This window comes from Vulpes vulpes, chromosome 16 (genome assembly GCF_048418805.1).
Source record: "Vulpes vulpes isolate BD-2025 chromosome 16, VulVul3, whole genome shotgun sequence".
NCBI classification, from domain to species: domain Eukaryota; kingdom Metazoa; phylum Chordata; class Mammalia; order Carnivora; family Canidae; genus Vulpes; species Vulpes vulpes.
Genome location: NC_132795.1, coordinates 29390927 through 29679284, shown reverse-complemented (window position 1 = coordinate 29679284; position 288358 = coordinate 29390927). Strand labels below are relative to the sequence as shown.

General features: G+C 41.3%; 3 protein-coding genes, 1 non-coding gene and 1 pseudogene across 7 annotated transcripts; 1 reads left to right on the top strand and 4 right to left on the bottom strand.

The window, feature by feature from the left end:
* Window positions 1-32368: 32368 nt before the first annotated feature.
* On the bottom strand, window positions 32369-35220 carry LOC112922819 (serine protease 58-like). The gene is made up of 5 exons (XM_026002468.1): window positions 35163-35220; window positions 34440-34620; window positions 33757-34010; window positions 33009-33157; window positions 32369-32518 (listed from the first exon to the last, which is right to left on the bottom strand). The coding sequence occupies exons 1-5, from the start codon at window positions 35218-35220 to the stop codon at window positions 32369-32371; spliced, it is 792 nt and encodes a 263-aa protein (XP_025858253.1).
* Window positions 35221-43992: 8772 nt separating this feature from the next.
* Window positions 43993-44097, bottom strand: LOC112922952 (U6 spliceosomal RNA). The gene has a single exon (XR_003235564.1). It is a non-coding gene; the product is annotated as a U6 spliceosomal RNA (small nuclear RNA).
* A 10911-nt stretch (window positions 44098-55008) lies between these two features.
* On the bottom strand, window positions 55009-167997 carry LOC112922818 (ribonucleoside-diphosphate reductase subunit M2 pseudogene; annotated as a pseudogene).
* Window positions 167808-242779, top strand: GLS (glutaminase). 3 transcript variants are annotated; one of them, XM_026002648.2, is made up of 18 exons: window positions 167811-168381; window positions 180752-180848; window positions 181209-181330; window positions 185647-185776; window positions 186489-186568; window positions 189055-189218; window positions 192623-192681; window positions 200772-200804; window positions 200894-200952; window positions 204180-204246; window positions 204777-204827; window positions 207699-207875; window positions 209729-209860; window positions 213331-213423; window positions 238820-238881; window positions 239679-239755; window positions 239867-239930; window positions 242410-242779. In XM_026002648.2, the coding sequence occupies exons 1-18, from the start codon at window positions 167996-167998 to the stop codon at window positions 242564-242566; spliced, it is 2010 nt and encodes a 669-aa protein (XP_025858433.2). In that variant the 5' UTR covers window positions 167811-167995; the 3' UTR covers window positions 242567-242779. The 3 variants fall into 3 exon arrangements, with proteins under 3 accessions (XP_072598987.1, XP_072598988.1, XP_025858433.2); XM_072742886.1 differs by lacking the exons at window positions 238820-238881; window positions 239679-239755; window positions 239867-239930; window positions 242410-242779 and adding an exon at window positions 214460-217086 and having other exon boundaries at window positions 167808-168381; XM_072742887.1 differs by lacking the exons at window positions 238820-238881; window positions 239679-239755; window positions 239867-239930; window positions 242410-242779 and adding an exon at window positions 214401-217086 and having other exon boundaries at window positions 167809-168381.
* A 5087-nt stretch (window positions 242780-247866) lies between these two features.
* On the bottom strand, window positions 247867-288118 carry STAT1 (signal transducer and activator of transcription 1). 2 transcript variants are annotated; one of them, XM_072742885.1, is made up of 25 exons: window positions 287962-288118; window positions 287562-287698; window positions 283866-283994; window positions 282590-282734; window positions 280673-280771; window positions 274393-274482; window positions 273306-273384; window positions 272138-272229; window positions 271585-271736; window positions 269710-269868; window positions 268311-268403; window positions 266840-266899; window positions 264635-264664; window positions 264448-264541; window positions 263429-263470; window positions 262170-262253; window positions 261625-261723; window positions 260476-260611; window positions 258898-258947; window positions 258139-258233; window positions 257230-257375; window positions 255575-255760; window positions 253532-253607; window positions 252537-252639; window positions 247867-249005 (listed from the first exon to the last, which is right to left on the bottom strand). In XM_072742885.1, the coding sequence occupies exons 3-25, from the start codon at window positions 283991-283993 to the stop codon at window positions 248991-248993; spliced, it is 2253 nt and encodes a 750-aa protein (XP_072598986.1). In that variant the 5' UTR covers window position 283994; window positions 287562-287698; window positions 287962-288118; the 3' UTR covers window positions 247867-248990. The 2 variants fall into 2 exon arrangements, with proteins under 2 accessions (XP_072598986.1, XP_072598985.1); XM_072742884.1 differs by lacking the exon at window positions 247867-249005 and adding an exon at window positions 251638-252148 and having other exon boundaries at window positions 287962-288114.
* Window positions 288119-288358: the final 240 nt, after the last annotated feature.

The following is a 288358-nucleotide window of genomic DNA, read 5'->3' as shown; positions in this document are numbered from 1 at the left end:
AAGGTTAATTTTTTAATTAAAAAAAAAAAAATCTCCAGTCTCCCTGAAGCACATCCAGGCTCTGGTTCTGTTTTCTAGGAGAGGGATTTTATGATGCAGAGGAGACGTGTGTGGGGTAGTGGAAAGAACACCGGAGATCAGACTCATCAGATCTCGGGCCTGCATCTGTTACTTACTGGCAGTGGAGCTCTGGGCTCATCCTGTAACCCCTAAGCCTCAATTTCCTCAATTAGAAGAATTGTCACGCTGCCCGCTGGGGCTCGCGTGAGATCAGAAGGCTTAGTGTTTGTAAAAAGAGATGCGAAGGACGAGATATCAAGCAAAATGATGTCTGAATATTGTGGCTTTTATTGTCTGAATGTTATTCTGAATATTATAATGACTTGGAGGCTGGACCCCTCCTCACTGAAGGGATCCGCTCTGTGTCTGCCCATGGGGCACATCCCCAGAGCCCAGGGGAAGGCAATGTCGCGCATGGTCCCTCCAAGTAGCTGGCAGCGCTGGCAGTAGGATTTAGGCCTATGTCAGCGCCTGGTCAGTAGAGCTCCCCGTCTGGTTTTCTGGAGAAAAGTCAGGGCTGCATTGAGGGCCCCGAGGTGCCAAGATGCTTTAGAAATATTCCATCCTGGGGATCCTGGGGAGCTCAACGGTTTGGCACCTGCCTTTGGCCTAGGGCATGATCCTGGAGTCCCGGGATCGAGTCCCACATCGGGCTCCCTGCACGGAGCCTGCTTCTCCCTTTGCCTATGTCTCTGCCTCTCTCTCTCTCTGTGTCTATCATGAATAAATAAATAATAAATCTTTAAAAAAAAAAAGGAAATATTCCATCCTCTGTGCCCTATGAATTCTTACAGCTCGCCATATATACCTATGCATCCTTATTGCTTGAATTTAGACACCCTGGAACGTGAATTCCTGCCACTAGAATTCCAGCATCTTCAATGTGACTGGATCAAATTAGCCAGGAAGCAGGGGGGCCACTTATACCACAACTGCATGCATCACGCCCTCCTCTGAGGTAGGTGCTGAAGCACTCGCTGACCCAGCCCTTCTTCCTCACCACGAACTGCTCTCCCCCAAAGGAGCTGGATGCCTCGTCCATGAGGGCAGAGGGAGGTGTGGCCCCCTGGGCTCCATTTAGGGAATCTCTGAAGGACCACGGGCTCCAGAGCTCTCTGGGGAATTGCCCGAGGCCTTCGCTGCAACTGCTTCACAGGGCAGTGTGACTTCTCTCCCTGCCCAGTCCTGCTTCCCTTCCCTCCTACAGGTCTTGTCCCTCCCATGCAGAGGGAGCGAGCCGGGCAGCCCAAGGCTGTTCGCTTTTGAAACACCTGCTGGTAAGTGTGGCCCTTGGCTGGCCTGGGAACTTGGGTTTCGGTGGGCTTTACACCTTTCCCAGACTGAGAAGAGCAGCTCACGGTCCCCAAATTGTTATAAAAAGAATGTGATCTATGGTAGACGCCTCCTTTCCTTCTGGGAGTCCGGGGTCTGGTCTGTGGGAGGCCCGGGATACCTGTGACCAGTCTCCAGGAAAAGCCTGGCACCGAATCTCTAACATGCTTCCCTAGTGGATCCACCCTGCATGTGTGGCTCCAGGGGCAGCGGAGGCCCCGACGCTCGTGCGTGGTTTCTTCAGGCCTTCACCCCCCTGCTTTTCCCCCTCACTGGCTTTTCTTTAAATCCCTTCGTTGTAATAACATCTGTGAGTACAGCTATGTGCCAAGCCTGTCGGTCCTCCAGCGAAGCACCCAATGCCCTGAAAGACTTTCTGCATGCAGATCTCCGTTATCCCAGAAAACCTGGCCTAAGCAAGCCCCTTCCTCGCGACTCCCCAGGACCGACCTTTCCCAGCAGTTTTATGGATTTCAGTTGACTGTACCACCGTTCTTCCAGGCTGCTGACCTCATGATCTCAGAATCAAAACTCTCCCATCCAACTGCCTGATTGTCCTTCCAGATACATCTCTGTTATCAAACATAATCTGCATATTCACATCCCCCGAGTGTGTCCTCTGCATTGTCACCACCATCACTGCCATCGTTTAGGCCATGGTATTTTCCATCTAGATAATCACATCAGTTCCCTAATTGTTCTCTTCCCAATCGCACTGGTACACATGGCTGCCCAGTTCATCTTTCTAATGTTAATCTTGGAATAAGTGAGCTTTTCACTCCTTTTTCTTTTTTTAAGATTTTATTTATCTATTTGAGAGAGAGAGAGAGAGAGAGAGAGAGAGCATGAGCTGGGGAGGGGCAGAGGGAGAGGGAGAAGCAGACCCCCGACTGAGCAGGGAGCTGGATGCAGGGCTCCATCCCAGGACCCCAGGATCATGACCTGAGCCGAAGGCAAATGCTTAACTGACTGAGCCACCCAGGCGTCCCCTCCATGTGAGTTTTTCACTCTGAAGCCAAACTAAAACAGAACAACTTCGGTTTTTTCTCACTTCGGAATACCGTTCCACTTCTTAGCAAGGCATTCAAGGCCCCAGGAAGCTGGCCTCAGCCACCCAGCAGGCCTCCTCCTTCCCCTCTCATCAGGCTACACCTTTTGGCCTTGCAGAACCTCACGCTGCCTTACTGAGCAAGCGTTGCCTTTTTGCCTCTTTCCCTTTGTTTATGCTCCTAACTCTGTCTCACAAGGTCCCTCACCTGTCTTCTCTCATCAAGGTCCTTGCACCATTTTAAATGCTGAACTTCTTTTGAGACCTCTGCTGTGCAGCCTTCCAGGCTGCCTCCTTAAGGCGAGTTCAAGTCTCCTCCTGGGCTCTTCTACAACAAAATAGCTTCCTGTGCCTCCGACCCCTCCGATGCGTGTCTCTGGCAGTAACACCAAGGCTTCTCCTCCCTCCTCCCTGAGCTGCATTGGGAGATCTGGCTCAACGAGGCCGAGAGCAGCGCTGAGCAAGAGCTGCTGTTCCTCACGGGGGACGGTATGCGGCCTAGAGACTCTGTGCCCTGGGCCAGTGGCCAGCCAAGGTTCTGGTTTATATGCCCCACACATTCGGGCAAGTATTTTCGACCTCAGATGCACCTGTGTGTGTCGTGTACGTGTACATTGTGCCAGCATCTTCTGGACCTCACAGAACGGGCATAAATAGTGATGCGCAAAGGATGAGATAAAAAGTAGGTGTAGAAGGTTCTGATGTTTCCACGCCACACCCGGGGACTCCTGATGCATGAGGTGTGTACACTCCTTGGAGGACCCTGCTTCCTGCTCCTGGGACTCTGTGCTTAGTTTCGCCTTTGAGACCTCTGCCTTGAATTAAAAGATCTTTTTTTTTTTTTTTCAGTTGCGTTACAAGCAAAGCTAGGAAATATGATTTTTCTGTGGCTGCGGTGCAAAAGGTTTATCTTTTGCAAGCTAAAGATGGATTTCACCCGCAGTGAAGGTCTTGGTGGTTGAGCTGCCCTTCGTAGCCAGAGATTATTCAAAGGATATCTGAGTCTTATTTTTATTAAAGGAGGTAGCTATTCACACAGTCCCTGAAGGCTTTTGGCTTTGTCGTTGTTGGGTGATTGTGTGTTCAAACCACACCTCTGATATGTTGTATGATTACAAAGTCTCGTTGGGCTTGCAGGCAGGTTGAGGCAATGTTTTTCCCTTTAGTAATGACAGATCCAGCTTGATAATGCACATCTTTAAGTGGCAGTGACCTTAAAAATGTGAAGCTCTCAGCTCACTTTGCTGTCACAACAGACTTTTGAGCAATCCAAGCAGGAAAAAAAAAAAAACCAAAAACGCAAGTGCAAGAAATATGTAAAGGGAGTGTGTGGCATAAAAATAACCATAGAAAGTTTTTGGAAAATAGAGTCAAATGCATATTAGCATCAAGCATAAACTTGAGAATATGACACAGAGTGAGGTTCAAAAAACAAGCATAGTATAGAAGAACATTTCCGTAACTTTGAACTAGATAAGATCTTTGAACTTGAATTATTATGGAAAGAAAGCCCCAGAAGACAGAAAATTGCTGTTGTATGATAAATCTTTGGGCTGTTATTCTGGAAACTTTCTCCACATAACTCTAAAGTGATTGCATTAATATTGACATCACTTGAGACTTTTATAGTTACAAATGGACTCTCTCTCTGCTGCTAGAGAGAAGAGGCTTATTGGAAACAAGGCTTATTGGAAACCCCATCAGCGAAAGTCACTGAGACATAGTCCCCTACCATCATGACTCCAAATGGCAAGCTGAGCATCATTCATTGCCGCTTCACACACATCCCACGCACCCCGTGCAACAGGGGTCAGGATGGGACCTGCTGTCCACACTCCAGCTCTGAGTCTGATGTTTCAAATCCAATCACCAGTCCACCACGAGGAACGGACAGTTTGGGGTTTAAAGCAAAATGCACATTTCCCTGGGGAAGACTCATTTCATCGAAGGTCAAAATAAATGAGGCAGAAAGAGAATATAATTAATTACTTTCTTCTCCTCAGTTGGGCTGGTATATTCTCCATCCACCCGGTTCCCCGGGCATTAGACTTTGCTTCATACACCGCTCGGCCCTCACACTCTCCAGGGGAGGCAGGAGCACAATCACCCCAGTGCACCGTGATGTAGATGCTGACTCCGGGCCCCAGATGGAGGCTTCTAGGCTGTGGCCTTCTCCTACAGCAAAGCTGGGGTACACACCAACAAATGTACAGCAATTTGTGCAGGTAGTTAATAGTGATGTACCTGCCTTTTCTGCAAGGACTTGAGGAATTTAAGAGTGAAATACAACTCATGCAACAGTTTATACAATAGTTGACGATTCTGGAAAAGCCACAGATATCTCGGAATGCAACTAGTCAATTAATACAGAAAAAGTCTAAAAAAGAAATGATTTTTATGTGTCTCTAGAGTGGAGGTTAGTGTGTATTTTAAGATCTTCTGTTCTGTTGATCTTAGATCAAATCCGGAATGAAGAAAGCACCTCACTTACTTAGTAGTGTGTGAACCAGGAGAAGGGACACACTGAAATTGATAAGTTTTTCCCTAATTCTAGGAAAATAGTAATATTTGATATTTGTAATTCAGGCTGTCTGGATAAATGGTTCGACATTCAATTTCCTAATAGGATGCAAAGCCGCTAATAATACCAAATAAGGAAACACCCAACAGAAGTATAAATTGTAACTGAGAGGTGAGATTGCAACTAAGAGAGACCAGCAATATGGAAATATTTTTTTCTGACACTAACATAAATTTTGGCACAGAAGTCCCCACCCAGCCGGTCAGAATTTGCTGGTGGCCCTTAAGGTCCAGTCGGTGGACCTTGCAAGCCATGTGTTGTCACTGCGCTGCCTTCGCTGCCTTCGTTATTCGCTACCCTGTCTCTGTGCCTTAGGGAAGAGGAGATGACTTAGAGGGCCATCTCTTCAAATACTCTTCAGGGATATACACTGGCCCAACTCAAGCTCCACCTCATCTTCCCCAGGGGCTGTTAGAGCCTTTGAGGAAAGAAAAGTAATTCCTCTTCACCAAAACTCCATTTACTATTCTGGTTTCAGTTGGAAAACAGAAACCGGGGTCAGTATGTCAAACACGAAGGATTTAATACAGGGAATTGCTTGTAAAGTGTCGGAAGGACGGGAGAAGAGGAGATTCGCAGAGTTCAGAAACTGAACAATCCAAGCAGAATTCTAAGGCTTCTAAGCTAACACCCTCCAGGACTGGACCCGTCCAAAGCCTCCCTCCCTGACTAGGGCTGTACACAAAAGGGCTTCTGGTGAGGCCTGCAGCTGCGGCCCCTCCTGCTGGTGAGGGGTTTGGGCCTAGAACACTTCTCCCTTCCTCCAACCGCTGCTTGTCCCAGTGTCTGCCATTGGCAGATGCTGACAGGAAGGCCCAGCAGGGAGTCTGAGAAATGTAATTTGCTGACTCCAGGCCCCAAGGAACTCAGAGCAGATTACAAAAGGTTAAGTATAAAGCTGAAAAACAAGAGAGAAATAATCCCCACAGTCACACAACTTACTCTAAACCAAAGCTTCCTAAACTTCCTTTCAGTTCATAGCATATGCAGAAATTGGGATAAACTGGAGGAGATTTGAGGGCCTCTGCATGGGGCTTGGTAAAACCATCCATTACATTTTATTTATTTTGTAATTATGATGAATAAGTACAATGCAAAGTATAAGGGAAGATATTAGATATTGAATTTGCCTGAAATTTAAATAAAATATGTTTAATTTGATAAAACAGGAGTTTGCCCCCTTAAAAATTTGTGATTTATGCTTGAAATGGCTACAGGTAATTCTTATCAATGCTCTTCATTTTTTTTTTTTTTTTTAGATTTTTAAAAATTTTATTTATTCATTCATGATAGACAGAGAGAGAGAGGCAGAGACACAGGCAGAGGGAGAAGCAGGCTCGATGCCGGGAGCCTGATGCGGGACTGGATTCCAGGTCTCCAGGGTCACGCCCTGGGCCAAAGGCAGGCCCCAAACCACTGAGCCACCCAGGGATCCCCCTATCAATGCTCTTCAATAAAGAGCTCTTCACTCTTTAATAGTGATAGTCACTATTAATAAATTGTTCGCAAATGGACACAAAATTTTTTTTAAATTTAGAGTAACAATTCAGAAATTCACTACTGTTGAAAACTTAAAAACGAACAGCTCTTCCTTTTCTTCACTGACAAACACAATGTTAACATTTCTTCTGATGACATGGTTTTTGAATTCTATAAAAAAATTTCAAATTCCCCTCATGTGTTTCTAATCACACACGCATTTTCAGTATAGTTACTCTGCAGCTAGCTTGGATGTCCCTAAAATGACACGTCGGTCGCAAATAGGAGCATTAAATAAATGTGAAAATAGAAGTATAGGGCAAATGCCGGGTCGGGAGCTACACAGGTGAGAAGCCCCTGCCCTAGCTGCTCCATTCCACCTTCTCTGTCTCTTGGGCACCCACAGCACAAACTTCCCCAGCAGGATCAGAGCCTCTTCGTTCACGTTAGTCCATTTCGGTGTGCTCTATGTGGCCGACTGACGGAGGTGCCAGATGGTAAAGCACCACCCTGACTGCAATCCCTGCATCTTGGCAGAGTGGAGGTAGAAGATATTATTCTGCTTGCCATCTGCAGGAGTCTTGGGCACACTGTCACAGCACCCTCCACTAAGGAACCAGTGTCTGAATATAATTAGATCCATTTGCAGGGCACAAATTAGGCGGCTCTATCCTCAAGACCAGGAAGAAACACATGGTTTTACCTACTGCGGGTTTCAAAAATTTATTTGAGTCTAGCTCTGCTTGGAACTCCTTTCCCTGATTCCTAAAAACCTACATTTATTCTCAATATACAGAGACATACATTGACAAGAATTCTGGACAGATTTCTAGCAGAATTTTGCATTGCAGCTTTGAAATAAGAATGCTGGGATACCATCCATTGGTTAGTGTGGTTGGCAGCTCTAACTTGGCTCCCAGTGGTCCCTCCTCCTATATTCATGCCTGTGGTTTGCTTCTAATGAATAGAATCAGCAAAGAATGATGGGATGTCACCACCAGGATTAGGCAACAACAAGACACTTGCTTGCATTTTGTTTTCTTTCTTTTGGTCTCTCACTTGCTCGGTCTGATTGAAACCAGTTGCTGTGTTATCAACTGCCCTAGGGGAGGCCCTTATGGCAAGAAACCAAGAGAGATCCTCAGTCAACAGCCTGAGAAGATCTGAGATGCTTGGTCCAAGAGCCTGGAGGAACTGAATCCAGTCAACAATCATATGAGTGAATCTGGAAGTAGATCTTCCCCATTTGAACCTGGAAATGACTCTAGTCCTAGTTGATGACTTGAAGATTTGTAAGAAACCCTGAGCCAGGAGATCTGAACTAAGCTGTACCCAGATTCCTGACCATAGAAATTGTGAGATAATATTTGTTGCTTTAAATTGCTAAGTTTGGGAGGAGGCCCAAGACTGTGGAAGAGTAGGGTCCCCAGGTCACCGGTCCCCACCAAATTACCTACAAAACCTTCAAATCTTCCTGAAAATCTACGAATTCGGCCTGAGATTTAAAGAGAGACCAGCTGGAATGCTACAGTGAGAAGAGTTCGTGCTTCTATCAAGGTAGGAAGACGGGGAAAAAGAATTAAAGACACAAAAGGCCTCCAAGGGGGAGGGGCCCCGCGAGGAGCCGGGCTGAGGCCGGGGCGAGTGTCCCCAGGACAGGAGAGCCCCGTCCCGGAGGAGCAGGAGCTGCACCGACCTTCCCCGCGGAAAGGCCTCCCGGGGAATTGGAGCAGGATCCCCAGAAAGGCGGGGACGCCCTCGGGCTCCCGGGGACAGTAACAGAGGAACTGCGCCCCGGGAGATGCGCCGAGCTCCCTAAGGGCTGCAGCGCTCGGCGGGACCCGGAGCAGCTCGGAGGGGCTCGGGCGGCGGCTCCGTGGAGGGGGCTGCGGGGCGGGAGCGAATCCAACAGCGCAGGCCCCGGAGCACAGGGCGCCGGGACAGCCCAGGATCCGGCCTCCCCCGGGACAGGCAGAGGCCGGGAGGGCCCAGGAAGCAAGGAGGCTCCTGCCCCGAGCTGAGCAGATCAGCGGCCCCGCCCCGGAGCCCCCAGGCCCTGCAGACGGAGAGCCCCGGAGCTACTGCGGGAGCTGACTCCAGGGCTCCAGAGCTGCCCCCGCCACTGTGGCTTCCTCCCGGGGCCTCACGGGGCGAACAACCCCCACTAAGCCCTGCACCAGGCGGGGGGCAGAGCAGCTCCCCCAAGTGCTAACACCTGAGAATCAGCACAGCAGGCCCCTCCCCCAGAAGACCAGCTAGAAGGACCAGTTCCAGGGAAGTCAAGGGACTTAAAGTATACAGAATCCGAAGATACATCCTCGAGTTTTTTTTTTTTTTCTCTTTGATTTCTGTTTGCTTCCCCCACCCTTTTTTTCCCTTTCTTTCTTTTTCTTTCTCTTTTTCTCCTCTTTTTTCTTTTTTCTTTTTCTCTTTTCTTTCCTTCTTTCTCTCTCTTTTTCTCCTTTTCCCAGTACAACTTGTTTTTGGCCACTCTGCACTGAGCAAAATGACTAGAAGGAAAACCTCACCTCAAAAGAAAGAATCAGAAACAGTCCTCTCTCCCACAGAGCCACAAAATCTGGATTACAGTTCAATGTCAGAAAGCCAATTCAGAAGCACTATTATACAGCTACTGGTGGTTCTAGAAAAAAGCATAAAGGACTCAAGAGACTTCATGACTGCAGAATTTAGGCAGAAATTAAAAATTAAAAATCAATTGAATGAGATGCAATCCAAACTAGGAGTCCTAATGACGAGGGTTAACGAGGTGGAAGAACAAGTGAGTGACATAGAAGACAAGTTGATGGCAAAGAGGGAAACTGAGGAAAAAAAGAGACAATTAAAAGACCATGAAGATAGATTAAGGGAAATAAACGACAGCCTGAGGAAGAAAAACCTACACTTAATTGGGGTTCCCGAGGGCGCCGAAAGGGACAGAGGGCCAGAATATGTATTTGAACAAATCCTAGCTGAAAACTTTCTTAATCTGGGAAGGGAAACAGGCTTTCAGATCCAGGAAATAGAGAGAATCCCCCCCTAAAATCAATAAAAGCTGTTCAACACCTCGACATTTAATGGTTAAGCTTGCAAATTCCAAAGATAAAGAGAAGATCCTTAAAGCAGCAAGAGACAAGAAATCTCTGACCTTGGGGAGAGTCTTAGGGGAGGAGTATTAGGGTAACAGCAGACCTCTCCACAGAGACCTGGCAGGCCAGAAAGGGCTGGCAGGATATATTCAGGGTCCTAAAGGAGAAGAACATGCAACCAGGAATACTTTATCCAGCAAGGCTCTCATTCAGAATGGAAGGAGAGATAAAGAGCTTCCAAGACAGGCAGGAACTGAAAGAATATGTGACCTCCAAACCAGCTCTGCAAGAAATTTTAAGGGGGACTTTTAAAATTCCCCTTTAAGAAGAAGTTCAGTGGAACAATCCACAAAAACAAGGACTGAATAGATATCATGATGACACTAAACTCATACCTTTCAATAGTAACTCTGAACGTGAACGGGCTTAATGACCCCATCAAAAGGCGCAGGGTTTCAGACTGGATAAAAAAGCAGGACCCATCTATTTGCTGTCTACAAGAGACTCATTTTAGACAGAAGGACACCTACAGCCTGAAAACAAAAGGCTGGAGAACCATTTACCATTCAAATGGTCCTCGAAAGAAAGCAGGGGTAGCCATTCTTATATCAGATAAACTAAAATTTACCCCGAAGACTGAAGTGAGAGATGAAGAGAGACACTATATCATACTTGAAGGATCTATCCAACAAGAGGACTTAACAATCCTCAATATATATGCCCCAAATGTGGGAGCTGCCAAATATATCAATCAATTAATAACCAAAGTGAAGAAATACTTAGATAATAATACACTTATACTTGGTGAATTCAATCTAGCACTTTCTACCCTCGATAGGTCTTCTAAGCACAACATCTCCAAAGAAACGAGAGCTTGAAATGATACACTGGACCAGATGGATTTCACAGATATCTACAGAACTTTATATCCAAACTGAACTGAATACACCTTCTTCTCAAGTGCACATGGAACTTTCTCCAGAATAGACCACATACTGGGTCACAAATCGGGTCTGAATCGATACCAAAAGATTGGGATCATCCCCTGCATATTCTCAGACCATAATGCCTTGAAATTAGAACTAAATCACAACAAGAAGTTTGGAAGGACCTCAAACATGTGGAGGTTAAGGACCATCCTGCTAAAAGATGAAAGGGTCAACCAGGAAATTAGGGAAGAATTAAAAAGATTCATGGAAACTAATGAGAATGAAGATACAACCATTCAAAATCTTTGGGATGCAGCAAAAGCAGTCCTGAGGGGGAAATACATCACAATACAGCATCCATTCAAAAACTGGAAAGAACTCAAATACAGAAGCTAAACTTACACCTAAAGGAGCTAGAGGAAAAACAGCAAATAGATCCTACACCTAGCAGAAGAAGGGAGTTAATAAAGATTCGAGCAGCACTCAACAAAATCGAGACCAGAAGAACTGTGGAACAGATCAACAGAACCAGGAGTTGGTTCTTTGAAAGAATTATTAAGATAGACAAACCATTAGCCAACCTTATTAGAAAGAAGAGAGAGAAGACTCAAATTAATAAAATCACGAATGAGAAAGGAGAGATCACTACCAACACCAAGGAAATACAAATGATTTTAAAAACATATTATGAACAGCTCTACGCCAATAAACTAGGCAATCTAGAAGAAATGGACGCATTCCTGGAAAGCCACAAACTACCAAAACTGGAACAGGAAGAAATAGAAAACCTGAACAGGCCAATAACCAGGGAGGAAATTGAAGCAGTCATCAAAAACCTCCCAAGACACAAAAGTCCAGGGCCAGATGGCTTCCCAGGGGAATTCTATCAAACGTTTAAAGAAGAAACCATACCTATTCTACTAGAGCTGTTTGGAAAGACAGAAAGAGATGGAGTACTTCCAAATTCGTTCTATGAGGCCAGCATCACCTTAATTCCAAAACCAGACAAAGACCCCACCAAAAAGGAAAATTACAGACCAATATCCCTGATGAACATGGATGCAAAAATTCTCAACAAGATACTAGCCAATAGGATCCAACAGTACATTAAGAAAATTATTCACCATGACCAAGTAGGATTTATCCCCGGGACACAAAGCTTGTTCAACACTCGTAAAACAATCAATGTGATTCATCATATCAGCAAGAGAAAAACCAAGAACCATATGATCCTCTGATTAGATGCAGAGAAAGCATTTGACAAAATACAGCATCCATTCCTGATCAAAACTCTTCAGAGTGTAGGGATAGACGGAACATTCCTCAACATCTTAAAAGCCATCTACAAAAAACCCACAGCAAATATCATTCTCAATGGGGAAACACTGGGAGCCTTTCCCCTAAGATCAGGAACAAGACAGGGATGTCCTCTCTCACCACTGCTATTCAACATAGTACTGGAAGTCCTCGCCTCAGCAATCAGACATCAAAAAGACATTCAAGGCATTCAAATTGGCAAAGAAGAAGTCAAACTCTCCCTCTTCGCCGATGACATGACACTCTACATATAAAACCCATAGAAAGCCTCCCCCCCAAGATTGCTAGAACTCATAGAGCAATTTGGTAGCGTGGCAGGATACAAAATCAATGCCCAGAAGTCAGTGGCATTTCTATACACTAACAATGAGACTGAAGAAAGAGAAATTAAGGAGTCAATCCCATTTACAATTGCACCCAAAAGCATAAGATACCTAGGAATAAACCTAACCAAAGAGGTAAAGGATCTATACCCTAAAAACTATAGAACACTTCTAAAAGAAATTGAGGAAGACACAAAGAGATGGAAAAATATTCCATGCTCGTGGACTGGCAGAATTAATATTGTGAAAATGTCAATGTTACCCAGGGCAAATTACACGTTTAATGCAATCCCTATCAAAATACCATGGACTTTCTTCAGAGAGTTGGAACAAATTATTTTAAGATTTGTATGGAATCAGAAAAGACCCCGAATAGCCAGGGGAATTTTAAAAAAGAAAACCATAGCTGGGGGCATCACAATGCCAGATTTCAGGTTGTACTACAAAGCTGTGGTCATCAAGACAGTGTGGTCCTGGCACAAAAACAGACACATAGACCAATGGAACAGAATAGAGAACCCAGAAGTGGACCCTGAACTTTATGGTCAACTAATATTCGATAAAGGAGGAAAGACTATCCACTGGAAGAAAGACAGTCTCTTCAATAAATGGTGTTGGGAAAATTGGACATCCACATGCAGAAGAATGAAACTGGACCACTCTCTTGCACCATACACAAAGATAAACTCAAAATGGATGAGAGATCTAAATGTGAGACAAGATTCCATCAAAATCCTAGAGGAGAACACAGGCAACACCCTTTTTGAACTTGGCCACAGTAACTTCTTGCAAGATACATGCACGAAGGCAAAAGAAATAAAAGCAAAAATGAACTATTGGGACTTCATCAGGATAAGAAACTTTTGCACAGCAAAGGATACAGTCAACAAAACTAAAAGACAACCTACAGAATGGGAGAAGATATTTGCAAATGACGTATCAGATAAAGGGCTAGTTTCCAAGATCTATAAAGAACTTCTTAAACTCAACATCAAAGAAACAGACAATCCAATCATGAAATGGGCAAAAGACGTGAACAGAAATATCACAGAGGAAGACATGGACATGGCCAACATGCACATGAGAAAACGCTCCGTATCACTTGCCATCAGGGAAATACAAATCAAAACCACAATGAGATCCCACCTCACACCAGTGAGAATGGGGAACATTAACAAGGCAGGAAACAACAAATGTTGGAGAGGATGTGGAGAAAGGGGAACCCTCCTGCACTGCTGGTGGGAATGTGAACTGGTGCAGCCACCCTGGAAAACTCTGTGGAGGTTCCTCAAAGAGTTAAACCTGCCCTATGACCCAGCAATTGCACTGTTGGGTTTTACCCCAAAGATTCAGATGCAATGAAACGCCGGGACACCTGCACCCCGATGTTTATAGCAACAATGTCCACAATAGCCAAACTGTGAAAGGAGCCTCGGTGTCCATCGAAAGATGAACGGATAAAGAAGATGTGGTTTATGTATACAATGGAATATTACTCAGCCATTAGAAAGGATAAATACCCACCATTTGCTTCAACGTGGATGGAACTGGAGGGTATTATGCTGAGTGAAGTAAGTCAATCGGAGAAGGACAAACATTGTATGTTCTCATTCATTTGGGGAATATAAATAATAGTGAAAGGGAATATAAGGGAAGGGAGAAGAAATCTGTGGGAAATATCAGGAAGGGAGACGGAACATAAAGACTCCTAACTCTGGGAAACGAACTAGGGGTGGTGGAAGCGGAGGAGGGTGGAGGGTGGTGGTGAATGGGCACTGAGGGGGGCACTTGACGGGATGAGCACTGGGTGTTATTCTATATGTTGGTAAATTGAACACCAATGAAAAATAAATTTATTTAAAAAAAATAAATTGCTAAGTTTGGGGCTCATTTGTTCCTCCACAGAGTAGCTGGGAAAGACATCTAGAAGAGCACCTATTTGCGGGGAAGGGCATAATCAGTTTGTGAGTATACTTTCTCTTTGTCATTTCTCTTGCGCTTGGGTGAAAAGTATGCAGACCTGATGGTTAGAGTTCTGGCAACCATCTCCGAGCATACAGATGAGTGTCTCATTGTAAGAATGACATGAACATCATTTCTCAATATCATAATCATTCTAGTGCTTAAACACATGGAGTAGAATGGAAAACAGAATTACTCTCACTAAGTAAACCTTTCTTTCTTTGCCCCTTGCCCACTCTCTTATAGCTCGATTTGCATAAGCTAAAGGTACATTAAGATACCACCCTCTGCATTTAACCTGCCTTCGTCTAACACCACTTTAGAAAGCTGTCAATTTCTATTCTATTCCTACCTGACCAGAGGTTTCTTTAAAACAGTTAAAAATTCCCAAAGCCAATGGTAATTTGCATGGTAGTCCTATGAATTAAGAGTATTTTTTTTTGCACTTTATGTAGGATGTTTTCTTATGTGTGCTAGGCAGTGAAAGATAGAAGTAGGGAGGGGTTGCCTTACTACCAGTGGCTCTATCCATCCTTGAACTCCATAACTATTGGCTTCGATTCATGGAGTTTGCCAGGTTAATTCAACTGTGATAACCTGATCCAGCCATAGGTGAGTCATATTGTCCAGGTACATCCTGACACTAAGGGTACATTTAAGAGGCATAGCAAGTTATTTAAGCATCAGGTGACTGTTTAGGTGAAGCAAGAATGGCTCCGGAAGCATGAGACTGTGAGGAAAGGTGTCCCAGTCTCAAGCCAAAGTTGGGACTACCCACACAATGTTAGAACTCAGAGGCATCACTGAGAGAACATCTCAGAAGTGAGCAATATTTACTTGGGAATTCAAGGAATATAAAATAGTTTATAAGTTTCAGTTTCCCCCTTTCAAAATGAAAAGGTTTTTTTAGGTCTCATGGAGAAATGTAAAATCTTAGAACTTATATCACCCAGTTCATTGAATTGAAAAACATCAATCAGAGTGATAGTGCTTTTTAGCCAATAAAATGTCGTCATAGGCATATTTAGGAAGCCACTCACTAAAGGCAGCTTTATAATTTTTCATCTTGAAATTGTGCTTCAAGCTGTAGTGTAAAGATGGTAAGGACTCCTGGAATGGACCTAATTATCACTGAAGATGGTCATTTCGCGAGGGGGAAACTGAGGATGAGAAAGACCCAGAGATTTGCCCAAGATCTTGGTGCCTGTTGATATTTCTAGGCCTGTAACCAACTCTCTTGACTCCCAAAGTCAAGGCTTCCCGGCACTGTTTTAGGAAATTTAGGAGGGGGTTAGCATTGACTGGTTTAGAACTTAAGCGACTATTATTTGCCCATAAACTGTGTTGTACTGGACAATTGTTTTCACTTAATTGTGACAGCAACTACTGTTAATTCCCTTTTTAAAAATTAAGTTAAAACTGGTAAACATTAGGCTTTCATATGGTCTTCATTCCAACAGTCATGGGCTCAGAAGTTCCTAAGGAAGGAAGAAGAATGGACCTTGAAGATAACTCACTGTTTTTGCCACAACACACTTAGCTGTCTGGAATGTTTTTATTTCCTTCTCCGCTGAGCAAACTCTAGTTCATCCCTGTAGGTTTAGCTCAATTATCATCTTTCCTGCAAAGCCTTCTCTCTGTTTTCTCACTGGGTTTTATAAATCCTTCCATCTTGACACTTCCTTGTTATTCATTTAGCAAGTTTTAAGTCCCTCCATATGTTAGGCATTATTCTGGGAACTGGGGATTTAGCAGTGACCAAAACGAAGTCCTTTCCTTTGCAAAGCTTATTGCATCATAGCTATTTAGTATCCTTTGTACTCTAAGGCTGTCTCAAATCGAGATAAGAAGGACAATGTTCAAACTTCAAGCATTTTTATTCCCAACTAAATGTATAAATCTATTATCCAGGATTAAGATAAAATAATTAGATAAGGCTTCAAAAGTACTTCAGATTCTTTCCTATTAACCACAAAGGGAGTATTTGTGATTTATAAATCATGTCTCTTTTAGGGAGTCATGGACCTTGAAAGGACTTTGGAGATTATTTAATTAACTACTTCAGTTCAGATGAGAAATCTGAGTATTGAGTCACAAGATTTTATTAGTTTAGGATTATGTGCCCAAGTCAACATCAGGGCTAGAAGTAGAATCTAAGAATATTGATTCTTATACAGGTTCCTTTGATGTGCTGCATTTTGTGAAAAGGTATCACACTGAAAAATATGATTTAATTATGTTTATAAAATTATGTTTATAAAATTTATAAAATTATCCTTTCCAAAAATTATAGCATTAAAATTCAGGTAAAAAAAAAAAAGCACTACAACAATCGGGATATGGTGGTGTGTGTGTGTGTGTGTGTGTGTGTGTGTGTGTGTGTGTGATAGTCTTAAGGACATTTTCTAGTTCCAATACATGGGGGAAAAAAGAGACATAAATAATCTGAATAAAAACATACTGGAGGGGATCCCTGGGTGGCGCAGTGGTTTGGCGCTTGCCTTTGGCCCAGGGCGCAATCCTGGAGACCCCGGATCGAATCCCACGTCAGGCTCCCGGTGCATGGAGCCTGTTTCTCCCTCTGCCTATGTCTCTGCCTCTCTCTCTGTCTCTCTGTGACTATCATAAATAATAAATAAAAATTAAAAAAAACATATTGGAGAATGATAATACAGAGTTGAAAAATGTCAAGTTGCATTTTAAGTGTGACAAATGACATATCACATCAAGTTCTACACAGTCCTTTTCTAAAATTTTAAGGATTCCATTACAAATCTTCTTTATGTTAATTTGGGATCTGTGATAGTGCACACACACATTCAGAAACCTGAAAATCAGAGTTTTAATGGAAAACTGATAGAAAAATAAAGCCATTATGCACAGTTTTTAGCAACCACTGAATTCTAGCACACATTCTTGCTCTTTGAACCTTTGCTCTCACACACCAGCAGTCTAAGTCTAACCCCCCCCCCCTTTCACACCTACACATTCAGCCACTCACCTGCCCCTCACACACAGTTCTGACACATTATTCCATCTCCTATATCTTTGGGAGATAGTGTGAGGGAGAAACAAAAGTCAGGAGCACAGATGCATAATGTACAAATGTGTGCATTACACAAAGCCTGTGGAAAAAAGCTTTGAATGAAATAGTAATAATTTATTTCAGAATAATTAACTTTAGTAAAATCAGTGAAAATATAACCAGCTCCTCCAGCTTAATTTCATAAGGTTAGAAAGGAAGATTGTGATTCAGAGTTTAATCCTCCATTTTTTATAACAATATATCTAAACAAATACATTGATAATTTCCCGAGGAAAAGGGCTTAAAACAGTACTATTAAATTAGTTTTAATCATCCTAAAAAGAAGAAAATAATAGCTCTATTTCTTCTTCTGAAGTTTTTTTGGGTTTTCTTATATCTTTTTTTTTTTTCATTGTAAATGTACTCAATCCTCATTTCCTGTTTCCAACATTCCCCACCCAACTCCCCTTTGGTAACCATCAATTTGTTCTTTATAGTCTAAGAGTCTGTTTCTTGGTTTGCTCGTTTCTTTCTCTTTTTTTCCCTTTCCTCATTTGTTTCACTTCTTAAATTCTGCATATAAGTGAAGTCAGATTATATTTGTCCTTCTCTGACTGACTTATTTCATTTAACATAATACTCTAGCTCCATCTCTGTTGTTGCAAATGGCAAGATCGTATTCTTTTATATGGCCAAATAATATTTCATTATATATATATATATAATAATGCACTACCTCTTCTTTATCCATTCATCAGTTGATGGACATTTGGACTGCTTCTATAATTTGGCTATTATAAATAATGCTGCTGTAGACATAGGGTGTGTGTGTCCCTTTGAATTAATAATGTTTTTGTACTTTGGGGATAAATACCACTAGTGTGATTACTGGATAATAGAGTAGTTCTATTTTTAACTTTTTAAGGTACTTCCAACTGTTTTCCATAGTGGCTGCCATGGTTTGTAGTCCCACCAATAGTGCACGAGGGTTCCTTTTTCTCTAAACACTTGCTGTTTGAGTTTTTGATTTTAGTCATTCTGACAGGTATGAGGTGATATCTTATTATAGTTTTGATTTGCATTTCCCTGATGATGAGTGATGTTGAGCATCTTTTCATGTGTCTGTTGGCCATCTATCTATAGGTGTTCTTTGGAAAAATGTCTGTTCATGTCTTCTGCTCATTTTTAAATTGGATTATTTATTTTTGAGTATTGAGTTGTGTCAGTTATTAATATATTTCAGATAGAAACCCCTTTCTCGGATATGTCATTTGCAAATATCTTCTCCCATTCAGTAGATCTTTTAGTTTTGTTGGCTGTTTTCTTTGCTGTGCAGAGGCTTATTTTGATATAGTCCCAATAGTTTATTTTTCCTTTTATTTCCTTTGACTCAAGACATATATCTAGAAAAATGTTGCTACGGTCCTGTCAGAGATTACTGCTTGTGCTATCTTCAAGGATTTCTATAGTTTCAGGTCTCACTTTTAAGTATTTAATCCATTTTGGGTTTATGTTTGTTTATGGTGAAAGAAAGTGGTCCAGTATCATTTTTTTTGCGTGTAGCTATTCAGTTTTCCCAACACCACTTATTCGAAGACTGTCTTTTTCCAGTTGTATATTCATTCCTCCTTTGTTGAAGATTACTTGACCATACAGTTGTGGAATTATTTCTGGGTTTTCTGTTCTATTCTGTTGATCTATGTGTCTATTTTTATGCCAGTACCATACTGGTTTAATCACTACTTCTGTATAATATAACTTGAAATCTGGAATTGTAACACATCCAGTTTTTTTTTTTCAAGGTTTCTTTGGCTAATTGAGGTCCTTTGTGGTTCCACACAAATTTGACGATTGTTTAGTTCTAGTTCTGTGAAAGATGCTATTGGTAATTTGATAGAGATTGCATTAAATCTGTAGATTGCTTTAGGTAGTATAGGCACTTCAACAATATTTGTTCTTCCAACCCATGAGCATAGAATGTCTTTCCATTGTCTTGATTTTTTTTCCATCAGTGTTTTATAGTTTTCAGAGTACAAGTCTTTCACCTTTTTTTTTTTTTTTTAAGATTTTTTATTTATTTATTCATGAGAGACACACAGAGAGAGGTAGAGACACAGGCAGAGAGAGAAGCAGACTCCATGCAGGGAGCCTGACATGAGACTTGATCCCAGGACTCCAGGACCACGACCTGGGCCGAAGGCAGATGCTTAACCATTGAGGCATCCAAGGATCCCCCTCTTTCAACTTTTGGATTAGGTTTATTCCTAGATATTTTATTGTATTTGGTGTAATTGTAAATGGAATTGTTTTCTTAATTTCACTTTCTGCTACTTTTATTATTAGTGTATAGGAATGCAACAGATTTCTGCACAATGATCTTGTATCCTGCAACTTTACTGAATTCATTTATTGGTTTTAATAGTTTTTTGGTGTGGTCTTTAGGATTTTCTTTTTTTTTTTTTTTTTTTTTTTTAATTAATTTTTATTGGTGTTCAATTTACCAACATACAGAAAAACACCCAGTGCTCATCCCGTCAAGTGTCCACCTCAGTGCCCGTCACCCATTCCCCTCCAACACCCGCCCTCCTCCCCCCTTCCACCACCCCTAGCTTTAGGATTTTCTATACCATATCCTGTCACCTGCAAGTAGTGAGTTTTACTTCTTCCTTAGCAATTTGGATGCCTTTTATTTCTTTAGGTTGTCTAATTGCTGTGGCTAGGACTTCCAGCAACATGTTGAATAAAAAGTGGTGAGAGTGGATATCCTTGTCTTGTTCCTGTCTTTAGGGGAAAAGCTCTCAGTTTTTCACCATTGAGTATGATGTTGGCTGTGGGTTTTTCATTTAAGGCCTTTATTATGTTGAGGTAAACCTACTTTGCTGAGTGTTTTTTTTTATCATGAATGGATGTTGTACTGTGTCAAATGTTTTGTCTGCATCTATTGAAATGATCATATTTTTTGTATCCTTTCTCTTATTGATGTGACTTATATTGATTGTTTTGGGAATATTGAAACTCTGTTGCATCCTGGGAATACATCTCATTTGATTATGGTATATGATTTTTTTAATGTATTGTTGGATTCAGTTTGCTAATATTGATGATTTCTCCTTCTATAACCATGATATTGGCAAATATTTCTCTTTTTTTGTGGTGTCTTTATCTGGTATTGGTATCAGGATGATACTGGCCTCCTACAATGAATTTGGAAGTTTTCCTGACTCTTGTATTTTTTGGGATAGTTTGAGAAGAATAAGTATTAACTCTTCTTTCAATGTCTCGTAGAATTAACCTATGAACCTATCTGGTCCTGACTTTTGTTTTTTGGGTTTTTATTCTTAATTACTGATTCAATTGCTTTGCTGGTAATTGGTCTGTTCAAATTCTCTTTCTCTTCCTGCTTTAGGTTTGGTAGTTTATATGTTTCTAGGAGTTTATCCACTTCTTCTAAGTTGTCCAATATGTTGGCATATTCGTTTTCATAAGATTCTGTTATAATTATTTATATTCCTTGCTGTTGGTTGTTATTTTTCCTGTTTTATTTGTGATTTTGTTTATTTAGGTCCTCTCTCTCTCTCTCTCTCTTTTTTTTTTTTAATGGGTCTGGCTAGAGGTTTATCAATTTTGTTGATCTTTTCCAAGGACCAGCTCCTAATTTCATTGATTTTTTTCTATTGTTTTTTAGTTTCTATATCATTTATTTCTGCTCTAATATTTATTATTTCCTTCCTTCTATTGGTCTTTGGGTTTTGTTTATTGTTCTTTTTCTAGCTCCTTTAGGTGTAAAGTTAGGTTGTTTATTTGAGATTTTTTTTGCTTCTTGAGGTAGGCCTGTATTTTTTTTTTAATTTTAAAAATTTTATTTATTCACTCATGAGAGAGACAGAGAGAGAGGCAGAGACACAGGTAGAGGGAGAAGCAGGCTCCTACCGGGATTCCAGGATCATGCCCTGGGCCAAAGGCAGGGGCCAAACCCCTGAGCCACCCAGGATGCCCGAGGTAGGCCTGTATTATGATAAACTTCCCTCTTAAAATCACTTTTGCTGCATCCCAAAGATTTGGGGCCATTGTGTTTTCATTTTCATTTGTTTCCATGTAATTTTTTATTTCTTCTTTGATTTCTTGGTTGACCCATTCACTGTTAGTAACATACTACTTAATCTCCATTTATTTGTGGTTTTTCCAGATTTTTTCTTGTGGTTGGTTTCTAGTTTCATAGTATTGTGGTAAGAAAAGATGCATAGTATGACTTTGATTTTTAAAAATTTGTTGAAACTTGTTCAACAAATAAAGAAGTAAAAGTCATCCAAATTGCTAAGGAAGGGATCCCTGGGTGGTGCAGCGGTTTGGTGCCTGCCTTTGGCCCAGGGCGCGATCCTGGAGACCCGGGATCGAATCCCACGTCGGGCTCGCGGTGCATGGAGCCTGCTTCTCCCTCTGCCTGTGTCTCTGCACCCCTCTCTCTCTCTCTCTCTGTGACTATCATAAATAGATAAAAATTAAAAAAAAAAAAACAAATTGCTAAGGAAGAAGCAAATGTATTCTGGAGTGTTCCATGTGTACTTGAAAGGAATGTACATTCCGCTGTTTTAGGATGGAATATTCAGAATATGTCTGTTAAAACTATCTGGTCCAGAATGTGTCTGTTAAAACTATCTGGTCCAGTTAAAACTATCAAAGCCACTGTTTCCTCGATAATTTTCTGTTTGGATGATCTGTCCTTAATGTGAATGGGGTATTAAAGTTCCCTGTTCCCAGAAAAAAAAATAAAGTTCCCTGCTATTATTGTGTTACTATTGATTATTTCATTTCTGTTGTTTTTAGCTGTTTTATGTATTTGGCTGCTGCCATGTTGGGTGCATAAGTATTCACAATTGTTATATCCTCTTGTAGGATTGTTCCCTTTATAGAGCATCCTTCTTTGCCTCTTGTTACAGTCTTTGTTTTAAAGTCTATTTTGTCCAATATACTAAGTATTGCTACTCTGGCTTTCTTTTGACATCCATTTACGTGATAAATGTTTCTCTATCTCCTCACTTTCAATCTGCAAGTGACTTTAGGTCTGAAATGAGTCTCCTGTTGGCAGTATAGAGATGGGACTTGTTTTTTTTTGGGGGGGGGGCTTGTTTTTTTTAATCCATTCTGTCACCTTATGTCATTTTCTTTTTCTTTTCTTTTTTTAGAGAGAGAGAGAGAGCATGAGCAGGGGTGAGAGGCAGAGGGAAAAGAAGAGAAAGAATCTTAAGTAGGCTCCACACTCAGTGAAGGGTCCAGTGAGGGGCTCATTCCCACAACCCTGAGATCATGACCTGAGGTGAAATCAGGAACCTGATGCTTAACTGACTGAGCCACCCATGTGCCCCTGTCACCGCATGTCTTTTGATTGGAGCATTTAGTCCATTTACATTCACAGTAATTACTGAAAGTATATATTATTGCCATTTTGTTATTTGTTTTGTGGCTATAGTTTTTCTCTTTTGCTTTTTCTCTTCTCTCACAGTTAGTTGGCTTTTGGTAGTGATAAACTTGGATTCCTTTCTCTTTACTTTTTGCAGTTTGGTTTTTACTTTTTGCAGACTGGTTTTTAATTTGTGGTTACCAGTAGGTTGTATATAACATCTTCTACAGATAGAGTCTATATTAAGTTGATGGTTGCTTAAGTTTAAACCCATTCTTTACTCCTCTCCCCCACCATGTTTTAGATGTGTGGTATCACATATTTTACATCCTTTTATGAATCTCTTGACTGATTTTTATAGAAATACTTATTTTTACTGCTTTTGTGTTTTTTTTTTCTTTTCATACTTTCACATTTGGTCTTTCCTTTCCACTCAAAGGGTCCCCTTTAATATTTCTTGTAGGGCTGGTTTAGTGGTCATGAAATCCTTTAGTTTTTGTTTGAGAAACTCTTTCTCTCTCCCATTCTGAATGATAGCCTTGCAAGGTAGAGTACTCTTGGCTGCAGATTTTTCTCTTTCAGTACTTTTAATATATCATGCCACTCTCTTCTGGCCTGCAAAGTTTCTGCTAAATAATCTGCTGATAGCCTAATGGAGTTTCCCTCATACGTAACTATCTTTTCTCTTGCTTCTTTTAATTTTTTTCTTTATCACTACTTTTTTCCATTTTGATTACTTTGTATCTTGGTGTGGACCTCTTTGTGCTGTTTTTGGTGGGATTTCTGTGCCTCCTCGGTCTGAATATCTATTTCCTTCCCCAAATTAGGGACATTTTCAGCTACTACCTCTTAAAATAAATTTTTTGTCCCCTTTTCTCTTTCTTCTTCTGAGATCTGTGTAACAGGAATGTTATTATGCTTGATGGAGTCACTGAGTTCCCTAAGACTATGATCAATTTGCATAATTTTCTTTCCTCTCATTTGTTCAGCTTGATTACTTTCCATTACTCTGTCTTCCAGGTTGTTAATTCATTCTTCTGCTTCATCTAGGCTGCTATTTATTCCATCAAATGTATTTTTAATTTCATTTATTGTGTTTTTAATCCCTTATTGGTTCTCTTAAGTGTGTTAAGGGTTTCACTGCTGTCTTCCATTCTTTTCTCAAGTCCAGTGAGTATCTTTATGAACATTACTTTAAATTTTCTACCAGGCATGTTACTTATATCCATTTTGCCTTAGTCTCTTGCTGTGATTTCGTTCTATTGTTTCATTTGGGAAATATTTCCCTGTCTCTCATTTTGTCTGACTTTCCACATCTGTCCCTGTGTGTTAGGAAAGTCAGCTGCTTTTCTTGCTCTTAATGATAATAGCCTCATGAAGAAGTTGTCCTGATGGTGCAGGAAAACTCTAAATTTAACTTTCTACTTGTTTTGTCCTGCAGGCTGAACTCTTTCTGATTGTGTACTATATTTAGATTTAGGAAGATATAATTAGGTCAAATATTAAATTTTTAAAACACACAAATATGGTAAACCATCAATGCCAAAATTACCCAAGCCAGACACCATGGCAAATCCAAAACTACCAAGTAAAATAGATGTTATAAAATCTCTCTGAAAGTGGTGGCCTTTGACTCTGCATTACTGTCCCTGGCAAAGCATTTGTATTTTACATAATAAATTTTGTTTATCAAAAATCTTGGATGTTCTAGCAAGTAATACAATTAGGAACAATAGTATAGAAAGATGTATGCTTTCTCCAGAAATAGCTCACCTTCAGCACAGGTTGCAACTCTAAAAAATAAGTGGGATTCTTTTTGTTACTAGTGGCAGGAAAACTGACCCAATCTGGCCTAAAAGGAAACTTAATTGTTTTGTCTAACTAGAAAGCCCAAGTATAGGTCCCAAGGCTTCAAGAAGTAAAGCTGGATTCAAGCAAAACAATTCACTAGTGCTCCCACCATTAATTCTCCTTCCACATGGTTCATGATCAGGTTCCATACAGTAGTGCTCTAGTCCTTCCATCCTCTTAGGTTCATGACGAAAAAGCAAGAGCAAGTTGGCTTCCCCAAGAACTCAAATTTACTGACTTGAGTCTCGTTTTCATCCCTGAGTCAATCACAGTGGCTAAGGGAAATGATGCACTGACTGGCTTAAGCCTAAGGAGTATGTTTCACTTTTAGGTAAGAACAGAGGTATAGCCTGCTCAAGCACATGGACTGAAGGGAGAGTAAGGAAAGACTAAAACTTAGTATGAAAATTGGGAGCTGTCGCTGGAAGATTGAATGGATGGGATTCCAGAATACAAGCCACATATGCCTATTTTATGAGGAACCTCAATTGTGGCCATGGAGATATAGTTTTACTGGCTCTATCAGTACCAATTAAAAAATGGTCTTACATCAAAGGTGATGATAAAAATGCATAGTGGGTCCACCATTTATAAGGCAGATGTGCCACTGGATTGTCAGTTTACATGGATGTACAAAGACAGTTTACCACTTACAACTCATTTTTTGGGTGAGGATTGATAAACCAATGCATGTGAAAACATAGGTGGTCAATTGTCTTCCCATTTTTCCTTGGACTCAAAATTTCTTTTCTTAGGTTTGGAATTATTCAAAATAGGAAGTATGCCTGATTCATTTTTTAAAAAAATCTTTAGAACCTAAGACAATAGCTTAGTATAGTAAAAACTTAACATGTGCTGAAAAACTAAATAGGTGTATTAGTTAGGTTATAGGATAGGCTGCTGTAACAGAGAACACAATATACAATGGAGCAAACAAGATAAATGTTTTTTCTCTCTCACAGAGCAGTCTGGAGCTTTTGGGCAGTTTTTGGTAAGAAGGCAGCTCTGCTCCTATAGATCATACGGCCTTCTTCTGTCTCATTTCATCTCTCCCTTGTTTTCTTTATGAGCAAGGTTGAGACTTGCTGACCGTCATCACCACTGTGTTCCAGCCCATGGGAAGTGGGAAGAAGATACAATGGGCAAAGAGCTTCCTTTTAAGAAAGTGATACAAATATTGTGCACATCTTTCTAGTCACATTCTCTCAGACATTAGTCATATGGCTACAGTGAGCTACAAAGAATGTTGAGAAGGATAGCTTCTAACAAGGCAATCATAAGCCAGCTAAGGGGTATCCATTACAAAAAAAAAAAAAAAAAAAAGATGAGATAAGAGATCAATGAGTGGCTTCTGTCACATGCAGCCATGTGAAGATCAGAGACACTGCAGCAGTGGGTACCCATTTTCTTGCAATGTCACTGACAATGAAAAAAGCAAAGGAAAGTCCACTTGGAGAGAACTGGGTGTCACAGTTTCAGAGTGTCATATGTAAATGTGCCTCTGTGTGTTAGAGCTAAAGATGGAAGTTAAATTAATGGAATTTTATGCTTAGCAAATTGACTAAGTATAATCTTAAATGAATTTTAGAAAGCACTCACTGTTTTTCATTCAGTTCACTTAATTTTATTAGGTTCAAAGTATAAACACAGAATTTATTTATTGGATTTTACTGCTAAAGGGTTACTTTTCTAAGAATGATTCGCCCTCATTTGATCACTTCTCCATATGAAAGTTCTAAGGAATGTAGGAAGCATTATTTGAGCTAAGAATTATGCTTTTAACTAAAGATATATAAAAGAATCTTAATTGATGAATTACAGTCTGTTCCACTTTGAAGAGAGCTGTCCTAAATCAAATATGACATATTTAGGCAATTAGATGTCCCAGAAAATCTGGGGCAGTCTAATTTTAGATATCTGGTGTTGTCACCAATTGTATAAAACATTTTTGAGCATATATCACCAATATATGTATATTTATATATCCGGGTGCTTATATATGAACTGACATGTGCATATTATAAAACATATCCCAAAAAAGAAAAAAATTTAGAAGATCTTATTTATTTAAGACAGACAGAGAGAGTGCACTTGAGTGAGGGGAGGGGTAGAAGGAGAGAATCTTAAGGAGACACCACACTGAACATGGAGCCTGATGTGGGGCCTAATCTCAAGACCTTGAGATCATAACTGGAGCCAAAACCAAGAATTGGATGCTTAACTGAGTGCCCCCCAAAAAAATTTTTTAAAAGATGAGCTAAACTAATTGCAAATAGAAGTTTTAATACTCACTTCTTATATCCTCCTAGGGCTCATGCATATACAACATGAAAATCATTGCCTAGTCAGTACTAGAGTCTAGACCAGAACCCAGGTCTAACTTATATAGTTCAGTGGTCTTTCCTCTTCACTGCATTACCTTTCATCTTTCTAATGTCCCATGTAACTAAAGTTCTGTTCCAGACAAGATGGAGTAAGTATATCCCATTTTACACCTCCTGTTAATAACAACAATACCCAAAAAAAACCCGAACAAAATATACAAGTCATTTACCAGAAGATCTGAAAAGTGGGGGAAAAGTGAATTAGCTAGACATCTTGAGACTTGAGGAATGACCTGGTAGTGAACTTCCTGTTTTTTTTTTCTTGCCCTCTATATATCCAGGTCTATATGCTAAAAATATCTGTAACCTGGAAACAACAGTGGGCAGAGACAAAAAACAAAAAACAAATAAACAAAACAACAACAAAATAAGAAAACCTTATTTCTCTAGCCAAAGGACTAGGACAGGGGAAGCCCAGTGGAACAGAAACTTCTTAACTATATGTGGTAGGCAGAATTTTAAGTTGTACCTCCCGCCCCTCCCACCTCCCCCCAAGGTTCCTACCATTGAGTACATGCCCTGACCTAGAACTGTGAATTTGAAGGACATGATGTCTGTGGTTAGGCTATGTTATACGGCATGATGGAAAATCAGATATGGAGATTATCCAGGTGCTCCTGGTGTAATCACATGAGCCCTTTAGAAGTCAAGAGTTTTCTTTGCCTGGTAGTGGAAGGGGGAGAAGTCAGAGAGACTGAAGTGTGAGAAGCATTTGACATTGAGGGTGGTCTTCTGTCGCTAAGATGGAGGAGTCTACATGGCAAAGATCTGAGAGTTTGGGAGCTGAGTGTAGACCCCTGCTGACAGGTAGTAAGACTCAGTGACCTCAGTCTAATGACCGGGAGGAAATAAATTCTGCCAGCAATGTGAAAGAGGTAGACGTGGAGCCTTCCCTAGTTGAACCTCCAGGAGGGGATGGAGTGGGCCTATATCTTGATTTTAGCCTTATGAGACATTGAGCTATGGGACTCTTAACTAAGGTGTCGCGTGCGCTGGGGGTGACAACCGTCCAGGGATGAGGGTAAGGGAATGAGGAAAAGAAAAGAGACATAAACAGAGTGGGAGCAGGAGGGACATATGGCTGGATTCAGCCACAATGCCAACTTTATTTGTATTATTCACTCTTTTATAAAGCAGGGTTGTTTAACAAGCAGGATATTTTAAGCTTAGTTCTCCAGACATGTCCTTTCACAGTAGATAGCAACAGTATGCGCCCTTGAATAGATAGCTATAGTATGCGTCCTTGAGCCACAAGCCTTCAACAACAAGGGTGAGACAGGTGGGCCGTGGTTGGAAGAGTCAACAGAGAGCCATTGCTGGATCCATTAACCCCTTCCTGGCACGCGGCTCCCAACACTAAGGAAACCTTGAGCTAATACATTTTTGTTGTTTTAAACCACTAAGTTATTGGTAATTTCCTTGTTCTCAAGACAAACCCTATGAAAAAGCCATGTACTCCCTCATCCCTACAGTGCTGCAGGAGTGGGGCTGGTTGTCAGAATTCTGACTTCCACCATGTATTAGTTTCCTGTTGCTATTATAAAAAATTCCCAAAAATTAGTGGCTTAAAACAGCACAAAACAGAACTTATTATCTTACAGTTCTGGAGATCAGAAGGCCAAATTGGCTTTTGCTGGCTAAAATCAAGGTATCCATAGAGCTGCCTTCTTTCTGGAAGCCTTTCTGAGGCTGTGGGGAGAATCCATTTCCTCTCCTTTTCCAGTTTTTAGAGGCTGCTTGCATGCCTTGGCTCACAGCCCCTTTCTCTATCTTTAAAGCATAACTCCAATCTCTACTTCTGTGATCACATCTCCCCTCTTCTTTTTGATCCTTTTGCCTTCTTTTTATAAAGACACTTGTGATTACATTGGGCTCACCTTGATAATCCAGGGTAATCTTCCCATATCAAGATCCTTAACTTAATCACATTTGCAAAGTCTCTTACCATGGAAGGTAACATATTCACAGGTTTGAAGGATTAGGTTGTAGACACTGGGGAGCGGGGGTGGTCATTGTTCTGTCACAGCAGCTCCCACTGAATAACACTGTAGAAGCTTTATAAACCAAATTGACATTTGAATCACAGCCACAAAAGTGGGCTAGAATTGCTCAATTAGGATATCTTTTTTCAGAGAGAGAGAGAGAGAGAAAAAGAGCAAGTGGGGGGTGGGGCAGAGTGCAAGGGAGAGAGAGAATCCCAAGCAAGCTCCACACCCAGTACAGAGCCCAACATGGAGCTATATCCTATAACCCTGAGATCATGACCCAAGCCAAAATTCAGAGTCAGACACCTAACCACCTGAGCCACCCAAGTGCCCCTCAATTAGGATATTTAAATAGGAATCAGAGTCTTATGATAGTCAACTGTCCAGGATATATAAATACAGAATTGCTCACCGTATTAGACAAATTTCAACTCCAGTAAGAAAATATAATAAAAAAAGAAAGAAAGAAAGAAAGAAAGAAAGAAAGAAAGAAAGAAAGAAAGAAGAAAGAAAGAAGAAAGAAAATATAATCAACAGATGCCAACACCAAGATGACAAAGATGTTGGAATTATCAAACAAGGATTTTAAAAAGCTATTATAAAAGCGTTCCTTAAATAAACAATTACAAATACTCTTGAATGAAATAAAAATAAATAGAAAATCTTAGGAAAGATTTATAGAAGATATAAAGATAAACCCAATGGAAATTTTAGAATTTAAAAATATAAAACTGAAATAAAAAAATTCATTAGATGGGTGTTTTATTTTTTATTATTTATTTTTTTAAAAGATTTTATTCGTGAGAGACACAGAGAGAGAGAGGCAGAGACACAGGCAGAGGGACAAGTAGGCTCCATGCAGGGAGCACGATGTGGGACTCGATCCCAAGACCCCAGGATCACACCCTGGGCTGAAGGCAGCATTAAACCACTGAGCCACCTAGGCTGCCCTAGATGGGTGTTTTAATTGAACCTATGATTTAATTTCTTTTTTTTTTTTTCCTATGATTTAATTTCTAAAAGTGACTAAATGATAACATTGCCAGGTCAGTGCCATTGAAAGAAGGGTTTATTAAGAGGCATGCCGTACCATGCACAGCTACATGAGGAAGAACCAGGGTCAGTCCCGAGGCAGGAGGAGCGAGAGGAAAGCACAGCCACAAGCCTTTATTTGGAAACCAAAAGAAAGAATGGGTGAGGCAGGATAGTCAAGTTTGAGCAAGTTTAGGAATGAATAGTTTGAATAATTTCAGCAGGCTCTGAGCTATGGTGGTGATCTCTAGTTGTTCAGTACCTGACCCCACTGTGATTCGGAGCAGGGGAAATATTGGCTTGGTGTGTGAAAGTTAGTTAGAGTTGGTGGTTGAGGTAGAGCTCTGGATTGGTAGGTTTGTATGTAGTAGACAGAGTCATTTACTACCTCCGGGAATTAGTTAGCTCTGGGCGGGGCACTCTTTCCCTAGCCAGCAAGACTCCCAATATGTGAAAGCATCATAAATATGGAAAATAAAAACATAATTAAGATAATGAGTTCAATAGCAAAATCAACAAGCCAGAAGAGTCTGTGAACTTGAAGGTAGAGCAGTAGAAATTACCAATATGAACAACAGATGGAAAAGAGATATTTTAAAAAATGAATGGATCCCCAAGGACTTATGGGATAGTAACAGAAGATTTAACATTCATGTTATCAGTTTCAGAAGAAGGAAAAGAACACTGAGCTGAAAAACACCAGAAGAAATAATGGCTCAAACTTCTCAACTTTGGTGAGAGACACAAACTTACAGATTCAAGAAACTGAATATATCCCCAAACAGAATAAGCTTAAAAGTTCACACGCAGACATGTTATAATCAAATCCCTGAAAAACAACACCAACCAACTTTCAAGAGCAGCCAGAGCCAGAGAGAAAGCAGGCATTACCAACTGGGAAACAACGAATCACATGCTAGCAGATTTCTCCTCAGAAACTCATTGAAGGACAGAAGAAAGAGGCACTTTCCAAGTCCTGAAAGAAAAGCACTGTCAACCCAGAGTTCTATATTCAGCAAAATATATCCCTCAAGAAAGAAGGTGAAGAAACACTCAGAGGATTTGTCACCCAGCAGACTTGCTCTGAAAGAATGACTTAAAAAAGCTATTCAGACAGAAAGGAAATGACAATGAAAGGACTCTTGGGACATCATGAATGGAAAAAAAAAAAAAGCAGTGGAATTATATAGATTGCATACTATAGAACATTCTTGAAGTGACAAAATCGTACTGATGGAGACTAGGTTGGTGGTTGCATGGTTTGGGGCCAGGAAAAGGTGTGATTATTAAAGTGTAACACAAAGAAGTTTCTTTCTGGTGATATGGTGATAGAACTGCTTTGGATTCTCCTTGTGGTAACTGTTACAGGAATCCACACATGTGATAAGATTTCAAATTTCACCCTTAACAAGAATATATGTAAAGAAAGACTGGTGAAATCCAAATAAAATCTGTATCTGAAAGAACACCATTAAATTTCCTGGTTTTGACATTTTATTATGGTTATAGAAAATAGTATCCATGGGGCCAGTCTGGGTGCCCAGAAACTATATAACTATATATAACTATATAACTTATATATATATATATATATTTTTTTTACAATTTCTTATCTTAACTAATTTCAAAATAAAATATTGTAATAAAAAATAGGACCTATTTTAGTTTTTTAAAATTTAATAATTGAGAAGGTAGGCTAAGAGCAGATAGATAAATGTGGGATTTGGGGAAAATTAGCTGAATTGGCAATTGGTGTAGGATAGATTTTGGTTGGTTCAGTGAGATCATTCTTTGCACACATGTCCACTGATCTATACACACATATGGGCATATGTACACTCACAGACACACACAAACGCAATTCTACTCACCTAGGTTTCAATGTTCCCCTATTATCCTTCTACCATTCTCTTTCCAGCGAGCTTAGATTTCTCTGTGCTTAGCATTAGGAAAGAGCTCTCTGGAGATCATCCCTCCTCCTGTTGGTGGTGTGACCCATTTAACTCCTCTGTGCACCCACTTCTGCTTCATCTCCTAACCCTTTTGGAGACCCTTTTAGTCCTTGTTGTCATGAAATTCTAGCTTCTGTCTCTAACAATTATGTTGCCATCAGTCTGCTTACCATCGCGGTGTTTGCCAAACCTTATTAGATATGACGGAGTGAGAAGACACAGACCTGACTCAGAGGCCTGGCTCAGCACTAAGTGAGGTCAAAGGAGTCACCATAGAGGTGCCACAGTCTCACCATCACATTCCTGAGGCCCATATGCCCTTTGGGGGGTACGGGTTGAAGGAGAACCACTCCATAAAAGTCTGAGGAAAGCACAGCAGGTGAGTAGGAAGTTGGAGGAGAGGAAGAAAGCGGTGATAAGCTGGTTTATGTAGGAGAATGTTATCCAGCTCAATCTGATGATCATTCAGGGTAGGACTGAGAAAGGAGAAGTGAAGTCAAGAAAACAGAAGGGGCATAAACTTTCGGATAGCCAGACTCTATTCCCATATCGTTCTGAGGGAAAGGAATGGTCAAGGATGGTAGACCCAGGTCTGAGGCCACTGGGAGAGGGAATGGAGAGAGCTCAGTTGCTGTGGATGACTTTGCGGATCCAGTCTGTATAGCGGGAAACCTTGGTGTAGTAGCCGACATCACCTCTCAGAATGCACCCTGCTGACCAAGATAGGATGCCTTGGAGCTGATTTTGGCACAAGACTGGGGCAGCTGCTAATTCCTGTTAGAAGAAGAACAGATGGGGCAGGCAGGATAGCCAAAGCAAAGTGACCTTTGCTCAGTGCCTCATGCCAAGTCCCATGTGAGGAGTCCAGGATGGAAAGACTTAGGTGGTGGAAGGGGCGATTGGGGCACATCGGATCTGCCTAGGGGGTTAAAGAAAACAAAAGAAAGAAAGACTTAGGTGGTAAGGGCTGGGAGAAACGTCTGGAGGACATCTTGGGTCCATCCCACCACTCATTCCAGGGCACATCTGAGTTAGACGTAAAGAACTAAGAACACTCTAAGCTGCTTCTGCCCTAGCATCTATGTTCCTTCATTATTAGAAGGACACATTGTTTCCTGGATCCCATTGACCTTGATCTCATTTGCCTGGATCCCATTTACTATTGAATGTAGAGACAGGAAATTGGCTTGGTCGAGGAAGATTATGTGGACCCCAAAACAGTGTCCTAGACTGAACTCAAAGGGGGCAGAGGGAAAAGAGTTACCTTACACATGTGTTTGTTCTCCAGAGATGATCCTGCACAGAACATGTTCTCCGTGATTTGAACAGGAATTTGTCTCACAGGGGACTCCTTGCAGTCATCATTAGAGAACCAAAAGACGGTCTGGTTTATCTGGACGTCAGGCTCTGAGCCTGAGCACACGAGTGTATGTGTGCATGCGCACACACAGAAGGGGAGAGAGAGAGAAAAAAGGCTTTGTTTCTCTTTGATCCTCACATATTCATCTCCCTTTCTTCTTCCCTTCCCTCCCTCTTTTTCTGTTATTAACCTCTCCATCATTCAATGAAAGAAAAACACAAAATGAAAAGGAACCAGAGAAAAATAAACATAGTGAAATGAGAAAACCAAGGTCTGGTCCCAGTGTCATAAACTGCGTAACTTGGGCTTGTGTGTGCATGCTTTCATTAGTGAATGCTGGTCTCTCAGTTTCTGATGAATGAACCACACTCAGCATCCAGTGGGATTACCTGCAAACTCCCTCCCCACCCAGATACCTTTTCACCCTCACCTGGGGGAAAAGGGAGGCAAGAACACTGGATTTCAGCGATCTCCAGCCATAAACAGTCATGTTACCAGTTTGGGCCTCAATTTCCAAATTAATAAAACTAGAGGTTAAGCTATAAGTTCTCGGGCTTCTTCCAGTTCTCATGATCTACAATAATAATTGTGTGATAATCCTCTTTGAGTGGCTGCTTAAGGAGCACTAAGGTCTGTCTTGAGGGCCACTCACCGGAATCCTTCCATTCCCAGCCCCAGCCAGAGACAGTGCACTTTTCCCCTCTTCTGTCATCTGTGGTGTTGGGCAGGGCCACCAGCTTCACCTGATCGTTGAGCTTTTGGGGATGACTCAGCTTGATGAGCATGAGGTCATGCTCAGCAGAATCCCGGGTAAAATCTGGGTGTTGGACAGTAAGCATGGGCCTTAGGTTTTCAATCTTGTTTTGGAAACTGTCTTTTGAAGTAGCAATGTTTATCTCAAGAAATCTGGAACAGGCCACGAAAGATTAGTAGAGGCAGGAGATACCAGTCTATCGTCACCTTGTATCCTTTCTCCCCCAACTTGCTTTCTGACTTTGCATGAGTCCCTTCCATAACTTGCCAAGACCTCCATTTCCTTGTCTGGCAAGTGAGAAGTTTCTATTGCAGTTCTGTTACTCTGACCTGTACCACACTGGATATAGGCTTTTCTTCCCTATTGATTCATCCCCTGGTCTTCCGCTTCCCCAGTTCCCCTGTCTACATCACCCCGCCCAGAAATCTAACTCACAACCACTTATTTCCTGATTCCTTCCAATCACTTCTCAGGCTTGAGAGCCCTTGGGCAAGTTTCTTTAGGGCTGGGCCTCAGTTCCCCTTAGCAATCCCAAGCACCAAGGGGGGAGTGCTTCTCCCGCTAGGACCCCCATTACTCACGGTAAGAAGCAGTGGGCTGCAGTGATAACCCACTGTTTGTGGATCAGGGTCCCCAGACAAGCCTCATATTCTGAGTTCAGGAAAACCAAAAAGGTTGGTGCCATTTTGCTGTATATCTGACTGAACTGCTGGGCTAACTTTACTTGTGTCGGGGTTGCTTTTAGAGTTTTTGTTGTTACTACTGTCGGGAAAGGAGGACAGAATTTTAGAGACAGGCAGACATTCCAGAAGACAAAAGTCTGAAACATTTTATGTGGAAGTGCTTTGAGATGGTCAATGTGTTATTGATATTTGAGGTGTTGTTGAACCATTTTGGGGTCCTTCTGTTAATTTCCCCTTAGGCTTCCCTCTGTATTGGTAGCTTCCTTTTTTCCACTCCCCGTCTCCTTCCTTCCTTCAGCTTGATTCTTCTCTCTTTTCTTCAAGCTTCCTTCCTAGCTATATTAGCAAAATCACAAAATTTTGCCAATACCCACCATCCATTGTGTCAAGTCTTACTGTCCCAGTCTGCATCTTCTCTTGTAGCCATGCAGCCAGAGGAAAATCAGTGGGCTCTAGACACCTGAGTGTGCTAGGAAACTTCCAATCACCGGAATCCTAAAGTCTTATCTTTTTTATCTTTCTAATGTGCTCTCCACCCATCTTATCTAGACCCATTTACTACATTTTTCTCCAATATGACATTTTCAAAGTTTTAAGCCAAAAAAGGGAACCTGCACTCACCAGCCACTGCCAGAATGCTGAAGGTTAGAAAGAGGTGGTTCATGTCTCTGATCTCCATGCCCTCTTGGAGGGGAGACCTGGAAAGGGAATAAACTACCAAAAAGCCTGATCTCCTGGAAGTTTTGCAAAGGGAGAAATATCAAGGTGGGGTGGGGATATTCAAAGGGGCCAAGTGCTCTGAACCAAGGGAGGATGGCGTCAAAGGGAGGAAGGACAGCCAGACCCCATCTCTCTAGATGTCTGCCCTCCCATTGTAGTCTGGGAAATTTTTCTAAATGAAATGCCTGACCACAGAGGCATGTCCTATAAGCCAAGAGCTTTGCTCTCCTTATTAGCAAAGAGAAATCTCAAATGGCCAGCTGTGTCTGCCTTATTCCACAGTCAGCAGTAATATGTCAGCCCCGGCCCCATTCTGTTTACTCACCTGTCCTCACTCAGCGTGGCTGATCTTCACCCCTGTGTGTGACATTTACTGGCCTTCAACTTCAAAATAAACTCCCTCTTCTCTGGGCCACAGACCCCTCTCACCTAACAAACTGAGTCTTCCCCTATGTCACACTGACTCTTGCCCTAATGTCACACTGGCTCCACCGCATGGCATCCTCTCATGTCACACTGTCCCTAAATCATGTCATCATCCCCTCTCACCCCCAGATACCACTGGTCTCTCCCTGAAACTTTGCAGAGGCACATGGAGACAGGGCTCAGCATGAAGTCCCTTGGGATGGAGTCAAAGGCATACCTAATAGAATATATCAGTTGGCTTCTGCTGCAGGGCAAATTTCCTCAAAACTTAGTGGCTTGAAATGGTAGCCAATTGTTTGGTCATAATTCTGCAGGTTGCCCATTTAGGATGGGCTTAGCTGGGCAGTTTTTCTCTCAGCAGGGCTCACTGATACAGCTGTGGTTCCACAAACATGTCCGGAGATTGGCTGGTTGTTGACTAGAGTGATGAGGATAACTAGGCCATAGTCTATCATCACGCAACAGGCTAGTCCAAGATCATCTATACAATGCTAATTGCAAAGTTCCCAAGATCAGAAAAATGGTAAATCCCAATGCCCAACTCTTCAAGCCTTTGCATACGTCATATTTGTTAATGTCTCACACTGGCCAAATCAAGTTGCATGGTCAATTCAGATTCACAGAGCAGAAGAGACCCACTACCCGACAAGAGAATGTGTAAAATCATAATACAAGGGCCCAGGTAGAAAAAGGGGCATAGTTTTGGGTCATTTTTTCTTGCCATTGTATTGTATAAATTTTTAAACATACAAACAATTTAAAGGCACTATATGCACTGTGAATCCTGCCGTGGCCCACAACTGATTTTCTCCACCTAACGCTTGACTATATTTGTGTTATTATATAGTATCCACCTACAGTTGGGGCGCTTGTTAGTCTACCACAGAGGCAACCAGCTCATCTCTTTCTTAATCTCCTACAACCCGACTTCCTCTCCCACCTCTCTGATAGCAACTGCTTTTCCCATAGCTGCCACCCGTCACCTGTAACCCGAGATGCTGTGACAGCTTTCCGAGTGGCCTTCTTTGACAAGCTCTCTTTCTCTATCTAATTTGACAGATTGATTTTTTTTTTCATTTGTTGTGCTTCTTGCTTAAAAGCTTGTAGTTGTTCTTCATGCCTATTACTTCATGCTTAAACTCCTCTGCTTGGCTTTGAAGGCCCCCAGTAATCTGCTACTAACACATGACTGTAGGAATATGACATAATGGGCAGAGTCAGTTCCTGGGCAATCGCAAAAGCAGCCTCTGTCCTTGAAAGATCTATTGATAAACTTCTTATCTCTCTGACCCACTCTAGTGTCTGCGTGTCCTAACCTCTTTTAAAATTGGCTATAATCTTTGGCTTTTAGCCCTCTTAGCATGACCCCAGGTGAACATCTCCCATTAGCACCCCACAGGCACCGATTTCTGCTCTGACCTGGATATCTTCTTCTCCTTGGCTCCTTGTAAAAAATTCCTTGACTTTCACTCTTCTACCATCATCTGTGTCCCTACTGGTGAGTGAGGGCTGGCTCCTCCTTCCGGCATGTGGTCTAACAGTGGCCTTCTTCTGATTGGCTGTGGGTCCTTGGCTGTATTTCCTGGGTTCACATAAGAAAGGATTCCCATTCATCCTCTGCTCCCTATCTGTGTGAATCCTTGTCTGGCACCTACTGAGCTTCACTTGTTCAGACTGGGTTGTAGGAGCCTCTCAGATTCCAGTTTGTGTCCACCGTCCCTCCCACCCAACTGTTTCCCAGTGCATTTTTTTGTCTCTCTTCTCTACTGTAGACTTTTTGCTCTGAGCCAGCTACTTTCTTCGGTATTCTTCACGTTGATCATTTCCCTACATGCTTCCTTTCATTCTTTGGTTTACTCTACAGACATATTTGGGGGGAATCTATCTCACCTTAACCCTTGTCAGGAAGTCTGCTCCTAGCCCACAACCCTTGCTAAGTGACTCAAGCTTGGATGTCAAAGGGCAAGAATGTGGATCCTCAGAAACACCTCTTGGATCAATGTAGCTATACTTCAATGCCCGAACCCGGCTGTCTGATCGAAGGCTGACCCTTCCATGTTCACAGCTCATCCTGTCAGACCCTCATGTGCTTCTGGATGGTCTCAGGCTTAAGAAGCTCCATTTACCTCCAAGTTTCATAACCCTGACTTCAGAGAGAATTTGCATCAGATTCAACTCTGTCTCCAGATCCTAAAATAATATCTGGCGCCACATAGTAGATATTACACACACACACACTCAGACATACAAATACAATTTTTTTCCTGATGAATGAGTGAATACCACTTATCTCCTGACTTAAAACTCCCAACAACCTGCCACATTCACCTGCCCTCCAGATGGCATAAGCTCCTTGGCTTGCTTCAGGTCACTCTCTTGTGAGTTAATGGGAATAGCATTTCCAGATTATGGTCTTTGAGCCCAGGGATTTGAGATTTAATCTTTTTTTTTCTTTTAAAAACTTAATTGAAGTATAATGACATACAATAAGTTGCACATTTTCAACATGTACAATTTGGTAAACTAATGAGCATATTCTCAAAAGATTCCTTATGCCCCTTTGTAATTCCTCCTCTTTCCTTCCAACCTGCTACCCTATCAGTAGGCAACCACTAATCTCTTTCTGTCACGATATATTAATTTGTATTTTCTAGAATATTAGATAAATAGAATCATGACAGTAAGTTTTCTTTTTTGGTCTGTCTACTTTCACTCAGTATAATTAATTTGGATTCATACATGTTGTTGTGTGACTCTAGAGTTCATTTATTTTCACTGCTGAGTAGTATTCTATTGTATTGATTTATGAAATTTGTTTACAGCTGAAGGACATTTGGGTTGTTTGCAGTTTTGGATTTTCTAAGTAGAGCTTCTGGGAACACTTTCTATATGTGGGTCTTTATGTAGGCACATCTGTGATATATGTCTTTATGTTAACATCTGCTTCCTTTTTTCTTGGGTAAATGACTAGAGATGAAATGGCCGAATTATATCTAGTAAGTATACATGTAACTTGTAAAGAAACTGCCAACTTGTTTTCCAAAGTATTTCACGTTCTTGGGAGCCCCTGGGTGACACAGTCGGTTGAGCTTCCAACTCTTGGTTTTGGCCCAGGTCATGATCTCAGGGTTGTGAGACTAAACCCCTCATCAGGCTCTAAGCTCAACAAAGAGTCTGCTAAAATTCCTCTTTCCCTCTCCCTCTGCCCCTCTCCATTCTCTTTTTCTAAAGTTAATAAATAAATCTTTTTTTTAAAAAGTATTTTACATTCTCACCAGAAGTCCGAGAACCAGAACGAGTTTCAGTTCCTCTATATCTTCACCAACATTTGGCATGCTTGGTCTTTAAAAAATTTTTAAAATTGAGATATAATTGACATATTGTATTAATTTTAGGTGTACAGTGTGTTCAGTCTTTTTAATTTCAACTATTCTCCTAACCACAAAATAGTGTTTCAGTTTGGTTTTAATTTGCATTTCTCAATGCCTAATGATGTTGAACATCTTCTCGTGTGCTTACTTGTCATCCATATATCTTCTTTGATAAAGTGTCTGTTCAAATCTTTTGCCCATTTTTAAATTGAGTTATTTCATTCCTTGTAATTGAGATGTGAAGGGTTTCTAATATAATCTGGATAGGAGTTCTGCAATACTTCAGGAGCTGGAGGAATGGACTCCCATAAGTCTATCCACATGCCTCTTCTCTAGACCTGCTTGTTCCCAATTTTTGAATCTTTCTTCTTCCAAACCCCTGACTAACCAGCTACACTATTCATCACACAAGTCTTATATTTTTATTTCAGGCTACTTTTCTTTCCATACAATGTAGATGACCAGACGTACCACCAATGCTCTTCCCATCACTGCTGTCTCCCACGGCCATCTTTGGTTGGGGATTATAATATAGTGGTTCATTTCTGGCTTCACCACATATCAAGCTGATCCAGTTGTGTATCGAGACAGGTTTTTTTCCTTTTCCATGAGTTGATTATAAGGGAACTTGCCTGTGCCCCCCAACTCCCCTCTGCTCCCAAAACCACAAATGTAAGCTGGAGAGGCAGGCAATGGTGCCACAGTGGTGGATGAAAGAGGAGTCTAAGCCACCTACACATGCAGCTTGCTTGTCCTCTAATATGCCACTTCCATCTCACAGTGGACTTCTGTTAGGCTCACATGACCTTACGACTTAGTGGATCTGAAAGATCACAAACAGTGCCGGCTGCATAGCCCCTGGATGTCCCAGGATCAAGTGGTCTGCATCTACCAGGGCCTCGTAGCACGTCAGGATCTATATTTTGAATGGTATCTGCAATAGATCGTGTAACATTGTCCAGAATGCTAACCCCTACAGATTCTCTTACCAGGGCTGCTGTACTCCAGGAAGCGTCTTTCATCATCACAGAGGCCTCCAACAGCATAGGTCGGCCAGGGAGTTCAGCTGAGGTCTCTTAAGAGCTTAGAGGCAAGATGCTGTCCAGGGCTGCAGTCATCTGGAGGCTTGACGAGGGCTGCAGGGTCTGCTTCTGAGATGGCTCCTTCACGTGGCTTTTGGCAGGAGGCCTCTGCGCCTTTCCACATCAATCTCTCTGAAAGAGCTGCTTCAGTCCCCCCTCACAGTCGGTGATCCAAGAGAGAGCAAGGAGTGAAGCTGTAATGTCTTAGAAGTCCTATATCATCACCTCTGCAATGTTCTATTTGTTACAAGTAAGTCACTAAGGCCAGTCCACACTCAAGGGGACAGGAATTGAGCTCTGTCTCTTGAAGGAAGAAATTTCAAAGAATTTGTGGGCATACTTAAAGACCACCACACATGGTATCTTCAATATAGTGGATCATTGTGATGATGCGTAGAATGGTCAGGCAGTCTAGGGTCCTTTCGGTTACATAATGACAGGGCCAAAGACTTAATCCTGCTCAAGATTGTAAACTTCTGTGTCATTCACATACTCCCATTCCCTTTCCTTGATAGGGATGGAAACGAATGCATTTGCTCATCAATGCAAGGTACCTGAGGCCATATTAATCTTTTCCAGCAGACATTACTTCTGGCATAGTCATTGCAATCAGGGCAACTGTTTGTTTGACTTTATTATTTCCCAGTATCAGGCATTTTTGTAAGGGCCAGACTGGTGAATTAAATGGGGATAAATGAGGGCCACCACCCCATAACCTTTAGGTCTTTTTTTTTTCCTTTAGGTCTTAAATGGTGGCACCACACTCTGCCACTTGCCCCAGGACATGCTACTGTTTTTCATTTACTGTCATGTGAAGGGGCAAATCGATCTCAGATATTTCACTTTGTCTTCCCCACTTATACAGCTTTTATCCCATAGTACTAGAAACCAGTGTGGAAGGTCTGCCAGTTAGCAAGTATTTCCATTCCAGTTACACATTAGGGGACCAGAGATATTACTCTATCCCAGTTTAGTTTTCTCCATAGCACTTATCACCATCTATTAATAGTATTTATTAAGTATAACTTAATATACTTAATTAATTTTAATATACCTAATGTACTTATTCATTATATTATTTGTCTCCCCAATGAATCTAATTTCCATAAGGATGAGCCTTTTTTTTCTTTTTTAAAAAAACGGATATATTTCCAATGCCTACAAATTGCCTAAGACATCCCAGAAACAGTTCTAGCACACAACAGGCATTCGGTAAATACTCGTTAAATGAAAGAATAAATAGTGCCTGATTCTCAACATAAGTTTATTATTGTTATTGTTATAATTACTCTAAGATTTTTCCATCAGTCCCAGCAAGTATGAATTCAAGTGTGAAGCATTCACTCTAGAGCAAGTCGGGGAAATGTTTCTGTAAGAGGATCAGGATGACTGATATACCTCAAGTGTCCTATGATACAGTAGGTGTGTTGGTGGTTGGCTGAGAGGCCGAAGGCCCACCATGAGGGAAACCACTTCCAGATTCTCAGCACCTCTGATCTCTCTCCCCTTCTCTAATGTGAAGTACATATATTTAATCTCTCAGCCTTCCAGTGGTAATTGTTGGTGTTTTTGGCCTCTTAAAATGGAATTTCTTGTTTTTAAAGCACTGAGCCATAAAATATTTAAATATTTTCAGGCTTTCTCTTGAAGAGTTGAAAGATGGCTATTGCCATATGTACTGGTGCCTAGAAGTGGATTCTTATCTCAAAGAGGGCATGTGCCTTTCTATTTTATCACACTCTTCACCACTCTTCATTGCTTCTCTCACATGAAGGCTAAGGGACAGTTATCAGTCACCAGTGTATGAATCAGACCATTTTTTTTAAAGCGAAGAAAAAGTGATATCATTTTTATATCCAAGTCCATATAAAAATTGGGAAGAATAAAATGTAAACAGAGAGAAATACACATTTCAAGAAAAATGGGAAGAGTATTTTGGGGAGGCAAGAGAGAACAAAGATCATTCCTAAGCATTTAAAATGTAATATGCAAACAAAGTATGACTAGACACATAGGGTGTAATTCAAGATATAAGGACCTGAGTTTGCAACCCTTCCTCTAATCCAGTGAAGAGGAATACACAATATATTCTACTTACTGTATAATTTGCAAGGTACTTATTTCCTTTTTTTTTTTTAAATCTGTAATTCACATTTTCATGCTTGACAATTTTAGGGTTTTTTTTCATATTGACTTCTTACCCCCAAGATACATACTGTGCTCAAGATACAACTCCCAAATTTTTCCCTTTAGGAATGGAAATAGAGATTCATTACTAATTCATATGTTTCATCACTGTGGCTTCCTCATTTACATAAAAGTTCTGTAATTCTAGCTGAAGAAAGATTTAATTAAAATCTTAACTAAGGACCTCATTCTTTTCAATTTAAATATGAGGAAGGGTAATTTATTCTTCCAGTTGCTTTTAGTTGATGGTTTTAGGATCCAATAACTGTAATTACTACAGTAAAAGTAAAATTGCATATTATAATTTGGATTCTGGGGTGTCCTTAAGCTAACAAATACACATGATGACTAAAAAAAGTAGCAACATCAGGTATAATCATCTGGATGTTTTTTAAAAGGCCAAACACAAATCCATCACAATCCCAACATTAAGCTAAGTTCAAATGGTAGTTAGGGTATTGGTGCATATGTGTCAAACTATGGTAAGGAACCAAGAACATTCTTACGTTTATCATAACGTCTTTCTCCCTCTACCACCTTTCTCATCTTCATTCAAGCCAATTATTAAAATAAGGCAGCTACTGAGCCCAATATTCACTGATAGCCAAGCAGGAAGCTTCTGGGTGTGAACCAGACTGGGGATGACTCATTGAAAGCCAAATGTTTGTATGGAAAGCTCCCCCTAAAATGGCACAAAAGCAAATATTTATAAACACGTTTAAAAATCATTTTGGAACTCTTGGAAGGAGGGGTTAAAATATTGCCATCCATTCCTAATTACACCATTTTGATAAAACATTGCTTTGCTACCATTGTGCTGACCCAGGTTCTAAGCCTTTCGGGAACAGAGTTGCTATAATTGGTAGGACTGTCCTGACTCACAGTATTTCTTTTTTTTTTTTTTCACAGTATTTCTTATTTTGAAATATGATTCTATTTTGATAACTTCAGTCCAATCTGTATTTTGAATGCATCAGAAATTCATGTGCAACTTGTGAGAATTGTGAGTTTCCTATAGCTATGTCTCAATTGCAACCTATACAGAGTTCCTGAGAAAAGAGTGGTTACAAATGGAAATTTGTTTCTTGCTGAGTAAACTTTGACCTCAAATGGTTTAAGCATATTTTTAATTCTGTACCCTAATGTTATCTATTGTTTTAAACATCCTTCTCTACCCCTCAAGCAAATAAGAAATGGTTGTTTTCATTCTGACAGATATTTTTGGTGCACATCAGTTTCTGCTTAGACTTAATCAGGCCTTTGCTTGATAAGCCCATGACTGAGACTATTCAGGGCCTGGGGGAAGTCAGCTTCTATTAGAAACTATGTCTGAAAATGAGGTGATGGTAGTGGTGGAAGTTTGGTGCTTTTTTCCATCTGGTCCAGGCTTGAAAAGGAATGGGGTGGGGGTGGGGGACAGGAAGTGGTCAGGCCAAAAGGTCAGCACAGCCCTCCTGCTCAATCAAGCTTCCTAACTCTTTTTCTGTGACACTCTACAGGTGTTGTTAGGTTTGTTGGCTGATTTTATTTTATTTTATTATTTTATTTTATTTTATTTTATTTTATTTCATTTCATTTCATTATTTTATTTTATTTTATTTTATTTCATTTCATTATTTTATTTTATTTTATTTTATTTTATTTTATTTTATTTTATTTTATTTTTTGAATATGGAGCACTCCACAAATTTGTGTCTTCCTTGTGCAGGAGCCATGCTAATCTGTTCTGTATCATTCCAATTTTAGTGTATGTGCTGCTGAAGGGTGCACTTGTGGGCATATTTTAAAAAGGATGTTGAGCCATAGGCATCGATGACTGAACTCATTGAGCTAAGCAGCTGTACTCCTTTAGAATTTTGTCTTGTATCCAAAAAACCAATGAGAAGAAGTTAGAATAGTGGCTATAGAGAGATGTGAATAGAAAGGCTAGTATCAAGGAGAGATAATATCCTCTTTGACCTCCATTTTGGAACTGGTGTTATCTTTTTCTGTAGCAAAAATATCCTGACCAGATTAGTGTATAGGGACTGAGTTATAGATATAGCCCTGCTTCTTTTAGCAGAGATCATAAGAAAATAGTTTCTCCAGATAAATGAATTTCCTAGATTTCTGGAGTTTCCCCCATTAAGTACCAAATGTAAAAAAAAAAAAAAAAATTCAACTACAGGAAATGGAGGGACTTCTGTGGAATTTGATTGAAGGGGTAGGAGCAGTTATGTGAAAGTTTTTATTTCTCTCTTTATGCTATTCTAATAAAGAGTACATTTTTAAATAAAATTAATACATATTATTTTATTTTTTAAAAGATTTACTTGCAACTGTTTTTATACAAATAAATGGGTTACATATTTTGACCTCTCAGAGCCAAACTGAGTTTTCTTGTGATGATTATCATCATTAAAAAACTCCATTCTTCTCCGTACTACAATACCCTCAGGTAGTCCTGGCATGTTCTAAATGGTTTATTCCTACAAAATGTCCTCAGATTTCATATTTATTTCTCAGAAATGTTTTGCTGAGATTGTTAGCTGTCATTCATATTGACAGAACTCCATCTATCTTTAGCAGATAGATAGCAGATAACTCCATCTCTCTTTTGAATTTGTTGTCCTAATTTGATGCTCTCCAATTGGCTGACTGGTTGGTAAGTCACATAAACAAACTTGTTAATAGTCTATGTAAAATTAAATCAAATGAGCATAGAGTGTATGCTCAAGGGTCACTCCTATGAGCAATGTACAAAAAAAAAAAAAAAAGCTTTAGTACATTTATTTGGAGATTTGTCTTATCCTTTATATTTGGATCCCAGCTGTGATTCAGATTCAGATATTAGATGACACTGGATAAAATAGTTCTATATCTAAGCGAAATGATGGTCTGCTGTCATGGAATAAAATGAGTTGCATCCTTTTTTCCTTCCCTTGTGAAATTGCTTAATAGCAATCCAGGTAGATGCTTATGATATTAAGTTGTAGTTATTCTCTTTCTTCAGGCTAATTGAAATGACAGCCCTACACATGTTGCCAGTTCTAGAATAATATTTTAAATTAGAAATAATTGCTAGAATTTGGATAAGAATTCATTTATAGTAAATGTTCCCAAATGTGATACTGTACATTTGGTCTTTGTCTCTGGTTCCTGACACAGAGCTTCTACCCTTCGAATTTCCTGAAAGAGTGTTAGGGGCACCTTCTTTCTCATTCATAATCAGACCCTTTCAATCACATCAGAATTGTATATGCTAAGAAGACTGTGGGTGGGCCCCTAGGTAGCTTTAGGACATGGGCTGGTTGCCAGAGGAGCCAACCTTGTTAGTGAGTTAGAACTTCCAGCCCCATTCTCCCAAATTCCCCGGAGTGGGGAGGTGGGGGGTTGGGGAGTGGGGGGAGAAGCTGGAGATTGACTTAATCACCAATGGTCAATGATTTACTCACTCATGCCTATGTGAGGCAACCACCTTAAAAATCTCTAAATGATGAGGTTCAGAGAGCTTCCTGGTGGGCGAACATGTCGAGGTGTTGGGAGGCTGATACGCCCGAAGAGGCATGGGAGCTCTTTGCCCCCATCCCACTTATATTTTGCTCAAACAGCCTTTTGTCTGTTCCTGAGTTGTATCCTTTGTAAAAACCAGTAAATATTAAGTAAACTGTTTCTGAGTTCTGTGAGCCATTCTAACAATTTATGGAACCTGAGAAGAGGGGGTCATGGGAACCATTAATTTATAACCTGTCCGTCAGAAATATGGTTGGCCTGGGATTTGTGATTGGTGTCTGAAGTGGGGGCAGTTTCATGGGAAGGAGCCCTTAACCTATCTACCAACTGTGGGAGTTGGTGCCAGAATTGAATTGTAGGACACACAGTTGGTGCCTGGGGAGTTGTAAGATTGGTCGGTATGAGGAAAAAGCCCACACATTTGATGTCAAAAGTGTTAGGAGTAAAAAACTGCTCACCAGGCTTTTAGGATCCCAAATGCTTGAATATGTATCAGGTTTGCCAAATCCATATTGAAAAAAACATACATGTAGGCTCTCGTCTACTGGGTAGATGAGACAAGACTCAGCTGACTCACAGATACATGGAAATAGATCAAACGAGTAGCATGTGTTTGAAAGGAACATTTTAGTTAGACAGGGAGTGGGGATTTTTTGACAATCCTTCTGAATGTGAGTCACAGAGTAGGTTTGCGTGGGTGAGTGGGGGTGGATGCATCTGTAGGTGTCAGAAAGAGGCAGCCAGAGCTACATGGCTGGAGTTTCGGAGCTAGTAAAATGACAGTAATAGTAAAGTAAATGTAAAGACAGAGAGCTTCATGGAGGCTTTAAAACAGTTTTAGCTAAATTGGATTTAAATAAAATAAAACAAATAGTTTTAGCTAAACAATGTCAACAGAAGGTTTATTCAAAAGGCCAATCGCTTCCCACAAAGAGTTTAAATTACCTTACGCAGTAACAGGCAATTTTCATTTACCACTTACTTGAAATTTGGTTTATCACAAATGAAATCTTATATTCCTGGTAGCCAAAACTTTTTAAAAATGGGAAAATTGAAATAAATTGGCTGAATTGCTTATCTAGAAAATGACCTTCAGCTGTGCATAGAGTAAGGAATGAGAGCAAATAACTTGCAAAGGAAAAAGGAGCCAAAATGCTCCTTTTGTTAATAGGATAACAAAATTTTATCTACAGCTGTAACAAGATGATTTCTGATATACTTATCTACAAGCAGTAATTGGGCAATACCAAAGTATGAAAAGATAGGGAATTGGTATTATAATTGCTTGCTTGGTTTTATCCAGGAGAGTAATGATGCCAGTAAAGTGGAGTCTATGCACAGAGGTTTCTGTTTAACAAGAAATTCAGATCATATTTTTGGCAATTCCATTATTTCACCCCTGGATCCTGCTAAGTGTCACCTTATGGGCAAGTCCAGAGCCCACAAAGCTGTTTGGAATATCACTTGAACCTAAAACGAATAATTCCAGAATGAAAGAGATGATGGACAAATATTCACAGCGTAGGTAGGGTCATTCAATATGCAGCTCACATATTTGAGCCTCTAGGATGTGCCTCCTCGCTGAAATTACAGCTCTGCATCTGCCCTCCGGAAAGCTCAGCCCTTGAATTACACAGTTAAAGAAACTGAGAAGCGTTGTGTTAGCTGCTGTTACCTACAAGTCACGGAGGAAAGTTATTAATTCTTCATTCACTAACGGTGATTTTTCTTTCCAAAATAGAAACACATTTTTCTAATTATAAAAATAATATAAGTTCGTTATAAGAAAATTCAGATAGGATAGAAAAGTACCATTCATTGATGTAAGGAGATTCATTTAAAGCTATTAGACGCCAAAGGAGCAAAGGGTCTGTGCTTCATTTTATAGTCTCTCTTTGTAAACTAACTTCTCAACTCCTTACCATGTATCACTTTTCATTATCAACTAGTGGAAAATAAGTGATACATGTGCTTGCCCAGCAGGGCAAGAAACCTGACTTCCTCTTTGTCATTACTACCTTTATGTCTATACACCATTATTGGTGTTCACATAGTGTGAGTGTAATTTAAATTTATTTCATAAGCTACTTGGGACCAGAAAAAAAAAAGCAAACCCTATATCTGCCCCTTATTAGTGTTGGTAAGACCTCTCCTGCACCACAAGAAGGAAACTCTTCCCTCTCTCTAAAGTCCTATTCTTTACCTCACCTTTTCCTTCATAACTGGAAAGTCAAATCCCATGTAACCAGTCTGAGGATGATTAATGGTAGCTTTGAGCTGCTGATGTGGAGGGTGCAGAGAATTGTGTGAGCCTTGTTTTAGGACAAGATGGGTTAATAGTGCTGCTATCCAATTAACCTGAAATCCCAGTACTTAACGCAAGAAAGGTTGGATTCTTGCTTGGGGCACACACATATGCATTACAGAGGAAGAGGATGATGGTGGCTGCACCAGCCCCCTGGTAACTGCAACAGGGTCATGGACGAGAGAATCTCAGGTGGGCTTTTCACTGCTTTCCCCCAGAAGAAATACCTGGGGCTTCTGCTCACACTTCTGCCTAACTTCGAAGGAGCTAGGAATTTGGGGAACAGATGGAATGACTGGTTACAACTGTGGCTCCCTTAAATGGAAGTGTGCATTTCTGACCACAGGCTGACATCATCCAAAATCAAAGAAGATTAAGTTATTTACTTAAGTTAATTTCCTACCCCTTTGGCATGAATATTTACATGGGAGACTTATGTAGAGAAGAATACACCTTACACATAAACACAGTTTTCTATGTACATATATAATCACTGTATACATAAGAGCTTATTATTTTCCACAGCAGGTATCTAAAAAGGAGGATGATATTGTGAAAGAGAAAATAATTCCAAGCCCTAATTTTTTTTACCACTAATTCCAATGTGGGTTGACTAAAAGCAGCAACATGTCTGGATTTGTCAGGGTAGACTGCTTTCTGTAACAATTAGTTAACCTCTGGGCTTTAGAATCTGGGTAATTTTTTCTTTTGTTTATCTGAATTTTACTGTTTTTCTATACTCTCGGTGGTTTAAGACAACAGAATTTATTAATTGCATATGTTAATAATTTGGTGTTGGGGTTTGACAAATGGCCTTCCGTGCGGTGATTTAGGGACGTGGGCTCCTCCTTCCTGAGACTTTGCCGTCCTCCAAGGTTTCAGAGGCCTCAGCGTTGAGCAAAGGAGGAGAATGGCAGGGAGGATCAGGGGCCAGGCTCCACAGCATATTATCATTCCACCCACATGGCGTTAGCCAAAAAAAATCACAATCACGTTTAGCCTCAGGGGGCCTGGGATATGTAGTCTTGCTGTGTGCAGAGGAAGAAAAGAAATCAATTTGGCGAGTGTCTACTACAACGTCCCTCACATGACCTGAATAAATACATACGGGGAAGAAAAACTAGGCAATCTGATTAGAGTTGGAGGTATCTGGGGGAAAAAATATTATTTCTCTTGCCTTATCCTTATTTCCTTCATTTATAGTTTTATGTTGCTCTCCACAAGCTCTTCATCTTATTTTTTTAAAAACCAGTTTTTAAGAACTTTAATATTCTGCTTTGTTGAGAGTATACAGAAGTGAACATGATAACACTCAGCTGGTTGGAATGTAAGCTGATAACCTCCTGAAGGGAAATTTATCTAAATGAATCAAAACCTTAAAAAAAGTATAGTTAATAATTCTACTTCTAGAATTTTAGCCAGGAGAAATAAACAGATATTATAAACAGACACCGGGTACAAGTGTCTTTAGCATAGCATTGCTAATAATGGTGCAACACTTCTATGACATGTGTCCAGCAATGGAAGGTAACTTAATACTACTTCTAATAAAATATCATGTGGCCAAGAATGATGCCGTAAATGTCTATATAGTAGTATCAAACAATGTCCCGTATACATTCAAAAATATCAGTTTATAAATCTCTATGTCTCGGACACAGAGACCCATTTTGATTTTTTTAAAATGATTATATACACACACACTATATATTAAATCAAAATCAAAATGGAAATATTTGAGGCATAGGTTTATAAACTGACGATTTTATATATACAAAATTGTTTTGCTTATGTTCTCTATTTTTCCAACATAAACAAGTGATATTCTCTAAAAAAGAAATTTAGTTTTTATCTTATTTACTTTCTAAAAGATTTATTTATTTGAGAGAGAGAAAGAGAGCTCGCAGGAGTAGGGGGAGGCGAAGAGGGAGAAGGAGAGACAGAAGCAGGGAGCAGTAAGCAGGGAGCCTATGTGGGGCTAATCCCAGGACCCTGGGATCATGACCTGAGCTGAAGGCAAATAATTGACTGAGCCACCGAGGTGCCCCTAGATTTTTTATTTTATAGCAAAAAAATGAAAACCCCTAATATTTAAAACAGAAACACAGGTGTAGTTTTTATCCATGTACATCTCAAAGAAAAAAAAACAAAACAAAATGCCACCTGGTTACCCACACGGGCTCTATCTTCAGGCCCTCAAGCCTGAGCACCTGGAGCAGTCCTAGCTCTCAGGGTGGGGGGTGGGTGGGTACGAGGTTGGGGAACCAAGTTCTGGGTAGGCCCTTGTCTCAGTGCTCGGCTTAGACAAACTGTGGAGTCCACGCATAGCTGCTGCTCTTCATTCCTCACCTCCCTCTTCTGACAATGGTCTGCTTTCTTTCCTCTGAGTAGGAAACCTGCAGAGGCAGCTGGCTTGTGATATTTTGTGTAGGCATGTGAGTTATATGCAAATCACATGGAAAGACAGTCAGAATCTTTTCTCAGATGGTCCAAGTCAAGAATATTTGTCTAGTTGCCTTGAGTCTGTATTATACCTAAAAGAGGCCACGTACTTCTGATATTTCGCCTACTTAATTTCTTCCAGAATTAAGTTGCTGTCAGAAGAGTTTCCAGCTTTTTGCAGTTCACTATTCATTTTGGAGTTATCCATGCATGCATGCTTACGAAAGTTAAATTATTTTCAAAGATAGAGTAATTTTTCTACCACAATTGAATTCAGAATAAGTGAAGAGCCAGAACATGATAATTTCATCCAAGAATCAAAATCTTTATCTTCAAATAATTTGTAATATGGACTTATATAACAGCCAAGTGACAAAAACATTTGTAATTACTTCAGGTATTGAGAATAGTGATTTTATGAACTGTAGACTTCACTCAGTAAAGTCATGTATCTCTGTCACAGACACACATCCCAAATATTATTAATATCTGTTAAAATTATAGCAGTTATACTTAAAGATTAATCGAAAGCAGTGTACTTTTTAAAACTATAATACCTATAATCAAACATCAAAGCCAATCTTGGTTTTCTATTAAAGACCAACGTCTGGGATGTCTGGGTAGCTCAGTGGTTGAGCGTCTGCCTTTGGCTCCAGATGTGATCCTGGGGTCCCGGGATCGAGTTCTGCATCAGGCTCCCTGCATGGAGCCTGCTTCTCCCTCTGCCTGCGTCTCTGCCTCTCTCTCTCTCCATGTGTCTCTCATGAATGGATGAATGAAATCTTTAAAAAAAAAAAAACCCAAACTTTTATTCAATCAGTAAGTTTACTCTCTTCGGAAATCACTGTATTATGGAACTCAGGAAAAAACAGAACACACCAAGATGTCCCTTGGTTTGCTAAACGGTAACATCTTGTGCCAGCCTAGGCTATTTTATGGTTTTTCAAAAACAGGTTGAAAAAGGGGAAGTACTGATAATTCCATGTTACACATTCTGACTTTACTGGTTGGCAGTGAGAATTCTCTTTTCTGACAGAGAAGAGGAAGATGTTAACTCTCACAGTCATTCAGGATTCTCATGGGAGGTAAAAGGGAATTAGCCCCCCAACGGGAGAGAGAATAAAGAGCTAGTGCTGAGGTGGAAAGGCCCAGGGAGGAGACTAGAGACAGGGCCCCTCTGCCTCCTCTGGGAGCTCCCTGGTGGACTCCTGCCAAGTGTTGCCATAAGCCACTGTCTGCTAAGGTGCAGCTTTTGCAACCACAAAGGACACCAGGAGCAACCCAAAAGATATGTCCTGGGGGAGACCTTGCACTCGGTCCTCAATGTTCCTGCTCCCCTTGAAGATCTTGTCTGTCTCCTCATCACTGGCTATGCCCTTGGGAGAACCTGCTCTAAATGCTGATCATTGGCTCCTGACTCACCATGCCCAGCATCTCACTTCCTCAGCTTGATCATTGGTCAAAAGATGTTGGTCAGCCTGGGACTTCCTTCCCCAACCACAGTCCCCAGCCCCAGGCCAATGGGCACAGTACCTTCCCTGTTGAACTCAGAGTGTGAGGAGGATCACTGTATTGGGGCCGGAAGAAGACACAGAAAGAAGCTCACTGAACTCACCTGAGAATTCCCCTAGAATTGTGTTGGAAGTGGCTGGAAGGGCTGGTGTAATTACAAGGCAATCGAGTGTATAGCATGTTCTCTAATAACCAGAAATCATACAGTAAAAGGTGAGAGAAAAGTAAAATTTGGCAACTCAAGCTTGTTTTGATTTGAATCTCTTTGACAAAGAAACTGTATGATGTTTTCTTATGACAGCCATCATGTTCCCACCCGCTCATTTCACCCATCCTCTAATGTCTTCCCTTCCGGACAACTCTTAGCTTCCAACATTTACCTTGTTGCTCTTACCCTGATTCTCTCACCTATCAATCAGTGAATCCATTTACATGCCCTTGAACCCGTTCACTGTTACATCAGGCACCATGGTTTCTGCGGGGTGTCTCTGTGTGTGTAGGTATGTAGAACATGCATTTCAGTAGGTGAACAGGTTCTTTGGTCAACCTGCGTAGCTATATTATCACATGATGTACTGTGTGGGTGCGTGCACCTCTACTGTGTGGATGGTTGAATTCTGATGGTGGTTGAAAATCAACCATCTTTATATACAAAGTACAGACTGTAGGTTTGTAGGTGTGTATATACCAAGAGGTAGGTAACACTTGCCATTATCTGGGTATCTGTGTTTAGGTACCTGGGTTGTGTTTATGCATGTATAAGTCTACATCTGCATACATCTGCATGCATGTCTCAAGGCACAGCCAATGGCTTCCCCTAAAGGAAGCTGTCTCCGAATCTTCCTGCCTAGCTATGTCACCTTCTAATTTTGGTGGGGGAGGGGGAAAGGGATTTCTATTACGGTTAAAATATATGTAACATAACATTTACCATTTCAATCGATTTTAAGTGTACAATTCAGTGGCATTAATTACATTCACACCATCAGACAAATAATCACCACTTCCTATTCCCTCCATTTTTCACCCAAACAGAAACTCTATGACCATTAATCAATAACTCCCTTCTCTCAACCCTGATAACTTCTAATCTATTTTCTGTCTCTTTGAATTTGCTTATTCTAGATATTTCATATTCTTACATAAAGTGGACAATTATATAATTTTTGTGCCTGGCTTATGTTACTTAGCATAACGTTTTCTTTTTTTTTCGCGGCAAAAACATTTATTCACTTTTGTGCTGCACAAGGGTAAGAACCACATTATCTAGATTCACTTTAGGTAACAATAATTTAAAAGACAGCCACCGTTACAGAAATTTTTAAATGGACTATTTGACAATTTATACAATAAGTGAAGAAAACTGACAAAAGAACAGGTCAGTGATCACCCAACACAAAAAGACAGGTTAACAAATGTGGCCAAAGGATCAGTGCATATCATCCACCACCTTCTTGTAACCTCCTGGCTGGGTTTTTTTTTTTTTTTTTTTTTTTTGATGGGGAGGGAGAAAGCAAGGGTAACACAAAGGCAGGTTGATTCAAACTAATCCTATTAAGTATATTATTTTATACTTCTTTCTAAAATTACTGTGTAAACAGAACATGTATTAATATAGCTCATGCAATTCTAGTTTTCTACTGCAGGTCAGGAATCCAACAAGGTAATGCTCAGATTGAGGCAAATGCTGAAAGTAAGTGCCCTGAAGACTATCTGCTCCAATCATGAACTGCACTAACTGAGCAATTATTTCAAAATATGAACCAGATATAAAAGAACAAAAACAGAAAAAATATCTAATTGAAAAAACATGTAGTAGACACAAATGGATTAGGTCAACATTACCTACTTACAAATTAGACCAAATCAGAGAAAATGCTCAACTTTCCGGGGAACCAATTTCAGTTCTGGTTGTGCCACTTAATTGGAGCAAGATCCTAAGTGCGTCAATTCGTGCAAGGATGATTTCAAAATCAATTTACAATATTATCTCAGACCCCATAGCTAAGGATCTAAGGATCTTCTATAAGAACTCAAGGTGAGGGAAAATGTGATTTGATAAATAAAAGGATGCTGCTCCTCACACAACCCCAGGCGACCAGCAGTCAGCCTACATCACACTTCAAGCTCTAATGATTTAAGAATTAGAACCTCCTTTCCCCTCTTATTCCACAATACTTGACCTGGCCTCCAAAATATAAAATGCAACCTGCGTTTCTTCATGGCACCAAGTGGCTAATACCTAGGTATATGAAGGATTTACTTTAAAGTTGATTAAAGAGAACATCAATTCATTATAGAAAATAAACAGAAATAACATGCTTGATTCACACAGGTTTGACGGACTTTTTGGTTACCTAGTAAATTGCAGACTGGCTCCCATTAGTGGTCCATAGAATGCTCTGCATTTGGGCTAGAAACCAGATTAAGTTAAATCAAGCCTTTATTTCAACAGTACAAACTATGTTTATTTGTGTGTAAAGTGCCAGTTTTATATAAAAATCGGTACGTAAACTTAAAAATCTGCTTTGAAGCACAGAGGCTGACACCGCCCAAGGGCCTTAGAGTAACTGATTAATCGTGCTAGATCAGACTCACTTGAGTCCCCACACTTTTGAGACCTGACTGCCACCGAGAGCCACTGTGAAGTCAGTGGACAGCCAGCCTGCCCGCAAAAGCCAAACACAGCATATCTTTCATTAAGAATCCGAGTAGCTTTTTGTCTATGCTTCTTTCTGGGTGAGACGACTAGCATTAACTGATCAACAGGCTTGCTTATGAGGTAGCTACACAGTTTTAACAATACTATTAATGAACGTTATGGATGATTCATGGTGTAGCTGGTTTGATACACTTCAAGTAGCTGATTTTTTTTTTTTTTTGGATGAGAAAGGGGGAAAAAAATCAGCAAAGAGCACATCTTCATTCTCTTAGAAGTCAGCATCCAAGGTAAAAGAATTCTCTGTTGGACTTGACATCACTCCTATCCTCTGATACTCGCCTACTCTCTTCTCAAAGAAGTTAGTCTTCCCTTCCAGTGAAATATTCTCCATAAAGTCAAATGGATTTTCTACTCTGAAAACCTTGCTAAAACCGAGCTCCAGCATAAGTCGGTCTGCCACGAATTCAATATACTGCTTCATTAACGTGCAATTCATCCCAATGAGCTTCACTGGCAAGGCCTCCGTGAGGAACTCCTGTTCTATCCTAACGGCATTGATAATTTATTTCCTTCACCCTCTGCTCTGAAGGTTTGTGGACCAGGTGTTTGAACATCAGGCAGGCAAAGTCACAGTGTAAACCCTCATCTCTGCTAATAAGTTCATTGGAAAACGTAAGGCCAGGCATCAGGCCCCGTTTCTTGAGCCAGAATATCGACGCAAAAGAACCTGAAAAGAAGATTCCTTCCATGGCAGCAAAGGCCACAACCCGTTCTCCATAGGTAGCTTCTTTGTCCCCAATCCAATGCAAGGCCCAATCTGCCTTCTTCTTTACACAAGGCATCGTCTCGATGGCATTGAAGAGAAATTCCCTTTCTTTGGAATCTTTAATAGAAGTGTCAATGAGGAGACTATACATCTCAGAGTGGATGTTTTCCATGGCAATTTGGAAGCCATAGAAACAGCGGGCTTCTGTAATCTGAACTTCTTGGCTAAACCACTCCACCAAGTACTTGTTTCTACTTTTTAGCTATTGTAATAATACTGCAATGAACATTGGCATACAAATATTTATTCAAGTCCCTGTTTTTAACTCTTTACTGTATATACCTACAAAAGGAATGGTTGAGTCATACAGCAACTTTATGTTTTGCTTTTTGAGGAACCACTGAACTGTTTCCATAGTGGCCGCACCATTTTACATCACTACCAGCAATGGATGAAGCTTCCAATTTCTCCACATCCTTGCCAATGGTTGTTATTTTCCTTTTTTTGACAATAGGCATATAAATAAGTGTGAGGAATGGTGTCTTATTGTGGTTTTCATTTACATTTCCCTAATGATCAGTGATGTTGAGCATCTTTTCATGTGCTTATTGGTCATCTGTATTTCTTCTTTGGAGAATTTCCTATTCAAGTTCTTTGCCCATTTTTTAATTGGGTTGTTTTTTATTGTTGAGTTGTAGAAATTACTTTATTAATATTAAATTAATATCAAATATAATGCCTCACCAGATATGTGATCTGCAAATATATTTTCCCATTCTGTAGGTTGGTTTTTCACTTTCTTGATTATGTCCTTTGATGCACAAATTTTCTTTTTTTGATGAAATCCAATTTATTTTATTTTATTTATTTTTTTTTTAATTTTTTATTTATTTATGATAGTCACACAGAGAGAGAGAGAGAGAGGCAGAGACACAGGCGGAGGGAGAAGCAGGCTCCATGCACCCGGAGCCTGATGTGGGATTCAATCCCGGGTCTCCAGGATCGCGCCCTGGGCCAAAGGCAGGCGCCAAACCTCTGCGCCACCCAGGGATCCCGAAATCCAATTTATTTATTTTTTCTTTTGTTGCTCACACTTTTGGTGTCATACTTAAGAATCCATTGCCAAATTCAAGGTCATGAAGACTTAACCCTATTTCCTTGTAAGAGTTTTATGGTTTTAGTGCTTATGGTTAGTTCACTTACTCATTTTGAGTTAATTTTTATATAATATGTAAGGTGGGGGTCCAACTTCATTCTTTTTACATGTGGAAATCCAGTTGTCCTAGCACTTTTTGTTAAAGAAACTGGTCTTTTACCATTAAATGGACTTGGCACCCTTGTCAAAAATCAATTGGCCATAGATTCATGGGTTTATTTCTGAACTCTCAGTTCTATTCTATTGGTCCATCTGTCTATCTTTATGATAGTACCATATTATTTTGATTATTGTAGCTTTATAGTAAGCTTTGAAATCAAGAAATGTGAATCCTCTTACTAGTCTTCCTTTTAAGACTGTTTTGGCTATTTAAGGCCCCTTGCAATTCTATATAAATTTGAAGACTGGCTTTTCTGTTTCTACAAAAAAGGTGGTTGGAAGTTTTGATGGAGATTGTATTGAATCTGTAGATGCTTTGAGTACTATTTCCATCTTAACAATATTAAGTCTTGCCACCCATGAACATGGGTGTCTTTCCATTCCTTTAAGTCTTTAGTTTCTTTCAGCAATGTTTTGTAGTTTTCGGTGGATAGGTCTTTCACTTTTTGTTTAAACTTATTCCTAGGTATTCCTTTTATTTATCCTCTCCTTTTAATTGACTTGAAATCCTCCCCCAATTGTAATTACTAGACTATCATGTATCCAAAGTGCCTAACACATAGCAGACATTGAACAAATGCTAACTGGATATTAGAATCTCCAAAATTATAGGCTCTTGGAACTTACGGAAACAAACACTAATGCTTTCTCAAAATGAGGAATGATGTTCAGAGAGGCTAAGTGAATTACTCTCAAAAGCACAGTTAGCTTGTGGTAGAACCAGAAATTCGTATCTCCTGAGAATTTTCTGTGAATCAAACCGTAATCATTATTTGCCAAGATTCTGTCTGCTGGAGTAAATAAATGGATGTGTTTATGAACTTGGGTGCTTATGTGTGGATTTGGAGGTTTTTCACCTTCTAATTCTCTACTCTCTGAAATGAATCTTAAATAATTGGGGTACCTACAAAAGTAGCTTACATTTAAGACCAAAGAATAATGAAATGAATAGTGTCTGTATTTCACAAATGAGGTTATTCAAATGGACATGTAGCTGAGTTAATGATTACTTGGAGATATAAGGGTGTCCCATATGAAAGTCTTTATGAGTGTGTGTGTGTGTGTGTGTGTGTGTGTGTGTGTGTTAGATGAGATGGCTGAATGTCACCGTTTTGGAAATGAATTTAGCCCATTAGAGCTTTCCATGCTGAGAACAGATGATCTTCTACTAGACTTTATTTCCTAAGGAAGTTTTTTTCATTATAGAATTATGTCCACTTAGAGAAAAAAATGGAGAAAAGAGAAAAGATATGATAAGAACTGTGTCTTTGTTAATAAACTAAGGCATTCCTTGATGTGTGTGTGTGTGTGTGTGTGTGTGTTTTCTTAAAAAAAGAACTGCTTATTAGCTCTTTGGCTCTCTGCTGAGATAAGGGTCAATCAGCCTGGAACAATGTTTAGTCTTGCTTTATTCTGGCCCTTTTCCAAAGTTGGTCAGACCCTCTGTTACTCTCTTACCTCTCCTGATATAGGATCCTCCAAGGACCTCCCAAAGATGGTCAATAGTCATGGATCTGAGAATTGTCTCTGAGTCAATGGTGCAAGACCAACAATTCTCTGGCTCTGGAATTTGGGAGCTGTGGAAGAGAATTGTTAGTGCCTACTCAATAGCCTTTTCCTTATTAATAGCTCCCCAATTTTGTTGTGGGCAATAAGGTACTTAGGAAAAACAAACAGAAAGCTCCAAATGAACAAAAACTACATTTCCCATTTTTCCTTGCAGCTAGAGATTATCACTCACCCAGCTCTGAATTAGGCATAAGCAAAAGTTTTTGGATGGGGCTTTCAGTAAAGATCTTTGAAATGAAGTTGGCAGCTAACAAATGCCTTTTGCCCTGTGTACTCTGTCCTTCTTCCTGGCTGAATTCTAGAAGTAATGTTAGAAGCCCTCTTATAACTATGGCAGCCGTAAGGGAAAGGTTAAGATGTCACAGAGGTATAAATACGGATATCACTTTGCTGCTGCACCAATGCTCACTATCATCTACCTCTTTTTACACAAGAAAAACCCCTAATTTGTTTAAGCCATTGGCCTTGGAGTCTCCTCAACCAGCGGCCCAACTGAATTCTCACTGATACAGAAGCTTCAAGATGAAATAATTTGAGCCAATGGACTTCTACATTGGTACTTCTACATCTTGTTGGTAAATTATATTTAGAGTAAATATTATAAAGGAATTCTAGGTGGCCAACATAACAGTGGTGGTATAAATCTGAATCTCCCACCTTACTCCCCCACAGAAAACACAAAGAACAAGATCAAATAACACTATATAATGCCTATGTCTTCACAATAACTAGAAAACATAGAATGTCTAAATTTCAAATTAACTGTAAATAGAAAAACAAACACTGAACCCCAGCAAGCTGCCCCCACATTCCTGATGCAAGTCCCTCTCAGAGAAACAAAGTATGAGAAAAACTGTACAGAATATAGAAAAGGGGAGCTAGTGGTGGACTTAAGATTGATCTAAAACCACCACCCGAAAGAGGAAGTCCACCCTAATTTTGAAAATACTGAAAAAACGTGCTGGTAGATCAGAACACTTACAACAGGAAAGGTACTTAGCCACGTGTGTGAGGTGCAAGGAGGCAGTCTTGGGAAGATAAAGTTTTGGGCAGAGGGGTGAAAATACCGTAGAGGTGACTCTCAGAAATTATGCACAATAAATAAGACATGAGGGGCAAATTTAGGAACCTATCAGATCCTCTAGCCCTCTAAAATGGAAGTAAATAAATAAATAAATAAATTGAAGGAAGCATAATCTCTTTTCCTATAATTCCTCTTCCATAAATAATAATTAATTAATCATTAAAAAGAAAAAAGAAAATCATACTTTACTACACTGACAGAAGAGGGCACTCTTGATCCAGAAATCTTTCAACCACCCCACACCATTCAGCCCTGTCCATGGAAATGCAGATCAGTCTTCATCCAAGCAAAATCATTAAAATAAAAATAAAAATAAAAAGAATCTAAAAAACAAATCAACTAAATAAATAAAGGAATCCAAACAATTCAACTCATTAAAAACTCCTCCTGCAAATAATGGCAAAGTGGGAGAAAACTCACCAACTGTCCAAACTGAATTATATATTCTCAAGCAAGTATTTGGGAATATGAGAAATGTCTTGAATCATGAATTCAAAAACTATGTACAGGAACAGACGAAAATCCAGGAAGAAATGAGATGAGAGTTGACTGAACTCAGGAAAGAAACAGAATAAGCATTACACTGTGTTACCTATAAGATTTGAGAATACTAAGATATTTTATATATGTACATACATATACATCCATCCTTCAGGGTACATTCTGGTGATTTCTCCACTGTTTAGCTTTTCAGAATTCATCCTGGTTGGGCATGACCTTTGAGACATGCAATAAATTGTGTCTGCTATTATTGCTGTTATCATCATTATTGGCAATTGATTGCTTAAGAACAGCAGGGGAGGGGAGGGAATCCTAAGAAATATGTCCAGGGCAAAACTGTAGAGTTTATCATACTCTAGTGCCCACTGAGGCGTAGGCTTGACTTTACGGATGAGAAGACTGAGATTTAGGGAGGTTTTCAGAGTGGCCTGAAGCTGTTGGTGACAGGGCAATGGAAAAAGCCTTCCTTTCCTCCTCTCTCCTCTTTTCTTCCTCTTGCTTCAGAAGAAAAAAAGGACTGCCTCCTCTCTGAATCCACCTTCCAACACCCTCCAGATGCTAGGACCTCATCCTTTAAAGCAGGATCTCTCTTTTATATTCACTTTCTCCTTTTCCTCTGACCCATCACCCCAAACTGAAGCTAAGTTGGTTTAAGCATCCAACTCCTGATTTTGGCTCGGGTCATGATCTCAGGGTCATGGGATTGAGCCCTGTGTTGTCCTCTGTGCTCAGCACAGAGTTTGCTTGAGAGTCTCTCCCTCTCTCTCTCCCATAGCCCCTCCCCTGCTCATGCACACACACTCTCTCTCTAAAATAAATAAAAATAAAATCTTTAAAACTTCCAAAAGTGAACAATACTACAATACTAGCTGTCAGTTCTTCCCCCTACTCACTCCTAAAACTCTTACTCTCTGTTTCTCACCTCATTCTCTCTGAAAACTATCTTGTTCAACAACCATTAGCTACTCTCTTTTAGACACTCTTATTCTCTGCCTTCTTGGATCCACAATCTTCTTTCTCTAGGCAATTCTACAACTAGTCATTCTCCTTTTCTGGCTTGTCTTCCTCTTACATGTAAGCATTACCGAAGGTTCTCCACTACCTTCTTTTTCTGCCCTCACAGCTACAAATTGCAAATAAACCTTTCCAGGCTCATCAACTTCTTGGGTGCCTCTCCCAAGTGACCTACTAGACATCATCCCTGGGTTCCAGGAGGTACCTGGAGCTCAACATGTCTGAATCTAAATTTTGTAGCTTCTTCAATTCTGGACCTCCTCCCAATCTCCAATCCAGCCTCAAGTGGCTCATATCATCCTTTCCTCTATCTTCTGCACTAAACCATTCACAAATTCAACTAAAAACACTGAATATTTAGTACATGCAGGCACTGGTTATGGGACTGGGGCTAGAAAGTGAATAAACACACTTTCTACAATTGTGCTTAAAGACTCAGTGAAAACCTGTCCAATGAGCATATACAACTTTCCTTCCATCCTCACTGTCATCCTTTTCACCTCCATTGTCACCCTTCAAGATCAAATTAGCATCACCTCTTTCCTACACTAATAAATCAGCCCCTCTGAAACCCAGCCTTAGTTGAGTTGAGTTGATCTCTGTACTCCTTGTACATTTTTTTAGTTTAACATATCTAGTCCTGTTTCGATGTTTCCCTCTAGATAGAATGTTCCCCTTGATCTCTCCATGATATGCCTTATCTGTCTTTTAAGGCCCATTTCAAATTCCAGGCACTCTTTGATGCTTTCCTTGACTTCCTGAGATGGGGTTATCTTCCTCTGAACTCATGCGGACTTGCTCTCTGTACCTATGCCTTGCCAGCCAGGCCTCTTGCCTAAGCTGCTTGCCCTACAAATTATGATTAGAATGCAGAAACCTGCTTTATGTGATAGGAACGTACATCAGGATTGAGCCCTGATCAACTGAGTGATCAACTTCAAGAGTAATTATTCCACCATTAGTTTATTTATATGATTTTTTTTTTCTGGAGATTTGACTACTACCAGAGAAGCTGAATGTGGTAGGGTCGCTTTTGTCTAGTGCCTCAAAGGAAATAATGTGGGACTTCAAGAAAGTCACGTGAGTTCTCTGGACCTCAGTTTTATTATCTAGAAAATAGAAAACCTGTACTAGATGATTTTCAGTGCTCTTTCAGATCTAATATTCTATAATTAAGGCTTTGAGGGGATTTGACTGGGGGAACAGTCTGTTGATAGACTAATCCAACATCTATTCCCAGCCCCTCTCCTTTTCTTATCTTCTCTATAGAAGTTGGAAAAGCCAGATGTCCTCTTTACCAGCCTTCCTTGCAGTTAGTAACGGCTATGTAACCTAGTTCTGGCCAATGAGTCATAAGCAGAACTCTAGTATGGGGAAATCTAAGAAGCCATTTGCTTTTCGAAGGAAAGAAGTGACATCACTCCTGTGGTAGGCAGAGTTCTCAGATGGCCTCTGGTGTGCACGCCCTGTAAGGATCCCCTCCCTTGAGTATGGGTAGAACCTCCATGATTATGTTACTAATCGGTTGACTTTGAGTCAATCAAAAAAGATTATCCTGGTGGGCCTACCTAATCAGGCAAACTTTTCAAAAGAGATCATTTCCTGCTGGCCTCTTAAAAGAAAGCAGCCAGCAATGTTTTGAACCGCTGCAGAGCATTCTCTAGCAGGTGAGAGCCTCAGCCAGAGGAACTGAACTCTACCAACTATCAGTGAGCTTCAGAGAGGACCCTGGGCCTCCGAATGACAGGCCCCAGCTGACATCTTGACTGCAGTTTGGTGACTCCTTGAGCAGAGAATTCAATTAACCACTGACCAGACTCTTGACCCATAGAAACTGTGAGATAACAAATTTGTGTTAAGTTCCTATGTTTGTGGTAATTTGTAACACAACAAAAGAAAACTAATACAACTCCTTTCCACTTAATCTCAAAAGCTGAGCATTTAAAAAACCATCTCGTTATCATAAAGAAAAGTCAAATACGTCACAGAATCTCTGGCCTAGACCTTTTGCCTGTCTATACCATGGTCAGTAGCCGCTTTTCTCCAAACCTTTTTTTATACCAGAAAAAGAAATGTCTACTTGTATAAGCCAATACAAGTTACCAAGGCATTTTTTTTACTTGCATTTGAAATCATTTCCAACTAATACAGCAAACTTCTGAAAGTAGCATGAGCAAATTTTTATTGGTTACATAACCAATAAAAATTGGCAAACATTTATAAGGACTCTATAATGTTATGGATAGAAAACACACACACACCAGAAATTAAAAAAAAAAAAAAAAACACTTTGCTCTCAGTAGGCTCATAACTTAGTGTTGGAGGAGGGGGTGGTGAGGAACAGCAGGAGGGGGTGGACAGAGAAATCTGGGTACAATTAAAATACAGAGTGATTTAGGTGAGTTAGGCTATGATAAGTGTAAGAAGGTATTTGGAAAGCTCAAAGAAGGGATACCTAGGATAGACTTTAGGGCTGGCCTGGGAGGGAAGCCCTGGATCTGGAGGTTCAGAACATGGAGCAGAACTATGAGGGGTGAGTGCATGTCCCTCAGGAGGGAAATCCTAGGAGTAGAGGTCAGTCTGTCAAATAATTGACAGCTACCAAGTACCTAGTGTGAGGCTGGGGAATGTGCCAGATGCTCTAGGCAAATAGAGACATGGAGCACATGGTGCTGGCCCCAGGTCAGTGTAACCATACCTCATTCCCTGATGGAGCAGCATGAGAGCCCTCCCTTGTCCAAGGAAATGGAAATAACACCTGATACTGCATCCTGGCGTCTGCTCCTCAGGTTAGTGCCTTTGGCAGCTGCCCCAGATCTAACCACATCCAGAGAGCAGCTTACCCTCAGAAGAAATGGGGACAAGTTTCTTCAGGAATGTGTTGTGCACAGAGAATTCAAGAAAATAGATATGGGTTTGACAGGGAAGACAAGCCTTCCAGCTTTCGAAGTAGAATCTTGGAGGTGTTCAGGCTTCATCAAACCACATCATCTCTCCTCTCAACTTATGCTTCTTACAGCTTAGGATTTTGCTTAGAAATTAGACAGCCCCTATAAATATCCTTTAAATAAGTAAAAGAATATGTCAAAATAATAAAATGTGAATTCTGAAATAGGGCCTAGAGAAAAACACTGGAAGTAAAAAGACTTAAGGCAGATACCGTTGTAGGAAGTTGAGAAGAGCAACAAAACAAATCTTATTTCATCCTTGACCTGTTTTCATCATGTTTGAGGAGCAAAGATGATTTGGAATGTTAAAATAAGAGGTAACTCAGGGGCAAGGGGAACTATGTGTTTTTATCTGGGAGGACATCCAGTCAAGCCTCCCCTGGTTTTCTTAGGATGCTGAGGAAGCTTCCTGTGTGGCAGCAGGTAAGGAGCTTGCCTGGGGCCTAGAGGTTTGATTTTTTTTTTTTTCAATTTTTTAAAATATCAGATTGACTGAGGTTTAATATATATAAAAATATATTGTATATACATATGTAATATATAATTCAATAAGATTCATCCTTTTTGTGTGTATGTACTGTTTGATGATATTTGACAAATGTGTACCGTAATGTAATCCGCCATGAAGAAGACAGAGGACATTACCATCACCCCACAAAGCTCCCTCCTGCACCTTTGTAGTCAGCTACCCCCATCATAACCTCCAACCCTACAACTATGGACTTAATTTCTATCCCTATAGTTTTGTCTTTTCCAGAATGTCTTACAAATGGAATCATACAGTGTATGGCCTTGTATGTCTGGCTTACTTACTTACTTACTTACTTAGCATAATGCAAGGCCAATCTTTAAAAGCTTTAATGTTGTCTGCCAAGGTCATCTTTCCTTGTGATCTAAGACTAAGTGGGTAAGCATCAATGTGCACACTTGCCTTAACAAATTCACTGGAGTATGACTGTAGGCCCTGAATCAAACCTGCGGAATACCAAGCTGTTTCTCTTTGTTATCTATTTGGATGTGTGTCAAGCTACACTTTTACAGTGCAAACACTATGGTGGCAGTGAATTTATACACTAATGTTGCTCTACTTATTAGCATTTAGAAACACATAATTGCATGTTAATCAGTCAAGAGCATGTATAGGTCTATCCTATTGGCCTCAAGGAACTTGCAAAGATAATTAAAAAGATAGCATATAACTGAATCTACAGAATTTTATTGTTGAAAGTTTTAGGGATCATCTAGTCAGAGCACCACAGAATTTCACAGGTGGCAGTGACCTTTAAGTTCTCCCAGACCCATCCATCGTCTCCGATTTGAATTTCCTCCAGGGCAGCAAAGTCTAAGAGCAATCAAATAATGTGAATGTGTGAAACTAACAGTAGAGAGTATGGGGCTTGAGAAGAAGGCATGGTAGGAGCTGTGGTCATTCAAATTCAATTTAAAAAAATCAACACTGAAAAACCAATCACTATACATCTCTCTGTTTGAGTCAGTCCTTGGGTTGTCATATTGCAGTCTCTTCTCTACCACAGCTTCTCAAATTTTTAGCTAGTGTAACCTAGTGAGACCCTGACATATTCTCATTCTTACCAGTTCATTGTGTGCCAGCCTGGCTTTCAACTACCAGCCTAGCACCAGATAGGCAGAAAGTGGCAGAGGACTAATGGTTTCCTGGAGTAGTTTTCAACCTCAACTGATGGAAATTTGTGTATGAATATCCCAGCTCTCAGTTTGTTGGAAGGATAAATGAGGTGAGTATTTTACACTAGCCTCCAGAATTTCCAAGTGCAATTAGAGTTCCTGTTTCTACATTAGACTCTTATGTGAACAGTATATCCTTCACTTCCAGCATCCTTTTCTTGTCTTACATCCATATTTCCTGTCACTCTTTCCTGGGAATACCCACTGGATAAGCTACTCATGTGGATCCTCATCTTAGGGTCTACTTCTATAAGAAAATCTCAAGTTAATGTAGCCAGTAAATACTCAAACACCTCCAGAGATGAGGGACTCACTGCATCCCCAGACCCTTGAGACTGTCTTGGGAAATCTCTGACCCACAGAAATATCTTCCCCTTACTAAAGTAAACTGTCTTTCTAGGACCAGCTAATGGTTCATTCATGGGACGAGAAATATTCCTCTTTAGAAAAAAACCATTCGACCCAATTCTTAAATTGTTTAAGTATTCTTGAATATATTCTACATTTCACTCATTTATCTATGAAAAAAAAATTGTTAATTGGTATAGAAAACCAGGAGTAAGAATCTGGAGTGAAAAATGCCCAGGAGGGGGAAAGTTGGAAGAAGATAATGGACTTTCCTTATTACATGAGATGGAAACTAGATCCATTGTTAGTTAAATGTTAAAGGAATCTAGAAGACTGGAGAACATGAGATCCTTTGTTTACATGGATAGCACATGTATTAGATATAATTTATGGTCTTAGTTTTTCACTTGGGGAAGGGTCATGAAAAATGTGCTATGTCTTCATGTTCACCCTGACAGTTCTCAGGCACTGAAATTCGTTTCCCAGTCAAATGTCTGTTTGTTCCCATATGTAGTACCTAGTAGGACATCGAACACTTGGTAAAGGTGCTTGTGTGGCATTAAGTTCTCACCTTCCTTCCAAGAGGAATCTTTTGGGTTTAAAAGGTAGGTTTTGAATTGTCTGATAGCATCTCCCTATTCCTTCCCACCTTAAGAGAGAAAGGAAGAGCTTCAGGAGAGCAAGGAGCTAGGTGAAATGGGGTGCAAAAGACTTCAGCACCCTGATGAACATCCCTTCTGACATTCTGTTTTTGAAATAAAATGCTTCCTGAAGAGTTCAATGTATCAGTTTCCAAAGCTTGAGAGTACTTTGAGGACATACATGGCCATGTTTTCACAATCGATTTCTGGGATACACTGAAAGGACCGATCACTTGTTAATATGCTTTTTCTTATACAAGACTATTCTGTGAATATGCATTCCTGAGTGTTTATGAATAGTTTTTCTTTGAAATTTTTCAAGGAGAGATAAACAAGTAATTACTGAATTCAAGGCTACACCTATTCCTCCCACTTCTCCATCTGATATAATTACAATAAGTCTGGGTTGCGCATATCTGAACATTTTCTGGGTTTGATTGTCAAGCAATCAAACAGCATTTCTCGCCCCCATTCAGACCCATAATTTAGAAGCTTCTCTACAGTGACACTTGGTGCGGTTTAATTATAATGCTCTTCAATCCAGAAAGCTATTTAAAGGACGATGGAAGCTGTGCATTTTCAGTCCTTTCTCTTAAAAACGATTCAGAAATGTATGTGTAGCTAATCCCAAATTGAAACTTGATACTCGTGTTGTGCATGACTTTGAGCAGCACTGCTTTTTCCTTTATGGAATGGCTGATATTTTAAAATACATGTTCCTTTCCACGAAGGAGTACCCCGCACAGTTATATCATTTTGAAACTTCTTCACCACAACAACTAGAAGCAAGCATGTAAAATTTCAAATTAATCTTCTGCATTCTGTTTTCAGCAAATACTTTTTCATTTCAAAATGAAATTCTCAAACCCCAAATGGGTAGGTGTTTTAATTCAGCATTAAAATAAAGAACTGCTTTTTCTGGACATATTCTCTTCCCTTCCCTGGCAGTTACTGGTACCAACTTGCTCTTAATTATCTCCCATTCAATGCTAGTCATAACTGCCCGCCTACTTCACACTCGGTCAGGCCCGCCCACAGTACTCACCCCAGCCCCCTCCAGCTGAATCATCTTCTTCCACCCACGTCCTTTCCCACTGCCATTTCCTTTCTCACTTCAGTGCTCTTTTCAGAGGGACATTCTTGCTTTTCCAAAGCTTTTTTTCTTCATTCTATGTTATGTCCCCATTATATTCTAGAAAACCACAACTTGAAGACAAATCATGCTTATTACATCATAGAATCAATGCTTATTAGCTACCTATTAATTCTTGCGCACCTTAGAGAAAAGGAGGATTTGACATTCATTACCTCTAACATGCAAAAGATAAAACAGAGACAGTTTGGGAAGTGTCTACCTTCGCAAAGACAAAGGAAATCCCAGGCCTGGGCAATTTAAGCAGTCACCCTACATTTGACATTCCTGTTTTCAATACTCAACTCTCACTGATTTTTTTTTTTTTTTTGATTCTACACTAAAGTCCTTTCAAATCATTAACTATCAAGTCTCCATTTTTTTGTTAGGCATAAATGCTGACTGAATGGCTTCTATAAAGTGTGGGAACCTGGAGGCACAAGGATTTGATACCTGAAGATATCCAAGCTCTGACCAACTGACAGAAACTTTGTGTTTATACTAGCCCAGACCATGAAAGCACAATTAAATGTTTCATCTGCATGTATTACCTACTTAGGAATCTCAACATTTTTTAGGAGGTATCCATGCATGAAGATAAATCCTGGGTATGTACAAGGACAAGTCACTTGCCATTATCTCACAAAGGTTCCTAACACAGATGCTGCAGTGACCCAACAAGCAAAGGGAGAAAAGAGGAAGCCAAGGTCAAATGCTCAGTGATGGCCTCATCAGGAGGTCCCTATTCATTAAGCAGTTTACAGTTAAAAGAGATACCCTTGGCCCAACTCCTCATTTTATACGAGAAAAATGAGCTTCAAAGGCCTGACTTGTCCAAAGACATTAGGGAATTAGTTCAAAAAAAAAATTAGAAATAGGACCCAAGAATTGCCACTGACAAAAGGAAATCTGTCTCTGGAGAGGCTGGCACAGTGCCTTTCCCCTTTATCATTTCACCAAATCCTCACAATTACCCCACAGAAAGGCATCATTATCCCCATTTGACAGATAAAAAACCGAGAGTCAAGAAGGTAATTATCCCAAGTTCACACGCACACCGGGTGCCACTTCTTGCCCAAGCTCACAGCTTGTGTGTGCTCACCGGGGAGAGCCAGGCAGTGACCTAAGCTCCTCACCATATCCTCTGTGTGAAGGCTCACAGCCCCTCCTGCACTGTTATTCATGTGTTGATAACGTTATCATCTCTGTCTCCATAACTGAGAGCATGGGATTTTAGTCTTCTTTTGTGCCTTTTCTGCTATTTTGTTGTTGTCATTATTTTTTATTTCCTTTGTCTCTTTAGACACAAAGACCATTCCAAAAAACAGATGGCAAACGGGTCCTTTCACATGTTATTGCCTGGAGTCCAACTGCCAGTGTGTTTTAGGAGACAAGAAAGTAATCCTGCTCTTAAAACCCTTAGCATTTTCCCCTAAGGACTGAATGGAAAGTCTTTCTTTTTCTTTTTCTTCTTTTTCTTCTTTTTCTTTTTCTTTTTTTTAGAGATTCATTCATTTATTTGAGAGAGAGTGGAGGAGGGGGCCAAGGGAGAGCCAGAGAATCCTCAAGCAGGCTCCACACTCAGCATGGAGCCCAACATGGGGCTTGATCCCATGACCCTGAGATCATGACCTGAGCTGAAATCAGGAGTCAGCTGCTTAACCAAGGGAACCTCAATGAATGGAAAGTATTTATGAGGGAAGATGGATGAGGAATCAAAGATGGCAGCCCTGCCAGCAGGAAATGAACTGGGAGGAGGTGCTTAAGATTTTGGTTCTTACTCTAGGTTTGATTGGGTGGGAAAACCAAGATGAGGAGAAATGTGCTTTTATTAGTTTAATTTATCTGCAGTCACACACAGTGGAATTCTAACTCAGAAAATAAAGGAATCTACATTTAAATAAAGTTCTGACTTGTGTCACTAACAACCTCTGCATCAAAAACTAGGTAGGGAAAATGAAGAGATACAGATAATAAAAACAATAACATTTTCTTTTTTTTTTTTAATTTTTTTTTATTATTATTTATTTAGGATAGTCATACAGAGAGAGAGAGAGGCAGAGACATAGGCAGAAGCGGGCTCCATGCACCGGGAGCCCGACGTGGGACTCGATCCCGGGTCTTCAGGATCGCGCCCTGGGCCAAAGGCAGGCGCCAAACCGCTGCGCCACCCAGGGATCCCCAACAATAACATTTTCATTTGTAGTTTCTTTGAATATTTGTGAAAAGACCTTCTAAATCACAATAATATATTTTAGATGTGCACACATTAACCTGGTACTCACTTTACTCAGTCATCCCCCTCTGTCTGTGAACCTTCTCGATGCCCCACCCAGATGCCTTGAACACATTCCCCTTCTCAGCTTTATGAGCTCACGCCTTTCCAATTGTTCAATCATCCCTAAAATTATTACCTTTCAAGATGTTTTTTTTGTACTAACAGAAGTGTGGTGGTGACTTCCTTTGGACTATCTGTCTGAAACAACCTTTTATTCACTATAAAATGAAAGTCATTAGATTATCATTAAGGTGTCTTCCAGGTCTTAAATTTTATGTTTCTAGTGTAATAATGTATTAGATCAACTAGCACGTATTGAGCACCTACTAAATGTCAGGCCCTGTACCAGAAATTGGGGGAATCAGGATGTGGTCCATCAACCACCTTATTCTCTGGCAAGGGAGAGGGGATCAGAAATGACTACTTACCACTCAATATTAAAAATGATAAAATCAAGGTATGTGCACAGGGACCCAGTGGCTAATTCTGTCTGGATGGTTGGTTAAGTAAAACACAGAGGAGATGGCATCTGAGCTGAACCTTGAGAAATGAGTTAATAGGTCCAGACAAGAAGGAAGGAACAGCTTGGGCGATAGAAACATGTGAATATCTGGGTAGAGCAAAGGGAGCATAGGTGAGCATACTTGGGGGGCAGGAGGACTAAGACCATATGCTCTGAGAAGTCCTGTTATCCAGTATATTAGTAATTTAGGGCTGCCGTACAAAGTACTACAGACGGAGTGGCTTAAATAACAAAAATTTATTTCCTCACAGTTCTGGAGGCTGGAAGTCCAACATCAAGGTGTTGGCAGGTCTGGTTTCTCCCCAGGCCTTTCTCCCTGGCTTGCACACACCGGCCTTCTTGCTGCATCCTCTCGTAACTTTCTTCCGTGTGCGCACCCCTATTGTTTCTTCCTTTATTTCTTTCTTTTAGAGAGCACAAGTGGGGAGAGGAGCGGAGGGAGAGGGGGAGGGGGAGGAAGCATCTCAAGCACACTCCATACGAGTGCGGAGCCTCATGTAGGGCTCAATCTCAAGACCCCAAGATCATAACCTGAGCCGAAATTAAGAGTCAGGTACTGGGATCCCTGGGTGGCGCAGTGGTTTGGCGCCTGCCTTTGGCTCAGGGCGCGATCCTGGAGACCCGGGATCGAATCCCACGTTGGGCTCCTGGTGCATGGAGCCTGCTTCTCTCTGCCTCTCTCTCTCTCTCTGTGATTATCATAAATAAAATAAAATAATTTTAAAAAAATACTCTGAAAGCTTTAAAAAAAAAATAAGAGTCAGGTACTTATCCAACTGAGCCACCTAGGCACCCCTCTTCCTTTTCTTAAAGAACTCCAGTAGGAATGGATTAGAACTCTACCCTTATGACCTCATTTAGCCTTAATTACCTCCTTAAAGGCCCTAACTCCAAATAGTCACACTGGGGGTTAGGGCTTCAATGTACAAATTTGGGAGGGAGCATGATTCAGTCCATAATGTCCAACCACCTGCACTATAGGCATATCTCATTTTATTGCACTTTGCTTTCTTGTGTTTTGCAGATTACTTTTTTTTTTTTATGATTTGAAGGTTTTCCAGGTACCCTGCATTGTGCAAATCTATTGGTACCATTTTCCCAGCAGCTCTTGCTTACTTGATTGGTACTTCTTACAATAGTTCAAATATTTTCATTATTATGATATGTATTTGTTATAGTGACCTGTGATCGGTGATTATGACTTGCTGAAAGCTCAGATGATGGTATTGTTTAGCAATAAAGTCTTTTTAAATTAAGGTACGCACACTGTTTTTTTAGACATAATGATATTGGACACCTAACAGACTAAAATATAGTTTAAATATACTTTTATATATACTGAGAAACCAAAAAAATTAATTTGACTTGCTTTATTGCAATGGTCTGGAACCAAACCCACAATATCTTTGAGGTATGCCTGTATTTAGAAAATGGTGTTGGCAGGTCTGGTTTCTCCCCAGGCCTTTCTCCCCAGACAGCTGCCTTCTTGCTGCATCCTCCCATGGCCTCATAGCAGCCAGGTAGCTGACCTGACCAGCTACCTCAGGTCAGTGTACTAAAACTCAGTCACCCCATTCATAAGAGAACCTTTAGGCTTCACCCAAATGACTGCATAATCTGATTTTACATTTAATTTTTAAAAGATGGTTTTCTGTTTTGCTACTTTAGAACTGAAACTGTACACTAATTATGTGGGAATCCTAGAGGGAGAAGATACTGTCGATAGCAGTAACAAGTGGTTGCTGACAGACTGTGTTTTCCAAAGATGGGGTCTCTCCCATCCCTCATGTTCTCTTCCCGTGTAACCTTGCCATGGCCCCATCAAGAAGTGGAGTCTAAGTCTCGTCCCCTTGAATCTGCGGCTGACCTTAGGACTCACTTGTTACTAATACAATGGCACTGCATGATTTCTGAGGCCATGAGATAAGGCCATGAAACTTGCACTTGTTCCTCTTGGAACACTCGCCTCCTGGGAGCCCCTCCTTGGGACCTTCGCTCTCAGAACGCCATCACTAGGCTGTGAACAGCGCAAGCCATGTGAAGAGGCCCTGTGTTGGTGTTCTGGTCAATGATCCCAGCTCAACCCAGCCTTGAGGTGTTCAAGCCCAGGCGCCAGACAGGGAATGAGATGCCATCATGAAACTAGATCCTCCAGTCCCAGATATTCCCGATGTGATCTATTGAAGTCACTCCTGCTCATCTGAGTCTTCCTAGCTGAGCGGCCAGACAGAGCAAATAAGAGCTGTCCTTACTTGCTTATACCTAATTCCTGACCCACAGAATCTAACAGCATAATAAAACGATCTTTTCCATGCTGCTAGGTTTGGGGTGACTTACTACATAGCAGTTGTAACTGACTCAGACAGTTAAACCACAAAGGGAACAAGATTTTTGAAAAAATACTTAGAATTGTCAAATAACTGTATTGTACATCCCAATATTGTTCCTGAAAAGTTCCCTATTTATAATACAGCATGCTATTTGATGTTCACAATAATATCCCAGTCTCATTAAGAAAATGTTAAATTTGGTTTGGGATACATACTTTTAGAAGAGAAGAGAAATAGATCATACATTTTAGAACGATATAGCCTAAATTGGTTAGTATTTAAAATGCTTCGATGTTTTAAAAGGAATTAAGTTTCCATTATCAGGAAAATTAAAATGCCTAAACATTTTATTTCCTCCAGAATATGGAAAAATTAGGCTTTACTATAATTTTAATTGAATGTATTTCATATTTATTGGTGTTTGTTTTGTTTGTCAAGAGTAAGTCTTGGGAACTAGCATATTATTATTTATGTATATACATTCTCTTTTTCAACAAAAGGTCTGAGCAGGCTTTGATATTTGCTTAGCTAGCTTCATCCCCCATTAGGCATACCACATATGATAGAATCACCATTAAGAAATACACTTTGACGATGGCAATGATGTTAAATTATTACTTCTCTAGAGACCAGGGACCATGCACTATTATTCATTTGTGTATCTCTGACATCGCCTTAGCTCAGTGCTTTGTATATAATAGAAGCTCAGAAGCAATTTAATGAATTAAATTAATTTGACATGATTATGATGAGATCTTTAAATCACTTATGTCTAAAATTTTTCTCCAGAACAATATAGAGACATCAGAAAAAGATCTGAAATAATTATTCTCAAGTAATACAAAATAGCATGTAAAGTACCACCCGCTTCTAAAATGGATATACTCATGCATAACAATAAACACACTGCATGACAGATTTCTCTAATTTTACTTCCACACACTTTCACACCATTAACGTGGTATTATAAAGAACCCAACTGCAGTCCAGGCCAGGACTAACATTGAATGAGGATTGTGCATATGTGTATGTATGTGTGCCTGTGTGGGTATGTTTAGAAGAAGAGCAGATTTATTTAGCAGAAATAGAACTTCAGGTCTCATAATCCCTTCACAAATATTCTTTGCAAAGAGCAGACAGTGATCGGCGCAAAACAGGGTCTGTGGATGGCTGTAAGGAGGCACAGGGCGCAAGCAACACGTTAACATCAAGAGTGCTAGCTTTCCTCCTGGAGACCAGCAAAGCCAAAGTACTCTTACCACCACCACCACCACCACCACCACCACCACCCTTTTTTTTTTTTTTTTTAAGATTTTGTTTATTTATTCATGAGAGACAGAGAGAGAGAGAGAGAGGCAGAGACACAGGCAGAGGGAGAGGCAGGCTTCTCTCAGGGGGCCCGATGTGGTACTCGATCCCAGGACCCTGGGATCACGTCCTGAGCTGAAGGAAGATGCTCAACCACTGAGCCACCCAGGCATCCCTCTTACCACCCCTTGAAGGCCTCACCCTGAAGCTCAGTATAGGAGCCCCACCAGCATTCATCCTAGGAGACCTGGGCTCCTAACTAGAGACAAATCAGGTAGAGGTTCCCTCTCAGCTGTTCTGTTGTACAACTCAATATTGCAGGGAGAAACTGTTGACTGAAATTTTATCTTTGCTGGTAATTTAACTACATGCAGACAATATAATTGCAGTGGGAATGCAGTTAAAATTCAACTCAAAATATATGGTCCCCATCCTCCAGAATTTATAATCCAATGAGAAAGATAGGCTCAGACATTCTGGCTAGCTCTAGTCATTTCTAGCTGTAGAAGTAGATGCTAGTCTATGAAATTAGTAACGTGCTACATGGGGAATCTGAGGAGGGAAGCTATAGCCCCTGATATTGTGGAGAAAGATACAGACATCACTTGACCCTCACTTTTGGTAAATGGTTCTGATTAAAGCAACTAGCCATAGTGCTAGTTACAAATTCATAGTATTTGTAAAATACTTTTAATAAAACAATAAAATCATTTAATTTAATCAATATATACAAAGTCCAAGATATTAGCATGGTGCTATGCACTCAACTGCATTCCTCATTTTACTTTATTTTTATTTATTTATTTTTTAAAAAACATTCCTCATTTTAGACCTAGAAGTAAGTACTGTTATTATCCTTATTCACAAATAAAGGAACTGGAGTTTAGAGAATCACCTTACCTAAGGTCATGACAGAAAATGACAGAGCCAGGACAGCAGTCCACACCATTCTGACCCCAGAGCTCAAGATTTAATTACCATGAAATGTATATCTTTTTCCTCCTCCCTGGTCCCCACGCCTACACATGCATGTGTGTGTGAATTTTATTTTATAAATGAAGAAACTGAGATTGGCAAAAGTCAAATAACTTCCCTATTTATCACTAGAATTTTTGACAAAGAAAGCCAAAAGACATTAAACAAAAAACATAGAACATATAATCTTCATGGATTATATTCAGAGAGATCAGGGAATTTCAAACTAAATTTTGCACTGCTCAGTATCCGTAAAATATCTGTGATCTTTGTCACCACAATATATGATTGATGTTCAAAAATATTTCTGTGTTCTGATTTTCCCTTGCCCTTAAGAAAGAAAAGAAATTTAATACAGGACTTAATTTGTAACTCAAGATTTTATCTGCATTTATCTACCCAAGAGTATTATTTGTCTCACAGCTTTTCCAGTTATTTCTTAATTAATTATATATTTCAAGTTGTTTGAAATATGTCTCTTTAAAAGAGTAGGGAGATTTATTGGCAGGTTACAATTATAAGATTATGCAACTCCCACAACTAATTTAAAAGTAATTAATGAATTCTCAAGTTTCAAAATGGCAGGAACAATATTTCAAAAATGTTACTTTCCAGCTCACTGGGGGCAGCAAGAACCTCTTCCAATATTTATCTTCAAAAGTATCAACATTTCCTATACCAAAATACATAGACCACAATTTTTGAAAAAGGTTTCTTTGGCATTCTAGTGGCATAATGAGTTGTATATACTATATCAACCATTCTACCCACCTGGAATAGGAGCAAGAAAATTTCTGTTGCTTGTGTTATTCCCTTTGAAGCCCAGGAGGCCATAATTCCTATCCACTTGAGAACAGAATTAGAGGCTTCAACCAGGAAATTAGTTTGTCAACAGATCCCTGGTTTACAAATTAATCAAAAAGTATACAAGTAGGGCACAATGCTAAAGAAAATGTACAGGGGCACCTGGGTGGCTTAGTTGGCTAAGAGATCATGACCTGACTGGCCTGACATCATGACCTGATTTTGGCTCCTAGAATCGAGCCCATGTCTGACTTCGTGCTCATCGGAGAGTCTGTTCTGAAGATTCTCTCTCCCTTTGCCCCTCCCCCTGCTCATGCTCTTTCTTTCTCTCTCTCCCTTTCAAAGAAATCTTGATAAAGAAATGCATAAAATAAACCTAAAAAAAAAGAAAATGTATAAATGGACACTTGGTATCCCAGATTGGAATAAGCAAAGAGGAAACTTAAGCATGTGCTTAGGATACCACAAAATGCCAAAACAGGTTATAAGTAGTCATTAGGGGGTGAAAGTAGCTTTAATGAACTACATTACGCTGACTTATCAAATCATATAAAAAAACTTTTTTGAATATGTACATGAGAGGTTGAGGGGTGGGGAAGGCATCATGACCTTTTCAGTGGTTGGGCAAACAATCCTTCTTTATATCTCAAAATAGAACAGTTTCATATAATGTACAATTGATTAGCAAGAATTCTCAACCAAGTCTTTATTTGTGACAAATATTGGAAACTTTTAATTCAGTTCATAAAACGTTTCTAGTCAACAACAGAGCCTATTTCTAAGTTATTGTCCTCATGTGACTGTTTCAACAATGAGTTGTTTAAACTGAGGTTTCAGTACAGATTGCAGACATACTTCAGTGGATGTTTACTGAATGCATAAATGAGCAAATGAACTAGGAGCAATGAACGTAGATTCAAAACTCACTTTTTTTTTTCATTTCTAATCTGTGACCTTGGTTCACTTACCTTGAGCTTAGGTTTCCACAACCATAAAATAAAAATCACATGCTATATATACTTCATGGATCTATATATCCATCATTGTTGAGATGATTAAATGATAAACTACCTCATTAATGTAGTTAGATCTCTTATATAGGTATTGGAGAATTAAAAATGAGATACCTATTTGAGTATTAAAATCCTTCATAACCTTCCCACACTCATGCATTCATCAGATAGATATAGAATACTACAGGCATGGTATTAGGTACAGAGAGGATTTTGTGATAAAGCCTCAGGAAATAAGATGTTTTATGTCCATTTTGACATAGTCTACACACTATGTAGTCTTTGACATAGTCTACAACAAATCATTGTACTTTCAACCTAGCCACCTCTCCCAGGTACCCTTCCATCTTTGAGAATAAGAGAGGAGGAGAGAGTGCCTGTTTTACAAATTGCCTAGTGATTTTCAAAAATTGATGTTTAATGGTTTGGGTTTTTTTAGAGTCATGAAATAGGTGTGAATGTCAAAACTGCCCAACCAAAAGGTCACGTCCTCCATGACCCTGCAACCAAAATGTCATCCCCTCCATTGCCTCACAACCAAAATGTCACCTGCTCTTGAAGGCACCCTCCTCCTCTCTGGTCTCTAGGATTTCACAAATGTTGTTCTATCTGTCTGGATCACTGTGTCCTGGCCTCCCTGCTCCAGCTTACTTGACTCCTAACCTACCTTTGGCATTGTCTTCAGTCATTCCCCATGCTGGACAGCTTCTCCATCCACACTCCCTCCTGCCTCCAGTCTAGATAAGGGGCCTTTCTCACCCTTGGAGTAGGGTATTCAATGAAATCAAGTTTGGTTTTTTTCTTAACTGGAAAGACATCTCAATGTGTTAGTGGAAGCATTAATTCACCTTTGGAGCAGATTCTTTTGCTTTAGTAAACTCACCAGAATACTTTTATAAACACAACAACCACCTATTATTCTTAGAGAAAAATGTTAAGTCACCATTAATCTGAAAGCTAGCACTTCAGACAAACAGGTTAAATGTGCCATTGATCAATGTACATTGTGCAATCTTTAGCATTAAAACACCTTTGCAGAGACAGAGACAGAATTTTTTTTCCCTGAATACAGATTTAGTCTTTGCCTGAAAATTGCCCTTCTCCCTTTGGAAGATATGAATGTTTTTTTGTCTTTTTTTTTTTTTTTTATGAATCTCTTTTATACAAGACTTTTCTCATAGATTGGTTTAGAATAGTCTATATCAGGAGCTAGGTCTTACTTTCCCTTAATATCTTGCTGCAGTGAAAACCTAGAATGGCCTTGGAACAGTTTTACCCTGGCTGAACTGTTGGCAACCCACCCATGGATTTTTTTAATGACCCAGATTTTGAAGTATGTCTTTTAAACAGTTACTATCACCTTGCCTATTTTCCTAAGGTGTAGACATGGTGGATGACATCGGAGGAATTGGACGTTTCCATGGTCAATCATCCAAGGGTGAGGCAAGCCCTGAGAATGGACTTGAAGAGGGTAGATTTCTTCCTAGTTACAGACAAAGGAGAGGTTTAAGTATAAGAATTCTACATGCAAAGATGCCTGGAGGACCTGCCACATGGAACACTCTCCAACACACAATGTCAGTTTATTTACATTTAATATTAATGGAAGAACCTAAGAGTAGCAAGTAACTTTTAGGGGCAGCTGAGTTACAAGGTACTTTCTGTATGGTGTTTGAGTTATCCTGAAGCCTTCAGTTAAGTCTTAAGTGTCATGATGGGCTTGGCTGTGCTCTAGGAATTTTTTTTTTTTAATCAAGACTCTTTGAGGCTAAATCTTTTTTTTTTTTTTTTTTTAATTTATGATAGTCACACACACAGAGAGAGAGAGAGAGAGAGAGAGGCAGAGACACAGGCAGAGGGAGAAGCAGGCTCCATGCACCGGGAGCCCAATGTGGGATTCGATCCCAGGTCTCCAGAATCGCGCCCTGGGCCAAAGGCAGGCGCTAAACCGCTGCGCCACCCAGGGATCCCTGTGCTCTAGGAACTAATGAAAAACTCCGTGTGTACATCTAGTATGAAATAGAAAAGAGCAACAACAGGATGGAAAGACATTCACAAGACATCAAAGAAACAAGTTGTAAGATCTGAAGCTATAACATCTAGATCAGGATGGCTGGTCAGTTGATCAGTGACCGCTTGGATAGACTGTGGGGCATGGAAGTTATCTTTGGGGATTTATAGAAATTGTTCAGGAAGTGAATCCAGTAACAGATTTCTCACAATTTTGAGGGCTATTACTATTGTTTTGGAGATAATTGATGCAAGAGCATGTGCCTCTTCAAGGTTAAAAGAATTTGGATTCCATTTTCAAATTCACTTTGTCTCTTTTTTACAAAACCATCAGCTTGTTGATAATAAGGACTGTGTCTTCTTTGCCTTTGCATCATCACAGTTTTTAGAACAGTGTCTAGAACACAATAGTTGCTCAAAAAATGTTTGCTGAGTTACACATGGAAAAAGTCTTACACTACATTGTCTTCAACTTGATGATCTGACTTAAGTCAATAGTCTTATTTAAAACTGGTTATGAAAAATACACTGAAATAGAATTAGTAAGATGCCCTGATCTTCTTTATTGCTATAAATTTAAAGTTGGAAAATATGTTTTAGGCACAGATTCCTATAAAAGATCTGTACAATCATATTGCTAGATAACCAGGAAAACCAGTGGTGACCTGAAGGTCATGTGTTTCCTTTCACTTTACACACAAGGAAATCAAAGCCCCAGGTGATAAAGTAACTTGCCCAATGTCACACACCTCACAAACTATGAATAAGGGCTAGGATGTACCTGTTCTGACTCATCGCTCTTCTTAGTACTACATCATATGCTTTCACTAAATTCCATCATTCATAGGTCTGTTACTCTGAAACAATCGTTCGTATAGAGATTTTTTTCTCATCATACTTTGCTTAATTTTATGAGCATCACAGATCTTAAAAATCTGCAAAAAGACTATGCTGGGATCCTACCCTAAGCCAACAGGACTCGAACACTGGTATTAAAAACAACTAACATAGTTTGTTCAATGTCCTTATCTATTTTCCAAGACCTTTGTCCACCTCTCCCAATTTCTCCTTCACACTACACTCTATGATTAACTAGGAGACACAGAATGCACAGTCCTCATTCTGGGTTTCACTACTGACCGGTAGGAGCTTCCTAAATTAGTTAAGTTCAATGCTAAAAATATTTAATTTTACATTAAACACAAAAAACATCACCACATGTGTCGGACAACATGGTATTGCATTATTTTAGAGAATAGGCTTTCATAGAATCATGCCAGCAAGAAGAATATAATTCATATTTCAGTCACCAGGGAAATCTTTACCAATAGATATATGTCCTCTTTGTTAAAAGTCTTCAAGGAGAAGAATTCCATATTTTCCTTCGTCATTCTTAGCCACACTGCCAAGAATGTTTTTTATTTAACCAATTTAAGCTGCTGTCTTTAGTGGCAATGAAGAACAACAAATAAATCGCCTCTTTACTTATCTTTTGTTTAGTTGTAGACTCGAATTCACAACTTAGCCTTTTTTCCTTCAGACTAATAGTAAATAACGTAACCTGTCATTATGGCCTATATTTTACAATCACTTAATTTTTCATTCTTCTTCTCTGAACATAATCAGACCACTGTATGATACAGTATTTACCTGTACTTTGACATGTCATTTGAAGGTGAAAAATGCAATGAGGTCATCATTTTTTTAAAAGATTTATTTATTTATTTTAGAGAGAGAGAGAGAGAGAGAGAGTTCATATGAGTGGGGGTGGGGGAGAGGCAAAAGGGAGAGAATCTCAAGAAGAGTTCTGCTGAGCTTGGAGAGCCTGATGGGTGCGGGGCTCAATCTCAGGACCCATGAGATCATGACCTGAGCTGAAAATAAGAGTCTGACACTTAACCCACTGAGCCACCCAGATGCCCCTAGCAATGAGGTCATCATTTTTAGGTATTATTACATTCATACTCCAGCACTTTCCATTTTCCCCCTTATTTTTCAGTTTTAAGACATAATATATAGTCACTAGGTCATAAATTACAATTACCTTGCTTTGTGTCTGAAAGCAGAATGCAAACATAACGCTTTCTTCCCTTGGTAATTTCTATAATTTACACATAGCATTAATAAGGCTCTGGGTAAAATTCAAATGTACAGATTGCATTCACAATGCCATAAACATATGCTTTTCTCAGAGCAAACTGTCACTGAAGCACCGACTCAAATAACAGAATTAGTCATGAACTCTTCAAGCAGACTTTACATTTTCTTTATGGAATATTTTCTATGCCCGTCGTAATATTGTGCCATTTTTACCAACTAGTTAAGATTTCATTGTATAAACAGTAGCTGAATATATTCATGTCAAAGATAATCATTCCTTTAAAAGGTTTCTTTGTCAGGTATTCATTAAAGTAGGTTTCACTTCAAAATGATAGTCACTAATATAGGGCAAACATCTTATCCATTTGGCAGGTTTTTAAAAAATAATTTAATTTTATTAGCATTGTTATCAAATCCTCGGCCCATACGAGGCCTCCTATATTAACAGCACAGAGATTTGTTCTGTGAATGCACGCAACTAATGGGCATAGAAAGGGAGATAATCTGTGTATCATATTAAAACCCCAAAACAGGAAACCACAAAAGAGACGATGTTCCTGGGTACATCAGAAATTAATGAGTGTACATACAAATGCACCAACACTATACTTTGTAAGCAGTGCTTCCACTTTCTTATATTGGCCTTCAGAAATTCATTTTGTGATCAATTCCCTAAATAAAAGCTTCTCCCCAGCTGATGTTTACCATCCAGGCTGCAGGAAGCACTGGCATTTAGCTTCAAGACAGGAGGTAACAGGAATAAATACAGTGCCAGCTACGTTTCCTCCAGATCAGATATGTGAATGTTATGAGCATTGTAATGGGTAGCGTGGGTGACACAGAATTTCACAGAAGCGCCTACACAGAGAGCAGCCCTTCTTCAGAAGGCACAGCAGACACCATTTTGTCTCATTCCAAAGCAGTTCACAGTCTTCTCCAGGTTTTCAGTTGAAGCTTTCAGATACAGTTTTTTTTTTTAAATCTAAACCTGATATAATATCATGAAGGCAATTTTTAGGAAGGAATTTGATTTCCAGAGAGTGGGAGAGGGAATAGAAACGTATAAGAATTGAGGCCACGGCTTGTAAATATATCTGAATTTTCTGAAGGAGTAAATGGAAGGGGGTGTAGCCTTTATGGACACTCACATGGACACTGAGAATCATTAAATTAAAACCAGTATAAAAATAAACTTCCATCCTTAGATTACTTCATAGGAGAAATCCGTATAGGCCTGGGCCTCGGTGACAGGGGTGGGGCAGGGAAGTTAGGGTTAGGAACCCCACTCCCAGACAGGAGAAACCAGCTGCGCACAGCTGCTAGGAGGCCACACCCCATGAGCTGACCTACTGGGACTCGGCCTACCCGTGAATGCAGCGCTCTAGCTGTTTATCAGGAGATTTAGGTGATCGTTAACTCTGTGCGCTTTTGTGGTTTTTTGTGGGGGAGGAGGTTGTTGTTGATTTGTTGTTGTGTTGGCAAGCCAAAGCGTCTATCTAAATCAAAGTTGGCTTTCAACATTGTAACTTGACATTTTACCAGATTTAGTGTCACCTCTTAAACTATTTTGGGGTATATACTTTAGAATTCCCTCCAGCACCAGTGGCACATTCTTTTCCACATCCTCATCCCTTGAGGGAACATTTTATTCTACTTAATTGTGTGTCTGTGTTATGTATACACATAAAATTTACCATTTTAAAGCATACAATTCAGTGGTATTCACAATGTTGTACGACCATTATCACAATCTAGTCCAGGAACATTTTCATCATTCTAATTTTTTTTTTTTGCACTTTCATATTGAACTTTTTGGGTTTTTTTCCCCAATTTTTTATTTAAATTCTAATTAGTTAACATGTAAGGTGATATTTGTTGCAGGAGTAGAATTTAGTGATTCATGACTTACATGTAACACTCAGTGCTCATCACAACAAGTGCCTTCCTTACTACCCATCACCCATTTAGCCTATTTCCCACCCAACATTTTCATCATTTTAAAATGAAACCCCCTACTCATTAAACAGTCAGTCTACATTACCTCCTCTCCCAGGCCCTCTCAACCAGTAATCTGCTTTCTATTTCGATGTATTTGCCTATTCTGGTGGATATTTCATATAAGTGGAACCGTACAACATGTGTCCTTTTGTGTCAGACTTCTTTCACTTACAGTGTTTACCAGCATCATCCATGTTTGTATCTGTATCTATTTTGAGGCAACAGAAAGTCATTTGGAGCCTAGTCTAGTTAATAAGCTAGATATATATTATTTGAAAAAAGTATAAGTGATATTATAAAGCAATGATATTAATTTTCCTATGTGTCTCACATTTTGTTTTTGTCTTTGAGTATACAGGTTCTATCTACACTAAAGAAAGTACACACAATAAACATGACAAAACATTATTACCTATACTCAGAGTATAAGTCTTGCTTGGTTATTGTCAAGTAGACTTGTACAGGGTTCTCTTCACAGGAGGCAGGGTTTGGCTAAAGGATGTTACACTGAAGGTGTTATACTGGAACTATGACATCTCCCTAATGATAATGGGAGGCATCCATAAATCATATCTCAGAGGAAAAGCATTAGGCTTTTGTAGTCTCTCTTTGTAACATCCCTCCTGTTTATTCCCTTATCTAGATCTCCTACAAAGGTGAAGTACCTAGTTAACAAAAAATATTTAAAATATTTATGACTTAATGAACTTAGAAACTAATGGAAATAACCTTACTTATTCTTTAAAATTAATTGACTTCTGAGGAAGAAGTAGAGAAAAATATTGAGAGCACTATCTTTCCTAGTCCTCTCAAATCATACCATATGGACCAGTGTGGTCCTCAAACTTCTATGTGTCTAAGAATCACTGAGATATTCATAAAAAAATATAAATTTCTGGGCCCCAGAGATTCTGATTCAATCTGGGTGAGGATCCGAAATCTACATTATTTTTAGGGATGCCTGGGGGGCTCAGCCATTGACCCCATTGCCTTTGGCTCAATGTGTGATCCCGTGGTGCAAGATTGAGTCCCACCTAGGGCTCCCTGCAGGGATCCTAGGAGCTTCTCCCTCTTTCTGTGTCTCTGCCTCTCTCTGTGTCTCTCATGAATAAATAAATAAAATCTTTTTTAAAAAGAGAAATCTACAGTTTTTTTTAAAAAAAAGATGTATTTATTTGAGAGAGCGAGCACTTGAGTGCATGTGCAGAAGCAGGGGGAGGGACAGAAAAAGAGAGAATCTCAAAAGACTCCCCGCTGAGCTCAGAGCCCAATGCAGTGCTTGATCTCAGGAACTTGAGATCATGACCTGAATCAAAATCAAGTGTAGGCTGCTCAACCTACTGAGCCACCCAGGCACTCCAGAAATCTACATGTTTAATAACCATCCTAAATTGGTGGTTTCCAGACTTCAGTGTGCCTCAGAATCACCCTGAGGACCAGTTAAAACACAGATTTCTGGACTCTACTCCCAGAGGTTTTGATTTAGTAGGTCTGGAGCTGCACCTGTGAATTTACCTAACAAGATCCCAAATGATGTTGTGCTGCATGTTGGGGACCATATTTTGTGAATCACTGTCTTTGATGATTCTCAAATAACTGTGCCTTGGCACACCTGGAGACATACTGATAAACTAATCATCCTTCGGTAAATCAGGCTGAGCTGTGTGGCAGCCTGTGATAACATAGCATGACTCTCATGACGATGGAATAAAATAAAGCTCTGTCCCTGGCTGGGAAGCACCAATACGTTTCACAAACAATTTTAATATGGTACTAATTTTTTTTTTTATGATACTCACAGAGAGAGAGAGAGAGAGGCAGAGACACAGGCAGAGGGAGAAGCAGGCCCCATGCACCGGGAGCCCGACGTGGGACTCGATCCCGGGTCTCCAGGATCTCGCCCTGGGCCAAAGGCAGGCGCCAAACCGCTGTGCCACCCAGGGATCCCTGGTACTATTTTAATATTAAAAATCAGTTAAGGACCAAAAACATGGTCCAAAAACATGAGAAGCAACATTTTTTATGTTCATGTGCACATATAGAAAATTTTAAATTATTGTAGATTTCACGTAATACATCCAAGAAACACCTGAAGCTCTAACAAAGTCACTGATGGCTTTCAGTTTCAACTAGAAAACTGATTCAGGAGTACAACCTACTGGATGTTTCTGATATTGCAAAGGAAAAAACTGTCATGAAACTTTTAATATTTAATATCTTTCTTTTATGTATTAATTTCTTTTTCTGTTTCTTTATAAGCATGGTATAATGGAAATGAACTTTGTAAGGTTCAAAATCTTCCTTTGCCTTGTGAGCTTCTTTGCTATGTCACCTTGAGCAAATTATTTAAGCTTTAGGTTCCTACTCTGTATAACAGGGTAACATAATAACTACCACTCAGCAGAACAGTTGTGAAGATCAGTGGAATAAAACATTTAAATACCCAGTACAATGCTGGACTTGTTTTGGAACCTATGACCTTTATACAGATACACGTATACATGTGTATATGTATATATCACCAAACAGAAAAGATTTGTTTAAAAATCCCTTTCTGATTTTTCTATATAAGTTCCCCAAACTTAATTCTACCTCAAAGCAACAACTTTTACTGGGACATGTGGGGACTCCATGTCAGTGCTTCTCTGCATTTTGATTCCTGATAGTTGTACGCATTAATGAATTAGGGCAGACGAGGCCCTGGTAAAGTCACATTATTTTTACTGGTATTAAAACTTAATAGTGAAGTGGAGCATTCCAGATAACTTCTTATTAATAAGTTATTTAAGTAGAATCCATACACAGTGCCTTCAGTCAATTAATTCTCTGATGTTTCCCTAGGAGAAGACATTTGTAAGCTGTCCTTAGCTAAGATAAGCAGTAAGAAATGACATCACATTGACGTCAAGGCCCCAAGTGTGATGTCTCAAGCCCCTCGTTGTGTTTAAGAACTTATTACATCTTGAGACCCCCTTATCTATCTCCCTTTCGGTTCATAGAGTGTCCATGGTGGTTTCAGATGTGCTTGGCAATTGTTCCATTCATGCTTTCTGCTGTAACCTCCCGTCCAGGAAATCCAGAGGTATGATTCGGTGACCAACAGTAGGGCTCCAGGATATTCATTAAAAACAAGTGATTCAGGAGATTCGGGTGAAAGGCATCCAAGGGGTTATACGATGCAGAAAAAAAAAAATCCTACATTGAGAGCATTGCTCTAGGAACCAGCAGGAGTTGATTTCTGCTTCTGCTTGCTGTAAGTTTTGGAATAGAGTCAAGCAGTACTTCTACATTCAATAAGGATTCTCATTATTTGAATAGAGTATCAGTTATGATTACCAGGGGGCACTGTGTTTCAAGTTAAGTGTCCTTTTGATCCTAGTGTTGCAAACCACCATGATTTATGAGGCAATAAAAGAGCATTACTGAAAGTGATACTATTCTTGCCTCCTTAACTGCTGTCCCAATATTACAGTCAGATTGTTAAAGCTAGCTCAGGGCCCAGCCCAGAATGTGGCACAAAGAAGGCACTCAATAAATACGTGTTGAATGGAATCCGTGTGGTGCCCCAGTGCCAGTTACGTCAAAGATTGGGGCTTATTCGGAAGATATATTTATCTGGCTCAGTATTTATGATTAAACAGTCTTTCCAAGCACTGGGTGCCTATCCAATGTAGCTCTAACTCGGGGATTTGGGGAAGTTCAAGTCCTGGTGTGCCCAGAAAAGATGAACTACATAGATAGCTCTGGCTCCCCATCATTCATTTATGGGAGCTAATAAAAAAATCACAGTCCTTCAACTTTCTTAAAATAGAGTTAGACTAGGCTTGTATGAAGTTCACATGGAGAAAAAATTGTGACTCAAGGTTTTGAATAATTAACATGGGGATTAGACGGGTTCTGTTATTAAAGGTCAAGTGTTAGCATCCAGCTGCCTGTATGGAGCCTGCTTCTCCCTCTGCCTGTGTCTCTGCCTGTGTGTGTGTGTGTGTGTGTGTGTGTGTGTGTATGTGTGTGTGTGTCCCATGAATAAATAAAATCTTTAAAAAAATAAAGGTCAGGTGTTAGACAAGTAAGTAGGATTTCTTTATGCCTTGGGCAATACTTATTTGTGTTCTTAAAGTAAGAACTTACACAGGTCACGTGATAGTTTCCTGTTACTCCTAATCAGTAAATATGGATTCCTTCCTTTTTAATTGCTCTATAAAATCTGTGGCTGGTAGATGACTAGACTTTGTGCCTTGTCTACCTGGGTCACAAGAATACAGAATTATTAACTTTTATTTCCTTCCCCAAGTCAGGAATCTCTGAGAGTGGTATCACTAAGATAAACCCTTAATTGGGCTCTCCAAGACCCTATATGGAAAAAGCCTGGAAAAATTAAAAATGAACAAAAAGTAGCTTGATGAAAAAAGAATGGTTTTAATCTGTTTAAGAAAGAGTTTAATAAATTCTCACCGTAGTCTCCTATTTACTACGAATTTTAAACCACACACATTTATTACTGCTTTAAAATAAATCATTGTTAAAAAAGAAACATAATTACAAAATTATTACTTATAGAGTATTTGCTTTTAATAGAAAATACTCAGAATCAGGCTATAGAAATAGAAACTCCTCTTTATTGTGTCTAACATGAGAATTAGGTATTATGTTATTCTAGGTTCTTCCTATGCCATCTAGTGGGAGATTCAAATGGTTTTATGTGAGTTTTGTGTAGATTATTTACCATCATTTTTTTCAACTTTTCATTAGTAGCAAATCAACCTCATTATACCTAGTGAACAGTACATGTCAAATTACAGATTGAAAATGAAACTAAAGCAGATAAAACAGTGTAAACCCTGCCTTATGTTACAAATAACTTTATGATAGAATATGCTCAAGTTTCCAGCTCACATCACTAACGATACCAACAAGAGATTCTATGGGTACAATACGGGCCGTTACCGTTGTTGGTAAATCATCATATCCTGGTGTTGTGACGCATTCTGATTTATTCAGCCAAGAATATCCTCAGGACACAATTCTACTTAGAGTATAAAGCCTTTTCACATGCTTTTTCCTGTCTTTCCTCTCCTCAGCCTTTCTCCCTTCACTGCATGATGAAATCTTACCCATCCTTCAAGATCGCTCTGATATCATGTCCTCTGCAAAATTTGTCCTTTGGCAAGTCTGCCCACGTACACGCAGACATAAACACTCAAGAGACCTGTGAGACTAATTGGTCCTCCTGTTGTATCTAGAGTTCTTTGTTCTCACACTTCTTTTATCCCATTAACTTGTATTTTTATTTTTACAAATAGAGCTCCCTGAGGACAAGGGCTATATCTTTTTCATCTTTGGATCAGACACCATGAATGAATGAATCAGTGAATGAATGAATGAAAACAAACGCATAGAGTCATCACTACTGCTCATTTCTCTCACCCAGTTGGTTGCAGAAACCACTCATATTCAATTCCCACTTACTGGGCTGGAAACAGATGGAGAATTGTAAGGTGTGTGTGAAGCCATGGCTGGGGGGGAGAGTGGGAACTGATGGATCTACAAGAATAGCTTTTCAAGGGATATGTAATGAACGCTCCCCTTCTCCCTTCACCCTCAGTCCCCTTCTCCCTTAGGGGAGTCTTAGGACTGAAGAGACACCTCACAGCTGGGGAGTTGGCTTAGTTCCACCGATGCACACTTACGGATGGCAGTGAGAGTCACAGAAAACTCAAGTGCTAATAGTGACAGTTCAGTTGGAAGGGAAGGAAAAAGACCACAGTACTTCCCCTAAACCATTATGCATATTCCTAGGCAAAGCCTACCTCTTGAGTCTGGCCTTACCTTTCTGGAGATTTCCTTTTGCTTGCCCCAAATAGACACTAGAGCTTCTCCTACGACCATGTTTGAGGAAATAACCACCTCTCCGGGGAGCCAAAGGGAGAATCACCACTGGGTGACCACTGTAGCCTGAGCAGGTTCATCTCCAACCCCTACAGCGCTTAGAGAATCTTGCCCTGGAGATACCGTGACTCCCAGTGGACTCGCATTCAGAGGACACAGAGAGGAAAAGAAGCAATAAACATAACTCTCACCAGAACTAGATGGTTACAAGGTGTTTGTAACTGTACACCAGATCAAGGTCAGCCCAGAACTATGGAAACTTGTAATTAAGATCATCGCCTTTTGGCAGGCGATGATCTTAATTACAGACATAATTGCAGACATAAAATATACAACCCTTCTTATTCTGTCCTCTAACTTGGTGACAATGAGAAAAGCAACTTAAATCCATCTGAGGTTAAAATTGCCATTTTTCATATTTATGACTTTCATTTTATCAGATGTTCAGGCTGAGAGACTGTAGGCCAAGTTTTTTTCTGAGCATTAACATGTGAAGTACATACAGGATCTGTAGCAGATGGATGAGGTCACAAGTGATGAATAATGGGGTCTAAGGGCCACAGCTAAGAGATCATTGAGAACGAATGGAGCTAACTGGGGGAACTGCAGTTAAGGGACGATTTTGAATGTCCTGGTCTCCATCTCAGAAAATGGCAGTGAGTTCAAGCCAAACATCTCGCAGTCCCTGATTTCTCTCCCCTGTCACCCTCAGCATCCACTGCATTCGTGTGTCTTGCTGGTTTCATTAAAAAAATTTCCCAAGTATATCTAGTATGTCTACTTCACGGCACTCCAGTGTCACTAACCTAATCTAAGACACAATCAACCCCATTAGAACCACCTAACTGGTTTTCCTGCTCCTATCCTTGCTGCCACCTCCTTCCACCAGTGTAGACGATTGTCCACACTGTAGCTGACATGATCTCAGCAAAGCATAAGTCATATGACTTGCATCATTTAAGGTAACAGTAGCTACTGTAACAAAGAAACCCCCATATCTGAGTAATATGGAGTTTACCTCTCACTTGCCTAATAGTCCCATATAGGGGATTCTTTGTCAGGGCCAGACTAGCACAGGGTAAAGCCTAGTTATCTTTAATACGTGCAGTTAACACCCATCTAGCTGACAGAAGGGGGAAGAAAAAGTGAGGCTGGCACATCTCTTTCTCTGGTACTTTTGCCCAAGAGGGACACATAAATGACTCCTTCTCACATTCCAATTGCAAAAATTCATCCATGGCCTCTCTTGATGCAAGGAGATGCCCTGGCTGGACAGCTGTGTCCCTGAGACAACTCCACGACTCTACAACTCTTAAGTAGGCAGCTGCCATCTGTTAAAATGTAAGCCAGAGCTTATTCATCTGCTTACAACTGTACTAGAGCGTCCTATCTAACTGTATCCAATGCTTGGAGATCCTCATGATTGGACCCTTTCTACCCCCTCTGGTCTCACCATGCTCCAGCTTCCTAGCTTTTATTCTGATCCTTGCTTTATTATCATCTCAGCATTTGTTGTTCTCTTTGTCTAGAAGATTCTTTCATTAGATCTTCATATAACTGATTCCTTTTCATCATTTACATAGATGTGTGGTGAGACTCGGGAATCTGCACTTTAAATGGCACCCAGGTGACTCTGGTGCAGGTGGTCAACGGCCTAAATTCTGAGAAACATGGGACAGTGGTTGACAATATGGATTCTGAGAACAGAGATACCTAGTTCAAACATTCCTGAGATCCTTGCCAAGCCTATAACTTTGGGCCACTTACTCAGGTCAAACTAAGTACATAGCATGGAGTCTGAGACATAGTAAGTGGCGCAAAGGAGTGGTTGTAAATGCATCATGCAGTTTTAGAAAAAGCAGGGATAGAATTGGACAAAAGGGGATTTGAGCAAGTGAATCTTAAATAAGGAAATGATGTGACTCCTGGAAAAGGGTTTGGATGGGTTTGTGGGATTATGCAAGGCTCCTACAGGGTCGTAAGAGGTGCAGTGATATCTGGTGAGTGGCTTGAGATGCCCACGTTTACAGTCACTCTGGGCAGTAATCAAGGAAGGTCAGATCTGGAGGACAGAGCCTGATCAAGCCATGTACCCCTGCTCTGGGTAAAAGAAGACCCTACTGTATGGACTGAGCAGGGAAATGGATTAGAGAGAGGAGAAAACAGAAAGAAGGAGAAAAGGAGGTTTGGCAACGTGAAAGCCAAGGAGAAAAGATGAAAGGGAGACATGTGTGATCTCAGTATGGGCAGAGCTAATCTAATAGGGCAGTGATTCTGAGCCTAGATTACACACACGAGAAAAAAGACTAAGGAACTCCAATAGACGCAGAAACTGGTAAAATGCAATCCTCAAAGCAAAGGATCCCATAGAGGCCAGGGGTCAGAGGTCACGCTAGTCACAGCTGAAAGGAGAACTGGTGCACCGGTAAGGCGCCAAGTCGGAAAGTGCAATGACGACGCTGGGAATTGTCCTTTGACTTTTCCATGGGGTTGCAATATTCTAGCAGAGGGGCAGCTTCGAGGGGTGAGAGGGGTGTAGAGGGAAGGGAAATGAGGTTGGTGAAGTAGACCCCGAGCCCGAGATGATGTTAAGAGGTAGGTACATCTCATATAAAGTGTGTGTTCAAGGAACACCACTGCGGAGAGAGATGGAGCAGCAGCCACAAGGTGGCAAAGACTAAACTTCGGTTTCTTTTCTTTTTTTTTTTTTTTTTTACTTTTTTTTAAACTTCCCTTTCTTGATGCCTGTTTGCCAGTACATAGGAGCCATTCTTTTATTCACAGAAACAACCTACACGGGTGCTCTTTCTCTCTCGTGAATAAACTTTCCACTGTTAACACGTAAAATCCCTTTTATTCTTTCCAAAGCCATTCGCACTCTTACATTCTGAACGGACTGCTGACCTCGTTTGAGAATAATGAAAATTCCACGTAGGTAAGGTGCGTCCAGGTTTTGCGAGGGCTAACGCTTGTCTTACTTGGTTGATCCTTCTTCAGAAGGAGAATATAGAATATAAAATACAAAGTTAGGTATGAAAAAAAAGCAATATTTATTAAGGATAAGGAGAGGATTCATGACAAATTACCTTGGAGTTTTGGGGAGGCCAGACCTCTTTCTTGTGACACTTTCCTAGTAAATTTACTAGAAATGCTTACAAAGAAGTACAATCTGGGGACACCTGGGTGGCTCAGGGGTTGGGCATCTGCCTTCAGCCCAGGCCGTGATCCTGGGGTCCTGGGGTCGAGTCCTGTGTCGGGTCCCTGCATGGAGCCTGCTTCTCCCTCTGCCTGTGTCTCTGCCTCTCTCTCTGTCTCTGATGAATAAATAAATAAAATCTTTTTAAAAAAAGTACAATCTGACTTCCCTCCCCACTTAGAACATCCTACAATTCCCAGAAACTCCCAACATTCACAGAGATCCCAGAAAGTAAAAGGGCCCCAAAGCTTCCAGTACTTGGCAGCAAGACGGCCTTTCCGTATAGATGTTTCTCTCTCTGCTCCAAGCCAGGGGAGCTTGAATACCGAACCAAAATGAAGGCCTTCTACATGTCCTCTTTTTAATAATGTTACTCGCTATGCTTTCCTTGAAAGTGGAGGGGACTAAACGTGGCCCCTGGAGGAACCCTGCAGAGAGCCGGGACCCTGCAGGGTCCGAGGCTCCAGGCTCCTCCTCCCCGACGCACACATACTGCTCAAGCCACGTCCCTTAGGGATGGATTTGCTTTTTGTGGTTTCTTCCATTAGCCTCTCCGGACTCTCTCCTCCCAGTTCTGTGTGGCCTTGTGCCCCAGGAGGGTGACCCACGGTGTCAGCGGGCTCCCCTCGTGCCAGCTCATGGTCAGGTCTGGCAGCAAGAGGCACCAGCGGAAGAAAAGTGAGGTTAGGTTATTTTCCCCTGGCTCTCTTGCTGCATGTTGGCCACAGGTTCTCCTTTCAGGCAGGCCTCTCCTACGACTACTCTCTCCAGGACCTGGAAACAGCCCCGTATCTTCCATCTTCAGGCCTGGGGTAGCATGTGTCCCCATCACAAGCCCTGGGAGACGGTGCCATCCCTTGTTGGTTTCTGTAAACACTGTCCCCACCTTTGTGAACTGTTCCTTTATTAACTCTCCTCGAATTACTCAGTTTGAATGCGTATCTGTTTTCTGCTTGGACTCTGACTGGTTTCATGTTCTTATTAACAAAGAGAAAAAGCCTTCAAAAACTTTTCTTTGGGGGTCTAGAATTAATAACAAGAAGCAGCAAAAATCAGTAGCTGACCCTGAATGTATCAGCCAGTAGATTGTGCCAAAAGGATGGTCACCGAAGTCTGTCTGGCTTCCCGTCCTCTTGGCAGGGGGGGTGTTGGGGAAGCAGCTCCCCCGTCGAAGATCAAAGTGCAGCATCGGAGCTTTGTGCAGCATCAAAGTGCACCTGAGTCCACTGCCTGCAAATCACGGGTTCCTCCCGGCAGAAAGGGCCTTATAAGGCAAAAGAAACCATTCGATTAGCTGGTCTAGTTATTGAATATTTTCCACTCGAATTCTTGCAAAGATGGGAGGCGTCACTCAACAACGGCCCTTCCGTGGCGGGGGCATGTCTACTTGTCAGAACATTACGGTACAAGCGCAACCTGCCTCCCTTTACCTTTCCTTAGGTCTAGTTCTTTCTTTCAAACAATATAGAGCCAAATGCGATTTTTCTTCCTTATGGGGCACCTATGGATATCTGAGGAGAGCTGCCATTTCTCACCAGCCTGATGTCTTGACCGGCCTCTAGTTCATCGGGCTCCGGTGAAAGTATGGTGTCCAAAAATGGATATAATACACTATGTGGAATCTTGCTTGAAATAGCCACATAACACCCAACTAGGCTTTGCTCATCAGCCTTTCCCCACCCCTTAAAAATATTTCTTTTACTTCTGGGACACATTTAAAATTAATCCTCTCTCTTAGCACCCATAGCTGCTACTTCCTTTAACTGTACTAAAATTATCTTCTCATCTCACATCATTTCCTATTTCAAATGCCTCTTTTATAACTACCAATGGCTTTTTCCATCATATTCAAGTTTCTTGATTTTACTGGTACTGACTGACCCCAATCATTATTTTTACTGCTTGCTGATTTTCTTTTTCTCCTTTCTCCCCCACATCTTTGTTCTCTGTCACCTCTACTGAATATACTACTGATTTCACACTGAACTTTGTTTGAAATGTTCAGCCCACTTTTGTCATCCTTTTCTATTTTAGAAGTCCCTTTTATGTAACCACCTCATAAAACATAGAGAAAAATATACACATAGATACTAAATCCAAATGATCTTTTATTCCTTCAAAGTTCATGAGCGCCCTCATTTTATCTTATTTTTATTTTTCAAGAGAGGGAGGGGGAGGAGTAGAGGAGGAGGAAGGAGAGACAGAAGCTTACGCAGGCTCCATGTATAGCACAGAGCCTGATGCAGCTCAATCCCACAACCCTGAGATCACGATCTGAGTCGAAATCAAGAGTCAGTTGCTTAACTAACTGAGCCACCCGGGCACCCCATGAGAATCCTCATTTTAGTGTCTTGATCTCATTCTCTGAATTAAATACTGGTGTCAAGAATAAACTGTTAGAAACAAAGTCATATCTTAGAGTGTGCCATTAAAATGTTAAGCCCTTTATAATTACATGAAGCCTATAGAAACTGAAGTAACATAGGAATAACACTTGAAATAAGACTGATTGACAATCATTTTATTGAAAGACACATGATATCAATGATTCAAACTATGCATAAAGTTCTCATTAAATTTGTCACACAAGACCCACCTATACTTAGCTTTACTTCTCATTGTGAGGGAGGCTCACAGTTCAGGTCCCTGAGCTCTGAAGAAAACCTACTCCCTGCCTTTATTTCAAAGGAAGGGATTGAGTTAAATTCCCAGTACTGAGCATCCTCTATCTATAACCATGCATACTTCTGGACACAAGCCCAGTTAAAAAAAAAATCTGGATATAGATAACAGAGACTGATACACAATCTTGCAATGTTTGTCTACCAGAATTCCTTTGGTTATGTTTATACATTTTTATTGAAGGAGCTCAAAGTCCTCTCCAGATAGTATCTTTAGAATCCTCATAACATATTCTTTAAACAAGAAGAAATCAGAGAGGATTGCTTTTTTTTTTTTTTTTTTTTTTTTTAGAATAGTCCTTTAAGTGGAGGCAGCAGGGCTTTACTCCTGGGGTCATTCCTCTTGACAAGTTGATGGCTAGCCTTAGATCAAGGTCACACATTAAGGTACTTAGTTCTTAGAACTAAGAAAAGAATTCTAGTTTAATGATCCACCCACAAGATCTGGCTGACTTCCATATGTCCAAAGTCAGTCCTAAAACACTGCAGAGTAAGATATTGACTAAAGCTCTGTCTATGAAATGCACTACATTTTCTATTAAAACATTTCTGGAAGAAGAATCAAACTTACCGGTAATATATGAGTGCTTGTCACATAGTCATGACCCCTCCGGCCCCATCCTTCTATGGTATTAAGCTCTCATGGATTCTCTACCTTCTCCGCTCTAGACTTCTGAATACGTACCCTCATCTTACTATTCTATTAACTTTGGACTTAGCTTTTCCTTGGGCTACCAGTGTTTGCCCAGAATGAGTCTGAATGTGCTACTCTCTTGTTAGGACTTGCTCTTGGAAAGCTAACCTTCTCCATGAGTACTGCAGCCACCATCCCCACTTGGCTCAAGGTCCTGTTAATTTCTTACTAACCCCTCTTTATCCTGACTTGCTTCCTCTTCCTCCCTGCTCTCCAAATGCCCTGTCACAAGTGCCAGAAAAGCATATTGTACTTCCTGCTGATGGGCCAGAGAGTTGCCCCCATATTATGCATGGTGGGCTATTCATGCACTGCAAGTGGTGCTCCCTTAGCCAAAGTTTATAAAGAACCATGGCTGGGCAAGAGCCTTTGCCCCAGAATGAGCCTCATAATTCAGCATTCTCATGGCTGACATGTTGCCCTATGTTACTCAGTTGCCTGGATTTGGGACCTCTTGTCTCCTTTGAACACAGGTATTTCCTACTTAAGAACTGCTTCTTTACTGGGGAAAAAAAGATTTTCAAAATACATATCTGACAAAGGACTTCTATCAAGAATATTTAAAGAACCTATAGCTTAATAAAGGCAAAGAACCCAATTAAGAAATGGACAAGAGCCCAGATGTCCACCAACAGATGAATGGATAAAGATGTGGCAGATTTGCTCACTGATTCCCCTTTTTTCAGAATATACTCTTTTTTTTTTTAAGATTTGATTTATTTTTTCATAGAGAGAGAGAGAGAGAGAGAGAGAGAGAGGCAGAGTCACAGGCAGAGGGAGAAGCAGGCTCCATGCAGGGAGCCCGACATGGGACTCGATCCCGGATCTCAGGACCACACCCCGGGCTGCAGGTGGCTCTAAACTGCTGTGCCACCAGGGCTGCCCTCAGGATATACTCTTAATGCCACTTGAGCAAAAATCCACTTCACAATTATATTTGTAGGGATTAATATAACCTTTTTTCCTCAACACTTCCTTGGACTATCTGCATGTATACAATGGAATATTACTTAGTCAAAAAAAAAAAAAGAATGAAATCTTGCCATTTGCAATGATGTGGATGGAACTAGAGGGTATTATGCTAAGTGAAATAAATCAGTCAGAGAAAGACAAATACCATATGATTTTACTCATACGTGGAATTTAAGAAACAAAACAGATGAACAAAGGGGAAGGGAAAGAAAAATAAAACAAAATGAAAACAGAGGGAGACAAACCATAAAAGATGCTTAACTCTAGGAAATAAACCGAGGGCTGCTGGAGGGGAAGTGGGTGGGGGGATGGGGTAACTGGGTGATGGGCATTAAAGAGGGCAGTGGATGTAATGAGCACTGGGTGTTACATGAAACTAATAATACACAGGATACCCTGAGTTTGGCACCTGCCTTCGGCCCAGGGTGTGATCCCCAAGTCCCAGGTTTGAGTCCCACGTAGAGCTCCCTGCATGGAGCCTGCTTCTCCCTCTGCCTGTGTCTCTGCCTCTCTCTCTGTCTCTATCTCTCATGAATAAATAAATAAAATCTTTATTAAAAAAAGAAACTAATAATACAATGTATGTTAACCAAATTGAATTTAAATTAAAAAAATTTTAAGAATAAATGGACTAATGAATAGATTTCACAAAAGAAGATATTCAAATGTAAAATAAGTATATAAAAAAGACGCTCAAGGTCCTTAGTCATTAGGGAAATGCAAATTAAAACCACAATGAGGCGCCACGACACATGCATCAGAATGCCTAAGTTAAAAGACAAAAAATACTGAGTCTTGTCAATGATGCAGAGTCTTTGGAACTCTCACACATTGCTGTGGAAATGCAAAATGGTGCGACTACTTTGGAAAACAATTTGACAACTTCATGTAAGATTAAACATGCATGTAATACATGAGCTAGAAATCTCACTCTTAGGTATCTATTCAAGGTAAAAGAAAAAAATATGTTCCATGTCAAGATTTGTACTCCAATGCTCACAGTAGCTTTATTCACAATAGCCCCAAACTAGAAACAATCCAAACCCTCATTAATTGGTGAATGGACAAATCAGTTGCGGCATAGCCATTTCTTGGTATACTACACAGCAATAAAGAGCAATGAGCTGTTGATACAAGCAACAAAATCAGTTAATCTCAAAAAGTGTAATTATGCTCATTGCAAAAAGCCAGAAAGAAAAGATCACATACAATTTATATGAAATTCTAGAATAGGCAAAACTTTAGTGATGGAAAGCTGACCAGCAGTTTCCAGGAGGCAGATGGGGAGAATGGGATTGGCTGTAAGGGGATACGAGGAAATTCTTTTAGGTAACATAAATGCTCTATATTGTGATTGTGGTGGTAGTTTTTAACAGGGTTTTCATTTTTTGTTTTACAAAACTCAATTGTATACTTAAAATTGGTGAATTTTATTGAAGGTAAATTATATTTCAATAAAGATTTTTTTAAAAAAACAAAATACATCAAATAAGATGAATAGATGGTGTTTAAATTTAGTTTTTTTATTATTATTATTCAGGTATGATGAGGCCAATAATGAAATCAATGAGGTCAATGATGAGATCAAGAAATGGTTGCCACTAAAAAGATAGTTTGCTCCTCACAGTTCCTAAGAGGGAGGGACATCCTTGCCACAGAAGGCACATGGAGAAGTACCAGGGCTTGTTAGGAGGCAGAGAGAACCAGGGGGAAATGTGGGCAAGAGCTTTTATTGTCGCTTCCATGGGATGGCAAGGCAAGGTGAGGGTAAACAGGTTTAGGACTGGCTAGTGTGAGTAATTTCAGCAGGTTCTAAGGTATAGAATTCTCTTCAGTTGCCTGATACATGGCCCTGGGGTGATTACAACAGAGAAATAGTGGCCCTGAGTGTGAAAGCCCCTTAGCAAGGGAAGTGGGGATGTGGGCTCTGGAACGATTAGGCAGCAAATGAAAGGCATGTTTGCAGGCAAGTCACTTACTATCTCTAGGATTGGCTAGCCCTGGGAGGAGCAGTCTCTCCAGGGTCAGCAAGGTATACTCCATATACCAAAACATCAGAAAATATAAAATAAAAAGGCACATATGTGATAAGATATGTGATAAAATAAATATACCAAAATGTTCATCATAGAGTCTAGGTATTGCGTATATAGGTGTTTGCTGTATAATTCTTTCAAGTTTTCAGTTTACCTAAACATTTTCATAATAAAAGTTGAGGGCGAAAAAAAGGTGCTTCATTAGGTATCTGGTCTCTTACCTCGTCATGGCTTCTAAGAGCCTGTTTCTCCACCTTTGTCTTACCCGCCTACATTCTTGACTTCCTGCTTGGTCTGAACATTACTGTTGCCTGACTCTTAGTTATGAAATTCAGCTGATTCTCCTTATCAGCCAACTTTTTTGAGTCTAGAAGTCACACCTGAACTAGCCAAGACTTCTTTTTTTTAAAAAAAAAGATTTATTTATTTATTTATTTATGATAGACCTAGAGAGAGAGAGAGAGGCAGAGACACAGGCAGAGGGAGAAGCAGGCCCCATGCCAGGAGCCCGATGTGGAACCCGATCCCGGGACTCCAGGATCGCGCCCTGGGCCAAAGGCAGGCGCCAAACCGCTGAGCCACCCAGGGATCCCCCTAGCCAAGACTTCTTAATGCACAAAGTCCCTAAATAGGCAAGGCCAGCCCAGGGCACAATGTGAATTAGATAAGTTCTATTTTCAAGCGCCTTATATACTTTCTTCCTCAGACCCCTGCCCGACACAAACACACAGCTCTGTTATAGATTGAACTGTATCCCTCCCTACATTCATATGATGGAGTCTTTACCCCTGTCCCTCAGAATGTGACCTAATTTATGAAGACAAGAGCTATAGAAGTAATCGAGTAAAACAAGTTCATTATTAGGTTAGGGCCTAATCCAACATGACTGGCATCATTGTAAAAATTGGAAATTTGGACACAGAGATACAAAGGGAAGATGATATGAAGAGGATAGGGAGAGATAGAGACCTATAATCTAGGGAACACCTGAGGATACCAGAAGCTCGAAGAAAGCCCAGAACAGATGCACCCCGAGCATCTTCTGAAGACTGCACGGTCTTGTCAACACCTTGATTTTAAACTCTGTCTTCCAGAACTGTGAGACAAATAACGTTTTGTACTAAGCCACCCGGTTGTGGCCGTTTTGTTATTGCAGTGCTAGAAAACTAATACAACAGCTATGGCTCTCTTCCTCTTTTCCTAGTCACCCAGTGCCCTTGTATCCTCAAAGGTGCCTCACCCAGACTTGCAGTAATGGGCAGTGTCTCAAGTACCCACTCATAAAAACTCTAATTTCCAAAGTGCCTGTACCATGGAAAGTTACCAGGGAAGAACTAAGATCTGATAAGCTAAAGTGAGGCCGAAGAGTGTGGACACCGTTACAAAGTGCCATAGCTCTGTGGGGATTGGTCCAGAGGCTTGTTAATTCATAGGAATAAATCTGTAAAGACACACTCTCAGGCAATATGAGAGGTGGGCAAGGTGTAGGAAGCATATCGGAGTTTCTCAAATCACACCAGTTAGATGGCCATGCATTTTTACACGGAAGTGTCCATGCTGACAAAGAGACAACTTCTCACCCAGAAAAAATGTGCAGGTTAATGCACAGGTCAACAAATTAAATGCCTGATTGCCTACAGGGTGGCGCACAGTGTGCAAAGGTATTCTAATCTGTGGTAAACCATCCAAAAAATCCATATTGTCATTAGCCAACCTCTTACCCCCTTTGCTTGTATGCTAACACTGGAAACGCTGAGACCAGAATGGCAAGTGTAAAGATGCTTTTCTGGTTCTATTTGCCAAGGGAAGGGGAAAGTCAAAGGACTGATCTTGTCTCAGCTTGCAGAGAGCTGAAAAATGTCTGCACGAAGGATTGGGGACACATTTGTCACACATGGCCAAGAGAAAGCATTTGGCAGAAACAAGCAAAAAAAGTGAGAAAATATAGAAATGACTGTTTTCTGTAGATTAAAAAAAATTAGTGAGGACTGACATCCAATCTCAGAGAAAGTACCCATCATTTCCAATTTAAAAAAAATTGTTGGGGGGGGGGGGTGAATCCCTGGGTGGCTCAGCGGTTTGGCGCCTGCCTTTGGCCCAGGGCACGATCCTGGATTCCCGGGATCAAGTCCCACGTCGGGCTCCCGGCATGGAGCCTGCTTCTCCCTCTGCCTGTGTCTCTGCCTCTCTCTCTCTCTCTGTATGTCTATCATAAATAAATAAATAAATAAATCTTTAAAAAAATTTTTTTAAAGCAATGCTTTAGTTAAAGAAACATGGTGAGTTTTTAATCTACCACAATGCTTCAATCAAGGGGTTTGCCCTTTTGGCTAAGTGGGGAGAGAATAAGAGGCAATTCTTGGTCATTTGGGTGGCCATATTATATTTGGATATTGGTTTTTATGGGTTCCCAGGACAGATCTGGAATGAGACATGTTATGGTCTAAGAAGAGCAAAAGGAAGACATGTTGAAAGAATATGGCTAGATTTAATTAATCTAAGTATGTTGTTTCCATCATTAATCCCTTTGCTTTTTCAACACCTCATCATTTAAACAAACATTATTCAACACTTTAATGTTTTCAAGATAAGAGTTTTGTCATTTCAGTAATCTTATTGTTTAATTTTACACCAACTTATATTTGACACTATTCTCCTCGTTGAGGATATAGTGTCAACTCACAACGGAAAGGTAATTTGTTGATCATTTGCATGCATTCTTTTGTTACTCATTAGATGTGACCACATTCCATTCTAAATGAAGTGCAGAACTTGGGTGCTTGTAATTCAGTGAGGTCACCAAGAGTGATCAACCAGAGGTCAGTCGGCATTTATGTCCTTTCTCACTAGAGATCAGAATGACTGGCTTCTCTCTTCCTTCCATGCTTCTTCCCTCTCTCATTTCAGTTTGTGCCTGGCATGGGAATATGTGATCATGTAAGACACAAAGCCCCTGCTTTATAATCACTTATTGTTTGAGCTTCCAATCCACCCCCAGAATTTAGTTAAAAGAGTTCAGTCTTTCTCCCCAACTTCATGTGTTGCAATCCTACCCTACCTTCAGCGTCCTTTCAAGTTAAGCTAAAAGCTAAAAGTTTTTCTTCCCCACCTAAGTTCCCCTTGGAACAATGATGGTTACTAGTTGTATTACTTTGTACCATCATCTACTCTTGTGTCTTGTTTTGCAGTTTTTAATCTTGTCTCTCATACTTACATTGAGCTCCTAGGGGACAAGATTCATCTTCAGATCCTCCCAATGGCTATTATATTTCTTTCTGCATGGTAGGTGTTTAAGAATACTTTTGTTAAAAAAAAAAAAAAAAAAAAAAAAAAAAGGGATCCCTGGGTGGCGCAGCGGTTTGGCGCCTGCCTTTGGCCCGGGGCGCGATCTTGGAGACCCGGGTCGAATCCCACATCGGGCTCCCGGTGCATGGAGCCTGCTTCTCCCTCTGCCTGTGTCTCTGCCTCTCTCTTTCTCTCTCTGTAACTATCATAAATAAATAAATTAAAAAAAAAAAAAAAAAAAAGAATACTTTTGAATGATTGCATCCATCCAAAAATTAAGTATTGGAAAACAGCATATAATTTTTTGATAGACTACATTTTTAAAAAAGATTTTATTTATTTATTCATGAGAGACACACAGAGAGAGGCAGAGACATAGGCAGAAGGGGAAGCAGGCTCCCTGCAGGGAGCCCAATGTAGGACTCAGTCCCAGGGCCCCAGGAATACGGCCTGAGCCAAAGGCAGACGCTCAACCAGTGAGTCACCCAGGCGTCCAGATAGATTACATCTTTTGTCCAACAATTTGCTCATTCCTAGAAGTCCCTGAATGAAAAGTACCAGGTAAAAAAAGGTTTCTTACTATTGGTGTATAGCAATTTCAATGCCAACAAAAGTCCAGTACTTTGGGTTCACTTTCTGGAATTGGGTCAACTATGGAGCTCTTGAGCTCCTGAGCAGGGATGGAGAGTCGTAAAATTCAAACTTGGAGTGATTCAGGTCAGTGTAAATGTAGTCTTCTAAAAATCAATACTTAACTAAGACTAGTTTCCAGACATAATAGTGAGAAACATATTTGATTATAAGAAGTTCTTCAAAGTCACTCAATCCTAACAAAGTTTTAGTTATTCCTTTATTCTTCAGAGAATAATGTTTCAGTTAACAGATCAAACTTAGCATTATGCTTTACTAGTTAAACCTTAAGCTCTTTTCATTAAAGACAAATTTATACAATATTATCCTGCTGCTAAATATTTTGCTAATCCAGCAACGGGAAGCACATTGTATTCCGTTGCATAGTTAACTCTGGCGAACAAAGATGAAGTTTAGTGTTTAAGCCTCATAGACTCTGGAGCCTTGTTGCTTGGATTCATATCCTGCTCTCCAGTCCTCCAGGTCTGTAATCTTTATAATCTAGTTAGCCTCTCTGTCTCAATCTCTTCATGTTTAAAATAGACATAATTATCTGTCAACCTGTGCCGAAGATTAAGTGAGTTTATGTAGCTAAAGCTCTTGGAGCAGTGCTGGAGCATAGTAAACACCGTGTGAGTTAGTGTTCAAGGGCTAGACAGCAAGGATTTGAATCCCTTCTCTTTCAATTGGAGGGATGATTCCGACGAAGCTGAATCTCATTTTAGGGTAGGTTAGTGGCCTTTGGTTAGGCTTTATCCTTTTTCTGACATCTGAGCAAAGCTACCCCTAAGGCCTAAAAGCTATTTCAGCCAATGGAAGTCTCATCACTGGTATCTTTCCCTACTTCCTTTTAGCCCTCTCTATGACACCTCTGTTCAGAGTGCTGTGCTCCCCCAGGGAACATAAATTTGTGTCCAGAGGAAGCAGAACTTCAGTATCACATAACAGACTTTAAACCTACGTAACATCTTACCTCCCTGGTCTCCTGTGACTCCCCTTCATAGGTGAAGAACAAAATTGTAGCTACTTCTTGATTAGAAATACTCATAGGGCTTAAGTGGAATTAGCAGGATCTTTTAATATTCCAACAATCCACTCCATATGTTTGGCATATAAAAAGAAGCAAATTAATGGCGATATTAACTAACTTTAAAAAGATTAAATAAAGAGGTTTAGAGATAGAAGTAACAGATGGCAACCAAGGTGTCTATCATAGCTTATGGGCACAGGACAGAAAAGGGCCCCTGATTTCTTATGGGTGACTAGTTTCCAGAGACTGCCAGTGTTTTTCAATTGCTTGGCATGCTTCTGTAAAATGTTGATTCCCAGGGCTCACCCATGCAAATAGGATTCCTGGAGGTAGGACCTAGCTTCTCCATTTAAAACATGTTCCCCCCAAGGAAAATGTTTTTAGTGCCCCTCAGCTCTCCTGCTGCTGCCTCATTTCTCAGAGTGATGAATAGGACACAAGAAATTTGGGATAAGAGGAGGTCTTGGAGGTTATCTAGGGTACCTCCCCTTCATACAGGACAAGGAGGTTCATAGAAGTCAAAGGACTGGTCCAATGTTGTTCAGATTGAATATTGTTAGCATTTCTGAAGGGTTCCAAGAACTAAAGAATTGTGCACTCACAAAACCTGATTGAAGTGCGAATTATTTGTTTTGCTAACACGCATACCGTTTCCCAAAATAGCAAGACAATAATGTTGTTTTAACAGACTGCCACTGCCATGCATATATCTACGTAATTCAGACCTCCCATAATTCGTATGTCTTAGGAGTTTTCTAATTAGCTTTCTTTCCTTTTTTTAAAAATCAACATAATTTTATACTCTCTTTTGTTTTCTATATGTCAGGATTGTGGGGAGGGTTCACGTGGATAACTCAGGATCAGTGTCTATCTTTTCAAAAATATCTTTATTGAAATGTAATTCACATATCATAAAATTCAGACATTTAAAGTATAATTTCAATGGTTTTTTATGTATCCACCAAAATGTGCAAGAATCACCACAATCTAAGTTTACATTTTCAACATCTCAAAAGGAAACCCTATATCCATTAAGTCAGAACCCATTCCTCCCCAACCCATCCCATATCCCCAACCCTATGACCCTCTACCATGTCCTAGGAAACCACTAATTTACTTTCTGTTTCTACAGATTTGTCTATTCTGGGCATGTCATATAGAAAGAATCATACAATATGTGGCCTTTTATAACTGGCTTCTTTCACTTAGCATAACATTTCCTTGTCTTTTTTTAAGATTATTCATTTATTCATGAGAGACACAGAGAGAGGCAGAGACACAGGCAGAGGGAGAAGCAGGCTCCCCGCAGGGAGCCCGATGTGGGACTCGATCCCGGAACCCCAGGATCACACCCTGAGCTGAAGGCAGATGCTCAACCACTGAGCCACCCAGGCGTCCCAAGCATAGCATTTTCAAGGGTTATCTATGTTGTAGCATGCATCAGTACTTCATTTCTATGGTTTAATAATATACCATTGTATGGATGTACTACATTTTGCTTATTTACCCATTATTTGATGAACACTTGGCTTGTTTCCATCTTTTGGCTATTTTGAATAATGCTGCTATTATTTGTTTAAACATCCATTTTCAGGAGCACCTGGGTGGCTCAGTTATTTAAGTGTCCTACTCTTGATTTTGGTTGAGGTCATGATCTCAGGGTTGTGAGATGAAGCTTCACGTCGGGCTCACACTGGGCGTGGAGCTTGAGATTCTCTCTCTCTCTTCCCCTGCCCCTACCCCCTTCAAAAAAAATAAACACTGTTTTTCAGTTCTCTTGGGTATATACCTAACAGAGGAATTACCAAGTCAGATGGTAACTGGATAACATTTTGAGGGACTGCCAAATTATTTCTCTAAAAGACTGCACTTCACATTCCACATTCTCACCAGTGTTTATTATTACTGGTGTTTCCATTATACCAGATGTAATTTTCATTAGGGTTGCTGTAAAAAAGTACCATACAGTGGCTAAAACAGAAATTCTCTCACAGTTCTGGAGGCTAGAATTTTAAGATCAAGGTGTCCACAGGACCATGCTGCCTCTGAGGATCCTAGAGAATTATCTGTTCCAGACCTTTCTTCTAGCTTCTGACAGGTCCTTGGTTAGTGGAAGTATATATCTAATTTTCACATGGTGTTTTCCCTGTGTGCATGTCTGTGTCTAAATTTCCCCTTTTTATAAGGACATTGGCCATATTGGATTTGGGGCCATTCTATCCTAGGATGATCTTATCTAAACTAACTACATCTACATTGACCCTACTTCCAAATAAGGTCATATTCTGGGGTTAGGACTTCAACATAGAATTTTAGGGGGACATAATTCAACCCATAACACCATACTCATAGATCTGAAAGGATATTTAATTGTGGTTTTGATTTACATTTTCCTATGACTAATAATATTGAACATCTTTCTATGGGCTTATTTGCTACTTGTGTATTTTCCTCGGAGAAATGTCTGCTCAACTCTTCTGTTCATTAAAAAAACTGGATTATTTATCTTCTTATTATTGAGTTTCAAGAATTCTTTATAAATTCTGGATATAAAACTGGTCTATGACTTGGAAAGATTTCTCAGGTATATATTTGCAAAGATTTTTTCCTATTCTGTAGGTCTTTTCATTTTCTTGATAGTATCTGTTCATGTAGAAAGATTTTAATTTCAATGAAATTCAGTTTACCTTTTGTTGTTTGTGCTTTTGGAGTCATTTATAAGAAATCTGCTAAATCCAAAGATCCTAAGATTTTTCCTGGGTTTTATTTTAAGACTTTTATAGTCTTAGCATTTTAGTTTTCATTCTGAGTTAATTTTTATATGTGGTGTGAGGTAGGAGTCCAACTTCTTTCTTTTACTTGTGATTTCTAGTTGTGCCAGCACATTTGACGAAAAGGCTATTATTCTTTCTCCCATTTAATTATCTTGATATGCTTGTTGAAAAAGAACCACAAAATAAAGATTAATTTCTGGCCTCTCATTTCTATTCCAAAGATCTATATTCTATGTTTATGTCACATTGTCTTGATTACTGTCGCTTTGTAGTATGTCCTCTATTTTTTGTTTTTTCTTAAGATTGCTTTGACTATTTTGGGCTTCTTCGATTCCCATATGAATTTTAGGATCACGTGGTCAATTTCTGCATGAAATTTACAGAGATTGGATTGAATCTGTGGACAATTTGGAGAGTATTGCCACTGTAACAATAGGTGTATGATACAGGAAAATGAATTGTCTATATTTATTTTAGATTTTCCTTAATCTTTTTCAACAAGTTTTTGCAGTTTTTAGTGTACAAGCCTTGCACTTAACTTTGTTAAATTCATAATTTTCTTATTGTTATTGATGCTATTGCAAATGGAATTGTTTTCTTAATTTCCTTTTCAGATTATTTATTGCTACTATGTAGAAATTAAATTTATTTTTAATATTAATCTTGTATCCTGAAACTCTACTAAACTTTTTTAATTCTAATGGTCTTTTGATGGATTACTAATGTGGATATAATAAAAATATATGTATTTGGCCTTTGCCCCTGGTTCTCGGTACAGAGTTCAAAAACTCACAGAATTTCCTGTGTGATCGGAGTGTCTTCTATTATTCATAATTATATCTGAGTTTATGATAACAAGGTGGCTCATGGTGGGCCCTCAGATAGTTTCAAGGAAGGAGCTGGCCACACACAATTAGAAGGTTGGAACTTTCAGCCCACTCCCCAATATCTGGAGACAGGACGGAGGCTGGTCATTGAATTCAATCATGTGGCCAATGATTTAATCAACTGTGCCAACATAATGAAACCTCAATAAAAATTATTGAATAATGAGATCTGGAAAGGCTCTGGATTCACAAAAACGTTGATGTGCTGGGCAGGTGGTGCTCCTGCCAAGAGCATGGAAGCTCTCTATCCCCATTTCCATACTTTGTCTAATGCATCCTTTCCATTTGTGAGTTATATCATTTATAACAAAAGCATAATTATAAGTATAGTGCTTTTCTGAGTTCTGTGAGAGTTGTTCTAGCAAATTATTAAACCTGAGTGGGGGTCATGGTAACCCCCACATTTTCGTCTTCTGGGCACAAGTGTATGTAGTCTGAAGCCCCCCTTAGGGCTGGTGTCTAAAGTAGGCGCAATCCTGTGGGAGTGAGCTGTTAACTTGTGAAGTTTGCACTAATTCTGGTTAGTTAGTGCCAGTATTGAATTAAATTGTTGGATGCTCAGTTCATGTCAGGGAATGATTACAGGAAGAATGTACCTATTAAACTTGTTAATTCTAAGTTTTTTAATGGATTCCATTGGATTTTCTACATTTAAGATCATGTGATTTGCAGATAGAGATAGTTTTACTGCTTCCTTTCCAATCTGGATGTCTTTTTTTTTTTCTTGCCTAATTGCTTTATATAGAACCTCCAGTGCAATGTTCAATGGAAGTGGCAAGAGTGGACATCCTTATCTTTTTCCAAATCACAGTATGATGCTAGCTGTAGGATTTTTGAGGAAACCCTTAATCAGGTGGAGAACATTCCTTTTTATTCCAACTTTATCATTAAAAGATGCTGGCTTTGTAAAATGCTTTTTCTGCATCTATTGAGATGATTGATTTTTGTCCTTCATTCTATTGCTATCATGTATTACACTAATTGATATTCAGATGTTAAACCACCCATACCTGAAATAAATCTCACTTGGTCATGGGGTGTAATTATTTTTATGTGTCACTGGTCTTGGTTTGCTGGTATTCTGTGAGGACTTTAGTGACTACATTCATAAGGAATATTGATAAGCAGTTTTCTTTTTGTGTAGTTGTGGGACCCAGGAAATTTAACAAAAATCCCCTACCCCAGGACAAGCAGAGCAAGACTGATTCCATTTTGTGCTACACCTGCCACTCCTGTATGACCCCCACATAACCTGCTTATTGCTTAAGGCGCTGCCCCACCCTCGTCAGGCCGCTGGGCACACCCTAATCGGAGATCGGCTCATAACAATGTGACCCTGCTTTGTGCCCGCCAAATCCGTGCGCCAATTCTGACCAAAGTAATAGGCCAGCTCAAGTGGATACTACAGGGTAAGGTGTAATTCCATCGGCCACCTGCGTGTGCACCGACATGACGGTGCAACTTTCTGCGTATCCCATGGGCCACTGGCCCCTATAAAGCTGCTGCGCCTCTAGGTCTCGGGGTCCAAGTCCCTGCTCCGCCGTGTCGGGCGCACCTGGACCCGAGCCCGAGCTTGTAATAAACCCTCGTGTGTTTGCATCGGTGTCGGCTCCTCGTGGTTTCTCGGATTCGCAATCTTGGGCACAACATAGTATCTTCCTCTATGTTTGTTATTAGGCTAAAACTGGCTCCATACAGTTATTTGGGATGTATCCCCTCATCTTTCTTTTTTGGAAGTGTATATGAGGGATTAGCATTAATCCTGTTATAAATGTTTAGTAGTACTTACTGGCAAAGCTATCTGGTTCTGAACTTTCCTTTGTGGAAAGTTTTTTTATAACTAATGCAATATTTTCTTATAGATCTATTCAGATTTTCAATTTCTACTTAAGATAGTTTCAGTAGTTTGTGTCTTTTCATTTGTTACCTAATTTGTTGGCATATGCTTGTTCATAGTTTGATTTTCATTGTTCTCAAAGTATTTTCTCACTACCTTTGTGATTACTCTCTTGACTCATTCGTTTTTAGGAGTGTGTTATTTAGTGTCCACATATTTATGAATTTCCCAAATTTCCTTGCTATTGATTCCTAATTTCTAGTTTCATTTCGCTTCGGTTGGAGAACATACTTTGTGTGATTTTAATCCTTTTACGTTTATTGAGCCTTATTTTATGGTCTACCATATACTATATCTTAGAAAATGTTCCATGTGCCCTTAAGGAAAAAAAACATCTGTTGTTGGATAGAATGTTCTATAGACTCATTCATATTCATGCTTATATTTTATGTTAGATATGTTTAGATTCACATCTACAACTGTGCTTTCTTTTTTAAATTTCATTTGTCTTTCTGTTCCTCTCTTCCTCCTTATTGTTTTCTTTTGTATTAAGTGGATATGTTTATAACATTTTAATTCCTTTAATGACTTTTTAAATTATATTTTTGAGTTATTTCTTAATGGTTATTCCACAGATTACAACATACTTCTTAAAATCTACTTCAGATTTTTACTAAACAAATTCTAGTTAATAAGAAAATGTGCTGTCATTACTACTATATAGCTTCATGCCCCACCCCTTTTTTGCACTATTATTTATAGCTATTGTGTTTGCTTGTTAATACCAGTGTCACGGGGCTGAAAGCACCTCTCTCTTTTTTCCCCAAAAAATAAATAAGTACTTATTTATTTATTTTACATTTTTAAATTTAAATTCAATTTGCCAACATATAGTATAACACCCAGTGCTCATCCCTTCAAGTGCCCTCCTCAGTGCCTGTCCCCCAGTTACACCATCTTCCCACCTACCCCCCATTTCTGCAACCCTTTGTTTCCCAGAGTTAGAAGTCTCTCATGGTTTGTCTCCCTCTTTAATTTTCCCCCTGAGTTTCCCTCCTTTCCCTTTTAGTCCTTTTCACTATTTCTTATATTCCCCTTATGAGTGAGACCATATGATGATTGTCCTTCTCCGACTTACTCACTTCACTCAGCATCATACCCTAAGTTCCATCCACATCAAAGCAAATGGTGGGGATTTGTCCTTCCTGATGGCTGAGGAATATTCCATTGTATATAGACCACATCTTCTTTATCCATTCATCTGACAGTACCTTCTCAATTGTTCTCCACAAAAATCTTCTTTGTTTTGGACAATATCCTTAAGCATGGAATTTCCGCATTCTGTTCCAAATAAATTCAGTCCCCTCAGGCAGAGATGTGGGGCCCTTTGTCCTTATGGCTCGTCTCTCCTCACGAACAGAATCTCTGAACCACTGCACAGTAGCTGGGAGCAGGGACAGTGCCTGATTCTCCCAGAATGACATCCAACAATATGTGCAAATGCTGGACATGAGGGGTGGTAGCCTCTGGTCTTTGCCCTTGCCAGTGTGGAACCTCTCTAGGAGTGGTTCAAGTAGCAGAGCCAAGAGTAAGCAAGGGCCCAGTATTTTGGGCTTGCCAAACCTAGGTTAAAGGTTCTGCCCTTAGGAAAATTTCAAGAGATATTAGATGATTTTTAAAAATGATTTTCACTAGTTATATAGTTGTTTTCTTGGAGAGAGAGTTTGCAGAGCTCCTCATTCTGGAAGTCCCAATCCCTAATTTGCTTTTTTTTTTTTTTAAAGATTATTTATTCATTTAAGGGGGGTGGTGTGCACACATGAATGGGAGGAGGAGCAAAGGAAGAAGGAGAGAAAGCTCCACAAGAGACTCCCTGCTGAGTATGGAACCCAACCCCGGCTCAATCCCAGGACCCTGAGACCATGATCTGAGCTGAAATCAAGAGTCTGCCACTCAATCTACTCAGCCACCCAGGTACACACACCCACACCTCCCCTGCCAATTTGCTTTTTTTTTTTTAATATATATATATATATTTTTTTTTATTTATGATAGTCACAGAGAGAGAGAGAGAGGCAGAGACACAGGCGGAGGGAGAAGCAGGCTCCATGCACCGGGAGCCTGACGTGGGATTCGATCCCGGGTCTCCAGGATCGCGCCCTGGGCCAAAGGCAGGCGCCAAACCGCTGCGCCACCCAGGGATCCCTCCAATTTGCTTTTAAAGAGGTACATTTCATACCTTCATTAGCCTGGGAAGTTTCTCCTATATCCTATACTCTTCCAACAACATTTACTACAAATCTTATAAAATAACACCATTGAGCAGAAAAAAATATTACCTGCACTTAGGAGGAGAGGGAGAATTGGCTAAGGCCCGGGGTGGGCCATTGCCCCTGGGGACACATCAGGCATCATGAAGAAGAATCCAACTGCAAATAAGTGAATAACTATCTAGGTAGAACATGATGTAGAGTATAGTGAAAAGCAACAGGAGGTAACCCAAATATGGTTTAGTATCAGAGTAGTCCCAAGACGTACATGTGTGAAATGATCTAAGAATAAGTAATTTGTGCAAATCCAGAAAAGAAAATATTATGTAGCAGCAGTATCCATAGACACATAAGAGGCAGGGTTCTAGAAGAAGAAAAGAAGGAAAGAAGGATAAGATGGGGCACTTTGTGTTGGGAAAAAGATAGAAGTCAAGTTTTTGGAATTGAAGAATGAGGTAAGAACCAGCAAAGTCAGTGTGCTCTGAACCAGAAGTCATTTTAATTCTAAGCTTAAATTATTCCCAAAGCCATGTGCAGTGCTTAGTCCCTGGCTGCGCATTAGAATCATCAGGGGAGATTTAAAAACATCCCAATCACAAACCAATTACTTCAGAACTTCTGGAGTAGGCCACAGGAATGAGTAGTTTTAAAGATCTCCAGATTATTTCAATGTACAGCCAATTTAAGAATTACTATATGTGGGTAGGCAGGGAGTTCAGCTGCAATCAAAGGAGTATTAGAATGGGAGGGAGACTGGCAAATATTACGTGGTTTTTTTCTTTTTGAAAATCTCACCCAAGGATTGTCTGAACTTCCTGCTTTAGATTAATAAATTTCTATGTATGTATGCCAGCCTTCTAAGTTGATTGTGTAGTTACCTTATATCTCATAGTCTGCTTATTTTGAATATTTACTTTTCCATTAGACCACAAGCTATAATTTCTAACATTGTAATTTTCATTTCAAATAATTGTGACTTTATTATGTACATATTTTATTGACATACCCTACCATACAGCTATCCAGCAAGGATTTCAGAAGAAATTTAGGCATATATGGAGATGGCTGTTAAATCAGTGAGGATGGCCTACGCCAACAAACTGGACAACCTAGAAGAAATGGATAAATTTCTAGAAACATACAATCTCCCAAAACTGAATCAGGAAGAAATAGTAAATCTGAACAGATCAATTACTAGTAACAGAATTGAATTGGTAATTAAAAAGCCACCGAAAAACCTAAGTTCAGGACTAGATGGATTGACGGGTGAATTTCACCAAACATTTAAAGAAGAGTTAATATTTATTCTCCTCAAACTATTCTAAAAAATAGAAGAGGAAGGAAATATTCTAAATACATTATATAAGGCCAGTATTATTACCCTGATATAAAAACCAGACAAAGGCACCACATACCCACACAAATCTATAAGCCAGAATCCCTGATAAACATAGATGTAAAATTTTTTTACAAAATATTAGCAAATCACATTCAACAATACATCAAAAGGGTCATTTACCGTGATCAAATGAGATTTATTCAGAGATACAAGGGTGGTTCAATATTCATAAAGTAATGTGATACGGGACACGTGGATGGCTCAGCGGTTAAGCTCTGCTTTTGGCTCAGGGCCTGATCCTGGAGACCTGGGATCGAGTCCCACATCAGGCTCCCTGAGGGGAGCCTCCTTCTCCCTCTCCCTCTGCCTATGTCTCTGCCTCTCCCTCTCTGTCATGAATAAATAAATAGAACCTTTAAAAAAATTAATGTGATACACCACATAAGCAAAACAAATGATAAAAATCATATGATCATTTAAATAGATGAAGAAAAAGCATTTGACAAAATTCAACATCCATTCATGATAAAAACTCTAAACAAAGTGGGATTAGAGGGGACATATTTCAATGTAATAAAGTCCATATTTGAAACCCACAGCATCATATTCAATGGTGAAAAACTAAGCTTTTCCTCTAATATCAGAAGCAAGACAACGATGTCTACTTTCACCACTTTTATTCATCATAGTATAGAAGTTCTAGCTCCAGCAATGAGACAAGAAAAAAAAAAGCATCTTTATTAGTAAGAAAGAAGTTAATCTATCACCATTTGCAGATGATATGATACTATACATAGAAATCCTAAAGACTCCATATAAAACCTATTAGAAGTAATAAATGACTTCAGTAAAATTGCAGAATAAAAAATCAATATGCAGAAATTGGTTGCATTTCTGTATATTAATAACAGCACAAAGAGAAATCAAGAAAACAATTCCATTTACAGTTGCACCAAAAATAATGAAATATCTAGGAATAAACTTAGTCAAAAGAATAAGGGGCTTGTACCCTGAAAACTAAAAAACTTTGATGAAAGAAATTGAAGACAACATACCCATACCATGCTCATGGATTGGAAGAAATAATATTGTCAAAATGTCCGTATCCAAAGCAATCTACAAGTTTAATGCAATCCCCACCAAAATACCAACAGGATATTTCACAGAACTAGAACGAATAATACTAAAACTTGTATTTGGTCATAAAAGACGTGAATACCAAAGTAATTTTGAGAAGGAAGAACAAAGCTAGAGGTATCACAATTCCAGATTTAAGATACAACATAAAGCTGTAGTAATCAAATCACCTATGGTACTGGCACAAAAATAGACACACAGATCAATAGAACAGAATAGAAACCCCAGAAATAAACCTGAAATTATATGATCGTTTAATATACAATAAATGAGGCAAGAATATACAAGGCAAAGAAGACAGTCTCTTTAATAAGTACTGCTGAGAAAACTAAACAGCTCTATGCAAAAGAATGAACCTGGAGCCCTTTCTTACACCACACACAAAAATAAATCCAAAATGGATTAAAGATCTACACATGATAGTTGAAACCATAAGACTAAGGCAGTAATTTCTTTGACATTGGACATAGTAACATTTTTCTAGAGAAAGGGAAACGAAAACGACAACAAAAACGAAAACAAAAACAAACTATTGGGACTGCACGAAGATAAAAAGCTATTGCACAGTGAAGGATACCAACAACAAAACAAAAAGGCAACCTGAATGGGAGAAGATATTTGCAAATAATACATCCAATAATAGGTTAATAACCAAAATATATAAAAGACTTACTTATACAACTCAACACCAAAAAAACAAAAACAAACCCCCCCCAAAAAAAACAATTAAAAATGGGCAGATAACCTAAATAGACATTTTTCCAAAGGAGACATAAAATGGCAAACAGATACATGAAAAGATACTCAATATCACTTATCATCAGGGAAATGCAAATCAAAACCACAAGGAGATAGCACCTTACACCTGTCAGAATGGCTAGGATAAACAGACAAGAAATAACAAATGTTAGTGAGGATGTGGAGAAAGAGGAACCCTTCAGGCAATGTTGGTGGGAATGTAAATTGGTGCAGCCATTGTGGAGGTTCCTCAGTATGGAGGTTCCTCAAAAAATTAAAAGATAGAAATACTATATGATCTAGTATTCACTGGGTATTTACCCCCCCAAAATGAAAACACTAATTAGAAAAGATATATGCAGCCCTATGCTTATTGCAGCATTATTTACAATAAATGAGACATAGAAGTAACACAAGTGCTCACTGATAAAAGAATGGATAAAGAATATGTGCTATATATACAATGGAATATTACTTGATCATAAAAAAAGAATAAGATTTTACCATTTGTAACAACAGGGAAGAACCTAGAGGGTATTTTGGTAAGTAAAATAAGTCAGATAGAGGAAGAAAAACACCATATGATTTCACATATATGTGGAATCTAAAAAGCAAAACAAGCAAACAAAAAAGCAGAAATTAGACACATAATTAAGGAGAATGAACTGATGGTTGCCAGAAGGGAGGCCAGGCCAGCAGAGGGATGGGAAAAATGGGTGAAGGGAAATGGAAAACAGGCTTCCAGCTATGAAATGAATAAGTCATGAGAATTAAAAAAGAGAGAATAAAAGGTACAGTCTAGGGAATATAGTCGATGATATAGTAATAGTGTTGTGTGATGATAGATGGGAGGTAACCTTATGGTGAGCACAGCATAATGTATGAACTTGTCTAATTAATATGTTGCACCTGAAACTAATGCCATATTGTGTGACGACTACACTTCAATAAAAAAAATTGGTGAGGGGGCTCCCTGGGTGGCTCAGCGGTTTGGCGCCTGCCTTCGGCCCAAGGCATAATCCTGGAGTCCCGGGATCAAGTCCCGCATCGGGCTCCCTGCATGGAGCTGCTTCTCCCTCTGCCTATGTCTCTGCCTCTCTCTCTCTCTCTCTCTCTCTCTCTCTCTCCCTGTGTCTATCATGAATAAATAAATAATTTTTTTTAATTGGTGAGGATGGTCTAAATGAAGTCTGCTCAAGGGGAGTAAGAATTTCTTGGAGAGAGCCTACCCTTAGCAAGGAAATGCTGTGGGTAAATTTAAATATTAAATATTGACATATTTGTTAGTATTTGATATGTAAATATGTCTTGAAAATTAATTAAAGATTGAATACCCCAATCTAAATGGCCCAAACATATGAACAGGCAGATTACAGAATTAAATTGGAAATGTCTAAAAAATTTTTAAAATTCCAATTAAGGAAAGAATGAAGAATCATTTTTTAAGCCTTTAAGCCTGGCAAAGATAAAAAAAAAAAGTTGTAATATGGACATTACTTAATGAAGGTGAGGGAAAATAGCTAGCCTTATTTACATCTGACAGAGAGTCTCAGGCCTTCCTAACCAGTCCTCCACACTGGTACAAACTCTAGACAATTCTCTCTTGTATCCATCAAAATCATAATGTTTATTCACCATTGATTCACCAATTCTTCTAAGAATTTCTCCTAAGGAACTAGTAGATGCATGTACAAAATGTTTGCAATAGCATTGTTTGTATTAGGCAACTATAAACAACATAGAAGTCCATTAAAAATGATCTGGCTAATTAAGTTATGGCATATTCAACAGCAGAATAACAGAATACTATGACCATGCAAAAAATAGTAAGTATACTTTAATTTGAGATAAGTTTATGAAATATGATGATTCCATTTATACAAAAACTATAAATACATGTTTTTATAGACACTTAAGTGTGTGCCACATTATTAGTCTATTTTCACTATATTAGTTTAATGTTTTTTCTATGTTCACATATAATCAGCAAAAAGGAGTAATGAGGGAAGAGGTGATTCTGAGCCATTTAACCCTGGCCAAGGCACTCGGATTCCCATCTATTAAAGCTGAGAAGAGTTTTTTCACTAACTGACAGTATGACATTCAAACACAGGCAGCTCCTTCTCATACAAAAGGGTCAGGTAAAATAAAGAGAGGTGTCCTCCCCTACTTTGCTCCAGATCATGGTGTAAATCTGATCTCTTGTGGGAAGAAAACTGAATTAGTCTGTGTTCTCCAGAGAAACAGAACCAATAAGATATAGTCAGATATACATGAGAAGACTTATTGTGGAAATTGGTTCATGCAGTTATGGAGGCTGGGAAGTCCCACAGTCTGTAAGCTACAACGGGGAAAGCCAATGGTATATTTTACTCTGAGTCTGAAGACCCAAGAACTAGGAACTCAGGAGTCCAAGGGCAGTAGAGGATGGATAATCTCAGCTCAAGGAGAGAGAGCATGAATTTGCCCTTCTATTGAAAATCTCAGTGGATTGGATGATGCCCCACTTTGGTGAGGGTGGATGCTCTTTATTCATTCTAATTCAAATGCAAATCTCCATAGACACCCTCAGAGACACATCCAGAAATCATGTTTCACCAGCTTTAGCCCAATCGAGTTGACACATAAAATAACCATCGCAGAGACTCAGGTGCTGACCAGGAAGTGGTGGTGCAATGGAGAAGCAGTGGTGGAAATTGGCCATGAGTGGCAGAGAATGAGGCAACACCAATGGAAACAGCCATCCTGCCCAGAGGAAGAACCCAGCAGAAGAATGCCTTATAGCTGATCAGATGCAGTATAGATTCTCAGAGATTCTTTAGAAGAAACCTTTCAGGAATCTGAGATCCTACATGACCTATTGGGGTAAATATTGAGTACTATACTTTTAAAAATGCAGAATGTACTTTTAATTTAATTCCATTTGTATATACTACAGGCAGGTAAAGCCTGCAGCAATTTAAGTTGTAGATGACTATGTGGTTAAATAAATAGATTTTTAAAAATCCATGCACCAGTCAACACATTCCTAATAAAACAAGTTCCTTTTACCTTGTAATTCATAAGATAAATTGTTATTTATCAAATATAAAAAAAAGTTATCAAAGTTATCAATCTTCCTAAATTCTTTCATGTCTTTCTAACTTCCACCTCTGACTCCTGACTTGGCATACAGGCTTTCAAAGGCTGAATCCATTTATAGATAAATTATGGTATCAAACAATGCCAGGAGCTAACCCTCAACTTGGTCCATGTCTACACATAAGGTTACAAACATCTGTCCTTTGAAATAAACAATAAGCAGAAAGGATCCACTCCATTCAATGTCCCCCATCTCCTCTCTCTATGTTTAAGATTCCATTATCCAAACTATGGAAGGAGCCAACAGTTTCACCCACTATCTCCTGTAGTAGAGTCCCTTACAAACTTCGATGTCTTTAAGTTTGGAAGGGCAACACTGACTTACCCTGCCTGTGCTTAAAGAGTGACTTCCTCTGTGAGCAATGTCAAAACAACCAAGGTCTGATGGTAAGAACTATAGCTTCCTAGGAAAGGGATATGGGAGGATACAGACCCTTAGAGAAAGGCCAAAGAAAGAAACCAAGAAAACAAAAGGGAAACAGGGGGGAAATGAAGGATGGAAAAGGAGGGAAAGAAGGATGGAAGACGGAAGGAGCAAAAAAGAGGAGCAGAGAGAGAGAATATTTAAAGAAATAGAAATGTAGGGACAAACAAATCTTCATATTACACCAGCATATAGATATTATTCCCATTTCCAAACCCAGACATTTGGAACTTCTTCCTTGGAGCCAATATTTAAAAGTCCAACCCTGTAGTTCAGTCTTTTTCTGAATTGCTTTAGTTCCCTCAGCTATATAACCCCAGGTAAGAACTTTAAATATATCAATTATAGAAGTAGTATATGTGCTTGTCGGAAAATGATAAAACACTGACAAAACAGTGAAAACATAATATTCTATTAAAGTATACACTTTAAAACCTAAAACTCTGTGTATCCTGTTTGTAAAAAAAATTATTAAGATAAAATTCACATAACATAACAGTCACCATTTTAGCAATTTTCAAGTGTTAGATTCAGTGACTTTTAGCACATTCACAATATTGTGTAACCAACACCACTAATTCCAATACTTCCATTGCCCCAAGTAGAAACCCAATGATTCCAAATATTTTTCTTTCCCCATCCTTTGGCAACATAATCTACTTTCTGTTTCTATGAATTTACCTGTTCTGGACGCATAATATAAATGGAATCATACAATATGTAATCTTTTGGTTTTGTATCTGTCTTTTTTCACATAGCATGATGTTTTCAAGGTTCATTCATGTTGTATGGATCAGCATGTATCAGCACTTGTTACATTTAATCATTGAATAATATTGCATTGCACCACATTGTGTTTATCCATTCATCAACTGATGGACATTTGATTTGTTTTCACTTTTTGGCTATTATGAGTAATGTTGACATGAACATTCTTATATACACTTATTTATTTATTTATTTATTTATTTATTTATTTAAATTTTTATTTATTTATGATAGTCACACACAGAGGGAGAGAGAGGCAGAGACACAGGCAGAGGGAGAAGCAGGCTCCATGCACCGGGAGCCCGACGTGGGATTCGATCCCGGGTCTCCAGGACCGCGCCCTACGCCAAAGGCAGGCGCCAAACCGCTGCGCCACCCAGGGATCCCTTATATACACTTTTTTAAGTGAACAGAAGTTTTCAGTTATCTAGAGTATATATCTAGGAGTGGAATTGCTGGTTCACATGATAACTGGATCTTTGAGAAACTGGCAAATTGTTTTCCACAAATGTATGAGGATTCCAATTTTTCTACATCCTCATCAACCCTTGTTATTTTCCATTTAAAAAAATTACATTCAGGCAGCCCCAGTGGCCCATTGGTTTCGTGCTGCCTGCGGCTTCGGGTGTGATCCTGGAGATCCAGGATTGAGTCTCACGTCGGGGTCCCTGCATGGAGCCTGCTTCTCCCTCTGCCTGTGTCTCTGCTTCTCTCTCTCTCTCTCTCTCTCTCTCTCTCTCTCTGTGTGTGTGTGTGTCTCATGAATAAATAAATAAAATCTTAAAAAAAGGACACATAGTTATCAAAATGGCAAAAAGTAGAAATAAAGAAAAAAACTTTAAAAGCAGCAAGAGAAAAGAAGACAGTTACGTATAATGGAAACTCCATAAGGCTATCAGCAGATTTTTCAGGAGGGATTTTTGCAGGCCAGAAGGGAGTGACATGATACATTTTAAAGTGCTGAAAGGGAAAATTCTGCAGCCAAGAATACTCTATCTAGCAAGGCTATCATTCAGAATAGAAGGAGAGATAAATAATTTCTCAAACAAAAATGAAAGGAATTCATGACCACTAAACCAGTCCTACAAGAAATATGAAAGGAGACTCTGAGTGGAAAGAAAGGCCTGAGAATATGAAAAGTAGGACACACATATGCAGGAAAAATAAGTATTTCTGCAAAAAGTCAAAGTACTCACAAAATAAAAGAATGTAAAATATGATAACATATACCTAAAAAGTGTCAGGGGCAGAGAAGGAGAGTCTTAAAGAATGGATTTAAACTTAAGCAACCATTAATTCAATATAGACTGCTATGTGCAGAAATATGTGATATAAAATCTAACAGTAACCACAAATCAAAAAACACTAATAGATATGCAAAGAATAAAGAAACAGGAATCCAAGTATATCATTAAAGAAAACTGGCAAACCATGAAAGAGAAGAAAGAAGAAAGGATCAGGAAAAAAATGACAGAAACCATCACAAAACAAACAACAAAATGGCAATAAATACATTTCTATCGATAATTATTTTGAGTGTAAATGGACTAGATGCTCCAATCAAAAGACATAGAGTGACAGAATGGATGAAAAAAACATGACCCATCTATATGCTGCCTAAAAGAGACTCATCTCAGACCTACAGACACTTGCAGATTGAAAATGAGGGGATAGAGAAATATTTATTATGCAAATGGATGTCAAAATAAAGCCAACGTACAGAAATGCCACTGATTTCTGTGCATTGATTTTGTATCCTGCCACACTGCTGAATTGCTGTAAGAGTTCTAGCAATCTTGGGGGCTATGCTACCCAGGGCAATTTACACATTCAGTGCAATTCCTATCAAAATACCATGAACTTTCTTCACATAGTTGGAACAAGTAATCTTAAGATTTGTGTGGAATCAGAAAAGATCCCAAACAACCAGGGGCATCACAATGCCAGATTTCAAGCTGTATTATAAAGCTGTGATCATCAAGACAGTGTGGTACTGGTGCAAAAACAGACACATAGATCAATGGAACAGAAGAGAGAACCCAGAAGTGGACCCACAACTTTATGGCTAATATTCGACAAAGCAGGAAAGACTATCCACTGGAAAAAGGACAGTTTCTTCAATAAATGGTGCTGGGAAAGTTGGACAGCCACGTGCAGAATGAAACTAGACCATTCTCTTACACCAGACACAAAGATAAACTCAAAATGGATGAAAGATCTAAATGTGAGACAAGAATCCATTAAAATCCTAGAGGAGAACACAGGCAACACCCTTTTTGAAATCGGCCACAGCAACTTCTTGCAAGATACATCCATGAAGGCAAGAGAAACAAAAGCAAAAATGAACTATTGGGACTTAATCAAGATTAAAAAGCTCTGCACAAAAAAAAAAAAAAAAAAAAAAAAAAAAAAAGCTCTGCACAGCAAAGGATACAGTCAACAAAACTAAAAGACAACCTACAGAATGGGAGAAGATATTTGCAAATGACATATCAGATAAAGGGCTAGTATCCAAGACCTATAAAGAACTTATTAAACTCAACAGCAAAGAAACAAACAATCCAGTCATGAAATGGGCAAAAGACATGAACAGAAATCTCATAGAGGAAGACATAGACATGGCCAACACGCACATGAGAAAATGCTCCGCATCACTTGCCATCAGGGAAATACAAATCAAAACCACAATGAGATCCCACCTCACCCCAGTGAGAATGGGGAAAATTAACAAGGCAGGAAACAACACATGTTGGAGAGAATGTGGAAAAAGGGGAACCCTCCTGCACTGTTGGTGGGAATGTGAACTGGTGCAGCCACTCTGGAAAACTGTGTGGAGGTTCCTCAAAGAGTTAAAAATAAACCTGCTCTACCACCCAGCAATTGCACTGCTGAGGATTTACCCCAAAGATACAGATGCAGTGAAACCCCGGGACACCTACACCCCGATGTTTATAGCAGCAATATCCACAATAGCTAAACTGTGGGAGGAGCCTCGGTGTCCATCGAGATGGATGGATAGAGAAGCTGTGGTCTAGGTATACAGTGGAATATTCCTCAGCCATCAGAAAAGACAAATACCCACCATTTGCTTCGACGTGGATGGAACTGGAGGGTATGATGCTGAGTGAAGTAAGTCAATCAGAGAAGGACAATCATCATATGGTTTTACTCATACGGGGAATATAAGAAATAGTGAAAGGGATTATAGGGAAAAGGAGAGAAAATGAGTGGGAAAAATTAGAGAGGGTGGCAAACCATGAGAGACTGCTAACTCTGGGAAACAAACAAAGGGTTGCCGAAGGGGAAGTGGGTGGGGAGATAGGGTAACTTAGTGACAGGCACTGAGATGGGCACTTGATGGGATGAGCACTGGGTGTTATACTATATGTTGGCAAATTGAACTTAGATAGAAGGAAAGAAAAGAAAGAGAAAGAAAGAAAGAAAGAAAGAAAGAAAGAAAGAAAGCAAGCCAGCCAAGGTTGTAACACTTCTATTGGACAAAAAAGACTTTAAAGCAAAGACTGTAACAGGAGACAAAAAGGATGCTCTATAAAGGGGACAATCCAATGAGAGGATATACCAACTGTAATTATCTGTGCATCTTATATGAGATACATACATATCAAATACATAAAACAGTTAATAACAAAGAAAGGAAATAATTGATAGTAATACAATAATAGTGGAGACTTTAACATCCTACTTACATCATTGGTAGATAACCCAAACAGAAAATTAACTAGTAAACAGTGGTTTTGAATGATACACTAGACCAAGTGGATTTAACAGATATATTCAGAACATTCCATCCTACAACAACAGAATACATATTCTTTTCAAGTGCACACAGAACACTCTTTGGTATAGATCACGTTAGGCCACAAAACGTATCTCAAAAATATGAAAAGATTCAAGTCATATCATGCATCTTTTCTCATCATAATGCTATGAAACTAGAAATTAACCACAAGAAAAAATCTGAAAAGACCACCAATACATGGAGGTTAAATAGCTTGCTATTAAACAATGAATGAGGGCAGCCCCGGTGGCTCAGTGGTTTAACGCCCTCTTCAGCCCAGGCCGTGATCCTGGAGTCCCAGGATGGAGTCTCGCATCAGGTTCCCTGCATGGAGCCTGCTTCTCCCTCTGCCTGTGTCTCTGCCTCTCTCTCTCTCTCTCTCTCTCTTTCTGTGTGTGTGTGTGTGTGTCTCTCATGAATAAATAAATAAAATCTTCTTTTTTAAAAAAAGAATGACTTAAACAATTAATGAATGAGTCAACCAAGAAATCAAAGAAATCAAAAAGTACATGGGAACAAATGGAAAATGAAAACAAAATGGTTCAAAACCTTTCGAAGTAATAAAAACAGTTCTAAGAGGGGCAAAACAAAAAAAGCAAGAAAAATCTCAAATAAACAACCTAATCTTACACCTAAAGGATCTATAAAAAGGGCAACAAGCAAAACCCAAAAACAGCAGAAGGAAGGAAATAATGAAGATTAGAGCAGAAATAAGTGGTACAGAAACACACACACACACACACACACAAAACAAAAAAAACAATAAAATAGATCAATGAAATAAGGAGCTGGTTCTTTAAAAAGATCAACAAAATTGATCAAGCTATAGACATAAAAAGAGGGGGAGAGAGAAAGGACTCAAATAAACAAAAGGACAAATGAAAGAGGAGAAATAACAACCAATACTACAGAAATACAAACAATTGTAAGAGAACATTATGAAAAAATATATGCCTACAAATTAGACAGTCTAGAGGAAAATAGTTAAATTCCTAGAAACATATAGCTTACTAAAACTGAAGCAGAAACAGGAAATTTGAACAGACTGTTTACTACCAAGGAGATTGAATCAGTAATCAAAAAACTCCCAAAAAACAAAAGTCCAGGGCAAGATGGCTTCACAGGCAAATTCTACTAAACAATTAAAGAAGAGTAGTGCCTATCCTTAAACCATTCCAAAAAATAAAAGAAGGGAAACCCTCAAATTCATTCTTTGAGGTATCACCCTGATAACAAAACCAGATGAAGACACCACAAAAAAGGTAACTATAGACAAATACCTCTGATGAACATAGATGCAAAAATCCACAAAATATAGCAAACTGAATATAGCAAACAGAATCCAACAACCCATTTAAAGAAATCACTCACCACCATCAAATGGGATTTATTCCTGGGATGCAAGTGTGGCTTAGTATTCACAAATCAGCAAGTGTGGCTTAGTATTCACAAATCAATCAACATAATATATGACATCAATAAGAGAAAGGATAAAAACCATATGATCATTTCAGTAGAGGTAGAAAAAGCGTTTGACAAAGTATAACTTCCATTTGATAAAAGCCCTCAACAATGTAGGTTTAGAGGGAACATATCTCAACATAATAAAAGCCATGTATGAAAAATCCACAACCAACATAATACTCAATGGTGAAAAACTGAGAGCTTCTCCCTTAAGGACAGGAAAAAGGTAAGGATATCCACTCTTTCCACTTTTATTGGACATATTATTGGAAGTCCTAGCCACAGCAATCAGAAAACAAAAAGAAATAAAATGCATCTAAATTGGTAAGGAAGAAATAAAACTTTTACTATTTGCAGATGACATGATACTCTATACAGAAAGCCCTAAAGAAGTCACCAAAAAACTACTGGAATTGATAAATGAATTCAGTAAAGTCACAGCAGGATACAAAATCTGTTTGATTTTGCAAAAATCTGTTTCATTTCTATACAATAATAATTAAGTAGCAGAAAGAGAGATTAAGAAAACAAACATATTTACAGTTGCACCAAAAATAATAAAGTATCGAGGAATCAAGCTAACTAAAGAGGAGAAAATCATGTACTCTGAAAACTATAAAACATTGATGAAAGAAATTGAAGACAACACAAAGTAATGGAAAGACATTCCATGCTCATGGGCTGGAAGAACAAATACTGTTAAAATGTCTGTACTACCCAAAGCAACCTAAAGATTTAATGCAATCTCTATCAAATTACCAATAGCATCTTTCACAGAACTAAAACAAACAATTCTAAAATTTGTATGGACCACAAAAGACCTTGAATAGCCAAAGCAATCCTGAAAAAGGAAACAAAGATGGAGATATCACAATTCCGGACATCAAGTGATATTACAAAGCTAAAGTATGGTAATGGCACAAAAGTAGGCACATGGACATGTAGAACAGAAAATCCAGAAACAAATCCACAATTATATGGTCAATTAAGCTTCAGCAAAGTAGGAAAGAATATGCAATGGGAAAAAGACAGTCTTTTCCACAAGTGATGTTGGGAAAACTGAACAGCTACAGGCAAAAGAATGAAACTGGACCACTTTTTACACCACACCACAGAAATTAACTCAAAATGAATTAAGGACCTAAATGTGATACCTAAACCCATAAAATTCCTAGAAAAGAGCACAGGCGGTAATGTCTCTGACATTGGCCATAGCAGTAGGTCTCCTGAGGCAAGGAAAATAAAAGCAAAAATAAACTATTGGGACTATATCAAAATAAAAAGTTTCTACACAATGAAGAAAACAACAAAACTAAAAGGCAACCCACTGAATGGGAGGAGATATTTGCAAATGACATATCCAATAAAGGGCTAGTATCCAAAATATATAAAGAACTGATTAATTCAATACCCAAAAAAACAAATGATCCAATAAAAAAATGGACAGAGGCGTGAACAGACATTTCTTTTTTTTAACAATAAATTTATTTTTTATTGGTGTTCAATTTGCCAACATACAGAATAACACCCAGTGCTCATCCTGTCAAGTGCTCCCTCAGTGCCTGTCACCCATTCACCCCCACCCCCCGCCCTCCTCCCCTTCCACCACCCCTAGTTTGTTTCCCAGAGTTAGGAGTCTTCATGTTCTGTCTCCCTTTCTGATATTTCCTACCCATTTCTTCTCCCTTCCCTTCAATTCCCTTTCACCATTATTTATATTCCCCAAATGAATGAGAACATACAATGTTTGTCCTTCTCTGATTGACTTACTGCACTCAGCATAATACCCTCCAGTTCCATCCACGTTGAAGCTAATGGTGGGTATTTGTCATTTCTAATGGCTGAGGAATATTCCATTGTATACATAGACCACATATTCTTTATCCATTCATCTTTCGATGGACACCGAGGCTCCTCCCACAGTTTGGCCATTGTGGACATTGCTGCTAGAAACATCGGGGTGCAGGTGTCCCGGCGTTTCATTGCATCTGTATCTTTGGGGTAAATCCCCAACAGTGCAATTGCTGGGTCGTAGGGCAGGTTTATTTTTAACTCTTTGAGGAACCTCCACACAGTTTTCCAGAGTGGCTGCACCAGTTCACATTCCCACCAACAGTGCAGGAGGGTTCCCTTTTCTCCGCATCCTCTCCAACATTTGTGCTTTCCTGCCTTGTTAATTTTCCCCATTCTCACTGGTGTGAGGTGGGATCTCATTGTGGTTTTGATTTGTATTTCCCTGATGGCAAGTGATGCGGAGCATTTTCTCATGTGCGTGTTGGCCATGTCCATGTCTTCCTCTGTGATATTTCTCTTCATGTCTTTTGCTCATTTCATGATTGGATTGTTTGTTTCTTTGCTGTTGAGTTTAATAAGTTCTTTATAGATCTTGGAAACTAGCCCTTTATCTGATACGTCATTTGCAAATATCTTCTCCCATTCTGTAGGTTGTCTTTTAGTTTTGTTGACTGTATCCTTTGCTGTGCAAAAGCTTCTTATCTTGATTAAGTCCCAATAGTTCATTTTCGCTTTTGTTTCTTTTGCCTTCGTGGATGTATCTTGCAAGAAGTTACTGTGGCCGAGTTCAAAAAGTGTGTTGCCTGTGTTCTCCCCTAGGATTTTGATGGAATCTTGTCTCACATTTAGATCTCTCATCCATTTTGAGTTTATCTTTGTGTCTGGTGCAAGAGAGTGGTCTAGTTTCATTCTTCTGCATGTGGATGTCCATTTCTCCCAGCACCATTTACTGAAGAGACTGTCTTTCTTCCAGTGGATAGTCTTTCCTCCTTTATCGAATATTAGTTGACCATAAAGTTCAGGGTCCACTTCTGGGTTCTCTATTCTGTTCCATTGGTCTATGTGTCTGTTTTTGTGCCAGGACCACACTGTCTTGATGACCACAGCTTTGTAGTACAACCTGAAATCTGGCATTGTGATGGTTTTCTTTTTTAAAATTCCCCTGGCTATTTGGGGTCTTTTCTGATTCCACACAAATCTTGAAATAATTAGTTCTAACTCTCTGAAGAAAGTCCATGGTATTTTGATAGGGATTGCATTAAACGTGTAAATTGCCCTGGGTAACATTGACATTTTCACAATATTTTTTTTTCATTTTCACAATATTAATTCTTCCAATCCATGAGCATGGAATATTTTTCCATCTCTTTGTGTTTTCCTCAATTTCTTTCAGAAGTGTTCTATAGTTTTTAGGGTATAGATCCTTTACCTCTTTGGTTAGGTTTATTCCTAGGTATCTTATGCTTTTGGGTGCAATTGTAAATGGGATTGACTCCTTAATTTCTCTTTCTTCAGTCTCATTGTTAGTGTATAGAAATGCCACTGACTTCTGGGCATTGATTTTGTATCCTGCCACACTACCAAATTGCTGTATGAGTTCTAGCAATCTTGGGGGGGAGGCTTTCTATGGGTTTTCTATGTAGAGTATCATGTCATCGGCGAAGAGGGAGAGTTTGACTTCTTCTTTGCCAATTTGAATGCCTTGAATGTCTTTTTGATGTCTGATTGCTGAGGCGAGGACTTCTAGTACTATGTTGAATAGCAGTGGTGAGAGTGGACATCCCTGTCTTGTTTCTGATCTTAGGGAAAAGGCTCCCAGTGCTTCCCCATTAAGAATGATATTTGCTGTGGGCTTTTCGTAGATGGTTTTTAAGATGCTGAGGAAAGTTCCCTCTATCCCTACACTCTGAAGAGTTTTGATCAGAAATGGATGCTGTATTTTGTCAAATGCTTTCTCTGCATCTATTGAGAGGATCATATGGTTCTTGGTTTTTCTCTTGCTGATATGATGAATCACATTGATTGTTTTATGAGTGTTGAACCAGCCTTGTGTCCCAGGAATAAATCCTACTTGGTCATGGTGAATAATTTTCTTAATGTATTGTTGGATCCTATTGGCTAGTATCTTGTTGAGAATTTTTGCATCCATTGAACAGACATTTCTCCAAAGAAGACATACACATGGTCACAAACATATGAAAAGATGCTCAACATCACTGGTCATCAGAGAAATGCAAATTAAAACAACAATGAGATATCACTTCAACACCTGTCCTCATAGCTAAAATAAAAAACTTAAGATACAATAAGTATTGGGAGGATGTAGAGAAAAAAGGAATCCTTGTGTGCTGTTAATGGGAATGCAAACTGGTGACGCCACCGTGGAAAACAGTATGAAGTTTCCTCAGTCCTACCCTATGGTCCAGTAACTGAGTATTTTACCCAAGAAATACAGAAACACTAATTCAAAGGGATATATGCACTCTAATGTTTATAGCAACATTATTCACAATAGCCAAATTATGGAAGCAGTTGTGTCCATTGATCGATGAATGGATAAAAGAGAAATAGTACATATTTGTGTGTGTATGCATATATTCATTTAGCTATAAAAAAAGAATGAAATCTTGCCATTTGCACTGACATAGATGGGGCTAGAGAATATATTAAATGAAATAAGTCAGTCAGAAAAAGACAAATAGCATATGATTTTACTCATATGTGGAATTCAAGAAACAAAACCATCAAGCCAAGGGAAACAAAAGAAAGGAGGAAACAAACCAAGAAACAGACTCTTAACAATAGAGAACAAATAGATGCTTATCAGGGGGGAAGTGGGTGGGGAAGTGAGTGAAATAGGAAATGGGTATTAGACCAGGAACGCGCTCTTTAACCAGATGGCTACGTAACCGAGTTCCAGGGCACGTCTTAGCTTCATCTTCCGATGCCACACCTGTGTTGAGGGGCCGTTCACAGCAGGCCCGCGAGGATGCCCTGCCTCGGACCTGCTGGCTCCACACCAGGAAGCTCTCCTTTGAAATTTGTGCACTGACCCCACTGACCCCAATTTGATCAAATTATGTATAAAATTCTTTTTACAAGAGACGGCTCATCAACAGGGAGGAGACCGCTGTACTGCAGTGTAAGACTAGCCTTAGGCGTTTAGCTTTTTTTTATATATATGATAGGGAGGACCAGCCATCGCCGGGTGTGAAACCCGAGGACACAACGCGGTGTCCGTCGTCAGTCTTTTTTTTTTTTTTTTTTTTTTTTGTCAGAGTCTTTTAGCAATGATCTCTCTTCAGAAGTCTTGCTTCCACATCTAGAGAAGGGTTCGTTTTCTTATTTCAAACAGATTAAATACTCTGGATGAAACAAGTCACTCATTTGCCTATGACCTTTAGAAAAGTTGTTTTGTTAAAAAAAACTGTAGCTGTTATTAATCTGGATTTGCACTGACTATGTTTTAGTGTATTTTTAAATGGTGAACTCAGTTTCTGAAATTAAACTTTTTATTTGCAATTTTCTAAAAAAAAAAAAAAAAAGGAAATGGGTATTAAGGAGTGTCCTTGTCCTACTGGCGATGTGTGGGATTGTTGAGTTACTATATTGTACACCTAAAACTAATATAACACTGTATGTTAACTATATTGGAATTAAAGTTTAAAAAAAGAAAATAATCTGTTTGGTGTTAATCTGGCAATATAGGAATGTCTAGTCATCCATCGACTATTCTTCTAATGGTATTAGCAAATAATTTTACTCATCATCATCATCAAGCAGTTGCCTGGTCTATAAAATGGGCTTAGATAAGATCATCTTAAAGATCGCTTTAAGCTTCAATGTTATTTTATTCTCTAAAAGAGTCTAAATGTCAACTTTATTTGAATCAAGCCATACCCTTTTTTCAGTTTTATTGACAAATAATTGACATACATAGACTGCTGTGTAAGTTTGAGGTATACAGCATGATGGATTCATTTTTATATATTGTGAAATGATTACAATAGGTTTAACATCCATCATCTCATAGAAATAAAATAAAAAGAAAAGCCTTAAAAATCTCCTTATGATGAGAACTCTCAGGGTCAACTCTCATAACTTCCTCTATGAACTATAGTCATATCGTACATTACATCTCTAGTACAGATTTGCTTTATAAGTAGATGTCTGTGCCTTTTGACTGCCTTCTTTCAATCCCTCCAAACACAAATTTGTCTCTTTTCCTATTAGTTTTTTTGTTTTTGTTTGTTTTGATTCTACATATAAATGCGATCGTACAGTAGTCTGACATTTTATTCAGCATACTGCCTTCAAGGTCCATCCGTGTTGCCACAAATGGTAGGATTTTTATCATTTTTTATCACTGAATTGTATTCCATTGGCTATTATAAATAATGCAGCTATGACCATGAGGGTGCAGATATCTTCTCCAGTTACTGTTTTCATTTCCTTTGAATATATTCCCAGAAGTGGTGTTTCTGGATCATTTAGTAGTTCTAAGTTTAATTATTTGAGGAACTTCTATACCGTTTTCTACACTGACTGTACCAATTTGCAATCCCAACGATAGTGCAAAAGGGTTCTCTTTTTTACACATCCATACAAACATTTGTTACCACTTGTTTTTTGATGATGGCCATTCCAACAGTAATGCCATACCTTCTTTTTGTCTGCAGTCAAAAAACAAGACTGTTGCTTCAAATGACTATTCAGACCACTTCAAATGACCACTCAGTGAGAGAGTTTCACATTTTAAGGTCATGGCACTAAACACTTGTGGCAACAACGCCAACCTCGGGAAAAATGTGAAAAGCTGCCTTTTTCGAATGTCAGCATTACGACAGATAGAGAATTTGTCAGGATTTTCCTGGAGCATTAAAAATATTTTGAAGGAAGAAGAAGGGAGAAGACTACGGAGAGATAAAATAGCTGTTCTAAGAACTTAGAGGCGTGGACCTAGACCAAAGAAAACAGACCTAGTCTCTGCAGAATTAAGAGCACTGGATGGAATTTAAGGGCAGGGAGATATCAGGCCAATGTAAAGAAGCTCTCTCTAAAATTCAAGCTGTCCAAATTGAAGCAGGCTGCTGCCTGTGAGTAAGACAGCTCCCATGCCTGGAAGGGTTCCAACAGAGTCTAGTGAGCCATCATTTGGAAATGTGCGAACAAGATTCCTGTATTTAGTCAAAGGTGGGACTAAACAGTATCTAAGCCTCTTTCTATTCCAAGAGACCTGGGATCATCTTCATCTTCTTCCACATTATTAAGCTCTAACTATCATTTCACTTCTTCAACATCTCTCATATTTTCATTTTTCCCTTTGTTACCACTGAAGCTAAAAATCTACTAGACGTTTTCATGAGCTCCGTGCTCAAGGAAAACTTTACTAGAGTCAGTGCTCATGCCTCCCTCTTTGTTGTGAATTCCATTATTTCCCATCACTCAGCTCAAAATCTCTTCCCCAGTGAGCTTTTCCTACCCCAGCCTAGCAGAATCCTTGACTACCATTTAACAAAATGATAGTTTACACATATTCCATTATGCACTTATCATTCTATATTACAATCTTATATTTACACAACGGGTTTCCCTACTAGATGATAACCTCCTCCAGGGCCAAGATCATGCCTTACCTTGTATTACCAGCACTTGGAAGAGTCTTTCCCCTAGAAGTTGCTCAACAAATATTTAGTAAGTAGATCAATGAATTAATAATCATTGAGATTCCATATTTCTGTTAAGAGTTCTTAAGAATGAAAATAGAATGTTTGGTAATTGAAATCAGTATTTTTATATCTAAAGTAGTACCTTTCAGCTTTAAAATTTTTATGTTCTTCATCTTTCCTTCTGAAGGAGTGAGTTTTGTTACAGATGACTAAAGGGAAGTACTGACTACAATGTGAAGAGAAAAGTGAAAAGTTATTGCCATAAACTTTTGGCTCTGACAATATCCCACCTGAAGGGTTAATTAACATTGATGAGGAAGAGGCGAACTCAGGAGGTAGAAAGAAGAAAGGAAAAGGAAAGGAAGAAAAGGAAGACAGTGAAGAACACACATGGGCAGGAAAATGTCACCATTGGAGGACAGAGTGAATGAACCACAATTTTGGATTATATATATCAGTGCCATTTGTGACACTCTGCTTAAAAAGTGATGCTTGGAAGATCCTGGAAGTCCTCAGTCTGTGGTCAAGAATAGAGCAGAAAGGAGTACAACACTGCTCCTGGGAAGGTTTATGATGGCAAATGAAGATGAACCTAGAGCTATGTGCTAAAGAGTGATGTTCAGCCTCCCGATGCGGGGTCTTTCCTCCCTGTAGCATGAGAGCTGCTTGTTGGCTCTCTTGGCTAGCACCAGCCTGAGGGAAATTTGAGAAGTAGACCAAATTTGACATTTATCCACTCTCTTATTACAGTGTCTTCCTTTTTATACCCCCTGCCATTATCTCCAGTTCTCTATTTCCCCATTGCCTCTTGCTTGCATGTGCCTATCCGACCCTCTCCCCCACCTGTGACACCCCATCAGGGCACCCCAGTTATTTCATTCTCTGGGTTTGTTCTCCCAAGGCAGCCATAATACCATGTCCATTCTCTCTGGCAAAACTGAGTGGCCAGTCTGAGCTAAACTGTTAATGGCTGACAATTGATTGACTTTGATTCCCAATATGTTGCTCTCCCCACACATAGATTCTGCTAGAGATTTTTAGTGGCTTAATCAAAAGGTAGAGTAAATATTAAATACTAAATAAAGGAAACCATTTAAAACGAGAGCCCACACTATGCCTCAAAATGAAGGTCTCATCCTCAAGAAGCTTGAGATCCTTAAGAAATGGATTTTGTATTTCACTGAAATAAACAGGACACACAGTACTTAAGACTTTCATTTCATGCTAGTGATTTTTGATAGCAGCTGTTGTTAATAAGGGAGGAGTATATTTGTCAAAGCAGCTAAGCATCTTGTATTAAAAAAAAAAAAAACCCAGAATGTAACCAGAATTTGGAAATCTGCCCAGTATGCTTTCTGAAAAATGGATGGCAATGGTTGACATCTCTTTTTTGTGCGTCTTCCAGACTCTCCCTCACAGGGGCACACCCTGCCTATTCTTGGGGTGACTCTAAAGACAATGTTGTCTAATACTTTAATGACACAGAAATGTGTTGTCTCCAAACTACACTGAAGGAGAGTCAAATGAGGCAACTATAAATTATTAATGGCTGCTCTTATCAACCTGTTCTTCAAGAATACTGGTTGCTTTTATTTGTGCCTAAAAATTCTTTCCTCTGTGTTAAAAGCAAAAGAAAAAAAAAAGAGGAAGAGGAGGGAAACAATGAGAGAAGGAATGTCCCAGCTCTTTCCTGATGTACAGTTCTACATCTTTGAGATGTCAACAATTTTTTTTAAGATTTTATTTTTTTGAGAGAAAGGGTGAGAGAGAGAGAGAGAGAGAGAGAGAAAGAACATGAGCAGAGAGAGAGGGAGAGGGAGAAGCATACTCCTTACTGAGCCAGATGCGGGGCCCAATCCCAGGATCCTGAGATCATGACCTGAGCTGAAGGCAGATGTTTTGCCAACTAAGCCACCCAGGCACACAGAACTGTCAACATTTTGAAATGAAAGGTTCTTGGAATATTTATTTTTATTCCCAAGATTTTGCTAACATGGGTTTTGATTAGAAGTACATGCTTACCTTATTTCCTATATATTTTTCAATAATTATGTACATATTTCCATGTTTCATTTTATCCTTTGCAGTGACTCTGGGTTGAACATCTGAAATAACTATTTCGAGTATTTGTTTTTCCTCTCTAATGAAGGATATTTCCAATTTTGTTTTGCTTTTGCCCACATTCTTTTGACATTAAAAAGAAGACGTGATAAAGAGCTTTTGAGGAGATGAACCTCAGAAATGGCCTAGGATTCAGGGGTCAGGATGTTATGCCCACAAACCAAAGTAGCTGGCTGCCTGTCTTACAAATAGCTTTATTGGGGGATCCCTGGGTGGCTCAGCAGTTTGGCCCCTGCCTTTGGCCCAGGTCGCGATCCTGGAGTCCGGGGATCGAGTCCCATGTCGGGCTCCCAGTATGGAGCCTGCTTCTCCCTCCTCCTGTGTCTCTGCCTCTCTCTCTCTCTCTCTCTCTCTCTCGCTCTCTATGTCTATCATAAATAAATAAATAAATCTTAAAAAAAAAATAGCTTTATTGGAACGACCCCATTCATTTATATATCATCTACGGTGGCTTCCTTGCTCTAATGACAAAGTTGACAGAGACTATATGACCCTAAATTTTTTATTACCTGGCCCTTTACGTAATAAAAAATTTGTTGACTTCTAAGCCTTAGTTCTTGCTACTAGCAACTGGCAACTGGAAACCAAGTATGTCATTATACACACTATTGAATTCAGCTGTTGTCTTTTTTGCAGACAGTCTTTCTTATTGGAGGAAGTAGTGTATAGATTTATATTCTGGTGCAAACTCTGTAGATGAGCATATTCAGTGGCAGTGGCTTAGGTGACTCTATAAAACTTTAGCTTACTTTGAAGAAGTATTTTATTTTGTAACATTTTTTAACTGTGTGACTCCTAGAGATATGCACAACTACCAGTTAGCTTTTGCTGCTTAATAAATTACCCCCCAAACTTTGTGACTTAAGTTGTAGGTTGGCAGTTTGGGTAGAGCTCAGCTGATAGGACAGTTGAGCTTGCCCATGTGTCTATGGTCAGCTGGTGGGTCAGCTGGGGTTGGCTGGTCTAAGATGATTCAAATAGAAAAGCCTTCTGCAGGGCCCCCGGGTGGCTCAGCGGTTGAGCGTCTGTCTTTGGCTCAGGTCGTGATCCGGGAGTCCTGAGATCGATCCCTGCATTGGGATCTCTGTTCAGCAGGGAATCTGCTTCTTCCTCTCCTCCCCACTTGTGCTATCTCAGCTGCTCTCTCTCTCTCTCTCTCTCTCTCTCTCTCTCATAAATAAATCTTAAAAAAAAAATGGTGTTGGAGAAAGAGCCTCAACTCACCCCCTCTCCTCCCTCAGACACAAGTCGATAGCTACACATGGAACAACTTCCCCTGGAGAAAACCTAAAGGCTGGCTGAGCAACTACCACACATCAGGCAAATGAGAAGAAAACCATATCGAAATGGGCAGGAGAGGCCAGAACACAATCTCACCGTAAATCCCAGTCCCAGCACAGTGACCCATATTGGAAAGGAACTCAAAACACAGAGCTTCTCCCTGAGGAGTGAGGGCTTTGAACGCCACATCAGGCACCCCCAACTTTTAAGACCTGCACCTGAGAGATGAGCCTCCAAAACATCTAGCTTTGAAAACCAACAAGGCTTGCATCCATGAGACCCACAAGATGGTAGCCATCTGAGGAAGAGTTTTTCAAGGACTCATGTGGTGGGACTCATCTGCCCCCCGACCCAGCCCAAGGGCAGCATTCTGCTCAGACTTTAAGGGAAAGAGCCTCATTTGCATATTTTGAAGTGTAGGCCGGAGGGGCAAGTATGTAACTTAACATGCACACCTAAGAGCCTGCAGAAACACTCTGGGGCAGAGGTGACTGTAGCTGCCACCTTCATGCTCTCCTTGGCGTTGCTCTAGCCAAAAGGTGCAATCTCTCACTTTTTTCTTAAAATAAATTTTCCAGTGGGTGCCATCTTTATACCCCCTTCTTCCTTGATACAGCCAAAGGGCCTTCTCGTGCTGGCCATCTGCAGTGCTCCAGGATGCCAGTATCTCCCACGGGGAGCTCGTCCATGTATCTTGTATCCTTTTTTTTTTTTTTTTGTCTGGTGTCCTAGTTTTTGCAGCTGCTGCTCAGGGGATGTTCCTCCACCGCCTGGCTCTGATGGCCATGTGGGGCTGTGTTCTGGATCCCACAGTCCTATAGCAATGGGAGAGTAGTTCTTGGTAGCTGCCACCCCCAGGGCACTGCACGGAAAGTGGATTGAAGCACATGCCCAGTCTTTCTGTGAAAGAGGCCCATTTGCATGTGCAGGAGTTTTGGCCCAAGGGACAGGCTTTCAGATGGTGCACACTTAGGGGTCTACTGAGTTGTTCTCAGGGAATATAGGCCAATAATGCAATCCTTGGGCTCTCCCTCTACCTTACTACAGCTGGGTGTTATCTTCCAGAAAAGAGCTTATGCACTTGTCTGGAGTCCTGATTTTTGCTGTCCAGGGGACACCTCCAGGTCATCTGGTTCCGGTCGCCATCAGGGCTTATGCTTGTGATTTCACAGGACTGTATACATTTGAAAACTTAAAAAATTGGTGCCTGAGGGTCTGTTTCCAGGCGACCCGAATGAGTGTAAGTGCTGACTGAGATTCTCTCCTTTGGGACACTGACAGGTCTTAGCACATCCTCAACTACTGGGAGCTATCAAAAATATCATAGGCTACTTAGACAATCACAAGGTTTAAGAGACAACCAAGAACTAGGGCAGGGTTGAATGATATGATTCATCTCCCACCCAAGCCCAACCCTTTAAGATTGGGGGAGGTAGCTGTTTTATCTAGTGCGTAGACAGGCAAAATGAAGAAACAGAGGAATATATTCCAGATGAAGGAACAGATAAAACTTTAGGAAAAAAACCTTAATGAAGTGGAGATTACTAATTTCCCTGAAAAGGAGTTTCAAGTAAAGGTCATAAAGATGTTCGCTGAATTTAGGAGAATGGATGAACACAGTGAGAACTTCAACAAAGAGACAGAAAACATAAGAAAGTACCACTCCACCCAAAGACATTCAAAAAGGTCACTCCTGATTCCCCAGATAATTCTAATTTCTCTCTTTTATAATCCTTCTTGAAGCCCGTGTATCATTTGACTCTATTGATCTTCTTTCCATAAACTTTTTCCTTCACTGGCTTCTGAGACCACTACCTCTCTGACTTCTATCCCTTGGCTTAATACTCTGACTTAATTGATTTAAAAAAGGCCAGGAGGAGGAGCAAGTCTCACCTCTATTTAAGTGTTAAAGATGAATTTACCATGGAGAGTAAGATCCCTGAAAATTTTCACAAACTTGACATATTGATAGAAAACATTTTATTTCATTAAGGGGAAATCATCTGGGTGATATGCTTGCTTCTTTGAGGGTAAAATTAAATATCTTAATGAGGGCATGCCAATAAATGTGTTTGTATTAGTCTTTGATAAAATTCTATACTAAAAACTCTTAATAAAAAATCATCACAAAAAAAATTTATGGGTAAAGAACTGCTCTAAAAGTCCTAAATAAAAGATAGGGATTAAAGGCCACTTGCATTTATAATTGGTGCATCGAATAAGCCCTGCCTTATAGGATGTACTCAGAAAAACAACTTTTTCTCTTTCATTGTCCACTTATATTTACTCAGTGGGTCTGGTCCTTCCCCTGCTTCTCTGAAAAAACTGAGTTTTCTTCTTACCCTTACATAAGAAAAGTTTATTTTGCTGGTTTAATTTAAGATTCACTCTTGACTTGAGATAAAGAAGGTGGGGTTGATACTTCACAACTCTCTCGAAAAGAAAAGAAGAAAAAAGAAAAGAAAAGAAAAGAAAAGAAAAGAAAAGAAAAAGAAAGAAAAAAAATAAATTCTTCAAATGCCCAGTAAAACCCCCTTTATGCCCCTGACATGGGTAAGGATGCTAAGAGCATTGTAACTCTAAAATCAGTAAGTTTGCGCTTAGCTTAGGCACCTGATACCTTAGAACATCCGCTGAAACTTCGACTTAACATTCCATTCCCCTTGAATGAAGGGATTTAAACGGTGAGGTACACCAGGGATTGGCCCTAAGGCATTCTTATGAATCAGTTTGGTAAATGATTCAGAGGTGAGCATATGTGTCAAAGCTCCAAAATGGCATATGACATGAAACTTCCAGTTAGTAAAATGCCATGTGCAGGATAACCTACAGGAAGACAGCACCAGCCTGGGCAAGTGGGCAGAGAACTGGCAAATGGATAGTAAAGGATAAGGTAGAAGACGCTTTCAGGACAAATAATTCAAGTGCCATTCTCAGGTGGTCTCCAGGGTATCAGCCATGACCCCCTGGAAGGACGGCCTTCAGAAAGGTACAAACCTGGACACAAAATGAAGCTCCTATTTACAGTTCTTAAGTTACTGCAATCTTTTGCATGTTTCAACTAAGGTTTTTTTTAAAATAATCATTAAAGTCCTTTTTTTCAGTGAAAGACAAGGTGCTTGAATTGTGAAATTGAATTTCAGACTGCATTGGATAGCAGGAATTTGCTTTGGTCTATATTTCCATATATATTTGTAATTAATATAGGGCTCTAAAACCTAAATTCAATCTTCTTCATGTATAACTACATAGAAGATCTTTATTATGAATGTCCTAATACATTTCTTTTTGTCTATGTGAAGATGTGTTTGTATATCTTTATCCACATAGTTTCTGTTGTGCATGTGTGTATGTACATTCTGTAATGCAAGTATGTAATTACTTGAATTGTAATTAAAAGTCTTTAGGAGACTCTCTCAAGATCTTTTTTTTTTCTCCACTGAGAAGTTGAGGCATTGGATAGCTGTACAATTTCCACTATTAAAAATAAACGCCCTTCAGACAGGAATTAGATAAGCAGGTTGTTTCTGCAAGAGTTGAACAGCAGCCAGTTTCACACTAACTCATTTCATAAATATTTCTCTCTTCCAAAAAAAAAAATTGAGAAGATGGATGGATTAAAAATTTTCCAGGAAGGTGCTAAGGATTCTGCTCAGGATTATCTCAGGGGGAAGCTTCCATCTGTTCTCTCTAATAGGTTAACTTGCTCTGCTCTAAATTTCTTTAACAGGACTTTGGAGCTTCTGCATAAGATCAGATATTTTTCTCATTTTCCCGTTTTTATTAAAACACATTAATCTGAAAAATCATTACCCTGCTCTATTGCTTATAGTATTACCTTAGGGTAGAGAAAATATTTTGTCAAGGAGAAAGATTTCATGACATTCCTATGGCTGCATAAATACTTATGTATCTTTTTAGGTGCCTTGATTGATTTTAGATTGTCTCAGATTCCATCACATTTCTCTGCCTCCGTAATCATCCTTCTTCAATCCCTGGATAACTTCCTATTTAATCCTGCTCGTTGGCCCACAAAGGTCATGTTCAAAATCTTAATCACCTTTATGTAATGATCACATACAAACCCTAACCTTCCCTAAATTATTTCAATATGAACGTGACCATAAACCAATGTGAATAATTTTCAAAGTGAACAGGATTTTAAAATAGTTCAATAAGAGGAATTCCACAAATCCTAGCATTAGAACAAGCACAGAACTTTTTTCTGCTGAGTCCTTTGAATATATAAGTGCTGGAATGTTTATCTATAAAGTCATTCACACTGTTTATACTCTCACTTTGTATTTGGTATTAATATGCTATACTGTGTATTCTCTTCTTGCTTTAATATTCATGTTAATAGCTCTCAAAACAGAAGTGGGTAGATTTTAATTTTTAGCAGTGCTTTTTTATCTTTAATACATTCTCACATTTAAATATGAAAAAGACATGAAAGTGAATGTCTAAAGATTTTTTAATTACAGGAATTTCTTGTATTATATTTGTTTGCCAAAAAACTCTTGGGTCGAATAAATTCACAGTTTTAAATTATTTGTTTGGAACCTTAGGGACTTTTCTACTGTTTCAGTCTCCCAATTAAAAAAAAAGAAGAAGAAGTAAGCAAAGTCCATATGAAGGCACTCACCACTCCCCTGTGAAAGGTAGTACTTTATAATAATACCTTCCTCATGGACTCCTGTAATTTTCCATCACAAATTAGTATTCAAGTTCCTTTCAAGCAGATACTACTGTAATGTGCTCTAACACATGGTTGACTTTGGGGTAGAAATGGAAACTGCCCCAAATCACATTGTACTCTCCCACTTTCTGCTCCAAACACTTTTATATGGGAACATCGAGTTAAAAGCAATTAACCTTAGAAGAGAATGAGGAAGCCCCAGAAAAGCCACACCCAGTCTGGGCAGAGGGTGAACATAGAAGATAAGACAGTCTTACCTACCTGCCTTGCTGACCAAGGGTATGGCAGTAGATTGGACACTACATTCATGTATAAGAAATACCCTCCCTGAAGTGTGCTGAGAACACGGAGTTTTTATAGCTCTATAAGGCAGGTAGTATTATTATCCCCATATTTTACAGATGAGAAAACTATCTTTTAGGTCATTTTTAGCACCAGTTGGGGAATTGGCTAACTGCCTGACTGAGTCATGGTCCAGATGCTCAATCCTACAACCATGAGAGCCTAAGACGATTACCCAGTGTTTTTGGCACTCTTTGCTTTAGCTGTGCCCAGCACACACTCTGAATATTTGATAGTATGTGCTTAAAAAATAACTCCACATTGCACTGATGATCATTCAAATCTGTGTTAACAAATACTTATTTTCAGTATTTGAATCATCAACTCGCATTTCAATACTAATTTTCACCTTGGCCATTTGCGCCAATATAAGGGAGCATTGGCATGGATATTGGAAGTGGGCAATTTGCCCACTCAGCAGGACCACGCTCTTCACACAAATGAGCCAAACACTGATATTCACTGTCACTTCATTCCTTAAAATTAAAGCTAGAATTGAGGAAAGCTACCACCAGGGGGCAATAAATATCTTATCAGGTGGTCAGAACCAGCAGCCATATTTTGTTAAAATGACATGGCAGCATCAAGGAATACAATAATTGAGCACCAATACAGAGATCAACATAATTTTAAATGACAAAATCTTAGATTTAACTAGATATATTTTTAGACTAATGCTTAACTACTTTAAATTAGCTTATTCTAACTCAGTTCTTATAATCTAGCTGAAACAGAAATTTGAATATTTGTCCTAAATCCACATCCTGAAGGGATCAGGTCCTTTCTAGAGAGGCTATACATTTTGTTACTTCAAACAAATTTGGTATCTGCTCATTCTCTTCTTCTTATTATTATTTTTTTTATTTTGCTCATTCTCTTAGTTGCAGGTACAAGCAAGAATTGTATAGTTGCCATGAGAAACTTGCTTAGATGGAGTTTCCCAACTTCTTACTCATCTTGTTCTCTCTCTAGCAGGTGCAAGAAACTGCTGGAGGGGATAAGAAAGACACCCTCCTCTTCCTTTCTTGCTTTCTCACTCTTTTGTGAGTCATTCACAATCAGAACAGGCAGAGAGAGCAACTGATGGTCCCCAAGGTCAAGGATGGCTTTGGCTGTGATGATATTTCTCACTTCAGACTCCTAGACTGTTATCATTGTTCAGGGTCAAACTTTCTGGTACTGTAGAGAAATTATTATTGCTCTCTAGAGGCAGTTGGGGGTGGCAGACAGAACTCTAGCTTTGGGAGAGAAATGCTTGATTTGAGTTATTGCTCTATCACTCACTGAGTATCCTTTACTATTTACTGTAGTCTGTGGCTCTCAATTTTCTTGACTGTAAGAGGTGGATAATATTATTTGCCCTTATAATTCTTCCCCTCATGTTTTTGTAAAGAATCAAAACAATCCACGTGATGAAAACAAAGTATAGAACACCATATAATACAAGGTATTAAAATTTTGAAAATGCCTGCGAGGCAAACTGACCAAAGATGGCTATTTTTATAATCCTGAGGCAAGAGTCATTGGGAAGACAGCAGAATATAAAGTATAGAAATCTGTCTCCCCACCTAGAAAACAACTGCACTTACACGATATGTCTGATGTAACTATTTTGAAATTCTAAAATCTATTGAAGGCTTACAAATTCCAGGGGAAGGCTTGGATGATAAATTGTGGTTGATTTCAGACAACTTCAGATCTTAGCACAGTCGCAGCTTCCCATCTTCCACCCCTCAGACCTGTGGCAGGCAACTGTACACATGTTCTAGAACAGCTTGTGTGAAGCTTGCCAGAGCCAGCCTGGGGGGAATAAAAAACAAACAAATCATGTCCTCCAAATATGTGGGATCTGTTGTCTGATTGCTGGTTGCTGTTTCTGACCATAGAGGCACAAGCAAAGAGGCAGTGATCATTGTTGCTACACCTCCCTCATTTTTGCAAGTCTCTCTCACTTCAGTTGAAGGGACTTCTGGGGATTTAAAGAACTGACACCCCCTTTTTCCCTTCATTTTTCTCTTTTCCCCCTTTCAGAACCATACACTAAAGACTAGGATATTCAAAAGCAGCCACATATTTAGGAGAAATTAAAAAGTCAACACACATACCTAGGCAGAGGTACAGGCTCAGAAAAGACCTGAAAAGACCTTACATTTACATGTCAGACTGATTTCCCAGCACAGACATAGCCAGTGTTTAAATTCAACAACAAACCAAAATAGCAAACCTTGCAGGAGATGAGGGACAATCTTATTTTCCAGAGTTACCAAATTATTAGATTCTAATGTCCATTTTTCAACAACAAAAAAATCACAAAGTATACAAAGAAACAGGAAAGTATGGCCTATTCAAAGGAAAAATTAAACCAACAGAAGCTGTCCTTGGAAAAGAAGTGATGGTGGATCTATTAGATAAAGACTTTAAAACAACTGTCTTAATAATGCTCAAAGAACTAAAGGAAGATGTAGAGATGGTTAAGAAAATGACATATGATAAAATGGAAATATTAATCAAGAGAAAACCTAAAAGAAACAAAAAAGAAACTCTGGAGCTGAAAAGTATAATAACTGAAATGGAAAATTCACTACAGGGATTCAAAGGCATTTTTGAGCAGCAGAAGAATCAGCAAACTTGAAAATAGGACAATGGAAATTATTGAGCCTGAGGTACATAAAGAAAAAGATTGAAGAAAGTGAACAGGGCGTAAGGGACCCATGAGATACATCAAGCAGACCAACCTACAAAGAGTGGAAGTCCCAGAAGGAGTAGAAAGAGACAAAGGGGCAGAGACAATACTTGAAGAAATAATGTCCCCAAACTCATCAAATTTGGTGAAAGACATGAACATAAACATCCAAGAAGTTCCAAGACCCAAGTAGGATGAATTCAGAGATGCACACTGAGACACGTTATAATTAAACTGTTGAAGGCCAAAGACATATTTTCTAAAGCAGCAAGAAAGAAGCAACTCTTCAGAAACTTTGGAGACCAGAAGACAGTGGCCTGATATATTCAAAGTGCTAAAGAAAAAAAAAAGTCAACCAAGAATACTATATTTGGCAAAACTCCTTCAAAAGTGAGAAAGAAATTAAGACATTCCTAGATAAACGAAAGCTGAAGGAGTTCATGACCACTACACTTAACCTGCAAGAAATGTTCTAGGGAATGCTGCAAATTGAAATGAATAAACACTAGATGGTAACTTGAAGCCAAATGGGGAAATAAACATGTCAGTAAAGGTAAATACGTGGGCAATTATGAAAACTGGTGCTATTGTTGCAATGATTTGTAACTCCACCTTTTTCTACATTGTTTAAGAGAATAATTAATATACTTTTAAAATGTTTAAGTTTATGTTTTAAAAACATAATGTTTAAAGATATAATTTTGTGAAATCAGCAACTGAAAGGCGTGGAGATGGAAATGTAAAGAAGAGCCACTGTATGTTATTGAAGTTAAACTAGCATAAATCCAAATTAGAGTGTTATAACTAGAATACTAAAGGTAATCCCTATGGTAACTACAAATAAAATGATGTAGAATATATATAAAAGGAAATGAGGAAGGAATTTAAACACTTCATTACAAAAAAATCAACTAAACACAAAAGAAGCTAGTAAGGCAGGATATGAGGTACACACACCCAAAAGCCATAAAGCATATAGAAGGCAAGTAGCAAAATGACACAGTAAGTCCCTTATCAATCAGCCTTAAAAAAACTTCTGACACATGCTACAGCACGGGTGAAACTTGGGGACACTATGCTAAGTAACATAAGCCAGTCATAAAAGGACAAACATGATTATTTTGTTCATTTCTCTATATATTTATTGATGTTTCTACCTCCGTACAGTGTAAGCTCTGTAAGAGTGGGATCTTTCTGTTTTGGTGACTGCTGTTTCTGTACCATAGAGAACATAATGGCATATGATAGAGTTCAAATAATTATTTGCTGATGAATAAATGGAAATTTTTTTTTTAATTTGAGAGAGAGAGAGAGCACAAGCAAGCAAGCAGGGGAGAGGCAGAGGGAGATGGAGAGAGAGAATCTCATGCAGACTCCATGCCGAGTGCAAGGCCTGACATGGCTCTGTCTCAGGACTTTGGGATCATGACCTGAGCTGAACCAAGAACTGGACGCCCCACTGACTGAGCCACCCAAGCGCTCCATGACAACAGAATTTGATGCTGTTTTTAAGATGTAATATCTCTCAATGTCATCCAAAACTTAAAGACCGGACTCCTAGGTGGCTCAGCAGTTGAGCATCTGCCTTCAGCTCCGGGAGTGATCCCAGGGTCCCAGGATCGAGTCCAGCATCGGGCTCCCTGCCTGGAGCCTGCTTCTCCCTCTGCCTGCGTCTCTGCCTCTCTCTTTGTGTGTGTCTCTCATGAATAAATAAATAAAATCTTAAAAAATAAAAAAACACTTAAAGACCCAATGACTGACTCGTCACTTTGTTCTCTATTCTTAGTTTAGGGTTAAAAAAAAGTGTTTTATAACAAATCCGTATTTTACCAAATCCCATATATTTTTATATTAAAATCCTTTACTTATAGTCCCAGCCTCCATATAACATTTTTAATCAACTACTGGCTCTTCCAATTTATTGATTATGAACCTATGAAATACTTGAAAGAAAAATACAAAAAGCATCCATACCGGGACACCTGCACCCCGATGTTTCTAGCAGCAATGTCCATAATAGCCAAACTGTGGAAGGAGCCTCGGTGTCCTTCGAAAGATGATGGATAAAGAAGATGTGGTCTATGTATACAATGGAATATTACTCAGCCATTAGAAACGACAAATACCCACCATTAGCTTCAACGTAGATGGAACTGGAGGGTATTATGCTGAGTGAAGTAAGTCAATCGGAGAAGGACAAACAGTGTATGTTCTCATTCATTTGAGGAATATAAATAATAGTGAAAGGGAATATAAGGGAAGGGAGAAGAAATGTGTGGGAAATATCAGGAAGGGAGACAGAACATAAAGACTCCTAACTCTGGGAAACGAACTAGGGGTGGTGGAAGGGGAGGAGGGCGGGGGGTGGGGGGGAATGGGTGACGGGCACTGAGGGGGATACTTGACGGGATGAGCACTAGGTGTTATTCTATATGTTGGTAAATTGAACACCAATAAAAATTAATTTATTTTTAAAAAAAGCATCATATACTCTTCGTGTAGACTCAATACTTTTTAATATCTTGTCATATTTGCAATCTCTCCCTGTCTCCATACACACACACACACACACACACAGCCCTCTAAATAAGTTATTACAGTGATAACTATAAAATGTTAACTTTCTTTTTCTATCATTCCTTGCATATTTATTACCTAGTATTTGTCATAACCAAAAACTTCTTGACACTGGATCATATGAGGGGATATTTGTATTAACAGTGAAGTAGATTCAGAAAAAATATTTTAGTGGTCTTGATGTACTTTTGAGTCAACCCCATTTAGTGTAGTCCCCAAACAGAGAAAGTATGAAATTCTGAAATATTCATTTTCCCTCTTTTGGTACAAGTGTAAAAGTGTCCCTGTATTATTGTGTTGTTATTGTCATTGAACCATCTAATCCACAGACATTTTAAACTATTTTGCTATTAACATTAAACCAAAAGGAAATATATTGATGATATGTATTTGAGATGTGAGAAACATTTTGAAATTGCAAGAAAGCTCATTCTAAATGTGTATAACATTTCCAAATGGACCCAGAGAATTAGAGAGGAAAATTCAGAGCCAACACTTATTGACACCAATTCTGTGAGGCACTATTGCATTATTGCCATGATGCAGTCCAATTATTCCCAACGTAATTTCTTTTTTTTTTAAATTTTTATTTATTTATTTATTTATTTATTTATTTATTTATTTATTTTTAATATATGATAGTCACAGAGAGAGAGAGAGAGAGGCAGAGACACAGGCAGAGGGAGAAGCAGGCTCCATTCACCGGAAGCCCGATGTGGGATTCGATCCCGGGTCTCCAGGATCACGCCCTGGGCCAAAGGCAGGTGCCAAACCGCTGCGCCACCCAGGGATCCCTGTAATTTCTTAAGTTTAATTATATTAAATGGAATTTTTCCTCCAGCAGTTTGATTAACTAGTTTTTATGGGTTACTATTGCAACTAGTTTGATGGAGGAGGTGGTCTGGAAGAGGAGTCAGGAAAAAGCAGTTTGGAATTTGAATCCTCTACATGTAATCTACAAGAATAGTATGAAAATTACTTATTTTCAGGGTTTGCCACTAGTCAAATTACATGAACCTTAACTGGTGAGATAATATTTAGTTCTAAAATGTATTCATTCATTTGTGTACTCATCAAACATTAGCAGAGTTCCTCTGCGTGCTAGCTACATGCTAGATCCTGGGAATCCCTGGGTGAACACAGCTCCTGCCATCAACTGTCATCAGTCTCCTCGGGCTCTAAGGAAGTATCTCTTTGGGGAAGAAGGTGGAAGTAAGTGTAAGAAAGGATAAAAGGGGGACGGAAGGGGCCCCTGGATGACTCAGGCAGTTAAGCAAATAAGCCTCTGCCTTGGGCTCATGTCATGATCCCAGGAGCCTCGCATGAGGATTAACCTCAGAGGTGAGCAGTCTTGAAGTGAGAGGTAAGTAGGGCTTGCCACAGACAGCTCTGTAGTCTGGGCGTCATGCAGACGCTGGATGGAGAGCCCAGGCCAACTGAAACCCAGACTCAGTTTCACTTGTCAAACTTCATGCTTGGGAAGGCAAGGGAAGGACTTGATCTGCCCCTAAAAACAGGCAACTTTTTCCGATTTACAAAGAGACACTATATAAGCTATCTAGTCCTTGGAGCCAAAGTCGTGCCTTTAAAACTAAAAATATTAAAGAGAGTGACAGTTGGCAGTGCTGATGCTCTGTACTCAATCAAGTGTCTTCCTAACAATTTTCTCACGTGTACAGCATTCAACTGTATATTTTCAAGACTTCTAGCTGTACGTCTTGGGCTTATAATAAGCTCTGGTGATAGATTTCCTCACATGAAGCTTAAGTTCTTCATCTACTTTAGGAGTATAGCTTAAGAATATTTGATATGTAATATGTTAAAACAAAATACTCATGCATGTTTACTTTTGTATTATAACATTTTAAGAATCATCTTGTTATTACTATTATTATATAACTCAAGAAAAACTCAAGTTTCAGTGTAAACCATGGTCATTTGCTATCTGAACAAGATTATTTTCATTTATGTTACTTCAAATCTTAAAACTTGTGGTTCTATATAAAAGAAGAGGAAGTGGTCTAATCTTTTAAAATATAGGATGTTGACATGGAGTTTAAAGTCTATTTTTATCCAATTTCAATTTTCTCTGAAACACCTAGAAAAATTCCTTGTGCTTAAAGAAAATACATACTCATGCTCTTAAAAATTGTACTGTGAACCTAAAACACAAAACAAAACGTTGTGTACAAATACACAGCCATTGTGTCGGTGTGTATTTTATTGGGCCTAGAATCTAATAGCTTCTAGGCAAGTCAATCTAAGACATAGTATTTTAGATTCCTTACGTGTCAAAAATTATTAAGAGTTCACTGTGCAAAGCTTCATGGAATTAAGCAGATAATAGAAAAGGTACGGTTTCTGCCTGTTTCTGCCTTTAAAGGGATCAGGTGAGGGATGCCTGGGTGGCTCAGCAGTTGAGCATCTGCCTTTGGCTCAGGACATGATCCCGAAGTTCCAGGATTGAGGCCCCCATCGGGCTCCTGCAGGGAGCCTGCTTCTTCCTCTGCCTGTGTCTCTGCCTCTCTCTCTGTGTCTCTCACGAATAAATGAAATCCTTAAAAAACAAAAACAAAACATAAAGATAAGGTTATTTTGGCATTGCAATATTTCTTTTCAGAACGATGATAGCAGTAGCTATCATCAGTACCCATATCAATATGGGTCGAATATGGGCAAAATTGTGTGGGTGATGTCTCCTGTTTTGATCTCTCCTTGAGGCACCCAGTTGTTCTCTTGGTCTCTCAGAGTCCTTTGTGCTTCACCTCTGGAAATTCTCCCCTTTCCAATTCCTTCTTTTTTATGGCTATATCAAAATTATTTGCTTATGATCTATTTTCTTAGGAATTAGTTGCCACAGTGACAGCTAACCTCATGAACTAATCCATGCTAAGGTATGTTCTAGTTTTATCCATTTGGGTAACATATTTATGTTTTACTCTCATTTTAGAGACAATACCTTAATGCATAAAAGTGACTTTACTGGTCAGGATTTCTACACGTATTATGGGTTTTTTGGTGTCTCTGAAATAAATCATTTGAGGAGCTGCCAACATCGTTTCCCTGTCCTGAGGGTGGAGGGAAAAAAATGGGCTAAGTCTTTGAATTGCTTGGAGGAGGTCCTAATGACATGCTTACCAAAACCCATGAGGAGCAGGTGGTTTCTTCCCCACCTTTGTGGGACCCTCTGTTTCAACAAGCTCAGCCCAGTTTCCCACAATTTCTATTGGAAGAAAATATATTTCTCAAAATAAGGGTGCAAGTGGCATTCCGGACAGGACAATTCTTTGTATTATAGAATGGTATTGTATGTGGCAGGAAATGTTAGCATCCCTGGTCCCAACCCACTAGCATCTCTGCCCTGCTACCCCACCTGCCCCGTCATGTGACAACAAACATGCCTCTAACATATTTCAAAATGTGTGGAAAACCACCGGTGACGGCTTTTAGCCAACCCTCTTAGAGCCATTAGAACCTTCCCTGCAGAAGGCACAACATACTCCATCAGCCACACCCTCACGGGAGGGGAGCAGCCTTGAACCTGTACCGACCATATCTCTGTTCAGGAGTACAGTGTATGAATGGGAAAAGGCAGACGTGAACTTTCCCCTCAACATCCTCAAACTAATTCCAGTCAACTGTCTTACTGAAGTCAGGAAATCAGACTAAAAGGATGGGATATTTTTCTGAAAGTAAAGGCTTTCTTCAGATGGCAGGTTAATAAGGAATCATTTGGCAGTTTGATGTTGAGCTTTCTAATATTGTGACAGTATCCCTGAATGAAACTATTCCCTTTGGGGGTAACATAACTTAGAATTTCATTTATTTTTAGAGTCACATTTGGTCTTATGCAAAAGATCATTTTTTAAAGAATCAGTACATGAGGAAAGATGAGAACAGAAGTCTCATGTCTCAAAGCCATGGTAACACACTAAAATATTGATTTTTTTTTTAACAATTGCTCACTTGACACAATTGCCAGTAAGTCAATTTGTTTTAATTTTATTAATTATTCATAGCCTTAGGATTAAATGATTTAAAGATATAGGTAAGAATAAGAACTATATAACATCATAGCAAAACATGTTTCAGTTTATGGTGAGTAGATCAAAGTTTCCGGGGCCATAAAGAGTTTTACTGGGGGAGTAAAGTCCTTTTGTTTCTTTTAAATAAGGCACAGTAATAGTGCTGTTTTATTAAATAATGCTCAAAGAACATGACTGACAAGAAAATTACGTGAAAATAAATTTTAAGACAACTTATTTAAAAGAAAACTATGCGGGAAACAAATTTTGGAATGATTTATTTAAAAGTCTGTGGTGACTCTAAGAGGATGGAAGGTAGGGAACATGACTTTTGAAAATATGAATATGTGTTTGCAGTATTAATGGTTTTCCCCAAAGTAAGGGTTAAGATGGACTTGTATTTTAAATATTGAACATTTGGTACAAACTGATGCTGACTTGGTATTATACAGGTGGTTACATTATTGGCTACATTGATGAGAAAGCCAATTATATTTCATCCCTAATGGTCTATGTGTTGGTTAGATGCCAATTTAGGAAAATGGTCTCTCTACCTCAAGTTCCAGGATGCAGGGGCCTTTTAACACTGTTCTATCTCCAGCGCCTGAGCAGAATGCCTAGCACATAGAAAGCCCTCAAAGGCCTGGATGAGTTGAAAAATATTCACTCCTTTTTTTCTAGTGTAACAGAAACACCCTTGATGATTCTCTACTGGAGCCATTTTTTTAAAATAATTTTTTATTTATTTATGATAGTCACAGAGAGAGAGAGAGAGAGGCAGAAACACAGGCAGAGGGAGAAGCAGGCTCCATGCACCGGGAGCCCGACGTGGGATTTGATCCCGGGTCTCCAGGATGGCGCCCTGGGCCAAAGGCAGGCGCCAAACCGCTGCGCCACCCAGGGATCCCTACTGGAGTCATTTTCAATACAACTTCTCATTGCTAATAGTAACTCTCCTCATTATGCATTTATTGTGTGCCCAGCAGTAATGACCATGATTTCAATTAATTATTAAACCAATTTCATGGCATAAGCATTATTGTCGACATTTTTAGATAAAGGAGCTGGATCTTAGGTCAGTAATTTGCTCAGGATTACATGGCACCAAAATGCTAATCCAGGTCTCCAAGACCTGGGTCTATTTATGGAGTCGCTGTTGTGAGTGAGACGCTGGGGTAGGAGATAGATTTTATAAGGTAAGCCTCTGCCCTCTAGTGAGAAAGAGGGTCGTGTCAACAAGTCATTCCACTCACTATTAAAAGGGCTGAAATAGGGAAAGTTATAAGGCAGCAACTAATAAAATTTAAGGGGAGAAGTAATTTAAATTACCTGAATTTAAAGATGTTGCTAATCACATGATGATTGAATGACAGGATTTATATGTTGGTCTCCGATTCCGGGAGGCAAGCAAGTTATGTAAGATGAGGAAAACTATCCCAATTCTGTCCCTAGGTCTCACTTCTCTTCAGGCAGCTCTGCACCGTGGGTCAACCCATGTATGTTGACCAGAGCTGTGGTGCCTACTGATGCTTACCTCAAAGGTCCCAGTGCAATTCTTACAGTTCACACCACTTGCACCAATGTGAAAGGTGTCTCCCTTTACTTCTGAGAGTTACTGAAGGGGTGCCTTACACAAAGAGACAAAGCAAGTCCTTCTACTGGGGATCCTTCTTGCAATGTCCGCTGCAGCTGAAGCTTGCTTAAGAAACCTGCTGGCATCTCTGCTGAGGATGGTTCAGCAACCGTGCCCCACGACCCACTCGTGTTCTGACTTTATCTAGCAAAGCCATGGTAGGTGGAAGGATGCCCCTTCTGCAGGCCACAAGCCTCCAGGGCCCCACTGCCAGCCCCCCGCTGTAGCTCACAGGAGAATTTCTTACCCTCTTTATCACCTTGAAGCAAAAATTTCGCCCAACAGAAAGGAGAAGCAGTTTTCTGTGTATTCCCTATGCTGTTTAAGTTCTTCCAAGAAAAATAGAATTTTCCCCCTACTACCGAAATACAAGTAAATGCACATACACGCACACTCACATAGGGTACTCGGAGACAGAAATCTAGCCCAAAGCTACACCATCAGCCATTTCCCTTACCAAACTGGAACACTTAGTACCCTGTTCAGATTAAGGGTACTTGCCTTCTATTTGTGTAGTTAATAGAAACCACTCTGGGTTCCCCCCCTAAAATGGAGGAACAGTTTACATTAAATATGAATTAATATTTACTTGTAGAGACTAAAAAAAAAAAACACTCACACAAAATTCCACAAATTTTAAATTTCAATCTCAGCCAAGACACCCTATTACATAGAGGTGAAGAGATCAGGAGTCAAGAATATGAAGTTTGAGGGTTGCAATCATACAGGTAATGGCAGAGCCAGGGTTAGAATCTGGGATTTTCAATTCCCAGTCTAGTGCTCTTTCTTTGGAGAGGGAGGGAGGAGGAGGTTAAGAGAGGTGTAGTTCGATACTTTTTCCTCTCTGGGAGAAAGAAGAATGGATTTCTCTGTTCTCCCTCAGCTAGGTTTTGGTCAGTTTTTGGTCATCTGCTAGGTATGTGTCATTTCTGGCTCTTGCATTTTCAACACAGCCGACTCTTGTGTACTGAGCTCTGAGCCTCTGTGGTTTTATGGAATGCTCAACATGAGCCTCCTCCAAAGGGAGACTTGTGCAGCTCTCCTCATTCTAAAAATATGCTGTTTTGGTTGAAATGGTTAAATCACTAAGGCCCATTTTATTATAGCTTGAATTGTGCCTACATTCCTTTCAATGTTCCTTTTCAAATTCTTGTCTTATAATCTGCCTCTCCAACCTTTACATTTTTATCTTTTGAACAAGCTGATCACGACATGTTCCACATAGCCTAAAATCAGTTACTTATGTTTCCTAATAAATCGGTTTCTCTAATTGTCATTAATGTTCAGTCACTCTCCCATAGTGCGGTTGCTAGATATACTGCTGGGGGCCTGGAACATATTTCACCAGGACCAGGTGTAGTATTAATATTTTTATTCTGACTCCCTCTCCCTGGTGCAAGGAACAGTTCCTGTTCTTCATCTTCATCAGAAAGTAGAAACCTATGCATCTGCCACGTTCATAATGCTTTTTGGCTTCTCTAAGTGAGATGTGGGGAAAAAAATGTTGGGGGTGAGTTTGTAGCAGCTGTTTTACCACATTCCTGTGAAAATGCCTGCAGGCACAGACTGCTCCACTCAAGCCATAAAAAGACCTTGGGCCCTGGTAAATCTGCCTTGGCTGGTCTCTGTCAGAATGCAGGGTCGCAGACCTAGTGTGCATGAGAAACACCTGGGGGTGCAGGTTGCTGGAATGTACCCCAGACCCTAGGAGCCTGTCCATCTAGGGTAGGGCCCAAGGACCCTTTAGCAACATCCTGGTGATTCTGATGCAGGCTGTCTCGGAGCATTCTTTGGGTTTTAGAATTAGTCTCATTTCATCAAAACAAATCTTTTTCTTAAAATTGTGGCTGGAGAGCCAGTTTTAAGGACTGCTGTATAGAGGGGATTAACAAACAGATTAACAACAGATGCTGCTCCCCAGCAGCCCAGATTTCCCAAGTCTCTTCCTTCTCACCTCTTTGATTCTATGATTCTGCATTTTTTTTGGATTATATATAATACATCTGAATCCATGGAATTTAGGCTCAGCACAGAGAGATTTCTTGGCATCTTTTTCTCCCTACTAAAGATCCTGCAAAATGAAGGGTTATGTTAAAATGTAGAAAATATGTGTGTAGACGCTTTGGTGACTTTCTGGAGTTATTCTTTGCTAACTAAATAAAACCTCAGTCTACAGTCTATGGTCTCTCCTCATTCATATCTTCTGGGCACAGTTTGCTTGGCTTTACAAGATTAGGACCAAAGTGGGTTAGTTTCTGTAAATAGGAGCAAAGGAGGAATGTGCCCTGAGAATTGAAGTAAGCCTTGGAACCTGAAGGGGAGGTCTTGGAACATTGGGGGACACAGCAGGCTTACTTATGGGGGGAGCACACAGACCTTTTGTGATGTGGCCTTAGAGGAGACAAGGGCAAATTTCTTTAGTGGGCTCATGGTGGCTGAAGCCAAAGCCTACACTGTGTAAAGAGGACACTTAAGGATATACCTGGAAGATATTTCCTTAAATTTACTTTATTATATATAAAGGATCTCCATGAATGTTTCCAGAAAGCTGTTTTAACACGGAGGGGGGAAACTGCCAAAGAAAGTTGGAGTGAGGGAAGTCTGGGGGGGGGTTGCGGTCGGTTAAGTGTTTTGGCTTAGGTCATGATTTCAGGGTTGTGAGGTCGAGGCCCACATCAGGCTCCACACTGAGCACAGGGTCTGCTGGAGTTTCTCTCTTCCTCTCCATCTCCCTCTGTCCCTCCCCTCCCCCGAGCTTGCTCTCTATCTCAAGTAAATAAATAAATCTTTAAAAAAGAAAGTCGGAGTGAGGGGAAAAAATAATGTAAATGAGGCAGACAGCATAAACATAGTTGGCACCATGACTGTTCTTATTCCATTTATCTTATTTAATAGGCAAGACACACCATAAAATTCTGGAGAAAAATACCTATGTGGCAACCTAAGCTAATGAAAGAATAGAAATTTCATGTAAGGTTAAAGCACAGAGGGCCCTGATGAAGCAATCACCACTGTGTCCTCATACTTTAGAGGGAGGGCCTGAGGTCTGGCTATTAAATGGTAAATATACATTTAAATACCCACACAGAAACCTCTCAGAGAACTTCCCTGAGAGCTGCCTTCCACATTGGGGGTTTCCAAACAGGGATAGTGTAAAGGAGGATGTCAGACCAGCATGGAGAGAGGAATCTTAAAGAAATTCCAAGCCAAATAGGAAAGAAGACTCAAGTGGACAAGAAACTTCAGGAGAGACTGCCGATCTAGACAGATGACAAAGGTCAGATAACACAGAAGGGATGGTACCTAGCACAGTGCTTGGCACCTAGAGACATTTCGTAAATTGGAAGGAAGGGAGGAAAGGAGAGAAGACTTTTCCTAGTAAAAGCTTTCTAAGTTATTGGAAGAGGTGGGGTGGGCTATGAAGTGTGCTGTCATGACTAAAAAGGGTAACTGGGTCTAAATCTCTAAACCAAACAGAAAAGGGTATTGGTACTTCCTTCCAGAGACCTATGCAGAAGCACAACTCAGGAAGCTAAAGCAGGGGACTTAGCCCATCAGTAAATGACCCAAAGATAATGTGACTCAGATTAGAAACAAAGTACGAGGATGTGCCTGGCAGGAACATTTCTGCTGAGAGCTTGGACAGGGAGGGCCTTGAGGGATACTTGTAGTTCATCTCTTCTTTCATAGTGAGTGGGCCCTGCACTTCCTCTTTCTCAAATCCCTCTTTCTACATAAAGTTTAATTTTGCTCCAGAACCATTTGTGAATGTTGAAATGCAGCAAACAGGGTGAGAGAGAGGAAGTGAAATAAAGAGGAAGTAGGAAGAGGCCAGGATACAAAGGTCTTGGATGGATGCATTTTCTTTCTCTTGGTTCCTGCATGTGGCTCGAGGAGGACCCCCACATTTGACATCAGGTTGGCCTGAGTAAGGTTCTCCAATTTTCCATGGGCAGTGAGGATGGGGTATCCTCAGATCTTTCACTGTATCCCAGATCTTTCACTGTATCTTTGGTTGGACTTTATTGGTTAATAAATCTTGAACTCCAGCAGCAAGCATTTCCTGCATATGCTTTCTCCAAGCCAGACTGCGGCCATGAGGGAAATGCCCACACTACCTGGCCCTTAGAAACTTGGAGTCTGGTAGGGCAGAAATAGTCATACAGGATTATTTATTCATTTGAAAGAAAAGAACATGGTGCTATGAGAGTTCTTAAGAAGGAAGCATATTTGAGGGGATGACGTTGAAGCTGAGACCTGAAAAGTAAAGATTTTGCCAGTAATAAAGAGAAAAGGTGAGAGTTTTAGGCAGAGAGAACAGCATGTGAGAAGCAATGATGGTTTCCAAATTACAATATAGGAAAAGGCCTATAGAGGCAGCAATTTAAGTTGTGGGCTAGAAATTATTTTCTTTTTTACTTATTTCTTTATTTGAGAGTGAGCAAGAGAGAAAGAGAGAGAGAGAGAGACATAGCTCAAGCATGAGTGGGGGCAGGGGCAGAGGACGAAGCAGACTCCCCATAGAGCAGGGAGCCTGACATCCGGCTGGATCCTGGGACCCTGGGATCATGACCTGAGCCTAAGGCAGACCCTTAACTGACCGAATCATCCAGGTGCCCCGGTCTAGAAACTATTTTCACATGGCATTTTGCATAAGATTTATAAGATATCAATTGTGCATCTCAAAGGAAAGATGGGCTCAATGCATATTATGAGAGAGAAAGCACCCCAAATCTCCTTTTGTGCTACTACCATGCAGGAGCCATGAGATAGGTCAGGCCTATCTGAAGACCTGAAACAAAGCAATTGTGGCCCGAACATAAACGTCAGGGGTAGACTGACTGAAGATGAAGCTGCAATTCAGATAGAGCTAAGGAGACTCGTTGGGAAGGTTACAAATTGCTAATTTTACCCTAAATGTAATGGGAAGCCATTAATGGTTTTAAACTGGAGAGTAACATGATCTGATTTTAGAGTTTAAGATCATTCCAGCTTGATAGAAACGAATTGGAAGGGACAAGGAGCTAACAGTTACTGAGTTTTTGTATGGACCTGTCCCGGAGCAAGACATAAGCATTACTCATTTAATTCTTACAGAGGCCTCCAGAGGCGGGGGAACTGAGGCCCGTCAAGGTTACATAAATTGCCCAGCGTTAACAGTAGGAGAAGAAAAAAAAAAGCGTACGATTCATTTTATTATTGTGCAGTTAATGCATGGGGCATACCAATAAAATCTCAATGATTGTTTTGTCATAAAATTCTGTAGATAGGTGATGGTCACATCCAGAAGGTAGTGAACCACAATAGGGTTTATATGTCTTTTTGCAGCAGGAAGTCCCTGACCCTGGCTGCTAATCCAAGAGATGGTGGATGTAGCCATCTATGATTAAAGCTGTTACAGGATTTTGCTCTTAAAACCTTTCTTAATCATTGTTAAATGTGCAAAAGACCTCTTTCACTGTTTTGATGTTTTTGTCAGGTTGTTTTCCAGATAGTGGTTGCTAGGAGTGAAAGAGCTAAGTGGAGCCTAGATGTCCCATACCCTTAAAAAGTACAAAAAAAAAAAAAAAAAAAACCTTATGGTAATTGACATGAAATTTATTTTTGCAACTCCATTTGTACTAGTCCATCTGCTTTTTATTTACTTGTGGCTATCTCTTTTTGCTAATGATTCTCTGAAAGCACACACTAAGTCCTGGAGACGGTTGGAGGAGTCTGACTGGCAGGGCTCTTCAGAGCCAACAGTTGCTTCTTGTAACAGTGAGCATGTGCGTGCTGAGTGACCACAGGCCCCCACCATAAGCCTGAGTACCAGCCACGCAGGATGGCCCGATGCATGAATGACCCTTGATAGGGTTGCCTGTATAGTCTGCTAATGTTTACCACTGCGGGAAACCCCACTGAGACTGAAGTTGTTATTGACCAGGTTACAGAGACATGGCTCCATATCTGGGACCAGTTCCCCGCCAGCCCTGAGGTTCTTGGCTGGGAACCCTGTGCCCCTTCTCACATCGCCCCTTAACAGTATCTTTGATTATTAACCTAATGGCGTATGTACCCTTTTGCTCTTGCAAAACTGCCGCGTGCAAGGCCATTAATAGCTTTTGTCTAGCTACTAAACTTAAAACATTGTTTAATCTTGTTTGATTTTTACAACGGGTCACCTGCAATTCATATAGTATCTGTTGGAAACAAACAGACATGAGACCCCATCAGTAAACGTCTAATAATCTCCAGATAGAAATCACAACTGCATATAGCCAGAAGCACATGCTCAGAATCACACTTCAGATCCACGTGGCACCTTTGAGATCATTTAAGCCAAGCTTCCGTTTAATTGATGAGGGAACTGAGCCATTGACAGGTCAAGGGATCTACCCAGGTCAACCAGTAGGATAATGGCCAGGCTGGAGCTAGAATTCCAGTAGCCTCATTCTCGGTTCAGAAAGCCTTTAGAGATCTATATCCATTATTAAACCCTTTAATACCTAAACATAAATTTAGTCCTCAGAATTAGACTTAAAATTTATTTATTGGATCTCTTCCTGTACAGGACTTGGTTTTCCTCTCAATATTTGGGCAGATACTAGGGAGTATACACACTTCAGGCACTTCCATTGGCCCAAATCACAAATTATCGAGAGCGAATTGTAATTACAAAGGAGACTAAGTCTATCTCCAGAATGTCCACCTTTGTTTCCCATCCTTTCTCTTCTCCTCTTTCTTTGAATTCCTCCCAGTGTTGCTGGTATCTTAAGATATGTATCCCAACCTATTCATCAGCCCGTGGCCTTCCATGCTTACCATTTAGGGTAACCCTTCATGTCTAGACATTTCCTACCTCATTTTCTCTTCTGTCTACATAAACTTACCTGTACAGTGTATCCTACCCTCTTGGTCTCTCCTCTCAGGTATGATGTTAGCAAAGCTCATGTGCTAATCAATATACATGCACTCCTGTCTTTGCCTATTATGAGATGTCAAGTTATCACTACTTCTGTCACTCTCTTGGATTAAGATATTATTTCTAGAAAACTCGATTAAAATATAATCAATGTTAGCTTGGAGGTAAAATCCATGAAGGCAGTACTATGTGAAAGCAATATACTAGGCTAGAATTAAAGTCTAAGCTTGTCTCTCTCCAAGTTAAGCATTTTCATTTGTACCATGCCTCTTTCAAATGTAGAAATGTAATAGCATCTGTTGCTCAATGCAAGTGTAGCTAATATATACTGAGGCTATAGATGACTCTGAATATTTTTTCTCCATCTGGAACACATTGGTCAGTGACTGTGTAACTGTAAAACTGACTTAGGATGGATTAGGAAGACTTTTTCTTTTTTTTTCTTGACTTACCAACTTTGGAGTTAGTTGTAAAAATAAGAACTGCTGGTCAGAAATGGCATTAATTTAAAAGGCATAAAACACGCTTATTTGAAGTCATGTATTCAAATATATTAGACATACACTTTTGGGTAAATGGTCATTTTATGGGCTGACCTTTATGTGTGCAGCTAATAGGATTGGCTTCTCTACGATCCAATGCTCTTTATCCCACCTTCCTCTCACCTCAAACTAGATAGAATAATTAGGATAGAATGTTTTGCTCTGGTAAAAATAGACCACAAATCACAGAAGCTTAAAATGACACTTTCTTTCTCTTACCCCAGAGACCAAGGTAGACAGAGGAGCCACCAGCTTTAAGTATTAACATTTATAGTGGCATAGGGAAAGAGACAGTAGAAGATCATGCATTGGCTTTTTAAGCTTATAACATTTTCCATGGCCAAAGCAAGTTGCATGGATACATCCAACTTTAAGGGAGCAGAGACATGCAATCCAACACAGGTGGATACTAGAAATATTTAGTAGAGAGTGCTAATACCACTTAGGATTACTTGTAATTCCCTGAACTTACCATTTAATGTATTTCTTTTCTGTTCTCGAAAGCATGCCCTTGTCAACCTTATGCACCTGGATTTTTACCTAGTAAATGCCACCTCCTTTTTAGAATATTTTGTAATCTCCCTGATAGAATTCATTTCTATATCATCTTTATCCATTGAATATACACATATATGTAATGTTTATAGCATCAAATATTAGATATATACATATATATCCACATCAAATATTATATATATATATCCAGACTAAGATATAGATAGATAGATAGATAGATAGATAGATAGATAGATAGATAGAGATACGGATATATTTGACAGAGTAAGAGAGAGAGAGTGCGCATAAGCAGAGTGGCAGACAGAGGGAGAGGGAGATGCAGGCTCCCTGCTGAGCAAGGAGCCGGATATGCAGCTCTCTATTCCAGGACCCAGGGATTATGACCTTTGCTGAAGGCAGATGCTTAACCAATTGAGCCACCCAGGCATCCTGGAGACTAATATATTTTAATTAGGAGTTTGTCTATCTGTCATCTACCTCTTCAAATCAAAAAACAATGCCTTCCTCATTCATCTCCATTTTAGCTCCCACAGTGGTGGTTGATGCAGGTACATAGTCACTAAAAAGAAGATGTCCATAAGGTCCTTCTGCAGTTTGAATTTTTTTTAAAGATTTTTATTTATTTATTCATGAAAGACACACACACACACACACACACACACACACACACAGAGGCAGAGACACAGGCAGAGGGAGAAGCAGGCTCCACACAGGGAGCCTGAAGCAGGCCTCGTTCCTGGGTCTCCAGGACCAGGCCCTGGGCTGAAGGTGGTATTAAACCACTGAGCCACTGGGCTGCCCTGCAGTTTGAATTTTTAATGAATTTTTTCTTCTTTGTGAAATACAATAGAGGAGTAATTTACTCAAGATTCAAATAAAATTGTGAAAGGTTCATTTTTTAAATATATTTCCCCTTATTTTCTAGTTAATAAACTCCTATATTATATTACATTAATTAACACTCAATTCAGTTATTTAAAATGATGTTATTTAAAATGATGGTGGAGATGTTGAAAGTTAAAAGATCTATATCTTTCTGTCTAGCTGGGAGATTGATGTACACAAATAATCAGAGTAATGCAATAAATATATTACCAAGCAAGCCTTGATAATGGAGAGGAAGAACCCTTTAACTCTGCTTAGAGGTTGGGGCGGGCTTCCCCACAGGAGATGACATTTGAGCTGAGTTCTTAGAAAAGGCAAGGGATATCCAGATGAGACTAGTAAGGGACAATGGTGGTGTAAAACCCATATCATCAAGAAATATGTGCTACTTTTAAAGCAACTCACTGAAATATTGAACTGATTATTTAACATTTCTGTGTCAATTTTCTCATGTGCACAATAAGATCATACCTACTTGCCAATCTCAAATGGCTGTTAAGAGGGTAACAACTGTTATGAGGATAAATGTGCAGTCATATGAGAAATTAGCATCATGAAGATGTAAGACGGAGACCTTGAGGGATCAGTGGAATTTGAATGGGTTGAGGGAAAGTGGCTTAGGAATACAAGATGGTAAGAATGATGTAAGCAGACTCCAAGGAGAAAAATCGGTTAGGTGAAGGAAAACTGGTAATTTCGGCAAGAATGGATGATAAAAAGTTAAGGCACAAACCCATAAGGCACAAGTACAGAAGTCTAGTTTAGACAAAAAACAAAGCTGGTTGCTTAATATGACTCAATATTTTTTTGTTGGGAGAGAAGGGAAGCAAATCTAGAGTTGCAGAAATGTCCAAACTGTGACAAGCTTTTTAATGCTCATTGTATCTCCAACTCCATCCTTTAAATCATGCAAGGCTGTTATATGTGGCCCTCAAACAATATGCAAACAGGTTAAACATAGATATATAATTTAGTGGGGCTAAAAAAATGAAAAAAGGGGATGTGATAAATTGTTACTCAAGGCAAAGAGAAAGACATAGAAAGAATCTTCTAGAGTGTGATTTTGAATCAATCATGATGTCTTTTTTTAAAATTTTTATTTATTTATGATAGTCACACACACAGAGAGAGAGAGAGAGAGAGAGGCAGAGACATAGGCAAAGGGAGAAGCAGGCTCCATGCACCGGGAGCCCGACGTGGGATTCGATCCCGGGTCTCCAGGATTGGGCCCTGGGCCAAGGCAGGCACTAAACTGCTGCGCCACCCAGGGATCCCAATCATGATGTCTTAATGGAAATCCAGATTCCAAATGATTTAAGTAATAAGGAAATGTATCATAAATGTATAATAAAGAGGGCAGGCATCAGAACTGGTTGCTCATGAATGTCAGTAGCTCATGAACGCCATGGAGACTCCAGACTCTTTCCACCTTTCCACTCTGTTGGCCTTGGTATGTTGGATTTGTCTTATGCAAGCTCCTCTTCTCAGTAGCAAGATAGCTGCAGCAGTTTCATGGGGAATGGAATTTCCATGGCTGGCTAGGACTAATCATGTGGAGTAGGATGTGTGCTGGGGAAGAAAGTTACATTGCTATCATTGCTATCAGGACAGGGATGGAAACATGGTGGCCCATGGGCCAAATTATTCTTGCAGATGTTTTGTTTAACTAGTATGGCGTTAAAGAAACTGAATGAGCTGCTTACTTTTATAAGTCAGAAGATTTTATTTTAAAAAGTCATATTTCTGTATTATCTTAAAGAATCCAAAGGTCTAGCTAACTGTGCCTGCATTCCACTTAGCTAAAGCTGGCCGGAGTACATTAGTTACTTCCCCTTTAGGCAGGATATTCCAATTGTAATTTACTGGAGCCTCATCATTCTCTAATACATTATATCATGGTCTGCTTTACTCAAGTTACCTACTAGCCTTTTACTACGGTGGGGGATTATTTTTAAGAGCTTTGTGATGCCTTTGTATCCATAAACATATCTCTTGTAGGCTTTTGTCCAAAGGCTCAAGAGAGCAGAAGACAAGGACCACATCTAGCTGGAGAGTGTCTTTGCCAACTCCACTGTATTAGTTGAGTGACTTTATTAACTTATAATTTCCATAGCCATAAAATTTAGCAACTGACAACTGTCCCCAGTAGGAATGTTATAAAGATAAATAGTTTAACTTCAGAGGAAGGAAGGATATATTTTTATTCATATTTTATTAATAGAAGAATTCCTTTCATATTTATGTTTGAGGTAGCCAAGAGCCAAAAATTTTTTTCTGTAAGGTTTTCAGTTAAATATTAGCCATTCTCATCTTTTGTAAAGTTTTAGTTCAAGGATATTGTCTGATGTTGCATTCTTCAAGTGTATTTACAGAATAGCTATATTACTTACTAGTTGTATCGCTCATCACTGATGAGTCAAAATTAAATAAAGTTGAAAAGGAATCATTAAAATGTGAAAATTGCATTTGTAATATTTTCTACAGTTATCATTGTTAGATAAAAGAAACAGCTTTCAACATTATAATAAAGCTTTTTCTCTTTAATTATAAAATATTTCAAACATAGAACAAGAGGGAGAATATAACAAACACCTGCATATCAACCGCCTGGCTACCATATTTCCTTCAAATTTTTAAAATTATTTTTAAAAAAATCAATCATTACAGATACGTGTGAAGCTCTCTGTGTACATCTCTTCAATCCCATTTCTCATTATAAATAACCAGAAATAATAGCCACTACAATGAATTTGATGTTTATCATTCCTATGCACATTTCAAACTTAAATGACACACATATAAATCTATAAATAATATATTTTTTCCATGATATACCAATTTTGCAACAATAGTATCCTAATATACATATTTGGCTGAAACTTGTTTTTTCTCAACATTGTTTTTGAGGCTTATCTTCTTTAATACATTATACTGTATTAATATTAAATAATGTATGTTACCGTTACATGTAAATATCACATTATTTTAATTCATTCTCCTACCGATACATATTTAGACTGTTTCTATAGAGAATTTTAAAAAAATATATTAATTTGTTGTACTATTGGGGGTGCATATGAATAAGGCTCTGCCTCAGAACATATCACATGGTATTGTTACTGTGAGAAGCAGCTTAATCACAAACCAAGCTTTCTTTTGTAGGGTTGCTTCTTTGGACTTATAATTAGACAGAGGGAATCACAGTAACTGGAAATGTCAGGTGCTTAAAAAGTATAAATATATTTGAAGGAATCAATGCTATATAAAAGATAAATACTGATTTCTTTTTACCCCAGAACATCAAAATACATTACTGTGGATTCTTATGGTTTAAAAAAAAAGTCTGAATTTTGTATTTAGCTCCATACTTCAGTGGAATTCAGTAATTGGTTTCTGGATTAGCAATATGATTTTACCATTTGGATGAGATAAATATACAAAGATCCAGGCTCATTTTTCTTTTTCAGAACTTAGAAAATGTGGCAAATTTCAGATGTTGAATCAACATTTGATTTCATAGCATAAAACCAACATATCACAATGGATATAAAGCTCATATTTCAAACCACTAATTTTCCCTAATTAAATCCAAATATATATGACAGATTGAAATATCACTCAAACATTTCCTACCTGAACTTTGATTTTAATCATCCTTGAAAGAGAATGCCTATTTTGATGGTCCCTTCAGTGATACTCAGCTTCTGCTGCTCTAGAGGTTGACTGCCTATCTTTTAGAGTTCTCAAATATTCTCTGTAATCCATATTAGTCTCATGGTGGCCAAATTGGATGATATATCAGTCAACCTAAGTTAAGTTATTCTATGGTAATAATCCCTAAAGTTGGATGATATATCAGTCAACCTAAGTTAAGTTATTCTATGGTAATAATCCCTAAATTGGAATTACTTACAGGAAGGTTTCTTTCTCTTCATGTTATTTGTCAATCACAGTCATCTTCAACTTTGTTTCATCATTCTGGGACAAGGTGATGGGGCATCCCCTCTTTGGGACATGCCATTCTTGTCACACAAGGAAAAGAGAGATGTTAGAGCTAAGTGATGACTATTAAAGTTCCTGTCCAATGTAGCACATATCACTTCCTTTCATATTTCACTGAACAAATCAAGGCAAAAGGCCAAGCCTGCCAGACAGTTGGGTTGGAGGTAAAGTCTTCCCATTGGAAGGGACATAAGTATTTGGGAACAGTAATTTGATTTACCACAGAGGTTTTTTTCATTCTCAAGAAAGTATCCTTTTGATTGACTTGGAATATTTATAAAATATTATTTTTTAGATTTTTACTGAGTATACAAGCAAAACTTTCTTATCTCTGAGATGGGGTTTAGTCCATTTTCATATTCTCTATTATGTTACAAAAAATAAGAATTAAAATTACTTTGAAAAATCAATAAATATCTAGATAACCCATCCATATAATTGTGATCTAAGTATAACCAATATTAACTTTATAGATTCAACTAATTTAAATCTTTACCATATCACTACAAATGACAGAAAATAACTGATTACCACCTCACTCTTGTTCCAGCCAACAGGGGACCCACATGAGAAAAGAATTTCATGTAATTAGTATTTTGGATGAGACCATTAAAGTAGTCTCTTCAAATCTGATGAAAATCTGTCTTACCATTTTTGTGTGATATCACAAAGAAAAGAGGCTTAATTTACATAGGTGGCAAATAATAGATTTTTAGATTTAATTATATAGACACGTACATTTTCTTTTCAATCCAGCAATTCTTCTTTCTGTAGTACTTAAAAAAATTTATTTGTAAATAGCTGGTACCTTGGGCAGTGAGTCCAACTTTGCTTAATCTTATTGTCTTTGCAGCAGCCTATTTCTATTTTAAGATACTTTGGTAATTACTGGTTTGTTTTCTAAAAATGGAGCAAATGATCCCATTTCGGGGAGCTAGCTTCCTCTTAAATGGTATTTTATGATTAGATGGTTTAAAACAATTCTGTCTGGCTTTTCAATAACAGATGTGGCAACTAATGACATTGTACAACAAAATTTATTCACTAATGGAATAATAACAATAATATTTATAGTTAGTACTTATAAAATGCTACTGGTATTGTTCTAAGTGGTGTACATGTATTGCTTTATTTAATCTTAACGACCCTGTGAGATATGATATTAATATTATCCCCATTGTATAGCTGAAGGATCTATAATACTTCAATACAGATCTAAATTCAGCTTTAGAATATAAGTCATATTTGACAGGGTTTATCAGCAAGACTAGGAAGTTGGCCAGCTAAAGCAGGAAACCAACAGAAGAAAGGGAAGTAGTAGCAGAAGCTGTTTAGAGGTTTCTTGAATCTTACTCTAATCTCTTAATAGAAGAATTTCAAACAAACAAACAAACAAAAAACTTAATTCTTTTCAGCTGTTAGGCAAAGGAGAATTATTCTCTACTTACCTTTAGGTCAACAAATAATAACCTCTTAGATTTTGTGAAAGGCAAAATCTGGAACTTATACATAGGTTACATTATGATTTTGAAACATTAGCCTTTTTTAATCTTCAAAGGAACACCGGAACATAGGAATTGTTCTTCTAGTTAGAACAGAAACAAAGTGCATAAATTCCAGTTTTTCCTTTGGATGGTTCATTACCTTCCCAATGGCTATGGAACCACTACCTCTTGGGGGATGGCTGCACTTATCTAGTAGCAAAGAGAAAGTCTATGAGTAGCTCTGACAATCCAACCACCTGTTCATCTGGAGACCCATTTTTCTATTTGTGGATGTTTTGGTGGACTGCTGTGTGGGTGTAAAATGTTTTTATAGGCATAGATTTTGTTTTATATAATGATATAATTTAACATGTAAATGATTAATCTAATGGAAATAATAATTATTATTTTAATATAATAATAATTTTATATTATTATTAATTATTAATCAATTAACTCCAATTCATGGTTACCCAGTTGTCTTTGATTAAAAAACATAACAAGATTAAAAACAATAAAGAATCAAATGAAAGTATGAATGAGTCACATTTTAATTTTATTTATAGTAGTTTTAAATTGCTGTCTGTAACTTTTTCATGGTTTTCGCAAAGAGGGAATTAAATTTCATCAGACTCTAAGTTCTTCTAAATATTAGGAGTAACGTGTCCATTTTTATCAGCTCATCTCTGAAAGTAGACACTGTAGAAAACAATTACTAAGTTTGCTTTCCATGTTTGTTAAGTATACTCTAAAGTTTTAAACTTTTTAACATTAGAAAGCAATTTCATAGGAAAATTAGAGAAACTAAGAGAAAAACCAGAAGGAAAATAATAACTGGATTTGTCAACAGCTTCGAGGTGGTTGAGAGAAGGGAGACAATCAAAACGGATATATCCAGTTATAGCTAAGAGGTCACACAACATTCAGGTGTATGCCATTGGCAAGTCCGATGGAAAGGCTAGGCATGGCTGTGTTTGTCACCTTTCCTTCAGAAGTTTGTGTTCCTTTTCCTGAATATATTATTGCTTAACTCTTCAAATTTTAGTGACAGGTGACAAGTAGTAATAAAAGTCCTCCAGGTAATTCCCAGTTGTTTTGACTTCTTTTCTTAAAGGTAATTAAGTAAAAAAAAAAAAAAAAAAAAAAAAAAAAAAAAAATTAAGGTAATTAAGTAAAAAAAAATAAAAATTTTTTTAAAAAGGTAATTAAGTGATTTATGCATCATTATTTTTTCCAGGTTCCTTCCGGTTAAAGAGCAGACCAAAAATTTTAAACATGGCAAGACTGTGACACGCCAAAGGTCACATAACCTGTAGGTACAGCCAGATTTCCTACTAATTCAGTGCTGTATTTTAAGGTTCACTACACCACTGAATCCGGCGATCAGGGAATGACACTTGCCACACACACACACACACCCTTCCTGTCTCTTAAAAATCATCCCATCACCGTTTGGGGATCCAGGCATCTAAATGTGATTCTTTCAAGAAATCTTCCAAACACGTTTTGTCGTGGAGCCGGATTCGAGGCAGGCCCGGGGAGGGGGGGAAACTCAGTTCATGACCTTCCGCAGGCCCAACGGGGTGAGTGGCGGCCTGGTAGCAGGCCGAGACGACTTAGAGACCCGGTGTTCAGAGGCTCCCTAAGAGGATGGAGCAGGGCAGCCCAGGTGGCTCAGCGGTTTAGCGCCGCCTGCAGCCCGGGGTCCTATCTTAGAGACCCGGGATCTTAGAGACCCGGGATCGAGTCCCGCGTCCGGCTCCCTGCATGGAGCCCGCTTCTCCCTCTGCCTGGGTCTCTGCCTCTCTCTCTGCATGAATAAATAAATAAAACCCTTAAGAAAAAGAGGATGAAGCAGCTTTTAAGATAGAAAACTTTCTGCGATTCTGCGTCAGGGACTCATTGCCGTGCAGAAGTCTCGAGACGCTAGTGTACAGAAAAAAAAAATAATAATAATTGTTTTTAAAAGGGAAGCAGCCGCGCTGTGGCATTTCTGCCGGCCTCGCCCGATCCCCAGCCCTCCCGATGGCTAAGTCGCATAGCTCAAAGGATTTCGCTCATTTTTTCCAAAACACTTCACATCTGGGGAGGGGCCAAGCATGGAAAGTTTCAAGCAAACGTAACATTTGTGAGGGAGACGAGGCTCCTCGGCGCCGCCGTCCCGGGCCCGCGGCCATCGGAGGTGCTGCAGCCCGGCCCCGCCGCGCTCCGCCCGCCCCGCCGCCCGCGGGCCCCGCACCGCAGCCGCCGCACCCCGCCACGGTCGCGCCCCCGGGGCCCCGGCTCCGAACGGCGCAGCCTCGCGGCCGCCGCGGCCACACCCCGCCCGGCTCCCACGCCCCGCACGTCACCAGGCCCAGCCCCCGCCCCCGCCCGCCTCCTGACGCAGCGGCGCCCAGGGAACTTGACCGCGGCGGCAGCCAATCAGAGGCGGGGTCGAGGATCCCAGCCAATAGGAGCGGGCGGAGGGGGAGGGCGCGCGCGTCCTCCCGCCCCCCCAGCGGGCGAGCGCGGAATGTCTCGGGCCCTCCCCTGCGCTTCAGCCTCAGTGCGGAGTCGGCGGCGGCGGCGGCTGGAGCAGCAGCAGCGGCGGGAGGAGCGGCGGCGGCGGCGGCGGCGGCGGCGGCGGCGGCGGCGGGGACCGCGGGACCGGAACCGAGACCACACCCACGTCGCCGCTCGCGTCGTCTCCTGCGCTCTAGGCGGCCGGCGGCCCCCGAGCATCCTCCGCTGCCGAGCCGGCGGCATGATGCGGCTGCGGGGCTCGGCGATGCTGCGAGACCTGCTCCTGCGGCCTCCCGCCGCCGCCTGCGCCGCCCTGAGGCGGCCACAGCCGCTCGCCGCGCAGTGCCGGCGTGCCCGGGGCGGGGGCCCGGCGGCCGCGCGGCTGCTCCCGCGGTGGGGCGGGGGCGCGGGCGGGCGGCCGGCGGGGCCCCCCGCGCGCGGCCTGTCGGGCTCCCCGTCGGAGATCCTGCAGGAGCTGGGCAAGGGCGGCCCGCAGCCCCCGCAGCCCCCGCAGCCCGGGGCGTCGCCGCCCGCCGCGCCGTCGGCCCCCGGCCCCCAGGACGGCCCCGGGGAGGCGGACGCGTTCGGCAACAGCGAGGGCAAGGAGCTCGTGGCCTCGGGCGAAAAGTGAGTGTCCCCGCGGGGCGGACGGCGGCCCCGCTCGGCGCCGCGGCGGGCGGGATGGGAGCGCGGCTTCGCGGCGGAGGAAGAAAGGGATGCCGGGGCCTGCGCGACGCGCGCCATGTGCGGAGCCGCCCCGCCCGCCGGGCCCCGCGGCCCTTCCCCTCCCCCGCCTGCCTCCGTGATGCTGCCGGACGGGGCCCGCGCTCCCCCTGCGGACGGCCGGGCGGCTCGCCCCGAGCGGGAAGTGCGGGGGCTGCGGCGGCGGCGGGAACCGTCTCCGCTGCGCCGCGAGGCTCCGGCCCGCGGAGCGTGTCCTGTGATGGAGGCGGGCGCCCTCCTCGAGGCGTGGCAGCCGCGGGCCTTCCCGACTGAGCCGCGGCCCCCCGGGGACCGCCTGGGGCATCGGGGCGGCTTCCCTCGGGAGGCGGCGGACGCCGCGGGAGCGACACTCGCGGGAGGTGCTTCCTGTCGCGTCGGTCGGGGCCTCAGCCCGGGGCCCCGGAGCTGCGGGACGCGACCGCCACGGCCGGTGTTCGGGAGTCGCCCTCGGGCGCCGCGGGGGTCCGGCGCTTGAGCGCCCGCCTTGGGCCCGGGGCGTGACCCGGGATCGAGTCCCCATCGGGGTCCCCGCAGCGAGCCTGCTTCTCCCTCCGTCTGGGCCTCTGCCTCCCTCTCCTTGTCTCTCATGAATGAATAAAATCTTAAAAAAAAAAAAAAAAAAAAAAAAAGTCGCCCTCAAAGGGCTGTATTCTCTCGATGACGCCTTCCAGTCGGTGTCTCTGCACTGGCTTTGCCGTCCCCCCTTTTCACTTTTTTTTTTTTTTTATCACATAGGAAACAGCCTTTGTGATTTACGTGTCTCCCAGAAATTTCTAGCTCCTTTGCCCTTGAATAAGAAATCCTCTCCTAGCAATCACTTTGAAATACTTGAGCTCATGCTAATAACAAGGATGTGTTAAAAAATAAAAATAAAAAAAGAGGTTCTGTACTGTACCCTAACCAGCGAAGAAAACGGGTCTAGAAAAGGGCGTCCTTCAAGAAGGAGTATTTGCTCAGATGCCCTGGGCTTTTGAATGACCAATAAGCTAATGTTGTTTACGTTCAAAGGAGTTTATTCTTCTGCCACTGAAATTTGGAGTAATAGCTAGACTGGCTCAGGAGCCATCCGGGTACATGAGAATCCTGAGGGCTTTCAGTCCACGATTTAAAGAGTCCAGGCCGCATAAAGTTGAAGAGCACTGGCCTCGAGATTGCCAACAATTTTTTAAGTCTTGTTAAAGATGCTATTTCCTGAGTGCTCTGGTTTCCAAATGTAGCTTTCCTCCTCTGACTCCTTTTTGCTTCTGTGCGGTAAACATTTCCCTCGTTCTGAGAGGTCAGGTTCAGTTGATCCTGTTATCCTTTCTAATGCTCAGCTTCCGAAGCATAGTTCATCCCTCCGTCAGCAAGCCATCTGGAATGCCAGGACTCAGGACTCTGCCAGGTTTTATGGAGGATTATTAAAAGAAATAACCATGTGATGTAATTAAATGAATTGACATTTTACAAAAGGCTTAGGACAATATTTGATATGTGTTAAACGCTACCTATCTGTTAAATAACCTGGCAACGAAATTGGTCTCTGAATTTTAGGCTCACACGTGAGAAATTTGCTTTCCTGCTTTACTTGTTCTATTTTTTTACCCTTACCATATTATATTCTGGAAAGAGCCAGTTACCTACGTATCTTTTTCCTGTAGTCACATTGTTTGAACCAGCGTCATCCTAGGCATGAACCAGCGTCATCCTAGGCTATGCCATCTTGTCCTCCCCTCCCCTCCCCTCCCCTCCCCTCCCCTCCCCTCCCCTCCCCTCCCCTCCCCTCCCCTCCCCTCCCCTCCCCTCCCCTCCCCTCCCCTCCCCTCCCCTCCCCTCCCCTCCCCTCCCCTCCCCTCCCCTCCCCTCCCCTCCCCTCCCCTCCCCTCCCCTCCCCTCCCCTCCCCTCCCCTCCCCTCCCCTCCCCTCCCCTCCCCTCCCCTCCCCTCCCCTCCCCTCCCCTCCCCTCCCCTCCCCTCCCCTCCCCTCCCCTCCCCTCCCCTCCCCTCCCCTCCCCTCCCCTCCCCTCCCCTCCCCTCCCCTCCCCTCCCCTCCCCTCCCCTCCCCTCCCCTCCCCTCCCCTCCCCTCCCCTCCCCTCCCCTCCCCTCCCCTCCCCTCCCCTCCCCTCCCCTCCCCTCCCCTCCCCTCCCCTCCCCTCCCCTCCCCTCCCCTCCCCTCCCCTCCCCTCCCCTCCCCTCCCCTCCCCTCCCCTCCCCTCCCCTCCCCTCCCCTCCCCTCCCCTCCCCTCCCCTCCCCTCCCCTCCTCTTCTCTTCTCTTCTCTTCTCTTCTCTTCTCTTCTCTTCTTCATGAGAGGCAGAGAAACAGGCTGAGGGAGAAGCAGGCTCCATCCCGGAACTCCAGGATCACACCCTTGGCTGAAGGCAGGCGCTACACCGCTGAGCTACTGGACTCTCTCTTTACAGTCAAGAGAGCTTGACTCTCTTCTTTTTTAAAATTGTTCTCTTTGCTTCCCTGGCTCTTTTTTGGGATTGTTCATTGAGTAAACTGTGAGGCTAAAAGCCTTAGCTTCTTTCCCACTTGTCTGCCTTCTCAACAGCATGTGCCTTCTCTCAGCTTTGACTCTTATGGTGATATGTGATCTTTTATCCAGATTCTTTTCTCATATTTATCTCTACACGTTTGATGACCCAAATTTAAAATCTGTATCCCCATAGTCATTTTTCTGTCCCATTTCAATCTATTTTGTATACTGTTTTGAAGTTAATTCTAGAGTTCAATTTCAAACTACTATTCTTCTTCCAGAATACCAATACAGATTGGAAAGAGCACTATATCAAAATCACAAACCATGCTGTAGCATTCAGTATTCTTGATTAACCTTTATGCCAAGTGCTTGCCCAACATGGACATTTTATACACTTCTCCATCAAGCATGCCATGCTTTCATTTCTGTAAAGCTCAGAAATGTGTATTCTCTCTTAGTGAGTCCCTGAAAAGGACTAGCAGGTGGGGATGAGGGACATTTTTGTTACCTTTTGCTTGGGCCTATGACAGAAAGGACTAGGCTGGGAAAACATCAGCACATGTGGGCTCTTTAGTAAGCAGGTAATTTACACAGAGTACAGTATTGACATTAGAGGATAAAGTATTCATTAAAACAACAAGATCATTTTTCCCCTATCAGATTGGGAGATGTTAGGTTAAATGATGCGGAGGATGTGGGCAATAGGAACTCTTACATTGCTAGTGGGTGTATAAATTAGTTCAGCTAATTTTGAAGGGTGGTTTGATGGTATCTGTCAAAAACTGCATATCCATGATGCAGTCAGTAATTGAATGTTGGCTCATCTACACAAAGTCCTGGCACTTAAAAATATATTTTAAATTAAATGTGCATAATTAAAGACCTATCAAGGGGCTCCTGGATGGCTCAGTGGGTTAAGCATCTGCCTTTTGCTCAGGTCATGATCTCAGAGTCCTGGGATCCAACTCAGAGCTCTCAGTCCTGAGTTGGACTCCCTGCTCAGCAGGGAATCTGCTTCTCCCTCACTTGCTGCCTTTTCCCCCCTGCATGCTCTTGCTCTCTAAATAAAATGAAATCTTTAATATATATATTTATATCTAATATATTTCTATTAATCTCTAATATGTATTTATATATAGATAATAATTCTCCACCATATTAATATGTATATAGTGAAAGCAAATATTTTCAGCTAGCTTCAGATTGTGTGACTTATTTTGGTAGTTCATATTTATTAAAGGGAAAGTGAGGGACAAAAGGGAAAGTGAGGGGAAAGGAATCATTATATTGTATGCTGTGATAATTGGATCTCAAAGTAAGATTAAATGCATTTCAGCAAACACTGAATTGGGTCTATACAACAGTACTGATAATGAAGTTGAGACACTATTTGACAGATACAGATAATTTCAAAGTGAAAGAGCCTCTGGAAATAGGTAACAAATTATCTCATCCTTTAATAATGCATTTGCTTTTAATTTGTAAAAGTGAACATATTTCCAATTCACTTAAAGTCAGGATTGAGAGTATATTTAATGGGGGGCTTCTCAGTGAACCCCTCTGATTTTGTGATTCTATTAAAAATTTTTTGTAGGTTACAGTTTATTAGTGAGTTTTTGTTTACTTTTAATGGCTAGTTGTAATGTATACCACAGTATTTTGGCAGCCTAATGTTTATATTAAGCCACACACATCTATTTAGTCATAGAAATATCTGTGGTGATCCGTAATTAATAAACTGCATGCTTCTTATTTTTAGATGAAGTTCACTGAAAGCGTGAATTAGATCTCGAACTTTAGTTTCTTTGAGTTTTAGCTGCTGCTTTTCAGGCCTTACTGTTTACAAAGAAGTCTGCCTGCCTCAAAATCAGCTAACTCAGGAAATGACTACCGAATTTAATTCAGTTTTTAAATGAGGCAGTAGGTAGGGAAAAGTAATGGTTGGGTGGGGCACTATTTTAGTCTAAAAAAACCTAAATGTCATCTTGAAGAGAACTTAGCTGAAAATGTTTGTAGGTTTGAGTTTTTAAAAATTACTTGAAATATGTAAAAAGATATATTACTTCCTTGTGATTATGAAGTGAAGAGAAGTTATGGCTGTAGAAACTGAAAGTCTGATTGTAGGATTTGCATTTCTTTCAGGCGCTCAGTCTTTAAATCCTGCATAAATCAAGGAGTTGCCTGTCTGCCCTTAACACCTTTTAAGTCATTTGCTAGTAAGAGGAATGCTTAAGAAAGTTGAGTAAGCATGTATTAATAAAAATAGTTACTAACTATTGATAGCTCTAAGTGAGTTAAATAGCTTGCAGGTAGGGACACTTATGTTATCCTGGCATCTACTCAGGTATAAAATTGCTTTGGTTATGAGACACGGTGCAAATGACTAATTATTGTGCTTAGTGATTTTCCTGGCTACCTACAATGGCAGTAAAAGCATGTTAATTTGTCCTTTTGGCTTCCTTTTGGGAAGTATTCTCTGGTTGGTATGTAACATTATTGCTTACTGATTACTAAAGAAAACTTTATAGTGAATGCTAATTTTAAAGCATGAACTATTGATACTGCATAATGAACAATAAGTTGACGGCTTTCAGGATTTGGATATATGTATATTTCCATTACAGACCTCTAAAGTTTTTTTTTTTTTTAAAGATTTATTTATTTTAGAGAGTGGAGAGAGGTAGAGGGAAGGGAAAAGAGAATCTCTAGCAGATTCTGCACTGTGAAGCTCCATCCCACAACCCTGACATCATGACCTCAGTAAAAACCAAGAACCAGACACGTAACCAAGTGTGCCACCCAGGTGCCCCTAAACAAATACATTTTTAAAATATATGATTTATTTATTTGAGAGAGGGAGAGGGAGAAGCAGATTCCCCTGCCAAGCAGGGAGCCCGCCTCAGGGCTTAATCCCAGGACCTGGAAGTCATGACCTGAGCTGAAGACAGATGCTCAACCCAAGTGAGGCACCCAGGTGCCCCTAAAAAAGATTTTTAAGTTATCATCTTCATGAGGGTATTCTGAGTGACACAGGCACTTAAATCCTTGGTTGGAGTTCTTAAAAGTAGAGACTTTTTGAGAACAGTTTTTAAATTATATGAAACCTTATATATACATACAAACTGAGTTGTGGAAAGATTTATTCACTAATATTTTTTAGCACAGCATTATGCATACTAGTGAAGAGTGGAGAAAAACTTGTGTTCAACATTAATGGAATGGTTAAGTAAATTAGGGTACGTCCATCTGAGAGTCTCTTATCTAGTCATTTAAAATGTATATGGAGGGGATCCCTGGGTGGCGCAGCGATTTGGTGCCTGCCTTTGGCCCAGGGTGCGATCCTGGAGACCCGGATCGAGTCCCACATCGGGCTCCCGGTGCATGGAGCCTGCTTCTCCCTCTGCCTATGTCTCTGCCTCTTTCTCTCTCTGTGACTATCATAAATAAAAAAAAAAATTAAAAAAATTAAAAAATAAAATAAAATGTATATGGATACTTTTGGGGGTATAAGAAAATGGTAAGCCAAAAGTTAGAATAAAAAATATTCTGTGTAGTATGATCTCAAGTGATACTTAAAAAATAGTGATACTTTAAAAAAAATGCTTAGAAAAAGTATTCAAGGAAAATAAACTGAAATGACATAAGCAGTTGTCGATGGACATTGTTTTTCCTGCCTCTTTAGAGTTATTAAGATTTCTCCTTATAAGTATAGTTGACCCTTGAATAATGGGGAGGTTAGGGTGTCAAGGTGTCGAGCCTTGCCCTGGCCTAACTTAATTACTGATAGCCTGCTATTGACTGGAAACCTCACCAATAACTTAAACAGTCAATTAATACATATTTCATTATGTTTTATGTGTTATATGCTATATTCTTGCAATAAAATAAACAAGAGAAGAAATGTATTTTTTTGTTTTATAAAAAATTAAAAGAATTCAGATAATTAGGCTTTATGTGTAAAATGTGTGAATATAGATGCTGTGTGTGTGTGTGTGTGTATATATAAATATATCCTAAGTGAGTAAAGTTTAAAGTCTTTAGGAGGACATCTATTTTTAGCAGCTCAAAACTGAGAATTAGAATAGGAAGTGACTTTAAAGACATCTAATTCCACCTGATTTTACATATTTTAAAAGTTGGCCACATATACTAAATGGCCTAACTAAATGACTAAAGTTCATACAATATTAGGACTTGGTTTTTTTCATCCCCAGTTAGCTCAACAAAATAGTGTACTGAATTGATACTTTTTTAGGTACAAGATTGGAAGAAAACCTGAAAAAAACCTCATCTCTCCAGCTGATGTTTTTTCTCTTCTGTTATATACCCTGCAAATTGTTATTCATTTCTGTTTCCTTGACTAGAATTCTTTACCTTAGAATATAGCACTTCCATTTTCAGAGCTGTTTTGTTTTTGTATAGCTAAAGTCGGCCTTTCATTAACTTATACCTATATATTTTAGTTATTTCAAAGACATCATTTCTAGTATTGCATTAAAGTGATTACAGTAACAATTCACATAATATCTCTATTTTTACAACTAGAGTGATGTATTAAAGGACACTTGACTGAAAGAGTAGGTATTTAGACATCAGGGACAGCCTGGCCACTTCCTCACAGAAAGATAGCTTTGGTGCTTCTTAACTTTGGCATGCTCTTGAGTATGGTTCAGTAAAGTCCAACAGAATAGCAGCCCTAATTTAATACAGTCTCATCCTCACTTCTTGTACAGGATGCAGTTTTAACAAGGTGGAACAACAGTTTAGTTATCTAGCATAGTTCCCCTATTAACATTTTGGTTAGAAATTCTTCAATATGTAAGGAGTCTTATCTTCCATTATTCTGAATGAACTCCAGGTATTCCTCCTAAAATGGAGGGCTGATTACTGAGTGTAGTTGGTGTGGTATACCAGGAAGTATCCAGGACTGGAAACCAAAGACCAGCTTTCCAGGACTAATTCTGGTCCAGCCGCTTAAGAATTGTGTGACATTAGACATGTTGCTTGGCTTTGAGACTCTGTCCTTATCTGTAAACCTTATTTTAGCACATAGGTTTTAAGATAGGAGGAGATTCTTTCCTAAAGGTAAAGCCTTACAGGATGTAAGGTTTTGTTTTTAAATTACACCATTAATTAGCCTTGAGGCAAAATGATTTGGAGAATAAGCAGAACTCATCACTTTGTCAGACTTATATGATACGTGGTCAATTCCCATCAGTTCACCTTTCAATCCCATAGGTTTATTTAATTAAATACTTTTTTGAAGTATGATTGACATGCAGTATTATATGTGTGTACAACCTAGGGATTCCATGTTTGTATGAATTGGGAGCTGATGGCAAGAAGTCTAGTTGCCATGTGTCACCTTAGAGAGTTGATACAATATTATTGAAGATGTTCCCCAGGCTGTAAGTTACATCCTCATAGCTTATTTATTTTATAACTGGAAGTTTGTACCTCTCAATCCCTTTCACCCATTTTGGCCTCCACCTCCCAATCCCTCTGGCAGCCACTACTGTTCTCCGTATCTATGAGTCTCAACTGGTTTAATCTGCTAATTTCCTGGTGTTGATGGACACTTACCAGTCAGATTACTTTAAATTCAAAATGATAAACTAAAAACAACTCCAAGTTTTTTTAAAGGTCATTGTTTTAAAATGACAACATAAGTAAAAATACCATTCTTTTGGATTCTGTTGATTTTTTTTTTTTAAACCTAGTTGTGGGGGGATAAAAAGGTTTTGATTATCTAAAAGGTTTAGCAGACCATACTATGTATTTGAGTTACATGGGGTTGACCCCCATAAAAAAAATTTAAGGAAGGTAATACACCAGCCTTGAAGGTTTATAGTTTAGAGAAGTCAGATAATATGAAACATAATTTAACAAAAAAGAACAATATAGTTGGTTTCAATTTTTTCTTCTCATTTTGTAGTTCTTAGTAAAGACTTGCTTTTTATTTTTCTTTCATTTGATACTAGAGTTTTTAACTTAAAATTTTGAACTGGTGAGGGAGAGTTGCAGTATTCCTCCTAGTTACAAAGTATAACCTTGATTCCCCAGTACATCAACACAAAATTAAATGCTTAGGGCAGCCTCCCTGGCTCAGCAGTTTGGCGCTGCCTTCAGCCCAGGGTGTGATCGTGGAGATCCGGGATTGGGTCCTGCGTCGGGCTCCCTGCATGGAGCCTGCTTCTCCCTCTGCCTGTGTCACTGCCTCTCTCTCTGTTTCTTATGCATAAATAAATAAAATCTTAAAAAAAATTAAATGCCTACTTTTACTTCATAATACTTTTCTTGTGCTTCTGTCACAGTACTTGCCACACTGCTGTAGTCTTGGCTCTCCTGGATAGCATCCTTACTCTTACTCATTTTTATATCCCCAATGCTTAGTACGTAATAGGCTGTATAAGAAAAGTACCAAACAAACTTAGTGATGCAGCCCAGTTCATGCTAAAAAGAATGGAAAATCTGGTTGGGGGAAGCCCTCTAAAATGATTGATTAAAAGGATCATTGATGGCCTAAAGGGTTAGGAAAAGGAGGTTCATAAACAGAAGGCTTCTATAGAAAAAAAATAAAGATGAGATAGGATTTATTTACAGGTTTGTGAGTCTAATTAAAAATAAGTTGGGGTTCCTGGGTGGCTCAGTTGGTTAAGCACCTGCCTTAGGCTTGGGTCATGATCCCAGGGTCCTGGGATTAAGCCCTGGTTTAGACTCCCTGCTGACACTCTCCCTCTCCCTCTACTGCTGTCCCTGTTTGTCTGCTCTCTATCTCCCAAATTAATAAATCTTAAAAAAATAATTAAAAGTGATAAGTTAAGAATAGGTAGTACAAAGCCAAGTATAGGGAACTGAATACCAGACTGGGGAACTTAAATTACTCCTTTGGAGTAATTTCTTCCTGTTTGAAAGTTTGGGGAGAATCTTGCCATTCGTTTTTTCACCAGAGTGTTGAAGCTAACTTATTCTCAGATCAGAGTCAGAGGATTTAAATGCTGAGATATGCAGTACATTTTTTAAAAATCAATTTTGACCCATTTATTTTGTGAGCACATCTTTTTAGAGATGACTTGAATCTCTCTTATATGGTTAAAAATTAGTCTCATCCAAAAGCAAGTAAATATTAACCTTTTTCTAGCTGTGACAATAACATGGTCATTGAAATTTTTTTGTGCTCTGTACCATAAGCTAAAGAAGAGTATATGTTACTTATTTAGCTTTTAGGCAAAGCAAATACCATTTACTGGTGTGGTAGATACATAGAAAGCTTATTCTGCAGTTTTTTAAAATGACAAACTACCGTTATCTGAAGTTTATTTGACAAACCATTTTCTGTAAATAATTGGCATGTTATTTTCCACTGATGTTTTGATGGCTAGCTCAGTTTTTTAAAAAATATTAAGCCATCAGAATTGTTAAATGCTGTTTAATGATTTTGGATCAGGGTAAGATCTAGAAAAATTGAACCTTATGAAAATAATAACTAGCTAATAAATTTGAGAGCCAGTATACTGTAATGGTAAATAATTTGGACTCTGCATTCAGGGAACTAGGTTCTAAACCCATTTTTGCCACTGTGTAGTCTTGGAAGCTTCTTGACCTATCTGAACCTCTGTTTCCATTATATATATAGAAATTCAAATTGAACTCCAATAAAAAAATTTAAAAAGAAATTCGTATTTCCAGGATATGTCATTAAGTTATGATAATCCTATGTGTTAGTTTTTAAAAACTTTGGCATGAAATTGATACATTTTAAAGGTCACTCTAAAAACTACAAGTTGTTGTAACAGCTTTTATTATTATTTATTTTATTTTTAAGATTTTATTTATTCATGAGAAACACAGAAGAGAGAGACAGAGACAGAGGCAGAGGGAGAAGCAGGCTCCACGCAGGGAGCCCGATGTGGGACTTGATCCCGGGTCTCCAGGATCATACCCCGGGCTGATGGCAGCACTAAACTGCTGAGCCACATGGGGCTGCCCTGTAACAGCTTTTAAAGCAAGTTTAAATGATGTTAATACCAACATTAATGTTTCTTTCAGGAGAAATTTTATATGTGCATATAACACTGTTGATGTTCTGTGAGCCAACATTATACTCTGTTGTCTTTTAAGATAGAACTATATGGACTGCTAATAATAGGGAAGTAATTACATTAGGAAATAAGTACATATGGTCTTACTCAAGTATGGAACAATTAAGTAATTGGGTAATCCAGGAAATATTTAGATACCTAGAAAAGTTCTTTTTAACAGTACAAAAACACTTTTAAACAGACTTGAGTTGTGTAACAGTTTATTTTACAAAAGTAATATATATAGTTTTCCCGTGAAACTTGATATTATACCTATGGCTAGTACAGAATTGTTCTCCATTAAGTTCTAAAATTAAGAAAATGAGTATTCCATTCCTCCTTTTTCTTTAATTTTCTCTTTCTTGAAATACAGATTAAAGTTTTCCAGAATATTTTACACACACAGACACATATTTGACTCCCTCCTGTTCTTAATAAATACTGATAGGTGAGGAAGAGATCATTTAACCTTAGATTTGTAATCCTTGTAACATCACTATAATATTTAGTAATTGATATTTAGAATATTGGAATGTGTTGATTATAGTCTCAGAGCTAAAAAAAAAACAAAAAACCCCACATTCTATAAGTTCATTATAATTTGTTTACTTGAAAGCTTTTCAATGGATAGGAAAGAATTTCTTATTTGTTTGGTTAATTATGATATCTTAAACTAGTTTATTAGTTAATTAAGATTTTAATGTATTTTTTATGGTAAAAAATTTTATTCTAACAGTTGTCTTTGTGATTTGTGGCATTTAGTCTGTATATGTAAGCCTAGATCACTTAAGAAATATTCACTACAATTACCATCAATTGAGTACTCATTCTCTGCCAGTCAGCATTCTAAATGTATTGAACGTTTGAGTCAGCTGATCCTCACAAAGACCCTGAGATAAGCACTATTATCTCCTCTCAGATGAGGAAACTGAATCATGGAAAGGTACTTTAATTTATCCAAGGTGACTCCGCTAGTAAGTATTCTAGCTAGGATTCAAAAACTGAATTTATTGTTCAGTACGTAATTGCTGTCTCTCCCAGATTTTACAATTAGGTTAACTATTTTAATATATAAATATAGTCATTGGGGAGATCTGCGTAGCTCAGTGTTGAGCGTCTGCCTTTAGCTCAGGGCATGATCCTGGATTCCCGGGATCTAGTCCTGCATTGGGCTCCTTGCATGGAGCCTGCTTCTCCTCCTTCTGTGTATGTTTCTGCCTCTCTGTCTCTGTCTCTCATGAATAAATGAAATGTTTAAAAAAATTAAAAAAAAAATAAATATAGTCATCATATTTAAAAAAAAATAAAAACAGAAGAAAGTGTTGACTCTTCTTACCTGAACATTTCCTGAGCTCTATAATTAATATGGAGTGTTGTGTTAGGCTATACAGAGGGTAGCACTGTAACAGATGACTAGGCATTAGTACCACTAGAAATGGTAATCAAGATTTTAAGACCTGGGATTAAAAATATCTGTATTCATGAATAATCCTCTTTTATTTTTTCAGTGTGGTTTCAGTAATACTGGTTTGATTTTGGTAAATTTGCATTTATCATGATAGTATTTAGTAATACTGGTTTGATTTTGGTAAATTTGCATTATCATAATCTTGATTAGATTAGCTCAGCTATAGTCTGATTCAGTGATTGATTGTTCAGTGATGAATATACCTGAAATCCATTAGACGGTTCACACATGGATTAAATTTGTTTTCTTTTCTCCCCTTTAGTAAAATAAAACAGGGTCTATTACCTAGCTTGGAAGATTTGCTGTTCTATACAATTGCAGAAGGACAAGAGAAAATACCTGTTCATAAATTTATTACAGTAAGTTTTTATATTTTTCTATCCTAAACTTTTTTAAAACAGTAATACGGAATAAAAAATACAGTAATATTGAAATGTAGTTTTAAAGGTCATCTGACATGTAGATTCTGGCTGACACTGTTTCTCTTACTATGTTTTTAAATTTTCATCGTGCTCATTTCAAGGTAATCAGTGAAAGAAAATGAAAGAAACAATGACAAACTTGTCCAGAAAGTGGGTAATAGTGACACTAAAATGCCCATATACATATTCAGGTCCTGGGTAGAAGTTTTTATATACAGGAATAAAAACTTGTAGTTGGAATAAGCATATACATTATTTGCACTATGTATTTACAAACTCTTATTTTTTTAAAAACAGGCACTCAAATCTACAGGATTGCGAACGTCTGATCCCAGGTTGAAAGAGTGTATGGATATGTTAAGATTAACTCTTCAAACAACATCAGATGGTGTCATGCTAGACAAAGATCTTTTTAAAAAGTAAAAATTTCTGCCAAACCTTTAATGGTGATTTGCTATGCTATATGCTGATTTTTCTTTTAAAACAAAATTGCATTTTTGAAGGCCAGTGCTTCCTGTGTAACTGAAAAAAGGGGGAATTTATAAACATCAATTGCTTGAAGAACGTGGTGTGCATAACGTTCTATATTACACAGGGGCTAAAAGACTTCCTTGAAACTGCTCTGAGGCAATGTAGGCATGGATGTTTCCAATTTACAGTATCTGGAGATTGCACTCAGTTTGAAGAGAGCACATTCTTGTAATAGCTTAAATTGATCCTCCAGTTTATCTGCATGTCTTAATAGGCTTTTTCAGTAGGGTCTGTTTCTTTTCTACAAGGTGACTTAGATGACATCATAAAATGAGGCGGCTTCAGACAGCATGTATTCCTTAGATTTACGTATCTCCAGTGTCTGCTTCTCTCCTCTCTTCAGACATATTAATACATAGGCTTTTGACTACTTTTTTTTCCCCTTCAAAATATTTAAAAACTGAAGACACTTTGGATATTAATGCCTTGATTTGATTGAATGAGCATGCTTTTTTTGATTTTCCTATATTTGCTTATTTATGATTTATCTTCATTAATGTATTCCTACTTGCCTGACTTCTTAATGATTTAAAAGATAATATGTTTATAATGAATCCCAAAGAGGTAAATCATATTTTAAACTTCTAAGAGTTAGGTAAAAACCAGTATAAAACTATAAACACTACTTGAACACTAGCCTTTTTCTAGACCATGGGTTATGTTGAGGTAGATCCAAAGAATTCCAGCATCTACCTTGAAAATGAGTTTTCATGTATATGTGTATTTTTACTTAGTTTTCTTTTATTTTCTTTTGGGGACTTGATTTGTCCGAGATACCTCCTAGGATATCCTAGAATATTAAGTTATTTGAAGGTATAAGTATTCAATTGAAGTCCTTCACAGAGTTTCCTGGCCTGCTTTGAAGCACTGCTGATAGTTTTGGATTCTTATCTTTTCACCACAAGACTCTTGATCCTGCTACTCAGCTGATCTTATAAAGTATAGATTTTAGGTTAATGTTGGAATTCATGTTAGGAATTTTGAATCCTCAAAATATGTTTCTTTGTGGAGGGGAGGAAATAATTTATGGTTAGCTATGCCTTTGCAATAAGTATTATTTTTAGTGTTCGTGAACTGTATGAGCAAAGTATTCTTGATTATGGTGCCTTCTGAAGAGTTATTTTAGTGTATCTGAGAATGAGGTTGTCAAAGAGATGGGTGGTAAATCTGTTGATAATAGGTATGAGGAATTGCTTTGGAATTTTAAGTGAAAGCGGTATTTTATACCTTTTTAGTACTGTTTAAAATTTTTTATGCTTTATAAACACGTTATTTAAATATGAAATTAAAAGTAACTTAAATATACTGATCATGAAGCTAGAAAACATAAGCATAAAGTTTTCTGCCCATAATTACATAAAAGAATAGCAATTACCATATTTTAAATACTAATCCAATTTTTAACAATTGATGATTGTGATATAGGCAGTTCCCAACTTGACAGATGCTTAGTGTTTTATATGAACAGGCAGTGGAAAAATCTCAGTGTATAGGCATAATTCTTTTCATCTCTAGAATGAAGTAATTCAAAACGTCTGACTTGGTTGAAGTCAGTATTTTGATGTATCATCTAAAAAACCTAAAAAACATTGTTGGTTAATATATTTAGCCTTTGATGGTAATCTGAGAAACAATTGTTACATATGACTTTTTTTTTTTTTTTTTAAGGGAAAATTCTAAGCATACTGTTTGGAGCATAATCTATTTGAAAGTTGGAGACTGCCTGTACCCATTTAGTTAATTAATTGTTTTTAATGCTAATAATCCTTAAAACTAATCGAAGTGGAAAATTGTGTTGAAAATGAATGCCTTATTCATTTATGCATTTTTAACCATACAAATATTAGAACTATTTTTATGTGTGATCATAATTCTTTGGTCTTTTCTGTTTCGGAGGAAAATGAATGATAGTCTTTGCATTTGTATATTGCTTGATTTTTCTATTATGTTATTTTACTGATGAAAAATTGTGATATACTCTAAAACATGTGCATTATAGTTAATCATAAACTTTTAAGATGAAAAGATGATTATTATTTCAAGTTTACTGATGAGCAAATTAAACAAAGCATGAGAAAGTTGTGACTTGCTGAAAAATATGAGCCCTTCCTTCTCAGAATTCATTTTTGTATAGGACTTCTAATTTTCTAGTTCCATTCATGACATCTGTATTCACATGACTCCCAATGAAAAGCATTGACTCCTGTAATTTCCATCAGTTTGCAGTAGACACTGAATGGTTACATTGCTTGTGTTGGCCACAGTAATTCACCTGAAGTCAGTTGCCACAGCTTTACCAGCACCTTCTGATAGAGGGCTAAAAAACAGCAAACCAGTTTCACTGACTGTACAGTTTTGTTAATTATAAATCTTCCTTTTAAAAGTGCTGATTAATTTTAAATAGTTAGTTAGTAGTAAGTTAATAATTTTAAGTTTGCTTGGCAGTCATGTTTTTTCACGTTTAGCTTTTTGAAAAATTGGGATTTAGGTTTGATACAGATAGAATGATCTAAGATTAGGAATTGTCTTCTTTTCTTTTGAGAAATGTGTTCTTTAGTGTATATTTCTTACAACTCTCATGTCCAAATTGAATTGCTATTTATTTTTTAAATTTTTTGAATTGCTATTTAAAACATCAAATATTAAATCAGTGGCACACTTAATTTTTAGATTAACATTGGAACTATGAGAAAATTTATCAAAATTTATTGAAGTAAATATTTGTTATCTCTAGGATGTCCCATTATTTCTCTATTGGTTAATAATTGAAAGTAGGACTATAGTTTTTTCATGCTGTATTTGGGGCACATCTTCATTATTGGAAATGACCTGTATTATTTTAAATCAATAATTTTATATTGACCAAGTGAGTATATTCTCTGATTTTTAAATTAATAGTTTAAAATGAAATCTGGCTTTTAATTTGATGTTTCATTTAGAACAATTAAAATACTGAGATATGAAAATTTCTCATTCACCACAAACTAAAAAATACTGAGTGTCTCGTTCTTCTTTCTTCATTTATCTATTTATAATTGATGCAAGTTATTTACTTGCAGGTACAGTTTTCATACCCATAAAGTAAGGAAATTATCTTTCTTAAAATGTTGATGTTTTCAGGGTTGAACAGATGAATAGTATTTCAAACTCACTTAAAAAAAAAAAAAAAGCCAATTTGGATGGTTTTTTTCTTCCCAAAGAAGCTAATATAGTATCACATCATTGACCTTTGAGGAATCCAGTTACATAACTTCCCATAGTTAGTGGCTTGAGTTTCTCTTACTGAATTACTGAGACTGTTTAGAAGATGAGCTTAGAAGACGGTTCGCTGTAACATTACAAAGCTCTTCTTTATGGTTAGATTAATATACTGGTTTTCTGGCTTAAGCACTTTCTAGAACAAAGCAGAATGTTTGTTCAAATCATTAGATTTGAATCATGCTCTCCCATCCACATGGTTTACCATTATCTTTTAAAATAGTTTTTAACAATGAGACCTTTTTATTTTACAATATATTATATATCTTATAGTGAAAAAAAACAATATGATACCATGTTTTTGGGTATTCATATAAAGTGAATTAAGTCCTACTTCATATATAATTTTATTTAAAGTTATACATTACTATAAGCAATTTAATAGGTATTTTATTCTAATCTAAAGTTGATCTTATCTCCATTTGTTAGCTTGGAAATAGAAATTTTTCAGACTGTAATTCAGGGAAAATATGTTAAAATATAAAAAGTTTAATTTTTTAATGAAATACTACTAATAGTTATATAGGAACTAAGGAATATATGCCTGAGGTTATCTAATGGATAAACAAGATTTCAACTATAACATTATTACAGTCCAATTTTTGTTAACTAGATGTCATACTGAATGCTTGTCAACCTTGGTGGCCTAAGAAACGTGTCTTTAGATGCTCTTGATATTTACCCTGGTAGATGCTCTGCTATTTTAATCTTTGACACAATTTTTAGGCAATTTATTTCTTTAACTTGTTCACAGCTTACAAGCAACTGCATGAAAGACCGCTTGAAGGGAAGAAAATAATACAGAAAGTATAGTTTATAGATTTTTAGTTACATAAAATGAGTATTTTCTCTATTGTTTAAATACTCTCCTAAGTAATACTGTTATTACCTAGGACTAATATTTGAAAGGCACCTAGTCAATTAATGTTTTTCTCACATTCCACAGATGTGTTCAGAGCAACATTGTTTTGTTGACACAAGCCTTTAGAAGAAAGTTTGTCATTCCTGACTTTATGTCTTTTACCTCTCACATTGATGAGTTATTTGAAAGTGCTAAAAAGCAGTCTGGAGGAAAGGTAACATTTTTAATGTGAATATTTTCCTAAACCAATTTATTTAGCTTAACTTGTATAGAAATTCAAGTTGTAGAGTTTTCTTGTCCTTTGCTAGTTAAAAAATTTAAGTCAAGCGAAACTACTGGATTAAATACTTTAAAAGTATTTTAAATATTCAGCTTTGTTGTTTGGGCTACAAAGAAGTCTTAAGAATTCTTTTTGATTTTCAGATGATGGAAATGGCTTTTACATCTTTCATTAATAAGAGTATTTTAAGAATTTCTATGGAAGTGATATTCTCGAGCATTAAATTTTAAAAATTCTCTAAATAAAATACTAAGGACTATTTTATTTTTTCTTTGTATTGAAGGTTCTTAGATAATGAAACCCTGCTACCATGACTTTGATTAAAGAAATTTTCTATTTCTTTAACTTTAAAAAAAAAAAGTCAAATCTTAGTTCTTCTTTTAGACTGTGCTTTCGTAGGAATTTGAGAATACATTGGAAAACATACAGGGTGATGGAGACTGGCAGAAATCAGTTAGATCTTATCTGTAATCCTCAAGTCTTTGTTGCCCTTAGTTTTTATGAATGTTATTATAAAAAAACCACAAATTCACTCTGTGCTATAAAATAATTCTTCATTAGTGGAAGCTAACTTAAAGTAAATTTTTTGGTAGAAGAAATATTATCTGCCTATATTCTGTTAATTTTTTCCCAATATTTTGTATAGGTTGCAGATTATATTCCTCAGCTAGCCAAGTTCAGTCCTGATTTGTGGGGTGTGTCTGTGTGTACAGTAGATGGACAGAGGTGAGTTTATTTTAATTTCATGAAAACCAACTTGAAGCCTTAAATTTTGTGTAACAGTGACCATGAGGGAAAATGGAACATCTTCTGTGGTGGGAATTAGCCGTAACATAGGAATTCAAGAAAGAAAAGTTTAGATTTTAATTTAATTTTTAAAGACTCAAATGAAATGGTCTATACTAAATTTTATGAGGCATATCATCTCATTCACAGTTGTAGTCTTGTTGTTTGAGTATTTATTGTTCAAGTACCTGCAATTATAATTTCATTAGGAAAAGCAGACTTGTCAGAACATGAAATTTTTCACTAATGTATTGACCACTAATAAAATTGGTTTCCATTTTTCAGCTTAACATTAGTTACTCAGCCTCCCACTGCCTTTGTTGCTCATGCTCCTGATATAAGTGCCATGATTGTTAAGACAGTACAATATGATAATGCGGTATTTCTGTCATTTGCAAAGTGAAAAGTCATTTTCAAATTTGCAGGATCTCATAAATCCATGAAAGCAATCTTTGGGAAGTGCTTATACTATAGGCAGAGCTACTGACAAATGATGTCCTAGTAGCAGAATTATAAAAAGGATAATGATGTGAAGGCACTTCAAAGAGAATGATTTGGTTTTAAAATTAATGAATTACGTGAGGCCCTTGAAACATTGATGAAATTCTGGAATTTTTTTTTTCAAGAATGACTCTTTATTATGCTGTGAGTCGGATATTAGGATTTATTATCATGTTATAATTTGGTTTTGTCAAGTCAGAAAAATTATGTCAAAAAAGAGAAATCCATTTTTTAAATTCATTTGAAGACTTAGCTCAGAATTATTTTTGTATTCCTTTTATGTTTTCTTACTAAGGTATTATCTCTTTTTAAATAAAATGTTACTTACATAAAATAAGGTATAAACTCCTAAATGTGTACTGCTTGATGAATCCTATGTCAGTGATGTAATTTTATCCTAAATTTTGTTAAAACTACAAGTCATTTAGCCTTATAATTCTCAGTCTTCAATACCTTCCAAGTGATCTTTTTATTTTTACTAATCATCTTCTTCAAATAATACAATAAAAAGACATATGGCTTAGCCCATTCATTCTTAAGGTATCTTGAGGCTCAAAATTCATCTTATACTGGCAGAGGTAAAATTAATACCTGGGTCTCTTGTAGTTTGCTGTTCTCTTCATTGTGACAGACTTCTGTTCTCTTCTGGGCCTGTAAAATGTACTAACCACTCCTCGTGTGTTGAATGAAATGTTGGGTGATATGAAAGGACATAAATACATGAGAAGACATGGCTTTGTTCTTATGAACCAAATTCTAATAGGGAGTGAGTCCTGTTTTTGTATTTGGAGGAAATGATAATGCAAGGCTTGCACATGATTTTTCTCTTAAACATTCTCTGTGTGTAGAGATGATTTCTTAGGTTACTTATCTAGAGAATTTTAGAAGTTGACTTTGGATTAGAACATACATATATTTTTTAATCCAAAGGTGATAAGGCAGGTACTTGACAGATTTTAAAATGATGGTCAAGTTGAAGTCAACAGTCTGAATTAGAAATTATTTATAAATATGATAGGAAGAACATATAGTTTCCTTATCTATACATTTGTATTTATATTCCATAACATACTTAGAAGTAAGGTTGCCCTCTGATGTTTCTTTGCCCTTTGATACCTCCTCTAACCCCATTTTGCCCGGGGTTATCAGTAGTACCCAGTTTCACTATGAATGAATGAATGTTTGGTCTGTATTGGGACATAGTCCAGGGTACTTGGGATGCCAGTGAATAAAACAAAGATCTCTGCCCCTGTGAAGCTTACATTATAATAGGGTCAGTAATTTTTTCCATTTTTAAACCTATTCTGTACTTCAGGTGCATTCCAATTTGGAGACATAAAGCTCTCTTTTTGTTCCATTGTTTAGATAACATGGTAATAATGGTGCCATTCATGCCAGCTCCAATACAGTTTATAAAACTGGGTGCTGTTTATTTTGAACAGGACTGGAATGTGGATAGATACGGTTCGTAGGATGAAGCATTTATAGACAAGGTCTCAGAGCACGGTCACTCTGAGAATGCTATTGAATCCAAACTGAGCTGTTTAAAAAGTAACTGGTGTAGCCATGGTTGAAGCTGAGTGAGAAAGTGGTGACTGACTGATTTCTAAAAGGTCCAGTTCATTTTTATATGATTGAATACAGGTAGGCATAGGGAGAACTGTACCCCTCTTGCCCTCTGAGGAAAATTTTCATATTATTTATTTTCTAATTCTGAACCATGTTATTACCTGAGTACCTTTAAGCTTTTGCCCTTTTTGCAGTATTCTTAAAATTTATATTTATTCTTTGATAGCCAAGTAAACTTGTGGTCAAATTATGGGAAAACCTTTGTAAATTAGAATTAAAATGTAAAAATAACTCCAGTTATTCAAACATTTTTTTCTAGTTGATTTTAATTATTTTTTAAATCTACTTTTAAATAGGCATTCTATTGGAGATACCAAAGTTCCATTTTGTCTTCAGTCCTGTGTAAAACCTTTGAAATATGCCATTGCTGTTAATGATCTTGGAACAGAATATGTGCATCGATATGTTGGGAAAGAGCCAAGTGGATTAAGATTCAACAAACTCTTTTTAAATGAAGATGGTAAGAATTATGTAAAAGTTAAAAAAGAAATACCTGATTTTCCTATTTAAGTCTAAGAAGTTTTTAATTTTTTGAAGAAAAAAACACTCATACTTTTTAAATTTTCATTTCTCATGGAAATTCTGTGAAACCCATAAACATAGTTTGTTTAATCACCTACTTTAAAATTTTTTTTTTTTTTTTTTTTTGTGGGGCTTCTCATATTATTATTGGAAAGTGAGCTGGGGAGAAGATGGGACAAGGAGTAAGAGTTTCCTTTCACTTCATGACCACACAGAATATTCTGTGGTAAAATCTCTTAGTGTCTGGGATTTGCTATAAAATTGAATTATTTTTGAATTCAGGGATACTGAATTGTGAGTATAGCTAGGGAGTGCTGGGTGTGATTATTAACTATATGTTACTAATTATTGAGGCTGATGGCTACATGGGTGTTTGTATTCTATTCTACTTTTTGCATATTACATATATTTGAAAACTTCCATCATAAATTTTTATGGTGGCTATGGTTGAAATAATGAGTGTTTTTGCTTTTTCTCTTTAATAACATTTAAAATTTGAAAAAAAAATCTTGCATTAAATGATTGGATAGCTAACAAGTATTACTACTTAACAGGAATACAAAAGCAAAAGGGGAAGACAATGGTAGTTAGTACTTTTGTTCTGATAGAGGTTTCATTTATTTATTTTAAAAAGATTTTATTCATTTATTTATTAGAACACGAGCAGGGAGGGGACAGGAGGACAGAGAGAAGCAGACCCCCCACACACACACTGGGCAGGGAGCCCAATGTGGGCTCAATTCCCACTGAGCCACCCAGGTGCCCTGATCTAGTAGAGGTTTTAAATCTAAACACCAACCTATACATTGGTTTCTGTTCAGTCTTTATGACCCCTATGTTCCTCATTTTGTGATGAGTTTATAATTCAAAGAAAGTGCGGAAGTCTGTAGTTGCAGTAATGGTTGTGAGAAATACAAATATACGTTTTGTATTTTTTGTTAGTACTGGATAAAAAATGAAATATGCCTTACACTTATTGTTTTTTACAATGATGTTGTAAGAATGATATTTTCTTAAGGCACGTGGGTATGGCTCAGTCAGTTAAGTGTCCAGCTCTTGATTTTGGCTCAGATAATGATCTCAGGGTCCTGGAATTGAGCCCTACATGGGTCTCTGAGCTCAACAGGGAGTCTGCTTGAGATTCTCTGCCTCTCCTTTGCCCCTCCCCAATGTGCTCTCTTTTTTCTCTAAATTAAATGAATCAGCCTCTTAAAAAAAAAAAAAGTATTTTCTTGTGCTTTTCTATTTGTTTTGAGAGCAATTATATTTTCTTACCTATTTTACCATAATCTTTCTGTCCTGATACTGCATTTGATTTTATGGAGATCACCCCTCTTGTTGTGATCTCTCTCTCTCAAGTAAAATCTTTTAAAAAATTGAGAAATTTTTAACATTGTTATTGGGACATAGTTCACGTCATATGATTCACCCATTTAGAGTATATAGTTCAGTGGCTTTTAGTATATTCATAGAGTTGTGCAACCATCACCACAATCCACTTTGGAACACTTTTGTCACCCCAAAAAGATACCCTGTACCCATTAGCAATGAGTATCCATTTCTCTCCTACTTCTGGCAATTAGTGATCTAGTTTCTGTCTTTGTAGATTCCTGTTCTGGGGGGACCTGGGTGGCTCAGTCAGTTAAGTATCCAACTCTTAATTTTGGCTCAGGTCATATCTCAGGGTTCTGAGACCCAGCCCTGTGTGCTTAAGTTAAGATTCTTTCTGTCCCTCTGTTCTCCCCCCGCCCACCTCCTGGCTTATTCATGCGTGCACTCTCTCTCTTAAAAATTATTTGGCTCTTCTGGGCATTTTATATAAATGAAATCATAGGATATTTGGTCTTTTATGACAGGCCTATTTTATTTTTAAAGTACTTGCTTGCAGTGGCATGCATCAGTACTTCACTTTTTATTTATTTATTCATAAGAGACACAGAGGTAGGCAGAGACCTAGGCAGAGGGAGAAGCAGGCTCCCTGCAGGAGCCACATGTGGGACTGGATTCCGGAACTCCAGGATCACGCCATGGGTCAAAGGCTTAACCGCTGAGCCCCCAGGCATCCCAGTACTTCACTTTTTCAAAATTGCTGAATAACATTGCACTGTATGGGTAATAATACCACAGTAATAATACCACATGGTGTACAGCCGATAATCAGTTGGCAGGATGTTTGAGTTGTTTTTCTCCTTTTGACTATTATCTATAATGCTTCTGTGATCAATGGTGTGCAAGTTTCTGTGTGCACATATGTATTTATTTCTATTTCTATTGGTTATATACCTGGTAAATGAAATTGCTGGGTCACATGGAAACTTGAACGGTTGAAGAACTGTCAGGCTGTTTTCCAGAGGTCAGAGCTATTTAGTTATAGGTTCATCTTACAGAAGATACCTTGCTTAAAATTTAAGAAACTAATAATGTAGTAGTGACACAGTGAATTCTGCTGGATTTGTCAAATTAGATATGAACTTGTTCCCTTCAAAATAAGTCACTACCACAAACAAATAAATGAGGAATTTTGCTATCAGATAACTGTTTTCAGTGTCCTGAGAGGTTCATTTGGTGTTTGTGCCATGCCATGAATGATAATGCAATCAGTTGAGATTTGAAATTCTATTTAAGAATAGGATAGGAAAAAAGATATGATTTTGGATGAACTTAAATTCTAAGTAATTTTTAAAGTAAATACATCTTCATTGTCAGGGAGTATGGAAAGAATAGAGAATATAATTTAAATCCCCTGTAATATTTTTATCATAGGTGTATCCCTTTATAGTGTTCATATTTTCTTTTTCTACATGGGTAAATACATAAAAAAAGCACTTTAAAAAGCAAAAATGGTTTCATATTAGATGTGCTTATTTTCAAGGTTAATTTTTAATAATAATATTTGAATGTTTAAGGGTGTGCCATATACATTTAAGCATTTCATATGTTTTAATTAATTCAAGCATTAGGATTCGCTCAAGTGTTGGTGCTATTTATTACTCCCAATATAGAGTGGGGAGATTGAAGCACAGGGAAATTCAGTTACTTTCCCAAGGTCAAATAGCTAGTAAATGTGATAGAGTTAGGAAATTTCAATGTAGTATTATACTACTATTCACTGTCTTTCAGTACATGAGTCTTTGTTTTCCTGTATAATTATTATAGAAGTATATTACTGGTTTGACAAGTAAATGACTTCAGTGCATTCTTCTACCCTCTCTTCCCCCCAAAAAATAACTGTAACAATATTTTACATAAGGAAAATAGATACATGTTCACGGGAAATACTTGTGCACCAAAGAAAGTGATATCAAGTATTTGAAATAATGCTATCATTTTTATATTTTGCAGATAAGCCACACAATCCTATGGTAAATGCTGGAGCAATTGTTGTGACTTCATTAATAAAGGTAAAATGTTGACAATTCCTTTTAACCTAGTAAGTTTTTCAAAATGAGACATAAAGATGAATCTTGGAATATTTATGTAGAATTGTGAAAAGTTTTGGTGTTAAAAAAATTAATCTAATGGTATAAAGCTAAATTCCTACTTATTTAAAAATAAATGTAATTTCAAAGTCAAAATTAAAAACAGATGACTCATTCTAAGTGTTACTCAGTTACTCTTGACCTGAAGATCTGGCAAAAATTCAAAAACAAGTCTCTGCTAACCAATAGGCACAGAGGTTATTCTTCCTAAAGTTTGGATATTTTTTTCTTCCTTTTCCTTTTGGTTCTTTGAAAATGAACAGATGTAAACGCAAGTAAAAGCATTTTATTGTTAACTTTGTCATTAGCATATGTAGGAACAAATATTCTGGTACTTTGTCTTAAAACAAAGTACATTTACCCTTGAATATCTGAAGTCCTTTCTACTCTCAGGAACTACATTCATGATTTTCATTTGAACTTGTTTCATTTGTTTTGCTTATTATCATAACTAAAATAAGTAAGACTTATTCCAATTATTAAGTTCTATTATTTTCCTTATGCTCTGTTTCACATTGTGTGTTTTGATTGTTTTAGTGTCTGGTTTTCCTTAATAATTGGAAACTCTAATGTTGTTTGGAACAAATATTTGAAAATGATTCAATTGTATGATACTATTTAGATTTTTAATTTCTAATTATAAATTCATTTGTTCAAATAAATTTCATTTGTGTTTAGAACATTTATATACTTTCTTCAGTAAATCTGTGCCTACCTTTTCCAAGCATGAAAAAAACCTAACTACATACATTAGTGAGGTTGGGATTCCCTGATTACAGAAAGGATGTTTGGATATAAATTACGCCCTTGGCCCAATTAATAAAGATTCAGCTAATCTGTATACTAGAAATTCTCTCTTTCATGAATTTAATATGTTCATGAGAAAAGGCTTTAAAATGGAAGACTACTACCATAAGAATTATATATGTTGTTATTTTAGGGCAAATACTTTGTCTGTTACATCTAGCTGTTCATGACTGTTATACTTCAGATAAAAGTTGTGAGTTTGAGGTGAAAGAATATTTGTTTATTGTAGAAAATTATGATACAGATCTGTGCTAGGCAGTCCTTCCTTCAGTCCTTGCCTTGTAGTGTGAGGTGGACACAAGTATAAATGGGTCCTTACAGTGAAATTTAGTAAACATTGCGATGAGAGAAAAGTCTCATTAATTACTGTTTAGATTCGAACAAGTAGTAAATTAGAGGTGAGGAAAATTATGATAATACAACCTATATATTAGTGCTTGATGACAAAACTACTAGAATGGTTCTAGACCTTTTTTGGGTCTTCCCAGAAAAATGTTCATGTATAGTGATTTTATATAAACTTTAAGGAGTTCACAGACCCTTTGAAGCTGATCCGTCATCTTATACTGGAGAAAGAGTAATGCAGCACACCAATACTATTTTCAGGAAAGGGTATTTATAGATGATTTAAAAAAGCCTTCCTTAACTGCATGCAATTAAACATCTTTTGTTTATATGGGTTTCATATACTCTGCTGAAATGCTGCATGTGAGAAATGCATGTCTGGTCGTATCACACCATCACTTCATCCGTTTCACTTCCCATGTTCAGTCAATAGCCATAAATGTCACATGGAGCCACATTAACATAAACATAGACAGTGAAAGAAATACGTATACACAACATAAGTGTGGTTCAGTGTTCAACAGTGCAAAAATTTAACTGAGTCATCTGGTATTTATAAATTTGATCAGTGATTTTATTTTTATTTTTTTATTTTTTATTTTTTTTTAGTGATTTTAAATAATAAACATTTTTAATTTACTGGCACAGTTGAAAAATGAGGCTTTGGGATATAGTTTATTTTTAAGGTCACTTTCTTGGAATTTTTGTTTTGTTTTTAGAAGTGTTTCACAAGTTTCTTTTTCTTAAATGACGTTCATCCTAAGTGTTGGAGGGGTAAGCTTCATCTCCCTCTGTAAAACTGACTGCCCTAGAACATAATACTTTCTTTAGGCTGTTTTTAAAAAATTCAGAACTCCTCTAAAAATTTGTATGTGATCTGTGCAAGTTGTATGATCACGTATTTATGAATTGGTAATCGAAATTGAGGTAACAAAACCGTAGCAAGAAGGGTCTTCAAGTCCAGCCTTCTTAACTTTACGAAGATGCAGTGAGAAACTGAGCCTTAGGGACTGACAGCAAGTAGAGCCAGGCTTGAGCTAAATCTGATTTGTTTGCTCTTCATTAGAATCCGCTGTGCATATTTAATGTAGGTGTTTGCTGTTTCTCTAGATTTTTTTTTATTTATTTATTTTTTTTATTATTTATGATAGTCACACAGAGAGAGAGGCAGAGACACAGGCAGAGGGAGAAGCAGGCTTCATGCACCGGGAGCCCGATGTGGGACTTGATTCTGGGTCTCCAGGATCGCGCCCTGGGCCAAAGGCAGGCGCCAAACTGCTGCGCCACCCAGGGATCCCCTGCTGTTTCTCTAGATGACATCTTTGTCTTACCCAGCATGGTTATATTGTCCAAAAAGCAGAAATTTTATTTTCTTAATTTTAACTTGTACAAAAGATAATTCATTGGCTTAAAAGTCACATCTGATTTTTAGTGGGTGTAATATGGCATTCTTTGAACATTAGTCAGTCCCTACTATCCGTAAGGAACTAACCCTTTTCTCAAGGAGCTTGCATTTGAGTACACAAAGCGTGGATATATTTTATCATGGCTAACTAGATGTGAATTTTGTTTAGCTCTTTGAGTTAATGACCTTTAAGGCTATTTTTTCTTTCAAACTTCAACTTTATTTAATGCTATCAAAACATTCTCTTCATGTTATTAGTCTTGGGAGACCATCCCCCCCCAAAAATTAAATAGAGTCTTTAGTAAGACTCTTTATTTCTTAATTTTGTAGTATTGATATTTTTTCCTTGTAGGATTGGAGGTGATCCTCAGGAAATGGGGGAAGAGGCAGAGCAAATGTTCAAAAGGATTAGCAGATTGTGGAAAAAAGGAGGATTTGGACAGAAGGAACCTGTTGCATAAATTCTTAACTACTAAACTTGTAGGAAAACTCCAAAATTTAAAATTTTAAACAAAGCTTATATAGGTAAATACCTTCAAAAAAACCAAATGTCATTTTGTACTTAAAATGCACATAATTTTAAAACTATAAACTATCCTTTCTTTTTCTTTGTGGTAACTATTAAGTTTAAAGGAATACTTTTTGATGCAGTCTGTTTTATATGATGATATGGTTGCTTGATTTAAAGGGAAGAGTAAAAAATTTGAAAGCACAGTTAACCCTGGATGAAATAGTATACATACATAATTTTTTTCTTCGCAGTGGTAAAGCTTTACCTAGTTTTAGTTTAAAAGTTAAGATTTCCGGATGACTTCAGGATTAGGGTGGGAAAATGACAACATATTACAAGATAATTGCTATACTTCTGCCTTTTTATTTTAAAGATAAAGAATAAATTTCATTGTCTTCTCTGCTTCTGTCTTTCTTTATTCTAGTGGTAGTTTCCAGTTTGTCTTTTGAAGAAGCTCAATTTTATTTTTACATCAGAACTATTTTTAAATTTAAAAAAATCAGACTTTCTCTTTTTAAAAGACAGTTTAATCTTACTCCATGAAAATAAGATGAGTTTAGTTTGTATGTATGTATGTAATGCTCAGTTTGGTTATGTTAGCAGTAACCTGTTGGATGCACTTACGCCACACTTTTAAGTTGTTTGTGGCTCTGGGGAGAACTGGCTGATGCCTTTCGACTTAGTGATTTTATTGTTACTGTTTTATTTACTCCATGTTTATGTCAGTTGAATTGTTTGAGTTTTTTTTAATGAAAGGCAGATAATTCATTGCCAACAGAATTCACTTTTCCCTTTATATTTAGGATTAATCTATAAAATACTACATTTAGAACCTTATTTTTTACCTGTAATATCTATTTTAAGTTTTCCAAGTATTTTTTAGCTTTAAGGCATTTTCTGTGGCAAGATTAAACTAAGAGTAATTCTATAAAATCATTTTTGGTTACTACTTCTTGCCTCTTCGTTAGCCTCTTTCCTGTGTGATCTCTAATTTTCAGTTGGCTTTTACACTCCCTACTTTATGAATGGAATCAAGTGATTTCTTTACAAAGTAAATGATTAATGCACTGACTTCAAATGAATCATTTTTTATTTTATTAGATGTTCCTGTTGACTGTAATATTTTCACCAATGTTCTAATGTAAAATACAGAATTCAGTTTAGGAGTATGTTGTAAAAAGCTATAAAAACACTCCAGTATATTTATATTAATTCTTTGAACAGCCAATGTTCACAAGTCTCTCCTTTTTTATCACTTTTTCTTTCATAAAGTTTTCTTCAGTGAAATGGAAATTCTTAACTTGGTGTAGGTATGTTTACGGAGAAATTAATTTGTATTATTTTCCAGTCTCCGGATCTAATTACTACCCTTTTCAAACAAAATGTGCTTTGCTTTTTAAAAGTCATTTGATCTCCAGGATCCTGTAAGTCTTCTCTAACATATGAAAATCCTTTTAGAAATGTCCTTTATCTCTACTCCTCCAATTTAAATGTATATATAATCAGTCATTCCTTACAATCACAGTGCAGCTCATTCTGCCCGTTGGTCCTTGCTCTAATACACACTTTTTCATACAAAAAATAAAAATCATTTAGAATATAAATAAAAATAAATAAAAATCTTTTGGCAAATGGATTTGATAAATCATTTGGTAAATATATTTGCTCCAATTTATTTTTTTAAGCTTTCCTACTATACTTACTATTTATCACTATAACTTTTTCTAAGATTAAAATAGCATATCTTTTTTTTTTTTAAAATATTTATTTATTCATGAGAGACAGAGAGGCAGGCAGAGACACAGGCAGAGGGAGAATCAGGCTTCAGGCAGGGAGCCCAACGTGAGACTTGATCCTGGGACTCCAGGATCACACCTTGGGCTGAAGGCGGCACTAAACCACTGAGCCACCCAGGCTGCCCCTAAAATAACATATCTAATAATGGTTGTACAGTGATTTAAAACTGGGATAAATGTATCCCTGGTTATGGGAATTTTTTTCCAAGAGATAAAGGGGCATTTGATAGTTTTAAGACTATCATTTCCAAATCTCAGTTTCCATGTGTGTCTTTTTTAAAGTTAGTCTACCATTGGTCCAAATTTCCTCCCATTTTTCATAAAAAGGCATACTTCTCATATGTCCCAAATTTTACTATGGTGCACTACTTCAGACTGTAAAAACCTCTGGGGCAACAATAGAAGAGAACATTTTTGAATTAGAGTCAGTGGTATTGAGGATATGAATCATAACGAGGGGAAAAAGCTCTCTGATACTAGGTTGTTTTAGGTCTTTGGTTTCAAGAAAATGGATGGAGGATCTAATCAAGTTGTTAGAGCAATATAATTTCTAAGGATGGATTACTGTGTGACTTTTATATGTAATATGATAGATATGTAAAGAACTGAGTGGTATTGCTATAACAAAACCCTTTCTATTTCTATCCAATTCTGTTTCAACAAGATTTCTCAACTCACACATCTGTCAAAATTTTAAATAGATTTTTTCCTTATTCTAGCAGTAGAAAATATTTACTTATATGTGAACTAATTAAAAATCAATTACTATGTCAAAGAGAAAAATATATTCTAAAGTAACCATTGTAAATTAACACGAGGCATTAACATTTTTAAACTTTTTATGAAATATTTCAAACATACAAAATACACATGATAGTGGAACTAGCCCCCATTTACCTGGCTTCTGATTTTCATAACCTCTCTTCCTCTATCCCTCTGTACCCTACTATTAGATAATGATAATGGATATTTTTTTACAGTTTATATTTTTGCTTATGGGGGGTTTACTCTAGTTAATTTTGTAATGTGTGCTTTTTTTCCTAATGTTATGCAAATAAACTTTATACAGTTATTTTTTTAGGAATTATAATAACTTGACATTTTGTAATGATTATTAGAGCCCACATATCCCTGAGGTACACAGAATCTTCCCAAGAGATATGGGGGCAAATATATTTTATTGACTTGAGTTAAATACTATTTTTAGAGTAGATAGTAAGAACAAACGTTAATCAAGTGCTTTCACATTTAAATTTTGGGGCGAGACCTTCTTGGGTCAAGAAAAATCAGTTAAACACTTTATTTTGCTCGTTTATATAATCTGCCTAAGACATTTCAAGTAGCTTATCCAAAATGTTATATAATGATTGACATTAGTAAATATCAATTGTTTTTAAAGACAGCATAGAAGCAAAATTTAATTGTGCTTTAATGTAGAAAGTTACAAAGTAGACCAAGCATGTGACCATAGCCTGGAGTTGAAACAGTTTTTTTTTTTTTTCTTTTTATTAACCATGACAGCTAAATAAAGAAAATTTGTATTTGTTCTGTAGGGCACAGTTTAGGTCAGAGAATGAAAGTTCAGTATAACTTGTTTATTTTACATTGATTAATTGTGTAATGGTAATTATCCATGTAACATCCCAATACAAATGCTGAGATCCTTTTCCAAAAGAGTTGCTGCTTCTTTTTTTTTTTTTTTTTTTTTTTTTCTTTTTCAAAGGTTAAAAAGGTTTTTGTGGTTTAAATGTTGTTACATATTTTACAGCATTAGGATCTATGGAATATTTTGACAACTGCAACAGTTCAATGAAGTTGGTAATTTCTTCTTTTAATTATTTTTCATTGAACAGCTTTGGAGTTACATTTCTACATTTTGAATTCTGGTGTATTATAAGGAAAGAAAACTTAAAATATGTCAAAGGGTACTTTAGAGAAAATACATAGATAGTGATTATAATATGGCGGTAGCTAAATTATTCTTACCTTGTTTAAGCTTTGCTAATGCCTAATTTTGATGATACAGTCTGTTCTTTTCAGCTACTGATTGTATATGTGATTGACATCCTTTCTTAAATAAGTTGATTTTTAAGGTTTCACAGATCAGTCACATTCCAGTCCATTTGTAAAGTGGATGAACCTGGCTTTATTCAGTTATATAAGTCTCTGGTACAGTTTTCCCCCTCATAATAAAATTTTAAAATGTAATGTTTTGGAATTTTTGAGAGCTAAGAAATTTGTTTTTAAATTTTTAGTTGTCAAATTTTATTTTAAGCCTGTTTTAAAAATTAGAGATGTATTGTTTCTATTGGGTGCACATCACCAATTAATACGTTTGATTTCAGATCTACATCTTACTGCTTTGTAAACTTCGCCGAGGTAAAATGAAACCATTTGGCTACTTGAACTGATCTACGTTACATAGGTTTTTCCTATTGACATTTGCAGTAGCTAACATGTCAGAAATAGAAGTGATGAAACAATACATCTTCCATGCTTTGAATTGGCATAATGCTAAATTCATATGTAGCTAATTTTTTAGAGACTGCGGAATATATATTTAGTTCAAGTATTGTTAAAACAAATGAGATATTAAAGGTAGAGCTTTCTTTACACTAGCAAAATGTATTCAGAATGTTTGCATATACTAGAATTATAAAAGATTAGTTTTGCAACATAACTCATTCTTCTAACTCTAATGCTGGTTTAAGGTTATTTTAAAAATATGAGTAGATTGTTCTTAATTGAAAACCATAATTTATAAATACTCAATTCTTTTCTAAGGGTGAAACTTTATTTTAAGTTTTTTTTTTAAATATGAAATTAAATGACATGTTCTAGAATATTTTATGTTGTCATGAAAGATAAGGGAATTTGGGGTATCTAAAATTTTTTAACTTTGGGTTGGGTAAAGATACTTAAAATAAAGCATTCCCTTCCATTATCAACATATTGGTGTTAATAAAAGAACATGTAAAAAGTTTATGTAAATATTAAATTATTTTAGAAGTATTTCCTAGTCTTAAAAGTACTAATGCACAGTATATTAATTATAATGATAGCACTTTGAAATTTTGATATTATATTCACTTAAAACTTAACTGTGGGGTGATATCTATATTAATATATTTGTCTCATTTCTTTGCAGCAAGGAGTGAATAATGCTGAAAAATTTGACTATGTAAGTGCAATGTGGAATTGTTTTCAAGCTGTATTTATATTCCTTATTTATTTGTTTTTTGACTAATACTTTCTAATTTTGGTTTATAGGTGATGCAGTTTTTGAATAAGATGGCTGGCAATGAATATGTTGGATTCAGTAATGCAACGTGAGTCTGATTTGTGACAAACAGTTTTTATAAATAGGCCAAGCCTCTTTAACAAAAATATGTGGATTATAGAATTCTATTTTAAATACTGTTTTGTCCCTCCTCTCTCCTTCCCTTTTCCCCTCCCTCTATATTATAATACACAGTATACTTAGAATTCATCTGTTTTCCTTTGTTGGTCCTAGAGCTTACTTCAGTGAATAAATACTTAAAATTTGGTCATTAGAGGGAAATTAATTCTAAATTACCTGAGGGAGAACCCTTAAATGCTTTTCAGTAGTTTTGATAAACTTCTTGTGAGTAATTATAGAATTAGAAGGGACCCCAACTTTACATTAAATTAGTGATATTTAGTTTTCTCTTTGTACTACATGTCTTCTCTCTTTTTTTAAAGATTTTATTTATTTATTTTGAGAAGGAAGGAGCCAATGTGCCTGAGTTGGGGGAGGGGAATGCAGATAGAGAAGGACAAGCTGACTCCAAGCTGAGTTGTGGAGCCTGAAACCCGGCTCCATCCCTAGACCCTGAGATCATGACCTGGCTGAAACCAAGAAAGCAGAGACTTAACTGACTGAGCTACCCAGGCACCCCTATCTTACCTGTCCTTGGCTAATGACTTTCACCCCAATTTTTTTTTTTTTTTTAAGATTTTATATATTCATGATAGTCACACAGAGAGAGACAGAGAGGCAGAGACACAGGCAGAGGGAGAAGCAGGCTCCATGCAGGGAGCCCGACGTGGGATTCGATCCCGGGTCTCCAGGATCGCGCCCCGGGCCAAAGGCAGGCGCCAAACCGCTGCGCCACCCAGGGATCCCTCACCCCAATTTTTTATTTTGAAGTTTGCCAGTCTACAGAAAAGTTGAAAGAATAAGCAATGAATATTTGGATATCTTTCACCCATATTTTCTGCTTAATATTTTGTCTTATCTGCTTTTCTTTAAACTCTTTAAATAGAGGCATTTAAAAATGTGCATCTCTCTGTATATGTACATATATGTAAATATACATGTAAGTGATAGATTTTTTTTCCTGAACTAATAGAAATAGGTATAGATACCATAATATTTCACTCTTAAATAACTCAACATGTGTATTCTAGGAATAAGGATATTCTACAGAACCACAATACTGTCAACATACTGAAGATCATTGACATTAATTTAAAAGTACCATTAATATGTAAATGTCCTCAATTGTCCCCTAATTGCCTATTCTGGCCTTTTTTCCCCAGGAATTAATCAAAGCTCATGCAATACATTTATGTCTTTTTTGCTTTATTAAAATAGAAGAGTTCCCCTGCCCTACACCCTTGCTTTATAAAATTTTATTAAATGGCTTTCTTTCAGGAGTGCCAATCACTTGTCTTACAAAGCAGGAATTAACTCACTTTCTGTGAAGGACCAGAGAGTAAATCTATTAGACTTGTGGGCTATATAGACTCTGTGTTGCAGCTACTCGTTCTACTGTTTTAGTAGGAAAGCAGCCAGAGACCATATGAGATGGTGTTCCAAAAAACTATTTATAAAAATAGGCAGCATCTGCCCCATGGGCTATAGTGGATATTCATTCCCCATGTTGAGTAGGTCTGGTTGTTTCCTATGGTTAAAAGTTGAAACAGTTTTGGCATGAATACTAACCGGGTAATACTTTGTACTACTTCAGGAGGGGAAAAGTTTCAAGTTTGTCTCCAACTTTTATTCATCAGCTTAAGTATCTTTTCTAGGAAGTTTTTCATGAATCTCATCTCATCTCTCTTATGTGCTCTCATATTGCCATATTTAATTGTGTTTAATCTATGTCTCTCTGCCTTATCACCACTATTAGATTCTGATCTTCTTTATACCTGGATAGAATATGTTCCAGTTCACACTTGTATTTCTGTTATTTGGCAGATAATAGACACTTGATATGGTGTTTGATGAACAGAGCTATATGCTAGGTGCTGTGATAATTGCTGAGTAGTTAGTACATTATGTTGATTTTTTTTTTTTAAAGGTATGGCAAGTTGACAAGTTTATTTTCAAGAGCTTTTCCACATCCAGCATTGTTTTTCTAACCAGAGAAACCTTAAAATGCGTAGTTAGGGGGGACTGCCACCTCCCACTCCATGATCAGCCATATAGAGTGTCATGCTCAGCTCTTTTGTCAGCAGCCATCTAGACCCTTGTAGGTTGATTTCTTAAATGTACTGCCAATGAATTAAATTAAAACTTACTCTCTTTCTTCTCAAACTCCTCTTTGTTCCAGGTTCCCATCAGTTGGTATCACGATCCTTTCAGTAGACTGCATTAAAAATCTAGACTTTTGTACCAGACTTCATTCACCCTGTTTCTCCTCTTTCCCATCAGGTTTGAAGACTTGCCAAACTATTCTCGTGTTTGATCATACATCTCCTTCCATTCCTATCATCACTACCTAAGTTTAGGCTTTTGGTGGCTCTTTACTACTCCAGTCTCCTAATAATATCATTCATCCTTTCTTTTTTTTCCTTTCCCAAATGATGTCATAGTTCTCCTTCTAAAATGCAGTTCTGACAAGATAATTTGATTGAAAGCCCTTAAGCTTTCATTTTGTTGGCAATCAGGAGCCATTTTTAGCATCTATTAGTCTTGATAATGTCCTAGTCCCCTTTGCTAGTTTGATGTTTCTCCACTCTTCTCCATGAACCCTATTTCCCAGATACGTCAGAACATGTGTCATTCTATTCAGTGAAGTCCTGCCTTTTATACTTGTAACTTTGTTTATGCTGCATGGAATTTGCCACTACCTAGGCTTACCCCTGAGATCTGTTAATCCAACAAATAGCTAAAGGCCCATTTCATGTATCCCTCTCTCAGTGAAATTTCCATGGATTCCCTCAGTTGGAATTAATTATTGTACTTTCGGAGGATCCAGAAGATGTTGCAACTTTTTAGTATATTGTTTAATAGTGGAATATTTAATAATTTTTAAATTAGCTTCTTTATTCACAAAATGTGAAGACTTCAAAGAGACTTAGCTCATTTAAGTCCTTTTACAGCTGAGGAAGTTAAGACTGAAAGAATTGTCACTTAAATGACTTCCCCAAGACACATAGCCTATTGACAGAACTGGGACTGGAACCCAGAAGTCTTGACTCTTAGATCAGTGTTCTTTATACTGTACTTTGCTATACAAATTAAACTACGGTATAGTCATACTCTTACAGAAAATAAATAAATAAAGCTATTTTCTTTTCCTCCTAGGTTTCAGTCTGAAAGAGAAAGTGGAGATAGAAATTTTGCAATAGGATATTACCTGAAAGAAAAAAAGGTTTTTGAATTTTGTTTCTATTTTAACTTATTAAATAAAACATAAAGATGTATGTTAAGAACTCAACAATAGCTTTTAAGCAACTTACTACTATTTAAGGTGCAGAAGTTTTTACAAGACACTCTTGAGTTAATGGTATCAAAATGTTAATATTAAATTGATTTGCTATCTGGCAGTATTCAAGTATTTGACTAGTTATATTAATGCAAGTTTTGCTTAAGGATTAGCCCATTTTTCCAAAAGTGTAATGCCAGACTTGCTGATTATATTTACTTTTTAAATTTTAAGAGGGTAGTCCAGTACTTTAGTTTATAAATTATGAATCAGCATGTCATTGTTAAACTAGTATCTAGAAATCTGTATGTGATATAGTTTTACTTTATCATTCTTCATATTTCACATTTACACTCTTTTATAGATTATGTGCTGTTTTGTTCTCAAGATGAAATATTTGTGTACATTTTAAATTTAATCTTTATGTATGTTTTATGTGCGTATATTCTTATTTTTAATTGTCTTTGTTTTTCCAGTGTTTTCCAGAAGGCACAGACATGGTTGGTATATTAGACTTCTATTTCCAGGTAACTTACTTTAACTCTTTGAATTAGAAGTGAGTCTGTGACATTTTGCAGAATATAGGTGTCTGAAATCATGGCTCCAGCTTAAGATAAAATACATTTATCATTGACATTCAAAAAGAAAAGCCTTCATGAAAGATAATTTCATGTCTTTTTCTCCTAAAATATATTATGCCTCAAGATATAGGGAGTTTTTTTCTATACAAACATTATATTAAAACAACAACAACAAACATTATATTTAAGAAGTGTCAAAAATGATGTGTAACTCCAGAAATTGGCTTATCCTTATTATGACTAAGTTGATTTCTTAACTTTTCAATATTGTTTGGAGGATTTGTTTTTTTTATCAGAGGGTTCATAGCATCTTAAAGTAGTTTTTCTTTCAGTTAATTCATTTTTGCAGTATCACATGATGGGTTTTTTCTAAGTTAAAGTAGCTCTCTACATTCAGGAAGGAGGTGGGCCACTCCCATAGATTGCTGTGGTTATAGAACTCACTTATGTTTTGTGGGTTTTTTTAAGATTTTAATTTATTTGAGAGAGAGACAGAGCATGATGGGGATGGAAGAGCAGAGAGAGAGAGAGGGAGAAGTAGGCTCCCCACTGAGCAGGGAGCCCAATGTGGGGCCTCCATCTCAGGATGGATCATGACCTGAGCTGAAGACAGAAGCTTAGCCAACGGAGTCACCTGAGTGCTCCAGAACTCAGTTTTAAATAGCTTCCCTGGACATCCCTCTTTTCTCCTTGTGTTTTCAGTTCAGTTCATTATTAAATCTGTAATTTAATAAATTGGTGCCTCTGATGGACCAATTTAAACTACGTAGTAACTAATTAATTAGTATCGATTTCTAGTTAACCTTACATTTGTCTGTCTTTACTTTTAAAGAAGTACTTGAATTTCAGTTTTGTAATAATCTTAAAAAATATATAGGAGAGGTTGATAATGCAATAGATTTTGATGGCAGTTTTTCACCTGCTGATGTGAAGAACTGTGAGTCAAGAATACAGGCTATTAATAGAAAATCAAGGCCTAATCTGGCCACTTTTTAGCCATATGACCTAATTGCAGTTACTTAGGCCTAGTTTGATTATGTGTAGCACATGCTTGTCCTAACATTCTGCATTACCTTGAAGACAGCCTGAGTTAATGTATGTGAAATTTCTTTGAAGCTATAAAGTGTTAAATAAAATATAGCATCATAGTTACTTTTATCCTGTAGCCCTTATTTTTCCTCCAGCCCATATGAATTTCTTCTATACACATAATGTTTCTTTTCCTTTGGTATACATACTTTGGCTGTTACAGCATAGATGCTACTAATGTGAAATGTCTGCACTTCTGGGCAAAAGTCAAGAGAAGGCCATAGAAGCCTTATATTTTTGGAGAAGGGCTGTATGTAATTGAACATTCAGGGTATCAGGAAGTGCTCTCAAATTGGGATTTGTCAAATTAGTATATCATCTTATGACAAACAAAATTCCAATTAATACTAAGTATAAATTAGGAAATGATCATAGGAATTTAAATCTTACTGATTTTAGAAAGCCTTTCATGATTAGATCTCCTATAAGTCTTTGCTGTCTGGTTAAGTATAGTAAGTAGGTTTGGTAGTTTTGAAGAAAAAGGGACGAGATTTTAATATAGATAAGCAAAAGTAAAAGCCATAAGTGGTTCCCAGTCAGTTTCCTAATGCTTGGTAGTGAATTAGTTTTCCTTCCTGCTGTTTCCAAACACCTTTGGGCCTCTTGTAAAACTTGCAAGTTGAGAATCCAGTCTTTTCTTCTCCCCTTCTTATCCTCTTTCTCCTCTCCTTCCTCCTCCAGCCCCCACAGTTTTGGTTGCTGTTGAGGAAAACTAAAATGGAGCATAATTATTGTTTCAGTTTTATGAGTAAATTTGGATTTGCTCTGGTAAACCATGCATTATTTTGCACAATCAAAACTTTGTATTATTTTGATTTTTTAAATTAATTTATTTATTTATTTTAAAATATTTTATTTATTCATGAGAGACACAGAGAGAGAGGCAGAGACATAGGCAGAGGGAGGAGCAGGCTCCATGCAGGGAGCCTGATGTGGGACTCGATCCCGGGACCCCAGGATCACGCCCTGGGCCAAAGGCAGGCGCTAAACCACTGAGCCACCCAGGGATCCCCTTGATTACATTTAAATGCACAATTTTCAAACTGTACTGTACCTGGACTTTGCCTTTTTAAATTCATCATAGTTTATCCATCACCCATAATCAATATCAAATAAATATTTGATTATTAATAAATGGTTTAAAAGGTAGCATTTTGATTTAGGCACACAGAGTATCCAGGCTAGAGCTGTCTTAGAGTTATCTTCCCTTAATTTTTTGCATATTGCTATGTGGAGATGCTGAGCTTTGTTATAGTGTGAAATGTCAGGCATTTTAGCAATTTTTTTTCTTAAAGTGGCAATTTTCTTGTAGATGCTATCATAATACTAATGTATGTTGCTTTATCTTAAAAATATATCATGACTCCTCCTTTTTCTTTTGATTTAAAAAATAATTGTTAGTGTATCCAATAGTAAGTATTAATATTTAAGCAACTTTGAATATCTCTTGGGGCAATTATAAATCTTAGTGCTTAGGGGCTGGCTCTTTGTTTTGCCTAGTCTAAAAGACCAGATAACTGGGCAAATCAGTAAACCTTAGAGGGGCTTGAGCTTTGTTCAAACTAAAATCTTTGGAATGTTATCAAGTTATATTAAAATTTTTCTTGGAAGAAAGATTACAGATCTGTATGAGATACCAAAAAAACCCAGATTTCCTTAAAAGTCAACTGTAGTATGAAAAATAATGTGAACCTAAATTTTTAGAATTCAGTTTTTTCTTCCTTTTAGCTATGCTCCATTGAAGTAACTTGTGAATCAGCCAGCGTGATGGCTGCAACACTGGCTAATGGTGGTTTCTGTCCAATTACTGGTGAGAGAGTACTGAGCCCTGAAGCAGTTCGAAATACTCTAAGTTTGATGCATTCCTGTGGCATGTATGATTTCTCAGGGCAGTTTGCCTTCCATGTAAGTAATTGTTTAATCTTAATTTTCTCTTGCTAGAAACTAGTCTGGACTAGTTCTTTTAAAAATACTGTTTGAACTTTGGTTCTCAAGCAGACATTAATTTTTGAGAGAGAGAGACGACACTTTTTCAAGGTTAATTTGTTACAGACTTGGTAAGGAATAGAGTTAAGCAGTCTGCCAGATATTCTAAAGAACTTGAAGTTTAATTTATAGGACCTCATCACTTGTACTTACAAGGCATTCCAATGTAACAGGGTTGGTACAGACATTATCTGCTTTTTCTTGTTAAATATTTAGCATTATGGCGATTACATATCTCAAGAATTCCTTAAGTTCAGAAGGAACGCATAATTGTAATGTTTAATATCTTTGGTTATGTTATAGATTTTTTAAAGCACTTAAAGTATATTTAAGTTAACAAAATATACTGCTTTAGGCTCTGTTGTACACTTGTGAACATTTGTGTATGCTTGTGCAATGAATGTATAGACTTTCTTACCTCATTCTGCCTATGTGAAGACATAATGCCCTAAAAAAATTTTTTTTAAGATTTTATTTATTTATTCATGAGAGACACACAGAGAGGGGCAGAGACACAGGCAGAGGGAAAAAAGCAGACTCCCTGCTGAGTATGGAGCCCAATGTGGGACTCGATCCTGGAGTTCTGGGATCACGCCCTGAGCCAAAGGCAGACGTTCAACCACTGAGCCACCCAGGGTCCCAAAAGAATTTTATTTGAAAATTTTAAAGCAAAAATAGAGAAATGCATTTAACATTACCCACTACTCAACCTCAATAATTATCATTATATGACCAATATTGTTTATCTTTATTCCCCACCCTGCCATAGTTTAATATGTAATTCTAAATAAGGACTTAAAAAAAAAAAGTAGCATTATTACATTTTTAAAAAGATAATATCTTAATCTTTAATATCATCAAGAATTTAGTGTTCAGATGATCCGGATTGATTATTTTATAATTTCCTTGACTTGGGATGCAAATATGGGCCATATGCTATGATAGTTGTATCTCCTCTTATTATTATTTTTTAAATCTATGGTTTTCCCCTTGATGTTTTTACTTGTTATTTTTAGTTGAAAAACGTAGGTCGTTTATCCTATAGTTTCTCACAGTCTAGATTTTGTTTATTATATTCATACCATTGTCCCTTGTATCTTGTTTTCCTTATAAATTGGTATATCCCATTCAGATGATTTTTTTTTCTTTCTTAGATTCTGTACAAAATTACTTCTAGCAATAGGTATTTAGTAGCTGAATGTTAGTAAGCCATTAGTGAATACTATCCTGATGATACTAATTTTGTCTTTTATCATAATTATTGTCAAGTGTTCCATAATGTGAACTTAAAAGTTTTGAAGAGGATTAATTTGAATTAATCTTCTCTATTCCTCAGACAATTCTCTGACAGTATGCAGAGAATCTTTTTTTTTTAGAATCTTTTCAGAAGTTATAATTTCTCATTGTTTTCTAGTCATAGAATATTTTTTGAAAGTAATGCTTTATACTTTATTACATATTTATTATAGAATTAAAAAATATAGTCCAAAAGAGTAAAATAAAGACATGCACACCCCACAATTTAGATATAATCTACTTTAATATTAGAGTATGTCTTTTCAGATTTTTTTTCCATATTCAAATATATCTCAACCGTTCCATAGTGTTTTCTCATTCATTGTATTATAAACATGTCGAAAAATACATTTGTAATGTTGGAATTCTGTGTATATGTAAACCATAGTAAGTTTAAGTTCCCTTATTATTGGGTATAACTTTTCTTTTTTTTTTAAATATTCACATCAATATCCTTTTTTTCAAATTATTTTCAGGTTGGTCTTCCTGCAAAATCTGGAGTTGCTGGAGGCATTCTTTTAGTTGTCCCCAATGTCATGGGCATGATGTGCTGGTCTCCTCCTCTGGATAAGATGGGCAACAGTGTCAAGGGAATTCACTTCTGTCATGTAAGCATATTTTCTTAATGAAAATAATGGTCATAGAATGAAACCATCCAGTGATTCAATGTTTTAAATTTAATTCTAATATAGTTAACATACAATAATGATGTATTAGTTTCAGGTGTACAATATAAGTGACTCAGCAATTCTCTACATTACCCAGTGTTGATCATCATCATCCCCCTCACTTATTTCACCCATACCCCCACTCACCTCTCCTCTGGTAACCAGCAGTTAGTTCTCTGTAGCTGAGTCTGTTTTTTGGTTTATTTCTTTTTTGCCTCTATATTTATTCTGTTTCTTAATATCCGCATACGAGTGAAACCATATAGTATTTGTCTTTTTCTGACTGGCTTATTACTTCACTTAGCATTATACTCTCTAGATCCATGCATGTTGCAGCAAATGGCAAGATTTCATTCTTTTTTATGGCTGAATAATATTGCATTGTGTGAATATGTATATGTGAGTGTGTGTATGTGTATATATATATATCTATTCATCTGTTGATGGACATGAGCTATTTCCATAGTTTGGCTATTGTAGATAATGCTCCAGCAAACATAGAGGTGTATGTCCCTCAAATCAGTGTTCTCCTATTCTTTGGGTAAATGTGAAATTGTGTGATTACTGGATCATAGGGTAACTTTTTTTTTTTTTTTTTTTAACTTTTTAAGAAACCTTCATACTGTTTTCCATAGTGGCTGTACCAGTTTGCATTCCCATCAACAGTGGTTTTGATTTGCATTACCCTGATGATGAGTGATGTTGAACTTTCATGTGTTGACCATCTGCATGTCTTTGGAGAAATGTCTGTTCCTGTCTTCTATCCATTTATTAATCGGATAGTTTGTTTTTTGGATGTTGAGTTGTATCAATTTTGGATACTTAACCCTTTATCAGATATGTCATTTGCAAGTATCTTCTTCCATATAGGTTGTTTTTTGGTTTGGTTGATTGTTTCCTTTGCTATGCATAAGCTCTTTATTTTGATTTGGTCTCAATACTTTGTTTTTGCTTTTGTTTTCCTTGCCTCAGGAAACCTACCTAGAAAGATGTTGGCTGTAGCCAGTGCCGAGGAGTTACTGCCTATGATCTCTTCTAGGATTTTTATGGTTTTTAGGTCTCACGTTTAGGTCCTTAATCCATTTTAAGTTGAGTTTTGTGTATGATGTAAGAAAATTGGTGCGCTTTCATTTCTTCTGCATGTAACTTTCCAGTTTTCTCAACACCACTTCTTGAAGAGACTATCTTTTTCAGCCATTGTATGTTGTTTCCTACTTTGTCAAAGATTAATTGACCATATAATTGTGAGTTTATTTCTGGATTTTCTCTTCTGTTTCACTGATCTGTATGTCTGGGTTTTTGTTGTTGTTGATGTTTTTTAAGATTTTATTTTGAGAGCGAGAGAACACAGCAGGGAGAGTGGCAGGCAGTGGGAGAGGGAGAAGCAGGCTCCCAGATGATCACATAGCCTGATGTGGGGCTCTATCCCAGGACTCTGGGATCATGACCTGAACTGAAGGCAGATACTCAACTGACTGAGCCAATCAGGCGCCGCTGTATGTCTGTTTTTTGTGCCTGTACCATTCTGTTTTGATTGCTATAGCTTTGTAATATAACTTGAAGTCTGGAATTGTGATACCTCTGGTTTTTTCTTTTTCAAGATCGCTTTGGCTATTTAGAGTCTTTTTGGTTTTATACAAATTTTAGGATTATTCTAGTTCTGTGAAAAATGCTTTTAGTATTTTGATAGAAATTGCATTAAATCTGTAGATTGCTTTGGATAGTATAGACATTTTAATAATATTTGTTCTAATCCATGAGCATGGAGTGTCTTCCATTCCATTGCTTTGTATCATCTTCAGTTTTTTTCATCAGTGTTTTATAGTTCAAAGTACAGGTCTTTCACCTCGTTGGTTAAGTTTATTACTAGATATTTTATTATTTTTGGTGCAATTATAAATGGAATTGTTGGGACGCCTGGGTGGCTCTGTGGTTGAGTGTCTGCCTTCGGCTCAGGGCGTGACCCCAGGGTCCTGGGATCGAGTCCTGCACTGGGCTCCTTGTAAGGAGCCTGCTTCTCCCTCTGCCTGTGTCTCTGCCCCCCCCCCCGTGTGTCTCATGAATAAATAAAATCTTTTCGAAAATAAATAAATAAATGGGATTATTTTCTTAATTTCTCTTTGTGGTTTATTATTAATGTATAGAAATGTATTGGATTTCTCTATATTGATTTTGTATCCTGTGACTTTACTGAATTCATTTATCAATTCCGGTAGTTTTTGGGTGGAGTCTTTAGGGTTTTCTATAGATAGTATCATGACATCTGCAAATAGAGGAAATTTTCTTCTTTACCAGTTTGTATGCCTTTTATTTCTTTTGTTGTCTGATTGGTGTGGCTAGGACTTCCAGTACTATGTAGAATAAAAGTAGTGAGAGTGGACATCTTGTTCTTGACCTTAGGGTAAAAGTTCCCAAGTTTTTTCCCATAGAATATGATGTTAGTTGTGGGTTTTTCGTGGATGTTGTATAATAATGTCATGTAAGTGGTACCATCCAGTGATTCTATTTCTTTACTCACTTCAGTGGTCTTTTGATGGTTGGCATTCTCCCTACCTACCAGTTACTCATCGAGTAGCTTTCAACTGCTTTATCAGATAGCTGCCATATAACTCATTTCCACAGAAAATTGCATTTGTTGAATGCTGATGTTTTACTTGTCATGGTTTTAAAAAGTTTTGTTTTCAAAAGTTGAACTAATGTTAATAAACTTGGAAAGGTTTAAGTTTAAAGCACAACACAATTTATTATAGTTTAATATATCATTGTTAATATGCATGTTTATCCATAAACTACCATGAAAGTCTCTTTTTTGAGGACATAAGCACTGGTAAAGTAAAATTGTTACTATTGTTGATTAGTTCAATATTTTATGTTGCTCCCCAAGTCTTGCTAATATTTCAGCTTTTGGTGTTATGTACATTATTACTTTTTAGACTCTATATTGAATACCATAATTTTTCTGAAAACTTTCTCAATTAAAATTCTGATTTATTTTTCAGTTTTTTGTATTTTAGAAAAACTAGAGGACATTGGATTGCTTATAGATTACAATAGATTATAACTAGAATATTTATTTTAATTTTTGTGATGCTTTATGGTTATTTGATAGAATAGTTCTTTCATATGGCCTGTTGGTATAGTGCCTATTTTATAGGAAATGAAAATTAAACAAATTGATGGTGTAACCCCCAGGGTCATACTAGTAAGCAGTGTTCTCAAGATTTTATCCATGTCTTCTCGTTTTGATTTTAGTTCCCTTCTTGATGTATCATGCTGCTTTATTAACATAACAGTGGTATTTTCCATGAGATAGTAGTTAGGTTAGGTTAGTATTAGTGTGATTTTTTTTAATATGAAAATCAATAGCCATTGAAGAGACAACTTCTTATACTTGTTCTGTTTATTTATAGGATCTTGTTTCTCTCTGTAATTTCCATAACTATGATAATCTGAGACACTTTGCAAAAAAACTTGATCCTCGAAGAGAAGGTGGTGATCAAAGGGTAAGCAAAATTCTTATTTAGATTATTATGATTTTTCTAAGAGAACATGAGATTCACCTGTTTGAATAGAACTTTGTTAGTGGCCTCATATATTTGCTGATCACAAAGGACTGTACACAAATTGTTGACATTTTTATCCTGGAAACAGTGATAAAGATATTGTTGTTTCATTTAAGTTTCAACTGGTTAGCTTAGCAGCAGTGTTTCCCTCCCCACCACCCATTTTCCTATTTTAAGCGATATTTTTAAGAATTGATTCTGTTAAAAAAATAAAAAAAGAATTGATTCTGTTCCAAGAAAACATTAGAAAGTGCTACATGCTATTTAAAAAAAAAGCCTTGTTTTTACTCTTAATATTTGTTAGCTTATAGTCTTGAAGTTTATTTTGATGTGGATGGATATATAAATGGAAAAGGATTATATACTACTAGTGAATGACCTTTGAAAGCCACATAGTAAGTTTTATTGGCCACTACAGTTGAGATACTTTCCTATTAAAAATGTTTAATGCAGAATTCTTGATACTCTTACTTTAAACTAATATTGTTTATCAGTGTGTTTGGCTTCATATTATTGCATATACTTGCTTTTTTAGAGCTGATATTTAAGAGTTGGGACTTAAATGTTAGGAACAAGATTTTTTTGTCTTCATAGTTATTCACTGGAACAAGGACTTGTTTTTGAGTTTTAATTAAATTCCTTTACATCCCATCTATAAAATGTTTTATAGTAATAAATACCTAATTAGACTTGAAGCTAATAGAAATAGAAATTATTTTTAATGCATACCAAGAAAATTTTCCTACTGTTAGTTCCAATCAAAGTAACTTCTAATATATATGAGAATTATGCAAAGCCAACAGAATAGAAACTTCCATGAGAGTCAACATGAGTAACATGGAACAAAACATCAAATGGTGGTGGGTGAAAATGTTAACAGATTTTAATAACATTCATTGAAAAATACCGTTTTATAGCTTGGACCTTTCTTCACTCAAGTGCACTAATAAATTATGTATGTTGCTTGAACAACTAGCATTCCTTTGGACCATTGGACTATGAAAGTCTCCAACAAGAACTTGCTTTAAAAGAGACAGTGTGGAAAAAAGTGTCACCTGAGTCAAATGAGGACATCTCTACAACTGTAGTATATAGAATGGAAAGTCTGGGAGAGAAAAGCTAAAGAAATGGGTTCTAGTTTCAGAATGTTCTTCATTTAACCTTTCAAACATCTTTAGCTTTTTTGCATACTATAAATATTTATTTGAGTTTTTTGTGTTCTCATCCTTGGGTGCTGGAGCCATAAAGCTTTTTTTCCTTTTTATCTTTGTATAAAGATAATAGATTAAAAAGTGGATTTGTTGGTCTTTAAAAAAGTATTTATAAATAAGTAAAGCATATTTGCTTTATCTTTAATGATGCAAAAAGGAAAGATTCCTTTAAATTTTTCATGGTATAATTAAAATTTTAACAATCTTCATTTTAAAATATTAACAAATATGTAATTTTTTGGTTCTAAAACCCACACATTGAACTTGTAAGTTTCATTACATTTTGTTTTTTCTTTCCCAGTTTTACAACTGACATAATGTCTGTAGGAGCAATAGAAAGTTATTTCAATGCTAAATTCAAAACTAAAAAGGCAAAATTAATGAATCCCAAATTATTTAATATAGTAGTAGATTATAAAATTAGCTTAAGGTTTACATTTTATGCCATTTTTTTAGTGATAGATTGGCTTTAAATTTTTAAAACTTCATTTTAAATTTTATGAAACACTTTAAAATATAATCATGTCTTTGCTTTTTTTACTTTGCAATTCTTCTTTGTTCTGTCAAAATTGTCATGTACAGGAGTGTCTTATGTTACTAAAACATTCCAGCCAAAGAATCTCAGAAGTAAGATAATGAAGTTTCACTGTTAAAAAGCTATAATGGTTACTCAGAAGGAGCAACAGTGAGTGTCTTCAAGTGAAATGTTTACCTGAACAATTTTATTTTCGTATTATCCACATTACTTTTTCTATGTTATATTTAAGTATGAATGGTGAAATCTTGGGTTTTAGCTTTTAATATTTTTATTATCATAATTTCACAAATGCTAATCTTTTATGATAAATCATAATAACATCTCAAAGTTAGCTTTACTTGAACTCTTAGAGTACTTAAATGAATTCAGTCTGATAGTAGTAAGCTACTAAAATGTTAGATCTGAATCCTTTTGTTTGGTTATAAAAATGCAATATTGAGAATCAAAACTTGTTTTTAAAAGAAGAATTATTTTGAATAATTTACAGTGTTTAAAGTTTGTCTTGGCAAAGTGATTGTAAAATTCTGTAGGACCTATTCACACTTCTTCCTTCTTCCAGATATCTCTGCTTTTTCCCCACAATTTCTTTATCATAACTGCAAGGAGTTTTTTGTTCCTATTTTATTTATTTTTAAACTTAACAGATTTTGGAGGGCAGTGATGATCTAGAAGGAGAACTTGATAGTTTTTAAGTGTCATGGCAAATATGTGATAGATAACATCTATGAAAGTAAATAAGGTAGTAAAAAAGGTTTCACTGAGTGATTTAGATACCGTTGCAAATATACAGAAAACTTGATCATATGATGTCTGGTGTTTGGGGGGACTATGACATTAGAAAAAGAAGTTCCCTTGCAAAGGTGTTGGTTAAAAGCTTTTTGGGCTAAGTTAAGTATTAAATTTAAATATTTAAATATATGTTAAGTTTTAGAGGATTTTTTCAAGGATTTTATGGTTACTTGAATACATCTCTAATGTACAAATGCATATCTCACTGGATGCTTCTGGTTTGGCCATTTGTAGAGCAGTGGTGGTTTTTTTTGAAGGCCTTGCTTGTTTCTCCAACACCTTTAAACAGTATCATTTGTACTGTGACTTCCACCAGAGCCATTTGCAGTTTGGGGAACGTCTTAATTGATAGATCAGAAAAAAGGCTTTATTTTTCCTCTATGCTCTAAAGTGTTAAATTTTACTATTTCATTTGGAGAGTGGTTTTACTTTATAAAATGAAAATTTGTTTCCCATTGTGTCCATATGTATAGATTTCAAAATTATGTTGTTAATTTTTGGTACTTATGTTGGTAAAGAACAAATGCACACTTAACAGTGAAGTAGTATTAACCTAACATGTGTGTATAGAATCTTGTGAAGGATGAGCATCCAGAAATTTTGTAGGAGGGTATCCGTATGGAAGAAGGGGGAAGGTACTGTGAATAGGCCTCCAAACTTTACTTAAAAAAAAAAAAAAAGAAAAATCTTTGCCAGATTTAAAGACATTCTTTAAATTGATTCCTTCAGTATTTTTAATACCTTTTCAAATAAAGTTCTTGAAAAGTACCCAGTATTGTGGATTTAACATTTCATGCCATTACTGATTCTTGATATTCAAGCATTTAGGAGTTAGCACATCTGTTTTTCTGTTTTTTTTTTTCATTATTAACATTTCATTTGAAATGCATATCCTTCCTGAATTACTTTATTTTTAGCATAAATGTTGTGCATTTTATCCTTAGTGTTTGGATTAAAACATTTGTGTTATTTAGCTTTCTTTCATTTGCTTTGTATATTTAAAAATGTACCTTTTATTTTCCAGTATGCCTTTTTGTATTGTACAATAAATTTATTTTAAGCTGATTTTATTGTTTTTTTTTTTTTTTTTTTGCTTTGTTTTGTTTTTGATGAAAGCAACTCTAGCATTTTAAATATAAAACAAGTATTTGGAATTTTAGCATAAAAATTTCTTTTATGAAGATACTATTAAAATGCTTTATATTTTTAATTCTGAGGCTGTTGAGATATTAGAAATACTCAAGGGCTTTGTTTGATTTTTTTTTTTTTTTTTTTTTTTATCAAAGTAGAGTTGGTGGGGTTTTTTGAGGGATAGGTTGCTTTCCTATTGGATGTACTAGAATTATTTGAATAAAGACTTTCCTCCCAAATTTTTTTGGGGTGTTGTTCCATTTGACAAAAAAAAAGTATACCCTATTTACTGTTTCTGCTTTCTGAGGAAGAGTATCACTGATTTTAATTGACTCTCAACTATCTGTTGTCCAGCATAGGAAAAATATATTGCTAAATAAAACGAAGAGTATCAATCATACTACTACTTTAAAATTGTCATTCACAGAGTTATGTTGAGTGCAAGAACTATAATATAGAAATTTACCTTAACTACTTTTTAAGGAATTTAAGGATTCAAGGAATTTAATTCCTTTTTAAGGAATTTTTCAGAAGGAACTTAGTTCTTCTCTGTATATTTACACAGCATAGTTGGTCAAATATAGTACAGTTGACTCTCAAACACAGGGTCAAACTGCATGAGACCACTTATATAACTTAATTTTAGGCCAGTACTGTAATGTATTTTATCTTCCTTATGATTTTCTTAATGACCTTTTTTTTTCCTAGTGTACTATGTATATTTTAGTGTACTGCTTATATTCTTGGTCAGTGTAGGCTGTTAGTAGTTAAGTTTTGGGGGAGTCAAAAATTATGTGCAGATTTTCAACTACACAAGGAGCCGGTATCCCTAGTTCCCACCACAACATTGTTCAGGGTCAGCTGCACTTTTCCACCCCAACATTGTTCAAAGTCAACTGCACTTTAAATATTTCTATTTGATCAGATCTATCATTTGCATCCAGAGATATCCCAAATATATTAGAGAATTTTAAAACTATTTGAAGGGGAAATACCATTGTTTATAAGAATTTGTATTTGTGGGATTTTTGATAAAATTCTTTGGGGACTAGTAAATAAGGAGTTCAAGTGTCATAATATATTCAATATGTAATGATTGCTTACTTTTAAAGATACAGTTGGAATTTTTTGTTACTATTTTTAATCCATTTAAAGCAAAGGGAGAGGTGACTCAAAAGAGCTTGGTGATCTTGGTCTGACAGTGTAGAGTTTTATAGGCAGGCATGTAATGTGGAAAGAAACGCTGATAGATACTGATCTATATCCTGGTAATTTATGTATAATGTGTGGGTGTTATATGTGTTTGTTTGTAAGTATATATATATCTGTATATGTCTGTCCATCATCTATCCATTTATCAGTCCATCCATCTTCTGAAAATTAGCAGCAGTTCTTTACACATAGTGTCTTATGTATCAGTGGTTCGTGGCTTCATTCCTATCCCAAGTTTTGTCATAGAAGAACTCTTTTTAATTTATTTTTTTTTCATAGAACTCTTAACGTTTTTGCTGCCCCCACAATTTATAAAATATAACATATTTCCCTTGTTCAATTTAACTCTAAAAGATTGTGATTCCTTTTGTTGTGCCCATTCACTACCTGCACTGTCAGGGCAAGGGGGTAACGGTATTGGGAAACTCTGAAAGAGGCAAAGCAAGAACTATAAATTTCATGTGGAAGTTGAATTTAAGGCAGTCTCCAAAATTTTTTACATGAAGGATTATATTCAACTGAAAGTAATGTACTCATTTTGAACACCTTATGGAATAGATTTATTCCAAAAACTGCACAATTTTTATTTTTTAAGAATGTGCTTTGCTATTCTCTTGTGAAAATGTGGGTGTTTGTTCTAACTACTCTTAAGTTCTAGAATGCGATTTTTTAAAAAGGGTAGCATGATTTCTGCCTAGTTCCTTTACTATTTTATAGTAAATGTTATGTTTACATTGTATAATAAAACCAAAGCTAGATGTTGGAGATACAGCTGCTATGATGCATCGTGACCTATCCTTCAGTTTTCACCTAGATTTATTCAGAAGAGACTTTTACCTTAGTGTATTTTGCATTCTCTGTCATGGAGTTTAAAGGCAAAATAAAACCGGAAAATATATTCAAATAAACTAAGTTCAACCACTTTTATTTCATATTGTAGCATAGTTAAAAACATTTGTTTCTTATACAGATAGAAATGGAAGGAATTTAATTGGACTGGGAGAGGTTCTGTTACCCCTCTTACCCCTCTTCTCTCTTCCCTTGCCCAAGTAGTTTATCAAAGTGAATTCCATACAGACCTGAAGAAATTTAGAGTTCTACTTAGTCTCTTTTACTTTAGTTTTTAAAACTACTATAAAAGGCATCTTAGGGATCCCTGGGTGGCGCAGCGGTATAGCGCCTGCCTTTGGCCCAGGGCGCGATCCTGGAGACCCGGGATCAAATCCCACATCTGGCTCCCGGTGCATGGAGCCTGCTTCTCCCTCTGCCTGTGTCTCTGCCTCTCTCTCTCTCTCTCTCTCTCTCTGTGACTATCATAAATAAATAAAAATTAAAAAAAAAATTTAAAAAATAAAAATAAAAGGCATCTTAGAGGGATGCCTGGATGGCTCAGTGGTTGAGCGTCTGCCCTCAGCTCAGGGTGTGATGCCAGTTCGGGATCGAGTCCCGTATCAGGCTCCCCGTGAGGGGCCTGCTTCTTCCTCTGCCTGTCTCTCTGCTTCTCTCTCTGTGTGTCTCTCATGAATAAATAAATAAAATCTTTAAAAAATAAAATATGCCAAATGTATAAAGTCTTTGTTGATTAAACTTTTATAATGGCTTTCTAATCAATTAGATTAACCTTTAACTAAAATGAGTGATAGAAAATAGCACTTGAGTGTACTGCCTTTTTTGGTGGTGTCTGGTATTTTTTGGCATAAATTTTTATTGAGAACTGTTGTGTATGGGGTAAAAAAAAGAACAAATTATGATTCTTGGTGCCAAATGCTGTGATGATACAGTTCAGTTTGGGGGCTCACAAGAAAAAGTAATGAAATGACAAGTTTTGGCAATTGATCTCATAACACTGTTATTAGATTTTCAACTCTAAATCTCATTTACTAACTCAGAAATATTTAGTTAAATCTCAGTGATAAAGAACGACTTGGTATATCTACTTTTAAGCCAAATTTTAATATCTGAGGATGTGAGTTTTCTGGACATGTTATTATTAAAAATATTGGTTTTTTTCATTATTTACCTTCTGAAATACTTCCAATGATTGAATACTTCCAGATGATTGAAATTATCTGTCAGGAAGGCTTAGCATTTTCTTTTTCTTTCTTTCTTTTTTTTTTTAAAGATTTTATTTATTTGACAGAGCGAGCGAGCGAGCGTACAATCAGGGCGCGGCAGTCAGAGAGAGAAGGAGAAGCGGGCTCCTAGCAGGTGCGGAATCTGATACAGGGCTCCATCCCAGGACCCTGGGATCAGGACCTGAGCCGAAGGCAGGCACTTTACTGACTGAGCCACCCAGGTGCCCCTGGAAGGCTTAACTTTTAAAAGGAAAAGTTCTTAAACAGTTTTAGATTTGTTTCCATATTAACATGTCTGGTAATTTTTGTTTATATAATGAAAATCTCTGTCCCGTAATTCCACTTTGGAACCCTGAGTTACAGTTTTAGTTCATATTCTCTAAACAGCTGAAGAATTTTTTATTTTTAAAACATAGTTCAACCTTTCTAGATCTTTGATGTTCTTTCATTTATCATAATCTCATAATTTTTTAGAATTTGATAATTGAGGGGCACCAGGGTGACCCAGTTGTGTCCAACTCTTGATTTCGGCTCTGGTGTCATGATCTCAGGGTCATGAGATCAAGCCCCAAGGTCAGCTCTACCCAGGGCATAGAGCCTGCTTAAGATTCTCTCTCTCCTACCCCCTGCCCTTCCCCCAGTTGCACGTAAGCAAGCTCTCTCTCTAAGAAATAATGTAAATAAGAATCCCATAACTGTGCTTGAAAGTTAAATAAATCCTAAAGTTTATCTGGTGCAAACTCCGACTTCAGCCAACCCCCTTTTCCAGATTTCTTAGCACCTTGCTTTCTCAGTTAACATATGTAGAATATTTTTTTTCTCTGTCTTCATGGAGTTTGGTCTGTTTTGTGTTTTGTTATGACAGCCGTTTGTTTATTGGTTATTTCTAATGAAAAGCATAATTGGCAATAGTTAAAATGACTAAGTTATTTGGCAAACTGATTGTCCCATCAGTGTTTGTTAAAACTACTTAATTGTATTTTTCTAGTAAACAGTCTTATGCCACAATTTATAAAGACTAGTAAAGTTAGAAGTGAATGTTACAATTCTAAATATAAAACATTACCCTGGAACCTTTGAAAGAAAAGTAAGTGTAGCAAAAATGTGATTCTAAATATAGATGTTGCACCATTTGCTTTTTAAAATAAGTTCCTTTGGGGTTAGGTTATATATTAAGTAAAAAGGTCAAATAAGCAAAAGGTTATGGGAGTTCTAAACAAATGTTTTCTAGAAGAAAAAATCTTTTTCTCTGCAAATTAGCTTTTCTCAGCACATACTATACAAAATATCTAGCTTATTTCCTTTATTTTTAGTTTACATATTGGGATCTCTGGGTGACTTCAGAACAAGGCACCTCATTTGTCAGTGTATTATTCTATCATGTATATTGTCCTTAGCACCATTTTCCATTTCATAGTTCTGGATTGATTGATTTTTTAAAGGAAACTTATATTGCTGTTCTTGAAAAGCATTACTTTTTAAAAGCCTTTGTTGACTTAGAAATGTTACAACTTAAAATATTATTTTAAAAAAAGTATGAGTTTCTTCCCAAAATTTAAACTTGGCTAATAGGTACCTCTTTTCCCCACAAGTTTATGTAGATAAAAACCTGAATTTTTAGGAGACTGGCTCTTACTGAGTATAATCTGCTTGTTTTCACATTATACTTACTAAAGTAGAATGGCCTTGAAGTACTCCCATCAGTTATACTAGTATAACTATTCATATTTAGACCATTCCACTGCAGAAATCAAATTGAAATGATAACTGTTAGCCTTTCGTTAAACTTCTCTAATTACTAGTTTGTATGATTTTGTATGTGCCTTTCACAAATCATCACTAAGGGGCAATTATTACAAATTATCCTTTGAGGGATTCATTTAATTCCATTAAATGAGATTAATTATGTTGTATAAAACCATGGTATACATGGACTCCATCCACATTTTGTTGTTTTGTTCTTTTGCATAGTCACAATTAAAGATCCTAATTGAAAAATCCAAAGTATATTAATTTCAAGTATTCTTTTTAAAGCTTTTTTCCCTCATAATTCATTTTTGGCTGAAAATGAGGTGACATAAAAATTACGTCAAAGTTACTCATAAAAATGGGGTTTCATTTCAAGCCTTTGTATTGCTGATATGTTCATTTCCAAATCTTGTTGACATTTGCTATTCTAGGGTTACTTTCTTTAAAAAGTTAAAAACATAAGTGTTAAAATTCAAACTTTTTTCATTATAATAAAGTTTGTTGGTAATTTATTATTTTACCTTCAACTTTGAATGCATACATCTCTGTGTCCAGGTCTATGCACAAGATTTATAATATAAATAAAGAAATGAACTAAATAATGTTTCTACTTCTAATTGAAATTAATGTTACAGTTTTTGAACAATGAAAGTTTATTAACATCTCTTGATGAAATTTTAGAACAAGTGATTTTGTTAAAATTCTATGATGACTAATCATTCCAATAAAATATTCCTGCATTAATGTCTCTTCTTTTTACCTGAAAGAGAAACTTTAGAGAATGGTTTTAAGGAGGTGGGGAAGTAAAGCTTAACTTTCTATTGATGGGTTTGTGAAGTGTTTCAACTAAAAGAGGATATTAAAACAAAACTTTTTAATAATAGTATGTATGATTTTTTTTTCACCTGAAGGAGAAACAAAGGAGAAAGAAAACTAACTTGCTGTTTTTAGCCAAGTAATAAAAACTTGAGAAGCTTTAATTTTTATTTTGTCTCTGTTGTACAATTTTATTTTACATCCACCATGTATGTCTGCCACAGAATCAGCACTGCTATTTATTTGGTATTCCTTATGTTTTGGGCTTTGTCATGTATTAGTGCATTTACCTCATATTTAGGGACTCTGGATAAAGGGCTGTTGCTATGTTTGCCTCTTGAGTTTTGTAGTTTTTGCTTTGCAAAAATTCCCATTCATTGCTGTCATGAATTTTAGAATTTTTTTTAGTTAAGAATTTGCAATCTTAAAAAAAAAATTTGCAGTCTTCTGCAAAAGTTCTTAATAGATTGAAACTTGTGTTTTACCTCGTGTTTTTTGGACTTAAATAGGATCAGTGAATACTGGAAAGTTGGGGACATAGAAACCTAATGTGATAGAAGGCATGAAGTTTTTTTTTTCTGGCATGAACTTCTGATTCTTGTTTTCTAACTTAAAAATGCATATAAATTTTCTTCTCTGTTACCTACTTTATTATTTTTTAAAACATAGTATTTACTACAAGTTCTGTGACTTTTTCTCCAGAGTTGGGGTAAAATTGGCTTCAGGAACATGTACCATTCTCATTCATTTTAACATAGGACACTAATGGTTAGTCTGTAAACAGTCTTAATCACAGGCTTGAAGTTACCATTTGTTCCTAAAATTGGCAGTGATTTTAAAAAGGATGTCTCATTTATACCTGCTGCCAGAGATCTTGGAAGTCTAGAGTTCCTGTCTCAGTCCCTTATCACAAGAAGCTTAACCGATTAAGACTGAATATACAGTGATGAGTCCTCCAAATTGTGGGCCAAAATTTAGATAATCTGTTTGCTCAGATCCTGCAGTTTTCTGTAGACTTCCCCTTTTGCTTTCAGTATCAGTAATTTCAGTCCGCTCTAGCAACTGTACCTGCGCGATACACCACCAGCAAAAACCTGACAACATCAAATCTTGAATAGCATGACTTTTAACCAGTGCAGTGCTTTGAGAATTTTTTTAATCCTTCTAAAGCCTAAGTAGGAACTATTATTACCTCTATGGATCTGTATAGATCTTGTAAGTTCCCTAAAATCACAGAACTTTTATATCTATAGCATTAGGATTTGTACCCAGACAGTTTTGCTTCCAGAGCTCATTGTTTTGACCATAGACTATATTATTTCCCATTGCAAAATGTAAGTGGAGCAACTTTTGTCTCCTTGTTAATAAAATTGGGATATTCTATGAGAACGTAAGGACAGTAACAGTTTCAGAGTGCTTTGATAGAACAAAAAGGGGAATTTTATATCAAACAAGGTTATCCTGTAATAATTTCAGTTTTCATTGTATGTAATGCAGGCAATGTCTCCATCACACGTCCCCAGTATCCTATGATCGTCATATGTGCATGTATTTATTTCATTCATAGAGAAGAACTTTTATTTTAATTTTTTTAAAATTTTTATTTATGATAGTCACAGAGAGAGAGAGAGAGGCAGAGACACAGGCAGAGGAAGAAGCAGGCTCCATGCACCGGGAGCCTGATGTGGGATTCGATCCTGGGTCTCCAGGATCGCGCCTTGGGCCAAAGGCAGGCGCCAAACCGCTGCGCCACCCAGAGATCCCGAGAAGAACTTTCTATCTCCAAAGATACTTTTGTGATGGGAGGTTATTATTGGGGGGGGGGGGGGGGGGGCTTTCAGCAGACAGCACATTTGTTCTAAAATATTTGTGTAAGTGGGAAAGTTAAGTCCAATATTACTTAACCACAGCAGATAACAGATCAGCCCTAAATACTACAGTGAAATCGTTTTTTAATTTAGCTTTCTTTTTTTTTAATTTTTTTATTTTTATTTATTTTTTTTTTAATTTTTTTTTATTATTATTTTTTTTAATTTAGCTTTCTTATAAGTGCTTTTCATTACTTAAAAAGTTTCCTCATTGTATATTCCTACAGCACTAAATATAAATTGGTATATTAGCACTAAAAGCTGATGTTTGTTGTAACTCTTTAAAACTTGTAAGATTCATTTTTAAATCGTTTTAAATCTTTTTGTGTGTCTCCTCTAAATGTCTGTCAGCTAACCTTAATTTTAAAACTTTTGTAAACCGTGACTCCATAAAGCTTTTCTTAAAGCTCAGTTGTAGGGGTTTTCATTAATCTTACATAGAAGAATTCTATGATCTGGAACCTTAATATCCAAAAGTGAATTTTTCTTCGTTCACTTACTTTTAGGGTAAAATGTATTTTGAGACTAGAATGATTCAGTGATTAAAAACAAAGCCGTTTTTATTTTCATCTACCATCATTTGTAGTTCTTGTATATGTGTTTTATTTTAATAAGGTTAGAAACAAAATCACAGAAACATGCTATGTGTACTGGACTATGAAGAAACACAATTCTGCTATTAAATTATATCTAAAAAATGAATTCTGCCTAATTCTAATGCCCTTACTCAGGGAAGCTGGTAGTAAATGTACCTATTTTCCAATTAAATTGCTCCTCCAATATTGCTTTTATAATAATGTAGTAGGATACAAGAGTAGTCAAATAGTTCCTTCTTTATATGATGCTGCTCATCCACTAAAGTGGCAATAAGAAAAGTAGCAGGATTGTTCTGGTTTCTAGGCCTCCAATTAATTATTATTAGCCCCAGTTTACTTAGTTAACAGCTTTTCATTTATAATACCAAGAATTTTATTATCCTCTTATGTGAGTTTTTTTCTCTTCACTTCAGGTAGTACATATAGCTCGCCTACCAATATGTCTAATAGATCCTGCTGTTTAAGTGCAAATGTGCACTTTTTTTTTTTGCCTTTTTCCTACTAAGAACTAGTTGTCTCTCCATATTTCACAGGTTTTTGTTTAAGCAGCACACAATTAGTTTAAGACATTTAGTAAATTTAAATTGACGGAGTAGTTCAGATTTTATAAAAATTAGCTTTAGCATTATCCTATTGTTCATTCACTAATTACTTCTTCAACCAATATTTATTTGTCTCTTGCCTGTTACATGTTAGATACTGCAGAGTGCTTAGGATGTGTGGTAGTGAATGAGTGATCAAGCCCTTGATGTTTGCAACCTAGAAGGGGATGCAGGTCTTGAATAACTAATAAAATAGCTAAAATGGTGATAAGTGATTTGTTCAAACTGACCCATTTAGATCTAGAATTTTTTTTTTTAGATCTAGAACTTTTTAGCTTATTAAGGAGGTGAGACGGTATATAGCAAATGGCACTTTTTATACAACTATACAATAGACTTCATGAGATGAATGTACAGTGTAGTTAAAGAACATGCACACTGGTCTTCAGTAAAACTTATAATTTTTTTTTAAGAAACACACGAATATAATAAATGATAGAAAAGTACAAAGTGCCAGCAGAGGGTATAGCAAAAGACTTCATTTGTCTGGATGAATAGGTATGGTTGGTTTTTCCTCAAAGGTGATAATTAAGTTTTGAATGAGTTAGAGGAAGGGTGAGGATTATAGGACAGTCTGCCTTGGAGGGACAGGAAGGAGTTCATTTGTGAAAGTGAAAGAAAGCAAAAATGATAGAAGAGTGGGGCAAAGTGAATGGAGATTGGCAAGATCACATGATGTAGGGTAATGTGTCTTAACTTTAAGGTACAGAATCCTAGGGCACAACCTCAGAGATTGGTTTAAGCATCTACATTTTTAAACAAGCACCCCAGGTGTTTCTGCTACAGACAGTTCCCTGAACACAGTTTGGGAAATAATTTACATAGGATCTTACATACCACATTAAGAGTTTTTGGATTATGTAAAATGCAATGGGAAACTTTAGGGATTCTAATAAGGGGAATGACATGATTTGGCTTTAAAACCCTGCTTTGTGGGCAATTGATCAGAGGCAGACAAAAGTCGAAGTTCTGGGCCTCAGGTGGGACGTGATAGTGGCTTAGAATAGGGAAATAGACATGAGAAAAGTGAGCAGGAGACGCATACAGGAGATGCAGTTGGCAGCACCGAGTGGTAGCATTTGGTGGGTGAAAAGGAGGAGATGTCAAGTGGACAACCAGGTTTTAGTGTAAGTGATAGGGGAGATGGAGCTGCGTTTCTAAGATAGAGAACACCGGAGAAGCAATCCTTGGGACTACGGGGAGTGATTGTTTAACAATTAAAGGGTATATTTGACTAAATAGATACCAAGAGGATCATTAATAGGGACTTAGATGAATGGGGTTATTTTTCTAGTATAACAAGTCAGGGTAGAAAATCCAGGAAGTGTGCCAGCAATAAGATATACTTAGGCTCCAGCCACCCTTAGTGTGTTGACGTTAGGCCTCCTGCCTGTCCCCTTACAGTTGCAAGGTAACTGTTCACTTTAGCCTCACTTGTGTGGTCAAAGTGGAAGAAGAAAAGGAGGAGGGATACCTAAGTCAGATGAGTTTCCTAGAAACCCATCTGACATGTACTGACCACAGCAGCAGCTACAAGACGATCTAGGGAAGGATTTTTAGATGCCACATTGCTGTGCCTAACTAGCAGAGATTCACTTAGCATGAATGGGGTAGGGAATAGGTGATAGGTAGGCACTTGGCAGTGTGAGAAAACTAACTTCCATTTGGCGTATTTGTGAGATTCCCAAGTAGCCATGTGGAGTATCAGATGTAGGCCTAAACCTTAAGAAAGTGGTCCCCGTGGGAGAGTACATTTGAGACTGTCAAGCTGTATAGATTGCTCCAGGAGACAGTGCAGAAAGAGAAGGAACCTTAAGGAACTCCCATTTTAAAAGTAGGATAGGGGGCACCTGGGTGGCTCAGTGGTTGAGCATCTGCCTTGAGCTCAGGGCATGACCCGGGGGTCCCGGGATCGAGTCCCATGTCGGGCTCCCTGTAGGGAGCCTGCTTCTCCCTCTGCCTGTGTCTCTGCTTCTCTTTCTCTCTCTGTGTCTCTCATGAATAAATAAATAAAATCTTAAAAAAATATAATAAAAGGCTAGAACAGTAGGTCTCCCACTAGGGAAAAATGTCCCATTAGAAGAAAATCCAGCATATCCTAGTAGAACTCAAGGAAAGAGCAGATAGGCGTGAAGTATGATGAGGGATGTCTATTTACATAATCTCTAATTTTCTTTTCGTGTGAAAGTGCCCTTTTATTTTAGTAAATGATAGTAGTAGTTGGTAGGGTTTTTATTGTATGTGCTCAGAAAATTAAAAACTTGGCAGCCCGTATTGATAAGCTCTTCCCCACAGTTAAAATTGCCTTGGCTTTGCGATCTAAAGTCCGAGAACTATTGGAGTGGAGCGAGTGTGGCTGCTGGTAGAAAAGACCCAGTTAAGAAGGTGGACCTGAGATAGATACAGGAGAGTGGAAACGGCCGATAAAGCGCTGTCTCTGGAAAGAAACGGAGCTCTCAGCACAAGTGGAGGATTAGGTTTGGTGGGAGGAAAAGTGTCTCTTCCAATAAAATAGGACATCTAGAGGCAGGCAGGCAGGTTTGCAGACCTGGAGGGGGAAGTTGAAATTTGTCTGTTGGTTCCCACTTTCCTGAAGAGTATAAAAGGAGGTTTTCAAAAAAAAAAAAAAAAAAAAAAGGCTTTCTGGGGAGAATGAGTTGGGGTTGGAGGGAGCCTGGTTTCAGGGCATATAGAAGCTAGGAAGGGGTGCTCTCGGAGAGCTGGGCAGAGCTGAAGGAAATGGGGAGCATTATCAGACTACAGCTGAGGTTGGTAACTGGATTTGCAGTGGTGCTAATCTGTCCGTTGCCACCTGCCTCCCTCCACCCGTTACCCTAGGTCTGCATTCCAAATTTAGGTTCAGGAGCTGCAGAAGGTCAGGCAAGGGATTTTAGAGCATTTACCAGATAGTGATTTTAACAGCAGGCTTTGGAATCTACTTTGGGTTGAAATCCATTTAGGCTTTCTTTGTTTAGAATTTGATTCTGCTTAAAGAATATTTTATTTTATTATTTTTTAAGATTTTATTTATATATTCACAAGAGAGAGAGAGAGGCAGAGGGAGAAGCAGGCTGCATGCAGGGAGCCCGATGCGGGACTCGATCCCAGGTCTCCAGGATCACACCCTGGGCTGAAGGCAGCGCTCAACCACTGAGCCACCGAGGGATCCCCTGCTTAAAGAATTTTAAACTAGGATAGATTACACGAATGGGAGTTGTGTGTATTACTTTGCCATGGCCATCTTCCTTGCTTCACATAAAATAGTGCTGAAAAGAATTACAACTGTTAAAATACAGATACATGCTAAGCGGTCTCCTGATAAAGGCCCTGAGAATGGTGTTGGAGTGATTTTTTTGGCCGGGGGGGATTGGGGGTGGCTATTGGTACATATTTTTTCGTATAGTGTTACACTGCATTATGTTTAAGGGTCTTAAAAATATCCTATTCTCTAGCAGCCTCCTGTGTTACGTGCTGGAGGAACCTGTTTGATGATACCACAGTGTCTAGGAAAGTGCTTTGAAAAGTGCACAGCACTAGAGAAACCTGCTGTCGGGCCTGTTTCGGGTGCTGCCGTAGAGCCAGCCTGTCGGACAATCGGTAGTCGAATTGTAAAATTAACATTAAGGAATGTAGAGAATGAAGCATGGCTCTCTGGAGATGAGAAGTTTCTTTTTTTTTTTTGAGATGAGAAGTTTCTAAACCCAAAGCAGTAAGAGTGTACTGTGGTTGGAATAACTAGACTGTCCGCGTCCCTGTGCCTTGCTTTGTTGTAGCAACGTTTAGGGCATGCAAAGGGGAGAGCGGTCCTTTAAATTGACCTAATTCTGCCTCTACTGCTGCCGAATCTTTGTTTTGTTTCTTGGCAGCAAGAGAAGCCCACCTCTTTTCAGGGACCTCGTGTATATTTTTTTTATTTCTACCAGACAGTGAGAATCTTTTGATTCTGTTTGCTCCGATCCTGGCTTGTTTGTTTATTTGTTCGTTCTTTGGTTTTTGTTTAAAGTATTGTGTACAAGAATTTGGTGACCGGTTTCTTCTCTTTCTTATTCTTTGCTTTTAGTTTCTTTGACTCTTTGGGGTTTTACCTACTTGTCTTTTTAGTTAATCATCATTGTAAATGAACATGGTACTTGCCCCTGCCGGAAGTGTGGCACCTTGTCTTCTCTATCTGAGCACCCTGATGTAATGTTAACTGCTCTTTATGGTGTTTCATGAGTATTTGTATAAAAGAAAGAGAGCGGAGAAGACTGTGAATATGAGCCTTTTGATAGCTGTCTGTGCCAAATACTCCTAGGTTTGCCACATGGAAAATGCACTTCTGTGCTTCAGAGAAGTAACTGCCTTCTCCCTTGCTCGTTTCAAGTTTCCTCCTCTGTTTGTGGCTGACTTGTTAATTAGGATGCTGTTTGTCATTGCCACACAGAGCTACACCACTAGCTCCTTCTATGCTTGGACCTAAAAGGGTTGCTAATGGGTTTTGTTAGGGAATCTTCTGGCCCGTAGATAGAGCCTAGTGGTTGGGAGCACTGACCGGAACCCCAGTCAGACTGGGATGAGCTCCCACTGTGCTGCTCACCAGCATGATTACTCTGCTCAAGTTAATTTGAATGCATTACCCTTCATTCTCTCTCTTGAATAATAGCAGATAGTCCTGTTGAAAGCACTTAAAGCTCAGTCCAGAGAGAGTAGGTTCTTCCTATTAGCTGTTTTTTTCCTAAATAATGTATAATCTGAATTTTTGTCTTCATGGGTCATGATACGATCATGAGTTCTTATTTCTTTGATACAATCATGAGTTCTTATTTAAGAATAAGTAGAATTATTTAAGGTTAATCTGTTCATTGAGAAATGTTGAAAATGGTGTGCTTAGGAGAGTTTATTCGTTAATGAAGCAGAATGCAGTTATTTGGAGCTGCCATTTAGAGGCTGTATTTTGTAAGTGTAATTTCTATGCTCTTCTTTAGAGTAAATTTTACTGTTCAATTTATTCCTCTCTATTAAAATGTCTGTATGAGAACCTCCTGCGTTCATGTAAAAATTTGGAAATGTCATGAAATTGCTGAACTGTTACTTCCTTAAAGGATTTTCTCTAATCCTCTGGTCATGTCAGTTTGGATTAATTTCGTCTGTATATAGTAGATTAATAATTGTGTCTAAATAAGTCAGTGGGAGACATTAGTAGCCTATAGCCTCATACTCATCTTCAACTTTCTAATTATGAAAGTACTATGATTTTGTTTTACATGTCCATATGATATTAAATAAGCTCGTATTAAATATTTGTATGAATATTAAAAAGGGAAAGGAAATATCTTTGGTCACATACACATTGCTCAGGCTTATATTTCCACCCTTGTTGGTAAGAGATTAATTTACATTTGCTGACAACTTAAAATTTGTCTTCAGCTTTACTATAAGAGGTTTGTATTTCTTAATCTGACCTTAAGAAAATTATTTATGAAAGAAGGCTAAAAACTTACATTCACTTAAAGTCTCTACAAGGCCAAGTTGGCATGAAGTTTTTAAAACAAAATTGGGTCTGGAATGATGATGGTTTATTTAACAGATGAAGAAGAGTATCTGTTCCATGGCAACAGATACTATAGTGAGTTGGAAATGAGAGAGCAGCTTTCGTCAAGCTGGAAGTGGTAGGAACAGAAGGATGGTTTTTCAGTCACCTTTTTCTTCATCAAAGCCTTTCCAAAAGCCTTTCCAAAAGGGCTGCATTAGTTTTTGTATGAAGACAGAAATTAATGATGAAAAATGAGGGTAACCACCGTGGTGCAGTTGCTGACAGAGTTGGAAGTAAAATACTTGGAGTAAAGCTAATGAATCGGTCCTCCTTTCCTTCCTCCCTCTTCGTCTTTTGTCTCTGACCCGTGCCTTCCAAACCACCCTCCTTCCTTCTGATATTTAGCAAAGGACCTTTATGGATCAGAGCTAAATTGCTATTTAATCCTTTGGTTTCCTTCTGTCCTTTGGATAACAGTTTGAGCTCTGTTAAGGGCTCACATCACCATGGTCTGGTTGTAGGAATTAAGAATGCAGCCCAGCTACATTACTAATTCATTTGCCATATGACCTTGAGCCAAGGCCCTCCACTCCAGTGGTAGTAATAAATAAAATATACCTATAATTTTATTTTACAACCAGCCTGTCAGAAGTGTTTAAAAACAATTGCAGCTTTTTAAAATGCTGATTTTTTTCAAGGTGGTTCACCATAGAAATGCAAAGAGATCTTACATAATTCTAACTGCTGCTTGTAGAGAATTAAGACATTGGGGAGGAGGAGACAAAAGTCACACAACTCAACTTCTAACCAGGCTTAAAATGAATAAAATGATAGGATTGGAGAGTTAGGAATACCTTGTTTTAGAATTGTAAAATTGAAAGAATCTCCAGCTACTTCTAGCTGTTTTGGGGTGGAAAAAAAAAAAAGTATGCTTTTGATATGCCAAGCATGCTAGTGCTAAATGAACTCCTGTGAACTGTAGCATTTTTGTCCTACTGTTGTCATGACTTCGTATAAATAAACGAAGATAAGGTTGTCTGGTTCTGACAGGTTCCAACACAGATTTGATAAGGAAAATGTAGTAGTACTAGAAAACGTGCAGTATAAAGGGAAAACTGGTTAACCTTTAATTTATAGATATGTAGTGGCTACCTGCCCAAGTGAAGCTTCTCTTTACTGTGGAGAGGCATACATTAGACCCTGGGGCCCTTCGTGTACGTGGGCTCCTGTTGACCTGCGGAAGCTCTGCCGCTTTGTACTGAGGAGCATCCTCGAAGCAGACCCCTGCCTGTGTCTCGACAATTACTGTTAACTGTTTCCTACACTGGCTGCCGCAGCCACCTTCTTCTTTTTGCTCTGTTATTTAAATTCAACTTGCCAATGTATAGTACAACACCCAGTGCTCATCCCATCAAGTGCCCTCCTCCGTGCCTGTCCACTGGCCTTCTTGACGGCATTTTAGAAAGTAGCATAACGTAAGTATCCATTAGGGAGGCAGGGGGCCAAGCCTTCCTCCAGGGCTGGCACCCCCCCATTCTTTGCAAGGGTTGGGAGCTGTTGGCATGAGTCCTCTCCTCCAGTTCGGTTCACGATGCTCCTCATTCCCGAGGCTGTGCCAGTGCAGCTGGCAAGATTTGCGGGATCCTTTTAACCAAGACCAGGAAGTGGACTGTCCGCAAATGAAGTCACATTCCTTCCATCCGCTGTCTCAAAACTTAAAAGCTGTTGCATTTTTCTTTCTTGGCATTCTACCCATGGCTTGTTCCGTGATTTATGCCAGCCTTAAAACTACAGGTGGTTATTTGCTGGAGATAAATGTGGTTTTCATTTTCAATGGTGCCAGTGCCTGTGCTGCCTCCTGGCATTTTTCTGTCCAGAAGTAAGTGGCACTCGCTGTGTGACCAGGCTCCTTTTCTTGATCTGTGATTGGGACCAAATTGAGCCCTGCAGCTAGCCTTTTGTTCTCATGGGAAGAGTAGTAAGCTTCCATGCTACCCTTTAATAATTTTTTTTAAGGCAAGCTAGTGTATTTTCCCCCTGATACATCACAAAGCTTTTTTTTTTTTTTAAAGGGATTTTATTTATTTATGAGAGAGACACACACACAGAGAGAGGCAGAGGGAGTAGAAGGCTCCATGCAAGGAGCCCGATGTGGGACTTGATCCGGGATCTCCAGGATCACGCCCTGGGCTGAAGTCGGCGCTAAACCGCTGAGCCACCGGGGCTGCCCTCACAAAGCCTTTGTACACTACAGTTTTCTGGATTTCTCTGAGCTGCAACATGCTTGTGAATAAAGTACTTTTATGCTCTCAGTGAACTGGTTCTATTCTTAAAATCAGCCTGTCCTGGGACTTATTTATTTATTTACTTTTTTTTTTTTTAATTTTTATTTATTTATGATAGTCACACACAGAGAGAGAGAGAGAGGCAGAGACACAGGCAGAGGGAAAAGCAGGCTCCATGCACCGGGAGCCCGATGTGGGATTTGATCCTGGGTCCCCAGGATCAGGCCCTGGGCCAAAGGCAGGCGCCAAACCGCTGTGCCACCCAGGGATCCCGCTGGGACTTATTTAATAAGGAGTTTTAGAACTTTGGAAATATTGAATAATTAAGTGACACAACATATTTTTAAAGAATCTCTTCAAACTAGCTTGGTCTAAATTCAAAATTGTAAAATGGGCTGTCGTTCATGCACGCAGTCACAGAAATACATCGAGTTATTGCTCGGAAGGACTCAGACCATAAAGAATAAGAACTATGGGTGGTTAACATATTAATGGTATCCATGTCGGAATTCTGGATTTCTCTTGAGTAGTAGAGGAGATAGGATACATACCGAGTGTGATGGTGTCCTCGGCAAACACAGGAGGGAGAGAGGGCTTGTGACTGAAGGGACCGGAGTAGAGCTCCTGGAGGAGGGCTGGGAATAGCGCCGCAGTGGAAGCCGGTGGGGGAAGGCGGCTGTTGGCCAGTAACAAGGATGTCGTGTGGCTCAGTAGGAGCAAGGGTACACTTGGGGGATAGTGGGAGCCGTGTCTGGGTGAGGACTGCCCAGCACCCGCTGTCACAGACACTGTGCAGACAACTGGCAGCCAGTGACCCGGGCGATGAGTGTTGGATGGGGTGGGAGGAGGTGTGGCAGCCGCCAAGGGGCTTTCCCAGGCTCTCTGGCTAGCCCTCGAGGGAATGGAAGGGTCTGACTAGGAATCTAGATGTTCCCAAAAGGAGAAAAAGGAGCACAGACACGAGGATACAAACGAGACAAACAAAGGCCAGTTTTGCTCTGTTTGGGGTTGAGAGAGAGAAAAGCAAGGAGGGAGCCAGAGCGAAGAATCTTGAATGCAAGCATAAAGGACTTAAATTTTATTGGGAATGACTTGGGGATTTTTGACCCTCCCACGCTGACAAACCTTTAATGATCAGAGCAGTATTTTGAGAAGATCAGCAGAAATATGTGGGAAAGTTGCGGCAGGTGGAAGGACCAGAAGCAGAGGCAGCAGGGAGGAAGACAACCAATCTGGTAGTGATCTTTGAAGTAAAAGTCAAAGGAGGTAGAAGAACTAATAAGGATTAAAATGTAATGCCCCAGGTGGTGGCAACAATTTGAATATTTGATGCTTTGGGAGAGAATATGGATTAGTCTGTAAACACATTCTTTTAATTATGGTGTAATTGGTGTAGAGCCTTGTGTAAGTCCAAGGTGTACGATGTGTTGATTGGCGTCCACGCGTGTTTAATGAGCACCTGTTCTGTGTGGTAGGCCCTGGGGCAAAGATACGGTCTCTGCCCCACGTGAGGCTCACAGTTAATGGGGGAAGGGGCCGAGAAACAAATCTGAAGATCTATATATAACAAAGATTTATATATATACACACATATAGATACATGATGTGAAACTAATGAAATACATATATGTATGGTGTCAGATAATGGTACATGCTCTGAAGAGAAAAAGCAAGTCAAGGGCTAAGGGATGATGAAAAAGAGGGCAGTATCTTAGGACCTGAGATGACACGTGATAGAGACCTGAACGAGGTGAGGCGGGCATCCTGCCGTTGCGGGGAGAGCATGCCGGGCAGCAGAGCACGGGGAGAAGGGGAGCCCCGAGGACCCGCGGGGGCCCACCTGGCTGGAGGAGACTGGCGGGCCGAGCGGTAGGGAAGCAGGTGCGCAGTGCAGCTGGGGAGCAGGGCAGTCGGCGCCCTGACGTCCACGGGAGGGAAGCCCCTGGGGGTGCTGTGGTCTGGGTTTTCAGGAGAAAGCCTCCCCGGTGGCAGCAGAGGGCTGAGGAATGAGGAGGTAGGGGGCCGGGCAGTCCTGCAGGTTGGGGGGGGGGCATGGTGGGGGATTCCACGCGCATCTGCAAGCAGAGCAAACGTGTTGACGAGCTGGCCGTGGGTTGTGGGAAACGCCAGCAAGGCACGTCGCGGGGCCTAGGTGGTGGGTTTGTGTGATTAGGGAAAAGGCTGGTTCCCAGCTCTGCCTTCGCAGGAGCAAACCTTCGGCGCATTTGTCTGAAGAAGGCCCCCTTGTCCCACCAGGTGGACGTGGAGCACGGGCTGGGAACCCTGCTCCGGCGGCCTGGGGGGGGCTCGGCTGGGCCCTGATGGTCCCTGAGCTCCCGGCCTGAGCGACTGGGTGGACTGAGGCGTCGCCCCCAAATGAGGGAGCCCCGGGGGAGCTGCTGGCTGGGGGCTGGAAACGCAGCTGCACTCTGAGTCGGGGTGCCTGGGGAGCGATCTGAGGCGGCGGCAAGTAGGTGGCGGCCGTGGCCTGGGTGGGAGCCTCCGGAGCGGCAGAGACGCTGCGTGACAAGCAGGCGGAGCTGTTGGGTCCAAGCTCAGGGACAAGAAGCAGGTTCAGGATGTGGGCTGGGTGGTCCGTGGGGCGAGGGGCGCGTGAGGCGTCGCAGGAGAGCCGAGCTGCGCAGGGAGGGGGTGCCTTGGGGGCACCTCCGCAGAGGGAAGCGGGGAGGACTGCAGCGCAGGCTTGGGGATTTGGGTGGGCCAGGTCCCTGGGGAGGCCGGGCTTGGGTGGTCCTCCAGGGAGGGCTTTGGGGGGCCGCTGGGCCAGAGGAGGGTGACGGAGGGGGGGGAAGGTGTGCAGGGAGCTAGAGGGGCCGACTGCGGAGACGCGCCCGGAGAGGGGCCGTGTGGTGCTGGGCGAAGCTGTGTCCCACAATGGCAGAAGTGAGGGGACCAGCGGGGGAGGGAGAGGGCGAAGGTGCTGGAGGCTCCCAGCAAGGCCGAGGGCTGGTTAGGCAACGGGGAGGACGCGGGTCTAAAGGAATAGGTAAGAAGGGGCCTCAGCAGTGGAAGCGGGGAGCTGGGGAGTGGGGTGCGGGGCCCGGGGTGCAGGCCCGAGCTGGTGGGGACGTGGTGGGGGCAGGAGGCCCTGGGGACCCGAGGGCACGGGGGCTCGGGGGTCCTGGGGTCCAGCTGGAGAAGGCGAAGGGCCCTTGGGACGCCTCACACCCAGGAGAAGCCCATCAGAGTTGCCAGTGACACTTCCCGGGGGACCACTTTTCCCTGAGATGCACCGAACCGGCGCGGGAACCGGAGGGGAGATGCTTCCGTAGCCCCTCGGAGCACCGGCTGGTTCCACGGAGCTGCCCTTGGCTGGGGGGGCGGGGGGCAGGGGGTCCCGGGGTCCCGGCCGCGCTGCTCTAGGACCTGGGAGGCCGTGCAGGACACCAACCCCGACGGGGCGCACATGCCGGACGCCGGGCCTCCATCGTGATGCTGGCCCTAGTCCCAGCAGCAGCTCCTTCAGTTTGATGTCCCAGGAAAGCCAGGGCCTTGGGGGGGCTCGGGGCGTGACCTGGGTCCCGGGATCGAGTCCCTGCTCGGGCCCCCGCCCGGAGCCTGCTTCTCCCTCTGCGGCGTCTCTCGTGAATGGACAATGGACGAATAAAAACTCTTAAGAAATAAAAGGGAGGCAAGCCGCCGGCCACGAACCTTCCCTCCGCCTGCGTCCTGCTTGCTGCCATCGAGGCCCACTCGGCTGGATCACGCCTGTGCCTGCAAAGGGTCCGAGGTCCGAGTGGGACCTGATGAGATGTGAACACTGCACTTTCAGGAGTTTCCCAGAAACTGGCTGGACACGGTGCGTGAAAGCAGGCCACGGTCTCATGACCTCTCAGGACCTCTCAGGACCACAAGCCCTCTTGCTCATCGGAAGGACACCCGTCAAGAGCAGACACGCCTTGAAGTCTCGGAGCGGGGCACTCGTTAGCAGGGACTTCACGTCCGGAGGGTTGGTGCAGCTTTGAGCGGACAAGGTCCCTTCGAGGACGGCCCAGCGTCCTCACCCTGACCTTGACCACCCGGGCCATGGCCACCTGGACCTTGGCCACCCGGACCTTGACCACCCGGGCCGTGGCCACCTGGACCTTGGCCACCCAGACCTTGGCCCACTGGGCCTTGGCCACCTGGACCTTGGCCACTGGGCCTTGACCCCTGGGTCTTGGCCACCTGGACCTTGGCCATTGGGGCCTTGGCCACCGGGGCCTTGGCCATCGGGCCTTGACCACTAGGTTCTTGGCCACCCGGACGTTGGCCCACTGGGCCTTGGCTCCCTCCGGGCCTTCGCATTGGCCACCTGGGCATCGGCCACCTGGACCTTGGCCACTGGGTCTTGGCCACCTGGACCTTGGCCCACTGGGCCTTGGCCACCGGACCTTGGCCCACTGAGCCTTGACCCCTGGGTCTTGGCCACCGGGGCATTGGCCCCCCGGGCCTTGGCCTGGAGCCGGTCGTTCTGAGGGAGCGCCGTCCTGGAGCTGAGGGGTTAGCACTGAGCTTGGTCTCCGAGGGCCCCTGACGCCAGGGGCCGGGGAGGCAGCAGTCGCTGGCTGGGGAGGCCCCCCATGACATGGTTTAGTTGTCAGCAGGATGTGGTGTGAGGCTTGTGAGGACGCTAGTCCCCGCATGGCACTGAGGCTGGGTTTAAGGAAGGTTCCCGAGGATCGCCCCTGGCCCCGACGGCTGCCCAGGCCCCGAGTGTCCCACCTGTGCCACGTCAGTGCACGGTCTCCTCCACGCAGCGCACCTCGACTGGTGGACTTTCTCCCCCGACCCGCTTCGCGACCGTCATGTGTGTTCTTCAGTTTGGGGAGGTGCTTGCGGGAGCTCCTGCGTGTGGCCCAGCGGAGGTGTCCGCGCGCACGGGCGTCGATGCGGCGAGTGACACGCCCTGTCCCCGCGTTGTGGCCGCCTGAACTCTGTTGTCTTCACAGGTGAAGTCAGTGATAAACCTTTTGTTTGCCGCGTACACCGGGGACGTGTCTGCACTGCGAAGGTACGTGGACATGGTGGCGCGTGGCGTGGCGCGTGGCCTGCGGCCCTCGGGGTGGAGGTCACCGGCGGCGGCCATCTGACACGGCTCGAGGCTCCCCTCCGTGTCTAGTGGAGATGGCCCGGATCCCCGGGGAGCCCCCCGCCAGTGCCGCGGGCCTCCTGAGCAGTCCCCGGAGCGCCCAGACGTCTGCTCCCTCATGGGCAGCGGCCACCGTCCGGCTCGTGTGTCCTTGGAGGGGAGTGCAGTCCCCTCAGGCCGGGGGGTGGGGGGACGACTGGGCTCCTCGCTCGGCGTAGGGAGAAGGGCCATGCGGGCTGCACCCTCACCCTGGGCTGCCCGTGGGGCGCAGCTGCAGCCGCGTGGTTAGGAGCCGATGCCCCGTCCCTGGGGGTGGCTCCTAGTGACACGCACGGGCCTCGACAGCCGGCTCTGCACACACCTGCACGTGCACCTGCACACACCCGCATGCAACTACACGTGCACCTGCACACACCCGCATGCAACTACACGTGCACCTGCACACACCTGCATGCACCTGCACACACCTGCACGTGCACCTGCACACGCATGCGCACCTGCACACACCCACATGCGCCCACACCTCCCATCCCACGGGCCTCAGCGTTGCTGGGATGCAGGTGCCTGGCGTCCGTCTGCACACGGCCGGTGACAGACGTGCCCAGAGCTGGGGTCCTGGTCCGGCCGAGGCGCACTGTTGCGGGGCCCTGAGCAGGGGCGGCCGGGCCCACGGGGACGGGGCCACGTGGGGCTGAAGGGCCGCCGTCCCCCACTTTCAGGTTCGCTCTGTCGGCCATGGACATGGAGCAGCGGGACTACGACTCGAGGACGGCGCTGCACGTCGCGGCCGCAGAGGGTAAGCCGCCACGCTGGCCGCTTGCTTTTTTTCTTTTTTTTTTTTATTTTCCAGACGGAACCTCAGCTTTATACTAAGTGCTGGCGTCTGCTTGTGTTGTTTTGGGTGCAGGTCATGTCGAAGTCGTCAAATTCCTGCTGGAAGCGTGCAAGGTGAACCCGTTCCCCAAGGACAGGTGAGGACGCCGCCGGCCGACGTGGACCCGCAGCTCGGGGCTCCGCTGTCCCCGGCTGAGCCGCCTCGTGCCTGGTGCGCCCAGAGCTGCCGTGTGGGGACCCTTTGTAGCCTCCATGGCGCCCAGAGGCCGCGGGCAGGGCCCCCTGCCCCCACCCTGTGCCCCCCGAGGCCCCACTCCGCAGCACCGCTGGGCTAGGGGGTGGGCTCCCCGGCACGAGGGAAGCCAGGCTCTGTGCTGGGGAAGAACCAGGCACCTGGTCCTGGCGGGGCCTTAACCTCCCGGGACAGACCCTAGAGGAGCGAGAAGACCCCCGTCACAGGACGCGGACGGCCGTGGACCAGGCGCTCTCGAAGCTGCTGCCCATCCTCGGGGGCCCTGCGGGGTGGGCCTCCAACCACTGCTCTGGGCCCCGAGGGCACAGGAGGGCGCCCGGCGCTGGGAGGCACCGGCCCGGCACCCATCTCCCCCTCCATCCCCAGGCCAACCCGCTCCAAAGTGGACGGCCTGCGGGGGCGTCGGGGGGGCCCCGGGGGCAGCTGCACCTGAGTCCACTGTGCCCGGGCACCGTGCCACATGCACGGGGGGGGGGGGGTAGCTGGTGTGGAGCATGAGGTGGAGGGGGAGGAGGAGGGGGGAGGAGGAGGACAGGGAGAAGGGGGAGGGGCTTGCCAGAGGAGGGAGAAGAGGAGGAAGAGGGGAGGATGGAGAGGGGGGAGGAGGAGGAGAGGCTCACCAGAGGAGGAAGAGGAGGAGGGGGAGGAAAGGAGGGGGAGGAGGAGGAGCGGGGGGGGGGGGCGGGAGGAGGATGGAGAGGGGGAGGAGGAGGAGCAGGGGGAGGAGGAGGAGAGCAGAGGAGGAGAGGCTCGCCAGAGTGGGGGAGGGAGAGGGGGAGGACAGGCTCGCCAGAGGTTCACAGGCATGACCAGGAGGTGGGACTGGACACGGGAGCAGATTAGCCCCTCGCTATTCAATCTTTGTTTCACTTTTTTTTTTTTAATTAGAAGTTTGGGTTTTATTAGTTCGCTGCTTATTAGTTCACGAGACGTGCTAGCAGGACTGTCGGGCTGGGGCGCTCTGCTTATCCCCCGTGACCGCATAGGCCAGACTGTAAAGCCTCAGGCCGGGAGACGGTCCCCCTGTCCCCGCAGGTGTCCTGTCACCTCCACGCTTCCTAGAGTAAGTCAAGAGCCCTCAGCCCCGGCCTTGGGCCGTGGGTCTGTGATGCCAGCGGAGGACACACGTGCTGGGAACCTTCATGGTGCTTTTCTGTTTTATCCTTCATATTTGAAGGTTCAAAGGTTTTGGCCTTTGTTCTCTTTTTGCACGACACCGGCCTCCAGGAGCCTGGGAGTGCAAGTGCCGGGGCAGGCAGGGGCAGGCAGGCGTCCGCTGGACGACCCCGGTGACTGCGCAGCCAAGGCCACTCTGCCCGGTGGGATCGGTGTCGCCTCCAGTTGCAGGACATGCCTGGGTGGTGTGGGGAGTGTGTGTTGGTTCACGGAGGAGGGGTTGGGGGCCTTGCCGTGAACACTCACTCGCTAAGAGGGAGCGTTTGTGCTGCGGTGCCTGAGAGCCCCCCTCGGCCGTCCCCGGGCCACCGACTCCCCCACCCCGGGAGGCCAGTATGGAAAGGGAGCGGCTCTCGGAGACGGGCCTGTAAAGTGTTACTTACCTGACGTAAAGAATGACAATTACCGAATCCTATCCCAAAACAAAATATCTGAGGCTATTTGAGGAGCCTTTCAGCTCCACCCCGTGACCCCACGGAGGAGGCAAGAGGTGGAAGGCAGAACTGGACAGTCGGGGTGGCAGGAGCTGGGGCCGGGCGCCGGCGGCTGCGGGGGGAGGACACGCACCAGCCTGGGGGCCCCGCGCCCCGTCCTGCGCGTCCTTGCCTTGTGCCCGTGGCCGGCCGTGCCCGGTCCGCTCTCCACTCGTCACCGGCCGCTGCGGGGTGCGCCCCACGACACCGGCGATGGGGAAGGCGCCGTTCGTGCCCGAGGCGCGGGGGCCTGTGGGAGCCCCTGGGTTCCCGTCCTTACCCGAGAGGACTGTGTCCATCCCTCCGGGGTGTGGGGCCCCCGGAGGTCACTGTCCCTTCCAGACCTCTGAGCTGTCGTGACTCCCACAGGACGGGGTGACGGGTGACTCTTCCTCGAATGCTTTACTTGGGGGGGATTCTGTGGGCTTTTTGCGAAATTACAGTTTGGGAACCCGAGGGGCCCGCCGTAGCTGTCCACGCCAGGACGCCCCTCCGTGGTAGCACGGGGACACGTGGGCAAGGCCTCTCCCTGCCCCCGTGTCTCACCCTGCCCATAAGACCATGTCTTGGGCGAGGAACCCCTTCCTGTATCTCAGTGTTTACTTGTGACGTTGCTAAAACGGCTGAGTCTGAAAGGCCCCGAAACCCGCGTGAGCATCTCCGCTCACCGCGGGACCGTCTCACGGCCGGGCCGGGTGGTGCTTGTCGTTTCAGGTGGAACAACACCCCCATGGATGAGGCGCTGCACTTCGGGCACCACGACGTGTTTAAGATTCTCCAGGAATACCAAGTGCAGTACACGCCCCAGGGGGATGCCGACGACGGGAAGGAAAACCAGACGGTCCACAAGAACCTGGATGGACTCTTGTAACCGCCGCAGGCCCCGAGCGCAGGCCGCTTACCTACGCAGTCGTGGACAGCGATTATGAAGAACACGCGCATTCCTGCCCGGTAGTGATGTCTGTTTTACAACCTGTCATCTCCGTGTTGCTGGGGTCCTCTTCATCGTACACGCAGGACAAACCTGATCTCTTTGGGGAAACAAATAGAAATAAAACAATCTCCCTCCACAATGTGAGCAATATTTACCTCGTGCGCTGTGTAATTTGACTAAGAGGCTTAGTTACCAACGCTGGCTTAGCTGTGCGGTCCTCACCTTTGACCTTTGTTGTTTTGTGAACTTTCAGTTTGTACGATACGCTTAAGGCATTCAGAGTAAGCTCTGTCGTACGGTCCGTCCAGGTGGGTCAGGGCCGTGTTTTAGAAGCGAAACAGTGCGATTTCAGGACTTCGGGTGTAGATTTAGTTTGAGCGACTGAACAACTGTATGCTCTTGGGGTCACGTGCGTTGTGTCTCCCATCACCCGAGCTTCGTGACCGGACTCCTTAAAAAATTAAAATGGTTCGCAGCTGTTTGTGGCGCAGGCCGATTCTGAGGAGACTTCATCAGGGAATCTGTTTAAGATGTTTGGTGACCAAAACACGTATGTGAATGTAGTTCTGTGACACTTTTGATAAAACCCCCATTTCCATCCCGGTGGCCCAGCGGCTCGTCCAGACCCCGAGCCGCCGGCCTGGCTTGGCTACGAGCGCAGGCACGGCCCCCGGGAGCTGGGGGCAGGTCGTCCCCTCCGACCGGGAGGGGTGTGCGGGGGCTGCAGGCCGCGGCCCGGGCCGGGGACACCGAGAGCGGCCACCGCCGAGGGTGGGGGACCCACGACGCGCTGGAGCCCGTAGGGGCGTCGATGGTCTGTTGGGGCCGGCGAACCACTCGTGTTCCGACCCTCGAGGGTGGGCGTCTGCCGGGCTGCAGCCTGTCCCACCTCGGGGGCCGTGGGGTCTGCTCGGGAGGCCGGGTGCTGAGCACACACACACGCACGCTCGGGGACCTCGAGGTCGCGTCTGGGGACACGAGCTCCTGCATCACGGGAAGCCACTGCTCTGGGCCCAGCCCCGCGCCCTGCACGGCCTTCCCGGCGGCTCCCAGCCACGTCCCTCGTGCGGGCCTCGTGGGGACGGCGGGGGGACGGTGGGGACAACAGGGCCGGCGACAGCTCTGCCCGCCAGCAGCTGTGAGGCTGGGATGGAAAGCGGGGCGGACTGCTCCTTGGAAGCCGCTTTCATCTGTCAGATGGGAGCAACGTAACCCTCGGCTCCAGGGGGTGCGCCCTTCTGTCGGCCCCGTGACCGTGACCCCCCTCCGCCCATCCTGCACCCCAAAGAGCTCTGGGTCTTCGCTCCGGGCCGCGGGGCTGCCTCTGTACGCGGGAGCTCGAGCTGCTCGTGTTTGTGCAAAGCTGCTTACGCGCTGCCGTTTCCGGGGGCCTTGCCCGTGACCCCAGGCTGGGGGTCGTGGGCCGCCCCCGCCCCCCCCCCCCCCCCATGCTGCTCCCTGCTGCCTGCCTGGCACTGAACCACCTCACGTCGGACTGACCTCCCTCCTTCCCGGGGACTGTACAGCCATGAATGTATTTGCTTCCAGAACCTCCCAAAGTGAACCTAATCTTAAAAATCAAGTTGTAAGCGTTCCGAAATTGGGAAATATTTATTTTAAATGAAGTCAGGTAGTGTTGCTCTTTACGGCATAATAAATACGTGTATCAAAAAAAAATCTGTAAAAATGAATTTTTTAAGACAAGTAAGGCTCCCTTACGTCCCTGGGTTGTGGAGTCTGCTGAGCGTGCTTGACCCTGGTCGGCTCAAGGGTGATGCCCTCGATACTACGCACACGCACGCACACGCGCACATGCACACCCCCACGCACACACACGCGTGCACCCGCACACCAGTGCACTCCCCGAGGTCGCGTCTAGGGGCACGGGCACGGGCAGACTCTGGGAGTCCGGGCCGCCCGCTGCTGCCGCTGCCGTGCAGGGGGAGCAGCTCGGCCTCGTGGGCGCACGGCAGGCCTGTTGGCAGCGCCCGGGGGCGGCCACCGTCCGCAGTAAGTCGGGGCCCAGCCGCCGAGCACCAGCCCCTCAGCGGGAGGGCCGCTGACCCCATCCTGAGAGGACAGGTCGCTCTCCCGAGGTCCTGCCCTCCTCCGGGAGCCGGATCTCGTGCCGCCCCACAAGCGTCTGCGGGCCACCGGCCGGTTCGCGGGCGGGCGGGCGGCATCCCCTTCAGCCCAGAAGCCCCTGCCTGGTGTGGGCCGTGGTCAGCCCGTGGTCTTCCAGCCACGGGGCCGGTGGGCGGCTGCCACGCCTGCCACCTCCAGCCGGGGAACCTGTGTCACCAGGTGACCTGCTTTGCACCAGCAGCTGGACAGCGTGGTCCGCGTCACTGACCCACGGCCCGAACAGACGTGGGACACCCCGGTCTGGTCCCGCCGTCCCGGATGCAGGGCAGACCCCGGCATTGAGCGGGCCCCCGCCCCCTTCTCCACGGCCTGCCACACGCTCCGCACAGACCCCGGCGCCCCGCCACCAGCGAGCCCCCGTGCGGGCAAAGGACGAGGTGTCCTGCCATGCGTGGCGGCATGAGCTGCGCACAGACTCCACGGAAGCAGGGACGTGGCCAACACCGACCACGCTGTCGCTACCACACGAGGCCTTACCTGCGCGGGGCTGTCCTGGGGGCCTGTCCCCTTCCTACCGTCACTCATGAACCCTCCTGGCGGGAGGGGAGCAGCCCGCGCCGAGTGGCAGGTGCCCTCAGGAAGGCGCTGGGGGGCGCAGCGGGGACGTGAGGACGTGAGCGGCCAGCAGGCAAGGTAGGCGAGCGCTTGGGAGGTCACGCCCGCGGCACGAGGGAGCGAAGCCTGGGCACCTGACTTCTATCCCAGAGCCTGCACCCCTCCAGGCCTCCTGCGCCCCAGCCTCGCCCCTTGCCGCCTCCCCACGGGTCTAACATTTCCAAAGCTTCAAAAAAGTAAATAAATTTGGCAGAGAGCTTAGGAGCACGGCCGGGGGAGTGGCCGGGGGTGGGCGGCCGGCGGAGCGGGGGAGCGGACCCGCTCACCACCTGAGGCGAGGCAGGCGCCCACGGCCGAGCCCCCGCGGCCTCCGCAGCCCCTGCGAACAGCCCCCTAGGACGGAGCCCAACAAGCAGGGCCACCAACAGGAATGGCTCAGCCATGTACAGGCGCGGGGGAGGGGAGGCTGCCGACAAGGCATGGCAGGGGGGCGACGGCCCAAGCTCGGCGCCAGCTCCCGACGGTGCGTGTAAGCACTTGCACACCTGCGCCCAATGCAAACTTAACGCGTTTCAAGCCGTGTAAGTGCGGCACTTTGTTCCCTCCGGTCAGGGCAGAAGGGCCTTTCCTGCGCGGAGCACGCGCAGCCTGAGGCCGGGTCAGTGCAACGTGGAAGCCGAGCGGGACGGTCCTTCAGGGCCCGGACTACGTCGAACCGCTTTGAAGGGTCTGAAAACCATAGTCTTCGGCCTCCGCAGCTCCAAGCGCCATATCCTGGAGGTCGTGCATGGTTTCATGGAACAGTTCAGTTCTCTGCAGCTCTTGGCTGTTCGTGTCACAAAGTCTAACGTTTTCATAAGACGTCTGGAGCGTACAACCCAGTAGCTGAAGACCCCTGGGGCTCTGACGGGCAGGGCTCCTTGTGGCCAGCGTTTCCCAGACGCCGAGAGGAGGGCCAGGCCGCGCCAGGTGCTCACCGCGCACGTGATCCACTCGTGAGCAAACGGGGGCTGAGCGGGAGCAGCACTCGGCACACGCCCCTGGCTTCGGAGCAGCACCCCACTCCGGGCGGCTTTCAAGACCATCTCCCGTTCTTTCCTGTTTTCCCCGGGATAGGGGGGCAGACGGGAAAGGACCCCCTCGCTGGTGGAGACGTGACGCTCACATTAGCTTACAGGCCCGGAGCGGGTGCCGGTCCCTTCACACTGCAGGAGTAGCTCGATCCTTGACTGCCGTCCCGGGATCCTGGGATTTCTTCTTAGTGAGGGGAAAGGTTTCCCGAGTGGCACATAAAGGGTCTGTGCTTCTCGAATCCTCTACAGACACTACTCCAGGTGCTGTTACGACGCACAAACATCCCCGAGCCGGGGCCCACGTGGGGCCCGCGGTGACAATGGGTCACACAGCGTGGGCGTGGGCCGCCGGGCCAGTCTCAGCCCCCCCAGGACACAGGGGACCATGTCTGGGTGCAAGAGGGCATGGCACCTGGTATGACGCAGGGTTCAGGCCCACCCCACACCCCCCGTCAGCCCCTCCAAGGAGCGTCCGGGCTAGCCCGTCGGGGTTCCATCTCGGTGGCAGCTGGGCTGTTGTGACATGATTTTCCCTGCACACGGGGCCCGTTCCCTTGAGGCGACCATGGCCGGCCGGGTCACGGCGGGTCTGCGGGGAGTGGGGCCGTCTTGGCGAGGGCAGGCCACCACCTCGGGCAGTGCTCCTCTCCTCCTGGGCATCTGCACTAGAGCCGGGCCTCGACCCAGGACACGGCCCCACGTACGTATGTGCATTCTGGAGGCAGGGCCTCGATCAGCACCAAAATGTGCTTCGAGCCACTGCCTGCCCCGGGGGCACCAGGGGCCGCTGCAGGTGGGACCCACCCGCCCATGTGGCCCGTTGGCTGGGGCAGTGCTCCCGCAGAAGGCTGCACCCTCGGGTTGGGTCATCGTCGAGGAAGAGGCCAGGCACACCGTCGACGGGAGCAGGACGCCTGTAGTGCTCAGAATCCGCGCCGAGTCTGCTCGGAGGGCTCGGGGGCTCAGGTGGGGCTTCAAGGTGGGCAGAAGCGGCGGCCGGAGGACGGTGGGGGTGTGCGGGTGTCAGGCCTCGGGCAGCAGGGGTGTGGGGGCCTCGGGTGTGCAGGCCTCGGGCCATGCAGGTACTACCTGAAACCCGACGATCACGGACTGGATGTTCCTACCTTCCCTTCCCTGGTCCTTCCTCACTTCTACTGAAAGTCACTGTGCAGCCGGTCAGGCTCCGTGGCCCCATGGGCATGGGCATTTCGTGGACACACGCACCTTCAGTTTGCACTTCACGACAGGCTGCAGGCCACGATTATCCCCGCCCGGGAAGCGCGGCCCGACCCAGTAACGGGGCCGCGGGTTGGCGGTGGGCTGTCGAGGGCGGCCATGCAGGCCCCAGGCCCTGGGCTCCCGAGGCCTGGCCACCCGCCCACACCCAGGAGGCGTGGGAAGCACAACACGCTCCACGGAACACCACAGAGCGGTCTAGAAAAAGCACAGCAGAGATAATGGAACTGTTTTTGCAAATGTATTTGTCAGAGACACACAGTTATCAGTGAGAAACATGCCGCAGTCAGTGCGGGTACACAGGACGGGGGCTCGAACTGCTGGGTCCTCCCACGGTCTCAGGTCGGCTACTCATCACTGTTTTTTCTTCTCAGCCTGGAAATCCTATGATGAAGACTAACTACTAGCCACTGACAATAAAGACACATTAACCCATTTAAGAGACACGAATTAAGTTTCTGGGTTGGTCTAGATCTACAATTGATGTTAACGTCTTGAAAAACAGCAGGAGTGTGGCCTTGAGGGAGCTGCCGTCAACCTGGCTCCCTCGGCAGACGGAGGGAGACCGTTTTGGTTGCCAGCGACCATGACGAAGGCACGAGGTACTGGGCTCTGGGCATCAGGGTTTAAACGCAAGGACCTACTCACAGGCTGGAAACGCACTTCCCTGTGCTGACGTCAGCGGCATCGTAAAGCCCGTCAGACAGCAAAGCTACGTCTCCCACGAGATGGCATTTGCTTGTGGCTTTGAATGGCCGGCGTGCAAAATGCTGCCAGGTACAGAACTCTGCTCCCGACCCCGATGCGGCCAGACACCACCTCTGGTAACAGCTGATGTGATTCTACGTAACTTGGCTTTGAACTAGGTCGCAAGTAAACCAATGGGAAAACCTGCAGCCACACGTGAAGCAGAGGGAACGAGTTCTCCAGGACAGACACATGCCGACCCTACAGGAGCGGCAGAGGGGTCCCCAGGTGGCCGTGTGATCTGTCCGGCGGCCTGCGGCAGCTGCGCACCGACATCGGGCACGGTGCGTCTTAAGCTCCACTTCTCACCATTCCCAAAGGAGTCTCGTTCTCGCCTGGGGGTTTCGGGGTTATCTGGGAGTTTTTCGTGCCTAACACCCACTCTGCGGAGAGGGCCTTTCAGCGTTACCTTTCACAAGGTGCACGAGGCCCTTCGCAGTAACAGATGTTCCTGAATTAGGGGAAAACCCACTTGCTATCCACGGGCTGCGGCAAATGTGCTCATCTTTGTTTCATTTCCCTAGAAACACAGGAGGTGAAGGAAGAGTAGCAGGAAGGAGTCACAGGTGGGAAGGAGACACGTCGCCAGGGGAAACGTTCATGCTCTACACCGCGTGCATCTGTAAGAGAGACGAGACGTGGTTAAGCTTCCTCCCCGGGGTGCAGACCCGCGTCCTCAGCAGCACCGCCTGCCCTCCGACGGGGGAGGGGCGACACTGCCCGCAGCACGTCCGCCCACGGAACCGGGGCCTTCAGCATGTGCTATTCATCCTTTCTGTGGGGCGATGGAGGCCTTTTCTATCCCCTAAGCTGATGGATTATTCCTCTGCTGCCTGCAGGCTTAACTCGGTCAGTTCACGCAGGCCACACAAAGCTTTCTGCTGTTCTGCACGTCTGGGGCAGAGCCACGTGGCAAATGTGCTTCTGTGCAACACGCAGGAGGCAACGCGGAGCTGCAAGCGGGGGGAAGGGCCGGGCACCTGCTGAGTCTTCCTTAAAGGCCACGCAGTGGGATGCCGCAGGGGTCTTGCAGGTACAGGCTAGGCCGGCGGCCCCGGTGGGACACCCCGTAGGTGCTAAGTGCGTGGCCAGGGGACGGCGGCCTGCCTACTTGCCCCCAGCCCCCTTCCAGGCTGGCCTCTCCCCTTAGACCAGGGCTCTCCACGGGGCTGACCCCGCCCCCAGCAGCGTCTAGAGGCCTGACAGCCACCACTGGGCTCGGGAGTGGGTGCCACTGGTGCCCGGCGGGTGGTGGCCAGGGACGCCGGGCACAGAACAAAGTACTGTCCAAGGTACACAGCAGCCGCCGGGCACAGAACGGCCTGGGTCCCCTACACTGAGCCTCTTGAGAACTGGGCTAAACCTTAAGGTCTCAGAGGATTCCTGCAAGATCTAAGGAGCCACACGGTGACCAGGTAACGAAGTCAGAGCTCGTAAGAATTCACAGCTCTTTCCCTAACAAGTCCCGTTATCTAATCCTGGGTGCCTGCTGGCCGACAGCCCGTGGGCTCCTCCACACGCTACACAGGGTCATGGTGCAATGGAGGCTCCCGCCCGATGCTTCAGCGTGTGCCTGGGACGTGTCGTCCGGGGAGTAGACGGGGGGGGGGGGGGGGGGGGCGGGGACAGAAGGCCCGGATCCCACCCCCTGGCACCACCTAGGCCCCCTCCGCCTGCAGCCCGAGGTCTCCGTCCCCCAGATGGGCTCCTGGTGCCGAGCAGAGGATGGCGGGAGCGAGTCACGAGAGACCACGTGTGCCGCCTGGCACGGAAAGCAGACGGGAACAGAGGATCAAGGGACGCGCCTGTCACCCTCTGCCCAGCCGAGGCCGCAGGGAGCAGGCCGGCCTTGCGGGCCCCGGGGAAGCCGCCGATGGTCCACGGCATGCAGACCGACCACGGCGAGGCAGCCTGCAGGAGACACGGGGCTCGGGGTTGGGGGACAGTGTGCTCAGGGGCCTGTGGCCCTTCTGTCCCTGCGCCTGGGCCACGGCCGCCACCTCCGCGCACGGCTGGACCCATGGACAAGGCCAAGGGCAGGGACACCGGGACAAGGTTGAGCCCACCCAATCTGGGAGCAAACCCAACTTTTATCTCGCCCGGCTCGTGTCTTGCCTGGATCTTTGTCCTTTGGGCTCTGACCCGGAGGCGCGCGCACAGCGAGCAACAACTTCTGCCCTGTGAGTGGCGTGGGTGCAGGGCGCGGGCGGGAGGGCAGTGGGTGCGTCCACGGGCGCTCACGCAGGGCAGTCCCACGGCATCACAGGACCGGCCCAGGAGCCCAGGGAAGGGCTGCACCACCTCGTTCCCCCAAGCCAAGGGGGACAGTGCTGATGACGCAGCCGGACTCCCACTTCCAAATCCCAAACACCAGCGTCTCCCCGAAGGCCGCCCTGCCCCCGCCCTAACACGCTGACTAAATCCTACTGAGTCCCATGCAGACGGTTTCTGTGGGGTGGGGGTTTAGGATGAAACAAAGCTCGGCTCTTCCCGGGCAGCGTTCCAGGAGTGGGGATGAGCAGGGATGAGCGGGGCCGAGTGGGGCTGAGCGGGGCGCGCCGGCTGGATTCTGATAGACTCACTGCTCCCTGGGCTGGCAGCCGCTCTCAGTCACGTCACACGGCTTGAGGCGGGGACGCCCGGGCCTCACCACGAAGCCCAGAATAGTGGTCACGCCTGCTGGGAGGCGGCCATGAGGACGGGCCACTAGTGGCAGGTGCCTGCACACGGCAAGCCTCACCCGCAGGGGGCTGGGGACCGTGAGGGCAGCGTGACACCTGGGACGATGAAGAAGGAACAGAAGAAGGTCCGCTGTCCTGCGGTTCTAGCAGCAGATGTCACGTTCGTGGAGTGACAGGGCTTCACGTTGCTCCCATTTTTGCGACGGGCTCCTAAAGCACTTTCGGGCCGACTCGGGGCCACCGTCCAACAAGGACGCACCCTCGCGCCCAGAAGGGCTCGTGCGACACGTGCACAGGGCGGAAGGGCCCTCTCTCCGTTCTCAACCGTGGGGAAGGCGGAAGGGTCACATTTCTGAAGGTCTGAGCCTGGGCTTCCTCAGGTGACAAAAAGGGACCAAGAAAAGGGTACATGCCGGAAACCCAGCTCTCAACAGGTGCTGCTGAGGTCAGGGCTGAGGCCAGGGCACACACCCCGCGTCCGCCCGTCCCTTCCCACGGGGCCACCTCACCCCGGGATGTCTCTGGGCTGCGCGCCAGTACACCGCCATGAGGAGAGAGCAGGAAGAACTCAGGGAGGGTCTTTTTTTTTTAAAGATTAAACAAATTTTAACGAATTAACTGGAATAGCATCATGTGGAAAAAGAGCCTAAAATTAAACAGTGTCACCAAGATTCCAACCAACCAAAAAAAGTCTTCAAGAGGAGGGACTGCGGCCTGGCAGGCAAAAGATGCTACTTGGTAATTTTGAAAAATATTTCCCTGGGCCACCTGGGAGCTCCACTGGCTAAGCCCCTGCCTTCAGCTCAGGTCGCGATCGGGGCTCCTGGGACCGAGCCCCACACCTGGCTCCCAGCTCAGCAGGCATCTGCTCCTCCCTCTCCCCGCCGCTCATGCTCACGCTTTCTCACGCGGTCTCTGTCTCTCCCTCAAACAAATAAAATCTTTAAAAAAAAAAAAAAAAAACCAAAAAGAAGAAAACCATCCTCCCAAAGGGAACAGATTCCATCTCATGTGGACGATCCTGCTCCTACCCCGGTCATGACACTCGCGGCGACTCCACTCTCGCCGAGGCCCGGAGCGCCCTGGGTGGGAGCAGGACCACCAGTCGTCAAGCGTGAAGCAGGTGGACGTGCTTCCCGGCCGCTGGGGAGGGCTCGTAGGATGCCCGCTGCCCAGCATCCATCCTCTCTGCCTGCCCCCCCTGCGCCCAGACCCAGAGCGGAAACGATGGCCAAGGGAGAGCACCTCCGTGTGGCAGAAGCCCGAGTTCCTTAGTACGTGACATTTCTCCAAGGACGACTTGCAGAGGGCGGAGGGGGAACTTGTGAAATACCAGCCACGTCACTGAGTTTTTGCTAGGGGCTGACGGGGTCTCGGCATTGGGGAGACACTGCCCGTGGGGGCTGTGCCCGAGCGAGCCCCCCCCGGCCCCCCATGCCCAGCGGGTGCCCCCCAGCGCCGCCTACTTACCATGCTGTCGAACTCCACGGAGCCCACTATGCGAGACACCTCGTCAAACTCCTCAGGAGACATGGGCAGAAGGTTATCTGTCGTCTGAAGTCGGGAGGGGTGGCTGAAACGGGGAGAGAGGAAAGGACACGTTGGCACCAGATCCCGGGGGCAGCGGTACGACCTCCACGTCGTCGCTTTAGACTCTGATCTCCGCTACGGTGCACACACTTGTGCGGTACGTTCTGGAACAGAACGGATCACGGGGGTTCCTGTCCCCAGCCCGGCCCCTCGGGAAACATCCAGGGCTCTAGAGATGCGAGAAATAGCCAGCCTGGAACCTGTGCCGCTCCTGCCTGTTCGATCTGTGTGCGAGCTTGTGCAGCGGGTCGCCCTGCGGTGGGGACGCCTCGGGGCTGAGCCTGGCCCGAGAAGCTCCAGAGAAATGTCTGGGGAGTCCCTCCCTCATCCCTACCTTGAGGTTTGTATGCAGATAAAGCTGCTCCAGTGTTTTTACATGAAGGCTACATCCATTCACCCCAAGACAGTGCTGCAGGCCAAATAACTGACAATGACTTTTCCAAATTTTTTTCTACCTTTTATAAAATGAAACAACAAAATAAAAGCAAGCGAGAAGAATGTATCTCAACCATCACTTTGGCCTTTCCTCGATTGAAAAGAACTTCTTTCCCACTCTGATCAATTTTTGTTTATTTTATTTATACTTTTTCAAAGTATCAGTTGGGTGGGGGAGGGGATCTTAAATACAACCTTGGATGCTGGTGGGTTTTTTTTGCTTTTTGTTTTGTTTTGTTTTGTTTTTTATAAAGGCAGTAAAATTCTGAAAGGCAGTGACACCAGGATCTCTAGTTAGGATCTTTCCAAAGAGTCCAACTGCGGCGGCAGCAGCAGCAATTATAATGAGAAAGCAAAGTACGAGCATCTTCAACAGGCCCTGGCCAGGAGCGGGGCTGGCTGCAGGGTTTTAAACACGGCTCTCTTCCGTGTTCACTTACACTTCAGACACAGAAATCAACTCAGTCTTGATGTATCCAGTTCCCTTAGGGCCATCAAGTTCCATTGGTTCTGGTGCTAGAAGCAAACACATCGGGTACAACTTTCTGTTAGCAGGCCATCCGCAGAGACACACCCAACGTTCTCTTTCACCAAATTTTACTATTTTGCTGTTATAAACTCTGGGGTGCAGATGGCCATCGACTGGTCAATGGATAAAGCAGATGTGGTGTGCACATGTAAACAACGGAATATTACTCAGCCATCAGAGAATGAAATCTTGCCATTTGCAACGACGTGGATGGAACTAGAGGGCGTTACGCTAAGTGAAGTAAGTCGATCAGAGAAAGACGTTTGATCATGGGATCTCACCCATGTGTGCAATTTAAGAAACAAAACAGGATCATAAGGGAAGAGACGAAAAAATAAGACGAAATCAGAGAGTGAGACAAACCATAAGGACTCTTAACTACAGGAAACAAACTGAGGGTTGCTGGAGGGGGGAGGGGGTAAGTGCGTGATGGACATTAAGGAGGCACGTGATGGAACGAGCACTGGGTGTGACAGAAGACGGATGAATCACTGACCTCGATCTAGGGAACTACTAATATACACTGTACGTTAATTAATGGAATTTAAATATAATTAGTTAATTATTTTTACCATTTTCCCTGACAGTCAGGTTAGAGTCCTGTAACCTTACGGGGCTATGACACCCGTCTGGGTCACCTGAAATTCTGGTGGGAATGCAGAAACAACTCAGAGGGAAGGGAGGAGGGCTCAGCATGGAAGTGAAGTGGACAGGGTTCTCCTTCCCAGCCTTGAAATCCTACAGAAGTTGGAGCACAAAATGTGCACAGTTGTGTGGGTTTGTGGTCCCGGCCTGGCTGGTATGACTCAGCCAGCTGTCAAGGTGACGCTGGGGCATCTTCTTCCCTAAGCAGCCTAACTTGAATGTTCTCAAATGCAATTTGGTAAAGACACAGAAGCAGGGAACCTGCGTTCTAAGCCTACGTCCGCTCCTAACAGTCATCACTAGAAATAGTATGATCTCATAAATTACTGAGATCACCCTCAATGAACCATTTGTTTCCCTGGACCTTAGTTCTCTCAATTTTAAAAGGAACAGGCTGGTATAAATCAGTTGGCCACGGTGTTCCTGCCTTTTACCACTTTGCACGTGGAAAAGGTAATAATGTGATCGATACACAAGACCAGAAATGACTTTTTCAACACGCCTAAAATAAATTCTTTGTTCATCTGTTTGTACCAGGCAGGTAACACGTTATATGTCCACTATGCTGGGTTTATACCATCTTTGGAAAGCCTGCTTACAGCAATTCGAAAGGGGTAGGTTAATGCTCAGCATGGGTGAGGTTTGTGCAGGAGCCTTGCAGTCACGGAAAGCCAAAAGCCCTGTGTAGTCTTTTTTTTTTTTTTTTTTAGATTTTATTTATTGGGCAGCCCGGGTGGCTCAGCGGTTTAGCACCTGCCTTTGGCCCAGGGAGTGATCCTGGAGACCTGGGATTGAGTCCCACGTCGGGCTCCCTGCATGGAGCATGCTTCTCCCTCTGCCTGTGTCTCTGCCTCTCTGTCTCTCATGAATAAATAAATATTTTAAATAAGTATATTTACATTTAAAATATATTTCTTATTATAACATATATTATAACAACATACATTAAATATTATACGATAGTATTTATTATGTTTGACATATATTTTAAATAAATATATTTATATTTAAAATATAAATAAATATTTATTATTTATGAGACACACAGAAAGAGAGGCAGAGACACAGGCAGAGGGAGAAGGAGGCTCCATGCAGGGAGCCCGACGCAGGACTCGATCCTGAGAATCTGGGATCAGGCCGAGCCAAAGGCAGACGCTCGACCGCGGAGCCACCCAGGCGTCCCCCCGTGTGTTACTAAACCCCATCTCCAGCAAACCTTTGGATGATGATAAAATGAGAACATAATCACAGCAGATAGGACTTGTGTTATTACTCATCAGGGCAATGATCCTTCCCTTTCCCCACCTACCTTCCTTTGGCCTGGAGTAATACTTCCCGAAGGCATGGTCTTTATCAATATTCGGATACAGAAACTTCAAGGGATTCTCTGGAATATTTTCAGCAGCCATGACTTTGTAATTGCGAATAATATCGGGGAATGTAACAGCAGACAGTTCTTTCTTCGTGTAGGGCTCAACTGCATGGAAGTAAGGTTCTAAAAAGAAGGAGATCTCAGTGAGTCCCCTGGACTGTCCCCAAACAATAGGAGAGAAACAAAACACTGCAGAGTTAACGGGCTTGAGTGAGCCTGGTAAGAACTAATCACGATATAGGATTTATAACACAGTGTGCTGCTTCATTTCTAAATGAATCATAATCCTTTCTTAAAAACAGGAAAAATAAAGGCAGCCACTACTTGTTACTAATGCAACAGTGCTGCACTCGTCATTGTTTGCTTAGGTCTGTAAATCTGGCAAGAAGAGGTTACTAAACATTTTTAGCAGCCTGCATCTTTAAGGAGGGACCCACCCACAGGTAGCTATTAAATAAGTACTAAGCAGGTCATTTTGGCTCAGGTCACAGATTAATAAAAAATGAGGTTTCCGGTTGCTTTTCTTTTCAGATTGAAGAATGTAACTTCTTATTACAATAAATAATGACAATACATGGAAAACAACTTTTTAAACAACAAAAAGATCCCATTCGCTACTTTTTCTTCCAGTCCTTATGCAGTACACCAGGGTGATTCACTCGTGGTCCTTCTCCCAGACGTCACTTGCATCCTGCTTCCTGACCGACCCAGAAGCCCGCGCTGGTGCACACACCCAGGCACTGCTCTGCTACTGCACCCTACCCAGGCCTCCTGGGCTGGCACCGGCCCTGCCCCATCTCCCCATCTCTGCCCCCTGCTTTGCTAGCTCCGCCTCCCACTCCACAGGAAGGGCACTGCCTGGGGGACTGACACTACTGCCCCCTGGGCCCTAATTCCAGCTTTTCTGAGTTCTCCTTTGGAGAAAAAAAAAAAACTACATAAATAGGACAAGTATCCCATGTTTTTTTGCATCTTTGCTCTGAAAGCAGGAAAGTCACTGGATCCCTCCAGCCCCTTGAACAGCAACCACGAGAAGCAACTGCAAAACGGCCTCGGTTGTCTTTAGCATTGGCTCAGCTCTGCTGTTCCACCTCCGCCCCGGGTGCAGGGGTGTGGGGGGGACACACGGGCCTGCGACCTCATGGTCAGGGGCGGGGACGACACACACGGGGCTGGGGACCTCAGGTCAGGGGGTGGGGCACACACAGGGCCTGTGACCCCAGGTCGGTGGGGACACACGGGGCTGGGAACCCCATGGTTGGGGGGGGTCACACACACGGGGCCAGGGACCCCAAGTCGGAGGGTGGGGCACACACGGGGCCCGCAACCCCAGGTCGGGGGTTGGGGGGACACACACGGGGCTGGGGACCTCAGGTCGGGGGGGGGTGACACACGGGGCCTGCAACTCCACGGTCGGGGTGGGGGCGGGCAGGGGACCTGTGACCCCATGGTCAGGGGGGGAGACACACAAGGGGTCAGGGACCCCAGGTCACAGGGTGGGGCACACACAGGGCCTGTGACCCCAGGTTGGGAGGGGGGACACACATGAGGCTGGGGACCCCAGGTCGGGGAGCACACGCAGGGCTGCTTACCGCCTCCGCCCTGCGCCCGCTCCACCCAGGTGAACGTGATGGCCCCCTCCCGGCAGCTCTCACTGAAGCGCAGCAGAAAGGTGCCCGGCTGCTGGTCCTTGAGCAGCGCGCGTTCGCGCTCTTTGCTGATGAAGCCCACGATGCACCTGCGGGCGGAGTCAGCGGCTGTGAGGCCCGGCGTGCTGGCAGCTCGCACTCTGGCTCCCGAACGGACGCGATTACCGAAACTCGACGGGAGTTTCAGAGGCCCTGAATTTAACTGACCCTTCAGGCAGCATTTCGCCTGTATGTGCGCACGCTCAGGTCCACACAAGCCAGTAATGTGGTGACAAGGAGATGCACAGATGATCGATAAATACTTGCTGGATTCACGAGCCTTTCATACTTATTCGATGACCGTTTTTTTCACTTGATGATTTTTAAAAGGCCATGAGAATGTCTGAATTTCTGCATCTTTTCTACTGGAGGGGAAGGCTCCCACAACGTAGCCCCATGTCCTGGCCCTTCTGGGAAGTTAAAGCCTTTGTTGAAATAGCAACTGACCCCAGGAACAACTCAGATAAAAACAATTCACTGAATTGAAAAGGTTTTTCTTCTTTCCTAGCAGCAATATAATAAGTAAGGGCTTAGGAAATTTTTATCAAATGAGTGAATGCATGAGCAACACTCAAAAGATCTTAATTAAGAGTTGAAAACATATATCCACAGGCTATGAAAGTGGAAGTCTGGTCCTCGGAGGTTCCACAATCACGAAGCCCTGGTGGACGGCCCGTAAGTGTCCATTTCTGTGAGGGGCACATGAGTCTTGTCAAAGAAGAATGTCTGTCGAGTCAGGCCAGGCTCAGCCCCACAGCAGGGAGGCGTACGCTAAAATTATGTCTCGAAAATAAATCTATCAAAGGCCCTTACCCATCATTCCAGAGGGAGAGCAGGTGTTTTTTAATGAGTTCAAGGATGCTTTCAATCCAAAGCCAGAAAGGAAAATTTTTATCATTTATATTTTCCTGCAAGTGTAGAAAACGCACACATTAGGAGCAGAGGAATGCAACAAGGTGACTTACCAAGCCTCTTCCCACCATTGGATTTGTTTGTGAAGTCGCCCTGCTGCCCCCACATGCGCTATCCCCCGAGGAGCCACCGCCCCCCTGGCAGCAGGTGGACGCCGGGCTCCACGCTTCCGGGCCCAGGCTCTGCTTCTCTCTGCAAACTGGTGAACCAGCCCAGGAATGGCCTCAGCTCGATCGTGGAACCAAAGCTGCCCTCCCGCTAGTGAAATCCAGCCGTGTGGCTTGTCCACAAGGTCTGGGGACCCCAGCGGGTCTGGTCATTCCCTCCAGAGGGCCCTGGGTGGAGCAGGCCGGGGAGCGTCCTGGGCTGTCCAAGACGGCACAGACCTCACACGTGTCCTCGCCCAAGGAGTAAGGCTGAGGGAAGGGCAGGCTTACTGGGGTAGGAAGACTGTTATCACACCTGCGGGCGATTCCCAACAGAGATGCGCTTGGGGACTGGCCTCCCACACCCAAGAGAGCGACCAACTGGCCCCAGGGCTCCGGGGCCAGGGCCAGGCGCTAGCACGCTGCAGGGCAGGGCGGAGCGGCCAGCACAGCAGAGCCCCGGGGAACCTCCAAGGACAGCGAGAGCTCGGAGGCGGACCGAGGCGGCACCCACCTTACAGAACCTCGTCCACGGGATGAGGCCGTCGGGGCCAGCGTTGGGACCTAAGCAAGCAAACACAGGCTTTTTCAGGAAACAGAAGTGGATTCTGAAGCTTTGGCTGGATGGGTGGCTCCTGTATTTCCTCTCAAAGAGCCAACACCCAGCAGAGGAAGGCCGATATTCTCAGACACATGGGCGCTAACTAACGGCGCCCTGGAGAGGCCTCCCCTTGGTCCCTGTCGGTGCAGCATCACCTCCCCCGCCGCCTCCTTCCTCAGCAGCCTCCTCTCCCACTCGTCCTCCAGAGCCTCTTCAAACTGCAGACTAAGGCCAAGGTCACCCCTAGGTGATCCACTGCACGGACGCTTGGCTCTCCAGGCTTACTTCGGGTAGGATCTGGCCATTTCCCTCCACCCTCCTCCAAACAGGACACAGGCTCCGGGAGCCTGATGCAAATCAAAAGCCAAGTGAGAGAGAGGAGAGCAGGGAAGGAAGCCTGGTGGTTATCACTGCACAAATTAAAGCAGCCCAGACCGTGCAGGTGCTGAGGCCGCCATCTCTGTAGGAACCACAAACAAGCCTGTCCAGGCAGAAAGGGCATCTGTCTTCATTGTCACCAAATAAGGAGCCGGGACAAGGTGAGTTCATACACCTTACTGAGCAGCATAAGACCCCTACCCTGACGGCTGTACGGCCACGAGAAGACACCTGGAGAGCTATCGGGTGAGCAAGGCTCTCCTGGCGTTTGCAATATGTGCAATCCTGCTGTACAGAAGCAAACCTGGAGGAAAGGTGCCTGTGGATGTTTAAATTGCTCATTCTTTGAAGACCTGACCTCGAGACTAGTAGGTCTCCGATCTCCTTACGTAAATGACTAATAAATCCATGACGTTAGCAACTGAAAGGGAATTCTCGTGGACTGGACCCTGCCGAGCTGTCAGGGACATCACCCTCGTGGGGCTGCGTCTCCATGCACCTCGGCCCCCTGAGCCCGGGATGTATGCTATGTGGTGGGCGTCCCCAGGCCCTTCCTTAGTCTACTAATGCTGGGGACTTATGTTTTCCTCCCCAAGGTTAATAAGACTTCATCTTTCTCATCAAAGCATTTCTTTTAGCCACAAATAATATATTTTACGGAATTCAAACATATTTCCCTTAGGCAACCTGTTCAGAGATGCTAATGTGAGATAATCAGGAAATGATTCATTCGTTTTATCAGGTATATACCTACTTCCAAGGTGAACTGTCTTTTTTTTTTTTTTAAGATTTTATTTATTTATTGATGAGACACACAGAGAGACAGAGGCCAAGGGAGAAGCAGGCCCCGTGCAGGGAGCCCGATGCAGGACTCGATCCCGGGACCCTGGGGTCACACCCTGGGCTGAAGGTGGCGCTAAACCGCTGAGCCACCTGGGGATCCCCTGAACTGTAATTCTCATTTAGCCATAACAAGCTGCAGCTGGAAAAGCCAACAGATTTTGTTTTTTTTTAACATTCTCCTACCTTGAACAAAATAGAGAGCAAAGAGGGAAAGGAGCATGTGGAGATATTTTGTGTGAATTTCAATTTTCATAAACATGCAGCCCATACCGAGTAGCTTCTCTCCCAGCATGTTCAGCTGGTCCACATTGAGACCTCTTTTGGTGACAGAAGAAAACTGCCAACTGAGCACCTCCGAGAGCTGGGACCATCGTGCACAAGGTGGGTTCAGGAAGAAGGACAGGTTCTAGAGAAAAAAACACCCGAAAGCTCAGGCCGTTGGTTGCAGGCGAGGCGCTCAAACACTTGGGGACCTGCACCAAAGTTCGGTTCTAGTTTCTGTGACACACACAAGCTGTCACACAAGAGAAACAAAGTGGATTCTCATTATTTGCAGGTTCACCTTTGTGAATTCAATCTACTCACGGAAAGCTACTTTACCCCTCAAATCGCTCCTCAGGGCACTTCTGGAGCTTTCTGTGGACGTTCCTGGGAACAGAGCGCGAGCGATCGGAGTCGCCCACACGTGTTTCCAGGAGAGGCAAACAGAGCGACTGCCTTTTCGCTTCAGCTCTCCTACTGCAAACCACTGTCCTTTTTGAAGTCTATTTAGTGCCATGTCTTTTGCATTTTTGTGGGTTTTTTAAAAATTTCATTTTTAACGTGATCCCAGGAAGAGCACTGAGGCGTCGCCTGATGTTCCTACGCGCAAGATGGCCCCACGGGGAAGATACGTGTGCTTAGGTGAGCACCGTTCGGCCACGAGGTACCGTGCCGTTGGCCGTGAGCTCAATGCTGATAGACCAACAAATAGATAAAGTGTCTTTAAACAGAAGCACACACAAACAAGGCTGTGCCCTGACAGGTGTGCGGGCAATCGCTCAGTGCTCGCTGTGGCAGTGTGCACGGGCCCAACGAGCTGTGATTAATCAGCAGGACGCATCCACGCTTACGAGTGAGCTGAGCATGCCTGTTTAGCAGATAAATATGCTATTTTTTTTTTTTTTTTAAGAAAAGCAATAAATGAACTCTTCCACGGTAAGAGTCCCAGGAAAGCTACTGCCTGAGCTTATTCCCACAGAAGGAAAACCGTAATCCTCATTTCTAATACACATATACGCTTCCCTTTCCTAGAATCACTCCATATTCTTGACGAAGCCACTGGAGTCCTGTCCCTTTTCTCTGCACATCCAGCCCTGAGGGGCTCGGCAGGAGGTCTCTGTCTAGCCCTGGTACAAAAAGCAGATGTGTCTTCCGTACCCTGGGTTCCGTCACCAGCATGTTGTACCATAGGATGGAGGCCCAACCACTCGGGAGCTGGCTGACATTGGAGATCACCACGACGGGCAGAGAGGTCGTCTGAAAGAGGACAAAGACCATGAAGTCGTCAGAACCACAGAAATACCGCCTGCAGACCCTGGGTGGCCTCCAGACCAAGCAAGCGGTGGTTTGTAAACTTGCGCGTGTTTTGTATTTGAGCACAAAAGATGTAAAGTTAAGTTCTTTTGTTTCTAGTTTTTCATTATAGCTTTCAGTTAAGAAATAAGTCTCCCTGCTTCGTATAAAAAAATTAACATAGGACACCTCAACCAGAACATTTTACAAACATTTCATTTGTAGCATTTAAATGGGAGTTCAGTTCTCTAGCTTCCCAAACCATTCAATTAATGTCAAGATAGCATTAGCTAAAAAGGATCGTCTTTTTTGGCAATTACCACGTCTAAAACAAAACCTGACAAAGAAAAATACAGGTAACAGTGAAAGGCAAAAATAAAGATGTCCACGTCTGAACCACTAAGTCTCACCTCGAGGTCGATGACCAAACCAGGCTGGCACAACTGGGTCTCAAAACTAAGGGAGTGGAGCTCTTCGGTGACGATCAGAGGGCCCTTCGAAGAGAAGGGGGGCGTTCAGTGATTCATCCACACGCCCTGCAACTTCCAGGGGTCGGATAAGCCCTGCGGCAGCTGCAGAAAGCCTGACCCCCAACCAAGTGCAATCCAGAAAAAATATTCCACTTTTCAGGAACAATCTCAGATGTAATTATCGTACCTCAGTGTTCTCTGTCTTAAAGGTACGATTTCTGGAGCCATGGCAAGGGCTACAGATTAACAGAAAGACCGGCCCACAGGAAAACGGCAGCTTCTAAGGGGTTTACTGGCGATGCCGGGCTTCCAGCTCTCAGCCCCCTCGGCCTGCTGGCCCGCTCCAGCTCCGGCTGACCCTGCCTGCTGGAAAGCGCCCGTGTCCCCGTGGGATTACAGCCTGGGGGACCGATTCACATAAGCCTGGTGGGTCACAAAGTCCTGGGCTTACGCGGAAACCTAACAGTTTCCAAGCGCCTTCACACCACTATCAGGTGGGAGCATCCCGGCCACTCGGCAGGACAGGCAGCTCTGGGGGCAGGCAGGGAGGGGAGGAAGCCCCAGGAGGCCACGGGGCAAGCAGGGGTGAAAGCAGGGCCAGGCAGCGCGGGCGCACCCAGCCCACCCGGCCACCCCGTGTCCACCTGGCGGGGAAGGACGGCTCGCTGCCGGCTGCGGGGGCCCAACACACCCTGCACGAGAGCAAGTGCACAGGGGCTGCTGTTCAACCAGTTCCCTTTTTAACGCATCACAAATGTTAACTCCTGCCCCAAGGACCTGGCTATAAAATGGAAACCGACGGGACGACGATGCTACTGGGCGGTGAGAAAGCCCTTGGGTCCCGTCACTTTCAGCACGGCCGTCCCGAGTCGTCCCCGAGCCGGCCGCTGGCTCCAGCCCAGACAGTAATTCCCGTGACCCTTAGCTGAATCCCACATGCTTCCCGTGAGCCACACTCTTCGCCTGTGAAATGTGAGTAGTGCAGGAGCCTGTTGCACCCCCTCCGCCGCGACGGCCATAGAGCGTGAACGTGTGTTTTTGCCGTCACCCCAGACACGCTGGGTCCCCAAGCTCACCCCCGGCTCTTCCCTGCTGGGTCTGAACCTCTCCCACAAGTGTCCCTGGCCCTCGGGCTGCTGAGCCAACCTGCCTGGACACACCTGCTGGGTAGACACCATTCAAAACAGAGGGAGACTCACCTCATTTGTTCTGGTGCCAGCATTTTTCTGTTCCTTCAGTTGCTGGGGAACAAGAGACCGTGTTAGGCAACAACACGATAGTGCTCACGGCCGTAGGTCGTCTATGAGCCAAACCCAGGGCAGGGTTTATAAAGGATAAAGGGCGTGAAATAATCTTCAGAGGGCTGGACGGGACGGGACAGGACCCGTGTGGGCTTCCCGGGCCTCGGTGCCTTTTGGCAGCAGCCTGACACCAGGCAAATGGCAGAGTCTGCACGGGTCCTGCACGGGTCCCATCCTGCTCCCTCCCCCGTGAGATCCCCCGTAATCTTCATGACCTTCATGACCGGCCTCATGCTCCACAGGCGCAGGGCGCCGCTCACGCTGCCCTCGGAAGGACCGAGCCCTGAGGCTCTAAGGAAGCCTGGGGCGCAGAGCGGCCTGGGTGGATGGGCTCTCGTGGAAGCGCTGGCTTCACTAACCAGGGTTTGCTGGCTTACAGAAGGGCTGCCACCGAAGCTGCCCGCGGCCCCCGCTCCTGCCAGGTGCCAGGCTCTGTGCCTGCGCTCCAGATCCACCAGCAGCCCCCACTTTCCACGGACGCAGGCCAAAGGCACCACCTGCTTGCCACCCCCGCTGGGCTTCTACGGCTGCTGGAACGGGCCCACTCCCCGGGAGACAAAGCAGGAGACGTGGTGGTCATGGGCAAGGTGGCCGGCAAGGGATGGCGACCTCCTGGGGTCGGCTGCGCCGGGAGCCCAGAGAAGCCAGGGGACTGCAAGGCTCTGGAGCGAGCGGCCACACGTTCCTTCTGTGCACACCGGCTCAGGGGGTACCCCGCCCAGACTGCTGCACCCTGGGAGGTGGTCTCGGGCGGAGGCAGCACGAGGAGCAGCAGGGCTTCCCAAGGGCTGCCGGGGTCCCGGCCACGAGCTGCAGAAAGCTGCCTCCCGGGGCTGTGTCCCCGTCACACAGGATGCCGAGAGCTCGGTCCTGATGTGCCCGACCCAAGGCCGAGAAGGGGAAACTGGCGTCCCTACCAGGTGCCGGAACTCTGCTGCCAGGCTTCCGTTGGTGGACTCCTCCATGTTCATCACTTTCGTATGCGTGCCCAAAATGTTGAACTTTCTAAACCTAGACAATACAGAGTAGAGACACCTCAGAGGCTCAGAACCGTTAAACAGACAGACAAAGACAGTACAACCCGGTGCAAAGTGGCTGACATACCCTTTTACTGTATTCCTCTCGCTCACATCTCTGGGGAAAAAAAAAGAAATACACAGATCAATAAAGTCATACACACGCATATTGAAGTTTTGACATGAGCTTTAACAAAGATGTAAAAGCCAAGTCGAAGATCAACATGGAATCTACACCTGTCACTTCACTCCCTCCTGCTCCCCCACCCCGAGTCAAGCAGCACCAGCTCTGCCAAGGAGCCAAGGACGCCCGTGACCCTGGGCAGGTGCACCACCCAGGCCCCCATCTCTTGTCCAGCGCGCTGCGGAGAGCACCAAACGCACGGGATGCCGTAAGTGGCGAGCTGGCTATATGCTGTGACCACCGCGAGGCTGCACTTCTGGCCACTTCCTGCACGCCCACAGGCCCCGGGAGGCTGCGCAGCTGCGGGGTAGCAGAGCCCACGTCTGCGGTCGGGCTGGGGAGCTTCCAGGCGATGGCTAAATGCTCTCTACTATCTTTAAGGCTCTCGTGAAAGTATCGGAAGAGTCAATGATTTGAGGAAGCTTTCCAGTTTTAAATCTGAGGTTAAATCTTGAGCAGCCCTGGTGGCTCAGAGGTTTAGCGCCACCTTCAGCTCAGGGCCTGGTCCTGGAGACGCGGGATCGAGTCCCATTGTCGGGCTCCCTGCGTTGAGCCTGCTTCTCCCTCGGCCTGTGTCTCTGCCTCTCTCTCTCTCTCTGTCTCATGAATAAATAAATAAAATCTTTAATAAAATCTTGAGCAGCCTCGCCTCTAACGTAAGTTCAGTGACTACGCGGTCATGTTCTGGACTCACAAGAATCTGTCAGGTGGAGGTGCAGACTGGATGCCATTAGCCACCCACAGGGACGCGGCCGGCTTCCTTTCCTACCTCAACCAGAAGTCCAACATCTCTGTGAATGACAATCACCACCAGCTACGCGGGTGACCAACACTTCGGGGTGGGTGGGCAGGGCGCGGGGTGTTGGAGAAAAGAAAAGGAAGAGCGTGATGCAAAGAAACAAAGCTGCCCTTTCAGAGCTAAGAAGATAACCCAGAGCTGGAACAGAGGAGAAACCAAAGAGCTGAACAAACCAGAAGAGAAACCACGGTAGACAAAGTGTAACAGCCGTGAAATCTCTGCCGCTCTTCCCTCTGAGAGACGAGTGTCTCCCTGTCCCTGGGGGTGCAGGTGACTCAGGTCGGCCAACAGAGTGGATGGGAGGATGCATCCACGCCAGGAGCTCCAAGTCTCACCTCCACGGGCCTAGCACGCCGCCCTTCTCACCCACCTGGGGTGCCGTCACCATGCAGGAAGGCCGGGCGGGCTCCTGAGAGCCCCACGGATGGGGCCCGGTCGTCCCAGCCAGGACCTCAGACCTGCCATGAGCCCAGGCTGACCCCGACCAGAGGACCACCTAGAGCTCAGACGGGGACGAGCCAAGCAGCTTCGGGTTCTATTAGGTTTCCAGGTGAATCATTAAGCAGCAAGAGCTGATATACAGAGAAACCACAGCTAATGGCAGGAAAGGCACAGAGTCCGAGGAAGAACATTGTTTCAGGCTGGAGACAAGACGCCAGAGGAAAATGGCCCGGATTGTCACCTACAGTCTTGGCTAAGCCAGTCAGTTACATGCAAAACAGAACACGGACTGTATCAGGGGCCGGGGCCACGAGGGAGCCAAGACCTAGGTCAGGCCTAGTCCAGGTCCAAGGCCTAAAGGCAAAATGTGGTGGGACTGCCCCATTCAGGGCCCCGTGAGAGCCTGGCAGTCCTGGGGGTCCCTAAGGCCCAGGAGAGACAAGGGTGGATCCCGCAGGCTCCACGTGGTCCCTGCAAAAGGCTGTCAGCCACATTCCAGAAGCACCCACGACCGGGTGCGGAATTGCTACCGCATGGACAACTGTGGGCCTGGTGTTGGACCAAGGGTCTTGTCCTCTTCCAGGAGGCAGGAGGGGTGGTGTCCGGGACCGGCTGATCCAGATCTGATCCTTACAAGTTCATATGCACAAAATACGCTCGTTCTTTCATCTGTTTTTGGTCTAAAAAGGCACCAGCAGGTTGATGTCAGCTCTAGGGGAAGCTCCCGGTGTCTGGGATGGGGGCCATTGATTTAAATCTCCTAGGATCACTTATACATAGTCCCGGTGCAGCACTGTGTTGGGTTAAGAAACCCGGCATTTCAACAGTGTATGTGGTGGGATAATATCAAAGAATCAAAGATATCTTACTTATCAAATAAGACTTTGACTTTCAAATTGTAATTCAGCTCCTGCAGTTTCACCAACAGTCTGGAAAGAAAAACAAAAGTCATTATTACTTTAGGAAATGGTCTGTCCCAGTTTATTTATTAAGCCCTTTCCCTCCCGGTGAACATTTCCGTGGTCCAGTTACCACGAACAGCAGAATCGACTTCCGTGTATGTCAACTTGGATGTTTTTTTAAGTGCATCTGCGGGTAAGTCCCTGGCTGTGGAGTTGCTGGGGCAAAGCTGTGACACTAAACTCCGAGAGAAAACAGCAGCTTTTCCATATCCGCCAAACGTGAGTGGGGGTACGGCTTCCCCACACAGCCTTGCCAACACTGGGTTTTATCAAAACGTCTAGCTGGGACCAATCACATGGGTAAAGGGTAAAGCCTAGCAAACATATTTTTACTGGCACCTGTATCTAATGTTTGTCCTGTCGGGGAAAATACGAATCCTTACCCATAACCAGGAAAAAGAGGCTAACATCTATAGTGATCCCAGGGTGGTGTGAAGGATGGGACGAAGCCCTGCAGGGGGACGTGCGTGCCTCCTCTGATGAGCTGGAGACCTTGGGCAGGAGCCCCTAACTGGTCTGCTCCGCTGGACGGGGTGGGGTTTCTAGACCCCCTGCAGCGGCAGCAGAGCCGGCCCTGGGGACCTAGGTCGAAGCCCCCTGGAGAAAGGACTAAGGCCAACTCGGAAGGCGCGTCCAGCTCCTAGCCAGTAGAAGAACAGCTCAATAAATTCACCATTCAGCAGAGAAAGGAGAGTCATCTGTCCTCACATGGAAACACTTCTGCCATTTATTAGCAAGAGAAAAGGTAGGCTGCAAAACAACATGTAGAGCGGGACACTAGCTTTTAGAAATAAAATCCTGTACATTGTAGTGTCTGTGGGTCTTTGTGTATGTGTGTAGACACGTGCAGAATTCTGGGAGGGAGGACTGGCACCGGGCTATTTTCCGTGGTGGTCTACACACATTCAGACCACAGGGAAACTCTGAAACCCAATGGAAGCTTGGACCCAGTCACCAGAAGAACACATGTGTCATGGGTCCGTATTCATACACACTGCACGTGGTCTTGGGGGCACGTGAAGCCCAGGTTAGAAGCTCATCCCCAGGAGGGCATGACGCTGCCGGAACTGTTGCTCTCCCCCAGGTGCAGTCCTGCCCTTTCGAAGTCCTTTTTAAGGCAAACATGCATCACATTAACGGAGAAAAAAACCTGGTGTGGTGTGCATACATAAATATTTGTTGTATTCCTATCCTTTTTTTTTTCTTTTTCCTATTTCTTTTAATGGAGAAGATAGACTCTTAGACGTCCCAAGCACGAACGCAGGCTGGAACGCCGCTGCAGGGTGCGTCCTCTGGAGCACCCCCCGTGACAGTGCTGGGGGCCCAGGGACACAAACTGCATAGCGGAGGGCCCGGGGCGTCCACGTCTTGAGGTTACCTCAGCTTCACCGTGAACTGGACCCCCGTCTTCAAGACCAGCGGCCTCTGGGGATGAGTTGGCATGCAAGGCTGTCTTTCCACCACAAAGGAGCTGTGAATTCCGAGCAAATGCACATTAGCATTTCCATGAAGGCTGAGGCAGGACAAATTATTTTCCTGAAACAGGAGAGGGGGCTGGAGCGTGCAAGCGAAAACTCGGTTTGGAAGATTCGAACAAGTTGATGAACAAAGTGAGGTTTGTCGGTCAGCACGGAAACCTCCATACCGCATCTGCACTCGACGTGAGGCCACAGTCGCTGCAGCGACCTGCGACACCTTCACCAGCAAAAGCCCCAGGTTGGGCTATGTTCATTTAGGAAGATGCACGAAGAACCAAGTTTGCTAACTAGACCTGCACTGGCCATTACTGTGCAAAATACATGAACACCCAATCGCTATGTGTCCACCTGAGCCCAATGTAAGGTCTGTCAGTTTAAAGATAAACAAGAACAAAAAATAAAAAGGAATCTTGCTACAGGTACAAATGAACCAGGTAACGTACTGCTCACTACCATAATCTGAAGCGGGTATTCCAGTATCCGTTAGAGAGCCGTTCTTCTGGTCCAATTGTTTAGTAATACTACCTCACACAAGCACTTCCAAATATTAATTTTCATTTTAAAACGGACCAAATTTGCATTCCAAAACCCAAGTAAATACATATCCTTGGTTATTTCAAGATACAGCCCTGAGGTGGTTCTGTTTGGACATTAGCCGCAGGACGCGGAAGGTGTTTATGTCAAGTGAGTATGAAAAAAACTACAATAAGGACTCGTCTTTCACTCGCATTTGTATCTACTAAGCACTTCTGGAAGGCCTGCTCACGGGCCCGGTACTGGGTACTGGGCCAGGTCCCCATAGGGGGAAAAGGATGACAAAGGCGCATCTCTGTCTTCCAAGAACTTGTAATTTATGTCACAGGCAACAGAAATACACGCCCACAGGTACATAAGAAATCCAGAACGGGCGAATAATGAGTCGTGCAGATTGAGTCGTGCAGATCCGGGAGGGAGGTGCCGTGTTTGGGAATTCTGGGAAGATTTTGGGACAAGATAGAAACTGCAACTTGCAGGAGGATACAGTTTTGAGGTGAGGTTCCGAGGGGGCGGCTTGGCGGTGGGGGGCGGGGGGGCACAGGACAGGCATGGCGAAGTGACAAGCTACAGCCCAGGGGCCATGAGAACAAAGAGCCAGCGGCACGGACAGGGGTCCCGGAAGACGTGAGTGCCCTAAACGAATTACATGACTACTAAACTTTTAAAGCAGCTGAGAGAGCAGTAAACCGCAAACGCCCCCCACCTCCCCTCCCCCGCCGGGGTAAAAGAGCTGCAGGAGAAGCCCAGGGATCCCTCCATTACCTCTGAATGAGCTGCTGGAAAAGGTTGAAGGTGCGGTCCCACAGCCCCTGCTTGTTTTTTGTAATCGGGTCGTGTTCGTACGTGTACTTCTGTTCCAGTTCCTCGAGCTTTTTAAGCTGCTGACGCACCTGCTGCAGACTCTCGGCGACTACGGTGAACCTGGTGGTATGAGACCCACGGGCCTCCCTCAGAAGCAGCGTCCCCACAGCCCAGCTCCCAGGCCTCCCCTGGCTGCAGAGACAGCCCCCCACATGTCGGGCTGCAGCCTGCGGGCCCCGACTTCAGGGGCAGGGTGAGGGCAGCGGGGACTTGGGGCCCTGAGAGCGGGCACGAGGGCAGCAGGGAGCCCAGGCAGGCTTGACAGAGGTGGACAGGACGGACGGGACAGATGAGGATGGGGACAGGGGGAGCCCAGGTAGGCTTGATGGGGGCGGACGGGGATGGGGGGAGTGCAGGGCTGCAGAGGGCAGGGCGCTCAGGCCCCTCGGCCTCACCCCCTGGAGGCCCGACTGCACGGAGCATTCTCCCCGGAAAGGCCACGTCACTGTGCGGTCCCCGCCAGGAGCCCCACCAAGTGGCCGTGACGGGGACGCAGGCTCACCCTGGCACACAACACCTGGCCCAACAACCTGCGGGCAGCACCGCGACGGCCCCAGAGCCCAGCTGCGGCCCTGAACAGGCTCCTGTGGCCTCGGCGACAAGGCGGGTGGGGGGAGGGGGGGTGACAGTACCTCTGCAGGGACATTCTAACTAAGCACAACAAGACATTCGGAATATGAGCAGCCAATCCACAGAATAAAAATAAAGGTTGAGTACGAAGTGTGAATTCTAAAGAATGTATCAATTCAGAGAACTTCCTGAGATCTCTGGGCCTTGGGCACCTGGGGGCCACTCAGGCCACTGTCCCCTTACCTCCACCCTAAACCACCTGTTCCGTCCACTCTGCTGGCAGCGTCTCCGGGGCAACACTAACATGCTCAGGTCACCCAACTGGCCTTTCTGTCTATAGTCTACTCTCCAGACTGTTGCCAGGGTGACCTAAGTCAAAAAAGCCCCAGAGAAGTGAACCTCCACTCCAGTAAACAGCCTTCCTGGCTTGTCAGCAGCCCCCAGAAATGGTCCTGCTCCCGGCAGCAGGTGAGATCCCCCAGAACCAGGCTCCAGCTTCCTGTCCTCCTGGGCACCCTACTCTGCGGGCACCCTACTCTGCAGCCACCCAGCACGGGGTACGGCCTGGCCTCTCCTCCCGGGGCTGTGCGCAGTACTCCTTTTCCGGGTCACATCGCTGCAGGGCCACTTCCCCGGAAACCTTCCCCGGTGACTCCTCCCCTCGCCTCCGCAGACCTCCGCCAGCATCCTTCTACTGCACAGGAGGAGCACACCTGGGTCCCGCCCCCACACGGAGACTCCTTACTGGAAGGACCGAGATTCCCTGGTCCCGCACTCCTAGGGCCTAGCCCAGGGCCAGGCACACAGCCTCTAGCAAGCGTTTCCGAGATGGAGGACTGAATGAGTGATCCAGACTATTATTTCATGCAAGCCTGGAAAATGTCTTACGTGGTCTTGTTTTCAATAAGACACAGGGCTCAAGTTGCTAAATGTGTTCTGTGACTATGTCACCAGCGTTTTGGCACAAATGACGTGTCCCATGGTGCATGGACAGTGGGGAGGGGCGTGCTCCCAACCAAGCAGAACTTGGCTGAACTCAGCCACAGGCATGAACAGTGTGTGCTTTTCAAGTGCTTCCAGGGCCAGAAGAAGCCGGACTAAACCACAGTCTAAACCAAAGTTCTGATGGGGTCCCTTCCACTAACAACCACTCAAATGCACACTTTGAGTTCACAGGGTCGGCCAGTCAGATTAGGAGCAGCTTACCAGTTCTGCAGCTGATCGAGACAAGCATTGGGGGGTCCCCCAATGCAGGCGCTCTGCTGTCTCCGCTTCCACTCCACCAGTTCATCATTAATCAGGGCTTTCTGGGTAAGTTCTGTGACGTTCAACAACTCTATTATTTTGAGAACTACTTCCTAAAGGGAGAGGAAGACACACAGTGAGGCAAATTCATCTTTAATCACTGAATTTACTTATTTTTTTAAAAAGACTATTTATTCATGAGAGACAGAGAGAGAGAGGCAGAGACACAGGCAGAGGGAGAAGCAGGCTCCCTGCGGGGAGCCTGATGCAGGACTTGATCCCAGGACCCAGGGGTCACGCCCTGGGCTGAAGGCGGTGCTAAACCGCTGAGCCACCCGGGCTGCCCTAATCACTGAATTTAAAAATCTTTTTTAAAAGTAAAGCAAATAATAGCTCAACTGGGGCTCTAAACCAAGTGCTTATAAAAATAATTTTTCCTCTCTTCTAAACTTCAGGCCTATTATTTATAGTCTGTGATAAAAGCAACAGGTTATTCTAGAAAGCGAATCACTACCTTTCTCTTATTGTCAAGCATTAAATACATCTTCTGGATCAACATCTGTTCTTGCTTCTGATCATTCTTTGCCACACCATTGGCTTCATGTTCTGCGACATGGGGGAGAGAGAAGATAAATGTAAATGTAAAAAAACCAAAATCAACTAAATCGAAGGTTCACGTACACTTAGAAGAAATATAACCCAAACACTATCAGCTGACAGATCGAAGTTTCGTCTTCAGTTTTTATTGAAGGAGAGAAATGCCCTAAGTATAGAAGCTGGACAGGCTGAAACAAAGTACTCGTTTCCAGTGACCCAAGTAAACTGGAAACAGTACCAGTTGGCTCTTGAGTCATTGTTAGAATGTTACTTAAATGAATACAAGTGACAAAATTGAAAATCTCAGATAAAGAATGTATACAAAGTGTATCTGTAGCTTTGAAAGACAAGCCCACAATTGAGAAGCAGTAGCTCAGGTTCCTTTCTCTCACACCAGCCCTCAGATTATCCTAATAATCTTTCCAGATTACCCTTGGCATCCTCCAAGCGGTCACCAGGGTCACAGTAATGCCTCCCATGTTTTACATAATGCACGCATTTGGGTTCTTTTCACTTGATAGCCTGTCATCGTTAAAGATGAGCAACAACAAAATGGAGCGGGACGGCTTTAGAACATGAAGAGCGATGCTGAACTTCTCTGTGAAGTGTACGTAGGAAGCTGCAGTGTCTGGGAGAGCTTCCAGCAGGCAAGCTCCACACACCTGTCAGTCTAAGTCCATCAGGGGGCTAGGTACAAGAAGCCACAGGCGACCAGCGCTTGTCAACGCGGGGGGGGGATGGGATGGGATGGATGATACTGGCCCCACCCCTACCCCAGCAGCAGCTGGCAAAGGCTGGAGACTGCTCTGTTCCCACCGGGGGATTTGAGATAGTTCTACTGCCACCTGGTGGGTAAAAGTCAGGGATGCTGCTAAACATCCTAGAACACACAGGACAGCCCCTCAGAACAAGAAATTATCTGGCTCAAAATGTCACCAGTACAGAGGTTAAGACCCTGGCTTACATCATCAAGAGGCCCAAACTAGCAATTCAGAGTCATAAAACATCTGGCAAACACGAAGACCTACTTGCCTTCCTCATCGAGTGTACACAGAAGTGACAGCCAGCCAAACGTTGACTCTTACCTCGGTTCTGCAAGGTTTTGCACTTAAAGTCATATTCATCCTGTAAATCTTCTAGGGTCTTGATCTCGTGCTCTATACACTACAAATAAGGATATAAACATGTTTTCCACCAATCAGCTTCCAGAGACTTTAGGAAATAAGATTACTGTAGGTCAATGGGACCCAGAAAAGCACGGTGACAATCCTCAAATATGAATTCAACTTGCAAAATTCTAATCACGTACATAATACTGTCTATTTCCTTAATAAGCACATAATAATTTTTTAAGAGGAAAATGTAGTTATTTTCAGACTGGGCTCACTTTATTTCTACTTGAATGAAGTGTTTCCTTTGGAGGCTGCAGGATAAAGTTGCTTCCAAGACTCTGGAGTTCGGAAAGACCCTGCCTGAAGCATGAAGTCCAGTCCATGCTGGTGAGACCCAGATGCCCAGGTGAGATGGTGCGCCTAGCTCAGGGCCCTTCCCAGACTCAGGCCTGCTGCCCCGCAGGACTACTTCTCCCTTCCGGTCAACAGCCCTAACAGTGGAGAGCAGTGAACATGTGTCCCAAGGGCACCGGAGCAGCCCTCTCCTCCGCAGATTCAGTTCTCTTGTAGGTTTCATCTTAAAATTGTTGTATTTTCTTTTAATCAGAAATGTTATCAGAATTTCTTTTAGCAAAAGGTCTTTGTTCCCCTTCCAAGTCTTAGAATAAAACAGGTGCTTGAGAAAGATGGGCCACGTTCACCCAGGCCTCTGTGTGAGCCCAGGAACACCCCAATTGGAGAAGCGTGCACATAAAAGGCTACGCAGAGCAGCAACACCCAGTTTACCGAGTGGTGGGGCAAAGTCAGCAGTTCCTGCACTATCTTGCAAAGGAAGAGAGAGAGAAGCTCAATGTCTGGAAGTTAGAGCAGTGGCCATAAAGGTCTATCTGCTCGTTGGTTTAGCCAATTTGTTTCCTCGTGGTTGGAACTTAAGCAAACCTCTTCTTCTCAGCTACTTAGAAGGCTGAAATCACTTACCACGTTTACATGCCAGCAACTGAAACCTTTTCCTGTCTATAAAAAGCTAGAGGCTAGACATACATATTTACTCAATACTCACCATGACTTTGTCCTTCACGTTTCTCACTTTGCTGTCAAGCTCCTTCTGCTTGTCTAACATCACAGTGCTCTGAACATTCCCCGACTGCGCCTGTAATGGGAGGTGGTGCGTGGTTAACAACTGGTTAACTCCTCTCCTCCAGTGTAGTCAGCTGCTGGTTAGTCTCCAAAGTCAAGTCCATATCCTGTGCACACCTCCCTCCCAGACCTTCCTACAAGCTTCCCACATGAGCAGTGACACAAAACGGCTCAGTTCTCAAGACCCCAGAAAACACTGGTCAACTATTAAAAAGGCTACAGAAAGACGAGGCTCTGCTCAGGTCTACTGTAAACAGAGGATTTCTGCAATTGTCCATTAACTCATACGGTTGCATCGTACCACACAGGAAGTTTATCTCAGGGTTTCTCAAATTTTGTAGACAAGGTTATTTTCATTAACCCTGTACCTATTTGTCTTAAAACCTCGCAAGTCACAGTGTGGTACCCAAACCAGCGGCGCCTACCACCTGGGAGCCTGCTGGAGGTGCAGACTGTTGGGTCCTGATCTGATGACCGCATCAGAAGCCCCATTCTGACAAGACCCCAGGTGAGTCAGAGGCCTATCAAAATTGAACAGCACTGCCATTCAGGACATCAGTGGGTATCTGCTAACGTAAGAGTGATCTTCAGTGCAGGCACATGGAGTGTTCAGTCCTCATCCTTGATGATCAGAAGACTCCGACGTAGCGGTGTCTGTGCGTTCATGACCTAAGGTGTTCCCATTTATCCTCACAGCATGGCTTACTAGGTGTTAAGTCAAGGTCAGGTAACGTCCCACACCCAGACGGTGGAGTGGTAAACAGGAGACTGTTCTCCTACAGACTGGATTCTAGAAAGATGCTATTTTTGTTTAGAATTAAAGCCCCTCCCATGGCAAAAAAATGTGCCCAAACTTTCTTACATAGAGTCCTACATGGCAGAGATTCCATGTGAGTATTTTTACATATTCAAACTTGCTAGTATTTTCTTCTTTTATATCTGGATTTTCCCCATTGGAAAGCCTTTCTGCATTGACAGATTATAGAGGACTTCACCCATTTTAAACCAAGCACTTGCATGGTTTCTTTATTCTTTAAAATCTCTAATTCATTTGAAGTTGATTCTTGTGTTTACTGTGAAGAGTGGATACAATTGTAACTTCTTTCCTTTGTCTTAAGATTCAGTGAAAAGTTCGTATTTTCCCCAGAGCTTTGTCACTTTTAGCACACAAATTTCCTTATCTACTTGGGTTTAAGTTGTAGATTTTCTCTGCTTTCCCATAAGTCTTTCTCTTCCTAAACCCAAACCCCTGAACAGTGTTTACTTATAGAGAGTTTGGGGTATATCTAGCAGGGATGGGCCCGTCTTACTGCTGAACTTCTCCACGAGCTTCCTTGCTGTTCCTGCACGTTTATTTTCCTGATGACTTTCACAGCTTCAGAAAGCGACTTGTTATTTCTATTGGGATCACATTAAAATTATGAATGATTCAGGGAGAGCCAATATCTTTATGATGTTGTCTTTGGATTCTTATGCCTCTAACGATCTTCTCTTGTCTAACTGTATTGGCAAATAACATAATGTTATTTAAGTAGCAGTGGAAATAGAGATGCATAAACATCTCTGCCCTGGTTCTGACTTACTTACTAAGGTTTTCTGAACTACGGGACACACTGTCTACAGAACTGAGAGGTGTATATTTTAATATGCTGAAGAGGTATCTAGCAGTTCGTGTTTTTTAATGTCTTTTATCAGGGATGGGTTTTGGGTTTTGTCAGCTCTTTTCAATAACTATAGAGATAAGCATAGGCTCCCCCCCTTATATCTATTTACATAATGAATTACATCAATGCATTTCCCAGGCACAATTTACTCTGTAATTATAATATGGAATAAATCCCACTTGGTCATAATATACTTTTTTCTTAATGTATTATTGAATTCTGATCAATGAACTATTTTATTTGGGACTTTATGTCAATTATTCATAAAGGAAATTGGCCTATGGTATCTTTTGTTCTATCTTTAGTACATTTAGGTAATCAAAGTTATTGTTTACAGAAAACTCTGGAAGTTTTCCCTCATTTTATATCCTCTGGAATCACTGAAGTTCAAAGCATCTGAATTTTATCTGTGTAAAGTGTGTATTAAAAAATATATTAAAATGACTGCTAAAAAAAAATAAAATGACTGCTATCTCCAGGTGCCACGTGTCACTCAGAAATAAACGGGGCTGCTCTGGCCATTCAAACACGTTTGTTTGTAAGATTTTATTTACTTCAGAGAGAGAGAGAGTGAGAGATAGCACAAGCAGGGGGAGAGGGAGGAGCAGACTCTGCCCCAGCAGGGAGCCCCATGTGGGCACGATCCCAGGACCCTGGAGGCAGATGCTTAACCCACTAGGCCGCCCAGGCGTCCCCGCCATTCAGAATGAGCTGCAGAGGCATCTGTGTTGGTGTCTGCTGGGAGCCCGACGTGGACGCCCTGCGCTTCGGGCTCTCCTGACAGCTGGGCTACTTCACCCGGTCGCAGGGACCAGGCCCGTGGAGGATCCTGACCTCCTCTGGGTCCTTCCTCCCATGCCGTCAAGGGTTAATTTAGCAAATGGGGACAAAGTGGACATGCGAGTGCAGCCACAGTGCCAGCTACCAAGTCTCTTCCCGCTTTCACACTGGGAAATGCTGGGTGGAAAAGCTCTGGCAACTGTGGCAGAGGCCTAAGGAGCCTGGGCTCCACAGAGAAGCTTCAGCAGTCGGGGGCTCAGCTCCTCCCACACCCTGGGTGCTCCGATGTCACTCCCCCACCCCGCTCCCTCCCTCACCCCACTGCTGGGTGGCTGTTAAGCATTTTCCCATCAAGTACTTTACAAACACCAACAAGATCACTATGACCGCCCTACACCTGTGATTCTGATACTACTTCCAGAGACCGGGATCTTTGACTTGTTCACTGTCTGACAAGCCAAGAGAATCAGGAAACCACGGGAAGGTGGGAAGGTGGGTACGGAGGTGCTGACCCCTCCACTGCACACCTGAAGCTATCATCACACTGCCTGTGAACTAACGGGAGTCTAAGTAAAAGCTTTGCACCAACTGTTAAAGTCGCGAGGGACCTCTGCGGTCTTCTTATATTTTCTCACTGCGCACCAGCACCTCTCTACCCGCCTTGTTTGGAGGGTTTTAATTAGAACCGGGTTTCTCACGTGCCCTAGACCAAGGAGAAGTCTGCTCGGGGACTGAGGCGGCCTCCCCCTTGACAAACAAGCAGCTTCCAAGGAAGAGGACCTGTGACAGGCACCCTGAGGGTGTCAGAGCCCCAAGCAGCATGGGACTCCTCTCCCACCTCACGAGTCTGAAAACCCAAGAGAGATTAAGACACTTCTCTACTGAGCGAGTTGTAGTCAGACAATTCTGACTCGTTAGCTCTGTGGCCCGGGGCAAAGCACGTGGCCCCTCAGTCTTAGTCTTTTTCATCTGTAAAATGGGGATAAGAGGACTTAATTTCAGTGACAGCTTTGAAATCCTGTTTATAAAGCATTTAGCACAGGCTCGGAAATAAGCCTGTGGTATATGGTAAGTCTGCTATTGCTGAGGATCACAAGGACGTAACAGCAAAGGGAACCCTGAGAGCCACTTTTTGTCTTTTTTTTTTTTTTTTAAAGATTTGATTTCTTTATTTATGAGAGGCACAGAGAGAGAGGCAGAGACACAAGCAGAGGGAGAAGCAGGCTCCATGCAGGGAGCCCAACATGGGACTCGATCCTGGGACCCCGGGGTCACGGCCTGGGCCGAAGGCAGACGCTCAACCGCTAAGCCATCCAGGTGCCCCTAGGTCTTTCCTTACACCACTCACTGTGGTGAACCCTATGAACCTCAATTTTATCCATACATATAGTTTTTCACCACACACACACACACACACACGAAAGCCCGGTGTTCTAAAATGGTGGCAAACAAAAATTTGTAGTCTACCAAGAAGTATCTACATACTTTCTAAAGTTCTTCTGTTAAGACAAAAAAAATAACAGGAACCAGATTTTCCTATCCTAATGTTTCTACAGAATTCTGCGCTCTTTAAAAGCTCTGAACGGACTCTGAAGTTTGCATGATTTTAACCTGTTGAACTTCCTGAATCCCCGTGTACCCATCAGTTCCCCAGCCGTCAGTCCATTCATGAACATTTTTGTTTCATCAGATTTCTCCTATGCCTCTGGCCCCCAAATGAGGTTACTTTGAAGCAAATACGGCCATCGCCACACCCCACACATGGTGTGTCAGGATGAGTAACGGCCGCATTAAAAACATGTGGTTGCTTCAACCAGGGGAGAAATAGCAAAGGAAGGTTTCTCAATTTCCCACCCCAGAGGAGGCTGGGTAATGTCGGTGCCTCTTCCCTTTCCCCGATGGCCTCAGACATCCGGATCCTTCCCTCAAACCTGAAGAAGCCCTTGCTTCTCGTTCTCAGCTGGACAACCAACTAAACCTCCTTGAAGGTGTTCACTGATAACACAGGTGTCTTCCGAGGGGCTTGAAATGATCATCTCCCAGATCACTGACATTCTTTAAAGGGGAGACCAAAGCTGGTGAGCCTTCTAGACCCAAAGAGGAGCTGATTTGGGAGAGAAGATGTTCCGTGCTCCGCCTCCCAATGGGGCCAAATGTGAGGTGAGGGATGCCTGGGTGCCAAGAAGAGAGGCCCACTCTGCCTCCCTCTGCTCTGGGCAGTCCTCTCAAGGTGGACACAGGAGCGGCCAGCCCATCGCATAGCGTCCTTAAGATGAAAATGCCACACAACCACAACGGTCCTGCTGGACACCTCCCAGCTGCAGAGGGCCGCGCTGACACGCACACCTCCTGCGGGGAGGCCGGTCGGCCAACACCGGCACGCACGTGCTTAAGTTTGCTAGGCCACGAAGCAGACAGACTAGCTTGACGTGAGAACAAATAATGCCGATCTTTACCTGCTCGGCACAGCAAGGTGTTTTCAATGTTACAGGAACGAAATGCCCAGGGAAGCAGCAGATGCCCAAGGACTGGGTTAAATGCCCAGAATGTGCACGGAGAATGGCATTCAGCACCACTACTTGGGCTCTACTACGCTGGCACGGTGTCCCCTCCTCCTGGAAGGGTCTTAGCCAGAACCACCCACGCGGTGGTGTCACAGCGACCTGCCTTCTGGGTTGTTCCCACCACCCCCTCATCCAGGAAAGGAATAAACAGATGCCGTGGCAACTTTAAAAATCTGAACCCTAATTGCCAGGTAGGCTCATGATAGTACTAGTAAAACCACGATCAAAAATCTTGGTACTAAAAAAAAAAAAGAAAAATCTTGGTACTAAAACAAAGTCTGACTCATTCCGTTTGGATGCCTTATATATTTAAGATGTAATTCGACCCTATTCAAAACAAAGCTCTTGATTTTCCCAACAACTTGTTCTTCTCCAAAACGTACCAGGTCCTACAGAAGTCCGACTCCTGTCCTTTCTTTCCTCCCCAGCTTGATAATCAATATGTCCAAGTGACTCAGCTTTCAAACCACCAAATCATCCTGTTTTCCCCTTTCCCTCACTCCCACCTCTGATGCTCAACATAAGCCACGCTGGTACCATATCCATAACCTCATCCGCCCACCCCCTACCTCTACCCACTGCACCTTCTCCGAGGACACTTCCACTTCCTCGGGCTGCCGCTGCACGAGCTCTCAGTCGGCCTGCTTCCTTCCCTGCCCCAGGGCTCAGAGAAGCTTCCTGCAGGATCTAAAGACACAACCCCAGGGCACCCGGGTGGCTCAGTGGTTGAGCGCCTGCCTTCGGCTCAGTTCATGATCCAGGGTCCTGGGATCGAGTCCCGCATCGGGCTCCCTGCTGGGAGCCTGCTTCTCCCTCTGCCTGTGTCTCTCATGAATAAATACATAAAATATTTTTAAAAAATAAAACAAAGACACAAACCCATCCCTGAATACTCCAGTACTCTCTCACAGCATCCTGCTTTAGTATCTGCATAGTAATTACCACTATCTGAAGCTATTCCGTTTATGTTTTATTTCTCTCCCTCACCAGAATGACTTCCATTAGATTACAGTCCTTTCTTACAGCCTGGGTCCCATCAAATCTCTGTATCTGATCTTTCCCATTTCCTGGGGCTGTCAAATCAGAGGGCTATTTACTACTGGCTTGCACAGGGTGTTGATAATATTTGTTGGATAAATGAATGAATTTTTTATTTTACTATATAATCTTCGGTGTTTAATTAGAAAAAAAGTACCTGATTGAATCTCTGGGCATTTTCCAGGATCTTCCTTTCCTCCTTCAGACAGTTATAGATGATCATAGACATCTGTATTGGGTCTTCCTGAAAATTATCCTAGATAGGGATTGTTAGAATAAGAACAAATGAAATTTCAGAATGTTTAAGCCATTGTATATTATAAATTGCATTTGTTTCTATCTACTGAGATAACTCATCTTGAATTTATTAAATTGTTACACAAGCTATTTTTGGTAAAATCAAAATATTCTTTTCATAAATTATGACAAAAGCTTTCCAATAAGTGTAGGTATCTAAGTTATTTCTTAATTTAAAAAACCAAGTATTTTCAAACATGGTTCCTCTAATGACTTTTTAATTTCCGTTCTTCATGAAGCCATTTATGTTCCATTAGGATCCTGAGACAATGCAAATGATACAAAAACTATGCCATTTCTCAATTTTTTTTTTTTTTTTTTTAGGAAACATTTATTAAGCCCTCAATGAACATTAAAGGGATGGTGCTGCCCTCACAGCACATTCACACCAGGATCCGAGACCACTGAGGGCAGGCGGGAACTGAGTGGTGCTGGCCAGGCCCTGTCTTCAGAGGTGGTGGAGGGCCTCGTGAAGAGGCAGCTCCCTCTCCCACCCCCAGTACAGAACTCTGTAAGGCTTTCCTGACTAAACAGCAAGTGCAGGAGTTTGATAAGCAGCACCCACTTTGGGCTCCATCCCAGGGGCAAGCAGGAAAAAAGGGCAAGTGGAGGCAGTGGTGGGGAATGGTGTGTCTACCCCACAGATGGCTGTGGTGAACAATGGAGCACCAAGATTCTATGCTTTCAGAAACCACCTGTGAGCCTCCTGCTTTATTCCAAGTCCACTACATGATGTTTGAGAATGCCTCTCTTCCTCAAAGGAATGCAGGAATCATGTTCCCCGTCACTCCCCCGCCACTGCCAGGGGCCCATGCGAACTATGCCAATTCTCATTTCTCAATCTGCTAGTCTGTGCATTGAATTAGTCAAAGATACTCTTTTCAGTTTTCCTATATCCTTGTCAACGCGGGTTGCAAAATACTAGCAATCGGGGGGCTCTTCAATAGGCATGTTCAAACAAAGTCTATAGCAGAGCAAATTTCTGTAAATTTAAGCTGCCTTCCCCTGTCACTGGTATTACGTAATCATAGATATGTTCAGAAAGGAAGAAAAACCTTCTAATTATCTAAGTTGAACAGTTTGGTTGTGTTGTATGAAACAAGAAAACAATCGCTCTCGTTTCCATGGAAACAGAAAAATTCGGTTAATATAGAAGTAAATACAGTAGCCAGGCTTAAGGAACTCCTGAAATTCTGTAGCCCATTCTCTCCTGCCTGGGACTCCCTGGGACCATCCCGTCTGTGGGAGAGCAAATCCAAAAGCAAGGAAAGGTGGATCTAGCTCCAATTCACCACCTCAGTATCAGGCCTCAGGAACGTCAAACTTTTCCGGGCTTCTTCTTCATCTGTATACCAAGGACTTATTTCTATTTTTATTTTTTTATACCAAGGACTTAGACCAGATTCACACTAAGTTCCTTTGAGCTTCTACATGTTACTACAGCTCACTGCTTTGACAATGGGACCCCTTCCCTTGGGTTTCAATTTCAACAATGTTTAGTAAAACAGGTGACAGCATCACATTTCTCTCAGAATTACGGACACCTCGCAGGTGATACATCTAAACTTCAAAATTCCCTGTATGTTTACAAAATGAACTGATATTTTACTCTGCTTATATGCTGTAAAATATTAGCTATACAAAGGGAGTTTATTTACCAGCTCTGAAACTTGTAAAAATACCAATAAAATGCATGCTCAAGAATATTCGCTCAGTGAAGAAAACTCTTACGTAGGCTTGGGAACATTTTGGCTAAAATGCAAAAACCAAGTCATACCTGAAGGTTACGCTTGCTTTTCCTTATGTTATGCTGCAACAAAAAATTATTCTCCAAAGAAAAGCGACTATACTGATCATCCAGCTGTGATAGGAGGTCGTGAAAACGGATGGTGGCAAATGAAACATCATTAGCAGCATGCTCCCTGGGAGAATTAAAATTCACACATTTCATTTTAGATACTACTTTAAACAGACAAAATAAACATTGCTTTCCTTATGAAAATTATTCAAGAAGCCAAATTTTTAGCGTTTTCTTAGGATTTTTCCTTCTTTTAAGGCTGACATTGTTTTTAGCAGCTGTTTGTACAATATTTCTATAACACACAATTAGCATAAAAAAATCCAGAACTCTGGGGCAGCCTGGGTGGCTCAGCGGTTTAGCGCCTGCCTTCAGCCCAGGGCGTGATCCTGGAGGCCCGGGATCCAGTCCTGTGTCGGGCTCCCTGCATGGAGCCTGCTTCTCCCTCTGCCTGTGTCTCTGCCTCTCTCTCTCTCTCTCTCCCTGTCTCTCATGAATAAAATCTTATAAAAAAAAAAAAAAATCCAGAACTCAGATTGTGCACAAAACTGCTAATGGTAATTATCTCTGGAGGGGAAAAAAAAAAACAATAAGGGCCTTTACTTTGTACGTCAAATACTTTTAAAAACATTTTGAATTTTTGCAGTCAGCAAATAAATTTTTTTTTAAAGATTTTATTTATTTATTCATGAGAGACACAGAGAGAGGGACAGAGACACAGGCAGAGGGAAAAGCAGGCTCCATGCAGGGAGCTCGCTGTGGGACTCGATCCCAGGACCCCGGGATCACACCCTGGGCCAAAGGCAGACGCTTAACCGCTGAGCCACCCAGGTGTCCCAGCAAATAGTAAATTTTAAAACAGAATACTTATCAGTTTTTAGAGACGTCCTCTAATGTTATTATCTTCATATTTCTAATCAATATGTCACCATGATTTAGCTATAAATGAGTTCTTTAAACTTACTTCTTTCTATAACCTAGATCTTAATGTGGAAAATAATTGGTGCCAGCGTTATCTAACGTGTCCAAAGCATTTAGGAGTATGCATCATAATCAAATGGACAGAACTACCTTAAAAGACTCCATGACTAACCCATTTACTTTTGTAGAGTCAAATGCCATTTTTCAAACCAATACGTTTTTCTGCAACAGATAATCCAAACAGCTACAATGAGATTCATCTTTTAACCAGTGTGGCTCCGAGTCACTTAATCACTTTAAAAGCACAGAAAAACTTCAAGTGAGCCTTCCTTACCAGTCTTGTTTTTCTAGCCACTGTGCCAGGTACTGTCTGATTTCCATGGGAAAACAGTCATCATAGAGCTGGTGAACCTGCTCCAGGAATTTGGAGTCAAGCTGCTGAAGCTCATACCACTGGGACATCCTGTAAGGACACAAAACACAGATCATGAATGGAAGACCGTAATTCCAAAGAAAGCCTATCTAACATTATGCTTCTTTAAAAAATCATACTTAATCCAAAATGTAATTTCTCTGAAATATATAATTTAAGTGATGTTTATACACTAAAGCCTGTTTTTTTTTAAGGTTTGGGGGTTAATATTCTTTTCTTCTCCAGAAAACACATCTTTGGGCCTTTTGCTCAAATGTCAACATACCAGGGAAGCCTTTTTGGATGCTTTGCTTAAACTGACACCACTTCTCACCTCATAAACACTCTCCCTCTGCCCTGATGTGTTTTGTTCCATAGCACTTACCACCATCTAACCCACCATATATTTTCTTTTTTATTTTGATTACTGTTTTCCCCACACGAAGGGAAGAATTTGGAGGGAAGTGGACTGTTCAGTGCTATCTCTCCAGAACAGTGCTGGGCACATAATATGACTTTGGAATGAATCTGGACTTTCATCATATAAAAAATGGAAAACGTTATTTCATTAGATTTACTTTCAGATAAATTTTAAGAACCCTCCAAAAACTGCTCTCTTAGGAGCACAGTACATTTGGGGTGCCTGGGTGGCTCAGTCAGTTGGACGTCTGACTTTGGCTCAGGTCAAGATCTCAGGGTCCTGAGGTTAAGCCCCAGCATTGGGCTCTGAGCTCGGTGAGGAGTCTGCTGGGGATTCTCTCCCTCTCCCTTTAGCCCTCCCCCTGTTCACATGCCCTCACTCTCTAACATAAATAAGTAAATCTTAAAAAAAAAAAAAAAAAAAAAAAAGAAAGAAAGAAAGAAATACAGTGCATTTGTAATTTAACTCGAAGAATTTTATTTTTAAATTTTTTTTTTTTAAGATTTTTAATTTATTTATTCACGAGACACACACACAGAGAGACAGAAGCAGAGACACAGGCAGAGGGAGAAGCAGGCTCCATGCAGGGAGCCCCATGTGGGACTGGATCCCAGTTCTCCAGGATCACACCCCAGGCTGAAGGCAGGTGCTAAACCACTGAGCCACCCGGGCTGCCCAACTAGAAGAATTTTAAACTGGTATTTTATATTTTGTGATTCATATGGTAAAATGAATTATTTTTGTCCTGTACTTTTTAAAACAGATTTTCTTCTTGGCTGACTACAAACAATAAAACTAGCACAAAAAGTCTTTAATATCAGTAACAATTTAAAGATTGAAACCACATTGTTAAATATAATTTCAAAGGATAAAGTAATACTACTTCTTTGGATAAGTGTAAGTCAGTTTTTGCATAGCAGTTCTAAGGAAATGAAAACAGAACCCGAATTTAAGTAAGTCCCAGCATCTATGAAGAAAACAAAGGGCCTCCCATTACCACAGCATAACTTGGGATTTACACCAGCGCACAGCTGCAATATGCAGAGTGGGTATATGTGAATCTTGTCCCACCAGGCCTCTGGGAAGGGGTCTAGATTTTCGTGCAGGGTGTGGAAAAGTCATGCATGCTTGCTGCAAGCACACATGTGCAGGCAAGAAGTTACATCTACTCCACGAATTTCCTTCTAAGGAAAGAAAAGCAAGAATATGGTGGGACTATAAAACTCATTGCCATCACAATACGAGTAGAAATGGACACAAACAGGGATGCCCGGGTGGTGGCTCAGCGGTTGAGCAGCTGCCTCTGGCTCAGGTCATGACCCTGGGGTCCTGGATCAAGACCCACATCAGGCTCCCCACATGGAACCTACTTCTCCCTCTACCTGTATCTCTGCCTCTCTGTGTCTCACACAAAAAAATAAAATCTTATTAAAAATAAAAAAAGAAGAAACGGACACAAATCTCCCCTCTGGCATACCTGCAACAGGAATCTGATTTTTCACTTCAAATTAATTTTACCTGAGTGGGAGACTCCAAATCTGTGGCTCTTCCCTCTCTGCTAAGTGTTTATTTAATAAGGATGTGCCTACAGCAACTACACTGGCCAGAGGTCAGCCAAAGGGGGTATAACACCTCTTTTTTTTTTTTTTTTAAAGATTTTATTTATTTATTCATGAGAGACACAGAGAGAGTGAGAGGCAGAGACACAGGCAGAGGGAGAAGCAGGCTCCATGCAGGGAGCCCGACGTGGGACTCAATCCCAGGACTCCAGGATCACGCCCTGGGTTTAAGGCGGGCACTAAACTGCTGAGCCACCCAGGGATCCCCGGTATAACCCCTCTTATTAGATGCTGGACCTCGGGCAAGTCACTTCCCTATCAACAGTGTGGCTGTTAAGACTGAATGAACTGGTACAGACACAGCACCGGGCACAAAACAGGCAACTAATAAATTCATGCTAACAAACTCCGAATCCGTGTCATCTTCTCACAAAACCTGTAACCAATGTGAGGAGTGCCATGACCACCTCCCCATCACCTCGCTCAAACTCCAGTGCTATACGGACTCCTTCCTGCAGTCCCAAGACCTCCCACCTCCCTGCTTCCCAAACCACGTCCCAGTCTAGCCTCCTGCCGCACACACTTGGACCACATCACTGTCTTGCTCAAAAGTGCTGCCGTTTGCCCATTCCGAGGCTGATGTGCACCCTGACCCTATTTTCACCCATTAACAAAGCAAGCCAACTGCCAAATGGTCTACTGTGTTTTGGCTAGGCCCAACACTGCGGCGCTGCTCCGGCCGTCATCCACCCTTGGAAACAGCCTCCCCAGGGATCTCTGCCTCTCTACATCCTCTCACTATTCTAAGGTAGATGTGAATGCCCCTTCTTCCAGAAAGCCATCTGGGACTTACCCAGGGACAACTAAGCTGTCTTTAACTTGCGTGCCACAGCATTCTGTACCCTGTCTTGGAGCATCAGTTCCTTATAAAGCTCTAGGATTTCTCCCCTGAGTGAAGTAAGTTGCCAGGACTGTGTCCTCCTCCTTTTTTTTTTTTTTTTTTTTAAACATCCTTGGTACATTACACAGTGTCTCGCATGTAGTATGTATTCAACAGGTTTACTGAATTGAAATCTAGTGTATTTCACATTGAATTAAGAGTAGGGGGTAGGGGGATCCCTGGGTGGCTCAGCGATTGAGCACCTGTCTTGGGCCCAGGGCGTGACCCCAGAGACCTGGGATTGAGTCCCACCTCGGGTTCCCTGCATGGAGCCTGCTTCTCCCTCTGCCTCTCTCTGTGTCTCTCATGAATAAATAAATAAAATCTTAAAAAAAAAAAAAAAAAAAAAAGAGTACGGGGCAAACCACATTATGCTGCACCAAGCCTCAGCTCCGCATCCTTGTTAAGCAGCAGCTGCATCTGGTACTGTGCTGGAGGCTCAAGTCCTCTAGTTCTGTCCCATAAAGATGACCTTTCCAACCTATACAAACGCTTGGAGCACAGTCAGCCACACACATGCACACACACGGCCCCAATATCTTCAGTATTAGTCACCACTTTTTAAACAACTGACATCGCTCGGGGGTTTGCAGGAACTTTCATATTCCAGGAAGACGTTAAGCTGCTTCGTCTGTACACACCGGTGCAGGACTAAGAGTCCCAGACGGGACATTCATTCCTCGGGAGCAACTACTGACCTGCCCCCGGGGGGCCCGCGAGGGGCTGAGGATCCAACCCAAGCGGCAGCTGTTGGCTGCTGGCGAGGCGCGGGCGGCCGGGCCTGCACGCACACGGTGGGAGCGTCCCAGCTGGCACAGGGAAAAGGGAAACTTTCCTGCGGGGAGAAGAAGAGGTGAGAAGGGGGCAGTGGTGGAGGCGGGGGTGGGGGGGAGTGGAGGTACAAGGGGGAGAGGCAGTGGTTGGGGGAGGGTGTCTTAGGAGCTTCCTTTCCTGCGGGGGCGCCAGCGCCTGAAGGCTCGGGGCGCGGGCACCCCGCGACCCTCCGACCCCGGGAGCGCTGGGCCGCCCCCCCCGCCGACCCCTGGGCTCCCCCGCCCAGCCCCGCCCCCGCGAGCACCGGGCGAGCAGGCCACTCACCGCGCGCGGCGCTGGCCCGGCCTCGACGGCGTCCGGGTCCGAGGGGTCGGCCCGGCGGGGGTCGCGGTGCCCGGGTCCCTCGGCGACCGTGCGGGAAAGCGGAAGCGCCCGGCGCGTAAAAGACGGAGGCCGGCGCCCCGCCCCCCGCCGCCTCGGCCAATCAGCGGCCGCGGCCGCCTCGGCCAATCGGACGCGGCTGTTCCGCGGGCGCGCCGCCCCTCCCCCCGGACCCGCCGCAGCCCCGGCGCTGGGCCCCCGCGGAGGCGCGAGGCCGGGCGACCCCGGCGGTGACCCGGCGGCCCAAGGGGGCGGGTCGCAGGGCTCGCAGGCCGGTGCACGGGCCCCGCGGCGGGGAGCCGAGGCAGGCGGCGGGCGGGGAGGCGGGCACCCCCGGAGC

Coding starts and splice junctions, on each gene's coding strand:
- STAT1 (XM_072742884.1), bottom strand. CDS start 283,993: ATGTCCCAGTGGTATGAGCTTCAGCAGCTTGACTCCAAATTCCTGGAG. Junction 261,724..262,169: donor GTTTGGTCATCGACCTCGAG/GTGAGACTTAGT, acceptor GTCCTCTTTCAG/ACGACCTCTCTGCCCGTCGT. Junction 255,761..257,229: donor GCGGGCGCAGGGCGGAGGCG/GTAAGCAGCCCT, acceptor CCTTCTTTTTAG/AACCTTACTTCCATGCAGTT.
- GLS (XM_026002648.2), top strand. CDS start 167,996: ATGATGCGGCTGCGGGGCTCGGCGATGCTGCGAGACCTGCTCCTGCGG. Junction 186,569..189,054: donor TGTACAGTAGATGGACAGAG/GTGAGTTTATTT, acceptor ACTTTTAAATAG/GCATTCTATTGGAGATACCA. Junction 192,682..200,771: donor TTGTGACTTCATTAATAAAG/GTAAAATGTTGA, acceptor ATTTCTTTGCAG/CAAGGAGTGAATAATGCTGA.
- LOC112922819 (XM_026002468.1), bottom strand. CDS start 35,220: ATGGAGATCAGAGACATGAACCACCTCTTTCTAACCTTCAGCATTCTG. Junction 34,621..35,162: donor CAGCATTCTGGCAGTGGCTG/GTGAGTGCAGGT, acceptor CTTTCCCGACAG/TAGTAACAACAAAAACTCTA. Junction 34,011..34,439: donor GCAGCCCACTGCTTCTTACC/GTGAGTAATGGG, acceptor GGCCTGTTCCAG/ATTTCTTGAGATAAACATTG.